The 260,057-nt window shown below is 47.0% G+C and overlaps 3 protein-coding genes across 19 annotated transcripts; 2 read left to right on the forward strand and 1 right to left on the reverse strand.

Moving 5' to 3' along the window:
* The first annotated feature begins 29,723 nt into the window (after nucleotides 1-29,723).
* On the forward strand, nucleotides 29,724-200,295 carry BRD4 (bromodomain containing 4). Of its 13 annotated transcripts, none has more exons than XM_074980063.1 (24): nucleotides 29,785-29,894; nucleotides 44,552-44,602; nucleotides 74,985-75,079; nucleotides 76,953-77,054; nucleotides 108,568-108,886; nucleotides 116,340-116,477; nucleotides 120,537-120,672; nucleotides 130,070-130,350; nucleotides 132,752-133,117; nucleotides 134,427-134,507; nucleotides 135,531-135,659; nucleotides 156,729-156,938; nucleotides 157,672-157,871; nucleotides 159,466-159,767; nucleotides 161,224-161,334; nucleotides 176,405-176,457; nucleotides 176,790-177,093; nucleotides 184,314-184,868; nucleotides 186,747-186,859; nucleotides 187,123-187,282; nucleotides 187,544-187,674; nucleotides 195,784-195,995; nucleotides 197,021-197,270; nucleotides 198,889-200,295. In XM_074980063.1, exons 4-24 carry the CDS (start codon nucleotides 76,969-76,971, stop codon nucleotides 198,955-198,957), a joined length of 4,206 nt encoding a protein of 1,401 aa, XP_074836164.1. In that variant the 5' UTR covers nucleotides 29,785-29,894; nucleotides 44,552-44,602; nucleotides 74,985-75,079; nucleotides 76,953-76,968; the 3' UTR covers nucleotides 198,958-200,295. The 13 variants fall into 13 exon arrangements, with proteins under 13 accessions (XP_074836172.1, XP_074836163.1, XP_074836170.1 ...); XM_074980064.1 differs by lacking the exon at nucleotides 29,785-29,894 and adding an exon at nucleotides 30,824-30,881; XM_074980062.1 differs by lacking the exon at nucleotides 44,552-44,602 and having other exon boundaries at nucleotides 29,758-29,894.
* Nucleotides 200,296-208,900: 8,605 nt separating this feature from the next.
* EPHX3 (epoxide hydrolase 3) lies at nucleotides 208,901-219,832 on the forward strand. Of its 2 annotated transcripts, none has more exons than XM_074980091.1 (8): nucleotides 208,901-208,946; nucleotides 210,306-210,567; nucleotides 211,827-211,912; nucleotides 212,454-212,629; nucleotides 213,260-213,388; nucleotides 213,820-213,923; nucleotides 215,898-216,046; nucleotides 216,776-219,832. In XM_074980091.1, the coding sequence occupies exons 2-8, from the start codon at nucleotides 210,322-210,324 to the stop codon at nucleotides 216,993-216,995; spliced, it is 1,110 nt and encodes a 369-aa protein (XP_074836192.1). In that variant the 5' UTR covers nucleotides 208,901-208,946; nucleotides 210,306-210,321; the 3' UTR covers nucleotides 216,996-219,832. The 2 variants fall into 2 exon arrangements, with proteins under 2 accessions (XP_074836192.1, XP_074836193.1); XM_074980092.1 differs by lacking the exon at nucleotides 208,901-208,946 and adding an exon at nucleotides 208,985-209,048.
* A 1,038-nt stretch (nucleotides 219,833-220,870) lies between these two features.
* On the reverse strand, nucleotides 220,871-239,393 carry LOC142003280 (ultra-long-chain fatty acid omega-hydroxylase-like). 4 transcript variants are annotated; one of them, XM_074980083.1, is made up of 13 exons: nucleotides 239,221-239,336; nucleotides 236,994-237,216; nucleotides 235,723-235,867; nucleotides 229,645-229,698; nucleotides 226,429-226,556; nucleotides 226,042-226,163; nucleotides 224,961-225,228; nucleotides 224,465-224,531; nucleotides 223,913-224,042; nucleotides 223,403-223,536; nucleotides 223,216-223,280; nucleotides 222,408-222,490; nucleotides 220,871-222,047 (listed from the first exon to the last, which is right to left on the reverse strand). In XM_074980083.1, exons 2-13 carry the CDS (start codon nucleotides 237,213-237,215, stop codon nucleotides 221,870-221,872), a joined length of 1,596 nt encoding a protein of 531 aa, XP_074836184.1. In that variant the 5' UTR covers nucleotide 237,216; nucleotides 239,221-239,336; the 3' UTR covers nucleotides 220,871-221,869. The 4 variants fall into 4 exon arrangements, with proteins under 4 accessions (XP_074836184.1, XP_074836187.1, XP_074836185.1 ...); XM_074980087.1 differs by lacking the exon at nucleotides 235,723-235,867 and having other exon boundaries at nucleotides 220,880-222,047; nucleotides 239,221-239,393; XM_074980086.1 differs by lacking the exons at nucleotides 235,723-235,867; nucleotides 236,994-237,216; nucleotides 239,221-239,336 and adding an exon at nucleotides 230,381-230,577 and having other exon boundaries at nucleotides 220,876-222,047.
* Between the last annotated feature and the right edge of the window lie 20,664 nt (nucleotides 239,394-260,057).

Raw genomic sequence — 260,057 nt, forward strand, 5'->3', positions numbered from 1 at the left:
AAAATGAGACTTGGTCCTGGTCTAGAAATAGTTGTACTCCAGAGAAGATCTAAATTGCTAGAGTGCTTTTAGCAGACAAATGCAGAACATGATCCAATGACCATGTATCCTAACCACTCTCTGGGAGTCAAGACAGCGCTGGGAAGAGAGAGACTGACTCAAGGGCCAAATTTTCAAAAGCTTTTAAGTGCCAAATGATGCAGATAGTAGTCTAGTGGAATTTTCATACAAGTCTCTGCCTGACTTCCATTGATTTTGGATGAGAACATTTGGAAAATCTGTGCCTAGGTTGTGTGCCTATGGGCACACAGGAAGCCAAGGTCAGAGCAGGGAGGGAAATCTGAGTCTTTTCAGTCCTAGGCAATGCACTGTTGACTAGACTATCTGAACTTTTTTAACTGAAGATGAAGCTAGACATTTAAGTTGGAACGAAAAATGCAAATATTTAACAGTAACAGAGAGAAAGCCATGCTAGTCTATATACTGTCAAAACAAAAAAGCAGTCAAGTAGCACTTTAAAGACTAACAAAATAATTTATTAGGCGAGCTTTTGTGGAACAGACCCACTTCTTCAGACCATAGCCACACCAGAACAGACTCAATATTGAAGTGCTACTTGACTGCTTTTTTGTTTTGATAGTGTATAGATTAGCACGGCTCCCTCTCTGTTACTATTCAACATGCAAGGCACTACATTTAGCCGTTTGGAATGGAGATGCATCAACTACATGAAAAAACTCGCCCAAATCCAGACAGACATCATTTTTCTCTCCAAATGCAAGAAAATGGACATTGTAATGGGTTTTTCACGGTCATTCCCTTGGGTACAATCGACATACTACACCAACTGCAGCAAGCACATTGAGTCTTCTGATATGGCTATGGTCTGAAGAAGTGGGTCTGTCCCACGAAAGCTCATCCATTTATTTAACAGTGAGACTAATTAAGCATTGGAACAATTGAGCCAAAGGCATGGTGAACCTTCTGTCCTGGAATCCTTAAAGCATGACTGGATGTCTCTTTCTCAAGGAAATGCTCCAGTTCAGCTAGAAACAATGGCCTGAGTTGCACATATCAGTCCTGATTGTCACAATGGTACTTTCATGCCCTATAAATCTAGGAAGCAATCACCATACAGCATTTGTGCTGCCTCATTGGCTTCATGGGAGCAGAGTTTGAACTCACAACCAAAAGGAAATGGAGAGATTCATTTCTCCAAAGTCTAGACCGTGTGGCCAGACTCAAAGCCCAGTGAATTCTGAAGCTGGTGAGGGGTTTAAATGCTCATCCAAGGTCCCAAATTCTGTGTCAAAGCAGAAGTTCTCTAAAACATTCACCTGTTCTCACTTGAAAGCTTTCATGTAATTTAACACAATAGGGCATGGCCAGAACAGCTCAGAGGGCATGAATTTATACAGGATCTTGCACAATGGGCTGGTTTCTGATTCATGCGCCTACATGCTACCGTAATACAAATTATAGTAATAAAGTAAAACTGGCAGGGGAGGCTCCAATATAACAGTGCAAACTTCATGTTGCTTGTGTGTCAGTTCCAAGTAACCCAGTTCAGAGCCAAGGTTGAACTGTGGTTGCTCTTCTATAGTATTTTCCCTTTCATTTAGGTGGCAATATCTGCCTCCATAAATGTCCCACATTGGCTGCTGCTGTTCTATGGCACTAACTTCTCAGCAAGCGATACATCTGAGCAGAGCAAGTGGAAGCCCTCTCAGGTATGGGGCTTAATGGCAGAGGATCTTTTTCATGCCTGGGAACTGCACATACTAGCTGTAGCCTCAATTCTGTAAGCTATAAAATGACAGGGTAGTTAAAATACCTATCTGCCGTGGGACACCAGCACTGGGAGGTAGGATGCTGTTCTCTACCCACTTGCCTAGGTTCTGGCCACAGCCAGGTGCATGGTAACATTATACAGGACTGTAATTGAGCAGAAGCAGCATTTGCATTTGACATGCCATGTTTTCTTTGCACCTCAGCAGAACCCCTTCTTCCCTCCTGTACCTTTATGGTACAGGCATTGCAAGGATTATGCACTCCTTAGTGTGGCATAGTGTAAACAGTCCAATGCACCTGTCAATGCCATGCATCTGACAAGGTGATTTTACCCACAAAAGCTTATACCCAAATAAATATGGGAGTCTATAAGGTGCCATGCAATTCTTCATCAGTTTTGCAGATTCAGGTTCACACGGCTACCCCTCTGAGACTTGTCTAAATATGTGGTTTGGGCACAAGTCCCTGGACACTTAGCCACGTCTACATGTGCACACTACTTCGAAGTAGCGGCACCAACTTTGAAATAGCGCCTGTCACAGCTACACATGTTGGGCGCTATTTCAAAGTTAACATCGACGTTAGGCGGCGAGACGTCGAAGTCGCTAACCCCATGAGGGGATGGGAATAGTGCCCTACTTCAACGTTCAACGTCAAAGTAGGGAACATGTAGCCGTTGCGCGTTGCACAACATCGAAATTGCGGGGGCCTCCATGGCGGCCATCAGCTGAGGGGTTGAGAGACGCTCTCTCCAGCCCCTGAGCTCGATGGTGGCCGCGTGGAGCGGCCCCTTAAAGCTCCCCGCCCCCTGCCTTCCTGTGCAGGAAGCTGAGAGAACGTGCAGGTGGCAGCCCAGACATGCGGCCAGCCTGCACGTCTCTGAGTGCCACAGACACCCACCCCAGCTGCGATGGCCACACGCCAGCCCCCCAATGCACCCCCCCCCCACAAGGGGAGCCAGGGCTCCCAGCCCAGCAGCCAGGCAGGGAAGCGTCAGCAGGGCCCCTCCTGGACGGAGGCCGAGCTTCGGGACCTGCTGGGGCTCTGAAGCGAGGAGGAGGTGCTCCAGGTAATGGGGAGCAAGAGGTGGAGCACGGATGCAGGTGCTCGGCTGGCCGACGGCCTGGCCGCCCGGGGTCACCCTGCCTGCACTCCGGATCATGTCCGGAGTAAAGTGAAGGAGCTGCGGCAGGGTTACGCCCGGGCCCGGGATGCGGCCGGCTGATCTGGGGCCGCTTCCATCACGTGCCCCTTTTACAGGGAGCTCAGGGACATCCTGGGCCCCCCCGGCACACCACCTCCCCTCCAGCCACTCTTGATACCTCGGCCGAGGAGCCCCAGCAGGCCTCGGAGGCGGAGTCTGCCCTGGAGGCAAGCCCCGCACCCCGGCGGCCCCCCCCCCCCCCCAGGAGCCCACCCCCGTGGCACCGGAGGAGGAGGAGGAGAGGGAGTCCTCCTTGAGTGACACCGGCCTCCAGATCATACTCCCATCCAGGAGCTCCAGCCAGGCGTCCACCCCCCCCCCCCCGGGTGTCCCCCGACCGTGGGAGTGGACCGTCAGGTATGTACCCCTCCCCCCCCAGTGCACACCCCAGGGGTTGAGGGGCAGAGGTAATAGATATGACCATGGCCCCAAGGACAGCAGTGGCATGTCCCTCAGAAGAGTGCATCAGCCCCTGCCTCCCCCGCGACAGCACGACAGTGCCCTGCCCTATCCCCGGGGCTTGGGGGAGCGGAACCTCAAGGGTCCCCTGGGGAGGAGGGGGGGGGGACTCCCAGTAGCAGCAGCATGTAATGGAGTCGGGGGGGGCGGGGTGCAAAGGCGAGACTCAGGCTACATATGAGAAACAAGCTGAATAGCTTCCAGTGGCTAAGGATGATCCTGGGGTTACAACTGGCAGGTTACACCTCTGCCCTGAACAAAGAGGAGGGAGGAGCCGAGCTGGGTTTTTGAATCGGGGGCGGCAGTTAGAGACTAGGGGAAGGGAGAGCTGGAAGGCAGCCAGCCTGAGGAGGGGGAAAGCTACACCCTAGAGGGGCACCCCGCAGCGTCTTCTCTCCAGGACAGGTTGGAAGGACTGTCTCTGACTGCTGTACTGTTGCTTCTGTGAGAAACTGGGCATCTGTTGCCTAGTAAACTTCCTGTTGTACCTGCTGAGTGAGAGTCACTCCTGCCAGCGGACAGGGTGCAGTGCAGGGGGACCCCTGAACCCCATCACAGCAGCATCTCCTGGGGACGGGGATGGGGAACTGCAGCAGAGGGGTGGGGGGACAAGGGCCACGGTTCGGGGCCCACACTAACGACTGTCTCCACTCTTCTTCCCCCCCTCCTGTGTTCCGCAGCTGCACCATCGGAAGGACTGGAGAGCGCCGGCGAGGCGTCAGTGGTCCCGGACAGCCCTCCGGGGCCATCGCTCCAGGCCAGCCCGTCGGCGGAGGACCAACCAGCCCCACGGTGGGGAAGATGGCGGACCCAGCACCACTACCTGATGGCGACGGACCCCCTGCTGCTGGGCCTCCACCGTCGGCAGCTGGAGGTCACCGAGCAGCGGCTGCAGGTGGAGGAACGCCGCCTCCAGCTGCAGGAGCGGGCACTGGCCTGGCGCCAGGAGACATGGGGGGGCCTACATGCGGACTCAACCGAATCGTGGACTCCCTGGCCCCCCATGCCGCGCCGGCCACCGCAGTGCCCGCCCTGCCTGCTCCACCTGCTGCTCCAGCCACTGCGCCGTCCGCCGTCGCACCGCCACCCGCCACCGAGGGCCCTTCTGCCAAGGGGGACCTGGGGCCAGCTGACACTCGCCAGCCGTATCTCCTAGTCCACCCGGCCCCCAGCCAGCCCCAGCCAGGGCTGAGGCTGAGGCGGGGATCCCGGCTGCCCACTCCCAGCACTGGACTTTAGGGGCGTGGGGCCCAGGACCCCTTTGTCCGGGGCGTGGGCGTGGGCCCGGGCGTGGGCTCCCCTTTGTATAGATTCCCCCCAGTTTTTAAGTTACTTTGCTGTAAATAGTTTGTATATTTGACCCCTGTTACCATAGTGATCCTTACCCCCCCATGTAAATAGTTCTCCTCTTCCTTGTCTTCCCCTTTCATGTTATCCCTATTTTTATAATGTGTATATATATTTATTAAGTTAGAATTTCCCTGTACATAGTTAGTCTTGTTGATAATAATAATAGTTCTAAAGATATTTGAGTTGACGAACAACTGTCTGCTTTTATTTTTACAAGAAAAGTGGGGGGGGGGGCTCTTGGGTGCTCTGTGGTGTGGGCGTAGGGGTCCCCAAGCCTCACGAGCCTGTGGAGGAGCAGGGCGTTGATGGCGCGGATGACCTGCAGGGGAAGCACATGGGAGAGCACCAATGAGGGGTGTGCAGGGTGTGTGAGGCCCTCCCCTCCCCTGCCAGGGCTGCCTTCCCCACCTCCCCCCATGGGTCCTCTTACCTCCATGAGGACAGCCCCGACGGTGGCCTTGCCGACGCCAAACTGCTGGACCATGGATCGGTAGCTGTCTGGAGTGGCCAGCTTCCAGACAGCGATGCCGACCCATTTCTTGACGCTGAGGGCACGCCGCATGAAGGTGTCCTGGTGCATCAGTGCAGGGGTGAGCCACCGGCATAGCTCCAGAAATGTCTGCCGGCTCATCCGAAAGTTCTGGAGCCAGCGGTTGTCGTCCCACTCTCCAAGCACCAGCCACTCCCACCAGTCGGTGCTCGTGGGGTAGCTCCACCGCTGGCGGCGTGTGCGGCGGGGGGGGGGCAGCGGGGTGCTGCAGAGTTGGGGGTTGCATCCTCCTCCCCTGCGGGCAGCTCCTCCTCTGTGGCAAGGAGGTGCTCAGCTGCCTCCTGTACGGCATAGAGCAGGGCGAGCACTGCTCCTGCAGGGGCAGCTGGGTGGACCTCTGGCTGCGGCTGCTGCTGCTGGGGGGGTCCATGACTGCGTCACTCGAGGTGCATGTGCCTATAGCTCTGCAAACCACGTGCTGTGCAGGCCGTGTGTGTCTGGGAGGGGCCCTTTAAGGGAGCAGCTAGCTGTTGCCCCGGAAGCACTAGTCCACCCTGTGACCCTGTCTGCAGCTGTTCCTGGCACCCTTATTTCGATGTGTGCTCCTTTGGCGTGTAGACATTCCCTCGCAGCGCCTATTTCGATATGGTGCTGTGCAACATCGACGTTGAACGTCAACGTTGCCAGCCCTGGAGGACGTGTAGATGTTATTCATCGAAATAGGCTATTTTGATGTCGCTACATCGAAATAAGCTACTTCGATGTAGCATTCACGTGTAGACGTAGCCCTTGTGAAACCCAGGGGCAAGTACTGAGCATTGATGATTGCTCCCATGAGAAAGGTGAGGGCCTACTAGCCCAATTAATATTAGTGTCTGTTGACTTACGAATGTGCCTCTGTAGTTTTTTTGCCTGTGCACCTGGTGGTCACAAAAGGCACCTTTTTATACACTGTTATATAACAGTTTTTCTTTGTGCCAGGGTTCTGCCATCACTGCTGAACAGACATTCAGTAATAAGGGCACATCAGAGCTGAAAAAGGTCCCTTGCTGAGTTTTGATAGTTGGAGACAGTGCTGGGCTGGGCAGCTCCATAATGGCAATGGCACATAGTTGATCATTTCCCTATGGAGAGCTGCTGTATACATATGTATAATGGACCCTCACAATAAACTCTGTGCACATAACCACAAGTTAGGGTTGCTGAGTGACAGCAATGGAGTCACCTATCCCAATACCACTATTAACCCAAAGAGTTCAAAAAATCACAAGTCAGACACTACCAAAAATCCTGAGACTGTCTTCAGAATAAATAAATCTTTAAAAAGAATGTGGAGTACTTTGGCTTCTGAGTTTTCGACCTTTAGGTGCACAAGGGGGTCACATTTTCAGGCTATTCTCAGCAATCACAACAGCTTGTAAAATACTTTAAAAAGCAAAAGTAGAGGTTCTCCTTAAGGCAGCTAAGAGCCAGGGCTTGAAGAAAAACACTCAATAGCACGAAGCTGAGGAAATTGTAAGAGTAAGAGACAAGCTAAGGACTTAGAGTAAATGAGAACAATGTGACTCTTAGCCCAGTGATGCCAACCTAAGTAGTGAGTGGGCTGCATGACAGTGTCCCAGCATTGGGTAGTCTTGCTAACTGCACTTGTGTACCTAGAATTTGTGGGGTGCACTGATGGAACCATCGCAGCACTTTGATTGCCTGTAAAGGAAGCATGTGGCTCTCAGTCATTGCTGTGTGTGATAAGCACACACACTTCACATCTACTTGCTTTACACGTGTTTCACTTTTATAACACTGATAGGAAAAGAAACTATACATCAGAAACCAGTGGAATCTGGCAAGCCTGTTCACGGGCAACAGTAACCAAAATGTCTCATGGGCCACACATAGAGCTCTCATAGGATATGCACGTAAACAACTATATTGTTCATATCAACTCAGTTCAGTTCACATGATTAGTCAGGTAGATACACTGGAGGGTAGGGACAGGGTCCAGAGTGACCTAGATGGATTGGACCAGAAGAAATATTATGAGGTTCAACAAGGAGAAGTGCAGAATCCTCCACTTGGGATGGAAGAATCACATGCACTGTTACAGGCTGGGGACTGACTGGCTAAGTAGCAGTGCAGCAGAAAAGGACCTGGGGATTATAGTAAAAGTCTGCATATGAGTCAACAGTGTGCTCATGTAGCCAAAAAAGCTAATGGCAAATTGAGGTGCATTAGGAGAAGCATTTCCAGCAGATCTAGTAGTAGGTAGTCCATTGTGTCCAATGATGACATCTTGAGCTTGCACAGGCTCATTGATTGTGGACTTGCACGTGGCTGAGGAGTCCAAGCTTTGAACAGCATGGGCGTCCACAGTAGGGGCAAGGGAACTGTCCTGGCTCTGTTGGGGCGGCTGCTGCTGTTGCTTTCTTCCTCTCACAAGCATCAATGGAGGTGTACACGTCACTGCTCTTCCAAGTTATCATACGCGTGTCATACGAGAGCACACCAGCCTGTTCAGTCTTTTGCATGCTGCTCTAGCTGATCTGGTTTTAAACCAGCATGAGCAATGTTGGCCTTCACACAGTCTTTTGCCCTGTGAGAGTTCACTGTAGAGGAGTTGCTTAGAGATTCTTGACTCCTCCATTCATATGACATGCCCTGTCCAGCGAAGCTGGGCTTTCAGAATCATGGCTTTGATGCTCATGGTTCCTGCTCTGTCCAGGACTTCCAGGTTCGTAACACTGTCCTACCATTGAATGTGCAGTATTGACCTCAGGCTGTGTGTGTGGAAGCTCCAGCAGTTTTATATGTTTTCTGTACAAGGCCCAGGTATCACAGCCATACAGGAGACATCTGAAAGAACTCAAATGTGAAATTGCGGAGTTATTAACAGTGGTTTGTAACCTATCCTTTAAATCCACTTTGGTACCAAATGACTGGAAGACGGCCAATATAACGCCAATATTTAAAAAAGGCTCTAGAGGAGACCCTGGCAATTATAGACCGATAAGTTTAACATCAGTACCAGGCAAATTAGTAGAAACACTAGCAAAGAATAAAATTGCAAGGCACGTAGAAGAGCACGAATTGTTGGGCAAAAGTCAGCATGGTTTCTGCAGAGGGAAGTTGTGTCTAACTAATCTATTAGAATTCTTTGAAGGGGTTAATAAACATGCGGACAAGGGGCACCCAGTGGACATAATATACCTAGATTTCCAGAAAGCCTGTGACATGGTCCCATACCAAAGGCTTTTAGGTAAATTAGGCAGTCATGGGATAGGAGGAAAGATCCTTTCATGGATCGGGAATTGGTTAAAAGACAGAAAACAAAGGGTGGGAATAAATGGTAAATTTTCACAATGGAGGGGGGTAACTAGTGGTGTTCCCCAGGGGTCAGTCCTGGGACCGATCCTGTTCAACTTGTTCATCAATGATCTAGAAAATGAGGTAAGCAGTGAGGTGGCAAAGTTTGCAGATGACACCAAGTTGTTCAGGACAGTCAAAACCAAAACAGATTGTGAAGAACTACAAAAAGATCTCAGCAAACTGAGTGATTGGGCAGCAAAATGGCAAATGAAATTTAATGTGGGTAAGTGTAAGGTAATGCATGTTGGAAAAAATAACCCAAATTACACGTACTACATGATGGGGTCAAATTTAGCTACGACAGATCAGGAAAGGGATCTTGGAGTTATAGTGGATAGTTCTCTGAAGACATCCACGCAGTGTGCAGCAGCAGTTAGTAAAGCAAATAGGATGTTAGGAATTATTAAAAAAGGGATCGATAATAAGACAAAAGATATCATACTTCCCCTATATAAAACTATGGTACGCCCACATCTTGAGTACTGCGTGCAGATGTGGTCTCCTCACCTCAAAAAAGATATATAGGCATTAGAAAAGGTTCAGAAAAGGGCAACTAAGATGATTAGGGGCTTGGAACGGGTCCCATATGGGGAGAGGCTAGAGAGACTGGGACTTTTCAGTTTGGAAAAGAGGCGATTGAGGGGCGATATGATAGAGGTATATAAAATCATGAATGGTGTGGAGAAAGTGAATATAGAAAAATTATTTACCTTTTCCCATAATACAAGAACTAGGGGACACCAAATGAAATTGATGGGTAGTAGGTTCAAAACTAATAAAAGGAAATTTTTCTTCACACAGCGCACAGTCAACCTGTGGAACTCCTTGCCCGAGGAGGCTGTGAAGGCCAGGACTCTATTAGGGTTTAAAAAAGAGCTTGATAAATTTTTGCAGGTTAGGTCCATAAATGGCTATTAGCCAGGGATAAAGTATGGTGCCCTGGCCTTCAGAACAAGGGCAGGAGATGCATGGCAGGAGATAAATCACTTGATCATTGTCTTCTGTTCTCCTTCTCTGGGGCACCTGGCATTGGCCACCGTCGGCAGATGGGATGCTGGGCTGGATGGACCTTTGGTCTGACCCAGTATGGCCATTCTTATGTTCAGGACTACAGCCTTGTACACCTTCAGTTTAGTGGACTGTCGGATATTGTGCTGATTCAACACTCACACTCTCAGGCGTCCTAGTGCCCAACTGGCCTGGCAGATTCTGGCATCGATTTCTTTGTCAAGGGAGCCATCATTGGCTGTCACACTGCCAAGGTACTTGAACTCCTCTGTTTTTAACTCTGTTCCTTCAATCAAGATTGAAGCGGGGAGAGCAGCAGATCCTGGAGCAGGCTGAAACAGCACCTCGGCCTTTCCTAGGCTGATGGTCAAACCAAAGAGGCGAGTGGCATCAGCAAACTTGTTGACGATGAGCTGGAGATCAGATTCCTTGTGTGCCATAATTGCACAGTCGTCAGCAAAAAGGGCTCCAAGGATGAGCCTCTCAAGCGTCTTAATTTTAGCATTCAGACGACGAAGGTCGAAAAGTGACCCATCAAGTCTGTATTTTATGTAGACTCCGTGGTCCAGGTCCCTAACGGTGTGGCTGAGGACGCATGTGAAAAAGAGGTTGAACAACACTGGGGCCAGCACGCACCCTTGCTTCACACCATTGGATATCTCAAATGGATCTGAGGACTCACCATTTGAAAGAACAAAGCCAGTCATGTCATTGTGGAACAGGAATATGAGGCTAACAAATCTTCTCGGGCAGCCAAGTTTTGACAGGATAATCCACAGGGCTTCTCTGTTGACGGTGTCAAACGCCTTGGTCAGGTCTATGAAGACAGTGTACAGATCAAAAAGTTCTGCTCTATGCACTTTTCCTGGACCTGACGAACAGCAAAGATCATGTCAATGGTGCTGCGGCCTGGGCAAAAACCACACTGTGCCTCTGGTAGGTTTTCCTCTGAGATGCTAGTGATCAGATAGTTGAGGATAACTTGAGCCAAGATCTTCCCAGCAGTACAGAGAAGGGAGATGCCCTGGTAATTTCCACAGTCAGCTTTGTTGCCCTTGTTCTTGAAGAGTGAGATGACTGTGGCATCCTTAAAGTCTTTGGGCATGTCTTCTTCTTCCCAGATGCTGATCAAGATGTTGTGAAAAGCTTCAAGTGACACTGGTCCTGTTGCTTTGAAAATTTCAGCAGGGATTCTGTCCATCCCAGGGGCTGTGCCAGAGCTGGTCTGGCTGATTGCCTTTTTTGACCTCATCCATTGTAGGGGGCAGGTCAAGACTGTCTATTGTGGGTTTCTGAGGGATCTGGTCTAGGGCCACAGGGTTGACAATGGAGGGTCTGTTGAGAAGGTTGCTGAAGTGCTCTCTCCACCTATTGTTGATGCCGTTCTTCTCTCTCAGAAGGGTCATGGCATCTGCAGATGGGGAGGTGTAGTACTTGGCTTTGAAGGTCCTGAAGAACATCTTGGAGTTCTTGGTGTCAGCATAGTATTGGACTTCATCAGCTTTACTCTCCCACTGCTCATCTTGCATTTTGTGAAGTGCTGTTTGCGCCTGGCTCTGAAGATGTTTGAAACAATCATGTTTGGAGATTGAGGACTGATTGTTTTGCCATAGCAGAAACGCATTCTGTTTTTCCTCTAAGATCTTCATGATGGCTTTGTCATTTTCATCAAACAAGTCTTGATGAACTCTCTTTTTCAGTCCTAGTGTTGACTTGGCTGACTCCGTCACCAGGGTTTTGAACTGGTCCCACTTTTGTGTTGCGTCTCCAGTCAGAGGTCCATGGGACGTCAGCACTTCATCAAGGCAGGCTGCGAATTTCTCACAATGACCAGTATATGTTGCAGCTTCCTGATGTTGAAGGAGGGTCTGACAACCTTGAGCTTCTTGTGGTGCAGGGGTGTGATGTGCAGCATAAGGACTGATCTGATGAGTCTATGATCAGTTCAGCACTCAGCTCCCCACATGGCCCTGGTGATCTTAACATCTCGAATGTCCCGCCTGCAACTAATGACATAGTAAATCAGGTGCCACTGTTTTGATCTCAGGTGCACCCATGTGGACTTGTATTTATCGGCTTGCCTGAAGAGAGTGTTAGTGATCATCAGGGCATTTTTTGCACAGAAACTCAGCAGAAGGTGGCCATTGGCATTCATGTTACCAACACCATGATGCCCAGCACCCCTTTCCAGGTCCTACAGTCCTTGCCAACCCTGGCATTGAAGTTACCCAACAGAAGCTTGTCACTAGGAGGAGTTGCTTTCACAAGATGGTCAAGGTCCTCATAGAAACTTTCTTTTGCTTCATCGCTGCAAGTCAGTGTGTGGGCATAAGCGCTGACGACTGTAACGTGGCAAGAGGTGTTGAGGGGGAAGCAGAGCTTGATCAGATGCTCACGGATGCAAGTTGGTAGGTCAGGAAGCTGGTGCAGAAGTGATGTCTTGATGGCAAGTCCCACTCCATGGATTCTGTCTTCATTTTCTGGACTGCCTTTCCCCCAGCAGATCTAAAGAAGTTATTATTCCCCTCTGCTTGGCATTGGTGAGGCCACATATGGAGTAGTGTCCAGTTCTGGGCCCCCCCAATATAGAAAGTACATGGACATGCTGGAGCAGGTTCAGCGGAGGGTAACAAAAATGATTAAGGAGCTAGGGCACATGACTTATGAGGTGAGGCTGAGGGATGTGAGCTTGTTTAGTTTACAGAGAGAAGAGTGAGTGGCAATTTGATAGCAGCCTTCAGTTTCTTGAAAGGGGGCTCTAAAGAGGATGGAGAGAGTTTGTTCTCAGTGGTGACAGATGACACAAGGACCAATGGTCTGAAGTTACAGAGGGAGAGGTATAGGTTGGATATTAGAAAAAACTAATTTCACCAGGAGGGTGATGAAGCACTGGAATACATTATCAAGACAGGCAGTGGAATCTCCATCCCTAGAGGTTTTTAAGTCCTGGCTTGACAGTCATGGCTGGGATGATTTAGTTGGGGTTGATCCTGCTTTAGGCAGGGGGCTGGATTAGATGACCTGCTGAGGTCTCTTCCAGCCCTAGAATTCTATGATATTCATGTTCTGATCAGGGGCATCTATCTGAATTTTTGCTCCTTAGACAAGACATCATTATGGACATCTCAGCTCACTGCACCGATGCAAAAAGCTCAGAGAACAAGAGAGAGAACAGGACAAAAGAAGGAAGGAAGAAAGCAACACAAGAGAAGGGAAAGCAATACAGGATTTTACATACCTTTGCAGGGCTGGTAGACAATTCCACTGATGAGCTGAGGAGGGGGATGCTGGGATTGTGGGGTGACTTTCAGCATTCACAGGTGAAAACAAAGTTTCTTTGACAGTATTTGACCTACAAAGTACTTAGCCTGGTCTACACTGACTTAAGGCTGAGGAGGCTAAGGTGAGTTGCAATGCTGGCAGGTTAAGGGATGAGCTAGGGCTAGGAGAAGAGTAGTCTTCTCCCAAAATGTTTTTAGGAACCCCTCCAAAAAGTAAAAGCAGGTGGCATATTTCATCCTCAAATTTGTCAACCATTCAAATCCATTTCCATAAGGCCAAACTTGGCATCAGTACCTCTTTTGCCAAATGTCATTGTTTATCAAATACAATCTGATGTAGTTATTGAATTGTATCAGTAGGCCCTGGTTGTTTGGACTAATAAGGTTCCTCTCTTCGGTTTTCTTGCACTTACTATAATATTCATCATTATAAACAACTTGACCTATTGATTTATGAACCTTCACATACTTTTCACAGTTAAATAGTAACAGAGAGGAAGCCGTGCTAGTCCATACACTATCAAAACAAAAAGCAGTCAAGTAGCACTTTAACGACTAGCAAAATAGTTTATTAGGTGAGCTTTCGTGGGACAGACCCACTTCTTCAGACCATAGCCAGACCAGAACAGACTCAATATTTAAGGCACAGACAACCAAAAACAGTAACAGAAAAAGATAATCAAGGTGAGTCACTGAGTCACTATAGGGGCTCATCTGCATACTTGGCTCAATCTAATTCTTGACATTCCCCCCCACCCCTCCACTCTCTGATTTGCTCACCTTGATTATCTTTTTCTGATTTGTCCCCCTTGCTTACTGTTTTTGGTTCTCTGTGCCTTAAATATCGAGTCTGTTCTGGTCTGGCTATGGTCTGAAGAAGTGGGTCTGTCCCACGAAAGCTCACCTAATAAACTGTTTTGCTAGTCTTTAAAGTGCTACTTGAAAGCTTTTTGTTTTCACAGTTAAGTTCATGGTAACTTTGTAAATCCAATAATCCCAAAAGGCAACAACTGAATTCAACTTGAGTTAACACTGCTGTAAAGAAAAGCCCTTAGATGTTCTTCATGTCTGCTCATTATGGGCAAACCTGGCTGAAGCTTACTTACAGTATAACCCCCCTGGTTTTTGCAAGCTACATGCAGAGTTATTTTCCATCTTTATTTCTGGATTTCACAGATTTAAATCTAATTGCACAAGACACTGCCAGTCAACCATAACTCCTTGTGAGGCAAGGTTTTGGGTAGTGAATGGGCAGCAAAGCCTGGTTGGGAGGCTCCAAGCAGCCCTTACATCTGAGGGTGGAAGAGGAATGGCACAAGACAGGAGACCATGGAAGTTTTCAAGTATATAACTGTGGAATGTGGAAGCTGGGTCAAGTTGGCTGCTCTGATCTATTGACAAGCCGGGCAATGCTCTGCCCACAAGAAAGAGTCAATACCCTGTGGTCCAGAGCAGGGGTAAACAAATTTTTTATGTCCTGCCCCACTTTTCAACTCTGCAATTAGCAGCTCTCCAACCCCCATCGCTCTATCTAACAGAATCCAAACCAACATTTTGGGTTATGTTCTATGAAAAAAAACAAAAACAAACTTTGGCATGTGTAAGAAAATGTGTAAAAACTTTATTAATCGGTATATAAATATGATTACACATCCATAAATGCAGTAACATTTCAACATTTTTAATTAGATGGATGAGACTGAGTCCCAGCAGCTAATTGTGAAATTTCTCACCCCCTCTGAGGGGGCCTCCCCCCACTTTGCACACCCCCGTCTACAGGAAAGTGTCAAGAGCTGGAAACTAGGAATTCTTGTTTCACCGCTAGTGCCAACTCTTTCTGGTTTTATATGGCCTGTGGGAGATGGAGTCACTCTGGTAACATTCTCCACAGTAAACCCTCAATTTTATGGACCCCAATTTAGTGGACTTCAGAAACAATGAACATCTGCCAGCCCCCACCATTGTTCCTCAGGTCCACTTAATTAGGGTGCATAAAGCCTTAAATCTCACCCTCCAAAAAAGTAAGGTGACTTACCTGAGCCACTGCTGCTGAACCTTCCACTGTGGCCTGGGCTGCCACCACTGGAGCTGCTATATGCTCCTCTCACCAGGGCTGGGGCACCTACAGAGGCGGATGGCATTTGTGTGTGCGCCCCACCACTAGTGGAAGGCATGTGGACCAGCCATTCCAGCCCCACATCGTAGCAGGCTTGGGCAGCTCCAGCCACGTGTTGTGGCAGGGACACACCGGTGGCTCCAGCAGCTCCAGGGCCACTCCAGTGGCTCCAGCTGCAGGGCCTCTGGTGGTTCAGCCTTGTGTGCCGGTGGGGCTGCTGCAGTGACTCCAGCCCTGAGCACCGGCAGGGCCATTCCAGGGCTGCTCCAGTGGCTCCAGCCCTGCATGGCAGTAGGGCTTCTCCAGTGGCTCCAGCAGTTCCAGCCCCATGTGGTGGCAGGCCCCAGTGGTTCCTCCAACAGTGACAGTGGGCTTCAGCTTCTTCTCCAATTGTGGCTGCTCTGGTGAGTCACTGGCATTTTTTGGAGGGGGAGACAGAGGGGGCTGGGGGAGTAAGAGGGTAGCAAACCTTGTATTTAACAGATTTTGGGGTTTAACGGACACCCCTCCCCCATTAGTCCATTAAATTAAGGGTTTACTGTATAATTATACACTCCCCTTCCTCCTGCACCTTCCCGTCACTCTTTACTGATGTATAGACCACAGTTCAGTCTTTTTAGAAAACATAAAATAGCATTAGATGAGTCTCAACAAGTACAGTCCTGCACGTCTACAGGCTGGGGCCTGGTTGTCTAAGGAGGAGTTCTGCAAAAAAGGACCTGGGGATTACAATGGATGAAAAAGTGGATCTAAGTCAACAATGTGCTAACTGTATATTGGAATGCATTAGTAGAAGCATTGCCAGCAGATATAGGAAAGCAATTATTCCCCTTCTGGCACTGGTGAGGCCACATCTGGAACAATGCGTCCAATTCTAGGATTCTATTACTGAAAGGATGTGGATGCATTGGCAAGAGTCCAGCGGAGGGCTACAAAAATGATTAGGGGTCCAGAACACATGACTTATGAGGACAGGCTGAGAGATTTGGGCTTATTTAGTTTACTGCAGAGTGAGGGGGGAACTGACAGCAGCCTTCAGCTACCTGAAGTGGGTTCCAAAAAGATACAGAAAGCGTTCGTGTATGTGCCCCACCACTGGTGGAAGGCACACGGGGCGGTCTCAGTGGTGGCAGCTGACAAAACCAGGAGCTTTGCAGTGCAAGTTGCAGTGGGGGAGGTCTAGGATGGATATTAGGGAAAAATCTATTACTACTAAATCTACTGAAGTGATGGAATGGGTTACCTAGGGAGGTGGTTAGATGACTACCCCTAGAGGTCTTTGAAGTCCCGGCTTGACAAAACCCGAGCTGGGATGATTTAGTTGGGATTAGTCCTGCTTTTAGCAAAGGGTTGGACTCAATGACCTTCTTCCAACCCTAATCTACAATTCTACGAAACCTCAGGGCTGTTATATGTAAACTTTGGTAAATGGATGATAATAGTCTGTGAGCAGAGAAAGAGGATCATACACCTTCTTAGTAAAACAAACATTTGCACACAAACCACATTATGAATATTATTGCAAATAGTGTTTGGAATTCTATGAATAGCTTTTCAAGAAAAGCTACAAGTATGTAAATATATCAGTGTTCCTTTTACTCACTTTCCTTATTTTCCTTGCTACACTCCCATCCAAAATTTCAACATAGTTTCATATTTCAGCACACAAATCAAAACACACAACATATTCCCCTCTGATTTTCTCTCAGAAAGGACTCCTCAGTCATTGTGCGACTGCAGTGTGTCCTGTGTAATAGACTCTTCAGAGCTGCAGAAATGGCAGCATCTCAATCCTGTCACACACTTCAGAGCCTGTCAGCAAACAGCAGTCTGGGTGCTGAGTTAAGAGCTGACTGGTCTTTGTTGCTAGAACTGTATAATCAAAATCTGTAGCCTGGATCCAAAGTGATAGAGTGACTGGGATTGGAGTGACCCTAATCCCACTCACTCCATTCCCCTCCTTCTGATAACTTTCTCTCCCACCCCCCGTTGCTCATTTTCACCATGCAGATACATCTCTATAGCGATCATTTTCATGTAAGTTAGACCATCTTCATACAACCTCGGTATTAACTCTCTCCATATATAATCTTAGTTTTCATCACAGAGAGAAAGCCATATTAGTCTGCACCTTCACACACAAAAGCCAGTCATGTAGCACTTTAAAGACTGACAATATAACTTATGTGATAAAGCTTTCATGGAACTGACCCACTTCTTCAGATCTGGAAATTCTGATGAAAGTAAACTGTCATGACAAGAATTTATCAGATAGAAAAAAAATTAAAAGAAATATTTTTTTTTTTTCACATGGACAACCTTGGAGTCAGCAGCAAGTACCTGTTTTGGCAGAAACTCCCTGACCATCCCTGTTCCCAAGAACTGGAAGGCCATGCCAACTGCTTCTGCGAATTGCGCAGAGCCACCTGCTGAGGACAAGTGTACTCTTAGCAGCCTGGTCAGTACTACTGGACTGGATGCCTTTATGACTAGATGCCTGGTGGCAATTTTATCTTTGATTAGCTCAGCTCTCACAGGGTACAGCTTCCCGGATTGGTTGCCAATAATGAAAACTTCCTACACAGCCTCAGAAACAGATATCAAGCACGTCAGGTTAAGTACCACGCTGTGTTCTGGAAGCTTTGGGACCCTTCTTGAAGTGGCTAAGCAGAGGAGCATCCAAGCCCATGACGAATTCCTGGAGAGTGTCCACACCAAGACATTTAAGGCTGAGGTATCCATTCAGCTACCGAGGACTGCTGGCACACCACTACTGGAGAAAGGGATGGCTGTCTCAGAGTGGGTGGGTCAGAGGGTCACAGGCAGCTAGTTACTTCTTGCACCCCTGCTTCCAACCCCTCCACAGTGGTTCTGCAGAACCGTTATGCTGCTCTGCGTACCATAGCTGAGGAATCGGCCCTAAGGAGGAGGGGAAGCCATGCACCCCCAAAGCTGGGGAGGTTGTGAACCACCACTGTAAGAAGGAAACAGGATAGTCGTGACTGGAGAGTCATTTGAGGAGGATAGAGGCATGCATCTGTCGCCCTGACATGATGTACCGGGAGGCATGCTGCATGGCAGGGGCCCATATCCAAGATATTACAGAGTGACTGTCGATGATCATCCAGCCTTCTAACTACTACCCCACGCTACTCATCCATGTGGACACAAATGAAACTGCGAGGTGTGACACTGAGTAGACCAAGAGTGACTACAGGGCTCTGGGAGTATGGGTAAAGGAGTTGGAATGCAAGTAGCAGACTCTTCAGTCCTCCCTGTGAAAGGTGGGGACCCAGACAGAGACAGGTGTATCCCGGAGGTGAACGCCTGGCTGTAAAGATGATGTCACCAGCAGAGCTTTGGCTTTCTTGACCATGGACTGCTAAGCAGAGACAGGGTTCACCTTTTAAAGAAGGGGAAGAACATATTTGGATGCAGACAGGTTTACCTGGCGGGGAGGATTAAACTAGGTTCGATGGGGGCAAGTGACTAAAGATCATAGGTAAATAAAAAACCTGGGAGTTGGGTCAGGAATGGGAGGGATCATGGGCTATAATAGCTGAGAAAAAAAAAAAAAGGGACTAGGCAGAACTGGGAGGTGAAAGCCAATCAATGATCTATATCTCTATACAACTGCAAGAAGTATGGGTAATAAGCAGGAAGATCCTGAAGTCCTAATAAACAAACTATGACACGGTTTATTTCACAGAATGGTGGAATAATACACAATTGGAATATTGGTATAGAAGGGTGCATCTGTGATGGAGTCGGGGGGGTGCATGTGTGAGTCAGGCTGGATGTCCGAGGCAAGCAGCAGCTCCCAGTGGCTAAGGATGACCCTAGGGCTACAACTGGCAGATAACACCTCTGCCTAAACAAAGAGCAGGGAGGAGCTGAGCTGGGTTTTGAATCGGGGGCGGCAGTTAGAGGCGAGGGAAAGGGAGAGCTGGAAGGCAGCCAGCCTGAGGAGGGGGAAAGCTACACCCCAGAGGGACACCCCTCGGGGTCTTCCCCCCAGGACAGGTTGGAAGGACTGTCTCTGGCGGCTATGCTGTTGCTTCTGTGAGAAACTGGACATCTGTTGCCTAATAAACCTGCTGTTGTGCCTGCTGAGTGAGAGTCTCTCCTGCCAGCGGACGGGGTGCAGTGCAGGGGGACCCCTGAACCCCCTCACACTGGTGTCAGAAGTGGGATGCACTGCACCCACGGATGAGCTCCCAGCAGTGGCTGACTGAGCACCAGAGAAGGAAGGAGTCTCACAAGAGTCAGAGGGAGAACAGAGCCATTCCTGCAGCTGCTGCTGGTGAGTGGATACCCCGGGAAATAGCGGGGAGATGGATTATACCCGACTCCTGAAGGCAGAGCTAGCGGGGCTGTGCAGAGAGAGGGGCCTGACCGTGGGGAAGGCGACCAAGGCCCAGCTGATTGCACAGCTGGAAGAGAATGACCGATCCGGGGGGGCAGAGCCTGTCCCGGCAGAAAGTGGCCGGTCAGCCTCGGGAAGCATTTCGGATTCTCCGACAGGAGCGGGGGCTCGACGCCGTCAGACAGACGCGGTGCCCGCCAGGTCGCGCTCAGCTAGCGGTGGTCCATCGCGGGCAGAGTCCCCCACCGCAGAGCTGCAACGGCTGGAACTCGAGGTGAAATTAAAGGAACTGGAGCACCAGGAACGGGAAAGAGAGCGTGAGCGCCAGGAACGAGAAAGAGAGCGTGAGCGCCAGGAACGAGAAAGAAAGAGAGCGTGAGCACGAGCGCCAGGAACGAGAAAGAGAGCGTGAGCACGAGCGCCAGCTACAAGAGACACAGCGGGAGGAGAAAGAACGAGAACGGAAGGAGAGAGAGCGAGAGCGGGAGCATGAGCGAACCATGGCAGAGGCGAGACGCCAAGAGGCCCCAGCTGCGGTAAGCGGGGAGAGGGCCAGACGGCTCGGGGTGGCCAGTCACTTGGAGACGCGTGTGCTGGCCCAGTGTCAGGACCCAGGGGACATGGACGAGTTCCTTACCGCCTTCGAGCGAGCCTGTGAGTTGCATGAGGTTCCCCCAGATGAGTGGCTCCGGCACCTCACCCCCTTGCTGGGCCGGAAGGGCGCAGCGGTGCTCAGCCAGCTGGTGGGGCTGCAGCCTGGGGACTATGAACGGTTCAAACAGGCCCTGCTGCATAAGTTCGGGCTGACTCCGGAGATGTACAAGAAGAAGTTCCAGGAGGCGCAGAAGAGGCCAGAGGAAACCCACGTAGATACAACTGCCCGCCTGAAGCAATACTACCAGAAGTGGGCATTCGGAATGGGAGTCCAGTCCGTAGAGGACCTGATCGAGCTGGCGGTCGTGGAGCGATTCTACGAGATGTGCGCACCTGACCTGAGGGTGTGGCTCGTGGACCGGAAGCCAGGGGACTCGCATGATGCAGGGAAACTGGCAGATGACTTCACAAACAGTCGGGCCAGGTTTGAAAGTGAGCCCCACAAAGAGAGGGAGTCTCGGAGAGAGAGGGAGTCCCGGAGGGAGAGGGAGTCCTGGAGAAACCGAGAATCTCAGAGAGACCGGTCCCTAACTGTACGACAGAGGGGACCACCTCTTGGGCAAGCCCAGGAAAGAGGGGCCAGCCACCCACCCCCCAGAGAGCCAAACAGAACCCGGACAGAGCAGCCGGCCCGAGGGACACAACAAGACCCAGGCTGTTACCGCTGTGGGCGAAAGGGGCATAGAGCAGCCCAGTGCCCCAGGCTCCCAGACAGGTTGAGCAGGCCGGGGGGTCATGGAGTCAACTGGGTGGGGTCCCAGAAGTCAGAGGGGCTGGCGGCCAAGGCGGGTGGTGCTGACAATGGGCACTCGGCTTGGGCCGAATCCGCCCCACAGACCAGCTCCTCAGGGGGACCAAATGCTCAGAGGCCAGTTTACAGAGTGGGGGCGGCAATGCCTCTGTGGAGCAAGTGTCTCAAACACCTCGAGGTAGACGGGAAAAAGGTCACGGGGTTCTGGGACACAGGCGCTGACGTGACGCTGGCCCGACCCGGGGTGGTGGCACCAGGCTGCATGATACCCGATTCCCACCTGACGATAACAGGAATTGATGGGACCCCTTTCAAGGTGCCCATGGCGAGGGTGCACCTGAAATGGGGGAAGAAGGAAGGCCCCAAGGAAGTGGGCGTGTACAGCCATTTGCCGGCAGATGTACTGATGGGCGCTGACCTGGAGAACTGGCCAGGTGAACGCCCTCGTGCCCTGGTCCTGACCCGTAGCCAAAGAAAATGAGGGGTGCGCTCCCCAGATTCAGGGGTACAGGCCCAGCCAAAGCCACAGGGGCCAACCCTGAGAGAAAGGGGGCCCCCAAAAACCAGATCTCACAGGCCAGGGATGCTGGAGCCAGGCAGGGATGGGGAAGTAGCATCCGCTCCTGCCCGAGCGGAAGAATTCCAGGCAGAGCAGCAGAGAGACCCCTCCTTGCAGAAGCTGAGGGAACTGGCCAGTCTCAGCCCAGCTCCACAGCTAGGGGAGGGCTGCAGGGAGAGATTCCTGTGGGAAAAGGGATTCCTGTACCGGGAATGGGCTCCCAGACGCAAAGCGGAGCCATGGAAGGTCCAGAGGCAACTGGTGGTTCCCCAAAAGTACCGGCGCAGGCTGCTGTACCTAGCCCATGATGTCCCGCTCGCAGGACACCAGGGGATCCACCGCACCAGGAGAAGGTTGTTACAGAACTTTTTCTGGCCAGGGATCTTTGCAGCTGTCCGTCTGTATTGCCTGTCCTGCGATCCCTGCCAGAGGGTGGGGAAGAGCCGGGACAAGGGGAAAGCTGCCTTGAGGCCACTGCCCATCATAGAGGAGCCTTTCCAGAAAGTGGCTATAGACATAGTGGGCCCCTTCAGCAAGGCAACGCGTTCGGGGAAGAAATATATTTTGGTAGTGGTAGATTTTGCCACGCGATACCCAGAAGCAGTGGCCTTGACCTCTATCGACGCTGACACCGTGGCTGATGCACTGCTGTCCATTTTCAGCAGAGTGGGGTTCCCCAAGGAGGTCCTCACAGATCAGGGGTCCAACTTCATGTCGGCCCTACTGCAAAGCTTGTGGGACAAGTGTGGGGTCCAGCACACCTGGGCCACAGCCTACCACCCGCAGACCAATGGGCTGGTGGAGAGGTTCAATGGGACTCTGAAGCAGATGCTGAGAACCTTCATGAATCAATACCCCCATGACTGGGACAAGTACTTACCCCACCTGCTGTTTGCATACAGGGAGGTGCCCCAGGAATCCACGGGGTTCTCCCCGTTTGAGCTGCTGTATGGAAGGAGGGTACGGGGACCCTTGGACTTGCTCAGAGAAGAGTGGGAGGGGACGGCCTCTCCTGAAGGGGAGTCAGTGGTACAGTATGTACTGACCTTCCGGGAAAAACTCACCGAGCTCATGGGCCTGGCCAGGGAGAACCTCTCCATGGCCCAAAGGAAGCAAAAGGTCTGGTATGACCGTAACGCCAGGGCCCGAGCCTATGCCACCGGGGATCAAGTGATGGTCCTTATACCTGTGCGGCGGAACAAGCTGCAAGCGGCCTGGGATGGGCCCTTCAAGGTCGTCAAACAGCTAAATGACGTGAATTATGTGGTGGAACTGTCGAACCGGGCCCACAGCCACCGGGTCTATCATGTGAACATGATGAAACCTTACTGGGACAGGCAGAACTTGGTGCTGGCCGTGTGCAGACACTGGGAGGGGCAGGGGGATGATCCCTTGGTGGATTTACTCACAAGGACTGGAGCCGGCTCCTTGCTGGAGTCTATTCCCCTCTCAGACCAGCTAACCCCTGCCCAGCAGACGGAGATCAAGGAGGTGCTGCATTTGCATCAACAGCTGTTCTCGGACAGACCCGGACACACTGACCTGGCTGTCCACCGAATAAAGACAGGCACCCACGCCCCTATCAAGTGTGTGCCATTCAGAGCCACAGGGAGGACGGCTCAGGACATAGAGCGGGAGGTTGAAGACATGCTGGCTCTGGGGGTGATCCAACCCTCGTCCAGCCCCTGGGCCTCTCCCGTGGTGTTAGTCCCTAAAAAAGATGGGTCTGTTCGGTTTTGTGTGGACTATCGCAAGCTTAATGCCATCACTGTCTCGGACGCCTACCCCATGCCCAGGCCTGATGACCTTTTAGACAAGCTGGGGGGAGCCCGTTACCTCACCACCATAGACCTCACCAAGGGGTACTGGCAAGTGCCATTAGACCAAGATGCCCGGCTGAAGTCGGCTTTCATCACTCCTGTGGGGCTCTACGAGTTCTTGGTCCTTCCCTTCGGCCTCAAGGGGGCACCCGCTACCTTCCAGCGTCTGGTGGACCAGCTACTGAAAGGGATGGAGAGCTTTGCCCTGGCTTACATGGACGACATTTGCATCTTCAGCCAGACGTGGGAGGACCATGTGTCCCAACTCAAGCAGGTGCTGGACCGACTCCAGAAGGCTGGTCTGACTATCAAGGCAGGGAAGTGCAAGGTGTGAATGGCTGAGGTGACCTACCTGGGCCACAAGGTGGGCAGCGGCTGCTTAAAGCCAGAGCCAGCTAAAGTGGAGGCTGTCAGAGATTGGCCAACACCCCAGACTAAGAAGCAGGTCCAGGCCTTCATTGGGATGGCGGGGTACTACCGGAGGTTTGTGCCCCACTTTAGCTCCATCGCAGCCCCCCTCACGGAGCTGTGTAAAAAGGGAAAGCCTGACAAGGTGGTCTGGACCGAGCAGTGCCAAGAGGCCCTCTGCGCGCTGAAGGAGGCTCTGGTCAGGGCCCCAGTGCTGGCAAATCCAGACTTCAACAAGCCCTTCCTGGTGTTCACCGATGCCTCGGACGTGGGGCTGGGGGCGGTGCTAATGCAGGTGACTGACAAAGGGGAGAAACACCCCATCGTGTACCTGAGTAAGAAGCTGCTGCCCCGGGAGCAGAACTACGCAGCCATAGAGAAGGAATGTCTGGCCATGGTGTGGGCGCTGGGGAAGCTGCAGCCGTACCTGTTTGGACGGCGTTTCACCATGTACACCGATCACTCACCCCTGACCTGGCTGCATCACATGAAAGGGGCCAACGCCAAGCTCCTGCGGTGGAGTCTGCTCCTGCAGGACTACGACATGGAGGTAGTCCACGTCAAGGGGAACAACAACACCATAGCCGATGCCCTGTCACGCAGGGAGGGCCCCGAACTTCCCCAGGTCACTGGCTAAGTGACCCCGCTCAGTGCGGTCTGGAAGAGGGGAGAGATGTGATGGAGTGGGGGGGGTGCATGTGTGAGTCAGGCTGTATGTCCGAGGCAAGCAGCAGCTCCCAGTGGCTAAGGATGACCCTAGGGCTACAACTGGCAGATAACACCTCTGCCTAAACAAAGAGCAGGGAGGAGCTGAGCTGGGTTTTGAATCGGGGGCGGCAGTTAGAGGCGAGGGAAAGGGAGAGCTGGAAGGCAGCCAGCCTGAGGAGGGGGAAAGCTACACCCCAGAGGGACACCCCTCGGGGTCTTCCCCCCAGGACAGGTTGGAAGGACTGTCTCTGGCGGCTATGCTGTTGCTTCTGTGAGAAACTGGACATCTGTTGCCTAATAAACCTGCTGTTGTGCCTGCTGAGTGAGAGTCTCTCCTGCCAGCGGACGGGGTGCAGTGCAGGGGGACCCCTGAACCCCATCACAGCATCTTACTCAGGAAGGATAGGCGGGGTAAACAGGGAGGTGTTGTCTTATATATTAAAAATGTACAGACCTGGACTGAGGTGGAGATGGATGCAGGAGATAGATGTCTCTGGATTAGGTTAAAAGGGATTAAAAAACAAGGGTAATGTTATGCTAGTGTTCCACTACCAACCATCTATCCAGGTAAAAGAGGTGGATTGGGCTTTTTCTAAACAACTAACAAAATAACCCAAAGAGTGTGCTTTGGGGGACTTCAACTATCCTCACATATGTTGGGAAACTAACAGTGAGGCACAGACTGTCCCATAAATTCTTGGACTGTACTGAAGGCAATTTATTTATTTTTTCAGAAGGCTGAAAAAGCTTCTAGGGGAGACGCTGTTCTGGATTTGATTTTAACAAATAGGGAGGAACTGATTGAGAATTTGAAAGTAGAAGACAGCTTGAGAGAAAGCGACCATGAAATCACAGCGTTCATGATTTGATGGAATGGTAGAAGGGAAAACAGCAACATGGAGACAATGGATTTCAGGAGGGCAAATTCTGGTAAATTCGTACTCAAGCTGAGGTCTGTAAGATCCTATGGGAAGCAAGACTGAGGAGGAAAAACAAGTGGAGAGAGATGGCAGTTCTTCAAAGCAACATTATTAAGGGCCCAAAAGCAACCTATTCTGCTGCATAGGAAAGATAGAAAGCATGGCAAAAGACTGCCTTGGCTTAACCAAGAGATCTTGCATGGTCTCACAATCGAAAAAGAGTCATATAAAAAGTGGGAACTAGGACAAATGACAAAAGGATGAATATATGCAAACAATACAGGTCTGCAGGGAAAGATTAAAAAGCCAAAGGAACAAAATGAACTCAAACTAGCTAGAGATAAAGGGTAACAAGACTCTCTATAAATATATTTAGAAGCAAGAGAAACACCAAGGACAGTGTAGGCCCATTATTCAGTGAGGAAGGAGAAACAATATCAGGAAACTTGAATATGGCAGTGGTGCTTAATAACTCCTTTGTTTTGGTCTTCAAGAAGTCTGATGATGAAGGAATGCCTAACATAGTGAATGAATGTGGGAAGGAGGGGGAAGTAACTTTAGAAGATTAAAAAAGTATTCAAACAAGTTAGAAAAATTGGATATCTGCAAGTGACCAGGGCCTGATAAAAACTATCCTTGGAAAGTCATGGAAGTCAGGAGAGATTCCAGAAGACTGAACAAGGGCAAATATGCTGTCCATCTATAAAAAAGGAAATAAAAACAAGCCAGGAAATTACAGACCATTCAGTTTAACTTCTGTGTCAGGCAAGATAATGGAGGAAATAATTAAGAAATTCATCTGTAAACATTTGGAAGAAAATAACGTGATATGTAACAGCAAGCACTGATTTGTAAAGAACAAATCATGTCAAATCAATCCGATTGCTTTCTTTGATAGGATAACAAGTTTTGCGTATAAGGGAGAAGTGGTGGATGTGGTATACCTAGACTTTCATGAGGCATTTGATAGGGTCTTGGATGATCTGATCAATAAACTGGGCAAATACAACTTAGATGGACCTACTATAAGGTGGGTGAATAACTGGCTGGATAACTTCTCAGAGGGTAGTTATTAATGGTTCACAATCATGCTGAAAGGGCATAACAAGTGGGGTTCCGCAAGGGTCTGTTTTGGGATCAGTTGTGTCAATATCTTCGACAATTTAGATCAGTGGTGTTCAATATGCTGTCTGTTTGTCACATGTGATGAATACAGCTCAAGACAGCCTCACACTTGGGACACCCCTCCTGCCACTCTGCACACACAGCCCATGAGCTGGTGGGACAAGTGCATGGCGGCAGCAGTAAGGAGGCTTCTCCTGTAGCTGGCTGGAGCTGGGACACCTTGCAGGTCAGCTGGGGTGGTGCACTAGTGCCAGTGAATCACCGGCAGCTTTGGGGGCATTGTTAAGGTGCCTCACTGAGAGGTGGGGAGGGTGCCTGGCTCAGGAGGCGGTGCCTAGCTGGGGCAGGGGGCCTGTAGCAAGCAGTGAATTTCTTCTGGACACCACTGATTTAGATATTGGCATAGAGAGTATGCTTAGTAAATTTGTCAGATACCAAGCTGTAAAGGGTTGCAACTGCTTCACCAAAATGATGTGGACAAAGAGGTAAATAGGATGAAGTTTAATAATGGCAAATGCAAAGTACTCCACTTAGGAAGGAATAATCAGTTTAATAAAAACAGAATGGGAAGCAACTGTCTAGCAAGGAGTACTGCAGAAAGGGATCTACGTGTCACAGTGGAACACAAGCCAAATGAGAGTCAATAGAGTGACACTTGCAAAAAAGCAAACGTGATTCTGGGATGCACTAACAGAAGTGTTGTAAGCAAGACAAAAGGGAAGTCATTCTTCCACTCTACTATGCACTGATTAGGCCTTAATTGGAGTATTGTGTTCAGTTCTGGGCATTACATTTCAAGAAAGATGTGGAGAAAGTGGAGAAGGTCCAGAGAAGAGCAACAAGGTCTGAAGGTCTAGAGAACTTGAGCTATGAGGGAAGACTGAAATAATTGCATGGTTTTAGTTTAGAAAAGAGAAGACAGAGAGGACACGATAGTGGTTTTCAAGTACCTAAAAGAGTGTTACAAAGAGGAGGGAGGAAAATTGTTGTCCTTGGCCTCTGAGGATAGGACAAGGAGTAATACGCTTAAATTGCAGCAAGGGAGGTTTAGGATGGACATTAGGAAAAACTTCCTGTCAGGGTGGTTAAACACTGGAATAAATTGCCTAGGGAGGTTGAGGTATTTAAGAACAGGTCAGATAAAAATCAAACTGATGATATAGGTGGTGATTGTTCCCTGCCATCACTGCAGGACCTAGACTTCATGACCTCTTGATGTTCCTTCCAATTCTAGTGTTCTGTGATACCATCAGGTGCCCTGCTTTGCTCCCTGCACATGAGCAAATGGGAAAACAAACAAACAAAAACAAACAAACCTACTGAGCCAGGAAGGACACAATTTGATGATCTTTTGCAGAAAGTCTCCTTATGCATCCAGTCCTCAGCTGAGTGCTAATTCAGAATTGGGGTCTCATAATTATACAGGCAGAGAATATAATAATCATAAGCCTTTTGGAAGAATGATAATGCTGGGAAGGCAGCCATTCAGAACCTGGAAAATACCAGAACTGAGGTTACTCAAGGAATTCTAGGGCTAAATTTCTCCACTGCCTGCAGCTCTTTTTGGAGTTCAGTCCCTCCTCTTCCTGCTGCTTGGGATCTGGGAGTCACAGCAAAAGCTATTGTAGAGATTTCCAGATACCCTTTTATCCCCACACCCACCACTATAGTTGTGGATAAGAGGCCATAAAAATCAAGGTCCTCTGCTCAGACTGTCAAATGTACAGCACTGTCTCCAGTTCTTCCTTCTCAACACAGGCACAGAACTTGAGCCAAAGAAGGACCAACCTTCCCAGTGGCATGACTATATTGGTACCTGAAGATCAGGGGTACAAATGATTCTATGACAGTCATAAATCCTTCTAGGCAAACCAGATCAAAGAGCTGTTGTTCTCTAGATCAGCTACTGGCACCAAGATGCTAGGGACTAGCCTGTAGACAGCCTGAGACCAGGTCTATGCTACCAGGGGCCACTGATCTAATTATTGCACCTTCATCTACATTAATAACGTAGCTGAAGTTGACACACTTAGATCTACTTACTATGGTGTCTTCACTGTGGTAAGTCAACAGCTGAAGCTCTCCCACTGAAACTGCCTGCACTTCTCGTTCGGGTGGAGTATGGGAGTTCATGGGAGAGCACTTCACGGATTATTTATTTCAATTGGATCAACTGCTGCCCTTTGATCTGGCATAACATAGGGAAACCCTGGGAGTGGGTGCATAATGGGGTGCAGGTGAAGGAGTGCATATCTCAGCCACAGCTGCAGGTGAACTCTAGGCAGCAGTTGGGGCACGGTCATCTCCGCACTGGCCAGCAGAGGGCATGATGTATTTGGGCATGAGAAACAGGAGTGTCACACAGTTGCCAGCCCTCAGAGACTGCCATTGTGTTTTCAAGAATTAAAGTTGATTTTTGAATTCAAAATTATATCATTGCCCAAGTCACAGCAACCACCAGGGCTCCAGATGGGAAAGTGAGGTGCCAGTAAATGCTCAGCACAGGGCTGTGGCTAGTGGTGTGTCTGCACCAGGAAACAGTGGTTCAGCCATGGTAGCACAAGAGGCCAGTGTCCTCAACCACAATCCTATTTTAAGCTGTACGTACACCCTCAGTGCAGCTAGCACACGAGCTCCATCAGTGATAGTGCAAGTAAGTCTCCTCATGCCAGAAATTATACTCCCCTTAGCTGTGGCGTAAACATAGCCTGAGAGCTGTAAGCTCCACCCACCAGGGGCTGCAGCAATCTGGTGAGTGCTGCATGTAAGTCAATGAAGGGGCATCCCATGATACTTATAGGGGCCACGCCCAAAATGCCAGACTAGATGGACCCGTCTGCTAGAACGATCAGCTCTAGAACAGTTAACTTCTCCATTTGGATAACTCAGACTCGCTTCAGATATTGGGGGAAGCGGAGAGCAGGACTCGCGCGCAGCTTTGGGAAGAGTCTCTTCTCCCCAGGCCTTAGATGATGTCATTCGCAGGAGCGCTCTCCGGCGGCACACACCCGCCTTTACAGCGCCCATCCACTTACAACACCCTCCTCCCCCAGCGAGGGCAGAGCTCCCCCTCCCCGCGCGGGGCGCCCCTCCATTGGCGGCGGAGCGCTTCCCACTTCCCGCGCAGGCACCCCCCGCACAGCGGCAGCAGAGAGCGCCTCCCTCCCCGCGCGCGGCGCCCTCCCCCTCACTGGCTGCGGCGCCTCACCTGGCCCACCCGACCTCTGGCGGACACGCACCCCCCGCGCCAAGCTCCGCCCGGGCCCTTGCACTCGGGGAAACGGCCTACGCGCGCTGCGTCTGTTGCGGAGGAGGCGTGGCTCGTTGCGCCGCGACGTCCAGTGTTGCGCGGTGAGGTCAGCGCGGCGCCGCTGGCGGTTCTTCCCGCTGCCCCTCGGTCTTTATCTGCCCCGTGGAGGTCCCGCAAGTCGCTCCACCCCGTGCGAGGTGGAGGAGACGTTTCCTCCGTCCGGGCCCCGAGGTACTCGGTCTGGCGGAGAGCGCGGCCTGACCCTCCTCAGGTAAGAGTCGGACTCGCGCGCGAGGGAAGCGGCTCTCCATACTAGGGGCGCAGTTGAGCGGAGGCGCGGGGGGTTGGCATTCATCATCCTCGGTTACGTTGTCTTGCTAGCGTAACCCGCATTGCGTAATGTGGCTGCTGCGTCAGGGAGGCTACGCATTCCGCGCTGGGACGCCTGTCTCGGGCTGAGGCCTGCTGCGCAAACGCTGTTCCAGCCTGCTTTCCTCTTGGAGAGGGCGCTATGTTACGTGGGTAGCATGGGAAGCTCTCCAGGCTACTACGGTGTAGTTCGCGTAGCGCGCGTCCTGCACTCGGTGATCTGCGTAGGTGGTGTATGAGAAGGGGTAAGGGGATGGGCTTTCTCTGCGGTTTACGCGTTTTGCGCAGTTGGTGGATGGGTATTCTGGGGAGGGTTACGTGATTTGCGTAGGAGCCTCCTTAGCTCTGTTGCGCCGATTGCGGTGGGAAGCGAACGCACGACATAGGCGGCAGAGTTTGCGTGGGAGAGATTCCGCCCCATCTGTAGGAGCTACGCGATTTGCGTAGGTAGTGCCTTCTCCCGCGCGCAGGCGAGGATTTGCGCCCGATTTTTCAGTTGAGAACGGCCGTTCCCGGGACAGGCCGGTGACTAGGGCTGCAACGCTGTTTGCGTCAGGGCGTCTGTAGTGTGGTGTATTTTTCCTATGAGATACGCTGTTTGCGTAGGAGAGTCTGTCCTCCGGTGAGTGGAGAAAAAGCTTTTTGGTACGCGGCTTGCATACGGGTGGCTCTGTGTGAGGGGTGCTGCCTAGTTTGCTCTGGGGCCGCTGCGCGCCGGCGATGCACGGGTACGTTGGTACGCGGATTGCGCAGTGTATGGGAGCGGGGGCTCTGGGGCGGGGCGGCGGAGCTGATGGCACTTCCTGTCGCCGCCATTTTGTCATCTAGCAGGAGGAGGAAGCGGCGGCTCCTGACGGAGGAGCGGTTCGGCCTAGCCCCGCGGCCTGCGGTGAGTGAGGCGGCCGGGTACCTCACCATCACGAGCTCGCATTGCCCCGGCTCCTCCTTGCGCTCCTCCAACACTGAAGCAGTGGCTCACGGCACATCCGCGTCTCTCTGTGCGCCGTTATGCCCGGGTCGCCGCCACCCCCGCGGGGTGGATGCGGATAGATCGGGCCTGTTCCTCATGGCGCTGAAGCACGGCCGCCCTGAGCTGCCAGGGCTGGTTGGGCTCAGCGCCGGCACGTGTTGGTCCCGGTCATCGGGAGGGTCGGTCTCCGCAGAGGCTGTGCGGGGGGACAGGTCTCTAGGGGTGGAGCGGCGGCAATGTTAGCGCATCAGCAGGACGCGGCTTGGCGTTAAACCCTGTTCACTGTAGCTGCGAAACGCCCTCCCCCCCCCTTCCGACGGCGCTTTGCTGCTCAGCTAGCAGCCGCTGATGGAGTGTCCTCTTCAGAGCTAGTAGAGTCCCATAAACTGGATCGCGGCACTGATTCCGGTTTGGGAGGGAGATTTTGAAAAATGGTGATTTTGGTGAGACTTTGCTTTTTTTCGAACGGCAGTAACCTGAATTGTGGTGTACTTAAAAATTTTATCAGATGCTGCTTACTGCACACTGTATCTTCATATTTTGTCATTTTGCAGTGAAGAAAAACAGATGCTTTTTTTTCTTTTGGTGTAAAAGACTGGAACAAATCATAGGCACTACACAGTGACTATCGAACCGGGAACTGATTATATCATGCATTTGATGGTAGATTTTTGTAGAAAATTTCTGGCTATGATTACAGTACAGCACTGTTGACAGAAGTCACTGTCTGTAGAGATTTGGTGACAAAGCTTCTGTTGACAGAGCATGGCCAGTGGGAACAGTGTGCCTCTCTGTCGACAAAACAAGCACTTGGAAACACAGCAGACGGCTGCCCATTGTTCTGAATGCCCTGTTGAGAAGAGGCCTCTCAGAACATCCACACAGCTTTTTTCTTGACAGAATTTATCAATACCAGTGTTACATCTCATGGTTGAGAGGCAAAATGTTGCCAGCCGAAGTGCTGAGTTTTGTCAACAAACTGTCAACAAGATACATTTCTTATGTGGACAGTCCCACCAGTTTTGTTGACAAAATCATGGTGTTACCAACAAAACTCACTAGTATAATCATAGCCACTGTTTTTAATTTTACGTATGACAAATAACAATAAAAAGTTTAAAAGCGTTTGAAAGTTTGGTTAATTTGATGTGAACGGTCCATTTAGTGTACAGAGTAAAAATAAGTGGTGATGGTTGGTTATGTGCAAGATGAAAGCATGCTAAAATATAATCCTCTAAAAATGTGGTTAATTGCATCCAAAGTATCTGATTTCATGAAGGATTAAATCACAGAATTGTAGCACTGCAGTGGCTGTTGAGAGATCATCTTATCTAGTCCCCTGCACTCAGTGCATGAATAAGTCTTAACATTACATTGTGAATCATCCCTGACAGCATGATGCCTTTTTTTTTTTTGGTGGGGGGGGGGGGGTCCTAATATATTATTGTATGGCTAATATTTTGTTTTTGCCTGCAGTACTGCTTCCACTTTTTTCCCTTTCTGATTGTTGTTTAGGTTATATAATGTTTTATTTGAATTTACGCTGACTTCAGAAACAGAACTTCCTGTTAAGAAAGTTGGTCCATATTTTGGGAAGGGTAGTTGATAGTATGAGAGAAAAAGGAAACTGATCATGTTTTTACTGACTATGTTGTGTGGAAGAGGGAAAACTGTTTTAACTCCAGTTGGAAATGAGAACCAGAATTTGCCTGTTGCATTTGCTATCAGGACATCATGATTGAATAGTGAAGTATATTTAAAAGATATCTGGAGAATCTACATCTATTTTTACTGTTGGTAATCTGGCTAAAATTCCTTTCTCATAGCTATATCAAAAGTATTACAGAACAACAAGAAGTCTTGTGGCACCTTATAGATTAACAGATATTTTGGAGCATAAGCTTTCATGGGCAAAGACCCCCTTCACAAAAGCTTGCTCCAAAATATCTGTTAGCCTATAAGGTGCCCCAAGACTTCTTGTTCTCAAAGCTACAGATTAACGTGGTTACCTCTTTGATAAAAGTATTAGAGTAATACTTTTATATTTACATATTTCCATTAACTGTTTTATGCAACACTTTGAGGACACTCTTGCTTGCTTATTTTTTTCAGTAACACTTCTTTTCCTGTTATTTGTTAATCATGTAAAATTAAACTGTTATCTATCCTGGAATGTGATTGGTGTCATGGCTGGGTCAGGGTACAGCTTGCTTTTAAATACTGCTGTGTTCTTTTACCTAAGTAATGCCTCATAGCTAATGTTCAAACTAAAAATTGCCAAAAATTAGATGTAACTTAAACAGTTATAGATGAGCATGAATTAACTCTCTGTAAGCCTTTTGTTAGATTTTTTTTTTTGAGACTCTGAAGTTCTTGTTTGCTTTTGTAGAAAAATTTGTTTCAATCTAAAGTTTAAGCACTCTTCAAACTTATTGCACGCATTATAAAACAGATTGAAGACTTGGAAAACAGATGGAAAAATGTCAGAAGTGCATTTGCTGTAGAAATTTGCCTGAGATAAATATTACACTGGGATGGAAAGAATTAAGCTGACAAATGCATGGCAACTGTTTACCAGATAACCAAGATCATGATGGTTGTCAGTGGTGGTGTAAAGTATTGTTCTAGTCTGGATGGATGGTTAGCATTCTGTGAGATATGCATATACTTAATTCTTTAGGCTACTCTGGATGTTGGGTTTTCTGTTGTACTTGCAGTACAATATTTTTCATAGAAATAGAATAAAATGGAAGAGTGATTTTAAAAAGGTTGTGGAATTACAGTACCTTTGTGAGGGCCCCACCTAATTTGAAAATTTATGGTCTGTCTTGTAATTTTAGATTAAATTGATACGAATTGAGGTTTATAAATGCTGCCTTTATCCCATGTTCTGTGTCACAGTTGGTGTGATTGGCTGTCTTTGAATTATATAAAAATAATTTCTTCAAGCAAACAGCAAAAAATGAAAATTCCATCCCACAAATAGTCGGGGGGGGGGGGTAGCTGTTTTTATTTTGTACCTTCACAAAAAACAAGCAGTTCAGTAGTATCTTAAAGATTAACAAATTTATTAAGTAATGAGCTTTTCTTGGTAAGATCAATGTCAGATTTTCAGATTGGACAAGCTACAGACAGGTTGTTTTTTATGAAACCTGTTTTTATTCAGAATTTATAGTCTCTCAAACTACTAAAGTAGTATCAATACTAACATTGAAAAGCTTAGTATTTCAAGATATTAACAAAGTTGAAAATTTGTTTCCTACATGCAATCTTGCCAAATATGTTATCAAAACAAAACAGCAGTCGTGTAGCACTTTAAAGACTAATGAAATGATTTATTAGGTGTTGAGCTTTCATGGAGCAGCCTCACTTCTTGAGATCATAAAGTGAAGGAGGTGGCTTGCATGTTGAATAGTAACAAAGAGGAAGCCGTGCTAGTCTATACACTATCAAAACAAAAAGCAGTCAAGTAGCGCTTTAAGACGAGCAAAATGGTTTATTAGGTGTCTGTCCCACGAAAGCTCACCTAATAAACCATTTTGCTAGTCTTTAAAGTGCTACTTGACTACTTTTTGTTTTGAAGGAGGTGGGTGAGAGGGGGGGGATATTAAATGTCTTGCCTGACATCCCCCACTCCTCACCCACCTCCTTCAGTTTATGTATTTGATTTGTCAGTTTTTATTGCACTTTCTTTGGACCTCTGTACTATATATCTGAGTCTGGAAAGGAAATTATATAGATGTGAAGAAGTTGGTCTGTCCCATGAAAGCGCATCACCTAATAAATCATTTTGTTAGTATCTAAAGTGCTACATGACTGCTGTTTTGTTTTGTTAGAATAACATGGCTACCTCTCTGTTACTATTAAATGTTTTCAGTTACTTAACATTTCAAACAATTACTACCCATAAGCAAAAATACTAGTTGTTGCAATTGTTTAGTTTCTGAAATTCATAGATGGGGTCTTGAAATCATTCAGATAAAAATGCTGAAAATAGGTATCAAATATGAAGCTGTCTTGTTGCATTTTCTAATTTTTGAGTGCATCAGATAAAATGATGAAAATACTAATTCAAAGCCAGCATAAGCCATAGCAATTAGCCAACATTGCTTTCATAACTGTATTTTTCTACAGTAATATGTATTTGAGATTATCATTACTGAATAGCTAAAATATTCATTTGGTGAATGTGGCTTTTTAAAAACTGAGGTGTCTGGCTTGCAGTTGGCAGAACTACTTTGCTGGTTTATAATAAATCAGGTAGCACTTTAAAGACTAACAAAATAATTAATAGGTGATGCACCTGTGTGGGAAAGACCCACTTCATAGCATTTCCAGTACAGATGAACAGTTATATAGTACGGGGGGGGGAATTGAAATAAAAGCTGACAGATAAGATACATAGAACTGAATTGCAGGGGTTAGGCTTATGAGATATGTGTCTTGCCTGAGATCGTTATGAACACCAAAAGAAGGGAAACAGTCCTTCTAACACATGAGATAATTGCTATCTCTCTTGAGACCAAGTGTTAATGTATTGAATTTGAGTATGAACCCCAGTTCACACATCTCCCTTTGTAATCTTCTGTTAAAGTCTCTGCTGTAGGATGCATATTCCCAGGTCTGAAGTATGGGGCATGTATAGTTCTGAAGAAGTGGATCTGTCTCTCAAAAGCTTATCTTCCAATAAATTTAGTCTTTAAAGTGCTGCATTGACTGACTGCTTGTTTTGTTAGAATACAGACTAACACAGCTACCTCTCTGTTACTTTTACTAGAAACATTAATCTAAATAGTCAAGTGCAGGTGTTGGTTTTGCTGCTGTGAGTAGAACCAAAATGCACAGAAATCAATCATATTTTAGAAAACAATATGGCAGTCGTAACTGCAGAGCATACATTTTGTCATCTAATTACATTTCAGGAAAAGTTGTTTGTTTTCCACACTTCAGTGGCTTTAACAATGGAATGTGAACTTCTATGAACAAGATCATATGCTATTGTAATTGGTTTCAGTCCTGGTGAACTTTTCTGACAAGTAAAATCCACACAGCTAAATGACATAGTTATACTGACCTAATGCCTGGTCTAGACAACACTATTGACAGGAGGACTTTTCACGTAGACATTTAGTATTGCTTCTTGGGCATGGGGGGATTACCTATGTTGACCATTGAAGCTCTCCCATTGGCTTAGGTACAGTAGGGTCTCAACATTCATGAGGGTGCCGTGTTTAGAACCCTTGCGAATGTTGAATTTTGTGAATATGGCAGCCCCTGCTGCTGGTGCTCCCTGCCTGGGGCCCCGCAGGAAGTGGCAGCTGCCAGCACTCCCTTCCTGGGGCCCTGGGGGAAGTGGCTACTCATGAGCAATTGAATTCTTAAACCTTTGTCTCATGAATATTGAGCCCCTACTGTAATATCTTCATTGAAGTGCTTAGCAGTACAGTTGCAGCTTTTTAAGCATGTAGAAGCTCTATCTATATTCTTCACATATCTTCAGTAACTTGGATTAGTTTGAGACATAAACATGTTGACAATGCAAAGGTATTTCACTTTTACTTGATATGTGGCAAATATGTGCTGCTACCTTTCTGTTTGTGTATAGCAATGGTAAAGTATCTGTTTGAAAAAATAATTACAGACCCATTTGCAAGATCAAGGTCCTGTGTGGGTGGGTCCCTGAACTTGTGCCAAAGACATCCTGAAGTCTGTGCAGTTGCAGGAGTCCATTGTGCAATCATGTAAATAGATAGTAAGTTTAGCATGTGTGCAGAATAGGCCCCCCCACTACAGCATTAGTATGCTCTTTTCTGCAAAGCTTTCCTCATTTTAGCTGTACGTACTTCATTTTTTCTTCACAAACTAGCTATGACTCTTTTCTGTGCTGATTTTAAGCACATGCTCAGATGATTGTGGGTGACTGCAGGTATCAGTGTAATAAAAGCTTTGTGTAAGTTCAAAAACTCTCCTGCAAACAGATGGTGGTGCAGTGGGAAATGTTACCTCACCCGCCTTGTCTCTCTGGCATCAGTGCTTGTCATACAAATAAACAGCTCGCCTTCTGAAGTTACCGTAACATTCACAATGAGCCTGGGTGCTACACCACCAATGTTCCCACTAATCTTTTCCCTCCGTGTGTAGAATAAATTTTGATGTACACCAAGGTGTGTGCAAATGTGCACCACCAATAGAAACCAAAAAAACTAGCTGCTCTGCTGGGCAGCTTATGAACCTCTTCTGAGTGGTCATGCAAGTGCACAGCTTAAAGGGAACTGTATGTTATCCATATGAGAAAGTCAAGGCATTTGCAGACATGGTATGGTGTCTACTGCCCATTGCAATTATCATCAGGAGACTTTGCGTCCTGGTAAGGTGTATACTGATGGTCCTACAGAGTGTAATCCCCATACATAAGCAATTGATCTTTCTTGTGTTGAATCATTAAGGACGATGAAGAGAAAAATCAGTTTGTGTCCAAACAAAAGAGTACTTTATGTAGCTTGCATGAAGTGCATGTTTTCATCAGGAGCTGTATGGGAGGCAGTGGGAGCAATGCAAATTAGATTAGTAGAAGTAGACTCAGAATTTATTATTGGGAAGGGTGGTGACATAAGAGGAAAGGCAAGCAGGAAGCTTCATAAAGTCTGCTGGCAAAACTCAATAATGGGGACAATTGGTCCTAGATTCTTTGCATCTTCCACTTGACAATGGAGCCCAACATTGGCATGATCTGGAGGAACTGCATCTAGATTCAGGGTGGATGATTTCAGTCATGAAAAAACCATTGATTTAAATCAAGTTACCAAAAAAGCTAAGTGACTGCCTAAAGTGCATCTAATTTTGGAGTAAACCCCATTGACCTCACAGGCACTTAAGTCTGTTTTGGAGAAAACCAAGTATAAAATGGGGTTTCCTTGGAAAAGCTAAGTTGTGCTAAAGTAAAATAGAGAATAGACTTATGGCATCACCATTATGGCCTGTGGTCCTGCTTGTTGCAAAATAAGGGCATGTGTTTAGCATAAAATAAGAAAATGATTCTGGCAACTCCAGAATTCTCTTACTGCAGTTTTCTGTACTGTACACTTGAATGATTAAGATTCTAAACTTTAACTCATTAAACAAGCTATAAGGATTAGCTAAACTATTTTTCTATCAACATCCAACACAACAAACAGCTCCGGTAATTATTTGACAAATCACACTTCAACTAAAAGGCACAGACTGGAGAGTGCTGAAATGGTTCTGTGCAAAGTGAATTATTTAAGTTACTAACCAGTTTATCCACTTAACCATGGCCACCATGTTTTCTCTGAAAAAGTGTCCTTTGTCCTTTCACTCTTGCAGCTAGACCCTTCAATGTTTTCTTCCACTGCTTACACTTGACACACTTTCCTTTTTTTAACCAGGAAATAGTTTTTTTCAAAATATACCCAGATGCAGTCTCTCTTATGCCAGAAGCCATGGCAGTTTTTCTGTGGCACAAGTGTGGGAGGAATATGGGAAGCTGTGTGTGTGCACTGAATAATATCTTCCTTTTTCTTTCTAGTTCACTCCACTGTTCTTTTCTGTGCTGCCTCCTTTGTTTCCTATATATTGTGTCTCTGTTTTAAGACATCTTACGTAATGATTCTCCCTTTTGTGGTCAATGTTCACCACCACATAAGCACAGAACAAAAACAGTCCCATCCATCTTGTCTTTCTTTGCACCTGTTACTTTTCAGTCTGTTGGGAAAGAAATCTCAAATCCAACAACTTTTGAAGAAGCATGAGCTAGGACAGACTAGAGCTATTAAACAATTTTATGAGATTAAGTATATACGTAACATGTTTGAGATGAGATTTAATGGTTACTTTTAAATGTCAAATTTATTTTATTGATAATTTTTATTTTTGAATATTACTTCTGGGGAAAATAAGCCAAATTTATACCAATTAGACATCTAAGTTAATGAATAACAATGAAAGTGAGGTAGCATCAGAGGCTAAAATAGTCAAAGAATAATTTAAAAGTTACTTAGATGTCTCCAAGTTCAAAGGACCTGATGAAATACACCCTAGAAAACTCTGGGAGGTGAGAAGCTGTCTGTCGCCAGTAATTACCTTTGAAAAGTCATGGTAGATGGATGAGATTCCAGAGGATTGGAAAATGGCAAATTTAAATCCCATCTATAGAAGGATTTAACAACAATCCGTGGATTCACAGGCCAGTCAGTTTAACTTCAGTACCTGGCAAGATAATGGAGCAAATAAATAAGGAATACATTTGCAAAAAATTGGAAGACAATAAAGTGATAAGTAAGAACAGGTTTTTCAAGAACACATCATGTCAAAGCAACCTATAGCTTTCTTTGACAGCATAATATGCCTTGTGGATAGGGTATAAGTGATAGGTAAAGTATATTTTGACTTTAGAAAGGTTTTTGATTCTGTCTCACATGTCCTTATAAACAAGCTTTGGAAAGAACCTAGATGAAGCTACTATATTGGGTGCAGAATTGGTTGGAAAACTGTTCTCAGAAAAAGAGAGAAAGCCGTGCTAGTCTATATACTAGCAAAACACAAAAGCAGTGAAGTAGCACTTCAAAGACTAACAAAATAATTTATTAGGTGAGCTTTTGTGGGACAGACCCACTTCTTCAGACCATAGCCATACCAGAACAGACTCCAATATTTAAGGCACAGAGAACCAAAAACAGTAATCACGGTGGACAAATCAGAAGAAAAAAGTTACCAAGGTGAGCAAATCAGACAGTAGAGGGTCAGAAGCGTGCGTGTGTGTGTGAGAGAGAGAGAGAAGAATTAGATTAAGCCAAGTATGCAAATGAACCCCTATAGTGACCCAGAAAATTCCCATCCCGGTTCAAACCACCTGTTAATATGTCAAATATGAATATAAAAGAAAGTTCAGCAGCCTCTCTTTCAAGAGTGTTGGGAAAATTCCTCTTCAGTAACACATTCAGTAACGTTCATTAACAGAATGGTCCACTCCATTAAAATGCCAGCTAACAGATTTGTGGATCAGGAATGTTTTTATGTCTGTGTTGTGCCCATTAACTCTTTGTCTAAGAGAGTTTGAAGTCTGCCCAATACACAAAGCATCTGGGCATTGTTGGCACAAGATGGCATATATGATGTTAGTTGAGGAACATGAGTGTGTCTGTGATTCTGATACACCTTGATTACTGTTTTTGTTTCTCTGTGCCTTTAAATATTGAGTCTGTTCTGGTCTGGCTATGGTCTGAAGAAGTGGGTCTGTCCCACGAAAGCTCACCTAATAAATTATTTTGTTAGTCTTTAAAGTGCTACTTGGCTGCTTTTTTGTTTTGATAGTATATAGACTAGCACAGCGTTCTCTCTGTTACTAATCAACATGCAAGGCACTACGTTTAGATGTTTGGGTGGAGATCCAACTACATGAAAAAACTCGCCCAGATCCAGGCAGATACCATCTTTCTCTCCAAATGCAAGAAAATGGACAATGTACCCAAGGGACTGACAGTGAAAAATCCATTACAATCAATGTACTACACCGATTACAGCGAGCATCTATGCAACATTCTCTCTAAGAAACCGTGGAACCACTTGATCAAAATCCTTTACAATAAACAAAAGATGATTACAAATGAACTCTTTGAACTTGAAATTATCCTCAGCAATCAGGCATCCACGCAAGACCCCACAGAACAAGGCTTTACCTGTACTAGACAATAAATTTATAAAACGCACTTCCACTTTCTACAAAAAAGAAAAGACAATACATTTTTCTACATTACTTCATACCTCAGGATACTTCAACTACAATAACGACAGCTCAACTAACAATATTGTTAACCTTTCAAGCTACCAACTCAGCCCAGCAGAAGTCTCTCTCATCCCGGGGTCTTTCCTTCTGTCCTACTTCCTCCATGAACTTAATACAATTCAATTCTATGGTGACCTTGAAGCCTCCTTTCGCCGCCTCCATCTAAAGGAATTCTTCCAGCACACTTATGAACAAAAGTCCGACTCTATTGACAATCATTCTCCCCCCCCCCCCCCCCCCCCCCCCGCAACAACAGCAAAAGAAGAACTCTATGTGGACTTCCCCTGATGGTCATAGTGAAAGTCTGGATTTCTACATACAATGCTTCTGCAATCGTGCTCAGACTGACATTATATGCAGACAATGCCAAATGACACAATCTCAACTATGCTGAATGCTACGCTGTCCAGAGTCTCAAAAATAACCCAGACATTATAATCAAACCAGCTAACAAAGGGGGTGCTGTTGTCGTCATTAATAAGTTGGACTATGAACAGGAGGCAACCAGACAACTCTCCCAACACCACATTTTACAGACCTCTCTCCACTGATCCCACTTTGGAATTTCTTTGGGAATTCCAACAACTACTTAAGGAACTCCCTACTGCTACTTGTGACCCTATTCACTCAGACACACCACCTGAGCCCCAGCCAGGATTATTCTGTTTACTTCCCAAAATCCACAAACCTGGAAACTCTGGATGCCCTATCATTTCAGGTGTTGGCACCCTCACCACCGGACTGTCCAGTTACGTGGACTGCCTCCTCAAACCCTATGCCACCAACACTCCTAGCTATCTCCGAGATACCTCTGACTTCCTGAGGAAATTACAAAACGTCGGAAAAGTTCCTGACAATGCCAGCCTTTCCCCAATGGATGTAGAGGCTCTGTACACTAATATTCCACACGAAGATGGATTACAAGCGATCAGGAATACCATCCCTGATGTCACCGCAGCCAATCTGGTGTCTGACCTCTGTAACTTTGTTCTCACCCACAGTTATTTCTGATTTGGGACAATTTATACCTCCAGATTAGTGGAAATGCTATGGCCACCCACATGGGCCCACAATATGCTGCTAATATATTTATGGCTGACCTGGAACAACGATTCCTCAGCTCTCGTCCCCTATTACCCATCCTCTACTTAAGATACATTGGTGACATCTTTGTGATTTGGACCCATGGTATAGAGACTCTAGAAGAATTCCACAGAGACTTTTAACAGTCTGTACCCCACCATCAACTTATGTCTTGATTACTCCACGCGAGAGAGACATTTCCTGGACACTACAGTACAAATCAAGGATGGCTTGATCAGTACCACGCTGTATTGGAAACCCACTGATCGCAATACTTCACTACACACTTCTAGCTTCCATCCTGCCTGCATAACTAGATCCATTATTTACAGTCAAGCCCTTTGGTACAATCACATTTGCTCTGATCCTACTGACAGAGACTGAAAACTACAAGATCTTTACCAAATATTCATAAACCTGAATTAGCTACCAGGAGAAATAAAAAAAACAAATTGAGAGGGCCAGACAAATACCCAGAGACCAGCTACTCCAAGATAGGCCCCAAAAAAGCCAAGAACAGAACGCCCCTGGGTCATCACCTACAGCCCTCAACTCAAACCACTGCAATGAATTATTAAAGACCTACAACCTATCCTTAATCAGGATGCCACACTCCAGAAGGCTGTAGGTGACAGGCCTGTCCTCTCCTACAGACAACCTCCCAACCTTATGAGGATCCTCACCAACAGCTACAGTCTATACCGCAGGAACACCAGTCCTGGAACTTTTCCTTGCAACAAAGCCTGTTGCCAGGTTTGTCCACATATCTTTTCTGGAGATGCCATCACTGGACCTAACCAAGGTATTCACAGAATCACGGGCACATTCTCTTGTTCCTCAGCTAACATCATATATGGCATCGTGTGCCAACAATGCCCAGATGCTTTGTATATTGGACAGACTTCAAACTCTCTTAGACATAAACACTCCTGACCTACAAAGCTGTTAGTTGGCATTTTAATGGAGTGGGCCATTCCATTAATGACTTAAGAGTTTACATGTTACTGGAGAGGAATTTTCGCAACACTCTTGAAAGAGAGGCTGCTGAACTTTTTTATATTCAAATTCGACACATTAACATATGGTTTGAACTGGGGTGGGAATTTTCTGGGTCACTATAGGGGTTTGTCTGCATACTTGGCTTAATTTAATTCTTGACTACCCCTCCGCCCCTCTACTCTCTCTGATTTGCTCACCTTGGTAACTTTTTTTTTTCCTGATTTGTCTACACTGTTTACTGTTTTTGGTTCTCTGTGCCTTAAATATTGAGTCTGTTCTGGTCTGGCTATGGTCTGAAGAAGTGGGTCTGTCCCACAAAAGCTCACCTAATAAATTTATTTTGTTAGTCTTTAAAGTGCTACTTGACTGCTTTTTTGTTCTCAGAGATTAGTTGTTAATGATTCACAGTGAAGATGGAAGGACGTATCAAGTGGGGTCCCACAGGTGTCGGTTGGTGGTCATTATTTTCATCAGTAATTTAGATTATGGCATAGAGAATACACTTATAAACTTTCAGGGGATAGCCGCATTAGCCTTCAGTTTCACAAATAAGCAGTCCAGTAACACTTTAGAGACTAACAAATTTATTAGGTTATGATCTTTCGTTGGTAAAACTCACTTTATCAGATGGAAATGGAGTGTTTTTAAAAAAAAAAACAAAAAAACAAAAAAAAATCCCCCCCAACAAAATCCAGGGTTTATATAGCAGGAAGCTGGGGTGGAGAGTGGGTGGGGAAGGAAGGAGTAGAGTATTACCATGGGAGGGATTGAAAGTGCTTTGGAGGATAGGATTATAGTATAATCTGGACAAACTAGAGAAATGGTCTGAAGTAATTTTGTGTTGCTTCTGTCTTCCTCTTGATTATTTTTTGGGTGTGTGTAGAGTGGGTGGTCAGGCTGAGTGTGATCCAGTGAACAGGAGTGAGCACAAGTGCAGAAATGTTTTCTTGGGGAAGAAACTGGCTAAGATAGTCAATGAATTTTGAGTGTGCAAAACTTCCAGAGAAGTAATATGTATAGATCATCCAAAACTATCAAGGAATTTACTGTAGAACAGCAATAAGTATTGTAGGCTTGTTGAGTGGGACATGTGAGTGGCCCTCTTTCATTTATCAGTGGACCACAAGAGTGCTGTAACCAAGACAGTTTCTTGGGATAAGGTAGTTTTGCTAACAGTTCTTGTGTATATAGAATTTGCATGGTGTGCCAACTGAATCACTGCATGAGATGAAGTGGGTCTTTGCACATGAAAACTTATGCTCCAAAATACCTGATAGTTTTGTAAGGTGCCACAGGACTTCTCATTGTTTTTGTGGACACAAACTAACGTGTGCCCCTCTGATACTTCATTTCATGTGCCTTTGCTTTACATGAGTGTCATTTAAATAATACTAGTAGAAAAAAAACTACATGAATGGAAATCAGCAAAATGTGGCAACCTTGTGTGTGGGCAACTGTAAACAAAATGTTTTGTGGTCCACTCATACAATCCTGATGAGCTACAGTTTGCATGTCGTTACTGTAGAAGATAAGCATCTTGAGTGATGTTTGAGATCACTTACTTTGATTTGGTGAAATAGAAGTGCACTCCTCCCTCACTATACGAGCACAATTGGTTCCCAGATTCCTGCTGGAAGGTGAAAACTTGAAAGAGGGACACTTAATTTCCATTAAAATACATGTAAAAGTCTCTGATTTGTTCCAGGTGCTTGTAACTCAGTGAAGGAGTGACGGCATGTGGTGCTGCTTTTGAAAGGTAAGTGAACCTTGTGTTTTGTGGGGGGCAGTTTGTGAGGGTTAAAGGCTGGAGGCAGTTTGGGGTCATGAGTGGGAGGGAGAGTTAAAACCTGGTGGTGGGTTGGATCCATGAAGTGGGTGGGCAGTTCAGGCTGCAGTGGGTTGGGGCTGCGGGAAGGAGCGGGGGGTTCAGGCTGCTGCGGGTTGGGTCTGTGGGTTGGGCGGGAGGTTCAGGTTGCTGTGGGTGGGGGGGTTCATGCTGAGGCGCATTGGGCCTTCAGGGAGTAGGGTAAGTCGTATTAGTGGGGGCGGGGAGTTCACTCATCTAGTGAATAAATGTAGGTATATGTATCTGTCATTTTACTGAGTGCTTGTAAGTAAAGTACTCGTTTTAAGGAGGGATGAGTGTGTATAGAATGTTAGAGGTTTTTTTTTTTTTTTTTTTTTAACTCAGACTGAAATAATGACTCAGGTTTGCAGACTTTAGAATCCGCCCCCCCCCCCCCCCCCCCAAGAGATTCTGCTGATGCCTTTACTACTGCTCTTGGGGAAACAGTGCTTGCTTCTAGTTTTCTTTAATTCGTTGTAATATGGTTGTGTGGCTTAGGCCAGGTTTGCACTAGACTTGAAAGTCAGTAGTAGATAGCGGTACAAGCAATTGCATGGCTAGAATTGACATATTTATGACGACTTACCTGGATGCCCTCACTGAGGGAGGTGGACGGGAGAAACTCTCCTCAATCTCACTAGTAAGGGAGGTTGACAGAAGTACGGGGTCAGCTGTCAACCCCAATAGTTTCATGTTTGTGTGTTCCACTAGGTGTGCAAAATCAGACCCCAAGTCTGACTGCGTCAATCTTCTGGGTGGTGAAGGCACACCCTTAGCTTTATTTCCAGCATTTAGCCTTGCAACGGAGGTTTTCCCATAATTGAGGCTGCTGCTACACTATCATTCTCCTGTCAAAGGTGCCATGGTAAGGAGGCAATTTGAAGCATTCCCTTACTCCAGTCTAGTTCTGTGGGAGAAAGGGAATGTTGAAGTGAAGTGCTTGTGTTGAAGCTGTCCCCATCTTTGCTGTCAATCTGCAATTCGAAGTCTGTTCTTGTGGCTGCCATTATGCTAATAAGATGGTGAATATGCATGTTAGTGCCTCCTTAGCCTGCTTTGAATTGCCTCGTTACTGTGGCACCTCCTGTGGGAGAACGGTGCATCTAGGTGCATCTGATGAAGTGGGTCTCTGCCCACAAAAGCTTATGCTTCAATAAATGTTTATAAGGTGCTAAAGGACTTCTTGTGGCTTTATTAATCCAGTGTGTTCTTATTGATAAGATGAATTTCAGAATACGATAAACTCTCGATTTAACAGACTAATGGGGGAGGGGATGTCTGTTAAACACAAAAGTCTGTAAAATCAGGGTTCCTGAAGTCTGCTAAATCAGGGTCCATAAAATGGAGGCTTTACCATATAGCCAAAACTTTGTCTTTTTGTTACTACATTTTATTGCTCTTTGCTAATCTTTGACCAGCTGTAAATAATTACTCCTGCAACCTTGATCCATTTCAAATAACAGTAGGTAGCATTCAGCTTGCCTCAAGGTATCTTTTTTTTTTCCCCAGAGCTTATGGCTGCTTAACTCTCCATGCTTGTAGGAAAAGTCTTCCATGGCACCTGTTGCTAAGAACTGTGGTTTGATTTGCAGTGCACCGTAGAAAGAAACTCAGATACGGGCTACAATGAAGATGTGGCCTAGAGAATTTGGTATTCCTGTGTTATCAGAGAGTAGGAGTCTTATTATAGAATAGATTTCTTATATTAAATGAGTGATCTCAGACCTCACTCAAGATGCTTAAATGTGCAAGGAATAGAATATTTTTAATAGAATTTTTTTTCTTGCATAGCTCTCATGTGAATTTTAGATCTATTAGTTTAAATTATTTTTACAAACAAAACATAAGTCACTGGAAATGTTCACAGAAATAAGGCTTGCTTTATATGTCTATACCAGGGCTTGCCAATGATTTTTAATAGGGGAGCACGCCAATAATTTGGCTAAGTAGTCAAGAACTGCACTCTTTCATGATATTAATGGAGGAAGGTCTGGGATGGAGGGTGGGTGCAGAAGGAAGGTTGGGGACTGAGATGCAGGAGGTGTGTGGGATCTGGGAGGGAGTTTGGGTGAAGGGAGGGGGTTGTAACCTATTGCAGGAGTGGGTACATGGATTTGGGTTGTGACTGGAGTAGAGGAGGTGCATGGTCTGGGAAGGATTACAGGCATGGGAGCAAGGGTACAGAGCGTTTCAATTACAGGAGGTAGAGAGGCAGAGGGCTAGTGGAGGGAAGGGGTAGGCAGGCAGGTTCTGATTGGAAGTCACTTCAGTGATTGCCAGCTGGCTCCGCAGCCAGCGTCCCTGCTCTGGCTGCAAGGGGCTATGTGCAGCTGCTGCAGAAGACTGCAAGCTTGGAGGGGGAAGAGGTACCTTGAACACCATCTGTCTTGCAAACAGGCTCCTCCCATTGGCCAGAAATAGTGCAGTGGGAGTGGCAACATTCAGAGAGCTTCTGTGAGGACAGGATAGGTGGGGAACTTGATGGAGGCTCCTGGGGGCTGGATCCAGCTGGTTGGTGGGCTTGATGTAGCCTGTGGACTGTATTTTGCCCACCCCTGGACTATAGTTCTGTGGATGTATTCCTAAATCCTGTCCTTCAAAATGCTTGCAACCCTTTTCAGCTTGGCTTTATCTGCAGCTTTTATAAGCATATTTTCTGCTCCTATCTAAATCAGAATGGTTCAGACTTTTCAATGGTGGGGAAGCAAAGTGGTATCCTCTATGTGGTGTGACTTCTCATGCTCTTAGTGTTGAGGACACCATTTTGTCCAGCAGATATTTTCTGCAAAATGGTGTCCTCAATGCTAAGAGCATGAGAAGTCACACCACATAGAGGATACCATTTTGCAGAAAATATCTGCTGGACAAAATGGTGTCCTCCATGTAGTATGACCTTGCGCGTCTTGTGGGTCCCATATTGTAGAGCAGATCTGCTGCTTGGGGGATGTATTTGGGGTCTGGACAAGTTGTCTTGCAGGTTACCAATTGGACCAGCTTGATCAAGTCATTAATGAAAAGGCTAAAGAGCATTGAGTTTATCATTTATCCCTTGAAGACTAATGTTCCCTCTAATTTTTTCCTTCCTCATCTGGAATAAATTTTATGTGCACTGAGGCATGTGGGGTTGTGCACTACCAGTAGAAACTCATGCTGGTGGCTGTGGGCACTCAGCTAATCAGCTGGATCGCATTTGAATCTCTTGAGTGGCTGCCCAAGCACTCTGGTTCCTGGGAACGCTGTTCAGGACCACGCCTAGTACAGTGAACTTTCATATCTGACATTCTGTTATCTGGAACTCTCGAATAACCAGCATTTTAACCATAAGTAAATTTTAGTTTTATTTTTGCTATACTGTAGTTATGGAAAACAGCAAATACAGTATAAGTTTAGTGTACAGTGTTACTGTTGTTGGTAAATAAAGTACTCTGCATGCTTTTTTGTTAATATCTAATCTTATTTTTCTCTGGTGTTATGCGTTGCTAGGTATACCTTTCTATTGTGCGAATATTTGAATATTTGTCAACCTCCCAGTTGGAGACTTTGAGTATAGTCTTTAATTAGCTGCATATCTATTTTATAGTAACATAATGTAGAACCCCTTCATTCTCGTAAGCAAACTAGGGACTATCACAGGGACTGGATAATAGTATTTGATGGGAGAGGGGCCACTCCAAGATTTTGGTAAGCGGTTAAAGGCTGCACTTTTCTATGGAGGAGGTGTAGGCTGTAAGGTAGAGGGAGCTTGGAGTAGGGAATTAGGATGCAGGAGAGGATGTGGGGTCAGAGAATTTTGGGGCAGGGGATTGAAGGGTCTGGGAGGGGGTATGGGTACAGGAGAGGATTCTGGCTTGGAGGAGGGTGGTAGAACAGGGGCTAGGGTCTGGGAGCTAGTTGTGACCTGGGTAAAAGGAGGGGGTGCAAGAGGGGTGGTGTGTCAAAGGCACACTGACCAGGAGGCTCCTGGCCAGCAGCCACTTGCCTGCTTGCCATAGCCCCAGGCTGCTCAAACCAGGTGGCTGCTTGATGTACCTCTCTGCTCCTGGTGCTGTAGGGAGTAAATTTTGCATGCTGTCCATGCCCCAAGTACCATCATCCATCCAATGGGAGCTGTGTTTCAGGCGGCTGATTGTAATGAGGATTGTGCTGGAAGCCAGGGTAGCACACACAGTCCATCCCCCCACGCCCACAAGTGGCATGATGGCTGGAGGCACATGGCCTAGCAGCCAGCTGCTTTGAGTCAGCTGGGGCTGTGGCAAGCCTTGGAGCTTTGCTGAGTGTCCTGGCAGGCTGGGCCTCGGGCCCTATCCAAAGGCTTGGCAGTCTGGATCTTGCCTACACCTAGACTATCAAAGCCTTAGTAAAATCAAAACATGTCTGCTTTTCCTCATCCACTAGTTTAGGAACATAGTCAAAGATGGAAATTAGGTTGGTTTGGCAAGATGTACTCTTGGCAAATCATTGTTGGCTGTTAGTATTACTCCATTATCTTTTCATTGCCTTACAAATTGATGAGTTTTTCCAGCATCTTTTCCAGATATCAAAAAAAAAAAAGGCTTTTGCAAAATCATTACATGTTTTGGGTATGAAATGCTTTGCTTAGGGGCATAGAAGTTGGAAGTTTCTTTCCTTTTCCCCATTTTTTGTGGAGAAAGTGATTTTTTTTCTAAATTGGGTTGGCTCTTGTCTACTAAAATCTTTCTTAAAATTAAGCATTTATATGCAGCTATTTTCTTCTTTGTTTTCCTCTTGTATCCTTCTTCCTGTTTTTTCTCTGCTCGTCTCTGGGGTAGTCACTTTTCCCTTTACTTCCCTCAGCATGCTGAATTGTGTTGCTACTGCTGTTGCTCTGAAAAAAACTTTCTGGAAAATTAGAACAGATTTCTGCTCCTCCTGAATCTCTCTGGTGGTCTGTGGGAGGTTTCATTCTTTTTGCCGTTTCTTTTAAAGTCTCTCTATACCCACACTAGTTTGCCTCAAGAAAGAACAGAGAAAGTAACATTGCTGATGCTCTTCTTGCTGGAGCGGGTACTGCCAGGATGAGCAGTGGTGTTAGTCTGTGCACTTAATCTGCAAAGGAATTTCAAAACCAAGCAGGGGAGGGCAGCAGGAAGCCAGGTGCGTTTAGGACCGGGGGAGACCTGAAGGCAGCAGGGACCCTCCCTCACCCAGTCCCAACTTGCATGAAATTTTACTTGCACATGGTTGCCCAGGAACGCAACCTACACATAAGTCCAGGGGCTCTACTGCAAACTAACAAAATTTTTTTTGAACCAGTAATTTTTCTTTCTAAATATCCCAGTTTACAAAAGTGGCTGTAATGGCTTTGTATGTAAAGAAGTGGTTTAACAAAATAGCTCCACTGGTGTGGAAAACTAATACTTTGGTATCACAGCTGGGAAGACTGTGCACAGAGTCCTATTTAACTAAACAGCTGCTTTACTATGTGCTTTGCAAAGCTAAAGCAATTGGTAACTCTCCATATTCATCTTTAATGTTTGAATAGGTGTTTGTGCAACAGGTTTGACATTGGATAGATGATGAAATGCAGGGCAATCGTACTGGCATCAAAAACAGTAGAGAGAAATCACTTGATTCTCTAACAGACTTGCTGCTGTGGTGTGTTAAGTGTTGTAAAAGATTACATTTCAGTCTTAATATTAAAAATAAAAACCTGTTGAAATTTCCTCTATTTTAACTTCTGCTTGCAAATCAGTGTTGTGAGTGCTATTTTATTGCAAGTCTTGTGGTAGTTGTTTGTTCTTCTTATGCTATCTCTCTAGGTCTTCTGCCCAAAACTGATATGAGGGGCCTGAAAAGGTTCTATAAATCTTGAAAAACACAGATATAAGATGCAAAAAGAAGATTACAGGCAGGACTGCCAGTGTCCGTTAAACTTAAAGTAGTCTGACTCTTTCCATGGTAAAATCTTCTTTTCAGTTGCTTATATAACTGTCAGATTTTAATTCAACTTAAATTTCTGGTGCTGAGTCTCTGCCTGTGGTTGAATAACTTTGAAAGTTTCGGTAAAAACTGTTTGCTTCAGAAAATGAGGTTGAGGGGAAATAAAGGTTGAACCATTCTAGTCTGGCAATGTCCATGTTCTGGTATAATTTTAGTTAGCTGAATGCACATTTTATAATGGGTGTGGCCAATTTTCCTACAGTCCCATAAACTTTGTTTACAACTGTCAGTCTTCCATCTGTTTTGTGCTGTTTAACTAATTTACGCCTAAATGTCTTGTAAGAACAAAGTAAGCAGTAGAAGCATTAACAATGCTGCTAGACAATATTGACCTCCTGTGATTTGATAAATTCTTTGGTTTGGCATTATCCCAGGGGTGCTGGATGAGAGAGATTTAACCTGTATTGTGCTTTGCCAGTGTTGAGGTTGGGAAATCTTAAAGCTTTTTGGTTAAAAAGATAGATCATCTTTGTGCTTTAGAGATGAAACTTGAAATTTGATATGCAGGAGATAAGACTAGGGTCACAGGTGCCTTTTAATGTCACTGAAAATTGAACCAAATTTGGCCAAGATACAAGCCTCTGAAAATAACTGCATGTAGTCAGAAGTGGTGTTTGAGAGGCCAGCAATAAAATTCTCTAAACATTGTCTGTGGGCGGGTATAGCCCACTTCTACAGAGCTGTATTTCAGTCCTACTGAGCACACTCTGTTCTGGGTCTAAGGAGTAAGTTTCCTGCAGTTGGTCAGACAGGAACTGAGAACCAGGAGTTTCTCTGATGGTGCTTAGGCATTGTAGAGAAGGAAGAGCAGGGGTGGCAAACCACTTTTGGATTTGGAGGCAACACACACCTGGAAGCAACCCCCCCCCCCCCCCCCGGCAAAACTCAAAAGAAAAACAAACCCACGCTTCACTGACATAGTCTTTGACTGAAAAACAGGAGTAAAAGACATTCCCCTCCCACACCAGCCACAGAATCTAGGTGGGGAGAGACTAGTAGAATTTTGTGGGCCCCTTTAGGCTCTGGGATACGGTGAAAAATGGCTGTGTCCCCTGCCACTTCCAGGCACAGTGCGCCCCTCCTCCTGCTGCTCCTATTGGCCACAGTTCCATCCAAACAGAGCAGCAGAGGGAAAGCATCCAGTTAATGCTTCTCAGCACTGCCTCCCCCTCTGGATGGGGATTGGCAGCAGCAGCAGCACCTGGAATTGCTTCTTCCCCTGCTGGGCAGAGCCCACAGGCTGGATCAGGCTAAGGTTTACCTGACTCTGCTTTGCAAGACTCATGGCTCCACAGTGCACTGGATGCTGGAGTGGGAGAGCCCAGAGCTTTGCTGAGCCAGCTGAGCTGTGGGTTCCCCACCATCCACAGATAAGAGCTAGATACTTCATTGACTTAAGCCATTCTGGATTCCAAATCTACTGATGTCTCAGTGTGTTGGGGTCTCTGTGGTTCCACCTGGCAGGATTTGTTCTTTAGTTTTGCTTTTATAAAACCTAAGAAATTACGGAAGTTAAGTTGACAACGTAAATCACTTTTAATTTAAGAAATGCTCGTGTATAATGGATCCTTGTGTATAATGATACAGTTTTTAATTAGGTAATACCATGTTTTGCATGACATTGTGGTCTCATTCAGTGCATAGGATGGACAAAGCTTAAGAAATGAATCGGGTTGTGTAGCAAATGAGGTTTTGTTTTTTTTTGTAGAAACCATGCCTTACGTGTTGCAGAAACTGAATGAGGCAAGCTTTTGCAGGAAGTAAAGGGTGAGCTTGTGTTTACAGCAGTTGAATTTCACACTGGAAAACTACTGTTGCTACCAGAATTTCTGTATGATGAGAATTTCTATGTGATTCTATGAGAAATCATTGGTTCACCTTGGTGATGAACTAACCTTCCTATGGAATGCCAGTCCAAACATGGACTTTAAACTTGAACTTTAAAATGTGGAAAAGGCCAGCGTTCTTGGCCATAATCCCCACCCCCCCCACCTCAGGTCATTGGGAATTTAGGTTTGGATTATTCAGTTGTCTCAAGTGCCATGTATCCTGTTACATTGTCTAACTTCCTATTCTTTCTTTTTCCATTCTTTTTGGAGGCAGTTTATCAAGTGGGCAAATCTGCTGTCCTAATCAATAAAGGGAAACTGTAATGACTAATTACAGTATCTCATGTAAATACTGATATGCGAATTGTTGGTTTTAAACATTTACTGAAGAGGTTTGGGAAGACTGGAGAAGGGATTTGCCTATCTTGAGAAAACAGGAGCTGGGGATCTGCCTGAGAAGCTACTGGAATAATATTACAAAATATTCAGTTAACAAATCCCTAGGCCCCGGTGTGAATTTACCAAGCACAATACGGGAGACCAGCTTGATTTCTTCCTTTTGATGAAGTAACTTTAGTGGATGGGGGAATGCAGTAGATATCAGAAGGCATTTGACAGTCCAACATGGCATATTGATAGTAAACTGGAGAAATGTGAGGTAGGTAGAACTATCTTAAGTTGAAACACAACCGGTTGAACAACCATAAATAAAGAGTTAACTATTAATGGAATTATATCAGATTGGATAATTTTTTTTGATCCCTGTGCAGAATGAATGAATTTTACATGCACTGAAACATGTGCAGATATTCAACATACTGCTGGCTATGGGTGTTTTGGATGTTTTGTTAATCAGCTGGGTAGCTTTTGAATCTGTCTTTTTGGGTGGCTACTCAAGTGCTCAGCTCACAGGTAGCACTTATGTGAGGTTCTACAGGGATCTTGTTCAAGGTCTGGTGTTGACCTTTTATCCAAGTCATCATTAATAAAGATGTTATACAGCAATGATGGGCAACCAAGATGAGTGAGGAGGCTGCATTAGTGGTGCTCCTTCATCTCAGTGGGCTGCAGCAGCCCACAGGGGTTCTACCTGTGGCTGTGGACCCAGTCTGCTCTCCTCCCCCATGTGCCTCTTGTGACCTGGGACATGGGAGCCCCAGCCTTTCCTACTCCTCCCCCTCTCTCCCAGCACTTCAGAGCACCACAGATCACCTAATTCCTGCTTTATCCTAGCTTCTCACCCTCCCTCCAGAACAGCTGGTTTGTGGTGGTGTAGCTCTGGGAGGGAGGTGGAAGAGTGGGGACAGAGCATGAATCAGCAGTTATACAGTGCTCTGAAAGTGCTGGTAGGAGCAGGAGGTTCACAGATCAGGTGCCCTAGTATGTCAGAGGCGTGTGGGGAAGGGGACCAGAGAGGGGATGGGCAGGCTGCAGGAAGAGTCCCAGTGGGGTGCATGTGGTGTAAAGCACACACTAAATTTGTAGATGACCTAGAACCTGTGGTGGAGATGAGGATTGCCAGTATTTTGGAGGATAGAGCTAGAATTAAATTCATAGGGCTCTTGGTAAATTGGAGAACTGGACTATAGATGATAAAACAAAATTCAACAAAGGCAGATGTAAGATCCTACACTTAAGGGAAAATACAGAATGGGAGATAATAGGCTTGGCAGCTGCACCACTCAGGATCTGGGAGTTCTGGTGTATCAGAACTTAAATATTCATCAGCAATGTGCTGCTGTTGTCAAAAATCCGAAACGAAACCAGAACAAACAAACCAAACAAATGTAGTTTTAGATTGCATTGAGAGACATGGCCTGCAACTCATGGGAGGAGATTGTACTGCTTTACTTAGCTCTTGTTATTCCTTAGCTACAGTACTGTCCTGTTTTGGTCACTGATGTATATAAAGATTATAGAGAAAGTGGAGAGGATCCAGAGGTGAGCAAGACGTGATCAAAGGCATGAAATGAACGCCCAGTGATCTGACATAATCATGACTGACCAATGGTTGGATAAGCTAAAAGGGTGCGTGTGTGGAGAGGACAAAGGGGGATGCTTGGGTGCCTTCTACAGGGCAGGTGACCAGGTGCTGCAGGAGATTATCTGACTCCTGAGAGCAGTGTGGGTAAAAGAGAATGTTGGGTAACTTAGAGTCAGATGATCGGGGTTTTACTGTATTAGCAAAGGCTAAAGGAACTGTGTGTGTTACAGTAGTTCCTTGAGTTATGCGAGGGTTGTGTTCCCATGCACCCTCGCATAACTTGAATTTTGCGTAAGTTGGGGTGGGGCTTTTTCCCTGGTGAAACATATGTTCCGCAGCCGGGGAAGCTGCAGGAGTACCTGGAGCTCCTTTTGAAAGGTAAGTCCTGGGGCTGGGGAGGGTAGTTGGTGAGAGTTAAGCCTGATGGTAGGTTGGGGCTATGGGTGGGGCAGGGGGTTAAGCCTGGGGTGGGTTAAGGATGCAGGAGGGCTGGGGGGATGGAGTTGAGCTGGAGCCAGGCTGCTGGTGAGGGGAGGGGGGAAAAGGAGGGGCTGGAGCTGGGGGGCTTGAACCAGGCCATGCAGGGCGGGGTGGTTGAGCCAAGGCCCAGGGAAGCTGGATTTTGAGTTGCTCTTAATTTGCGTCAATGTGAGTTAACCCCAGTTCAAGATAGTGCATTTCAAGGGTTTACTGTAATTTGAAACAAGGGAATTGCATTCTCAAATGTAGTGTCTTTCTTTTACTGCAAGGCAAGCTCTGAGAATGGCCTTCATTCTCTAGTACATCTTTTTTTTTTTTGATAGTAGGATTCTCTAGACAAAACATAATCATGTTTTAAGATAAAATGTTTGCTTTTTGTTGTTAGTTTTGACTGATGCAGGATTAGTTGGCCTTTATAAATTAAGCCTGTGATCTAAAAGTCTCCCATGCAACTAAAGAAAGAGCTAAAAGACAACAGTACTTGTATCTGAGGAGGTACCAACCTGAATAAGGTCTCCTTTCAGGTTTTTTTAGAATGGTTAAATGTGGAATGAAATTCACTTAAGGATGAGGAGCTGGACAGTGGATCACTGGGTAATTTCTCTGTAAATTGTTTGGGTATATTTTAAAACACTTCAGTGTCACAACTGCAGCACTTTAATATAGTCATTACCCATGCCAGCTGGGTTATCTAGTGAACTCTAATCCCCTGCCAAGATGCAAGATGTGTCTAAACCATGGATTCCCAATCTATGAGTTGGGACCCAAACATAGGTCGCAATTAGATTTGTTAAGGGCTGCTAGCAGCTTGGAGCTGGATGTGACTCTTAAAGGAGCTGTTTGCGTCTCTTTAACACTGCCGCATCCAGCAGCTCTCGCTATCAATAGAGAGTATCGGAGGGGTAGCCGTGTTAGTCTGGCTCTGTAACAGCAACAAAGGGTCCTGTGGCACCTTATAGACTAACAGAAAAGATTTGAGCATGAGCTTTCGTCAGCACAGACTCACTTCATCAGATGCTGGTCTTGGAAATCTGCAGGGCCAGGTATAAATAAGCCAGAGCAAGGGTGGCGATGATAAGGTTAGCTCAGTCAGCAAGGGTGAGGCTTACTACCAGCAGTTGATCTGGAGCTGTGAACACCAAGGGGGAGGGGAAGCTGCTTTTGTATTTAGCTAGCCATTTGCAGTGTTTGTTTAAGCCTGAGCTGAGGGTGTTGAGTTTGCAGATGAATTGTAGCTCAGAAATTTCTCTTTGGAGTCTGGTCCTGACATTTTTTTGCTGTAGGATAGCTACTTTTAAGTCTGCTGCTGTGTGGCTTGGGAGATTGAAGTGCTCTCCTACGGGTTTTTGTATATTGCCATTTCTGATATCTGATTTATGTGCGTTTATTCTTTTATGTAGAGACTGTCCAGTTTGTCTGATGTATATAGCAGAGGGTCACTGCTGGCACATGATGGCATAAATTATATTGGTAGATGTGCAGCTGAATGAACCCACGGTGGTGTGGCTGATCTGGTTAGGTCCTGTAATGGTGTTGCTGGTGTAGATATGTGGGCAGAGCTGGCAACGAGGTTTGTTGTGTGGATGGGTCCCTGAGTTTGAGTGACTGTGGTGCGGTGTATAGTTGCTGGTTAGGATTTGCTTCAGGTTGGCGGGTTGTCTGTGGGCAAGGACTGGTCTGCCCCCCAAGGCCTGTGAAAGTGGGGGATCATTGTCCGGGATGGGTTGTAAATCCCTGATGATGTGCTGTAGAGGTTTTAGCTGAGGACTGTAGGTGATGGCTAGTGGTGTTCTGTTGGTTTCTGTCTTGGGCTTGTCCTGTAGTAAGAGGCTTCGTGGCACACGTCTGGCTCTGTTGATCTGTTTCTTCACTTCCTCGGGTGGGTATTGCAGTTTCAAGAATGCTTGGTAGAGATCCTGTAGGTGTTTGCCTCTGTTGGAGGGGTTGGAGCAAATGCGGTTATATCTTAATGCTTGGGTGTAGACAATGGATCGTGTGGCATGTCTGGGAGGGAAGCTGGAGGCATGAAGGCAGGTGTAGCAGTTGGTGGGTTTACAGTACAGGGTGGTATTGATGTGGCCATCGTGTGTTAGCACCATGGTGTCCAGGAAGTGGATCTCCTGTGTGGACTGTTCCAGGCTGAGGTTGATGTTGGGGTGAAAGTTGTTGAAGTCCCAGTGGAATTCCTCCAGAGTCTCCTTCCCATGGGTCCAGATGACTGGTACGCCTACCTTCATGCCTCCAGCTTCCATCCCAGACACACCACACAATCCATTGTCTACAGCCAAGCACACAAGATGGATAGCTATTCAGCATCCTGTTGAAAATCTCCATTGAAGAAGCTTCTACAGCCACTCAAGACAGTTGAGATTTGTTTCTTTGAGGCAACAAATTAGCCTCCTTGGCCATGTCTACGCTTACAACAACCACAAAAAAAAATTCAAAATGGCCATACTAATGGCCAAATGGAAGAAGAATAATGAGGTGCTGAAATGAATATTCAGTGCCTCATTAGCATGCTACCAGTGATAGGAATAAGGGGATTTCAATGTTGGCAGGTTCCTTTCAAAAAGAACCTGTGTGTAGATGAGCCGTGGGCGAGCAAACTGTGGCACTTTTTGAAGTGCTGTGGCTGGTGACATGCTAATGCGGTGCTGAATATTCATTTCCATACCTTTATTAGTATTCTTCCATGTGGCCATTAGCAAGGCCATTTTGAAGTTTTTTGTAAGTGTAGACGTAGCTCTTATGGTATTTGTCAGACCATAATGTAGGTTAATATTCAGAGCTCCTTTGTTGTAGTGCTTTGTGAAGGGGGGGGGATTGGCTTGCTTGCCAGAAAGCAGTGATTTAGTCTACATGACATGTAAGTAAGTGTTGTAGTGCTGTACAAATCTATGCCTGGATGGGAAGTTTGACTTTTGGAAATGACTGTTGAATCTTCGTTGTTGGGGAATGTATGTTGCCTGGCTAGTTAGTCTGCTTGGACTGTGATCTTTATACTCGATTAGTTGTTCTGCATGTAGTAGTGTCTACCCTTTTTTTCCCCTCTAACTTTTCACACTTGCTACTTTAGGAACAGCCCTTTGGGCAGCAGCAACAATGGGAGTTCTAGTATGGAAAGACAGCCATCGTAGTTTACAGAACTCTAGTGCTGTTTTGAGATGGTCTCGTTAAGATTAAAATACTGACTACCATTCATACCTGTTGTGGCCACCATTGATGAAACTGTTGCAAGAGTGGGAAATTATAGAGGAAAGGCTGGAGTAGATGAATACAGTGAGATGTTAAAAATTGTTCTCTATGTAGAGATGTGAGAGGAGTTGTAAAGCTACATGAAGTTAGTTGAACAGCACACTGTTTCGTAAGAGAAAAATGGTTAAATTTAATAGATTATATAGTATACTAGCACCATGAAACACTTTCTGACCTAATGAACTTTTTTTAGGTATGTTTGGGTCTTTTAAAATTAGTAATGTAAAATCTTGTTTTAATTGGTTAACCAGTTAACTGATAGGCTAACCTACCCTTTAACCAGTAAAGTGGGGGAGGGGAGTCTGAGGACTGGGCCTGTTCTGACTCAGCTCTGGGTGGGGGCACTCCAGCGTGGCCAGAGCAACCCTGGCCCCCTGGTTGGGCTGGAGTGGCCTCCCCTGTTCCCAGGGCTACCACAGAGGGGGGCTGTTCTAGCCATGCTGGAGCAACTGTAACTTGCAGGCAACACTCTGCCTGCACTGGGCAAAGGGATGCTCCACCCCCTACCAGTTAACTATTAACCCCCCCACCTACGTAAAATAGAAAATATTCTCTGGAAAATAGACTGTAACTGGCAGATGTACCTGGCATTGCTTGGGTTCCTGTGGGGGCCCAGGTAGTAGAGGTTGTGGGGGGTGGGAGGTTCAAGACTCAGCACAGGGAGGTGGAGGAGGCTCAGGTAGGGGGTTGGGGTGTAGTAATTGGTGTAGGGTTTGGGAGATGGTGGGGAGTGTAGGAATCAAAGCAGGAGGTTGGGGAACAAGTGGGGATTCCAGGCTGCCGTCAGCCAGGCTTCTCACCCATCCCCAGTGTCCAGAGCTGTGGCCAGGGGTTTGGGCTCTGGCTGTTGGGCAGGGGGTCCACTTACCTGTAGCTGGGAAAGTGCAGTCCCCTGCCCCCAGGCAGTCACTGTGTTACAGAGGTGGTCCCCCCCAATGTGGTCATTGCAGTATAACTGTTCCCTGCACTTGCTTGCCTCCTGTGCTTGTTTTGGAGCATAACTATCCCTGATACTGGACCCCTCCCTTTCCGATTGACGAGAAACAGTCGGATTCCTGACACAATGACAAACCTTCACCTAGCTTTAAGGTGTAATAAGAGGAAGTTGCATATCAAATATGGTAGCACGGGGGTCCTCGTTACATGTCCCAGGTTATGTTCCTGAATAATGCAACTTACAGTGAAGTGATTTATAAAGGGGAATTGATATCCATAAGGAATAATGCAATTAGCTTGAGATACTTTCCCAACACATAGTTCACACGTGTGGTACATATAATGTACGTGTAATTGGTACCTGTGTCCAGCTGGTCTACTGTCTCTTGCTTCCTGAAGGCTCTGGGCTTTCAGTTTTTCTCAGCAATCTAAAAAGTAAGATATGCTGGATAGGATTGCCTTTGTTCCATGCTTATGTGGTGGCAGACCTTGGCTAAGCTCAATAGAGGAGTTAAGACACTGTCCTAAAGACAGAGAGACAATGTATAGGTGAAGATGGAGGCAAGCTAGAAAGGAATAGTGGAGTGGACTGGAAAGAGAAAGGGAAGACATGCAGTTTCCTATATTCCATCCACGTTTGCCACAGAAAAACTGCCATGGTTTTTGGGCATGAGAGAGACTCTATCTGGGAATATTTTGGAAAAAAAAATGTTCCCTGGGTAAAAATGGAAAACATATCAAGTGTAAGTAATGCAAGATGGTGATGCAGGGCTAGTTGCAAGAATGAAATATAAGGAAAACTGCTTACTCAGGGGAAAATGATGTGAATGAAAATGTGGATATGGCTGAGTGGCTCAACTGGTTAGTAACTTAAATAATTCAATGCACCATTTCTTCAAGACTCTGTGCCTTTTGGTATACATAGGTGTAATATGACAAGTAAATTCCCATGCTCTTTGTTGTGTTAGCGATTTCCAGGAAAAATGTTTAGTTTAGCTAATCCTTGTGGGTTGTTTAATTAGTTAACTAGGTTTAGAATCTAATTATATAGCACATCCAATTATATAGTAAGGAAGGCTGCAGCAAGGGAAGTCTAGTGTTGTCAATCGTCGCTGTCATTTTCTTATTTTATGTGACATAATACGTACCTCCTTATTTTGGAACATCATGATCACAAATCATAATGGTGATGCCATAAATCTGTTCCCTTTGTTACTTCAGGATAACTCAGCTTTTCTGTGGGAACCCCATTCTAGACTTGTTTTCTCAAAAAAACAGAAGGGCTCATGAGTTCAGTGGGGCTTACTTTAAAGTAAGTGCACTCTAAGCAGTCTTTGCTTTTTTGTAACTTGATGTAAATCTCTGTGTGTGACTTAAATTGCCTTGATTTAAATCAGTTCACCTATTCACAGATGGATCAACAGACACTCAGTTTCTAAAGTAACAGAGAGGAAGCCGTGCTAGTCTATACACTATCAAAACAAAAAGCAGTCAAGTAGCACTTTAAAGACTAGCAAAATAGTTTATTAGGTGAGCTTTCGTGGGACAGACCCACTTCTTCAGACCATAGCCAGACCAGAGTCTGTTCTGGTCTGGCTATGGTCTGAAGAAGTGGGTCTGTCCCACGAAAGCTCACCTAATAAACTATTTTGCTAGTCTTTAAAGTGTTACTTGACTGCTTTTTGTTTTGATAATGTATAGACTAGCACGGCTTCCTCTCTGTTACTTTAGAAACTGAGTGTCTGTTGATCCATCTGTGAATAGGTGAACTGATTTAAATCAAGGCAATTTAAGTCACACACAGAGATTTACATCAAGTTACAAAAAAGCAAAGACTGCTTAGAGTGCACTTACTTTAAAGTGCTACTTGACTGCTTTTTGTTTTGTCAGTTTCTAAAATGTATACTATCAGCTAGACAGCCTTAAAGTGGGTCAGGTGTGATACACAGTTCTCTAATCTGGTACTGTGCCTTAATCTTTGTGAGGAAGTTGCTTTCAAAGACTACAGGTTCCATTAGGTTGGACCATGCTATCCAAGCAGCTGATCTGTAGCTTGGACAAATGTGGAATCTTACAGACAATTGAAATCTGTGCCTCCCTATCAATAACATTAAACATTTTGTAATCAGGCCTATTTTATGGAAACTCTCTGCATCCCAAGGCTCCCATTGAAGTTGCCATTGAAATCTGTAGTTGTCCAAAGAGTGAGTTTCTGTATACAATTTTCCACATAAATTGCTGCTGTAATACTATATTTTGATTTGAAGGGGTATTCCACTGAAACCTTGTTAAACCGTTTTTTTTAGTTAATTGCTAGTTTAAAAAAATCAGTTTCTTTTTTGCCGTTCACATTTTCTTGTGGTTAAATAATGAAAACGGCTAAAGTCTGTTCCATAATAGGCTTATGCAAGGTCTGCACAAGAAACTTTTGTTGCCCTAGTACTGATTTTTCTTTTGCAACATGTTGCATTTTAATACAGGTTGAACCTCCCTAGTCCCACACCCTCAAGCTCAGAGTGGTCCCAAATCAGGGAATTTACCAGAGCATGTCAAGGCTCCCCTGCTAGTTGCTCGCTCCTGGTGCTGGACTCCCCTCTAGGCCATTGGTGTTCTCCTAGCTTCCAGCTCCTGCTGTTGGGCTGGGCTCTTCTGGCAGTTGGCTCCTGCCCACCCACTGCCCACCCTGATTGCAGCTTCACAGGCTGGCAAGAGCTCCCAGTGGCTAGGCCCTGCTTCCCAGCTGGGGCTCCCTGCTGCAGCTCCATACTCACTGCCTGCTTCCTGGCCGCTGCTGGGCCCCCTGCTGCCAGCCCTGCTGGGAATCCCTGGACCCTGTCAGCTTCCCTGCTGCAGGAATGGTCCCCAGGGTTGGACTCCCTAGCCCAGGCGGTTTGTAGGTTCAGCTGCAGTTGCCTGTCCCTGGCTGGGGCTTCCGGACACCTAACTCTCAGCTGGCCTTTGCTACCAGCTGATGGGGCTCTTGTCATTCTGTATAACCATATGTAAAAGTGAATATCTTGAAACATAAAATATGGGCCATGCTTACTCTCCAGTCTTCTAACCTGGAAAGCAAAAACTGAAAAGGACTTGGGTGTTTATGGTGATAATTAGCTGATCATGCTTTAAGCTATAGTAATTCAGGCTTGAATATATAAACAGGAACGTTGAGTAGGAATAAATTTATGCTACACTTTTTGGCATTGCTGTGACTGCTGCTGGAATCATGTGTCCAGTTCTTGTGCCACACGTGAAGAAGGATATTGATAAATAGACTTGTTCAGAGAAGGGCTATGAGACCACAGTATAGGAGTGGAAGATATGCTAACAGTGAGAGACTCATGGATCTCTACCTAGTTTGATTAATAAAAATGATTAAGGGTTGGTTTGATCAGTCTAAGGAATAAATATTTAATAGTAACTCAATCTGGCAGGCAAAGGTATAATGAGGTCCAGTGTGAGCAAGCTGAAGATTGTAAATAAGAGCAGCTATATTGGGTTAGACCAAAAGTCCACCATCTGTCCCATTATCCTGTTTTCCAGTAGTGACCAGGTTTTCAGAGGGAAAGAATAGAACATGAATCATAAAATGATCAATGCTGTGGCCTATTCCCAGTTTCTGGCAAACAGCAGCTAGGAATACCTTCTCTTTCCATTCTGGCTTAAAATAGCCATTGATAGACTTTTCCTCATGAATTTAGCTGGTTCTTTTTTGAACCCTGTTATAGTCTTTGACCTTCACAGCATCCTTTAGCATGGAGTCCTGCAAGTTGACTGTGTTGTGTGGAAAAGTGTTTGTGTTAAACTTGCTGCCTGTTAATTTTATTTGGTATACAAGTTCTTAAGAGAAGAAATAAATTGCACTTGTTTACTTTGTCCACACCAGTTGTGATTTTATAGACTGTTTATGTGCCTCATTAGTTGTCTCTTTTCTAAGCTGAAAAGTCCATTTTATTTGTCTCTTCATATAGCAGCTGTTCCATACCCCAAATAATTTTTATTGCCCTTCTCTGTACTTTCTGCAATTTCAATATATCTTTTTTGAGATGGGGCGACCACATCGACATGTGATATTTGTGATGTGGGTGTACTGTGGATTTATATAGAGGCATTATATTTTCTGTCGTCTTATCTTTTCCTTTCCTAATGGTTCTTAATGTGAGCTTTTTTGACTGCCACTTCATGTTGGGTGGATGTTTTCGAAGAACTATCCACAAAGACTCCTCCCAGAATCTTTCTTAACTGGTAACAGGTAATTTAGACCTCCATTGTTTAATATGGGTAGTTGGGATCTGTTTTCCCATGTGCATTACTTTGCATATATCAACATTAAATTTCATCTGCTTTTTCATTGCCCAGTCACCCAGTTTTCTGAGATCCTTTTGAAGTTCTTCCGTTTGCTTTGAATTTTAACTGTCCTGCAGATCCTGCCACCTCACTTTTGACCCTTTTTCCAGATCATTTATGAGTGTTTAATAGGCCTGTTCCCAGTAGAGACGATGGGGGACACCAGTAGTTAAATCTACCCAGTCTGAAAACCTGAGAGTTTATTCCTTCCTGTTGTTTCCTATCTTTTAATCAGTTATTGACCCATGGGAGGACCTTCCCTCTTTGCTGAAGAGTCCATAATGGACATTAAAATCTAAGAACGCTGTATCCATTGGATCTCCTTTGTCCCCAAACTAATTGACTCCACTCAAAGAATTCTATTATATGGGTCAGACATGATTTCTCCCTCCACCCTAAAAAAAAAAAAAAAATTGACTCTTCCTGAGCAAATCATGCTCATCTTTGCGTCTTTCCTTGATTATAGTTGCCATAAGTTTGTCTGGTTCTGAAATTGGGCTTACTGGCCTGTAATTGCCAGGAATGTTTCTGGAGCCCTTTTTGGAAAAAATGGTGTCATAGTAGATATTCTTCTGTCATTTGGTAGGGAAGCTGATTTTAGTGACCTACTACAAGCCATAATTAATAGTTCTGCACTCTCACATTTGAGTTCCTTCAGAATTCTTGGTTGAATATTGTCTGGTTCCAGTGACCTTATTATGTATTAGTTTATTTGAAAATGTGGTGTAGATTTTTAATAATCAGTATAGTTAATCATTGGAAGCAATTGTTTGTGGTTCTGCTAGATTCTCTGCATAGCACTTTTTCAGTCAAGGTTGAGTGCTTTCTAGAACAATGCTTGTTTAAAATGGAAATACCTTGGAGAAGTTCTGTGGCCTATGTTATTACCAGAAGTGGTGTATGTTCTGGTATGCATGCACGTATACGGACCAAAAAATGCTTTTGCCAGTAACTTTTCCTGAGCAAAATAAACTTTGTGTACATTGAGACTTTGTCAGTAAAACTGTATTGAAGCTTTTTTTGTTGTAGTTTGGCCCTACATGGTGTGATGTATTTGATTTTTAGGCAGTGCAGCGTTTTGTTTAAAATCAGTGGGAAATTTTAAAATAATGGCAACAATTTGATGATTCTTCCATTTTTCTAAATAAAAACTGAGGCTAACTTCTTCCAACCTGACCATGCTTTTGTCTGTTCTTTGCCAGTCGTGGTATGCCATTTTTATTTGTAATGACTTTGCTAGTGCATTTTATGTAGCCTGTTGAAAACTAGGCATCTATCCAGATAAATTGATGTACCCCTGGAAGATCTCTATGGACCTGGGTGAGAACCACTGATGTAGGTATACAATTTCCCTAGAAGCAGTGGCTTTGTCAACTGGAGGAGCTCTGCTATTGGCAAAGCACTGTCTACAGTAGTGCTGTCCAATAATAATTCAAGGATCACCACACTTGTGGTTATGATTGCTGTATATTTGTGCACCCCCTCACCCCCACCCCTCCAAACTTTGTATTCCAATGACTTGCCAGAGCTGTCGCCACTGGAGCTGGGGTTACACCATAAGAACATAAGAATGGCCATAATGGGTCAGACCAAAGGTCCATCCAGCCCAGCATCCCATCTGCCGACGGTGGCCAATGCCAGGTGCCCCAGAGAAGGAGAACAGAAGACCATGATCAAGTGATTTATCTCCTGCCATCCATCTCTTGCCCTTGTTCTGAAGGCTAGGGGCACCATACTTTATCCCTGGCTAATAGCCATTTATGGACCTAACCTGCAAAAATTTATCAAGCTCTTTTTTAAACCCTAATAGAGTCCTGGCCTTCACAGCCTCCTCGGGCAAGGAGTTCCACAGGTTGACTGTGCGCTGTGTGAAGAAAAATTTCCTTTTATTAGTTTTGAACCTACTACCCATCAGTTTCATTTGGTGTCCCCTAGTTCTTGTATTATGGGAAAAGGTAAATAATTTTTCTATATTCACTTTCTCCACACCATTCATGATTTTATATACCTCTATCATATCGCCCCTCAATCGCCTCTTTTCCAAACTGAAAAGTCCCAGTCTCTCTAGCCTCTCCCCATATGGGACCCGTTCCAAGCCCCTAATCATCTTAGTTGCCCTTTTCTGAACCTTTTCTAATGCCAATATATCTTTTTTGAGGTGAGGAGACCACATCTGCACGCAGTACTCAAGATGTGGGCGTACCATAGTTTTATATAGGGGAAGTATGATATCTTTTGTCTTATTATCGATCCCTTTTTTAATAATTCTTAACATCCTATTTGCCTTACTAACTGCCACTGCACACTGCGTGGATGTCTTCAGAGAACTATCCACTATAACTCCAAGCTCCCTTTCCTGATCTGTCGTAGCTAAATTTGACCCCATCATGTAGTACGTGTAATTTGGGTTATTTTTTCCAACATGCATTACCTTACACTTACCCACATTACATTTCATTTGCCATTTTGCTGCCCAATCACTCAGTTTGCTGAGATCTTTTTGTAGTTCTTCACAATCCCTTTTGGTTTTGACTGTCCTGAACAACTTGGTGTCATCTGCAAACTTGGCCACCTCACTGCTTACCAGTTGTGCCGTACCTACCCATGGGCGCACCATGGCAGCAGAAGCCATGTGGCTCCTGACTGGAGTTGCAGGAGTCATGCCAGGACCAAAGAGCTGGGCATTTGTGAGCAGGAGTGGCAAGGCTGCATCAGGGTAGACTGAGTCATTCCAAAGAATCTGCTATAGGGGTTGCCGTAACCGCTGCTGCCACGCGTACCTCCTATGCAGAGAGGTGTTCCATGTGTGCAGCTTTGCTGCGCTGCATTTTGCCATACTCGGGTGACTCGTTCACCACTTGTGGCGAACAGGGAGCACATTGGACACTGTGGATCTACAGGGACAGTGTGAGTTAGGAAAGTATAAGTCGTTCAGGAGGAGTGGATTTTCATACCCCAAGCAATGTAATTACTTAAGTCTCAAAGAGCTTGGCTTATTTCACCCAGCAAAACAAAGATCAAGGCAGGGATGTGATTGCTGTCCTATAAACGTTAGGGAGGGTAGAAAGCTATTTAAGGTAAAGGACAATGTTACCACAAGAATAAATGGGTATAAATTGGGCTATGATAAAATTTAGGATGGAAATTAGAAGTTTAGAACAATCACTGAAGTTCTGTAACATACTCCTAATAGTTGTGGGTTCAGATAATCTCACTCAAAATTAAATTAACATATTTGAATGTGCTTCTATAATGCAGCTGATTGCAATGGTAAGAACAGGGCTTTGCAGCCTAGGGTTCCTTTTTACAGTGAACTTTCATACCCAGCATTCTGTTATCCAGAAGTCTCAAATAACTGGCATTTTAAGCATAAGTAAATTTTTGTTTTCCTTATGTACAATAGAGTTAAAGTAGATATAAATACAGTGTAAAGTGTACAGTGCTACTGTTGTTGGTAAATAAAGTACTCTGCATACATTTTTCTTTTTCTTAATATCTAATCTTGTTTTCCTTTAGTGTTATGTACTGTTAGATATACCTTTCTATTATCCAGAACATCTGGCAACTTCCTGATTCTGAGGCTGCTGGGTATGGAAAAAGTTTACTGTAGTTTGTTTTATACTCCTACAATCTCACACCTTCATACCCACCGCATCACCACCACCACACATCTTTTATATTATTTTTGCTGTATCTGTCGATCTGTCCAGGCAAAGTTCTACCATATCTCTGCCAGCTCCACCCCTGACCAGCGTGGGGCCCAGCCAAGCCCCCACCCTAAGAGCTCCCCTTCCCTAAGCACTGTGGCAGCCCCTTACCCAGCCAAAGGCCCTATTCCTTTGGCTCCTTAGTTGTTTACCCTGTACCTTCTTCACATGCAGGTGGGCAGTTCCCTGCCCTGAATGGCTAAATGGTACTTAATGTAATTGATTGGATTAATTGCCTGATGGCTGTTAAGTCAGTTAAGAAGCTGAGCACCATTTCAGTGTGAATGGCTTCTTAAGTCACCTGGGGAGCTGCCCAACCCAGCTGGGGCGCTTTTCAAATGTAATCATGACCCATAGGTTGGGAAACCCTGACATAGTGAAACTTTTAGTCCTGGTTGGTTATAGAGTAATCCCTCGAAATAAATGATTTTGAGTTGTGCTTAAGTTGCATTGATGTGAATTAAGCGCAGCTGAAAATCCCTCTCCCCCTGGCCCTGGTTCAACTCTCCCCCACTTCACCCTCCTCCCCCAAAAACACCTGGCTCTGGTTCAACCCCCCACCCCAACTGCACACCCAGTGTCAGGACTTTCCTTTTCAAAAGGAGCTCCATGTTTTCCTGCTGTTTCCCTGGCTGCAGAACGTGCATTCCGCTGGGGGGAAAAAAGCCACCCCGCCTGACTTACATGACAGTTGAGTTATGTCAGGGTATGTGGGAACACAACCCTTGCATAACTTGAGGGACTACTGTAACCATACCAGTTATTTTACTAAAATTTAACTAATCAAGTCTAACATACTGTAGCAGACTTACCTAACCAATCATATCCCACTCAATTGATTTACTTAATTATAAAGCAGACCTGGAGGTTTTTCTACCTTTTTTTGGTCACAGAGTCCCTACAGGCTCCAGAAAGTTTGGTGGCCTCATAAAATAACAGGATTTTTAAATCAATGGATATCCAAATACAGATTTAATTTTTAAAAAATGTGACTTATACAAGAAATAAAAATAGAATTCCAACGCTAAGTCATTGTTATTGAAAATAGGTTTTTTTTAATGTGAAGGATGCACTTGTTTTTTTTCCTCCACATACTCATTTAATATTAGGAATCAAGCTGGAAAGCTGGATTCTTGTACTAGATGCAGCATCAAGTTTGTTCCAATTTTTTGTTGCAATGCAGTACAAAAATTCAGTTTCGCACAATGTGTCAATAAAGGGAAGGAGCTCAAACTGCAGATTTTGCAACCTTTTGTTTACTTTTGAATCAGGTTGTTCTAAAAATGAATTGGTGTAAGTTCTTTGAAATTTTCTTTTGAGCCTGGTAATCAGAAGTCATGCTGATCAAGCTCTCATAATCTTAAGCTGGAAAAACAACTGGCTTGGCTGTTAAGAATAGATTTCTCACACGATAGTCATTTGTGGGAGGAAAATATTTTAAAACTGGGGGTACAAATCATGTGAGTGATAGACAAAGTCGCAGCAAATATATGAATTAAGAATGGACTTGGCTTCAGTCAGAATGTCATTTTGCATAGGAAAGCAGTCAGAGTTCTATGGGTGATGCCTAAAATTTCAGTTTCCACAATAGCAATGAAATGTTGTCTTTTAGAGTGAAAGTGTTCACATTTCTTTCCTGCAGTGATAGATTAACTTGGTTTAACCTAGTGAATATATTTGCAAGCTACGCAAGTCTTAGAATCCATGCATAACTTTTCAAACAACCAGTCACTGTTAGTGATTTATGGAGTAAATTCGCACATTGATGGAGCGCTGATTGCCCATTTCTTTGCCTAGAATTTTGAACAGTCTGGCTTATATGGAGTCTAGATTTTATATAATTAATAATTTGCACTTCCTCATTCAGAACATATTTAAACAGCGGATACAGGCATCTTAATGGCAAGACATTTTCTGTGGGGATCACAGTGACTGCTTATGCAGTTTGGATCCACATCCTTGATTTGTGCTACAGCTCTGGCCCTGTTCCCAACTGCACTGCACTCAACACATTTTTCCCAACTAATTTCATGTATTGTAATAAATATTTTTTCACAGGAAGTATTGCTCTGCAAAAATTCACATATTAGGAAGTTCTCCAACGCTTTTATCAAACACATGATGGAGAAACACAGCTCCCATCGCATTAGTGGACTCATCTAGCTGCAAAGAATACACATCACAAAATAGCAGTCAAACTAGCTCGCTCTTGATGTCAGCAGCAAGATCTTGAATGTGAGGCATGATGGTACCGATGGTGGTACTGCTTCCATTTTTTTTACTAGATGGCTTATCCGTTGTGCACTTTTGCACAAAGCTTGAGTTTTTCTTCAATTATGTGTTTCTCCAGTGATTGCAACATGGTAGCTCATCTTGTAGGATGCCTCTGTTGCATTTTGGTTGTGTGATTTAGAAATTATCACTGAGTTTACTACATGAAAGCGTGTCACGCTGTTGCTTGAAATAACTTGTCTTTGTCTTTGATTTGCTTCTAAATGCCTTTGTAGTTTAGCAGGTATCCGGACTATTGAAAAATACTTTGCTGTACACCATGCACTGCTCGCTGAGAGCATCTTCACTTCCAGTGCAAATAAATCAGAAAGACAGATAACTCTCATCATGCTTGTGTTTCTTGTAGCCTGCTGTTAATCCAGTAAATGAGCATATTTTCCTCTTCAACAGCTTACACTTGATTTTTCAGTCATAGAAGGCTGTGCTCATGCTTCTTTTCTTGACCTAACACTTTTGCTTATTTGCCCCAGCCAAAGTCCAATTGTCAGAAACCAAAGTTATCACTTATCCATGGAGAATATGTTTAGTAATAAGGTTAGGTGGTGTATTGCGAAACATTAAATGAAAACACAGTGTGAAGAGTATGGAATTGGATCGGGCAATAAATGTCATCTTAAACCTTTAACTTGCAAAGACCAAGGCCAGATGGTTGAATTGGGTGTTTGAAGTATTTAATGTACATCACTAGGCCTGCAGCTCACATACAACTTGCTGTATGTGGCTGCAGCTTATCTTTATGTCCACTCTAGTCTCTTGTTGAGGTACACATAGTTTTATATAACCTCTGCCATCATTTCATGTTACAATTTTGAACTTATTTATTAAATATTGCAACAATAATTCTCAGTATAATATGCTATTTATGAAAAGTGTTCTCAAGTTTTATCAAAAATGTTTGCTCCATGCAACTGCCCTAAATATTTTCTTTCAGAGCTGCTGGATCAATTATACAGAGCCCAAGGGTTCCATCAGGCACGTTGGGGAAACCCTGCAGTGGACAGAAACAATTAAAAACCAGACATATACAGACTAACAATAGGAAACTGAGGACCATAATCATAGAATGAGGATTTCACAACCTCAGCTATTGATGAGGAGTTTCTTGCCAGGTGAAATGCTATCAAACTTATTTTGTTTACCCATCTAGAGACCTGTTTGTTTGTTTGTTTTGTTTGATAGTGGGTGCCATTAGGACAGGGTCGTCTTAACAGGCTGGTATCACACAATTTTAAGCAGTTTAGATAGAATGTGTGTGACGCTTTTTTCTTTACCGTAATGGCTGCTGTTCTTTCAGTGTGGCTGCAGATGAAGGCTTTTAGGCCTTTCAGTATGACTGTGGAGCAGGGATTCCCAACCTGTGGATTGGGGCCCAAACATGGGTCGCCATTAGATTTTCTAAGGGTCGCCAGCTGGGCAACTCTGAGCCACAAATGGTTCTTTAAGGAGCTGTTTGTGGCTCCTGCCACTGCTGCTACTGTCTCCTCCAGCTCCCAGTCCCTGTCCTGATGCTCTGAGAGAGAACTGAGTTTAATGGCTGACAGGAGGGACCCAACTGTTAAACCAATTAAATTGAGTCCCATTTCAGCAGGTCAGGGCAGGGAATTGCTCGCATTGCAGGTGAGGGAAGGGAGTAGTAGAGCTGGGGGGAGCAGTGTGGAAGAGGAGATGATGACAGCATGGCAAAGGAACAGGAAGGGGCAGCAGTGGTGCTTGTGTGAGGTAGGTGGGGGGGCTGTGAGGACTTAACGCCGGGGGGGGGTGTGTCATGAATCAAGATTTAATTAAAAAAAATTCCGAGGGAGAACCACCCTGCCCCTATTTTTGAATTACCTTGGGTCCTAAAGTCCTAATGAATAGGCAAAATGGGTCACCATCTCAAAAAGGTTGGGAAACACTGCTCTAGAGAGAGGCTGTAGCCTTACAGGGCTGGTGCTTTGAAATGGAACTAAGAGATCTTTTTTTTTTTTTTTTTTCCCCTCTCCCTCCCTCTCTATATGCTTGACTTTCTGGTTCATAGTCACTTGTTCAGGGTCTTACTCAATGGTTCTCCGTGTATGGTCTGCAGACCATTAATGGTCTGTGATTGTCTTGCATGTGGGCTGTGGGTTCAGGGCTTTGTGGGGCCCCCCCGGCTTCTCCCCATTGTGGGGAGTCCATTCTGGTGCTCTAATTGTGAGTCGGCCTCCCCTTAGTGAGGTTGCAGCACCAGCTTCCTGCTGTGGTGGTGTGTGTTTGGGGAACCCCAAGCCTTGTGGGGTGAATGGCAGCAGTGGAAACCGCTCACTTGGAAGCCTCCCCTGCTGCTCCCTTTGCCTGGAATCGTGACCAGTGGGAGAAGTGAGGAGCAATGTCTAGGAGTGGTGGGAAGCACCCCCTCATCTTCATGCCCAAACCCCATTCTCCTCACCTCCCCCAGCCCATTCCTGCATCCTCCCTCTTAGGTCAGAGCCCCCCACCCAGATCGTGCAGTCCCTACCCCTTCCAGTTCCCTGGCAGCACCATCCCACATACTGAATCCCTCATTTTTTGGCTCCACCCCAAAACCCCTTTTGCTCTGGGAAAGTTCAGTCAAAGGAACCTGACATAGCTCCCAGGTGCACAGCCCCAGTTGGACCGAAACCTTAGATTAGGAGTCAGCAACCTTTCTGAGGAAGAGTGTGGAAATTTCACCTTTTGACCTCCGTATGGTTTTGAGAGCAGGTGATACTTTTTAAAGTCACTAAGTCCTACTTACAATAGCTTCATTAATAAATAAAGATCCAGAGTTTTTACCATTTAGATCAGGGGTCAGCAACCTTTCTGAGGCAAAGTGTTAAGGCTCTTGGTTGAACTGAATCCAGTGCAAAATTCTGAACAGTGCTGCAAGGATATTAAACCCCAACCAAATCAGGATTATAAGGCAAATTTTTCTGAGCATGCTTAAGGTGGTTTTTTTTTTTTTTTTTTTTTTTTTTTTTTCTCCTTTCCTTCCTGGCCACATGTGTGGGGGAGTGTTTGGGATGGCAGGGTGTATTTGAAAGTGGGTTGGGTGCTGACTTGTGGAAGGAGGGAAGGATTGAGGGATGTGGTGGGGAGGGCCAGGTGGTGCGGAGTGAGTAGAAGAGTGGTGTAGGGAGGGTCGTAGGGTGAATGAGAGGGGAGAGGATTCCCTTGCCTAGGGGAACCAGAGTTGGTCTAGTAACCGAGAGAAAGCCATGGTAGTCCATATACTACCAAAACAAAAAAGCAGTCCAGTAGCACTGTAAAGACTAACAAAACAATTTATTAGGCAATGAGCCCGGCTGCACACTCCCTGCAGCCTAGTGTCTCTGCCAGCTGGCTCACAGGTGGGGCTTGCATGTCCCTACTTGCTGTGGTCACAGCAGAGTGGCACCTGCTGAGCTCTGTGCCCCTGCTGCATGTGAGGAAGAGGCATGCACTGCTCTTGCCATGCGTGCCGGGGCTTTCCACCCCCTGCCTTAGATAAAGCTTTCTCATGGTGTATAAAGTTTATACGGAGTGAGCTTACAAATTGTTGGTCCCCTTCATCGATGAAAGAGAGATGCACAATTGTTTTCTCACCCTCTTTCCCCATCAGTTTTTTGTCCAGGGGTTATTGATAAAGAAAAGTGATATTTTTAATATAAAAAGTAGGATTTAAGTGATAGTAGACAGAAACTTACTATGATCTAAGCTAAATGAAACAAAACATGTCAGCTAAGCCTAATTGGTGAAGAAACTTCTTGTTACAGGCAGTGTTTCTAATCACCTTTTTTCTAACAAGGGAGACAGTCTCCTCACTTGGCCCTAGTCCCCCACCCCATGTTCAGTTTTAGATGTTTCCAGTAGGCATCCTAGGTGGTAACCAGAGGTCTCCTGGTATCAGGCACCAGCCCCTGTTGTTGTTTCATTTCATACCTTTATATAGATTTTGGCCATGTTGGGAATGGTGTTTCGGTCAAACTTTTCTCACATCGAGTGGAAAAGTACAGTGTCTAAAATGGTTTCCAGCATCAGGTGGCCTAGTCACATGCCTTTGCAGGGCCAACCATAGTCCATGCTAACAGGAGAAGCAAGACTATTCTCAGCTCATTGTCCCAGATACTAGGCCATTAAGTCTCTTAAGTATTGGTAATGACTCTCCCTTTGTATGTCCAGTTCAGTAAACAGGTTTATGCTTCATACACAGGAATGATACATGTGTATATATACTCTGAATATAACTTTTAAAATGTTACATGCATTATTTTGTATAAAGTATATTTGAGTTAGGCATATTAATATTCCTCGGCATATTTCCATGAAGAATGGCCATGCAACATCACAGTTCCACTGTGTACTGGAATCTGTAGTTCTACAAGTGAAACTTCTGTGTGGAAGATGTGAATTAGCTGTTCCTTGAACTTCTTTGAAAATTGCCAGTGCATCCCTTAACTGGGCAGTTTTGAGTGGCCCTTAAGACCCTCGATTTAGTGCCAAATAAGTGGAAAATAAATGTTTTATTCAGGGATCTAATTGCCTAGGAGTGTTTGGTGGGATGTGTCTTTTGGTTCAGGGAAGAGATTGATATTTCTTACAATAATGAAAGTGTCCAGGAAAAGAGAACTTTGGCTTAGTTTTAGTCTAATGAATTCAACTTCCCAGTTTTGACCGAAATGTGAATTAAAATTGCATACCAGCATCCTTAGAACCAGGCCATCTTTAAATAAGGAAGAGAGAAAAGCAGGTTGCATCTTCAAGGACTGACTTCCTTTGACAATTCACTTGCAAATGGGGGATGGACTTTTTGTAAGAGACAGTCTGATAGGATATTCATAATCCAGTCCTGCAGTTGGATGATGACACTCACCTTGAATATTGGCAGATCATCTACCTGCTGGTAGAAAATAAAGTCTTAGAGAACATACATTTTGTGTTCTGCTTTATCAGACAACTGAAAAGTACTGTGATCCCTGATGCAGATATCTGTTATGTTTTTTCCTCTGACTTCCATTAATATAGTCATGTTAAATAATTTTTTATGCTTTAGGAAACAAAATTTGATGTGCAAGTTGCAAACATAAATAGGATGCTTAGTGGCACAATGACTTTAAAATCAAGTAGGAACTACCATGAATAAAATTGGTTTCCACTATTTATTTTTTGTAAGAATGTCTTGCATATTGGCTCACACATGGTAACCATAAAATTAGAGTATTCAGGTTTGTGATACTCTTCATTGTTAACCATTGTATTTCCAGTGGCCTCCACAATTGCTTTCTTCCACACACATTTCGCAGTTGCCCTTTTCAGTACCCTTTCCAGCTGATGAAAGGACATGGATTTTACTTGTTTTAATTCCTAACTTGTGTTCACTTTCATCATGAAATCACAAAATTAATATATTTCAATTTTTATGTCTTGGAGTACAGTTTTAAATATGCCTCTAAAGGGGGTAGTGCAAGTCTTGGAGTGGGATGACTTAAATTTGCCTTGGAATCTTTAGATCAGATACTAACATAATACACATCTTTTTTTCATTACAGATATTTTGTTTGATAATGAAAGCTGCAGAAATGAAAGTCAGTGGGTAACAACTGTGAATCAAAATTTAACACATAAGGGTCAGCTCTGCTTCAAGGTAACTAATGATAAATTTTACTTTTTTGTGAGCTAGGTCATGATATAAAAGGTGATGTGACTGTAAGGCTCCCCCCTCCCAAATTTTGTTTTAGGGCATACAACATATTTTCAGGAATTTATGGTGGGTTTTGCTTCTGAGAGTTAACACATAGTTGACTTTTTCGTGGTAGTGTTGGGAGATGAAACTGTTGTAATTGTGGTTGTGTGCATAAAACTGAGCTTGTCATAGCTTCCCAGTCTAGTCTACTCGTAAGTTGACATTCCTACAGTACAAGGATTTGAAAAATAAACAACCTTGAGCACCACTGTTGTTGAGCTTGTCTCAGATGTGTACCTAAAACGGTCAGTGGAAGAATTCTTCTCTTCTCTCTCTGTTCCATCACCTTCAGTGCCGCCATTTGACCTTTTGCTTCTTTCTCTCAGTTGCCACATTGAATTGAAGAAGATGGGAGTTGGAATAGACTTCAGAAAGTCATCTAGTCCCGTGGTGTCCATCATACTAGACACATATGGCTATTCGTCTGGTTGTCTGTATGGCTAGTTGGCTTGAAGAATAAATATATTTTCAGAATAATAAGACTGTTTTGCTGTAGCAATAACCAGTGTAATGGCTACTGCTTCAGAACTGGTTGGACACCAGACCTAGTTGAACGTCCTGCTCAAAGCAGGACCAATCCTAACTAACTCATTCTAGCCAGGGTTTTGTCAAGCCTGGCCTTACACATCTCAAAGGATGGAGATTCCCTCATTTCCATAAGCAATACATTCTAGTGCTTCACCATTTCCCCCCAATAAAGTAGTTTTCCAAGTATCCAACCTAGACCTTGACACTGCATCTGACAAAGTGGGTCTTTACTCACAGAAGCTTATGCTCCAAAATACCTGTTAGTCTGCCAGGTGCCACAGGACTTCTTGTTGTTCACTACTTGTTCTGTCATCTGCCACCACTTAGAAAAGCCTAGCTTTGTCCTCTTTTTGGAAACTCCTTTTAGGTAGCTGAAGGCAGTTATCAAATCCCCCCCCTCCTTCTCCTTCTTTTCTGCATACTTAACTAACTCATTTCCCTTATCTTGTCATAAATCATGTATCCTGGGTCCTTAATCCATAATGTGGCTTCTTCGTTTCTAGTGGCTACAGTAAACTTATTTCGACATATGAAGACAATGTTCAATAAACAGAAATTTCTGTGGAAGTACGAAATAGATGAAAAACATTCCTATAAGTGTTTAATAAAACATTGAAATATTAACTTTTTAACTACTGAAATGCTTGTTTTGCTGCTTATTTAAATGTTACTTGCAAAGAAGAAATTTGGGTTTGTTGATCTCAGATGAATGAACGTGGCGTCAAAGAAATATGCATGTTTAATTTCTGCTTGTTTTTTTACATTAGTAGCTAGCTATTATAAAGGTCTTTACTTCCCTGTTGCTGGAAGATGTTTAGAAGCTAGGTGACCCAATCCCAGATGTATGCTTAACAAGGTCAGTGGAATATCATCATGAAGGCCTGAAGCCTGGACTTTTGGACTTTTTTTGTTCAGACAGTTGAATATTCTGATTTCAGTTTAATGCCTATTTAACAAATACTTGAAAGAAAAGTTCTCAATCAACGTGTAAGTATTCTGCACCAAAAGTACAAGCTGAGGCCTGGTAGTCAGCCCTGCAGAGGTTTAGCTGGTAGAACTGTGCAGTGGTTACGCAGCGTGTACTGGCAAAAGGCAAGTATAATTGTCAGTATGTTTAAACTGTCTCCTTGAATGACAGCTGTGTGAGTTAGGGGTATTTGGCTTTTTGCTCTCCTAACAAATAGATATTCTAACTAAACTTTGTTGTCTAGACCTAGACTTAGTCTTTCCTATTCATGTTTTCTAGATGCTCAAGAACACAGATGACTTTAATATTCCTGGGTAAAACAAACAGAAAAAAATTGTTTGTTTGGTGTGAAAATGATCTCCTTTGTTCATCCCTAAAAAAGTAGGTTAGAACACTTCCTACTTCTTTTTTCCATCACAGGTCACCTTTTAATGCTGCTGCATAATTTAAATACAGTATAGTGCAAAATAAAGGTCCTATTGATCTGAGTTATGAGTATATTTAATGCAGAACATGGAAGGGTTCATGGCAATATTTGTGAAAATCTGTTAGGGGCTCAGGAAAGAGCCTAAAGTATGTAATATATATATATGAAAGGGTTTAGGTTGGCATGGACCGGGTCAGGGTTAAATGGGAGCAGTGGGAACAATTGAAGTAAAATTAAATTTAAACATAAAGAGAAGTTTCCGAGCAACCAGGCCTACTGAAGTGGAACAGGGTCCTTAGGAAAGAGTCGGGGGGGAGGGGGGGAGTATCCTTGCTTGAGATGTTGAATATTAGACAAAGGGCTCTAAGGGCGTGTCTACAAAGCAAAGTCATTTCGTAATAATGGCCACCACTGCCTTTTGGTTTTGTTTTGTTTTTTGTTTCAAAAGAAGAGAGAAAGGAGCTCAGCTGGCTCCCTGCCACCCCAACCCCAGCCAATCCCATGGCTTGGGCTGCTGAGCTGCCAGTATTTAGTACTGGCAAGTACCAGCACAAAAAAAGCACTGACTGATGCTATTCTGAAATAACTTTGTGAGTGCCTACATAACGCAACGGCTATTTTGAAATAATTTCAAAATAGAAGACAGTTTATTTCAAGTTTGGTAAATCTCCTTGTACACAGAATAGTGCCTATTCTGAAATAGGTACTTCAGAGTAGGGGCTGTGTAGACAGGGAACAGGGACTATTTTGAAATAAGCTATAGTGCATCCAAAGGCTCTGATCTGAAGTGGGCTCTCTTTTGCATCTGGACGCTCTGTTTTGAAATAGCTGAGTGATTTTTTTCAATACACATACTGTGTGTAGATGCACTATTTCAAAATAAGCTTAAGAGTATAGGGAGCTGCCTGGCATGTGCAAAGTAACCTCAAAGAACTTGTCCACGTGATCTGATTCTAGAGCTTCTGCCATGATAACAAAAGCAGTATATTTCTAGCGCAAAATAACTTCGATAAAATGCAATTAGTAAGCATCTCAGTGACATCTTTAGGTATGTAAGAGAAACTATGCAGATAACTGTAGATGTCAGTTTCCACATAATTGTGCAAGCAAGAATTAAGGATTCTAATAAGAAACTATTGCAGTATGAATATTAGATTTTTTTCCAGACAGTGCCGACTGGCAGGTGACATGAATGCAGTTCTCACCAGCTGCCTAAATCAGTCAGATGGGAAAGTAATCCTATTTGTACTTCCCCCCTGACACAGATTGCATAATTAAAATAGGGTGATCTGCTGTGAATTTAAATTAGCTCTTTTTATATTTTGTTGCAACTGTTTGCAGGTTTTAAACTGTAAAATGAGACAATTGCACTGATATTTGCTTAAATGTTACAGCTGTTGGATATTGGTGCCCACCCTTTTTAGGCTTATGGTATAAGAATAGATTTTTATATATCCAGTTTAGCACACCCATTTTTAAGGTATATTCAGGAAATTGATGATGGAACAGCATAAATTATCATATTTGGGTCTAATTAAATGCTTTGCAGCATATATCCAAGAATCTCAAACACATTCCCTTTGGAGTACATGTTCATAGATTCCAAGATCGGACAGGAATATTGGGATCATCTGGTCTTACCTTTTGTATAACACAGGCCAGAGAACTTACTCAAAATAATTCCTCAAGCATATCTTTTAGAAAACATGCAATCTTGATGTTTTTTTAAAAACAGTCGGTGATGATGTATCTACCACAATCCTGGGTAAGTTGTTCCATTGCTAATCCCTCTAATTTTTAAACATGTTTGCCTTAGCTGTGGTCTGAATTTGTGTAACTTCAACTCTCGCCCGTTGGATCATGTTATAACATTCTCTGCAAGATTGGAAAGTCTGTTAAATATTTGATTCCTCTGTGAGTATTTATAGACTGTAGTCAAGTCACCCCTTAATTTTCTCTTTACGCTAAACGGTTGAGTTCCTCAAGTCTTTTCGTATAAGACACACTGTCAGATCTTATTATCATTCCCGTGATTTTCTTTTCTGAAACCTTCCCAGTTTATTAACATCTTCCTTGAATAGTAAATGCGAATACTGGATATAGGATTCCAGGATTGCAGCAGGTCTGTATTCAGTATGGTCCCCAAATATTTTTTGAGAGTTAATATTTCCCAGCACAGGTCCCCCATTGTGTAAACATGGCCTACATTCTTCATTCCTAGCTGTACTAAAAGGCATATTATTTGCTTACACCTGTCTTACCAAGTGATCCAAAACAGTCAGTGTCAATAGTCTGTCAACTTCATTGTTTACCATTTCCTTAACTTTTGTCTCATTTGCTCATTTGTTTTCTTCCAAGTTATTCAGAAAACTGTTAAATAGCGTAGGGCCAAGAACTGAATCCTGTAAAACAATCCTAGAAACAATCATTTGATGATGATTTCCCCATCTACAGTTATATTTTAAGATCTGCCAATTTGCCAGCTTTTAATCCATGTAATTTGTACCACATTAATCAAAATCTTCTTATGTGGAACTAAGTCACAAGCTTTAGAGAAGTCTAAATATATTAGATTAGCTGCGTTACCTGTACCAACAAAAGATGTATTCTAATAAGAAATAAGATCGATTTTGCATAAACCTGTCTTAATTGATGTTTGTTATCCTTCTTTAATTCATTATTATTTTAGTCCTTTGTGTGGCTCCTGTGTCTTGCCCAGGATCAATGTTAGATTTCACTTTTTAAAATATTGGTGCAACATTAGCTGCTTATTTTGAAACTCTGTGTTCCAAAACTCCAATCAACATTAATAGTCCAATTAGCTCATCACTCAGCTCTTGTAAAACTTGTAGGCAAATTATCCCAGCCCACTGATTTTGAAATATCTGACTTTAATTTCCGCTGCTCAATATTCTCCTGAGATGCTAGTGGAATGGAAAGATAAATGATATAGTCATATCAGTTTACCGAAATACAGAACCCATATTTGTTAGACTTCTATTTTTTCTTCTAGTACTACTACTAATATACCACTTCCATCTAGCCGTGGATTAGTATTGCTGTTTGTTTTCTTTTTTTTTTTCTTTCCAATATGCTTAAACTCTGGCAGCCATATACTCCTTGTTTCCCTTTCCTTTCCAGTGTTCTACAGTTGCTGACTTCTGATTTATAGTAGTTACCAGAGATGCTGACTTCTAGTTTATTTGATGCGCTGCCCCCACTGGTTTTTACTACTCCCCCAAAGCTCTGCTCCTGATCTGCCCTCCCTTCTGAGTTCTTTCTGCTCATCACTCGCTCATTTCTGCTCCAAGAGAGGGGAGGGAGAGGTCAGAGAGAGGCAATGGGCAGGTTGCCCAATTCAGCAGATGGTGGGTGTGGTGCCTTAAGGCCACCAGAATAGCAGCCCTGGTCTGCCCTGGGGGTGCGGAACACCCCTGGAGTTGGCACCAATGATTATTACTAATTCCTTTTTCTTCTGTTTGTTACATATAGGGCTTTCCCAAATTCACAATCCATTTTGTGCAATTTCATGGTCATAGAATGTTAAAAATTGTAAATTTCACAATATTTAAATATGAAATTTCACAGTGCTATAATTGTAAGGGAGCCTGACCCAAAAATGAATTGTTTGTATGCAGAGGGGAGGGAAGAATGGAGAAGGGTGCCCTAACATTGCTGTGGGGGAGGATTTTGGTACCGTAACCCTTCCACTCAGCTGCTGCCCAGGAGCCACCAACTGAGCAGCTCAGACGAAAGGATGTCATGGTATGGTAATGCTTCCTTACTACTACTTTGAGCCCTTGGTCCTATCTGTTCAAGTTAGGTGTACGTGCATGCGTGTGCATGACTGTTAGAAAATTTTTCCCTAGCTGCTATCTTTTGGTTAGGCTGTGGAGTTCCCTGGAGTGGCACTAGTGCAGAGCCCTATATGTTACCCTGCAAACCCAACTCCCTTCCAGTTCCTTCTCACTGCCAGTGGGGCTCTTGGTATTGTGGATAAGTGCTTGTTGCTATGCCATGACTCCCTAGCTTTTCTTGTGTAAATAGTGTTTTAGTATAGCTGTAATTTTTAGTTCATTTAGTTCATACAGCTAGGTAATGAACTGATAGAGAAGATGGTAGGAAGAGAGACTTTCCCTATGGGGGCTAGGTGCATGAAAGTCCCAGGGTTTTAAGCTGTACAGCTTCTGCTTAAAGTCCAGACCTTCATGACTCCTGCCTCTCTCTGGGCGGAGCTCATCGGTCAGATTAGTTGTAGAGTGTGACTTTTGGCTCTGTCAGCTCTTCATGGAGTTGGCATTTCAACCTCTGCAGCAGAACTCTGCACCTCTTCCTTCAGTGCACAGCATGGGGTCTGAAGTCTCCAGTGTGGCACCACTCTCACTCTCCAGCACGCGCCTCCCAAGATGCGTAAGTCGTCAGCACTGGCTCAACCAACCTCAGCCCCTTTGGCACAGACGGCAACAGATGCTCCCAGGGCTCATTGTCCTCATGCCCCAGTGTCGCATGCACCAAGCCCAATCCTTCTGGATTCTCCCAGAGGTGATCCAGTGCTGGCTGGCCCTTCATCTGTCTCTGATACATACCAGTGGCACAGGAACTTCTTTGAGTGATTCCCTGTGGGTGCTCCACATCAGGTGTTGGGCTCACCCTGGCACTGCAGTGCTGAGATTTTCAAGCTGTAGATTCAGATGGCACATACGGAGGAGTGTGCCAGGCCCTTCATGCGCTTTTGGTCACGTGTGTGATCTAGTCCATGCCAGTTCCACTCAACTGCCAGCAGCTGCAGATGGACTTTGCTTGTGCTCCAACGTGCGTCTGAACAGAGAAATCCATTTGTTATATTACCTTTTCAAGTTTTAAGAACTTTTTACAGTATATAATTTTAAAAAAAACTGCATATAGTTTAAAAAAAGAGGAGGAGGAGAAGGAGGGAGTTGGAGAGCTAGCAGGGCTTTTTGCATAATAGTTTAATTTGTTTGAGTTATTTAGATTGTTCTTATCACATAAGTATCTTTTTGTTATAGTTAAGCACTGTTTAACACCTCTTCCTTTTTTTTTTTTTAAAATAAGTCACCAGTGAGGTTAAAGAAAAACGAGTCATGCTGCAAGGCCATGCTGGCCTTTGACGGCTACAGCAAATGTATCCGCTTCCTGGGCAAGGCCCATGTGCCTCAGAAATGCCCCCACTGCTCTAAGTTTACCACAAGGGCCAGAAAGGACAGAGATGAGGCTAAAGATGATCATCTTTGATAAGGCTCTTCAGCCTACAACTTCTGACACCCCTTGAGGGTTCATCATTGCCTCAAAAGCAAAAAGCGGCTTCTGTGGCTTCCTTGGGTCATAAAAGAGAGAGAGTATCTTCTACTCGATCCTTGCCGGTGTTATCTATGAACAGGGTGAGTGAGATTCAAAGCTGGGACCCCTCTGCATCTAAAAGGGGACAAAAGGCCTGAAGAGTAGAAGGCAGCATCTGTGACTCAGACGCACAGGCACCCATCACCGAAGAGCCCGCATGTCTCTAAATGATCGGTGCTGGAGGCTACAGCACTGAGACAACAACCCCCAGCACCGAGAACATTGGAACCAGATGCATGCGAACGCAGAGCAACGGCACTGAAGACCTCCGTGTACACGGAACCAAAAGCTTTGGAGCTGGGGCCCACACTGACAACAGAACCAACAGCACTGACGGACTGTGCACCGAAGACTTGGCACCAGTCCAGTCAGCTCAAGGACCAAGGAAGGCACACTCCAAAATGCACTACCACGGCTCTTCTCTAGACTTGCTCATTGTGTCATCATCTTTATCTCCACGCTCTTCCCTCAGAGCCATTCTTACCAGAGCAGCCTTTGACACCTCCATCACCTCTTCTTAGACCTCCCTCTCCCTTCCTAAGACCTCCTTCGCCTTGGCTCAGGCATCCCTCACCTACTTCTCAGCAACCACGCCAACTACGGGAATATTCTCGTCGGGTATTTCCACCTCCTTTCCTGTCTCACTGACCATACTCATTTCTCCGTCACACCTATAGGCAATATTGGCAATCCCGATCTTCCTTGCCGGGATCATGCTGTTGCCATTATCCACACTCATACCATCGAGAAGGATGTCAGCAGGGCTGTTACTCTTCCAGATCCAGAGAGAGCTCTCCAGAGTCATGTCCCTTACATAGACAATCCTCATCTCCCTCTCCAGAGACACCATTTCTCTTGTTCAAGAGAACATTCGGAACCAGCCATCAGTGCCTCTGCAGAACACATAGGGGAGCAATTACAAGAAGTGGTTGAAGAACAAATAGAGGCCTACCAAAATGATGCATCTTCATGATCCCCGTATGAGGCAATTGTCCCAGCTGATAAAGCCCCTCTGGACAGTCTTAGGCAATTCCAGGAACTTCTAAGAGGTTTGCTGAATCACAGGACATACAGGTTGTGGAGGTGCAGGAGAAGCAGCATAGCCTCCTCAAGAACCCCAGCATCATCCAAGATAGCAATTCTGTTGGATGACACTATTGCAGAGGCTGCTACCAATATTTGGCAAACTCCTGCCTCCATCCCACCAACCAACAAGAGTGGACAAAAAGTATTTCAGCCTCTCAAAGGGAGTGGAATTTCTGTTCAGTCACCCCCCCCAACCAAACTTCCGTGTGGTAGAATCTTCCCAATAGAGATCAAAGATGCCCCAATATAAGTCCAAGTGTCCAACCAAGAGGCTAAGAGACTTGACCTATTTGGGTGAAAAGTGTACTCATCTTCCACCTTGTTGTTGTGAATAGCTAACTATGCTGCACACCTTTTTAATCATAACTGTGACAACTATACAAAACTCACATCCCAAATGGACTATCTCGTGACCCAAAAGAAACCCATTCTAAAATCAATAGTACAGGAAGGGTACGCTGCCTCCTGTACAGGAGTCCAAATTGTACTTGAGGTTGCAGACACAGCTGCACAATCAACCACCACTGCGGTGGTAACGAGATGAGTATATTTGCTACAAACATCCGGTGTTCCCAAGGAGTTGCAAGCAAAGGTGGAAGACCTCCCCGTTGATAAGTCAGTTATTCACTGAATCCACAGATATGGTTCTGCACCGTAAAGACTTGAGAACTGCTCTGAGAACACTGAGTATGTATTACCCCCCACCCCATATAGGAGGAAGAGGTGCTACCTGTATCAATGCCATCACGCTTACCAGCCTCAGTGGCCATAATATCAGTGTGGCTAAAATCCAGGGTGTCAACAACAGCAAAGGCCATTCAGGCACTGAGCCCAACAAGGCCACAACCCTGCTGTGCTGCAAACAGCTAGGCAGCAGGTTTGACTACCATGTCGAGGACTGGGACACCACACTCATCATTGAGTGTCAATAACCATCTCACCACCTGTTTCACTGCCGCCTGACCATTTTATCAGCAGTGGAAGAACACTGCCACAGACAAATGGGTGCTGGTAATCATCTCTAAGGGGTATATCATCCCATTCTGCACCCTACCACCAATCAACAACCCCTCCCCCCAGTCTCTCTTTAGGGACCCCTCTTATGAGACTTTGTTAAAATGTGAGGTCAATCACCTCCTATCCATAGGAGCTGTGGAGAGAGTTCCGAACGAATTTAAGGGAAAAGGGTTCTGTTCCCGTTATTTCCTCACAGAGAAGGCAGGGGTGGAGACCAATATTGGACTTAACGGGCTCTCAACTGTTACCATCACAAACAGCATTTCAAGATGGTCACCATTGCTTCTATAGTTACAGCACTGGATAATGGGAACTGGTTTGCAGCCCTCAACCTACAAGACGCATAGTTCCACATAACCATTCATGCTGTCCACAGGCATTTTCTTAGTTTCACATTCGGCACAGAACAACCTTCAGCCTGTTGTCAGAGCCACAGTTTTCAGGAAGACACTCTCGATAGTATTGCCTTGCCTACACCACCAAGATGTCTTCATTTTCCTGTACTTGGAGGAATGCCTCTTAAAAGGCAACTCGTGTGGACGTACTTCTCATGATAGACATTACTATAAAGACATCAGTCTCTGGGCTTCATCATCAATTTCCAGAAATCGACCGTCGAGCCCATGCAGGACATAGAGTTCATAGGGGCTTGCTTCTGTTCCACCATGGCAAGGGTGTATTTACCTATTCCTCATTTTTGCACCATCCAATCATTGATACCAGTTTCATTACACAGCCTCACAGTGCAGGTAGTAAAGTGCCTCCAACTTGTGGGACACATGGCCACCACCACATCTGTGGTGCAAAGCGCCAGACTGCACTTTCGCTGCCTTCAGCATTGACTGGCGACAGTATATATGCTAATGAAACATACCACTCACAAGAAGGTGTCGCCAGCCGCAGAGGTATTAAAGTTCTTGAGGGGGTGGATGGACCCCGAAAAACTTACTGTCCGGGGCCTACTTTCATCAACTTCAGACTGCCGTTTTGTTACGACAGATGCTTCCATCATAGGTTGGGGAGCACGCGTGGGAGACAAATCAGTGCAATGATGGTGGTTGCAATGGGAGATGGCTCTGCACGTAAATATGTTGGAATTAAGAGCAATGTTCAATGCATGCAAGCACCTCCTATGGTATATACAGTAGTCGGCGTCAATACTCGCAACATTACCACGATGTACTATAGCCATCAACAAGGCGGAGCCGGATCTTGCGCACTGTGTGCAGAGGCTGTTTGCCTATGGAATTGGTGCATTGCAAACAACATAAGCCTGAGGGTCTCATACTTATCAGGCATCAGCAAGGTGGCGGGAGACCTGCTGAGCAGGTACTTTGCACCTGATCACAAAGGGGAGATCTATCCCCATCTACTTCACCATATCTTCAGCAGGTGGGGATATCCTCAAATAGACCTGTTTGTGACCTGCAACAACAAGAAATGCCCTTAATTTTGCTCCAGGGTAGGTATTGGTCCAGGCTCCCTAGGGGACTCTCTTCTTATACCGTGGAAGGGACCCTTGCTTTAGGCTTTCTCCCTCCAGTACTTATGCACGAGGTTTTGGAGAAGGCAAGGATAGAAAAGGCAAACTTGATACTCATAGCCCCTACGTGGGACTGTCAGCATTGGTTCCCCCTGTTATAACGCATGTTATGTTGCCCTCTACGCCCCCTCCCTATTGTCCTGGACCTCCTCACATGGAATTGAGGAGCACTAACCCTCCCTCAACCACGAACATTGCGCCTCAAGGCGTGGTTGATTCTTGGGCTCAGCGCCTCAGAGGCCTTATGCTCAGAATGGGTTGAGGAGGTTCTAAAATGTAGCCGACCAACCGCTACATGGAAGGCCTATGTGTACCAATGGAAATGTTTTCCCTCTTGGTGCTCATCCAGGCAACTACACCCTCTAGAAGTTCCGGTATGCACAGTTTTAGATTATCTACTGGACCTTAAACAAGGAGGACTCTTTCTACCATCATTAAAGGTCCACCTGGCAGATAGATCTGCTTTCAGACATATGGTGGAAGGGTTAACTGTTTTCACTCATGCTATAATGACATGGTTCCTAAAAGGCCTCACAAATTTATACCTCCTCAAAAGCCAATTTCAGCCTCATGGAGTCTGAACCTGGTGCCAGGCATGCTGTCTAGGCCACCTTTCAAACCTCTAACCACCATTTTGCCTCACTTACTTACCTTAAAAACGGCATTCCTCCTGGCCATCACATCGGCCTATAGGGTTAGTGAGTTGGCTGCAGTAATGGTGACACCACCACATACGACCTTCTCCAAGGATGTGGTGGTATTATGTTTACATCCTGCATTCCTTCCCAAGGTCTTCTTGGAGTTTCATATAAATGAACCAATAATCTTACTGTCCTTCTATCCTAAACCACATGCCTCATAAGGAAATAGGGTTTGATGTGAGAAGGGTATTAGCCTTTTATATAGACAGAACTAAATTAAATGGCAAACGATTATCATCGCAAAGGATCTCAAACATCATCACAACTTGTATTAAGATGTGCTACTCATTACATAAAACCACCTTATCAGCTCCTCCCAAAGCTCACTCCACCAGGGCAATGGCGGCTTCGATAGCCTTTTTCAGAGGAGTTTCCTTGAAAAACGTTTGCATTGCAGCAACGTGATCATCCTATGACATGTTTGCTAAACATTGCACAATCCATCGGTATATTGAAGAAGATACATGCCTCCCAGCAGCAGCCCTCCTGGGGCAAGCTACACATAATTGTGGTACCCACCTCCATGCTTTTTGGGGGTCACTGCTGTGTAATCACCTGATGTGGAGCACCCACGGGGACCACTCCAAGAAGAAAGAGAAGTTACTGACTTGTGTGATAACAATGGTTCTTCGAGATGTATCCCCATTGGTGCTCCACTACCCACCTGTTTCTCCCCTCTTTGGAGTTCTGTTTTATGTTTTCAGGTGCATTTGAGGTGGTTTTTCGAGGGATTGGCACGGACCTGAGTGTGCACATGATCGAAAGCCCATAAAGGGCCCGGTGCGCTCATGCGCAATCCGATGATCTACGGCTTGAAAATCTCCAATCTGCTGCTCTGGGGCAAGCCTGACACCTGATGTGGAGCACCTACGGGGACACAGCTCGAAGAACCATCGTTACCACACAAGTGATTAACTTCTCTTTACCTAGATGATGAGATTCCCAGCACAGACTGAGGCCTCTGCCCTTCATTTCTCCATGGATAAGCCTACTCTCCTGGTCGTGCCTGTTCAGGCACAATCTCCTGGCCGGTGAGAGTCCCATCTTGGTTGTTCATGGTAGTGTCAGTCTGATTCGCTGCTTCAGTCTTTTGCGCCATGCCTGCCTGTTCGTGCTCCAGGTCGCTGTTTTGGGCGATTTCCAATTCTGGCTCCCCCGCAGCGATACTTGTCATTCTGTTTTGCTAGGCCCACTTCTCTCTCAATGATGTTCAGTTTTGGGCTCTGGAATCCACTCACTTAGGCCCTGCCTAGTGGCATGCTTGGATGCACATTGGCATCGTTCCTACTCCAGCCACAGGTCTTGCTCTCTGCTCTGGTCCAGCTCCATTTGCCAGGAACTCCCTGGATTGGATTCTCAGTGTCTTCCTTCCGCAGTGTGCAAGACTTCGCCTCCTCATGGGTCCCACTCCCTGTACAGTCTCTGTTTCGATGCCAGTCCTGCTCTCAATGCCAGTGTGGCTCCCCAGGATGTGTCTCACCACAGTGCCAGTTTCTGTCTTGGCACTGTTTCTTGTCCTGGTGCCAATCTCACATGTCTCGCTGGTCTCAGTCACCAAGACAGTCTTGCCAGGATTGGTGGCATCCCCAGTTTCTCTCTGGACGAGGCAGTGGTAGGTTCGTCTGTCTCGGGGCCTCCACCCATAGACATCCTGAGCACTCCATGACCTCCTTTTGGTGGGCGGCCGTTAGCCTCAGAGGACGTCTGAGTCTCCTTACCCTACATGTGACATTATTGCTTCAGAGGGGCCATCACGTTTAGCCCTCCCTTTTAAAAAAGCTATCGTGTCTGCCACCTCCACTGTCTGGCAAACGCTGGGGTCTGTTCCTCCCATCACCTGTGAGGTATAACCTTACTACTTCACAACAGTGAAGTGGTTTGAATATCGTTATGCGCACTCTGCTCCTTGGTGGTGGATGTCATTATGAAAAGGGATAGTCGGGTCAACAGGCTCCAGTCCCAAAGTTCAAGGGTCCTAGATGTCTGGACCTATTCAGGAGGAATGTCTACTCTGTGGAGGGCTTACTACTTGGTGGCTATCCAGCTGTTTGGCCTGAGCCAGTACAATGATGACTCTTGGCCTGTGGGCCATAAGTTTCAGAACTTGCTGCTGGAGGACTTGTGGAAGGAGTTGCCTGCTTTACTGCAGGAGGGTATAGTAGTGTTTGCTACCTGTCTGCAGGTGTCACTGGATGTAAGAGATACAGCGGCCCAGGCTAGGGCTTCAGCCATCACCATGTACCTGATGGATTGGCTGCAGCTCTCTTGGCCTCCCAGCAGAGGTCCAGCAAATGATTGACAACCTCCTGTTTGGTTGCATGGGGTTGTTTGCAGAGCAAACTGACTTCCGTCTTCATAGTCTTACGGACTCCTGTAGCACTGTGAAGTCCTGGGGCATTCACACCCCTTCTATGTAACGGAAGCCATTCAAGCCACAACCACAGTGCAAGCAGTTTCAGCCCCATGGGTGATTGTATTTCTACCAACACAAGCCCCCCTACATTTGTTGCAAGCCTTCCCATCTGTAGTCTGGGGCCAGCCACGGCCAGTCCAAACCTTTTTCAATAGCCAAGCACTACTTTTGATGGTGCGCCGAGACCAAAGTACGTGTACTGCTGGATCCTTCTCTCGATGGATTCTGCCCATCCCTCCTGGCCTGGTCTGCTGTTACATCAGACCAGTGGGTCCTCAGGACAGTCATAAGAACAGCCATACTGGGTCAGACTAAAGGTCCATTTAGCCCAGTGTCTTGTCTGCCAACAGTGGCCAATACCAGGTGCCCCAGAAGGTGAACCCAACAGGTAAAGATCTCTCTCCTGCCATCCATCTTCAGCCTCTGACAAACATTCCTTACCTATTCTGGCTAACAGCCATTAATTGACCTAACCTCCATGAATTTGCCTAGTTCTTTTTAACTCCTATTATAGTCCTAGCCTTCTCTGGTAAGGAGTTCCACATTTTGACTGTGTGCTTTGTGAAGACAAATTTCCTTTCATTTCTCTAGTCTGCCTTAGCGTTTCATAGTCCTTACCGCTGCCCTGGTCAGGTAGTCTATAATATATCCTTATTGCTATAATCTTATTTGAGCATGGAATTTCTGTCCATAGCGATTCTATGGAATATTTTGATTCATTTCAGACTTCATTTGAGTTTACATTTTTTCACATATAGTGTTACTCTCCCACTCGCACGACCTGTTCCGTCCTTCTGATACATCTTGTACCGCAGTATGTTTGTGTCCCGTTGATTGTCCTCATTCCACCAGGTTTCTGAGATCCCTATTATATGAACATCTTTGTCTAATACAAGGCACTCTAATTCACCCATCATATTATTTAGTCTTCTAGCATTTGTGTATAAGCACTTTAAAAACTTTTTTGTCTCTAGTTATTTGTCTGTCCCTTCCTGACGCGTTAAGATCCTTTTTTGTGTGGTCGTTTCTTTTCTGGTCCGACCCATACTTTATCCTCTTCCATTTTCTCCTTCAGACTGAACAATCTATCAGTAGACTCTCCTCTGAGAGAAGTTTCTGTCCGATCTACGTGTTCCTCTGCACCAATCAGCTTTCCCCCATCTCTTAGTTTAAAACTGCTCTAATTCCTTTTTAATGGTAAGTACCAGCAGTCTGGCGCCACTTTGGTTTAAGTGGAGTCCATCCTTCCTGTATAAGCTCCCACATCCCAATAGTTTTCCCAGTTCCTAATAAACCACAGACTGCTTCTTTACCATTGTCTCATCTATCCATTGAGACTCTGAAATTCTGGCTACCTGTGTGACCCTGCACATGGAATGGGAAACGTTTCTGAGAAGGCCACCATAGAGGTCTTGAATTTCAGTCTGTTTCGTAGCAACCTAAGTTTGGCCTCCAGGATGTCTTTCCTATCCTTCCCTACGTCATTGGTACCAGAATGTACCACAACCACTGGCTCCTCTCCAGCATGACACACACGTCTATCTAGATGCCTCGAGAGATCCACAACCTTCACACCAGGCAGGCAAGTCACCATATGGTTTTTCCAATCATCACAGACCTAGATATCTGTTTCTAATGGTTGAATCTCCCATTACTAACACGTGCCTTTTCCTACTGACTGGTGTTCCCTCCCCCAGAGAGGCATACTCAATGCAAGAGGATACTGCAACATCATCCGAAAGGAGGGTCCCAACTATATGGGGTGAGTTTTTCCCTCAGCTTCTGCTGACTGCTCTCCTTCCCCGAGCCTTTCAACCTGCTTAACAGTACAGGGTCTGTGTGACTGGAGGTGGGACAATTCTAGTGTCCCAGAAAGCATCATCGCTGTGGGCTGTGACTTCCCTTCCCATTCCTTCCGGCCCCCTTTGCCTGCCCATCTTCAGGGACTTCTCTCACAAGCAGCTTCTCCTCCAGGAGGTACAAACACGCTTGCTATTTTTTGTAGTTATAGACTGTTTGTTTGGTGCAGCTATACTTCTGTAATTAGGGTGGTGTGAGTAGGATGGGTGCCCAGGGTACAAAGTTGGGAAAAGAGTTTATGAAAAGAACGATAGCGTATGGTCCTGCAGTGGACATTCCATATTGTCACTCTTAGTTCTGCATTGCTGGTTCTTGGGAGTACTTCCTTCTGAACCTGGCAGCCAGAGAGTGATGGATGCTGACCAGGCATCTTGTTCTGAAGGCAGCATCCTGCCAGGAGCAGATAGAAGTAAGAGAGTTGCAAAATCATGCCTGCTGCGAGTTCTGCTCTACTGTGTTTTTCTTCACCTTTTCACACCCTTCCATCCCTAGCTTTGTACCTGGGCTGCTGTTTGCTTGCTGGTTATGGCCCTTCCTGAATAGCTCCATGATCCTTTTAATGTTCTAATGGGGGAGGAGGGGGGAGAGAGAGAGAGAGAGGAGTGTTGCAAATTTCAAAATTCATGTAAAATTATGAATGGTGCAAAGTAACCTAATTTAAAACAGAATTGTGGTGGAAGCCTAATAATGGGGAATCTGCATTATCTCAAATGATGTTGGATTTTACTCATTATAAAATGACCTATTAACTTGGCCATTCTCCAGTGTGCAGAACTGGATTCCCTTTGCAGGCTGTGAGTCAGCACTTTCAGGTGAGTCATGTTGTTAATCATGTGCCCTTATTGTAGGGACAGATGAGAGGAACAAAGACTTAAGTGGAGGAGAAACTGGATTTGAAACCAGAAGTCAATAACTTCCTGTTTCCTGAGGCTACTGCTGTGTTTACTGATTAGAGTGAGGATTATTAGTTTCACTTACATTTACTTTCCTTTCTAGAAACATCTGGGTAGCTGCTAATGTTTTATAATCTTGGTGGTTCACATAAACCAGGGATGTGAAATTAATACTGCTAAGTAAATCTGTTTTTACTGTACATTCCAACATCATCTTGAACATGACATTTTACTTTGGATAAAATTGTCAGAGCACTTAAGTGGCCTGCCTCAATGTTCTTAAATCACTTTGAAAATGGTGCCTAAGTCACTCTCACACTTTTGAAAATTTTACCCTTCCATTCTTCTCTCCCTCTCCCCTGCCACACATCCCCCTCAGCAGGCAAAGGGCTTGTTGGTGTTCCTTCTGTTTCCCTGGATTTACATCTAGACCCTCTGGCAAGAGTGTACCACTGGAACAGCTTTTCAGTGGAATTTGGTTAAATTTGAAAGAATATATGAAAATAAACTAGGCATGACTATTTCTGACATGCATCATTTTTGCTGTAAGGTTATGTGCTGAACACCTGTAAAATATTCAGGTTTTATGGGTATTGGCACAGGGGAGAACCTACTGCATTTATGTTCACAAAAGTCCCAGTCCCATGCTTCTGGCAGACCTCAACATCCATCTGAAAATAAGGATCTGTTTTCTGCCCAAATAACCTCTTACTTTGAATTTTTTAAGACACAAGGTACTTTAAATTAGCTCATTAACGAAAATCTGTAGGGTATGTTAATTGCAAACAGCCCAAATAAAGTAATGGGAAAAGCTTTTTTTGTGCTGTGACACATAAGTGAGCACCTGGAGGCAGCTTATTCAGAATGCAGGCTAATACGTGTGTCGTATTTTCAAAATATTACATTTGCATGTGTTCTACCCAGGAGCAACACCTTTTTTTTCCTGGAGAATGCCTTACTCATAAATCCTTTTTGATATCACTTGTTTTTCCAGATTCACGCTGTTAATGGAACCATCTTGAAACATCTGACTAGGATATTACTCTAAAATTGAAGTTGTTGCTGTACATCCTACTCCTAGCGTCTTAAATGCTTTGTTCTGTTTGTCTAAGAAATGCAGCTCAGAGCTTGCCCAGCTGCTTGACATCTGTCTTCGCCTTTGGCTTTCACAGTGCTGTCATCTCCTGATGCTCTCTCTTTACCTGTTGTTACATGCATACAACATGTGCTGGTGAAGCTTCCTCTGAGTAGTTGGTTTTTTGGGGGGTTGGGGCTCGGGGGGGGGGTGGTATTTCTGTTTTGACTTTGTCCTTTCCTATATTCTGTCTGTACCCTATCGCTGGGTTAGGTCATCCACTCATTCTGCATCCACTACAGCTTTTATGCTGAGTTGCAAATCTGTCTGTTCCTGTTCCATCTCTTGGTTTAGCTTGGTATTTGACCCCATTTCAGAGCTACCTAGGATAACTAGTGTGCACAACACAGAAGCAGTTAAATATCTTCCTAGTTTCTACCCATTCTTCCTATGGAAACTTTACCATCATGTCATGTTAATTTGGAAGAACCTTTTAGCAGCACCATTAAACTTGGCATTTATAGTTGACAAGATCTTTATTAATAACCTGGATGAGGTGATCGATTGGACCCTCAGCAAATTTGTGGATGGACCCTAAGCTAGGGGGAGAGGTAGAAATGTTGCAGGGTAGGGATAGGATCCAGAGTGATCTAGATAAATTGGAAGATTGGGCCAAAAGTAACCTGGTGTTCAGCAAGGATAAATGCAGAGTTCTGCACATGGGATGGAAAAATCCCAAGCATTGTTACAGGCTGGCACCCGTCTGGCTACGTAGCAGTGCAGCAGAAAGACTTGTGAATTACAGTGGGTGAGAGGCTAGGTGTGAGTCAACAGTGTGCCCTTGTAGCCAATAAAGCTAATGGCGTATTGGGGTGCATTAGGAGCATTTTCAGCACATATAGAGAAGTTATTCCCCTTTATTTGGCACTGGTGATGCCACATCTGGAGTATTGTGTCCAGATTTGGGCCCCCCAGCATAGAAAGGATGTGAATGCATTGGAGCAGGTCCAGCAGAGGGCAACAAAAATGATTAAGGGGCTGGAGCTCATGACTTACGAGGAGAGGCTGAGGAATCTGGGCTTATTTAGTTTGAAGAAAAGAGTGAGTGGCAATTTGGTAGTAGCATTCAGCTTCCTGAAGGGAGAGCTCTAAAGAGGATGCAGAGAGAGTGTTCTCAGTAGTGACTGATGGCAGAACAAAGAGCAATGGTCTCAAGTTACGGGGATATGAGGAAAAACTGTTTCCCCAGGAGAGTGATGAAGTACTGAAATGTGTTACCAAGAGAGGTGGTGGAATGTCCATCCCTAGAGGTTTTAAATCCCAGCTTGACAAAGTCCTGGTTGGGCCAGTTTAGTTAGAGTTGATTCTGCTTTAGGCAGGGGGCTGGACTCGATGACCTCCTGAGGTCCCTTCCAGCCCTATGATTCTATGACTGTTCTATAGCTCTCTCTTCCAGTTGTCATGCTTGCACTTCTTGTTTTGCTAGATTTTAATTTCTGATTCCTGAGAATTCACACTTATTGTGAGCTTAAATTTTAACATGGCCTGCATCTGCTCCCCCTCCCTCTGCCCTTTTGTCACTCTCATCAGTGCGCTCCCTTGTCATAGGCCCATAATCTGTGGGGTTCTATTTTACCCGAATCATCCAAGTAGTAGTTATCTTCTTCTTTGTTCACATCATTTCGAAGACCTTCCTGTCCATGCTCTTATTCATATTCCTGTTTTCTCCCACTTCTCTGGCTTCCTTGAGCTCCTGAGATTGCCTTGGTCCATCATTCTGACCATTATCAGAGAGGTAGCTGTGTTAGTCTGTATCTTCGAGAACAACAAGAAGTCCTATGGCACCTTATAGGCTAACAGATATTTTGGAGCATAAGCTTTCGTGGGCAAAGACCTGCTTCATCAGTCTTTGCCCACGAAAGCTTATGCTCCAAAATATCTGTTAGCCTATAAGGTGCCATAGGACGACTTGTTGTTCTCATTCTGACCATGTCGCCTCCTTCCCTTGAATTCTCTGTTTAGCTCAGGCGTGTCCAACCCGCGGGCCGCATGCGGCCCTGTACAGCTAGTAATGCAGCTCCACAAGATTGTAAACTTTTAACATTATTATGTGATTTATATACATTAACTGTATTTTATATGCGGCCCAAGACGACAACTCTTCACTCAATATGGCCCAGGCAAGCCAAAAGGTTGGACACCCATGGTTTAGCTCCTCAGTGTCCCCTCCTAATTCATATGACTCTCTCTTGTCATGCTGCCAAGGATGAAACACTTTGAACCCCCATTTTCTCATTTGTTCCATAACCATCTCTGCTTTTATCCTGCCTAACTCCCTTTGTTATATCAAAACAAAAAGTAGTCAAGTAGCACTTTGAAGACTAGCAAAATACTTTATTAGGTGAGCTTTCGTGGGACAGACCCCCTTCTTCAGACCACTTCTCTGTTACCTTTGTTATGTATGGCCTTTGGGCTCTCCATCAGCCTAAAGAAGACAAATGTACTTGCTCAGGACATTGCTGATTCTCCATCAATCAGCATTGACAACTATACGTTAGAGGTCGTCCACGAGTTTGTTTACCTCGGGTCCACCATCACTGACACCCTGTCCTTGGAGACTGAGCTAAATAGGAGGATCAGTAAAGCAGCCACAACTCTGTCCAGCCTCAGCGAGAGAGTGTGGAATAACAACAAGCTGTACACTCACACCAAAATGCAAGTTTACAGAGCCTGTATCCTCATCACCCTCCTTTACGGCAGCGAGACTTGGACCTTGTATGCCCGCCAGGAAAAGAAGTTGAACGTCTTCCACTTGCGCCGCCTCAGGCGCATCCTTGGAATATCATGGAAGGACAGAGTGTCCAACACTACCGTCCTTGAGCAAGCTGGAATCCCAACTATGCACACCCTCCTCAGGCAGCGGCGGCTCTGCTGGCTTGGCCACGTCCACAGGATGAACGATGGAAAGATCCCAAAAGACATCCTGTATGGCAAGCTAGCCTCTGGCAAAAGACCTCCCGGATGCCCCCAGCTGCGCCACAAAGATGTTTGCAAGAGGGACCTCAGGGAAGTAGATATCAAGCCAGACAGCTGGGAGGAGCTGGCAGACGATCGCAGCAGATGGAGGCAGGAACTATAGAAGGGCCTTTAGAAGGGCGAGTTGAGGATCAGACAGCTAGCAAAGGAGAAAAGAGCCCACAGCAAGGACCTGCCAGACACTCATTACATATGCAACAGATGCAGCAAGGGCTGTCACTCTCGTGTGGGTCTTCACAGTCACAGCCGACGCTGCAAATGAGGATGCCAAACGGAACTACAAAGGGCGTGATCCATAGTCTACGTAGACTGAAGGATGCTGCTACTACTAGTAGTATGTATGGCCCAAGTCTAAGGTAGAGGAATGTGTTCCTTTCATAGTTTTTTTTCATTGTAGCCTATCAGCACCCTCTACTGTTCAGTCAAATGCATTGTAGCCACTTTGTTTTCTGTGCTCAGAGCAACGGTACCTCAAGAATATGGCAGGCTGGAAAAATAGAAGCAAAATCCAAAGTCTTTTTGGTTTGTAGTGTGGGTTGGGAAGCCTATCTAAGCTGTTTGGCTTCTGTTCTCATCTCTTTTTCCCCTCTGAAAGGAGAGACTAATACATCTTTAGCAGGTTGCAGACATAGCTTAAACCAGTGATCATAGAATCATAGGGCTGGAAGGGACCTCGAGGTCATCGAGTCCAGCCCCCTACTTCAAGCAGGATCAACCTCAACTAAGTCATCCCAGCCATGACTATATGAAGCTGGGACTTAAAAACCTCTAGGGATGGAGATTCCACCACTTTTCTAGGCAACACATTCCAGTGCGTCTTCACTTACCTGGTAAGGTGTTTTTTTTCTAATATTCAGCTTACTCCTCTCCTTCTGTAACTTCATACCATTACTCCTTGTTCTGCCGTCCATCACCACTGAGAATAGTTTCTCTCCATCCCCTTTAGAACCCCCTTTCATGAAGTTGAAGACTGCTATCAAATTACCCCTCACTCTTCTCTTCTGCAAACTAAATAAGCCCGAATTCCTCAGCCTCTCCTCATAGGTCATGTGCTCTAGCCCCTTAATCATTTTTGTTGCCCTCTGCTGACTCTTCTCCAGCACATCCACATCTTTTCTATACTGGGGGGCTCAGAACTGGATGCAGTACTTCAGATGTGGCCACACCAGTGCCAGACAGAGGGGAACAACTTCTCTAGATCTGCTTGAAATGCTCCTCCTAATGCAGCCTAATATGCCATTGGCCTTTTTGGCTACAAGGGCACATTGGTTACTCGTGTCCAGCCTCTTGTCCACCGTAATTTCTAGGTCCCTTTCCACTATACTGCTGTTTAGTGAGTCGGTCCTTAGGCTATAACCATGCTTGGTATTCTTCCGTCCCAAGTGCAGGACTCTACACTTCTCCTTGTTGAACCGCATCAGATTGCTTTTGGCTTAATCCTCCAGTTTATCCAGATCACTCCCCGCTAGCTTGGTGTTATCCTCAAATTTGCTGAGGGTGCGATCCAGTCCCTTATCCATGTCATTAATAAAGACATTGAACAACATCAGCTCCAGAACCAAGCCTTGGGGTACTCCACTTGAAACCAACCGCCACCCAGCTACTGAGCCATTGAACCACTACCCATTGGGCCTGACCATCATGACAGCCTTCTGTCCATCTTAGAGTCCATGTATCCAATCCATACTTCCTTAACTTATAGGCAAGAATGTTGTGGGAGATTGTATCAAAAGCTTTGCTGAAGTCAAGGTATAACACGCCCACTGATTTTTTTTTTCCCCATGTCCACAGAGCCTTTTACCTCATCAAAGAAGCTAATCAGATTGGTCAGGCACAACTTGCTCTTGGTGAATCCATGTTGGCTACTTTTGATCACTTTCCCCTCTTCCAAATACTGTAACATGGATTCCTTGAGGATCCGGTCCATTATTTTCCCAGGTACTGAGGTAAGGTAAGGCTAACCGGTTCTCTGGATTGTCCCTCCTTTTTTTTTAAAAGGTGGGCAATACATTTGCTTTTTCCAGTCATCGGGGTAGCTTGTGACTCATTGGAGTTTTATGTGTAGCCTGCAAGACAACTTGTTTACTGTTGCCAAAATGCAGGGTTGTGAGATTACGTGTGCAAAGCAAAAGCAGTATGGAGTGAAGTGCATGCAGATTACACACAACATAGGCTGTGAAAGCCACATGCCCTCTCAGGGGGAGGGATAGCTCAGTAATCTGAGTATTGACATGTTAAACAGAGGGTTGTGAGCTCAATCCTTGAGGGAGCCATTTAGGGATCTGGGGCAAATACATTAAAAAAAATCTGTTTAGGTATGGTGATCAATTCTGCTTTGAGTGCAGGGACTGGACTTATGACTTCTGAAGGTCCCTTCCACTTCTGTGAGATTGAGTTAATAATATATATTAAATCAAAGTGATGCTACGGTTCAGTTGGCAAACCCCACAAATTCTAGGTACACAAGTGCAGTTAAGAAAAACTACCTTATCCCAGAGAGACTGTCTTGGTTTCAACAGTCTTGCAGCCCACTAAGGTGGAGGGCCACTCATTTAGCACACTCACTAGGGTAGGTTGCCCATTACTTACTTGAACAGTTTAGCTCTTTTGTCTGAATAGTAAATAGTGAAGTTCTCTCCAGGCTGGCTGTAATCCCACCATGAATAAATATGAAAGAAACATAATCTCATCCTTGGAGCAAGTCTTTCTGTAGTTATACTCACCATGTGAACAAATCTAAGAAAAGCTTATTGTAGAAACTAATTTTTGCATGCTGGCGTTGCACAAACTTCCCTGGAGGCCCATCACATAAGATTCTCTTTCCATTCCCAGCAATATTAGCAGCCTTCTTCCTGTTTCAGCAGTTGCTCCAGGCTGTGTTGCTTAAAAAATAGGGCACGTTACTTGATTTTGAATGTGTTCATTAATCCTTGTTTTCCCTGTTTTGAAGTTTCCTGGCTTCTTTTGGTGGTCATGCTGCCTTTTCCACTATCCCTTAGGTATAGCATATTCTGTCACAGCAGTGTTTCCCAAAAAACTGTAAGATTTTATCTTCAGTTTTCAAAATAGTTTTAAAGCTGTCTTGGTGTAGTAGTAATTCATTTGTCTTTTGTATGATTTTTCCACGTTGGTGCAAAAGAAATTCCACTCCCAAGGAAGAAACTTGTTCTAATGAACTGTGTATAATAATCCATTTTACTAGACAAAACAATTTTATGGGTCCAGTAAATCTTATTCATGATTGTTAAAGTGCTTAATAAGTTGCTTTTGATCCTGGCATGATGGGTGAAAAATGCATCTAGGAAGGTGTTTACCTGGCACTGTGAGTTGATTTTTTTTTTTTTTTTTTTTTTTTTTTGGGTCGAATTGAAGCAGCTAGCATTGCTTCTCAGTTTACTCTGAGTAGCATAGGTTTTCCACTATTTTTAGTTTATTAAATTATTAGCTTTATATTTTTATTCCCAGGATTTCTTTATTCTCTCAAAATAATTCTTATATGACTGTGGTTTCCATTCAGCCATTATTGTAGAGTTGTTCTCTCTCCTGCTTCCTCCATGCCTCAAAGGGGCATGCAGAGTTCCCCAGGGTGCAAACTTTCAGTAACAGTTTCGGCCAGGTGCTCTGTATGCTTTCTGTTTGCAAGACAAGTACGCTGTGGAATTGGTTGCACTGCCACAACCAAAAGCCCTCATCAGGAAGGTGAGGATTTTAAACTTAATCCTCCTCACGAAGAAGTTTTTCTGCGTGGTTTCTGAGCCTAAGGTATGCGCTCCCCCTCGCTATAGATCTCCAAAAAAAGCCGAACAGTCAGCCCAGAAGCTGGCAAAAAACAGCTGTACGAGGACCCTGATTCAGGAGTTAGCCAAGAAAAGGTGCTCTTCCAAACGGCAAACAGCTTCAGTACATTGTTAAACATTTGTAAAACTACTGCCTTACATACATGCATAAATGGAGATAGTCCAAGTGTTAATATAAACAGGTGGCAGCAATTTCAGCCCCATTACCACCATATTAGACTACTTGCTGGAAACAAAATAATCGGTACTTTTCATGGGTTCAGTAAGAGCATGCTTTTTTGCCATCACAATATTTCACCAGGAAGGCAGATTATCCGTGTTTACCCACCTACTCAAAAGGTTTAAAATCCTAACCCATCATAGGACCTCAGCCTAGTTCTTCACATCCTCACCAACACTCCATTGGTGCCCATGGTGACATGGTTCCTGCTGTACCTTTCCTTGAAGATAGCACTTCTAGTGTCCCTTGTATCTGCCAGGTTGGTGGGAGAGCATGGTTGATCCAAGGTTTTCCTCAGACCACACACATCGTTTCACCTCAACCAGGTTTTCCACTTACTGATTTCTCTACCCTATTACACAAAGATAGTTAACAGTCCAGACTACATCCTTGAATATATGCATGGCAATTGCCTTTTATACAGACAACAAAATCCTTTTGTACGTCCCCATAGCTATTCACATCTATTCCTGCATAGAGGGATTGGGGAAAGCACAGGGTTTGGTTGCACAGTGCCAGGTAACCACCTGAAGCAGAGCAAGATGGGCACCGTGTATGTAGGACCCAACCAGGCGCTGCTACCATAAATCTCAGATTACAAGTGCGGGGGCTTCTGAACACCTATATTGGAGTACCCATAAGGTAATGCATCTCAGAGATTTCAGAAACTGCTGTGTGGAGATTTAATGAGGATACTTCTTGAGTCTGCCAGGACATTATTGCTAGGGTTGCCAGATGTCGTTCATTAAAAATACTGGACACTTACGTGTCTGGTATTCTTTGATTTTTTTTTTTTTTTTTTTTTTAAACTGGATAGAGACTGTTCAGTTCAATACCTGACACTTGCCAACCCTATTGACAGTGCAGCCACACACACAAGCCAATCAGAAGAGTGATCCACTCTTGTTAACAGAGGAGCCAGGCTGCCTGGCTGCTCTTGACAAAACAGGCACATGGAATCACAGCAGACTAGGCTGCCCATTGTTGTGCATGTCTGTCTGTCCAGAGAAGGTCTCCCCAGAGTGTCCACACAGCTTATTTATTGACAGAATCTGTTGACACCAGCATTATGCCTCACAGCCATGAAGCCTAATGGTGCTGGCAAAAGTGCTGAGTTTTATTGACAAACTGTCAACAAACCACATTTTGTGTGTGGACGTTCCATCAGTTTTGTTGGCAAAACTCGGAAGTGTATCCTTCTCTAAGATTATGGTTAATCAGGTGTATTCTGATAACATGCATCTGCTGAAGCAGGTCTTTGCCCACAAAAGCTTATGCTCCAAAATATCTTAGTCTATAAGGTGTCACAGGACTTCTTGTTGTTCCTGAAGATACAGACTAACTCAGCTATCTCTCTGAAACTTCCTGTATTAGCCTTACAATTTCTGTTGCACCTGGACACAGATTATTTTTAAGAAACTGCAAAATGCAACAGTATATATGGAAACCTGTGCACATTTCGTTCCAGTCTTAGCTGTAAACAACACACCTCAACCATGCTTGCTTGAAAATATGGAGATATTGAGTAACAAGGCACATGTGGCTGTTGTTTCCCAGTGATTTTTGGAAACTATCAAATAAATGATAAACAGGAAATGTTTTGGAATATAAAAGAATCAAAACTTAAAAGAAAAATAAATAGCACCTTTAGGCTGATTAACTGCTCTGTTTAAATTGAGACTAATATCTTTCATTTTTATTTTTGGCTGTAGTAATTATGCATAGTTCCTGGATTATTTTCCCATTTGTATTGCTAGTAAAATGGGCCACCCTGTCCAGCACCCAGACACCACTTAAACTAATTGAACAGCCTGTCCCCAAATGTGATGGCATTCCTTGTTTTCCGAAACACACGTAAAATGAACTGGCACTTTCATGTGTTTGGCCTAAACTGAGGGGAACCAAGGACTGTAATGTGATGAGACATGAGCATGGACTTTGTGAGCTCTTCTTATTTCCTTGTGCTCTGACATCCCTGATCCAGAAACTTGGGGCTGTCTCTCCAGCTGGACACCAGCTATTGCATTTGAAACAAATTCAGCTCCTTTATAAAGAGCCACTTCCAACATGGGCAACCCAAACATTAAAAACACCTCCTGGCAAGGGGGAGAGCCCCCTTTTGTGCTCCCCCAATCTCTGGGAGCTGCCCCCTGGCTGGTGAAGGGGGCTCTTGGAATAGAGGGTAGAGCTCGCTGCCCAAACGCTTTGCAGACAGCCAACGGGATGGAGGTTATAGAACTGAAAACAGGTTATTTATAACCTTCCAACCCAGTGGTGTTTCAAGGAGCCATTTGTCCTGGGAGAAGCAGCCGGGGGGAGGGGAGGAAATCGGATTCTTGTTGTACCCCTCCTTTGTGTCATCAAGGGGGCCCTGCAGGCCCACACCTGTGTGTGGGGCGGGGGGGGGGGGGGCGGTGGTGCAGTCCGTACTCTGGAGTGAGGCTGGCCAGGGCCCCAAACCTTACTCACCCACGCCCCCATCCCAATCCTACCAGTCAAGCCCAGTGCAAGGGGCTCACCGGCTCCTTCCCGCTGTGGAAGCGGACCAGCTTCCCCACCCAGCTCACTGTGGAGGCTGTGCAGCAGCAAGGAGATGAGCAGAAAGCTCATGGTAGTGGGGGGGCACCAGCCCCACTCTGTGGAGCATAGCGTCAGCCAGCTGTATGTGAGCCCAGCTGGGCAGAGCAGCTTGCTGCCCTCCACCTTCTGCCTGCCCACTTAGCTGTGGCAGTGTTAACAGATGGAGCATCGGCTATCAGGTCTGAGCGGCTAGGGATCACACAGCACCCTGCCCGCCACGGGGAAGCCCCTCCCCAGCCATCCATCAGTCGTAGATTGCCAGATGTCTTCCCCAAAAATACCAGACATTAACATGTCCAGTATTCTTTGTTTTTTTTTTGTTTTTTTTTTAAATCGGACAGAGGGCCCAAATACTGGACTGTCTGGTTCAGTACTGCATACCTGGCAACCCTAATTATTGCACACCTCTGCAACATTCCCATAGAGGGGCTGAAAAGCCTTATGCTTTCCCTAAGGAGCAAGTGTTTCTTTTGGACCCTCTTCCAAACAATCTAGTTGTCCAGGTAGCAGCTGAATGAGGCAAGTACCCTTGATCTACACCTGCTAAGGAGTACAAATATTTGGATCTTTTGGGACACAAGATATTTTCCTCAGATTGTGACAGAATTGAAGTCTAGTCTTCCAGTATTACTAGTCAAGTGCAACTTCTTGAATTACAGCAAGTTCCAGGAATTTACTCATATTTTCCCATGACATGAATGTTAAGAAACTGGTCCTAGATGCCATACAGTCTCTTGGTTTTGTAGGAGCTCAGGCCTGATAACGGGGGGTGAGTGGGAAAGGGGGCTGTTGCTCCAGGCCCCTTAGCACTGCTCCTCACAGCTGGGGAGGTGAGGGGGTGGTTATTGCTGCCATCCTGGCAGCGCTAAGCATGTCTGGCCTTGCTCTCACCTCTTCTGGGAGCATGGAGCCACTTTTTCCCCATGGCCTGCAATGGCTGTTGCTCCTGCCGTAGGAGCTGTCATCAGTTCAATCACAGCATGGGCCTGAAAGACCCAAAAGACCAGTTTCAGAAACTGAGCCATGTCTGTAGGCATGTCTGTATTAATCATACATTTCTGTATTAAATCAGTTTTATATGAGCACAGACCATTTCCATATAATCTCTGTATTAAGTCTTTCCCCATATAACCTTCATTTCCATAAACTTTGCATCAAGTCCTTTTATATAGAAACTTTGTATATACAGTAAGGTCTCAGAGTGCCTGAGGGTTTTGTTCCACATGCCTTCACGCAAACCCGTATTTTGCGTAAGTGGGGGTCTGGCTTTTTCCTCTGTAGAACACACATTCTGCAGCCAGGGAGGCAGCAGAAAGGTTAGTCCTGGGCTGTGGGTGGCAGCTGGGGAGGGTTAAGCCTGCGGGTGTGTTGGGGCCTTGGGGGGGGGGGGGGGACTAAGCCTGTGGTGTGTTAGGGCTGCATGGGGGGTGAGGGGTGGCGTTGAGCCAGAGTTGTGCATAAGTGGTGAGCTGGGCCCTCGGGGTCGAGCCAGAGCCATGCGTGGGTGGTGAGCTGGCAGGGGCGTTGCACCAGAGCTGCGCATGGGCTGTTTAAACCAGGGTGGGGGTGAGCTGGAGCCAGGTATGAGTGGTGGTAAGCCAGAGCTGGGCATGGGTGGTGAGCCAGCAGGGGGTTTGAACTGGGGTGAAGGAGGTTGAGCCAGAGCCTGCCTGAGGGGTGGTGGGTGAATAGGATCTATGCACAGATGAGTGGAACTGGGGCATCTGAGTGGGGGCCATGTGGAGCTGAGGGGGGTTGAGTCAGGACTGGGGCAGCAAGTTAAGCACAAGTGGAAATCGCAGTACAGGGTTTACTGTAGGGATCGGGGTCAGATATGTAAGAGCGGTGTCGTGTACTCTGAGACCTTACTGTGCATATATGTACGTACGTGTATGTGTATGTACTTTGTGCTAAATGTTTTTTTTTGAAAATGCATAGGACTTTGTATTAAGTCTTTGGTGATGGATATCTCCCTTTTTACTTAATTGACTACCCTCCAAGACAACACCCAGAAGAAAGCACCATAGGTAACTAAATGCGTATGCAGGGGCTGACTCACATATATTGTCTGTGCGTGTGATAAATCTAGGGTATCTTTCAGGGGCAACCTGGCTCTTGTCAACATCCAAGCACTGATCCGGATCAGCAGAAGCCTGGCTCCAAACCTCCCCTATCTAATTCACCTGATCAGTGAAGTTAGGGGGAACAACTATTAGTAACAACTACAGGACACTGTGTGTGCTTGAGTGTGTGTGCTGCTCCAGCACCCGTGTTCTCCAACTCCAAGTATTGCTCATGTCTGGCTAACACCTCTTAAGCTCTTGTTCCGTGACATTGCAGCATATCCTCCTTAGTTCTAGAAGACAGTCCACAAGGGAAGTGTACTGTCAGAATTGGGAATGCTTTGTCATATGGTGTAGAGATAGGCATATCTCCCCCAGTAACACATCTATCCCGCATGTTCTAGATTGAATATCTTCATACACTAAAAAGCTGAGGGATTTTCACTGAGTTCTGTAAAGGTCCACTTAGCAGCCACAACAACCTTTCATTTTGAGATAGATGGATGGCATGCTAGTCACACATCCAACCACTAAAAAGTTCCTTAAAGGGGTGCATAATTTATATTCACCTATAAAATGCCTCCTCCTCAGTATCATGGGATCTTACCCTAGTTCTCTCAGCACTTACAGAGAAACCATTTGAGCTGCTACCAACCACCTTGTCGTTGCAACTTTCTGCAAAGGTGTCCTGCCTAGTGGCTATTATATCTGCCAGAAATAGTAGGTGAAGTAGCAGCCTGAATATGGATCCCCCACACACCATTTTCCATGTAGATAAGGTTGTATTATGCCCCATCCTAAGTTTTTACCCAAAATACTTACTTCCTTTCATTGCAGTGAACCTGTATATACTTACCTGTATTCCATCCAGTGCCTCATTTGAATAACAAAGAAGCCATACCACACACCTTGGATGTTAGACAAGCTTTGACTATCTATCTAGATAGAGCACAAAACACCCAGACTCTGTATGGTTCACAGAGCAATCTCAGGGTCAGCTGATTTCTAGACAGAATCTCAGAATGGATCTTGGTCTGTATAAGACTTTGATACATTTCCAGTCATGTTCTTCTGGACTCCATGCAGTCTCAGTCTGCCAGGGCTGCAGCTGCATCAACAGCCTTCCTTATCCAACTTCCCAATCATAGGTATAGGCAAAGCAGCAACATGGGCTTCACCTCATAATGTCAAAGAGCATTAGGCAATACAGAGACACTTTGCTTCGGATGCATGATTTGGACAATCAGTACCGGCTATGATGTAGCCATGATCCCCTGAAGCCCCTCAACTAATCAAAACACTGCTGCATAGTCACCTAAAGTGGTGCACCCACAGGGACATTCCTCAAAGAAAAAGGAGAGGTTTGTCCTTGTGTGTACTTGTAGAGGCAATCGGCCAGTGGAGTGCGCCCCTCTGGGTGAAGCAGGCCTCTGTGCCTCTTCCAAGTCTGGGTCTGGGTCCTTTGGGCAGAGAGCAGTCTCCCTGGAATCTAGTCTCCTTTAACAGGGTTGCAGGCAGGTAATGTATGCACCCAGGACCTGGGCAGGGCTGGCTTGCAGCCCAGTCACAGTTCTAGGTCCTGGCAAACACCAAACACAGGCAGCAGTTCAAGGAGCGTAGGTGGTGACCAAACACCATTAGAGAGCCCAGGCCCTGGTTCAGGGTGGGCAGTTAGCAGTATAGGTTGGCCAGGCCCTGGTTCAGGGCAGGGCAGCAAACAAATGCAGTTCAATAGCCCAGCCGTAGTTCAGAGGTTTGCCCTAGCACAGGGCAAGGCAGTAGTCATACCAGCAGAGGCGTGAGTTGGGAGAGGCAAGGAGCTGTTTCTCCAGGGGTGGGGGATGGAGGGGGCTCAGGCCCACCCACTCCACTGCACCCCAGCCTGGGGCCCTAACAGCTGTCACCAGGATCTGGGCAGTGCGGATCCAGACTGCAACACACTACCATGGGTTCTGGTGGAATGTTCTTTGGGCTGCTTCCTACCTCCACTTCAGGAAGGCAGGCGTCCTCTGGGTACTTGGCAGTTGGCAGGTCTGTCATCTCCACATTGTTTGGTTAGTGGCTGGGGCGCAGGATTGTAGGCTCCAGCAGTTTTGAGGGCTCAGGGTCACTGTCGGCAGGCAGTATCCCAGGCTTGTGCCAGTCCTGTTCCTTAGGGTAACCGGCAATGGGGGACCCACTGGTGCAGGCCAGCCTGGGCCCTCAGAGTAGCTAGCAGCAGGCAGGCTCACCAGTGCTTTCTCTGTCAGCTTTCTTTGGTATTATATGAAAGCAGTTTTGGCAAACAATGAGGAAAACCATGCATTTTGAGAGACTCATTTTGGTGAAATAAAAGTGTGTGATATGAGTGTCTGCTCTAATTAATTTCTCTGTACATCTCAAGTTTCGAACAATCAGTGTTTCTCTGTGTTAAACTACATGAATTAGCAAATAAAAAAACACCTAGGCGGATTTGAGTTGTTAGTCACCACTGAATAAATATGAAACACTTCACAGAAATTGTTAGCCATGAACCTCTTATTTGCTTAAATTAGGAAGAGTTGGCAGTTATATTTGTGTTATACAGGAATTAGCTAACATCACAGCTAACAGCGATATTTTCAGTATAGTTGTTGAGATATTAAGGAGTTAACCGGCATCTACACTAACATTGTGGTTGGGTGTGCTTTAAGTGGTCTTTCAGCTAACCCTGACCCAATAGAGATTCTTCTCATAAGTTAGAACAGGAGTTCTCAAATTGGGTGGAGACCCAGAGTGGTTTGTGAACGCTTTAAAATTAGTTTGCCAAGGCTTATGTTGATCTTGGACCCCAGGAGGTCTGAAGCCAGAGCCCAAAACCACTACCCAGGGCTAAGGGTGTATGCTCCCCACCCAGGATAGAAGCCCATAAGCTTCAGCGTTGGTTCCCTCACACAGGGTGATGGGCAGAGTTTCCTGTAATTATTTCCATCCACTGGTGGAATAAACTTTGTCATGTTCAAATGTGCCCCACTAATAGAAACCCCTGCCGCCCACTGTGGATGGCTGAGAGTTCTCTGTGTAACATCTTGTTGGCACCTGAGTCTCTCCTGGGTGATGGCCCAAGTGCTCAGCTTACAGGAGACACTGGCGACGCACCTTGTTCTTTTGTCTTTCTTCCTGGGGTTGTGTAGTAATTTTTGTTGTCGTAATATGATCATGGTGCAGTGAAGTTTGAGAACTTAGCTAGGACCTTATAGTGAAGAACTTAACTCTGATAATTAGGTTCTTGCCCTTCATAGAAAATGAAAGGATTTAAATAGCAAAGGCAGTGAAACATTAATTGATGCTATTAACAGTGTCACACTTAATTTGTTTCACATTTGTGAGAGACCAGAGAGGAGGCAGTTCCTGTCTACACAGTGAGATTTTCTGTTCCTTTCTGGACTTGTTGGAAAAACATACTTTGAAATGGGCATATCCTGTAAGGAGTAGGGAGGTAAAATCCCATTTAATCCTGTTTAATTGGATGGAGTGGGGACAGGGAGGCACTCTAGCCCCCAACATCCATGTGGGCTAAGGCTAACTGATTAATCATTAACACGCCTTGTAAGGAGACAGGTAAAAAATAGTTAGGTGCACATGGGAAAATACATGCTCCTGAAAAACTATCCTGTGATGGTTACAGGCTCTCAGAAGTGCATCCATTATTCTCAGTAAACTTAAATTGTGCAGTTTTATTTAGCATGTGCATAGTCTTCTAGGGAAGGTGATGGGTAGCCTGGTTTGTATTTAAGCAATACATAGTGATGAAACTGTCCAATTTTAACAGACCTGCAGTTAATACTGTTGCGTTTTGCCTTATAGAGTGCCTCGTGAGGAATGCAATGGGATCAATAGCATGTCTGTGGAGAGTGGTCCTGGGACAAGACTGAGAAATTTACCAGTAATGGGGGATGGACTAGAAACTACACAAATGTCTACAACACAGGCCCAGGCCCAACCCCAGCAAGGCAATACTGTAGGCACTAACCCCCCACCACCAGAGACCTCCAATCCTAACAAGCCCAAGAGACAGACCAACCAACTGCAGTATCTGCTCAAAGTGGTGCTCAAGACACTATGGAAACACCAGTTTGCGTGGCCTTTCCATCATCCTGTGGACGCTGTCAAGCTAAACCTCCCTGTAAGTACAGATCGTGAAATGATGCTGCTTCTCAGATTGCACATTACATATCTGCTTAAAAGATTTCATATTCTGTATCTTATTTGTCTCTGCTTCTAAAATCACTGAATCAGTGGCTTTGGCGATGGGGAGGGGAGCACTTAGTGAGTCAGACAGGCTTTTAATTATGGGGAGGAGTGGATATTTATAATTAAGATTAGAACCCATTCTGGTTTACAGACAGTAAAAATACTAGGAATAAATATTTTGTGTAGCTCAGTATATTAGTAATTCAGTAACTTGTCTGCCAGTCCAGACTAAATAATTCATCTCTCTGGCTGCCAGGCAGCAGGAATCATAAAGGAGATGAGCCAAGGAGTTTGCCACCCTAGGACTTCTCTCTTCCCTACCACTCAGAATACCATGCTATGTTCTGTGTAATCACTTGCTTGATTTGTGCTGCTTTGTATTAGTTAAATTAGACTTTGATGGAAGCTAAAATACAAGGGAAGATTTTTTTTTTTAAATTGTAAATGTAATCAATGGTCTTAAAGCCATTTTGATGTGTCTTTTATGTCTCCATGGTCACTATTTCACTCTCCAAGAGTCCCATGGTTCACATTGCAACTTCAAGGGCAGGGAGAGAGCGAGGCTGTAAAATATGTTACCTGTGTGTACTAAAATACTAAGTGGTGGTGGAGGATCTGCTTGAAGCTCTTCTGGAGTGAATACTTCAGTAGAAATATACTGCCTGAGCAAGATGGTGATTGTGAAACTCTCAGAGAAAGTAGAGAGGCTGCAAAAAAAAAATCAGTAATATGGGATATCAGGTTTTTCCCATATTGATTGGATAAATGTCAACTAAGGATGGTATGTGGAAATAAAGTTTCTAGACACCATTCAGTGACTCCTACTTGGAGCAGGGTAAAGGCATTTCTTGGTTTAGTCCTTGGTAGAGCACAGGATCTGATCCAAGAAGTTACTATAACTGAACTGCTTGGTAATGGCGACCATGATATAATTAATTCCAACATCCTTTGGGATTGGGGGAGGGGGTAGCATAGAAGCCCGCCAGAGTAGCATTCAACTTCAGAAAGAAGAAATACGCATAAATTAGGAAACTAGTTAGATGGAAATTAAGTGGCACAGTTACAAAAGTGAAGTGCCTGCAAGCTGTATAGAAAATTTATTTAAAAACACCATAACAGAGGCTCAAATTAAATGTATACTGTAAAAAGCCAAAATGCGCTGTGGCTGAACAAGGTGCAAGAAATTATTAGAGACAAAGAAGCATCCTTTAAAAAGAGGAAATTAATCTTACTGAGGTAAATGGAAAGGAGCATAATCTGTGAAGTTCAAAAATAAATCCAGCCAAAAAAAATTTTTTTTTTTGGAGAAGACTAACCAAAATTTAAAGACAGTTTTAAGTACCTCCATCAGATGCAGGAGGCTTGCCAAACAATCAGAGGAAACACTGGGGAAAATGGACATGCTAAAGGAGCATTCAAAAAAGATAATGCTATGGAGAAGCTAAATAAACCTTTGCATCCATCTTCACTGCAGAGAATGTGAAAGTTTTCCATACCTGAGTTATTTTTAGATGAAATTTCTGAGCAACTGTCCCAGATTGAGGTGCTAGTAGGGAGATTACAGTTTGTTTGAAAATCTTAACACCAGGAGCATGTGGTATTCACCCAAGAGTTTTGGAGGACCTCAGACAAACTGCAAAGTGTGACAAGCAACCCATCATTTAAAACAACTTCTGTACCAGGTTAACTGCAGGATAAATTATGTAACACCAATTTAAAAAAAAAACTCTTGAGGCAATCGTGGCAGTTACAGGCCAATAAGTTTATTTTTCAGCAGCAGGCAGACTGGTTGAAAATATAGTAAGGACCAGAATTATCAGAAACATAGAGGAACACAGTTTATTAGGGAAGAATCAACCCTAATTTTATAAAAGGCAATTGTGCTTCACCAAGTTGATACTTTGAGATACTCAACTTGTATATGGACAGCAACAAGTCAATGGATATATTGTACTTTGACTTTCAGAAGGCCTTTGGTAAGGTCCTGAGCAAATAAGCCATCATGGGATAAACGGAAACACTGTCTCATGGGTCACAGAGTGTTAAAAGGCAGAATACCAAGGGTGGGAATAAATGTTCTGTTCTCACAATGAAGAGATCATAGAATCATAGAACACTAGGACCGGAAGGGGCCTCGAGAGGCCATCGAGTCCAGTCCCCTGCCCCGACGGCAGGACCAACCACTATCTACACCATCCCTGATAGACGTCTATCTAATCTGTTCTTAAATATCTCCAGCGAGGGAGATTCCACAACCTCCCTTGGCAACTTATTCCAGTACTTGACCACCCTGACAGTTAGGAACTTTTTCCTAATGTCCAACCTAAACTTCCCTTGCTGCAGCTTAAGTCCATTGCCTCTTGTTCTCTCCTCAGAGGCCAAGAAGAACAAGTTTTCTCCCTCCTCCTTATGACACCCTTTAAGATATCTGAAAACTGCTATCATGTCCCCCCTCAATCTTCTCTTTTCCAAGCTAAGCAAGCCCAATTCTTTCAGCCTTTCTTCATAAGTCATGTTCTCCAGACCTTTTACCATTCTAGTTGCTCTTCTCTGGACCTTCTCTAACTTCTCCACATCTTTCTTGAATTGGGGTGCCCAGAACTGGACACAATATTCCAGCTGAGGCCTAACCAGCGCAGAGTAGAGCAGTAGAATGATTTCTCGTGTCTTGTTCACAACACACCTGCTAATGCATCCCAGAATCATGTTTGCTTTTTTTGCAACAGCATCACATTGTTGACTCATATTTAACTTGTGATCTACTAGAACCCCTAGATCCCTTTCTGCTGTACTCCTTCCTAGACAGTCTTTTCCCATTCTGTATGTGTGAAACAGATTATTCCTTCCTAAGTGTAGCTCCTTACATTTATCTTTATTAAACTTCATCCTGTTTACTTCAGACTATTTCTCCAATTTATCTAGATCATTCTGAATTATGACCCTATCCTCCAAGGTAGTTGCAACCCCTCCCAGCTTGGTATCATCTGCAAACTTAATAAGCGTGCGTTCTATGCCAATATCCAAATCATTAATGAAGATATTGAACAGAACTGGTCCCAAAACAGACCCCTGCGGAACCCCACGTATTATGCTTTTCCAGCAGGATTGAGCACCATTATATAGGTGGATGATGCTTTTTTTTAAACAACTAACAAAATCATCCAGAGCCCAGGATTTGGTGGTGATGGGGGACTTTAACTTTCCAGATATATGCTGGGACACTAATACAGTGGGGCACAGACTATCCAATAAATTCTTAGACTGCATTGGAGACAATTTTTTATTCCAAAAAGTTGAAAAAGCCACCAGGGGAGAAACTGTTCTGGATTTGATTTTAACAAATAAGGAGGACTTGGTCGAGAATTTTACAGTGGGAGGCTGCTTGGGTGAAAGGGATCATGAAATCACAGAATTCACAATTCTAAGGACTGGTAGGAGGGAAAATAGCAAAATAGAGATGATGGATTTCAGGAAGGCAGATTTTGGTAAACTCAGAGAGCTGGTAGGTAAGATCCCCTGGGAGGAAAAACCAAGGAGAAAAACAACTGAGGACAGTTGGCAGTTTTTCAAAGAGACATTATTAAGGGCCCAAAACAAGTTATTCCCCCTATGTAGGAAAGCAAAGACCGCCTTGGCTTAACAAGGAGATCCTGCATGATCTCAAACTAAAAAAGGAATCCTATAAAAAATGGAAACTAGGACAAATTACAAAGAATGAACATAGGCAAATAACACAGGAATGCAGGAGTAAAATCAGAAAGGCTAAGGCACAAAATGAGCTCCAACTAGCTACAGGCACAAAGGGTAACAAGAAGGCCTTTTACAAATATATTAGAACAAGAGGAAGACCAAGGACAGGGTAGGGCCATTGCTCATGTTTGGGGTGGAGAAAATTGTTTTAATACTCCTTTACTTAACGCAAGAGCCAGGGACCACTCAGTGAAATTAATAGGCAGCAGGTTTAAAACAAAAGTAAGTACTACACAGGATGCACAGTCAACCGGGGGATGGCAGAATACTGGTATAGAGAGTACAGCTGCTGCTGGCATCCCAAAACTGCCCAAGTCTATATGCTGCTAATCCATTGACTTCAGTGATACCTTCTGAAATTGTCATGGATTGCCGTAAGAACAAAAAACAAGGCTGCCATCCCTAAAAATTTTCAGGAGAAGATTGCGGTGTACTGTTGAAGCAAAAAACTTCTCTTGTGTTTAAGTGGCTAACATTCAGCTTTACTGAATTCAATAAGGCAACAGATGAGCCAAACTGGACACTAGTACATCCAGGTCCAGCAAGGCTGCTTGATGCAGCTAACACTAGTATTTTGTACCCTTACACAAACAAGCCCAGTGTCAGAGGTAATTAGTTAGAGAATCGTAAATCACTTCTCAAAGAGAAACCGTTATCAGCAAAGAGAAGCAGGTGCCAGGGAGCTGGAGTCTTAACTCCAGACAGCCCATTAGCGCATTCCATAGAGCTCATCCTCCCTGCTGTTCCCAAACGGGTCAGGGAAAGTACAGGCTCTTGTGTATGTGTGGAAGTAAGGGATGTGAAATGACTTCTTATACAAGATGGTTTCCATGATACCATCATAATGTGTTTCGGATACAGAAGATGTGTCCTTGTGGACATAAACTGCTCTGTATGGGTTCCTTCCCTGTGCCTAACTCTGCAGGAATGAAAAGCAGGTAATGTTGCCTCCTTTTTCCTTTACCTATTCCTGCTCCTTGTATGAGTAAAACAGTAGAAAGTCAACATCCATACCTGCTGTCTCTTGGTTGGTCCAGGCACCATCTTTACATTTATACATTGTATAGAAAAATGCATGCATGTGCTTTTCTGAGATTCCTTATCCTGGGTGAGATTGCAAAAATTTGAGGTGCCATCAAACAGGTCCTGGTTTATGGCATAGCTGACTGTCTCTTCCCCCAGTACCTGTTGACATCCTTACTGTTCAAGGAAGGGTTTGCTGCCGTGAGGCCAGTGGAGATATCCACGGTGGTTGGTGGAGTCTTTGCCAAGTCTGACAGTAAAGGGAGCCGATCTGTCCTTGTAATATGCCTTCCACCACTTCTTCGCTTCTGTGTGTTACTGCTGCTGATCCCTGTTTTACCCTTTCACTTGCATCACCTGTGCATTCTTCTTACATGTCCACATTTCTATGGCTGGTCCATAGCTGTGGGCATACAGCCTCTTCTCTTCTCATGCCCAGTAGATACAATACCTCCTGTGTTTTCCAGGCAGGAAACTGTCTAGTATATGGAGCCGGTTTGTACTTTAGGCAGTTGCACATAACAAAAAAGAGTTTCTAGACATGCTTACCAAAAGTGACTCTCGGCAGGGTTCCTAGTTTTCTGTGATAACCCAAAATTCTCCAATAATAAAGACCAAAAAATCTGTGTTTTTCCTTGATTAAACTGGAACGTTAACTTATCTCACTAGCCATAACATATACAGGTATCCGTTAAACACAATGTTTTATTGATCTCTACAGTTTTTATGTTGGCAGCCCAAGCCCCACCCATTCTACTGATTCGCTGAATTTTTGATTTTCCAGTCTGTTCCTAGTTCCAGTGAGATTGGATAATCAGGGTTCCACAGTATGCTTTTTTTATTACAAAAATACATAAACTAAACTAAATACATAAACTAAACATTCTCTGTAGTTTTAAAAAAAAAAGGGCAAAATCTGTGGTTTTTTGGCAGCAAACAGATTTCTAGGATCTCTGGCAATTAGGAGGAAGCATTGAAAAAATGGGGTGGTTTCAAAGAGCAAGAAGGTGTCTTCCAGTCTTGATGCTTGGGCAGTGGAGTTCACAAATGTGACCAGAGCAGTCATTGTGTGAAAGCTGCTGGAGAAATGCAAGGGTTAAAAACCTACCTTATGAGAGGAGACTCAAAGAGCTTGGCTTGGTTATCTTATTCAAAAGGAGGCTGAGAGAAAGTGTGATAACTCTCTGTAAATATATTGGAGGTGTAAATAGGAGGGGAAGAGGAGTTAGGTAAGCACCTGTGGGGCTACACGAATGGATATAAACTGGCCTTCAACAAGTTTAGGCTTGAAATTAGGCTTTGTGAGGTATGAAGTTCTTGAACAGCCTCCCAAGGAAAGCGGTGGTGTTGGGGGGAACCCACTGACATCAAGACTGAGCTTGGTAAACTTACAGAAGGGATGAGATGAGGGGACAGCCTCCAATGACACGTGGTCCATCCATGACTGCTGGTAGCAAAATTCCTCAGTGGCTGCAGAGATGGGACACTAGCTGTGCTGGGGTCACTTTGATGTGCTCTCAAGTTGGATTTCAGGGTGTCTTTATATTGTTCACACCAGCTGCCATGTGAAGGGCTGCTTGCTTTAGCTGACCACATGATGCAGCATTGGAGATTCTTGAATCAGGCACGAGTACAAGGCGCCCAGACCAGCACAACACAGCCTTTATGAGCTGTGAGCTATTGCAGAGAATTCTTTCCTAGGTGTCCATTTGCCTGGTGGTTTGTGTTCAGGGTTTAACGGATCACCGTATTTGGGGATGAGAGGGAGTGGGCTGGAGTGCCCACACTCCCAGTGCACTGGAGACTGGCTGCTCCAGCCTGGCTGGAGCATCTCTGCTTGCAGCACTGCCACAGGTGACTCTCTCCAGTGCAACTGGAGCAGCCCTTGTCCATGGCAGCCCGGCCTGGAGCACCACTGAGTGGGAGCACCCTATCTGAGCAGGAGCAGCCCCTGTCTGCAACAGGGGGGCTCCAGCCCACCTGGAATGGTTGATGTCACCATAATGAGGCACTTAGTGGTTAGAAACCCATTTTATGCCAAAACAGATCGTCCAAAGATGATTTAACAGAACTTAACTATGTAGTGTTGAGCTGGCCTGTTACTCTGAATTTATTTGAGGTGGCTGAGGCAAGAACACTCTGTGATAGAAAGGAGTTCTGAGAATGTGAAAGCTTATGGTTTTATTGTAAAAGCTCTGGGAGGGGGTGGTTAGAGCAGTGGTGCCTAACTTTTTAACATACGAGGGCCACATAAATCTACGCATGCCCTCTTGTATGGGCCAGACAGATTTCGCATACTTCCTTAAATAAACTAAACTAGTAATCTGTGACAACAAAACACTCATGAGCCAGCCATTTTAAGCATATTTTGTTGAAGCAGGCCCCAGGCCTTATGAAATGCACTGGGTCGTAATGTGGGCATCCGTGGATTAGTGTAATCAGTAAAGCTCAGTGATGAGAGCGAGAGACATGAAAATCCTTATCAAGCCTTTGTACTTACTTCATTGTAGTAACTGTAAATATGCTCTTTATATGCCAGTTTTGTTTGATCTCCTTCCCCACGCCACTCCCTTCCCTCGCTCTAAACTGATATTTGTCTTTGATCTCCACAGGATTATTATAAAATTATTAAGACACCTATGGATATGGGAACAATAAGGAAACGCTTGGAGAATAACTACTACTGGAATGCTCAAGAATGTATCCAGGACTTCAATACTATGTTTACAAATTGTTACATCTACAATAAGGTATATGACTTTTTATGAATTTGGACCTGTTGGCTACGTCTACACGTGAAGCCTACTTCGAAGTAGCTTATTTCGATGTAGCGACATCGAAATAGCCTATTTCGATGAATAATGTCTACACGTCCTCTAGGGCTGGCAACGTCGATGTTCAACTTCGACGTTACGCAGCACCACATCGAAATAGGTGCAGCGAGGGAACGTCTACATGCCAAAGTAGCACACATAGAAATAACGGTGCCAGGCACAGCTGCAGACAGGGTCACAGGGCGGACTCAACAGCAAGCCGCTCCCTTAAAGGGCCCCTCCCAGACACAGTTGCACTAAACAACACAAGATCCACAGAGCCGACAACTGGTTGTAGACCCTGGGCATGCAGCATGGATTCCCCAGCTGCAGCAGCCAGAAGCCCTGGGCTAAGGGCTGCTGCACACGATGACCATAGAGCCCCGCAGGGGCTGGAGAGAGAGCGTCTCTCAACCCCTCAGCTGATGGCAGCCATGGCGGACCCCACAATTTCGATGTTGCGGGACGCGCAACGACTGTACGGTCCCTACTTCGACGTTGAACGTCGAAGTAGGGCGCTTTTCCTATTCCCTCATGGGGTTAGCAGCTTCGACGTCTCGCCGCCTAACGTCGATGTTAACTTCGAAATAGCGCCTGACGTGTAGCCGTGACGGGGCTATTTCGAAGTTAGTGCTGCTACTTTGAAGTAGTGTGCACGTGTAGACACGGCTGTTGAGTCTTTTGTATCTAGTTGTGTTCTTACAATGGCGCTATGAGATTTCCCCTTTGCATAGTGTGTACTGTTCTGTGAACCATTACACAGATGGAATATGACAGAAATGAAAAATACAGAGAGCATCAAGTATAATAAAAGGATCTCTGACATGTCAGGGAATGGGGTAGGTTGGGAAAAGAATTGATTTATGCTTCTAAAACTGAAATAGGGGACATGGCTGTGTGTTAAATTTTGGGGTAGAAAGAAGATGGAGACCACCAAACTGTTCAAGACAACTCTTAAGAACAAGGTGGCATGGACTGGATCAAGTTGTTAACTCATGCTAAGGAAGTTTCTCTGAACTTGTAGGTTCCATAGGTAGCAAAGAAGCTCTGTGACCCACACAAGATTTTTCTGATTTTTTTTTTAAAAGGTCTGGTTTCCCTTCACCTATGCTTCCTTTCCTCCCCTTACCCTTAGTAGTCCCTTCCTTTCCCCCCATTATTGACACCAAGAATGCCTGTTCCCTCTTCTTTTCCCTACCAAGTGTTTCATCCCCTTTTGTCTTCTAACCTTACTCACTTCTGCTCTCACCTTTTTCTCACTTTTATCCTCCTCTCACATTCATTTTCTCTCTCAATGCAAGCAAGTTTGGGCCTCCCTATCTTCTCCCTCAGAATGTGGTCCAATATTTCTTCTTTCCTTCATCTGCAAATTCATTGAACTTTATATCTACAACTGCTATTTGGCATTTTTTCTGCCAGTTTTGTTCTTGATCTTCTGAACTGGCTTCTGCACACTGTTGAAATTGCAAACTAAAGTCTCTAATGACCTTTCCCTATCCAAAACTCAGTTAGTCAACATTTTAATGGAATGGGGCATTCTGTCAATGACCTAAAGGGATGTGTGTTACTGAAAAGGAATTATCGCACCGTTCTGGAAAGGGAAACAGCCGAGCTGGCTTTTATATTCAAATCTGGCACATTAACCCGTGGTTTAAATCGTGATGGGAACTTTGAGTCACTATAGGGGCTTGTCTGCATACTTGGCTCAATCTAATTCTTGACACCCCCCCACACCCCTCCACTCTCTGATTTGCTCACCTTGATTATCTTTTTCTGATTTGTCCTCCTTGCTTACTGTTTTTGGTTGTCTGTGCCTTAAATATTGAGTCTGTTCTGGTCTGGCTATGGTCTGAAGAAGTGGGTCTGTCCCACGAAAGCTCACCTGATAAACAGTTTTGCTAGTCTTTAAAGTGCTACTTGACTGCTTTTTTGTTTTGATAGTGTATACACTAGCACGGCTTCCTCTTTGTTACTATTCAAGTTTGTGTATTGTATCTTCCTTGAACTCAGCAACTTTCAACACCACCAGCCATTCCTTAAGTCTTGAGATTTTGCCCTTTGTTGACTTTTCCTGGTTTTGTCTTCTCATGATTCTCTTTTCTTCCCAATTCTTGATTTTTTTTTTCTTTTTGAGGCCTCCACTCCCCCCTTTTTATTGCCATAGAAGACCACACCTTTCTCCAACCTTTCTCTCTTCTCTTTGCTGCCCACCAGTCATTTTCATCCTGAAGTAGCTCTATGCCTTTTTCCATAGTTTCTACTATGAGTGGGTAAAATCCCCTGATAAAATTCAGAGAGAGGCTACCATAGTGGGGTTCAGGTACCTTCTTACATGACTCCTATAAAGTGCAGCCTACCAATCATAGTACTAGCAGGTGACAAACTGGAATTATTCCACTTTCTTTCATTTCCTACTCCATACCTTTATCTCCAGTTAAAAACCAAAATTACAGTGCAGTAACAAAGGTGTACTAGTTCTTCATACTCATTTGTTTGTCTCACATTGTTCTGAGTATTATCTGTGTGAGTCATCTTTGGTATGTAAGGCCTTCAGAGCAAGGAATATATACCTTCTGTTTGTTCAGCTTTCTGCAGAGGAGGGCCATAGATAGGCCTTTGGATGCTATCATAATATAAGTAGTACTACTCATAACATACATTAAAAATATCCAAAAATTAGAGCAGTGTTTCCCAATGTTATTTGGCCAAGGAACCCTTTTAAACCCAAAAGAATTTTGCAGTACCCCATTTCCAGGTTCTACTTCTTTCAGCCTCCAAACCACCCCACCCCCTCAGCCCTCAAATCCTCCCCTTTATCCCCAAGCTTTACCTCCATCCTGCAAACCCACACACATGCCCCCTCGCCCGCCCCGCCCCACCAGCAGGCTTAACCCCTCTCAGCCCCAAATCCACACCCTCCAGCCTCAGCCCCTAACTGGCTCCTGGGACTAACCCATTTGTGGCACTGGTTGGGGAACCTCTATGCCAGGTGGCCATGTGTGCCCAGTGGAAGGGAGGCTGGCCTGGAGGTGTTCTGCTGGAGGGGGTGAGCTGAGCCAGGCCCACCAGGGGTTTGGCTGCTGATGTAGCTAGGCAAGTGCGGAGCTCTTTGCAGCTCCCTGCCCTGTTGCTGCTGCCTTCCCTCTGCCTTGCTTGCTGCTCAACCAATTAAATTGAGTTCTACTGCTTCAGTGGCAGCAGGGCAGGGAGCTGCAGAGGGGTTTTAATTTCACTTTGTGGAACCCTGGGGTTCTGTGGAATACCATTTGGGAAACACTGCATTAGAGGACCTATTTGGGTGGATTCAAGAAATATTAGACCTAAGGTCCCCAAAGTGTGCAGCATGTCCTTGTAGGGAGACACAAAGGATTGTCTGAGCGAATGCAGCAGGGCCTAGAGAGGGCAGGGGGAGAGAGCTATCCAGCTCCTTCCCACCCTGAGCTCTGCTTTGGCCCACCCCCATCTGATTCCTCAGTTCCTGGTTCCATCCCCACTTTTGGTTGCTGGTTGTGGCTCCATTCCTAATCTGAGCTGAGGCTTGGGGACAAGGCAAGGAGTAGAACTGTACCTGGCCATGGATCCAGATGCTGGCCCTCATAGCAGCCTAACTGCCGCTCCACTCCTTGTCTCAGATGTGGCCCCAGACCTTCCTACCCCTTATTGCTCTACATATGTCCTCTGCTCATACCCTGCATCAGCATTCTTGGTCCTGGTTCAGAAGGGTCAAGACGTACAAACAGCAATAAAGATGGATGTGACCCTTAAAAGTTTGGAGTCCACAGTAGTAGAGTGCAGGATGGGTGGATGAAAGGTGGGTGATGTCTATTTTGATAAGATTCTGTTGCTTTTTAAATCTTGATTGTGACTAAACTCAAAGGGAGAAAAAATGGGAGCAAAATCCTAAAGGTGACATGAATGTTTTAGGTTACATTCTCATGCAAACCTTGCTTTGAAAGTGTGTGCATGCCTAATTTATTTTATCTATCGTTAATCCAGCCAGGGGATGACATAGTCTTAATGGCAGAAGCTCTAGAAAAGCTTTTTCTTCAGAAAATCTCTGAAATGACTGAGGAAGAAACTGAAATCGTGATAGTCCAAGCAAAAGGAAGAGGGCGTGGGAGGAAGGAAGCAGGTAAAGTATTTGACCGTTCTTGAGTTCAGTCCTTGTTCTTGTCAGGTGTAACACCAAGTGCTCACAGTTGCCAGGTTCCTACAGTTTGCATAAAATAACAAAAAATGAACAGCCACCTTTATGTAATGCTCAAATCGCAAGTCCAATATATAATCCTTAATCCCTGTTTAGTTACATTGGCTATCTGAGCCATATTTCTTTTGCCATGCTTTAGAACTTCCTTGACCACGTTTGGCTTTTCGGTAACCCTGCTTGTATGTGCACATTGTAATTCTTACAAGCTGGTTCTCGTTCTACTTTTCAATCAAGTTTGAAAGGTGAGAATTGTAGGAGTGCAGCCTTCTTACTATAATATTTTTATATTTCCTAAATATATTATTACATTTTGAAAGATTATAGAAGTAAATTACAGTAGTCAAACAAGCAGAGAGTACGTAATATGCCACCTCCTTGATTTCTTTACTCCGTAATAGCTAATTTTTGTTGTAATTGCAAGATAGCAGGTCCTACTGTCATTAGGAAAGGTTTAGTAACAGAAAGGGAGGTGATTCTCAGATGTCTGATGTTCTTTAACTCATTGCTGATATTGATTCCAGTTAGTGTGCGTGCCGTGTGCATGATTGCTGGATTGCCCTAGCAGCACCTGTCTGTTCTAGTGTGGAGCCCCCTGGAATGATGCCTTCATGACACTCACTATGACCCTGCTGCCCTGGCACCTCCACATTTCCTTCTTCCTGCTAGTGACAGTCTCTGGAACTGTGGAGGCTTGCTTGGCAAGCTCTTCTTTGTTTTCCTATCCTTTCAGGTAGTGTAGTTTAGCATTAGTTGTGTTCTTCTGTTTTAGTTTATTGTAGTGCCTCCATTTTTGCTGTTGGGAGTGTGGGTTTCCCCTCCATCCCGATCAAGTATTCCTGCTTGGAGATGTGGGGCATCCTGAAGTCCCAAAGGTTCAAGCCCTGCAGGTCCTGTGCCAGTTGGTGACCCCCCCCACTATGTTTGTCTCAAGTGTCTAGGGAGGGTCCCTATGCAGCAGGATTTGTAAGGATTTTGCCCTAGAACAGAAAAGGCATGAGACTTCCATTTAAATCAGCCCCTTAGGAAGGTGGCTCTGAGACAGTAACCTTCAGCACCAGACTGCGTGGCACCACCTGTGGAAACAAGATGCTGCTGAGAATCCTGGTGCTGCTGCAAGTTACATCACCACTCCTGATTGCAGCACCAGCGTGGCACAGGTCCTGATCCCTGAGACCAGTCATCTGACCACCATCCCCAAGCCTGACCCCAGGATTGCTGGTTTGTAAGAAGCATCACGGCAGAATGCTCCTAGGAAATAGGAAGGTCAGGAGGATGCTTGTTTCCTACTAGCCTCCTTTTCATCCTTCCTGGCCGAAGTGGTTATGGGGACCTGCTATGCAGGGTGGTGCAAAACAGGAGTCTGCAAGCGGAGGAGTTGGTAGAGGCAGAACAAACTATGATAAACATCATTGCCCTTGAAGGTTCATAGAAAGTGGCTTTAACACTCATTAAAACTATTCAGGCCAACATGAAGTCCCTTTGGCAGACCTTACCCTCCACCTCTCTATCTCCACGGGTGTAGAGAGGATGTATTTATTACCTTGAGGGGTAGAAATACCCCTGTATGTGTACTTGCAGCCTTGCTTGTTGATGGTGGCTGTGTTAAACAAAAGGCAGAGGCAAGGGAAACAAGATCCTATGCCTAAATCAGTTGATTTCATAGGCATTTTGCTGCTTAAGCAAATTCAACTACTGGAACTCAGTGCTGAATCTAAAGAGCTGGTGCCAGTGAAGTCCAGGGAGGAGTTTAAAGCTGTCATTGAGGAGGGCAAAGCAGTGACACACACTCCGTTACAGTCCTCAGTGGATGCTGCAGGACTTGGTGGCTTGGAACTTTTCCTCTAGAATCACCATGTGGCATAACTTATTGCTCTAGGCCTTGGGGCTTTCTCGAAAGGTTCAACAGATCCTGCAGGATATGCCTTCTAGTGAAATGGGCCTCTTTGCAATGCAGATTGACTCTAGGATGCATAGCCTAAACAACTCTGGAGCTACCATGAAGTCTTTGGGTACATACATCCCGGTAATCTAGTGCAAAAATATTAAGCTGTTGTAACAGCAGAAATGTTGGACTTTTATAGGAGATGGAGCAGAAATGGCAAGTGTAAGCCCCTATCTGGGCAGGGCCTGGGCCCAACCAAACCATCACTGGGCTAAAGACAGTCTTTTTGAAGGTGTGTCCAAGGTGCAACAGCCACAGTACCGGATCTTGCCCCTCATTTCTAGAATCTGTCCCATTTCTATGCTTGTTTCCAAATAACATCAGACCACTAGGTTCTTAAAATGGTAGATGTGACATATTCACTCAAATTTTGCTCCTCCCTTCCTCCTGTCTCTCTTCCCCATCCCTCTTTTAATGAACCCTTCTCATGAGCTGCTTCTTATTCAGGAGGTGCACAAGCTCCTCACTGCGTGGAGGAAGGTTCCTCAGGAGCTAATAGGCAAGGAGACCAGCTCCTATTATTTCATAATTTCTGGAGCCAAAGAGGGGTTCAAACTCCTCAGCCTGCAAGGTTTCTGTCACTTACAAAGAAGTTGAAGTTTCACATAGTCTCCCTGAGCACCATCATTCTGTCTATGCATCTGGGAGACTGGTATGCTACTCTCAGCATCATGGATGCTTATTTCTATGGAGTCATTTGTCTAGTGCATAGAATCATAGAAGAGTAGGACTGGAAGGGACCTCAAGAGGCCATCGAGTCCAGCCCCCTGCCCTCGTGGCAGGACCAAGCACTTTCTAGACCATCCCTGAAAGCCATCTATCTAACCTCTTCTTAAATAGCTCCAGTGATGGAGATTCTACCACCTCCCTTGGCAATTCGTTCCAGTGTTTGATCACCCTGACAGTTAGGAACTTTTTCCTGATGTCCAACCTGAACCTCCCCTGCTGCAATTTAAGTCCATTGCCTCTTGTTCTATCCTCAGAGGCAAGGAAGAACAAGTTCCCTCCCTCTGCCTTGTGAAACCCTTTTAGATACCTGAAAACTGTTATCATGTCCCCCCTCAATCTTCTCTTTTCCAAACTAAACAAGCCCAATTCCTTCAGCCTTTCTGCATAGGTCATGTTCTCTAGACCTTTGATCATTCTCGTTGCTCTCCTCTGGACCCTCTCCAATTTCTCCACATCCTTCCTGAACTGCGGTGCCCAGAACTGGACACAATACTCCAGCTGAGGTCTAACCAGCGCAGAATAGAGCGGGAGAATGGCTTCTCGTGTTTTGTTGACAACACACCTGTTAATGCATCCTGGAATCATGTTTGCTTTTTTTTGCAACAGCATCACACTGACTCATATTTAACTTGTGGTCCGCTATAACCCCTAGATCCCTTTCTGCTGTACTCATTCCTAGGCAGTCCTTTCCCATTCTGGATGTGTGACACTGATTGTTCCTTCCTAAGCGGAGCACTTTGCATTTGTCCTTATGAAACTTCATCCTGTTTACCTCAGCCCATTTCTCCAGTTTATCCAGATCCTTTTGAATTATGACCCTATCCTCCAAAGAAGTTGCAACCCCTCCCAGCTTGGTATCATCTGCAAACTTAGTAAGTGTACTTTCTATGTCAATATCTAAATCGTTAATGAAGATATTGAACAGAACCGGTCCTAAAACAGACCCCTGTGGAACCCCACTAGTTATACTTTTCCAGCAGGATTGAAAGCCATTAATAACTACTCTCTGGGTACGGTTATCCAGCCAGTTGTTCACCCACCTTATAGTAGCCCCATCTAAGTTGTATTTGCGTAGTTTATTGATAAGTATATTATGTGAGACTGTGTCAAATGCTTCACTGAAGTCTAGGTATACCACATCCACCTCTTCTCCCTTATCCACAAGGCTCGTTATTCTATCAAAGAAAGCTATTAGATTGGTTTGACATGATCTGTTTTTAACAAAACCACGCTGGCTGTTCCCTATCACCTTACCACCTTCCAGTTGCTTGCAGATGATTTCTTTAATGACCTGCTCCATTATCTTTCCTGGCACAGAAGTTAAGCTGACTGGCCTGTAGTTTCCCGGGTTATTCTTGTTCCCCTTTTTATAAATGGGTACTATATTTGCCCTTTTCCAGTCTTCTGGAATCTCTCCCGTCTCCCATGATTTTCCAAAAATGATTGCTAAAGGCTCAGATGCCTCTTCTGTCAGCTCCTTGAGGATTCTAGGATGCATTTCATCAGGCCCTGGTGATTTGCAGACATCTAATTTTTCTGAGTAAATTTTAATTTGTTCTTTTCATATTTCAGCTTCTAAACCTACCCCTTTTTCCACTAGCATTTTCTGTCAGGCATTCCTTCAGATTTCTCAGTGAAGACCGAAACAAAGAAATCATTAAACATCTCTGCCATTTCCAGATTCCCTGTTACTGTTTCTCCCTTGTCACTGACCAATGGCCCTACCCTCTCCTTGGTCTTCCTCTTGTTACCAATGTATTTGTAAAAAGCCTTCTTGTTTCCCTTTTTGCTTGTAGCTAGCTTGAGCTCATTTTGTGCCTTAACCTTTCAATCTTGCTCCTGCATGCTCGGGTTGTTTGTCTATACTCATCCTTTGTAATTTGTCCTAGTTTCCATTTCTTATATGATTCCTTTTTTAGTTTGAGATCATGCAAGATCTCCTGGTTAAGCCAAGGCAGTCTTTTGCCATGTTTTCTTTCTTTCCTACGCAGCGGGATAGCTTGCTTTTGGGCCTTTAATAATGTCCCTTTGAAAAACTGCCAACTCTCCTCAGCTGTTTTTCCCCTCAGTTTAGCTTCCCATGGGACCTCACCTACCAGCTGTCTGAGTTTACCACAATCTGCCTTCCTGAAATCCATTATCTCTATTGTACTGTTTTCCCTTCTACCCTTCCTTAGAATTGTGAACTCTATGATTTCGTGATCACTTTCACCCAAGCATCCTTCCACTTTCAAATTCTCAATAATTTCCTCCCTATTTGTTAAAATTAAATCTAGAACAGCTTCCCCGCTGGTAGCTTTTTCAACCTTTTGGAATAAAAAGTTGTCTGCAATGCAATCCAAGAATTTATTGGACAGTCTGTCCCCTGCTGTATTAGTTTCCCAACATATACCTGGATAGTTGAAGTCCCCCATCACCACCAAATTGTGGGCCCTGGATGATTTTGTTAGCTGTTTAAAGAAAACCTCAGCCACCTCTTCCACCTGGCTAGGGGGCCTGTAGTAGACGTCTAGTAGGACCTCATCCTTGTTTTTAACTCCTCCGAGTCTAACCCAGAGACTTTCAACCCGTCCATCTCCTACGTCCATCTCCACCTCTGTCCAGGTGTGTACGTTTTTAATATACAAGGCAACACCTCCTCCCTTCTTTCCCTGTCTGTCCTTCCTAAGCAGGCTGTACCCTTCAATACCAACATTCCAATCATGAGTATTATCCCACCAAGTTTCTGTGATGCCAACGATATCATAGTTGTATTCATTTATTAGTACTTCCAATTCTTCTTGCTTATTTCCCATACTTCTTGCATTTGTATATAGGCATCTCAGACATTGATTTGGTCTTGCCTCCCAGTTTTGCCCTGGCCCTCTTTTTACTCCCCCAGTGTAGCCCATACTCCCTCCCATTTCAAGTTCATCTCCCAGGTATCCATGCTCTCCACTTACCTGCAGGCTTTGCTCCCCTGCCCCTGTCGAACCTAGTTTAAAGCCCTTCTCACTAGGTTAGCCAGCCTGTGTCCAAATGTGGTCTTCCCCCTCCTCGAAAGGTGAACGCCATCTCTGCCTAGCAGTCCTTCCTGTAAAAGGATCCCGTGGTCAAAGAAACCAAAGCCTTCCTGGCGACACCATCTATGCAACCAAGCATTCGCCTCCAGGATACACCTGCCTATGCCTGGGCCCCTACCTCTGACAGTCAGGATTGAAGAGAATACCAGGTGCGCCTCAAACTCCCTGACCCGTGCCCCCAGAGCCCTGAAGTCACTCTTGACCTGCTTAGCATCACACCTCGCAGTATCATTAGTGCCCACATGGATGAGAAGCATGGGATAGTAGTCAGAGGGCCGGATAATCCTTGACAATGCCTGCGTGACGTCTCGGATACGGGCCCCTTGCAGGCGGCACACCTCCCGAGAGGAAATGTCAGGGCAACAGATGGGCGCCTCCGTCCCCCTCAGAAGAGAGTCTCCAACCACCACTACTCTACGTTTCCTTCTTGCAGGGGTGGCAGTAGGCTTCCCAGCCTTGGGGGTACGAGGCTTCTCCTCTTCTGTATGGGGTAATTCTCGGTCTCCTGTATCGAGTACAGCATAATGGTTTTCCAGTACCACGGCGGGAGGGTTCTGAGCAGGGGTGGAACACTGCCTGCTGTGAGAAGTAACCAGCTGCCAGTGTCCACCCTGGTCCACCTCCTCCAGTGGTTTATCAGCCGTCCTGTGCACTGGGACACTTACCTCCACAGTCTCCACCTGAATACTATCCAGGAACTGTTCATGGACTCGGATACTCCTCAACCTGGCCACCTCCTCCTGTAGCTCCCCCACCTGCCGCCTGAGAGATTCCACCAGCAGGCACCTTTCACACTGAATATTCCCCTCAGCCTGGGTATCCCAGTGAGTGGGAATGGCAAGCCACAGTCCTTGCAGAACCACACCAGGATCTGGGTAGAAACATCCATGGTCAGGCAGTCTGTCTGGCTACAGGCACAAGTGGAGGAGACAGCAGTAGTGCTGGCACAGGGGTTGCGGGTCTTCCTAACCATTATAGTCCTCTCTGTCACACTCCCTCTTAAACTCCCCTGTCCGCTTCGCTCCCTTGGTCACTCCTGCTTCTGGCTTTTAAGCCTGCTGGCCTCTCTCAGGCCCTCCCCCTATGAGTCACACAGGGGAAGGCCGATCAAGGGAGCAAAGGTCAGGCAGGCAGTCCCAGCTGCCACTGAAACTGAAACTCCCCCACCTGGAATCAAAATGGCAGTTCAAATGCCAGCAGTTAAAGCACACACTCACTCACCCAGAGATCAGCACTCTCACCTGGTAGCTTCTTCAGCGGCAGGCTCACTTGCTGTCCTCCCTCTTTTACTTTGTGGTTAATTGCAACCATTGCCAGTTTGTGGTCTTCCCCTTCAGCCTGTCAACAGCCTCTCAAGTATTTACTAAGTGCATGCTGGTTTTGACAGACACAGGTATACCTGTACCTCAGTGTCTGACTGCTTTGGGGCCAGGTGAAAGCAGATTTAGTTGGTGAAAACCACCTTTAACAAACTGCGTCGTCCTCAGTGAGAGCAAGTTGCGCCTGATACCAATTCAAATAATAGAATTTATAGGGGTAGTGCTGGAATTGACTTGGGCCATGGCATTCTTACTGGAGGCCTGGTTTCATGCAACCTCGGACATTATCTCCAGTCTCAGACAGTACCCCACTACAACAGTAATAGTAAGGGGCTACTTGGCTCCATGGCATTTTGCACATACATGGTGCAACGTGCTGGAATGTGACTCAGACGTCTCCAGGCATGCTTTGCATCACCCTTTCACCCAGCATGCAACAGCCTGGATGGAATATGGTTATTGCCCTAGCAGTGGCGGTTCTCCAAGCCCTTGACTGGTGGCTCAGTTGTCAGGAAATGTGCAAGTTGACTCCCTTTTCACATGCCCCAGCCTTACTTGTCCTTGGTAACAGATGCATGAGTATGGGGTTGGGGCATTTACCTTGATGGTCTGCACACACAGGGTCTTGGACATGACAGACAACACAACTGCAGTGTTTTGCATTTACACTTACAAGCAGGGTGGGGCTTGTTCTTTTCCCCTGTGTCAGGAAGCCCTCCAGTTGAGAGTATTTTTAATAGCCTGCTCCATTCACCTGGAAATGTCATACCTTTCCAGCTGACAGACTCTCAGCAGGTCCTTCCACAACCGTAAATGACATCAAGCTGGATGTCATTCTCACCATCTTCCACAGGTCGGGGAACTCCCCGCGGTGATCTCTGTGCCACTTGAATCAACAGAAGTATCAGCAGTTCTGTTCCTTCTGCAGCCACAGCCAGGGTACAGTGCAGATGCCTTCTCCCATTGTAGTCAAACCACTGCAGCAAGTTCTTCTTTTTTAAAATTCTTGCAGACCTGCTAATTTAAAAATGTCTGACTTCAATAGCTGTTGTTTAATGTACCCCTTAGTTACTATTGGAATAAAAAGTGTTCTATCATCTTATGTTGTGAACACATCAGTTTTTTTCTCAAAAGCAAAAAAATAAATGGCACTTATGTCATATTATTGATAACTTTACCGGCTCCATCTACTAATGGACTATAGGGGTTTCCTGTATACATTGGTGTTGAGTCCTTGAAAAGGACAGTGGATACCAAAACAATATATACTGTGCATTTTTCCCCTTAAGAAATGGGGGGGGGCATGCATCCACACCGTCACCACGCCTGCCTATGACAGTGCCCTTTTTACCTAAACTGTGTATGTTTTTTATAATGAGGCACATAAAACATTGAATAAAATAACGTAGAATCCAGCTAACACGGTTCACATACCTAGAACTTGTTAATATAGTAAATATGGTATAGTAATACAGCATAAAACCGTGTCAGTTATGCTAAACTTAGGTAGGGATGTCAGCTGTGTTTTCTTGGACTGGCTTTTCCAGGGCTGGCATTTTAGTTACAGAAGTTTTCTTATGGCAAACTGTTGCATAATTGAGAACCCTGGCAACTTGGGCATACCGTACATGAAAAGGATCCCTGCTCTGTGTGATGTTCTCATCCAGAAATCTAAAGAAATGGGGGAATATTCTTTTTCATCAGACTCCTGGCTTCCTACTCTATATCATGATCACCTGCATCTGCGAATGTTTTATTTCTGTGACTAGTTCCTCTTTGTTCGTTAAAGGGGATGTCTAATATAGATTTCTGCTATGTTGGGTATATCATTTGCCCAGTCAAGAAATTGTCATTTGTAGTTTAACTACTTCTGAAGGCAGTTCTGCCCAGTCCTGCACCAAAAGCATGTGGTAGCTCTGAAGTGTAGCCATGTATATGTTCAGAAAAAAGACAGGTGCGGAAGGAGAATAGACTCTTGTCCTTTCCCACTAGGCTGTGACAGGGATCTTTTTGAATGTGTATTGTGGGGGCGGGAGGAGGGAAATGGTTGTAGTGTGTTTTTTTTAAAAGCATGTTTCTACTTAAAATGGGCTATGGAAAAATTTGATTAGCGCATAACCTGTGTTTGGTTGCTCAGGGAATGCGCTTAAGTATTGTTACGCAAGCTCTTTTTTTTAAAGGATTGTGAAATGTGCATTTGTTGCCTGATCACACTGAGCAAGTTTGAAGCATTAAGCCTGACCTTTCTTTATTCTTTCATTTTTTGGCAGTTACACCTAAGCCAGGAGCATCTACGGTACAAAACGCAACTCAAGCATCATCCCCAGCTCAGACGCAGGCTTCACAACAGAATCTTCAGTCTGTGCAAACAACTCATTCCTTTCCTTCTGTGACCCCTGACCTTGTCCAGACGCCAGTAATGACAGTGGTGCCTCAACCGCCTGCTCCTCCCCCACCTCCTCCTCCACCGCCTCCTGTCCCCTCAGCCCCTACTCCCCAGCCCATTCAAACACACCCGCCTGTTATCCCAACAGCTGCACAGCCTGTGAAGGTGAGTGAACAAGGACTCTGTGTGATTTAGGATTCTGTATGTACAGCTTCCTCTACAGAAAAGAGTTTTATTTGATGACTATTTTAAAATATTAATTCTGAACTCCCTTTCATCTTAGAGGTTAAAATTGCTTTATAGATTTTTACTGATTGAAAGGTTGGGTGTTTCGAATAATTAGGCTTCTAACTTATTTGCCTTTGAAATAAGAGTATAATGTCTGACAGTACGTTTACACAGAAGTCTTATTTCAAAATAAGCTATTCTGGAGAGCTCTTCCAAAACAGCTTATTTCAAAATAAAACAGCTACACATAAAATGTATTTCAGAATAGAACTATTGGAGGCATTATAGCTTATTTCAAAATAGATTCTATTCCCTATCTTAACAGCACCTATTTCGAAATTAGGCACCATTCCTCCTAGCGTGAGGTTTACCAATTTCCACTATGCTGAAATTATTTCAGAATAGTGGTTGCATTGTGTAGATGCTAGGATAGTTATTTTGAAAAATGCCTGTTATTTCTAAATAGCTTTCCTCTGTAGACCTACCCTGAGTGACTTTTCCCAGTTCTGATTCCCAGTCGTCTTCTGTAACCATTAACACCCTGCCTCCCTTGCCATTATGAATTAAAAGTAGAGTCTGTTTTCCATAGGTTGGCAGTAGCAAAGACATTGAGTAGAATAATAAGCGGGTTTGTGTGTGCACGTTTGTTTTGAGGCTTCTCAAGTGTTGGGGGACAACCTGACTTGAAAAGCTGTCACTCTGGCTAAGTTATCAAAAATTGACTTTTAATTTGGGGTGCTTCAATTTTTGGATCTTCAATTTGACGTTCTTTAAAAGGTCAGGCGTCTATGTGGTATCTAAATTTAGGAAGCCAGAATAACCAGCTGCTTTGGCAAATTTTAGCTTATAGCTCCAGCAGATCAGATCCTGTTAACTAATATGTCTGGTTTACAGCAATGTCGTTAATATTGTTGCATCAGTAAGATTCCCACTTCAGTTCTCCTGTCACTTTCGCTTCTGTGGACGACATGTGCCATTTACAAGAGTTATTGAGCTTCAGTAGAAGTTTGTAACTTGATTGCCAAAGGAATTCAAGATCTGGGATTTTGAAAACACTGCACAAACTGTAAATATGCATCCTAAGAGGTTTACTTGACTATGGTTTCATGATTCACAATCATGCTGGAAGGGACTCCTTACGGGTCAGTTTTGAGACCAGTTCTATTCAATATCTTCATTGGCAGTTTGAAGTTATTTGTTAAGGACTGTCTCGCCACATGCATTGCAGCTCTTGAAGTATTGATTTTGTAACCAAGTTTGGGGGGTAAAAAATGGCTCTTCTCATTCTTTAGGTTGGAGGCACCTGGTCTAGACTGTGTGTGGTTCTGCCATGAGGGCAGGGGACTGGACTCAATGACCTCTCAAGGTCCCTTCCGGTTCTAGGCTACGTCTACACGTGCACGTTACATTGAAATAGCTTATTTCGATGCATAACGTCTACACGTCCTCCAGGGCTGGCAATGTCGACGTTCAACTTCGACGTTGGGCAGCACCACATCGAAATAGGCACTGCGAGGGAACGTCTACACGCCAAAGTAGCACACATCGAAATAAGGGTGCCAGGAACAGCTGCAGACTGGGTCACAGGGCGGACTCAACAGCAAGCCGCTCCCTTAAAGGGCCCCTCCCAGACACAGTTGCACTAAACAACACAAGATCCACAGAGCCGACAACTGGTTGCAGACCCTGTGCATGCAGCATGGATCCCCAGCTGCAGCAGCAGCAGCCAGAAGCCCTGGGCAAAGGGCTGCTGCACACGGTGACCATGGAGCCCCACAGGGGCTGGAGAGAGAGCGTCTCTCAACCCCTCAGCTGATGGCTGCCATGGCGGACCCTGCTATTTCAATGTTGCGGGACGTGGATCGTCTACACGTGCCCTACTTCGACATTCAACTTCGAAGCAGGGCGCTATTCCCATTCCCTCATGGGGTTAGCGACTTCGACGTCTCGCCGCCTAACATCGATTTCAACTTCGAAATAGCGCCCAACACATGTAGCCGTGACGGGCGCTATTTCGAAGTTGGCGCCGCTACTTCGAAGTAGCGTGAACGTGTAGACGCGGCCCTAGTGTTCTTTGATTCTGTGGTTCTTAAGTAAAGAATTTTGAATTCTCATTTAAGCATCCTCTTGACCTTTGCTAGTTTAGTACAGACAATTGCTCTGTACAAAAGTCTTTCAACATGCATATATATAGATAGCTTTTTAACTTTTTATTCCCATCTCATCTGAGTACTTAGTGGGTAGATTTTAATGTGCAGCCAGAGGTGGGTCCCATGAAAATGCGCGTAAAAAAGAGCACAAGACTAAATAAAATAATGATGCATTTGTTATTTTACAGACAAAAAAAGGAGTGAAGAGGAAAGCGGACACCACAACGCCAACAACAATAGACCCAATTCACGAATCCTCCTCGTTGCCCACGGAACCCAAGTCTGCCAAGATGGGCCCACGAAGGGAGAGCAGCCGGCCAGTGAAACCGCCAAAGAAGGATGTTCCGGACTCTCAGCAGCATGTGGTAGAAAAGAGTAACAGTAACAAAGTGTCTGAGCAGTTAAAATATTGCAGTGGTATCATCAAAGAGATGTTTGCCAAGAAGCATGCTGCCTACGCATGGCCCTTCTACAAACCTGTGGACGTGGAAGCACTGGGACTGCATGATTATTGTGATATCATTAAGCATCCCATGGATCTGAGCACAATCAAAGTAAGCTCAGTTTCACATAGCCAAAAAAAAAAGAGAGAGAGAGAGACTGTGCAGGAGAAATAACTTCCCTGGGGAAATGCAGTCTGTTTTACATGCCAGCGTGTGGTATGTGGGTATACATGTGCAGCTGCATGCTTAACATGGTGTGTTGTAGACATCCACCAAAAATGTGTGTTGCAAAAGAAAGCTTCTTTGGGACTTTGTGTGAAATCAAATACCCATTCCCTCTCCATCTGAAAATTCTGGTAGGTGGAGTCTTTCATTTGTGCATAATTTGCTCCTATTTAGCTGATGGATCCTGAAAAGAGGACAGCCATCTTTCAAGATCAATCTTCAGAAAATCATTGCTTGCACATTTTATAAAAGTAAATGCCCTTTTCTGTAGTAGTCTACACTGTATATTCTTAGTCAAGATAATGGGCTCAATCAGTACAGATTGCTATAGGGGAACTTTTATTTTCTTTTTTAAAAAACAAAAACAAAACTACGAACAACCCACCCTCCACTGGGTATTTAATAAAGGAAATGTTCTGCTTATTGTAAAAGATCATGTTAACAGAGCAGCTGAATCAAAACTTTCTACTATGAAGACACAGCTAACTCCCTTTTGAGGAGTAGGTGAGAATTACTTATGCAGGAGAAGTAATTGCAAAGCAGTCCTTATTTGCTGAAAATGTCAATTGTTTGGAGCACTGTCATTTTATAACTTCATCATTGTATAGCCCTAAACTGCAGATTTTTTTGGTTGTATCAGTTTATCTCAAAGCCCTAAAAGTCACACAATTCATTTACTTTTAAAAATAATTTAATCAGAAGAAAGTGGAATTTTTTTCCCACCACCATGTTGAGATTATACTGGGAACTTTGCCAGTATGAAGTTGATGAAGGAGTATAGATTTTCTTTAATTTGAACAACTAAAAAACTCCTGCTAAAGACTGGCCTGGTAATATTTCCCTTTTTCTGAATATGCATGATAGCATTGAGTGTTATGTAGTATTCTCCAAATCTTAAAACAAAACAAAACAAAACCAAATAAAAAACCTCCATACACCCCCTTAGGAAATTCTCACAAAGCACAAGGTACCGAGAGGATCTGGATGGCTGAAGCATTGGTAATGGGATAACAAAGCTCTTTATTCCAGGTCACTGGTTGAAATTTAGATCAAGTTGGTTGTGAGCAAAAATCATTGCCCATGGCAACTGTTTTATGTTTATATGAAATGCATTGGTGGGTTTTGTTCCAGTTGCTGATGGTCAGGTGTCCACCTCTCAGAAAAACACCAGCACTTTTGGCCTTGTTGTTGGCAGGCACAGCAGAGAGGCAAAGGAATGAATGAGCCATGGAGACAGAAGTATCCTCACCTCTGGCTCCTTCAGACCAGAATTGAGGTATATAATGAGATGGTGTGGACAAGTGTCAATAAATTGAGATCTGCACATGCTATGACTTCACACCACTACATTCACTTCATAATAAAATGAGGTTGCTATGCAGGAAGTTTATTTTAAGGCTTGTGTTTTAGTAATGCCAGACAGTTTCACTCCGGATTGAGTAAGCCTACACAGTTTAACTGCTTTTTTGTTTCTTTAATTGGGCTCTATCTCCACCCCATGATCCTTGGGGGATATGTTCCCGCACTACTTTCCCAAAAATCCTTCAATGACACAGCAGTTCTCTGTGTCTTGACAGAAAGCATTTTGCCTTCTGGAATGCTTCCAATTTCCTGCTGACCAGAAGAAGGGACTGTCTTGTGGTCCTAATTTCTCAGACTGTCACTGATACGGTGGACTGACCCCACTGGTGGGATGTCTTTAATTTCTACTGACAGTTTGGAATTTCTCTTATAAAAAGTGATGCAAAGATTAAAAACTTGTTCCTTTAAAAATAATTTTTAACATGTGTGAAGTTTTAGCACATTGCTGTTCAAACAAAGCCCTTGCACCATGATTGTAATGATGTTCATGGGCAAAGGGACTAGTAGTCTAGTGTATTTGTTCCTTCATACTCTCCATTGAATTAGCAGGGCATTGAACGTGTCAGTCACGTGTGGGCAGTTGTCTTCTCCCTTGTGGTTTGCAGCTGCCTGTTAGCATGGACGTATGTTCTATGAAGGAATACCAACTTCAGCAGTTTAGCTGCATTATGCTAGTTCTCTAGTCATCTTACGGATGCATCTCCAAGTTATAGTTTAGGACAGCTGCCATCTGCTTTGTTTTATGTGAAGCAAATGCAGATCTCAGATTTCTGGCAAGTTTCCAAACCAGTGCTCCATTTAGTAAAGGTTAGATATAGGTGGAGATTAGGTGGAAGCCCAGAACTTTTTGGATGCCATAGTTGAAAGATGTTTCTTGTCCATTCTGTAACTTGTTCTGTTTGCTCTGTTGATAGTGGAGTTTTGTTTTCCCTTCTAGTCTAAACTGGAGAACCGGGAATACAGAGATGCTCAGGAGTTTGCAGCAGATGTCCGATTGATGTTTTCCAATTGTTACAAATACAACCCTGCTGATCATGAGGTGGTAGCTATGGCACGGAAACTGCAGGTAAAGAAACAGCTTCGTTAGAGTACTTTTCTGTTTTGAACTCATAACTATAAAACTTTTTCATAATGATATAGCACAATCTATACTTTAACTTAATAGTTAAATAAATTGAAGGACATAAATATTCCAGAATGGAACTAAATATTCAGAAACCAATCTTCCTTATTGCAATGCTAGCATGAGCAGACTGAACTGGTAACTTTTTTCTTTGAATAGGCATTCCTTTTGCATCTATGATTGGAGATTTTCAGTAGCAGTGCCTGTTAAGCCCATGCACTCGTTTCACACATTCATGTTCTCTGTGCCAACTATGAATAGAGATAGGTGGCAAACCACCCTCAGTTCCTTGTCAGCCATATCCATGAGTCAGATAGTCTAGAATGCCTACTTCTAGTGCTACCAGAAGTTTGCTTTAGGATCATTTGGGTTTTAGATTAGTGGCACTTCTAAAAGTTACATTTTGTAGTTTCTTTGCTCTGTTTGAGGTGTTTTTTTTCAATGTTTCTCCTTGTCCCTGCTTGAGGGGAGTTCCATGTGGGATTTTTTGCCTCATTGCTGGAATATTCCAGGATCTCTGGGATTCAAGTGCGGTTTCATTTCTCAGGAATTTGTCCCACTACGTGATGGACATTACTCATACAGTTGCTGTCTGGGGTGGGTTCATATCCCTCAAAAGCACAATAGTCACTCAGCCTTTAAGATCAGAGCTAGAAAAAAACAAATGAGACACAAGTGCCTTGATGATGTAGCACTCCCTATGATCCAGAACAAGTTACTGCCCTGTACATCAGCCATAGCGTGAGCATAGCACTTCCTCAACTTCTGCCACCTGATTTTTTTTACACTTTCTTAAGGAAAGCCATCAGAGGGTACCATATAGGCACTTGAAAAGAGAAGTCCTAGTTCTCATGAAGAGCTTACTTCAAGAAGTCTCTCGCTTCAGAAATTGACAGTGTCAGAGACTTTAAGTCCTGGACTGGGTACTGCTGATGCTCTAGGCTCCTCTGATAATGGGAGGTCCTCTAAAACTCTGAGCCCTTTAGAGAGCCAGAGTAACAATGTCTATTGGTTTCAAAATTGTACTCCGTGTCACCTAAGCATGAACACGTGAGCAGAGGCAATTTAATAGTGCTTCAGCATGTACGCATTGAGTATCCCCTCCGTGATTTTTCCAGGAACTGAGGTGAGGCTGGCCAGTATGGACTTCCTCAAATTTTCCTTCCCTTTTTAAAAGATGGGCACTACTTATGCCTTTTTCCAGTCGTCCAGGACCTTCCCCAATCTCCACGAGTTTTTCAAAGATAAAGGCCAGTGGCTATGCAGTCACGTCAGCCAACTCTCTCAGCATCTTTGGATGCATTAGATCCGTTCCCATGGTTTTTTTGTGTATATCCAACTTTTCTAAATAGCTCTTAACTTATTCTTACCCCACTGAGGGTTGCTCACTTCCTTCCCATGCCTAGTGCAGCAGTCTGGTGGTTGACCTCGTCTGTGAAGACAGAGGTTTTTCCCACATGATTTGTCACTAGATTATCTCCCTCATCAAGTATGTGTTCCACCTGCTCACCTTCTTATTGTTAATATTTCTAAAGAAATCATTATTGTTAACTTTCACATGCCTTGCTAGCTGCAAATCCAATTGCGCTTTGGCCTTCCTGATTACATACCTGCATCTTCAAGCAGGATATTTATATTCTTCTCTAGTCATTTGTCCAAGTTCCCACATTTTGTAAGCCTCCATTTTGCATTTAAACTCACCAAAGATTTTACTGTTAAGTCATGCTGGTTAGCTACCATATTTGGTTTTCTTACTGCACATCAGGATGGATTGTTCTGTAGCTTCAACAAGGCCTCTTTAAAATACAGCCTTCTCTCCTGGACTCCTTTACCCTTCTGTTAACATCCCAGGGAATCCTGCCCATCAGTTGTTGTCTGAGGGAGTAAAAAGTCCACTTTGATCACTGCTGCCCAGGTTGCCACCCACATGTGGCTCCCCTACCAATTCTTCCTTGTTTATGAGAAGCACATCTCCACTTTTAGCCATCTTGGATCATCTGCTGGATTAAACTTGACTTTTTTTTTTAATCGGTTAGCTCTGGTAATGCTTATCATACCAGCTTTTCATTTGCAAGTAGAGGGGCTTTTTTATTTTTGCTCCCTATTTCCTTGAGCTTTATTAAGGGTCTAGAGGAGCTTTACTCCCAGGTTAAGAATCTAAATCAAAATTGGGATCTCAGCCCTTGTACCTTACATACTTTGGAGAAGGTGGTAAACTGTGAGGTGACAAAATTTGCAGATTATACAAAACTGCTCAAAGTAAGTCCAAAACAGACCGTGAAAAGCAAACAATGTTAGGAATCATTGAGAAAGAGGTAGAGAATAAGACCAGAATCTCTTACGGTTTCAACATAAGTCCATGAATATTGCATGAAGATGTGGTTGCCTCATCTCAAAAACCAAGAAATCCTATGTCACCTTATAGACTAACAAGTATTTTGGAGCATAAGCTTTCGTGGGCAAAGACCTGTTTCATCAGATGCACAAAGCGTGTCTTTGCCCGTGAAAGCTTATGCTCCAAAATACCTGTTAGTCTCTAAGGTGCCACAGGACTTCTTGTTGTTTTTGAAGATATAGAATAACTTGGTTACCCCTCTGATACTTGTCATCTCAAAAGAGATATCTTGTCATTGGACTAAGGCGTGGGCTATGTTAAAGGTCTATAAAATCATGACTCATGTGGAAATAGTAAAAATAAGAGTTTAGTCCTTCCCATAACACTAGAACTAGGTGTTACCAAATGAAATTAATAGGTAGCAGGTTTAAAACAAAGACAAGGAAGTACTTCTTCACACAGTGCACGGTCAACCTGTGGAGCTCTTTGCCAGAGAATGTTGTGAAGTCAGACTAAAGCAGGGTTCAAAAAAGGAGCTAAACAAATTCATGGTGGATTGGTCAACCAATGGCTGTTAGCCAGGAATGGTGTCCCTAGCCTCTGTGAGAAGCGGGAAATGGGTGATGGGGTGAATCACTTGATGTTTACTTGTTCTGTTCATTCCCTCTGGGACACCTAGCACTGTCCACTGTTAGATACTGGGTTAGATGAACATTTAGGCTCATACAATATGGCCGTTCTTACATACTTGCGGGGCCCTCCATTTGAATCCGTGGTGGAGTGCTTCTTGCCTTGCTTATCTACAAAGATGGATTTACTAGCATATATCATGTCAGCTTGCAAGGTTGGAGAATTTGGGGCCGTGATGGTAGGGCGCCTATTTAAATTTTTCAAGCACAATTTCTGTGTACTCTGCATGGAAAATTCATACCAAAGGTGCTGTTGGATTTCCATCTGAATCAGTTTATCTACCAGTGTTTTTCGTAAACTGCACAAAAATAGCAAGAGACTTCCTTTCATAGGTAGCTACATGATGGCCTTCTAGCTGGATAGGTCCAAGCAATTTCAGAAATCACCTAAATACTTCCTCTGTTGCAGAAAGATCAGAGGAGGCATGTCTACACTTACAAAAAACTTCAAAATGACCATGCTAATGGCCAAATCGAAGAATACTAATGAGATGCTGAAATGACTGTTCAGTGCCTCATTAGCATTCCACCAGCTGCAGTACTTTGAAAGTGCCTTGTTTTGCTCACACGCGGCTCATCTACACAAGGGTCCTTTTCGAACGGACCCTGCAAACATCAAAATTCCCTTATTCCTATCAGTTTGTAGGGTCCTTTCAAAAAGGACCCCCATGTAGATGAGCTGCATGCAAGCGAAACGCGGCACTTCCAGTGGCATGCCATGGCCATTTCGAAGTGTTTTGTAAGTGTAGACATAGCCAGGGAGAGACTGGCAATTATTTATGTTCTGATGATGCATTTCTTCTCCAAACAATTATAGTCACGGAGAGGTAGCCCTGTTAGTATTTATCTTCACAAAACAAAAAAGCAGTCGTGTAGCACTTTAAAGACTAGCAAAATAATTTATTAGGTTAACTTTTGTGAGACAGACCCACTTCTTCATATCTGAAAATTCTGATGAAAGTAAACTGGTACAATGAAAATATAAGAGAGATAGAAAGACTCAGAAACATACAAAGACAGCTTCCCCATCTTAATTTATAAGGTGCCACAGGACTTCTTGTTGTTTTCCCCATCTTTTGGTATTCATGGTGATCTCGGGCAAGTCACTTAACTTAATAGACACTTGCGGTAAGTAATTTTCTTCCCCACCCTTTGTGCCCCACTCCTTCTGTCCTGTGCAGCTGATTTGTCATTTTTCTTCATTTTTTTTCCTCTCTGTTACATTTTCATCGTGCCAGTTTACTTGCATCAGAATTTCCAGATTTGAAGAAGAGCGTCTGTCCCACAAAAGCTCATCACCTAATAAATTATTTTGTTAGTCTTTAAAGTGCTACCTGACTGCTTTTTTGTTTTGCAAACAATTATAGTACACTGTAACTGGAGATAGGCAGTTTCCACAGCATTACTCAAAAACATTTTACTGCCTGTGACATGGAGAACCAGCTACATGGGTGTTGCTAACTGGTTCTTTTGTACATATGGGTACTCCGCTGCTTGCCCTCCTGCCCCTTTGCTGTGTACTCTATTTTGAATGTTTAGATAGAGAACTTGCTGATGGCAGTTTGCCCACACAGCCCTATATATCTTCGAAACATAGAGCGAAATTGTATAGAGCACGTGTTTGGAGTGATGAAAAATCCAGACCTTTCAGGAAACGCATACTCACCTGAAGCAGAGCATCTGTAGGGAAACTCATATCAAAGAACCAGTTACTGCATGAGGTGAGTAACCTGCTCTTTAATTCAGGTCACTTGGGTTGTATTACTGTTCAAGAGACTTGCTTACTTGAAGTTTGACAAATCTCATTGGTGCTCATACACGCATGGTCCCTTTCTCTTCACACTGAATGTTCTGCAGACAAAAGTGCAAATGAAATTATTAGTTTTTGTCTAAGTTAGAAGGAATGACGATTTAAAGGCCAGGAGGGAATATTATGAAGCATTTATTTTGACTTGATAACATAGACCATGTAATTTCGTTTAGTCATTTTGTTTGTCAGAACAACTTTTGTTTAACGGTGTCTAGATGCATTGTCCTTTTGCGCTTGTTGCCGAGGGTGTGCAGTGGGGTAGCAAGCAAGTTTGGGGCATTGGCCTTGTGTGAGCAGCTTAATTATTTTTCCTATATGCGTTTTTAACCATAGGTTGGACTAGGTGTTTTTAAAAGAAACTAAAATAAGAGCATTTATGGACTACTAGAAGAGGTCAGTGTCTGCTAATAGCTACTTATATAATGGTAGCATGTAGCAGGCTTTGGTCATATAACAGGCCCCATCATGCTAAGCACTGTACAAACATAATATGCTAGTTTGTAAGATGCTTATGTATTTCACTGGCTTGCTTGGAGATTCAGTGCACATAATTAAGCTAGGAAAAATCCATGCAAAAATTGCATTAAGAAAATATTAATAGTGCGAAGGTAAATCATTCAGAAGGCAGGCAAGGCTAAAATTAAAACTGTAAAATCTTGTACTACTGGCTACTGATATGTGTAATACAAAAAACAGGCTTTGTGAAAACCATTTATATAGTATGTACACAGTATTTCCTTGAGTGATTGCACACGTGGCATTGGTGCACATGTCTGTTGAACTTTTTCCGCCTCTGGTACTCGGTTGGTAACTTGAGCCCCCTTTTCTCCTGTCCCCCTTTCACCACTACTTCCAGATATAGAAGGTGGCACCCCTCATTTCCTTCTAATTGTCCACAAAAGTAATTTGAACTGCATATCAGGTCAGTTCTGTCTCTTAGCCTTTGTGAACATAATGTGCGTATGTATATGTACCTAGTCTAGTTTTTGATATTCAGCTATGGTCAAATGAGACAGTTGTGGGCATTAGTGTTGAGATTTTTTTCACGTATGATCTTCTTTAAGGACAGGATCTCAAAATAACTTTCACTTTATCCACATCAACCAGCCAAACCAGTCACTTTCGTAGATATGCCGAGCTATTTGTAGCAATGGCAAACAAAGTAAGAGGTCAGTTGGACTCCACTCAGAGATCTTCTTCATGGATTGCATCCTGCATACACATATGCTATGACTTTGTTTAATGCCATTCCATGTGATAATCACAGCTCATTCAACAAGGTACAGGCTCAGTGACCTTTCTGAGACACTTATAGAACAGGAGCCTGGTCCGTGGTCTGCATGCTGTGACTTAGTACTCCAGGATATGATGCTACAGTGGAACAAGTTCTGTAATCTTTATTTAAGTAGACTCCAATTCTATCTTCAGCTTCAGAAAGGTCATCAAGTGTAAACAATGTACATGTACAATCACAGGAAGAAGTAAAAAAGGGTTATTAACCGGTTCCATAACTGTTCAGAGAGATGTTGCACATGTTCATTCCCTTTGAATTGGAATTACAGCAAGAGGGAACTGATGGGGCCAAGGGCAGCTCTGTTTTGATACTTGCATGCAGTGGTACACAGCAGGAGAAGCTTGGTACCTAGTGTCAGCCTGTCACAGCCAGGGTCGACTCTCCACCTGCCTATTAGGTTAGCTTGTGGTGGTGGCAACTGGTGACATCAGCTGTGTGCCTTGTTCTAGCCATCTGTCACTATTTGCTACTCTGTATGTATGCTAACAGTGTGAGAGGTACTACAATGCCTTGGAATATTCATTGTGCCATGTACCTACAGGAAAGTGTGGGTGGAAGGGGACAGGACCAAAGTGTGCAATCACCAGTGCATGCAGCTGCCTTTGTGCCAACCCCACAGGCAGGAGATGGCAGCTGTTGCAGCTTAAATTCAGGGATCAAGTCAAGAGATAACTTGACTCTACTTGGTCTGGGCCTAAAATCTAGGCCTAAGTAGACCTCTGGTGGCCAAGAACCATGTGATCATAGATGACATGTTAAGAGATGGCCATGGTATATTAAAAATAGAAAATCAGCCTGTTGCCATGGAGAATGTGTTAGAAGTAGGTTCTTTCTGTGGCTCTGTGCTCAATAATGTCCTCTTTTGGTAAGGCTGTTTAACCCGTTACCCATTTCTGATCACTGTTCTGTGCCATTCATAAATATGTGTACTTGAATTTGAATATGGATTAATGTATTTAGTTAACAATGAATTTTTGCAACTAGATGGTGTCACTGTACACAAAATTAGTGTTAACATCAAGCTGCTTTTATTGCAGTCCTTGGTCTTTGAAATTGCCAGGTGTTTTTACCCCCCTGAAGATCAGGTGAGAGTGAGGGGAAGTTACTATTGGACTAACAGCAACAAAGGGTCCTGTGGCACCTTATAGACTGACAGAAAAGTTTTGAGCATGAGCTTTCGTCAGCACAATCTCACTTCATCAGATGCTGGTCTTGGAAGTCTGCAGGGCCAGGTATAAATAAGCCAGAGCAAGGGTGGGGATAACAAGGTTAGCTCAGTCAGCAAGGATGAGGCTTACTACCAGCAGTTGATCTGGAGGTGTGAACACCAAGGGAGGGGAAGCTGCTTTTGTATTTAGCTAGCCATTCACAGTCTTTGTTTAAGCCTGAGCTGAGAGAGTCGAATTTGCAGATGAATTGTAGCTCAGAAATGTCTCTTTGGAGTGTGGTCCTGACATTTTTTTGCTGTAGGATAGCTACTTTTAAGTCTGCTGCTGTGTGGCCTGGGAGATTGAAGTGCTCTCCTACGGGTTTTTGTATATTGCCATTTCTGATATCTGATTTATGTGCGTTTATTCTTTTACGTAGAGACTGTCCAGTTTGTCCGATGTATATAGCAGAGGGGCGTTGCTGGCACATGATGGCATAAATTATATTGGTAGATGTGCAGCTGAATGAACCCACGGTGGTGTGGCTGATCTGGTTAGGTCCTGTAATGGTGTTGCTGGTGTAGATATGTGGGCAGAGCTGGCAACGAGGTTTGTTGTGTGGATGGGTCCCTGAGTTTGAGTGACTGTGGTGCGGTGTATAGTTGCTGGTTAGGATTTGCTTCAGGTTGGCGGGTTGTCTGTGGGCAAGGACTGGTCTGCCCCCCAAGGCCTGTGAAAGTGGGGGATCATTGTCCGGGATGGGTTGTAAATCCCTGATGATGCGCTGTAGAGGTTTTAGCTGAGGACTGTAGGTGATGGCTAGTGGTGTTCTGTTGGTTTCTGTCTTGGGCTTGTCCTGTAGTAAGAGGCTTCGTGGCACACGTCTGGCTCTGTTGATCTGTTTCTTCACTTCCTCGGGTGGGTATTGCAGTTTCAAGAATGCTTGGTAGAGATCCTGTAGGTGTTTGCCTCTGTTGGAGGGGTTGGAGCAAATGCGGTTATATCTTAGTGCTTGGGTGTAGACAATGGATCGTGTGGCATGTCTGGGAGGGAAGCTGGAGGCATGAAGGCAGGTGTAGCAGTTGGTGGGTTTACAGTACAGGGTGGTATTGATGTGGCCATCGTGTGTTAGCACCATGGTGTCCAGGAAGTGGATCTCCTGTGTGGACTGTTCCAGGCTGAGGTTGATGTTGGGGTGAAAGTTGTTGAAGTCCCAGTGGAATTCCTCCAGAGTCTCCTTCCCATGGGTCCAGATGATGAAGATGTCATCAATATTGGACTAACAGATCACTCTGCAAAAGGCTTCCCTATTAAAAGACACCGTACACAAACTTCTGTGGAAGGGCTGAGGATTTAAATTATAGTTATCTTCATTGAGCTGAGTCACCTTTTGAGTATTTTCTAAATACTGGAAGTCCTTAAGTTTGTATGTGACAAGCTGAGGGTGACATTGTAAAATTTTGAGTCGGAAGGAAGCCATATGACTTTTAGTTGCTCTCATCTGTAAATCCTTGATTGAAACTGTTTAAAGCTCTGGTACAGACTGGCAAAGGTTGTGAAGATACAATGCATAGTTGGCAGTATTTCTCAGTTAAGATGTGGAGACTCAGCTATCAGATATCCTCTGTCATTCTGGCACTTTTTGTTTCTGTGATAGGATGTGTTGAGATATTTTTTCCTGCCTTTTTTAGTTTTGATTATTACTTGGTCTAGTTGGCAATGGTAGTTTTCAATTTCTGTATTATTTTGCAGTGGAAGTGTTATCATTAAACACCTGTGATCAGAGGCCGTTTGTTTTGGGAGGAAGGGTTGTAAAGCTTATAAAGCACTTGTGGTTCTTTAGACCCTTGTCTGCACTTGGTCTTTTTGCCAAAAAATTTGCCACTAATGCTGCTCGTGTTAGGGCAGACAGGGCTTTAGATGGCTGCCTGTGATATCAAAATTTGTATTGTTGTATTTGTATTGCAATAGTTCTTAAAGGTCAACAGATTGAGTCCCTAGATGATAGGTGATAAGTGTGACAGTCCCTGTCCCCAAGAGCTTAGTCTACCCTTTGCATTTTCTAGCCTGCCTATAAGTAAAATTAGGCTATGACTACACTGCGAAATAAAATTGAAATTGACAAAGTCAAGTTTGTGACACTGGATTTTATGAAGTTAAAGTTGAGTGTCTGCACCTGCCCACAAAGTCAATTCAATGCATCCCAACTAATCGCCAAAGTTTGACTGTTGCAGCAGTGCATTGTGGGATTTTGCATTCTGGATTTTTTTTTTTTTTTTTGCTGCTGCATTGTGGGGAAAAAATTCCCTGCATGTTGTTGTGAGAGTGTGATATGATCTTCTCAAACTGCATTCCCCTCAACAAACAGCCATTTTTTAAGAAGTCTCTAAAGATATTTTTGATATCTCTATTTCTATGATATCTCTGAGATTTTTTTTTTTTTTTTTTGTCGTTTGCATCATGGAACTTTTAACCAGATATATTCCTGATAGCACCCACTGACTACATTGCCTTCATTCCCTGTCCTTTGAAAGCAAATAGCCAATTTTTAGAGGGAAATTAGGAAAAGCGGGGAATCCAAGAGGGCATTAGTGTCCAGAGGTTAGCCTCACTCAAAAGAAGAGAAGGAAAGACACAGTGGTTAGGTTCTCTTCCCCCATTGAAAATCATGTGAACGGGCACCTGGATTACATGCAGCAAGGTAGGGAGGGAAAGCGGAGGGCTTAGGTGTGTAGTAAAGCAACTGCCTGTGCGCGAGAAAGAAGGAAGAGAGAGCACACAAGTTCCATTCACAGTGGAGCAAGTCAGGGAGCCGTCAATTCCACGTATTAGGACGACTGGTCTCTCCGTGCCTGTGCCATTCTAATGGGAACCTCCATGTTTCCCTCTGGAGAAAGACGGTTCTAGCCTGAGCACCTTTGTCAATCCAGTTGGGTGCTGACCATCCACCCTGCCTTGCAGCCCTGCCTATGACCAGTGAGATCTGTTTTATGAGCCTTTCCTAGTTCTGACTGTGCCATGCTAATATGTACCTCAGTTTTCCCCTGGTGAAAGAACACATTTCACTGGGGAGGGCACTAGGTCAGGGAGCTGTTTTCCCCCTGTGATAATGCAGCAAACAAGACACTCCAGAGAGTGTGCAGCTCCCCCAAGCCACATGCTTTGGGAGGTGGGGACAGGGAAGCCCACAATACGACTGTTTGCAGGGCTGGCCTCCACAAACCTTGGGAACCTGGGATCCCTTTCAGGCTCCTGTTAGCATGGTGCAGGCACCAGGATCTAAGGGGGCCAGCCTACAGTATGACTATTTGCAGGGTGGGGCCCCCCCCAGACCTTGGTAACCCAGGGTCCTTCTGAGGCTCCTGTTAGCATGGTGCATGCAACCAGGGGCTGTGGGGGGCAGACCACAATGCAGCTGTGGCCAGGGCCAGCCCCCCAAAATCTTTGCCTCAGGAGGCTACTTCCCCCAGTGACAGTCAGCCCGTCCCTGAAAATCTTTGCTGTGAGGGGAGACTTCACTGCACACAAGCCAGGACATGCAGCTGTCTGGAAGCATGGACCACAGTGTGTAGCAAGCATGAGTTTTTATTGGATGGGCAGCTAGCAACATGGTGTGATTGGGAGGGGGTTAGACTCTCAACTGCATGGCACCTGTAAGGGAGGGGGCCTGATCCCCTAAAACTGTAACCCACAGAAAAGAATCAGAGGGGTAGCCAAGTTAGTCTGTATCTTCAAAAATGAGAAGTCCTGTGGTACCTTATAGACTAACACACATTTTGGAGCATAAGCTTTCGTGGGCAAAGATCTGCTTTGTCAGACACACAGAAAAGTTTCTCGGCCTCTCATACAAGTATGACCTCCACCTCCCATGCAACTTGACCCCAACAGCTAAGCTGCCACATGCTTATTGGGGTGGAAACTAGCCTGCAAGATGAAATGAGTCCCTAGCTCTACTGATGACTTCATGCTGGAGCTCTGTGAAGTAGCTACATGCAATCAACATACCGATGTTAAACAAATGAATTCAAAATGCTGGGCTTTCCATTTCCTACTTCCTGATCACCTGGTGCAGTGCTGTGAAAGGACACCTTGAGGGACATTGTGGACAGTTTCTAGGGCTAATAAAATTGATTTTAACTCTCGTTAATGTACAGTGTTTTGGTTCAACATAGCAAATTTGATTTTTTTGAGTAACTTTGTTGGGAAGTGAGCAGTATGGAAGTTTGTGTTACAGCTGCTTAGAATCGACTTACTGACCCCTGGGGTGTAGATGGAGAGTTTATAGAATTGACCGCAGAGCCTTAAATTCAACTTTATCTCCTACTGTAGACCAGCGCTTAGCTAATATGGTAGGTAAAATGTAAATGCACACCTAAAGTCATGTATATACTAGCACTTAAAAAATGCTCTCACTGTAAGAACTTAACTGCCAGAATCAGAAAAGACAAGAAGCTGAGATTAAAAATGCTACTGTTTTTGATAGAACTCTCCAGTTGCTGTCAGAATTGCTCTGAACACTGGGTAGAGTCTCTTCTTTCAGGGACGCTCCCCTTTTCTTCACTGGGGATGTCGGCAAAGACCAAGCCTTCCCCTGTATGCTTCCTGCTCAGAGTGAGCATGGAAGACAAACTGCACTTTTGGCACACAAAAGCCCAAGCTTGTTTCTGCCTCAAAGTTTAAAAGACACGACTCATCAAAAGTAGCTACTGCGACACCAGCAATGCCTAAAATGGCAGCACAGCTATCACTGGCACCGGCAGAACGAGCAGAGGCTGCTGGTGCTGAGCGCGCAGCCAGCACTGGTTGAAATTCAGCCGTTACTGGGACTAGAAGAACGTGTGGGCCATGCTCTCCCCTGGCACCAGGAGAACAAAGCCAAACTCCACCACATTAGCAGCTCTCACCTGTGGCACCACAGAATGCCAGGGCCAAAACAGAGTCCCTTCAGTAAACCATAGCCCAGATCGTTAACCAAGTCACCACGGGGAAATTTGTCACATCCCCCAGTCCAGCCTACTGCCACAAGGATGCTCTGAGTGTCTACCACCATTATCCCAAGGCAACGAGGTGCTTATCATCCAGTTCGCTCCTATTACTCTGAAGATTATAGAGACTGCTCACCCAGAAGAAGTGGTAGGTTGCCAAAAGCCCTTATTTTCATGGTCTTGTAGGGATAAGAGATATTTTGACTGTAGAAGTGCCTTCTCATCACAACATTTGTCTCTGGGCACAAGCCATGTGGCAGATTATCGCCATTGCCATACACATGAGCCTTACTACTCCAGACCTCGATTGCATTGATTTCTCTGCCTCAACAACAATCCCATGAATAGTCAATCACGAACGCCCTCAGCTGTGCCACAGCACCAGTCATCCCCATCTTCTTGGTTTCTTCTCAGAATGGAAAAAGATAGAATTTCATGATACCTACCTGCAGGGTGATATTGGGTCATGGTTTCCTCTGGACTCACCACCAGCTGAATTTGCCATCTCCTACAGAGAAGCACTCTCACCCATTTACCAGTCTTCTCCTGATGACCTGAAACAGGTTTAGGGTCTGTTTAAGAGAGTGGCAATCAGCCAGGAGATCACTTTTAACAAAAACACCTGAGAAGCAACACAAGCTTCTGAAAAAATGTACAACCTCCTACAACTGCCAGAGGAGCTCTACCACTTGATGCAGCAGATGAGGTCTGTCTGACAAAACCCTGACACAGCCATGCCCACCAACAAATGGTCTGAGAGAGAGTTTTTTTTTTTTTCTTCCCCTGGTGAAGAGCATGGACTTCTGATTTTGAACCCACAGCCAAATTTTCTAGTGATTCATGCTGCCAATCACAGAACAAAATAATCATCATTTTACAAATATATATATATGTATATACACATCCTTGCTGACAAGGGGCATAAGCACCTAGAGTTATTTGGTAGAAGGTTTATTCATCTTCTACACTCCACCCACTCATAACTAATTTTATTCAGTGCCCCTAGCCAGTCATGACTTTGACAGTTACTCTAACTTCTCACAATTAATTTCTCTTCTTCCTGAGGGAAAAAGACCTATCCTGAAATCTATAGTTCAGGAATGCCACACTACAGCAAAAACAGTACTGAACATGTCACTATACTCAACTGATACAGCATCCAGAGCCCCAGTCATTATTGCATGACTTTCCTCATGGCTACAGGCAACAGGTGTTCCAGAAGAACTCTAGACAAAGGTGCAGGACTTACCAATTGACAAATCAAAATGTCTGCAGCAAACACAGATGATATTTTACACTCCAGCAAAGACACAAGAACTACTTTGTGCACTTTGGGGAAGTACAGTCCACCATTTTGTAAAAGAAGATGGGGCTTGAGACCATCCGAGATCTATGGTGGTTGAACAAATACGTTTGCAAACAGCGCTTCAGGATGACAGTATTATCTTTTATAATACCGGCACTGGATGACACAGCCCTCAACCCTTAAGACAACTATTTCCACATCACTTTTCTTCCTGCTCTGACATTTCTTGCACTTTGCTCTTGGGGAACAACATTAATAATAGAGTTGTCTTTTCAGGCTTTCAGCTGATGCCAGGGTATTCACCAGAGTCCTTGCTCTAGTGGCTGCTCACCTCAGATGGGAAGGCATCACCATATTCCCATATCTTGATGATTACCTCCTTCGAGGACCATCTCAAGACACTAGAAGAGCCATGGTCCAATCCACGAGACAGCTCTTACAATCCCTTGGGTTCCTTATAAACATTGCCAAATCAATCCCAGAACCTACCCTATGCATCGGCTTTGTAGAAGCTTAGCTTAGCTCAGCTCCACAGTCACTCAAGCATAACTCAGTGTGCAATGTCATGAGGCTATAAAGGGCCTGATAACTAACCATAACGAACCATAACTAAACCATCAGCCCTACAGCTCCTGTGCTTACATGTGTATTCCTCCTTAGCCACATAGTGGCTACTGCCTACATTGTCTCCAGTGCTCGGCTACATTTTCACTGTTTTCACCATTGATTGGTGTCAGTATATACCCCAGCAGCTGCCAAATACACAGACGGGTATCAGTACCTTGAAAGTCACCAGACTCCTTATGCTCGTGGACCCAAAAAGAAAAATTTCTTGTAGGGGGTCCAGTTTCATCGTGCCCAATCAACCTATCAAATGACAACGAACACTGTGCCTCTTGGCCGAGGAGCGCACTGCCAACAAAGTCACGTCCAAGTTTAATGGACCAGAGATGATCAGAGGTTACATACCAGCCTTCTCGAATTACAAGCTATCTTCAATGTTTGCAACTACTTTCTGCTGCACAGTCAAAACAAGGCCATCCGGACCCTCACAGACAATACCGTGATGATGTTTCTGTCAATCATCAGCGAGGGGCCCAATCACAATTGCTTGTGCAGAAACCATAAAAATATGCAATTGGCGTATTGGGCACAACATTGTCCTCATGGCATCGTACCTGCCGGGCATAAGCAACACACTTGTGGATTTAAAATTTAAATACTTAAAACTGTTTTGTGAAATGTGTTTGTTGATTTAACTGGTTGTTAAAATAGTTTCATGTTTAAATAATTCATTTTTATATTGCTGAGTGATTTAAAATTTCTATTCTCGGCCATTCAGGTTAAGTCACTGGTGTGCGGGGACATTTTGCTTACCTTCAGTGCCTGCAAGCATGAAGCCCTACATTTCCCAGAGTCTGCAATTTGCTGTTCCTTGTCAGCAGGAAATGGTAGCCAGCATGTCCTCCTTTCCACGCTGCTTTCCACAGTTCCTACTGGACAGTCACAAAATGCTAGACATGACAAGCCTGTCAAAAAAAATAAAGTGAACAGCAGTAATGTCACTGGCGTCAGTCTGTTACTGAGTAATTTGATCACTTCGTGCATGTAGCCACTTGATCTTGTAAGTCTCGAGCCAGTGTGAAAATATAATGTGCAGAATCAGTGGAATCTGTAATAAAAATTTAATCGTCTGTTGTTGCCACAGAGATTCCAATCAACAAGGCTGCTTTGAAATAAAGAACACTGATAATATGACAGTGATAAAACAGACGATATTCCTATATCAAGTCCTACAACCGCATGATATGTGCCTGACCAACCCCCTTTAAAGACAGGCTATGCAAAATGTAGTCTGACTGGATGTGCTCTTGTACTGGAAAGTTAACCAAAGGCAGGAATTTTACAAAACTGAAACCAGTCTGGTCACCCATTGGGCCAAGGATGCATGGGAGTCCATTCTCTTGGAAATGATAGAAAAATCATTCTGGAAATGCTGTCAGCAATGTGCTTGATGGGTCTAAAGATGACACCATGTTTGCTGATGGCACAGTGGAGAATGGTGAGTGAAGAAGCTGACTCTGAAGATGACACTGCTGCCATCTATGAAGATCCTGCAGGAACAGCTCTGACTGAAGCTTAGTTTAATGAACTGTGGTGAATTAGAGACCGATTCAGATTTAATGATTTTAAGATTTCTTTTTTAAAAATACATTAGAATGATAGACTTTAAAATCAGTAAATGGACATTTAAAACATGTTGGTGCAGGCCAAGGGACATGCTGGCCGCCACTCCTGTTGGCTGTGAATGCCAAACAGCAGCCATTGCAACCTGAGGGACTGTGTGCCTACGGATGCATGAGGCACACACAATATGTGGTTAAGTCAGTGGCTTTGGCTAAGCTTGCCTGATCTACATGACATGCTGACCCCCTGCTCTTTGATGCTTCACTGTTTTTTACCAACAGTATGTGTAGCACCATGCAGAACAGACATTCTTTAGCATACAGTTTCTAATCTAAATTGTGTACAGAGTTCAGATGTCAACTCTTGTGTACACAAAATAGCATCTATAGGTTGAACGTTCAGGCAAAAGGTGAATTTTTTCTTTATTTTAAATACAGTCACAACTTGATAAGGGAATGGTAGTGAAAATTCTGATATTGGAAGTATCTTAGAGAGATGGTTACTCAGAACTTCTCTCCCCCCCACCTGCTTTTTTCTTTGACAGCAGTTAATTAAGGCTGTTCTTCACATTTATTTCTAAACTTTCTAACCATTATATTTCTACGTTACCCATGTTTACTCTTTCTCTATATAAATGCAGTTGTCGAGAAGAGCCTCTGTTATATGAACAAAATCCCTTATATTCTTCATCTCTCACTTATTCACACACTACATTTTAATTGTTAAATCCTTCTCTTTCTGGGAAGGTGATTCAAATGTGAATAACAAAGGGTTTTGTTTTTTTTTAAGTAAAAAAATTATTCTGTTATAAAAGTAAAAAGGCTATGGCTCTTGAAAATACATATAACCAAAGTTTCCTCTAAGAGTCAGAAATCTGAGATGTGGACATCTTGGTGTCTGCTAGAGAGCAAGAGAGAGAAGGAAGAGAGTTCACAAAAGGTAACAGTATGTGAGATAAGAAATTAATGTCTACAGTTCAGATTTTTCATCCTCTTAAGGATGTAGTGTCTGGTACAAGTGTTTTATAAAATTATGTAAAAACAATGAGTCCTCTAGCCCCTTAGAGACTAACAGATTTATTAGGGCATAAACTTTCATAGGTAAAACCTACTTCATCAGATGAACTGGAATATAGGTACAAAGGCAGGTATAAATGTAAGAGAAATACTTCAAAGGATGAAAATAAATCCATTAGTCTCTAATGTGCTGAAGGACTTCTTGTTCTTCCTGGGAATGATGGCTGGAAACCTCCCATTTTGAGGGTATATGGCTTCTCCTCCTCTGCCTTAGGGGATGATTCCACATCTCTTCTTGCCAGGGCAGCATAACAGTTCTCCCTCACTAAAGTGGGTGTATTTGGAGCAGGGGTGGAGTACTGCTTGATGCCAGAAGTAACCAACTTCCAGTGTTCTCCCTGTGGCAGAGCCATCTCCTCCTTCTCCTTCCCCTGTGGTGTGACAGTAGTACTTTGTAGTTGGAGACCTTCTTCGGCCTTGGATGTCTCCAGATGAATAACTGAGAAATCCCTTATGGGCCCAGATGCATAACCTCCTTCTGTAGCTTTCCCACATGCTTCCAGAGACATTCTGCTAGTGGGCACCTTTCACGATGGGTGGTTTGCCCCCTTCTCTGTCTCCTCCCACCCACCCTGGTTTTCTAGAAGTGGGAAATGCAGTCCAGTCTTTTTGCAAAACCACACCAGGATCCTGAGTAGAGGTATCCATGCACAAATGGAGTAGAGAAGAGCCATGTTGGTGTACTGGTAATGCATTCCTTCTTTAACCATAGTGGGTATAATTAGGACTCCCTGTCTAACTCCCCTGTGTGCAATTTCCTAGTGGCCTCTATCACACAAGGGGAAGGTGATCACAAGGGTAAATGACCTGAAGGGGAAGGAAAAATATAAACAGTCCAGCAAATACACGCCAAGGCTAATATTTTTTTGCATCTTGTTTGTTCATCAGGGGAATCTCCTCCTTTCCCTCTATCTTCACTGTTTCTGGTTCTCTGTTCACTAGCTCATGGCTGGAGCTGGGGCTGTGCTCCCCACCTCTTGGTGGTAGGGCTCAGGCAGTGAGTTCCTCAACAGGCTCCTCATATCTCCCCCACCAGTGGCCCTCGTCCCTCCGGTTGTCAACAGATTGCTGCTCCTCTGAATTGTTTCTTATTGCCCTCAACCTGTCTGATTTTTACTAAAAATAGCATGACAGACTGTTAACCTTATATATCATACATGGGCAATGGCGCCAACAGCCACCGCTCCACCTTCTCTCTCCTCGTAGCATGCCTACACACGTGAAGAGACCTTTTAAATAAGATGCCCTTTTTACAAAGTTGCTTTTCTGACCATACTCTAAGCAGCCTGTGAGGACAATAGAGCAGGTGGAGAACCTGCTAGAGTTTTAAAGACCAGAGTCAAAATAAGACAGCAGAGAATCTAAAATGATTTACTCACAAAAGCAGAATGGAGGAATTACCTTTCTGTCAACAAATTTTTACAGGTAGTTCGTAAGAGAAGTGGAAATAGCAAAGGTCGTTTTACTTCCTTTCCACTGGTGCAGGGGGCAGAAACCAGTCCTTTGCTCTGCTTGCCACCGCTCCAGTTTACTCTGTAGTATTGAGATCACTATTCTGCCCTCACTGCTGAGGGGAGTTCTAAGATTTCTCTTGGGTGCTTTCATTTCATAAATGTTTGGTTAGTGATTTCTCAGGTCTCTCCATTGGTGATTGTTTTCCCCCCAGCCAATGCCCAGAATCTTTGATGGCGACTTATTTTGAAGGCATCTGGTTTTCTTACTGACATATTAGTAGATCTTCAGCTTTTGCAGCTGTGTTAGCCTCAAGGTTACTTTTAAACTGAAGATTCTATTTTGTTCTGGTGCTGTATATTTTTTATTTCCATAGCTTTTTGAGTTTAGTAAAGGGTGTGAATGTGTCTTTGTTCTTGATGTCACTTTTTCTTGAGGTTTGTATTGGCTAACTGGGTGCTTGCTCAGATGGATGAATTGGTTTACTTTTTTGATATTTTAACCTTGTAATGTTGGTGATTTTGCTTGACATCTGGGTTTCAAGGATGTTTCATTTATTTAGCATAATTAATTTTAAACCTTTCTTGACTTTTTATTTTGCCAAGTTGTCTGTCTTCATAAGTTTTTGTGAGCATTACTCAGTATTGCAATATCATCAGCAAAGTATAAGCCTTCTAGGCATTTTCTATCACCCATGCTGTTAGTGTTTGATAGTGCACTTAATTGTCCAAACTTTTACAATGCCAAACAATGGAAGTCATCTGGCTGTTCAGAGTTAGTGTTAGCCATTCTGTGTGGAGATTTTTTTCAACATTTCAATGTGACTGTATTAAGGGCTTGACTCCAAGTATGCTTGTAATTTTCTTTAGGACTTCAATCTTACCATATACTTTAAATCTCAGCTTTACCTTTTGACATTAAAATAATCAGTTAAGGAGTGAACCGAGAGGTAGCGTAGGAAGCGGTGAACAGGCTCGAAGGTATTTTTAATCAAGGAAGATAAAAGATTACTTCTGAAGGACTGAATTCCATCTGCAGAATTATTTGTACCCTCTCGAAGGCTCTGTCCTGAACTGGACAACTGAACATTGCTTTTTTCCTAATCCATAGGACTATTCTGTCATTCCATACGTTTGATCATTCTGCACCTTACAATTTATTGTGTAGCTATATCAGTTCAGTACTTAATTAGTTACAAAAGTAGGCTTTGAAGGATTAAGTTTTTATCGGTTAATGTCAGTAAACATCAGTTTCACTGTGTACTCAAACTGAATATTTCTGTTCATAATAGAAGGTTACAGGGAAGCAATACAAGAAACGTTGCTTGAGAATTTAGTTTGATTTAAGGAAAGTAACTATGACATTTGTGTGACATTGGCCATTTGGACTTTAACGGTAATACATCTTTAACTGTTTGAATCTCTGCATCTGCTGTCATGAAATAATTGTCTTAAGTCAGTTCTCCAAAGTGTGCAAGGACTTTGGGCTTACCATCAGCCTAAAGAAGACAAACGTACTCGGTCAGGATGTTGCTGAATCCCCATCAATCAGCATTGACAACTATACGTTAGAGGTCGTCCACGAGTTCGTTTACCTCGGGTCCACCATCACTGACACCCTGTCGTTGGACACTGAGCTAAATAGGAGGATCGGAAAAGCGGCCACAACTCTGTCCAGACTCAGCAAGAGAGTGTGGAATAACAACAAGCTGTATACTCACACCAAAATGCAAGTCTACAGAGCCTGCATCCTCAGCACCCTCCTTTATGGCAGCGAGACTTGGACCCTGTATGCCTGCCAGGAAAAGAGGCTGAACATCTTCCACTTGCGCTGCCTCAGGCGCATCCTTGGAATATCATGGAAGGACAGAGTGACCAACGCCGCCGTCCTCGAGCAAGCTGGAATCCCAACCATGCACACCCTCCTCAGGCAGCGTCGACTCCGCTGGCTTGACCACGTCCACAGGATGAACGATGGAAGGATTCCAAAAGACATCCTGTATGGTGAGCTAGCCTCTGGCAAAAGACCTCCCGGACGCCCCCAGTTGCGCTACAAAGATGTCTGCAAGAGAGACCTCAGAGAGGTAGACATCGAGCTGGACAACTGGGAAGAACTAGCAGACGACTGCAGCAGATGGAGGCAGGGGTTACACAAGGGCCTTCAGAAGGGCGAGATGAAGATCAGACAGCTAGCAGAGGAGAAGTGAGCACACAGAAAGCACAATGAGGACTTGCCAGACACCCACTACATCTGCAAGAGATGCAGCAAGGACTGTCACTCTCGTGTGGGTCTTCATAGTCACAGTAGACGCTGTAAATGAAGTCCTCAATTGAAACTTTAAAGGGCGTGATCCATAGTCTATGCAGACTGAAGGATGCCTACTACTACTAACTGTCCCATGCTTTCCTACAACTAGGGAAATTTACATACATAAATAGAAAAAATGGTTTAGAACTTTTTTGTTTGTGTTTTGTGATTGTGAAAAAATTAAATGGGTTAATAATGTCTAAAAAGAAACTTCATCAGAAGTTTAAATTCATCCAAGCCTGTACAGAACATATATTAAACCTTACTGTTTTCCCTTTGTTCCTTCAAGGCAGAAGGCTTTTCTGTGTTTGTCAGGTGTTTATGTTGCTTGGATAACCATTGTTACATGCAGAGCTTCTTGTAACTCTGTGTTTATATAGTGTGTGCAAACCAGCATTATTTTTCAATGTATTTCTCCTGCAGGATGTTTTTGAGATGCGCTTTGCTAAAATGCCTGATGAACCTGAAGAACCCATGATTCCAGCCTCCTCTCCAGTAGTGGTGCCTCCCCCAACGAAGGTGGCCCCCCCTTCGTCCAGTGACAGTAGCAGCGATAGCTCCTCTGATAGTGATAGTTCATCAGATGATTCTGAAGAGGAGCGAGCTCAGCGACTAGCAGAACTCCAGGAACAGGTAATTTGTTCTAGGGTCATTCACTGACTTGAGTGACCTTGGTCAATTTGCTTTAGCCCTTTGCCTTAATTTATTTGTCTGTAAAATGAGTTATCTGCTTCGCAGGGGCTGTGAAGCATAATTGTACAGTGCTGTGACGTCCCTTGTTGAAAGGGGTGGGTAGAGAACTAATTAAATATTGTGATGTATTTCAAAGCATTTGTTTATGTTCTGTTTAGTAAGCATACAATGTTTAAAAAAAAAAAAATCTCAACAGCACAATATACCATTGCCTTGAGTTAGATAGTATCATTTAAAGACAGTTGTGGGCTGGCTAAACTTAAGACTAAAGTGTGGCAGATGGACGTATAAAATGGAGCTGCCAGCTACGTCCTCTGAGGGCAAGGCGCAGACAAGAATACAGATAGTACAGCCCCTTCTTGGCCATTAAATCCATTCATTGGTTAGTGTCTGACTGGTGCTGAGGAAGGGAGCAGTCTGTTCGTGGTTGAGAGGTGAGTAGAGTAGTAACAAATTATGAGACTTCTACCCCCTGTTGAGTGGATTAATGTGCTTTGAACGTATAATCAACAAAAAATCAGTATACAGTAAAAAGCACGTGGGACTGACCCACTCAATATTCAGAGAGGCAAAAGCAAGTGAGAGTAGTCCCACCAGAAGGGAGAGGCATGAATATGGGACAAGAGGTGATGCAGAGCGAAAGTATCTTGATCTTTGTGTGTCTGCTTTTTAGCTTAAAGCAGTGCATGAACAGCTTGCTGCCCTGTCCCAGCCACAGCAGAACAAACCAAAGAAAAAGGAAAAAGACAAGAAAGAAAAGAAAAAAGAGAAGCACAAAAAGAAGGAAGAAGTAGAGGAGAATAAGAAAAGTAAAACCAAGGAACCACCACTCAAGAAGGCCAAGAAAAATAATAGCAACAGCAGTAACTCAAGGTCAGCCTTGTCTCTGTATCTTGCTGGGTTTTTTGCTGCAGTGAGGAACAATAGGCTTCAGCTTCCTTGCATTTAGGATTATTTCCAGCAGTAACCCCCTAGTGACTGAGGTGTACCTATGGATCACTTCTGTAAGGGAGTTTGCACTTAGATTTTCAGTTCCAACAACCTGTGTTAGTGCATTCCCTCAATCTTTTGTGCCTCAGTGTGACAAGACTTTTTTTTGCTAATGCACACCTGTGCTTCTCTGCGTGGCTTGTGTGGCTGCCTTTAGTACAGGATGATTTTGGTTAGCTGGATGACCACTTATGGGTCTGGCCAAGTTTCCCATGTTCCCATAAAGTTTGTTTTCAGCCACCAGTCCTGGCTCTGTTTTCTGGGTTGTTATTTAGCTGTAATTTACCCCAAATGTCTTCAAAGAGCCCTCTAAGAAGTGGAAGTGTTGGTAATCTTAATAGAAAATATTAACCTTCTGTGGTCTGGCAAATTGTCTTGTCCTGCGCCGGTCAGGTCCTGAGGATTCCAGATTAGAGAGGTTCAACCTGTATACAGTTTGAGAGACCATAGAGAGTTAAATTAGTTCTTCTGCATATTGTCTCTGTGACAGTGAATCCCAGATCAGGAGTTTTCTAGATTTCATCTAACTTCCCCTTCTGGGTGCTTGAGGGTTTGGCTTATAAGGGAAAAGGGTCTTAGCTAGATATTTACAGTTGGGTAAGTGACAACTTGGAGGTCAAATATCTTCAGGTAATATAAGTACATAACCGCTGTAGCCAGGAAGGGGAAATATTTACAGTACAGCAAAGCAGCATACCTTATGGTCAAATGTAGGCTGCATATAAGCACAGATTTCTTGTGGTGAGCTTGATTAGGCTGGAAAACAAAGGTAAGAGATGTGAGCCCTTTTCTCATCCCTTCCCCTTCCCCACCCCACCTTAAGGACACTGAGGCTGGATAAAATATTAGACAAATGTACTGATAGAGATTGGTCAGAGATCCTCCCCCAGGGAACTGAGCAGACAATGACCTAATGGATCTCTTCCTACTCCAGTATCAGTGGTAATCCTTTTACTATATAGGCTGTGCATTCTCTATTAACACTGAGATGCTACAAATCTAGCGAAATACAAACTCTTCAATTAGGTACGCATCCTTTTTATAACTACAAACTTAGTTTCTCAAGAATCATTGACAGACTAATTTCTGTATTCTCATACTAAAACCAGAACCATAGTATATTAAGTTTCTAACAGTCCCTTAACTTATTCCGAGGACAGTTTTTTACTTGACTGGTGCTTCTTGCTTCCTCTCCTCTCCCACACATTTAGATAAATTAGCAGATTAGAAAGTGGGATCCATATATTTAATGCTTAAAAATAAGTGTCCCCAGGGACCACCTGTCACTTGTTCTCTCTGACCTCTTACCCATCCAGTTTAATTGCACTTTTAATAGCCTGCTGAAAATAAACAACTGTGATGATTTTTGATCTAATATAATCAGTGTTACATTTAAAACATCAATGTCGAGCTTCTACTTTTTAAATTCTTCAACATTTTGATCTTCCTATAATAATGTTTTGTAATTATTCCAAAGTAGTAAGAAGGAGCCTGTGACGGTGAAGACCAGCAAACCCCCTCCCGTCTACGAGTCTGAGGAGGAGGAGAAGTGTAAGCCAATGTCCTATGAGGAGAAGAGACAGCTAAGCCTGGATATTAATAAACTCCCTGGTGAGAAACTGGGCCGAGTTGTCCATATCATCCAGTCAAGAGAACCCTCTCTTAAAAACTCCAATCCTGATGAGATTGAAATTGACTTTGAGACATTAAAGCCATCCACATTACGGGAGTTGGAGAGATATGTAACATCATGTTTACGGAAGAAGAGGAAACCTCAAGGTACCTTTCATCCTCAAAGCAGTTTACCTCACATTCCAGCGATGTAGTACAAATCTTGTAAGAGAGAGTGAGCGACATGTAGCAAAAGAGATTATGTACTGTATATAGGTATCTATACCCTCATGCCCAGGAAGAGAGGAACTCATTGCAAAGATACTACTTTCCTATCCAAAGCTGAAATTGATTAAGAGCACAACAGCATGTGTGTTACATCTTACCACTGGACTTTAACTCAGTGGCTTGTGATTTTGGGAAAATTTTATCTTAATATCCCTATACTTTGAGCTCTAATGTAAATATTTTTTCTTCACTCCAAACACTATTGGTACAAGGGATGCCTCATACTACTAGTATATTACATGCTGTTTCAGTCTTAAGCAAACTTCTTGTAAAATCCTAAAGTTTCTCTTTATAGTGCAATAATATTTGCTCTGGGCTGCAAATTCATTTTGTGTGCCCCAAAACAAAAGCAAACCCTCATCTATGCTCATGCCAAACTGAGATGCCATCATGTGAAATGGTTGGCACATGGATAGGCCTGGATTTTGGATTGTCTGAGGCATGAGACTGGCTACGTCACCTTCACCATGATTCATTCCACCAATTTCTGGAGATGTAAACACTTTGTTTCAGTTTTAAATATATGGCTAATGCTTAAAAAAGCACTTTATGATTGAAGGAGAGCCTCTTACAGAATCAAAAGCAGCTGCATTTGTAAAGGAAAGTTTGGACTCTCCAGCCATTCCAATGCTTTTCTTTGCATTAATATTTCTAAATAAAACCTTTACATTTGGAATTCAGCGAATCATAGGAATGTGTAAAATTGCTGTTGCTGGCCTACACACTACTTCTAAGCTTAGTGTTTTGAAAAGAAAAATAGCCTAGAACCTGAAGTGTAAATGTCAAATGCTGCATTATGCGTGATGAGCCTTCTCTAACACACACGTTGCAGAATGATTGGATAATGTGCAGGATTGAGTATGCAGTTTAGGACCCATTCATTTGGTCAGTAGCAAAAGGGCCGGGGGGCATCAATTTTGGACCTATGTCATGTAGTCAGTAAAGGTGTATGCAAACATTTCTGGTACATTTTCCTTCTGAAAGAATCTGATATATGCATGTATATAGGTTATTTAGCAAAATCTGTATTTTTTGCCTCACTAGGGAATTGGGAGCAGTAAGTCAGACTGTTCATTTCTTCCCTAGCTTGTAATTCTTAGGACTAGGAAGGAATATGGGAACCAGCTCAGTGAATTTGTTGTCCAGTTGCAATAGTACTTTACTTAGTTGAGCTATTTATGAACCCAACTTTAGCACACTGGCGTACAAGCAGCCTTCTGTGCAACAGAATTCCTATTAAGGCCATTCTTGATTACAAGAGGACCACATGGCACAAGACTGGATTCAGGGTTATTTTGTCATCCTTTGACAATATTGTACTGTTATCTTGTTGCAGCAGAGAAAGTGGATGTAATTGCTGGTTCCTCTAAAATGAAGGGTTTCTCCTCCTCAGAGTCTGAGAGCACCAGTGAATCCAGCTCCTCCGACAGTGAAGATTCAGAAACAGGTTAGATGCAGCTTATTTAAAGACTCGGTGCTATACCTGTTTTCTGTATAAATAAATATGTTTTCAGTACTGGCTTGGTCTTTAATTTTTTTGTCTTTGTACTTAAAACAATACACACAGTATAGATCCTGCATGTTGCAGTTGACTAAGTTGGGCCCAACATATGAAACTTGGAGGTGCGGGGGTATGGCATCTTGCATTTCCCAAGCATTACAAGACTTTATTACTTTTCTTCATTGGGGTGGGTGAGCCAAACTTATATGCTGTAACATATATTTCCAGATACTTTGTATCTGGTCAGTAATTACATATTTTTAAAAAGCTCTTTTCAGTTGCTATTGGGGAGTGTAAGTGTTCTTACCACCAACACTATTGCACCAGACTATTTTGCTGGACAACAGCTGAGGAAATGTCAGTTTATGTTTCAAAAATAAAAACGGTGGCATGAAACAAGTCTCTCTGTGAAAAGTAGGGTGAATTTATTGGACAGTAATGACTGTGTATAGCTTTTCTATTCTCAGCCGATACTCCCTTAGAAGTTGTGATTTTAGGCAAATTAACTTAAGGGTGCTTTTGAACATCTGAAATAGCTTCTTAAAAGTGGCATTGTGGCATTCCTGCATGTTGAAATGAGCAAGCTGTATAGCTGAGTTTCTGAGTTACTCTTTCTCAAGCTGCCAGCTCTGTGTGAGTTCTGAAAGTTGACAGGTTCTTTCTGGCACATATATCACCAGTAGTAAGTTTCTGCAACTTGAATTTAGTTAACTATGTCTGATGAAGATTCATGAGGTAGTCAAGAATCCTGCTTCTACTTCTAATAATGGATTGGCTCGAAAGTGCAAATGGGTAAAAATGGACTCATAAGAAGTTGATACTGAAGTAGTAATTTTTCTGGACTGCCACTGGGTTGAGAGGGGCCTAATAACACAGGCGCTGAACAAAGGCTGTTCTAAAACTTCAGACCCCTTACACATATGCTAAACACCCACCTCTGCTTCTCATGTTCTTCCCTTCTATTCCCTCATCCCACTATCACCCCTGCCAGTTAGTTTAGTGTTTATTGGAGTTGCTTTGGATGCTTACTAATGGCACTTCCTACAAATGCTCCAATTTTGAGGCTGTATTTTCTTTGGGAAATGATCTGTATTAAGCACTTAAGCCATAGATTGTTATTGTACAATTGTTGTATTTCAGTGACTTTACTTGCCAAATGAACCCTTTGACCTGCCAAAGCTGCTGTGAAAAACATGTTTAGAAATCTATTTCTGTTCTTTCTTCCATGACTCTGTTCATTCAAGTTTGAGACATGGATATGGAAAAAAGAGTATTCTTCTCTTCCCTCAGTGATTTTATTCCCCCTGTGATGCTGTTGTCTGCAAGAGCACAGTTATGGCTGTCTTGGCCTGGTCTACAAAGTGTTTATACTAGTAGTTAGTTATGCTGCTATAGTTAAATTGTTGCAAAACCTGTGTATGGACAAACCCTAAAAAGCCACAATATGTCAAAAACAGAATGTACATTCTAATTTTTGTCTTTTTTCATGGCAAGTGTGTGTGATCCAGACACAATAACTTCTAAATCAAATGTCTCATAACTTTCCTAAGTCTGAGGCATTGGAACTAGATTTGATTAGTGAACTTGCACATCGGTTGCTCAGTCCTGTAATTAACTTCTTGGGTTGTGGTAGGCTTAGAGAGCAGACCTCTTCTGTTCTTTTTTGCCGCAGAGCACTCTGTCCTTAAGAACAATATACTTTACAGTTGATTTTTGTATTTTGAGTAAGCTGTCATAGGCAGATCTAACTATAACAGTAGCTCTGTATAAGTTTTATTGATGTATAGAATGAAAATCTGTAAGATGACAATTCAGTCAACTTTGTAACACTGCAGTCACATTAGTGCCTCCAGGGTACTCAGTGTATACCATTACCATGCTTCCTTGGAGGCTTTCTAAATGTGATCGATTTTTTTTTTTCCCTCAAGTATCTTCTCTTTCATAAAGCTATAAGAAGTTATTGTAAAACTGTTCTTCCCATAAACTTATCCATATCTCCTATTCTGATTGCATTTTGACATTCTTGGGATGACAAGGCCAATGTTTTCAAACCTTGCCTCTGAATTTTGGTTGCCTCTCTTTTTGTATATCCATCTTGGTCTTGATTATCACAGTTGCTGAGCACCCACAGCTCTTTGAATTGGCACTCCCATCCGGTAGGTGCCCAGCATTTCTGAAAGTCATAGCCAGTGTATCCAATGTTGGCTTCTGGAAATCCGGTGTTTTTGAAAATGGCTGGCTTTGTGATGCAGTGCTATCAGTAGGGTCATCGGACAGCACTCTGCTTCTGTACATAGTGGAACGTGTGGTGTTTTGTGAGACTTTCCCTTTCAATATATTTTGAAATTGCAATTGTGCCTTGGGGTGCAACTTTTGGTTTATATTAGCTTGTTGACTTTATCTTTCACTTTGTTACAAAATGAGTCATATAATATGTTTATAATTTTCAGTTTAAACAATTACTGCTTTTACAAGTCAGCAACCCTGCATGCAGTTTGTAATCTGTATCAAGCTATCTGCCATATAATAAAGATGCCATCCCCAAAGTTTTTTAATAAAAAATAGTCTTTGAATACGTACACATGAATATATTTGTTTTCCTAATACATATACTTGGTTATCATCAATAGAAACAAACTAATCTTTTCCAGTCTAGAATTTATTAGTGATGTTAGTTTTGCTAAGTCTTTATCCTGCTCTTGTTAAATATTGGGGTCCTTGATGACCCTGTACTGCAGGATAGTAAGATATAGAATGCTGTTTTCCATTAATTGAAATAAAATTGTTAAAACGTTCTAGAATTGTATATTTGACAACTTATGTAACTAATGTATTGTTAGCTCATTATCCTTTATTGTACCAGCCCTGTAGCTGGGCATCCTTCAAACTTCTGTCTCTGTAATGTTTTAAATGAGTAATATGATTCTGGAGAAGTTGCAAAATATATATCCTGACAGGAGAATCTTGGAAGCATCTATATTGACCAAGTGGAAGATTAGATTTAAAATATTACTGATAATCTTTGCACTTAAATTTGTAATAAGATCAGGCATCTTATGCTCCTTTATCATTTTTGTTTTCTGTTTTTCCTTTTTTTAAATCCACTGAGCTGCTGATTGGTGGAAGTACTTGGTATTTGTTCAATATATACTGTATGTAGTTTTAAATCAACTAAAAATCTTAATGTAATTGTAAGTTATTTTACCTTGGTTTGGTTTATCATAAAGCACTTTGATACATGTAAAAATATACGCCATTTAATTCTATAATGTATAGGAAAAACTAAAATTAGTTAAATTGAAATTACATTTCTGCTCCAACCTCCTGTTAATTTAACATAGTCAATAAAGACAAGCTTTAATACACTAGAACATTGGCCTTACAGCTACCTGACTCATCTCTGTAGTCCAAATTTCTGAAGAGCTCTTCATATTGTGTGTTGATTTGTTCCATTCACTTTAATCTACCTGTTGCTAATCCTTGATCAAGAATTTAAAACTAAATTTATAAAGCATTTTTGTTAATCATTGTGAACGCTGTGGTTTCGTTGAAAATCAGCTCTTGAATGTGTAATACTTTGAAGATAGATATTGGTAAGCAAAACAATTTACTGTGGCACGTTTTGCTGGAGATCAAACCAGCTGAACATAATGGTCCCTTTAGTTTTATGAAGTATGGAAGAGGAGGTACAGGATTAAAGGACTAATGCAATTTAATTTGTTATGTTTTGACAGTATCCTTATGAACTGTAATGAGACTGAAATTCATCCTGGAAACATCTGTGTGATTTAGACTAAACATAATCATTGCGTTACAGGTTGAACATCTCTAATCCAGAGCTCGCTTGTCCAGCAATATCTGTAATCCAGCATGATTTAAGTTAGCTGGATGACTACTTAACCATGGGTCTGGCCAAGTTTTCACATGGCTGTCCCATAAAGTTTGTTTCCAGCCACCAGTCCTGGCTCCCAGTGTTCTGTGCTGTTATTTAGCACTAATTTACACCTTTCTTCTAAGAGCTGAGTAAGAAGTGGAAGCATTGGTTATGTCTTAGACAATATTGACCTTCCATGGTCCAGCGTATTCTCTCATTTAGGTCAGGTCCTGAGGGTGCTGGCTGAGAGAGGTTCATCCTTTAGTGAGTAACTTTACCACCTCCTTACTTTCGTTAGTAATACCATGAAATTCATAGTTGATTCCGTTGCCTCTTCCAAGCGCTATTTTTGTCTTTTCAAACTTAGGTGAGGTTGCATGTTAGGAACATTTTTTTCTGCAGAATACAAACAGTTTTTAAGCATATATGTTCTTGTGATCTCAATTGTTCGGTCATGAATGGTCAAGCTGCAGTACACCAGAGTGTCTTGCTTGCACAGCACACACATATTAACAAAAGTCAGAAATTGCCTTTAGAGGTGCATGCTGGGTTTTTCTGGCTTGAGTATCCTCTTACCTTCTTAGTGCAGCAGAAGAGCCCAGATTTTTTTTCATAATCAGTAGGGTGGGGGAATTATTGGGAGGAATTCCTCTGGTGAACCCCATCTTTGTGCTTCACAGCTCTTGTTTCATATTTCGTTGTTTCAGTGCTGAATGAAGTGATGGCACATCATCAAAAGATCTTGAGTGTTATTTTGACTTCATGCTTTAGCTAGTGAGCCTCAGACATCACCTGAAAATCCTCGGACAATTGAAATGTAGAAACCATGCTACTAAAATTATTTCCATGATAACAAACACTATAGTTAAGGTTTCAACTTGACTTACCTTATTCTCACAGAAAGCTTTTTCTTCTGAAACTTCCTTTGCTGTAGCCCACCTCTGAGGCAAACTTTTGGCATGAACATCTTGAGTTAACTGCAGTTCAGCTGCAAGTTGTGCAAGAGAGAGATACTTTTCCTGTGTTTTGTAATATGTAGAATTATGCATGGATTAAATGGCTGGCTGACCTTTCAGACTTCAGACCCTGGTAAACTGTAATCTTTTCCTTAATAGAGTTGCTTGTTTCCTTACGAATCTGAAGAGGGAAAAATACTTCCCTCCTCAATAGTACTCAAGCCAATTAAATTCAAGTAGGTCTGCTTTGAATTTGTCAGGCATCAGGTAGCTTTTTAGTCACTCTGAGTCCAGAATAATTTTCAACAGTCCTTTCCTTTTCAACAGTCAAACTCTTTAACAAGTTCAGAACACTGTAGTGATTGGAGAACTTAAAAGAATGGCAGGTAGTGTTGGGGGGATCTAGAGTGGTGAGGTTCAGTTCAAAAACTTCCTCTCATCTTTGGCTCTCAAGGGTGGGGAGCTGCTGTCAGTTTTAAATTAGTGCACACATTGCCTAGCAAGCTCAAAGTTCATGATCTTCTGGCATCTAGGAAATTCAGAAGAATGGCAGATTGGCAGAGTTTGTACACAGTAGCTGATCTACCTGGTAATTCAGTAAGCCTCTCCCATTCTCCTTATTGCACCATCAATACCTCACATGAATAAATTTGCTTAGCTAAACTTCTAGAATTGCTTTGGCTCTCAGTTCCCTGTGCTATCAAGGAAAGTTTAATTTATAACAAATAATTATGTAATGTTTATTTTTTTACTTGAAGTCTTTTAGCATTGTTAAAATGTTTTCTCCAAATCACACTATTGTTCCTGTCACATTTGATTTCTCTAGAAAATGCTGGGGACATGGGATTGGTGTTTTTTGTTTGTTTTTGGTTTTTGTTTTTGTTTTGTTTTGTTTTTTAAACTGGAATGTATAACTGCATGTTACTAGCAAAACTGTAATCCTAGTTTCTCTGATGCACAAGTGTGAACTGTTTGAAAGTAAGAATGCATTTGAAAATGAATGGACTCCCATTGCCATTTTGACTCAGATTCCTTTAAGGCACTTCAAATAGCATTTATCTATAAATACTTATACAAATCTGTTTGTTTTTATATTTTATATGCATTTTTTATTTTAACAATAATGTAACCCAATCTTTTTAAAAACAAGTTGTATAGTTTTTATATTTTTGTTTTTAAATAAAAATAAATAAAGTGGTTGGCTACAGAAAATGTACCTTTTTGTATAATGGAGTTGCAGTTTTAAGAAGTCATTTAAAAATGAATATTTTAACCAGCTATATCATTATGTACTATCAGAATTTCACCTTCCTCAGTGAAAGTTTTGGGAAGTAGCTAATAATTGAAAAAACTTTTATGACTGGGGAAGATAACCATAGAACCTTCCCGAGAGGGAGGCTGTTTGACAGAAGAAGTTCATTGTAAGCAGAGTTTTTGCTTATTGGAAACTGATCTTTGTGTTTCTATTCTGAATAATGACTGAGAATATATAATTGTAGAATCCCATTTTTACTGGTTTATTGATTTATGTATCAGATGTGCTCTGTGCACATCTAGACGTTTTTTCTAATTACCAGCCTCGAAATCTCAGTCTGGGCTCTAAAGTTAAAGCTTGGTTCTCTTCATAGCACATTTCAGCTGTCGTCATGGTTCTGTGAACCAGATTTAGTTCATGTAGGAATCTTGTTGCATTTAATGGACTTCCATAGGTTTGTAACACTAGAACTTAATAAGCATTTTGTAGATACGCAAGATGAAATAGAATTGGCAGCTCAGTCATTTTGGCTTTGTTGGCTCTGCAGGGCTAATAAGAGTGAAAAAAAAAAAGCAAAAAGTTTTGTCTCTGAAATCAGCTAATGTGGTTAGTCAAAGTAAAACTGCACTTTTAAACTTAGAAAAGAATATTTCTGGGACATGTTCTATAAATTTGTCTTTTGTTTTCTGCCTCTTAGTTTTCTGGGGAACTAAGCTGGTTAAATGGCCAGAAGCTTAGTGTACTGTGGCTGGCTAAAGTAGAGCTGTATCAATAGCTTTTTCAGTCTCATAAGCCGTGTCTACACGTGCACGCTACTTCGAAGTAGCAGCACTAACTTCGAAATAGCGCCCGTCACGGCTACACGTGTTGGGCGCTATTTCGATGTTAACATCAACGTTAGGCGGCGAGACGTTGAAGTCACTAACCCCATGAGGGGATGGGAATAGCGCCCTACTTCGAAGTTGAATGTCGAAGTAGGGCACGTGTAGACGATCCGCGTCCCACAACATCGAAATAGCGGGGTCCGCCATGGCAGCCATCAGCTGAGGGGTTGAGAGACGCGCTCTCTCCAGCCCCTGCGGGGCTCTATGGTCACCGTGTGCAGCAGCCCTTAGCCCAGGGCTTCTGGCTGCTGCTGCTGCAGCTGGGGATCCATGCTGCATGCACAGGGTCTGCAACCAGTTGTCGGCTCTGTGGATCTTGTGTTGTTTAGTGCAACTGTGTCTGGGAGGGGCCCTTTAAGGGAGCGGCTTGCTGTTGAGTCCGCCCTGTGACCCTGTCTGCAGCTGTTCCTGGCACCCTTATTTCAATGTGTGCTACTTTGGCGTGTAGACGTTCCCTCGCATCACCTATTTCGATGTGGTGCTGCCCAACGTCGAAGTTGAACGTCGACGTTGCCAGCCCTGGAGGACGTGTAGACATTATTCATCGAAATAGCTTATTTTGATGTCGCTACATCGAAATAAGCTATTTCGATGTAGCGTGCACGTGTAGACGTAGCCTTTGTCTCACAGCTGTGACTCCAATATTAAATAGAACTGCTGAGCCAAACAAACCAGGAGATGCATAGCCTTTTGCCCAGAACAGTGTAAAGTGGCTGGAGTTTCTTGTCAAAACCATTTGATCTTACCTTTGTGCAAAGGATGAGCCCAGTATCTTACCTAAATGTGATCGTTTGCCAATTCAGTTTAAATTCAGAACAACATCAGTACAAGAAAAATGCACACCAGTAAGTAGATGTGCTACTTTTGATGGGCTTAGTTAGGAGCTAGCCATCACACCTCTGAGGAATATAGAAGTGAGAGAAAACACCTGTACATCCTTCTTCAAAGGGGGCATGGTAATCAGCCCGAGCAGGGAATAATAATGAGGTGCTGTGATGAATATGCAGCACCTCATTAGGCTAATTCTCACCATGGCAATTTCGAAGTTGCAAACTTGGAAGCGCTGGCACGCCATGTAGCTGCGGGCACTTTGAAGTACTTGTGCAACTTTGAAATGCCCATAACGCCCAAGTTACTTTGAAGTTGAGTAGGTACTTCGAAGTACGCATGGCTGCATGGCATGCTGGTGCTTCGAAGTTCGCAACTTTGTAGTTGCTGCAGCTAGAGTTAGACTAATGAAGTCCTGCATGGTCATTGCAGCACCTCATTACTATTCCCTGCTCAAGCTGATTATCATGCCCCCTTGGAAGAAGGGCGCTAGTGTAGACACAGTCCAGGAATAATCAGTCAGTTTTACAGGGCTTGGTAGCTTATTAAATGTTTTTCAGGGCTGATACTTGCACACAGCCTTATAACATGTCTGTCATGTCTTTCACACTTTTACAATTGTGAAATATGTACAGGTTGATCAGCTGCAAGAAGCAAAGGATCTCTGATATGAGGAACACTTGACAAATGTTGTATGTTAAGGGCTTTTTGGCTGACTCACTTACACTGTGGACTGTTTTATGTAATCTCCTGTTTCCAGTCCCAGGCTTGCAGGAGTGAAACTGGCTTGTTTGCCTTTTCACTGATGATGTTTACTCGTGCACCTTCCTTGTGTACTTAAGCCACTAATCTGTAACTTGTTGAGAATAATTCTTTCAAAAGGATTTGCAAAAATCAAATATTTCATTTTGCTTGTCTCTTATTCTCAAGTGGTGGTGTCCTTCTACAAAATTCTCTTTCCTTCCTTCCCATTGTTATTTTTACTTCTGATTAAATGGAACACAACAAAAATATCAGCTCCTTCAGTCACCTCTTTTTCCCAGCCACACTTGGTTTCCTCCTGGTTTGGTATGCTTGGTGGGAAGGTTCTTGCAATGCAGAGATGGTAAAAGTGGATCGGCAAGTAGAACATATACAGGAAAGTGAATTGGGTTCTGTTTGAGATGTGTAATATTAACTTGAATTGTACATGTGGCAGTTACAGGCTTCAAAGTACATTTTCACACTCTTTAAAAGAATATGGCTCTCACAGTAAAGCAGACCAGTCTGTTAAGGTATGTCTATACTTATGAGGGGGTTGATGCACAGCATTCACCCTTCTGGGGATCGATTTTGTCGTGTGTGAAGACACAGCAAAATCAATCTCTCTCGGCTCAGCCGTAGACCTTGTACTCCATGCTAATGTGCGGAGTAAGAGACATCAGCACAAGCCCAAAGATTCCAGATCTACACAAGGGAACAAAATCGATCCTGATACATCATTTCCAACTATGCTAATGGCACAGCTGGAATTGCGTATCTGGGATCAACATTGATCCCTAGTGAAGACCAGGCCTTATATACTTTAGTCTTTCAGAGATGTGACATCTGTCACCTGGACCACTCATCTGTGAATTTGATTTTAGTTTACTGATTAATATAAGGCTTCTATTTTCTGCCCCTAGTTGTAAGGAGTAGGAACTCAGAAAGGGCCTCGGTGCATAGTCGTGAAACATAACTCTCCTCAAAACCTACATGATTGCTGTATTTCCATCTTGCATTTCACTGGCTTGGCGGTGACTCCTCAGTTGATTGGCATAGTATTCCTGTGATTAATTCACTGTCAGGCTTTCTCTGTGTTATCATGTTTTTGACTCAGATGGGCAAAGTCTATGGGAGGAAAGTCTGTATAAATCACTCTTACTGCGCTAACTTATACAAAGTAACATCAGAGTGGCTGGTTAAGATGACTTCATACCTTTAAGTCAAAATGCACTCTAAAACAAAAGTTTGTAAGCAGATTACCACTAGTAAATTTTTGTGTATTAGTCCTGTGGACAATCCACTGGACTACAATCCAGTGTCCACGTCTACCATGTACAGTTTCAGGACTGCCATTAAATCTCCATGTTGTAGTTTCCCCAGCTGTAAAATGGGAATGACAGTTCTTGGCGTCTTTGTAAAATGTTTGGATATCCTCATACAAAGTGCAGAGGATTTAATTTTTTTCCCCCATTCCCTTGTGTATGAACATTTAGCATGTGAGCCTTAATACATGTAACATACTGAGGCTTTATTAGCCCCTTTGAAACAGGTAGCTAGGTTGGAGGGTAGGAATAGGCTCCACAGTGACCAGGACAAATTGGAGGATTAAGGTTTCGCAAGGACAAGTACAGAGTGCTGAACTTGGGATGGAAGAATCCCAAGTATTGTGACAAACTGGCTAAGTAGCAGAAAAGGATGTGGGGATTACAGTGGATGAGAGGCTGGATATGAGTCAACAGTGTGCCCTTGTAGCCCAGAAGGCTACTGGTATATTGGGGTGTATTAGGAGGAGCATTTCTAACAGATCTAGAGAAGTTATTCCTTTATTCAGTACTGGTGAGGCCATATCTGGAGTATTGCATCCACTTCTGGGCCCCTCAGTGGCTAAACTGGAGACAGTGCAGTGGCAGGCAATGAAAATGATTAGGGGGCTGGGGCATGTAACCTATGAGGAGAAGATGAGGGATTTGGGCTTACTTAGTCTGTAGAAGAGAAGAGTGAGGGGCATTTTGATAACAGCCTTGAACTTTCTGAAGGGGGGTTTTAATGAAGATGGAGAGTGGTTATTCTCCAGTGACAGATGACAGAACAAAGAGCCATGGTTTCACGTTACAGTGTGGAAGTTATAGATTGGGTATTAGGAAAATCTGTTTCACTAGGAGGGTGGTGAAACACTGGAATGTATTACCTAGAGAGGTGGTGGAATCTCTGTCCCTAGAGGTTTTTAAGTCTCTGCTTGACAAAGTTCTGGCTGGGATGATTTAGTTAGGGTTGATCCTCCTTGGGCAGGGGGCTGGAATCGATGGCCTCCTGAGGTCTCTTCCTGCCTTAGGATTCTATGAAAGATCTTTAACAAGTCCTTGACTTAACAGAGTAATTATTCTTAAATTAGATCGGCAACGTTTCAGATCTGCACAGTAACCTTCAAGCAGCTAGTGGCTCCGTGCTTTTGTGTTGATGATTCATCTCCCTGCCATAATGATGGAACTCTGCTGCGTGCTTCCTATTTTCTCTTGGACATGTTCTGACCTGCAGTTGAGCTTAGACTGTTCCTAGCAGTCACAAGAACAGCCTGACCCATGGAAAATGTGAGCAGTTGAATGGGATCTATTGGTACACATGGTAAAACCATATAGCTTCATGAAAAGATTAGGAAGTCCTAGTGATAGACCCTGGTGGCTGGAGGAAACTCCAGGAATACTTTATATTGCATTTGCTATCTGGTGAAGTCATTGCTGACAAAGCCAAACAGATGGAGCGCTGGGTTGAGCACTACTCCGAGCTGTACTCACGCGAAAACGTTGTGATTGATGCAGCCCTCGATGCCGTCGAGCTCCTACCAGTAATGGACGAACTGGATCAAGAACCAACTGTGGATGAACTGAAGAGAGCCATCGACAGCATTGCAGCAGGAAAGGCCCCTGGTCAGGATGGTATACCACCAGAGGTAATCAAATGTGCTGCGGACACACTCCTGGAACCCCTACATGAGCTACTGTGCCTGTGCTGGAAAGAGGGTGAGGTGCCACAGGATATGCGCGACGCTAACATTGTAACGTTGTATAAGAACAAAGGAGACAGAAGCGACTGCAACAACTACCGTGGAATCTCCCTCCTAAGCGTCACTGGTAAACTGTTCGCTCGCGTCATCCTTGGCAGACTGCAGAAGATTGCTGAGAGGGTGTACCCCGAATCGCAGTGCGGATTCCGCGCAGAGAGGTCTACCGTTGACGTGGTCTTCTCTCTAAGGCAGCTGCAGGAGAAGTGCAGGGAGCAGAGAAAGCCACTCTACATAGCCTTCATCGACCTGACCAAGGCCTTTGACTTGGTCAGCAGGGATGGTCTGTTCAAACTGCTCCACAAGATAGGCTGTCATCCACGGTTACTCAAGATGATCCAGTCGTTCCACGAAGACATGAGAGGAACCATCCAATATGACAGCGCATTATCGGATGCTTTCAGAATCAGGAGCGGCATCAAACAAGGATGCGTGCTTGCTCTGACATTGTTTGGGATCTTCTTCGCACTCCTCCTGAAGCGTGCCTTTGGATCTTCAACAGAGGGCATCTTGCTGCACACAAGATCTGATGGGAAACTGTTTAACCTTGCAAGGCTGAAAGCTAAGTCTAAGGTGCGGAAAGTCCTCATCAGAGACATGCTGTTCGCAGACGATGCTGCTGTAGTGTCTCACACAGAAGACCAGCTTCAAAATCGGCTGGATCAGTTCTCCAAAGCGTGCAAGGACTTTGGGCTTACCATCAGCCTAAAGAAGACAAACGTACTCGGTCAGGATGTTGCTGAATCCCCATCAATCAGCATTGACAACTATACGTCAGAGGTCGTCCACGAGTTCGTTTACCTCGGGTCCCCCATCACTGACACCCTGTCATTGGACACTGAGCTAAATAGGAGGATCGGAAAAGTGGCCACAAGTCTGTCCAGACTCAGCAAGAGTGTGGAATAACAACAAGCTGTACACTCACACCAAAATGCAAGTCTACAGAGCCTGCATCCTCAGCACCCTCCTTTATGGCAGCGAGACTTGGACCCTGTATGCCCGCCAGGAAAAGAGGCTGAATGTCTTCCACTTGCGCTGCCTCAGGCGCATCCTTGGAATATCATGGAAGGACAGAGTGACCAACACCGCCGTCCTCGAGCAAGCTGGAATCCCAACCATGTACACCCTCCTCCGGCAGCGTCGACTCCGCTGGCTTGGCCACGTCCACAGGATGAGCAATGGAAGGATTCCAAAAGACATCCTATATGGTGAGCTAGCCTCTGGCAAAAGACCTCCCGGATGCCCCCAGTTGCGCTACAAAGATGTCTGCAAGAGAGACCTCAGAGAGGTAGACATCGAGCTGGACAACTGGGAAGAACTAGCAGACGACCACAGCAGATGGAGGCAGGGGTTACACAAGGGCCTTCAGAAGGGCGAGATGAAGATCAGACAGCTAGCAGAGGAGAAACGAGCGCACAGAAAGCACAATAAGGACTTGCCAGACACCCACTACATCTGCTAGAGATGCAGCAAGGACTGTCACTCTCATGTGGGTCTTCATAGTCACAGTAGACGCTGTAAATGAAGTCCTCAATTGAAACTTTAAAGGGCGTGATCCATAGTCTATGCAGACTGAAGGATGCCTACTACTACTACTACTATCTACTACAGGGATGTTCAGTGAGAGATATGTGAAAGAAGCATGATATATGTAAGAGGTAGTTTGAATACTTACCAGATCATAAATTTTGCTACGAAATGGGTTGAATTAGTACTGGCCTTTGAAAGTTCATAATTTTACTAGATTCAGGGCCCAAAGATACAAAAATAATCATCTAGTGCAACTTCAATTTTTCAGCCAAAATGCAAATTCTACCATATTTTCTTGTTCCCTCCCATGAGGATTCATGAGAATAGATTTTATTTCCACTCCATATGGCTAAATACAGTGCCTTGCATGATGACGGGTATCAGAGGGATAGCCCTATTAGTCTGTGTCTGTAAAGTCCTGTGGCACCTTTCAGACTAACAAATTTTTTTGGTGTATAAGCTTTCGTGGGCATCTGACAAAGTGGGCCTTTGCCCACAAAAGCTTGTGCTCCAAAAAATCTGTTAGTTTCTAAAGTGCCACAGGACTTGAGTTGTTTTGCAGATACAGGCTAACACTGCTACCCCTATAATATGTGAAAATAGGAATATTTACTGATTTTTAATTTAAAAAAATAACTGGCATGAATGGAACACTGGAATTTTGTCAAGCCTGTTTTAATAGCATGTTCAGATCTACTGTTGGTGTTATAGCCCAATACCATTGAGCATACCAAATAAGGATGATTGAGCACACATTCAAACAAGGGAATGGATCCAGATATTTGGCAGAAATTCTTCAGAGGAGGAAGATTTCGGACAGATGGTCAATCTCATACCTTTCATTTTTGTTGATTTAATAAACTTTAGTAAACTGATTTAAAGTGCAAAGGAACTCTTGGGAAACTTTTACATATAACCAGTTTTCACTAACGGGGAGAGGTTACTTGTTTGTGAAATCTTCTGAAAGTCCAGACAGTTTTATTTGATGCTTGAGAAGGAAGTTGCTTCTGTTTGACTCTGTGTGTCCTGAAAGTGGTGAGTTACAGTCCTCTTGCTTAAACAGAAAGAGGCCCTGCAGTCTCTTAATAATTCTTCAGAGTGAGATGAAGGACAGCTGTCTGCACAGCATCTGTATTATCGTGGCTGCTATTTCTTTTTCACCATCACTGACATTCTAATATTCAAATAAGTGGTCTTCATCTAACTAATGGATTGTGAAAGCATTTACTTCACAACCAGCTTTCTGTAGCCCTGTCAGATTGTATGTTAGACTATGTTGTGGTATTTTCCATCAGTGGTAGCAATAGAAATACTGTCAATAGACCACTGTCATTTTTACCACCATGCCATCTAAAGATGGTCAGAATAGATGTAAAAGACAACACTCTGCCCTTGTACACTAACTCCCACTTCGGTTACCATGAGAGATTTCCAAGAAACTCTAAAATAGCAAGGCCTAACCAGTTCTTATAACCTGTCACTTTGGTGTGCCAAAGGCCTGTAGCCAGAGAATTACTGTTGGTCAGTTTTGCAGATATTTCTTTGTTATTCATTGTAATTGATGTTATGAAAGTTCTGATCCTTCCTGGTTTTGTGAAGAGCAAACATGGAAACTGAATCATCTTTCCTCAGGAATCTGTAGTAAGTTTCAAAGGCAACAGAAGAGAAAAGCTGCCTGGTTTTGTGTTTTGTAAATGTGCTTTTCATGAGTCCTTCAGAGAGAGCTGAGTGCAGGGAGCACTAAAATCTTATTTCTCTTCCTCTGATTTAAGTGCTGTAATTATAACAGAGATTGGTAACATTAGTTCTCATATTTGCGTTAGTGATTTCTGGAAGAGCAGCACCCAGCCCCTAACCCTTTTTTATCCCTTTTTCCTTTCTCCACAGAAATGGCACCAAAATTGAAGAAGAAAGGGCATTCTGGGCGAGAGCAAAAAAAGGTGAGTTATGGAGAAGCCTTCCTCCTGGAGTGAATTCCTATGATTGTATATAATGTATGTATATTATGTAATGATTATGTAATGTAATGATTGTATATTCCTTCAGTACATAATGACAACCAAATTATCACACAAGTTATACATCTCATGTCATGGGTTGGGCACACAAGGCTTTAAGGAGAACAATGCTCCTTTAGATCAAGATTTATATAGTCTGCTGCAGGCTCAGTTGCTCTGTTGTTGATTGGAATTGTTCTGAGCCTGTATACTAGACTAGAAGTTTAAATGAGAAGGTGTTCTGCTGATCTCATGAGTGTTTTTGTCTTCCTTAGCATCATCACCACCATCATCAGCAGGTGCAGCAGCAGCAGCAGATGCAACCACAGCAACCACCACCTCCACCGCCTGTCCCTCAACAAGCACCGCCTCCGATGAAGTCATCTCCCCCTCCTTTCGTACCTGCACCAGTCCCCATCATGGAGCAGCCGCTCCCAGGGAACATGTTCGACGCTATCACACATTTCACCCAACCCATCATGCATCTTCCACAGGCAGAGATGCCACCCCATCTCCCCCAGCAGCCTGAGCATAGCACTCCTCCTCACTTGAACCAACACGCAGTGGTCTCTCCTCCAGGTGAGCACTTATTTGGATAATGCTGTGTGTCTAAAGCTCTTTTTGGATGGCATAGAACTGTAGCCCTTTTTCTCTACGTAGATGTAGCTGTGTAGTCCATTTACATGTGTGCTGGCCTGGTGCACCAGAGCTGGGGAAATTTGCCTAGCAGTATCTGTAGGGGGGTAGCACATATGCCTTGTGGCTGTAGTTCCTGTCGTGGCTACATGAGGCAGTGCTGTCCAGACTCATACTCAGTCCCTTCTGCCTGTGACTGGAGCTTTTTGTAATCTCAACCTTGCAGCTAGTTCAGCTTTTCTCTTGATTATAGATAGTTGTACCTTTAGTGTTAGAGTAGCATATGATACTAGTCTGGTTCCTCAGCAATGCCCCCTTGGGGAGTTTAAACTTCTTTTCTGTGGGGAAGTGTTACTCATCAGCATGGCTCTTGTCAAGGAGCAAATTTGCAGATGACACTAAGCTAGTGGGAGAGTTAGATACATTGGAGGGTAGGGTTAGGTCCAGAGTTACTTAGGTAAATTGGGGGATTGGGACAAAATAAATCCTATGAGGTTCAACAAGGAGAAGTGCAGAGTCCTGCATTTGGGACAGAAGAATCCTAAGCATTGTTACAGGCTGGGGACCAACTGGCTAAGTATCAGTGCAACAGAAAAGGACCTGGGGATTACAATGGATGAGGCTGCATATGAGTCAGCAGTGTGCCCTTATAGCTGAGAAGGGTAATGGCATATTAGAGTGATCTAGAGAGGTTACTATTCCCTCTATTCAGCATTGGTGAGGCCTCATCTGGAGTATTGTGTCCAGTGCTGGTCCCTGCAGTATGGAAAGGATGTGGATACAATGAAGCAGGTTCAGTGGAGGGCAACAAAAGTGATGAGGGGGCTGGAGCACATGATCTAAGAAGAGACGCTGAGGGATTTGGGCATGTTTAGTTTGCAGAAGAAAAGAGTGATAGCAGTCTTTAGCTTCTTGAAGGAAGGCCCTAAAAAGGGATGAGAGAGGCTGTTCTCAGTAGTGATGGATGGCAGAGCAAGGAGCAATGGTTTGAAGTTAGAGGGAGAAGTGTAGGTCGATATTAGAAAGAATTAAGTCATCAGGAGGATGGTGAAGCACTGGAATGTGTTACCTAGAGAGGTGGTGGAATCTCCATCCCTGAAGGTTTATAAGTCCCAGCTTGACAAAGTCCTGGCTGAGATGATTTAGTTTAGATTCATCCTGCTTTGGGCAGGTGGCTGGACTAGATGACCTCCTAAAGTTCCTTCCAGCCCTAGGTTTCTGTGATACCATTTTTTTTAAGAAAGTGACCCAGGGGGCTCAAGACCTTTGCCTGAAGCAGCACTGACTCAGTCCATGCAGCCTGCTTTGATTCCAAGGCTCTCAGTATATTGGAGATTGCCCTGGGGCTCCAGCACTGCCACTTCCCATTCTGGGGCAGGCGTTTCAACAGGAGCTATTGTCTGCTGAGTGTACCCATGAAAAGATTGCATATAACTGCTCTAGGTTTTGAGGTGTCTCTTCCATCTCCAAGAAAAATACCTGATAGGGAGATAAGAAGGGATAAGGGAGATTCTGCTACTGACTATTTCTGTGTCAGTAGCATACTGACTAGCTATGTATCTCCTTCTGCCTTTCATTTCTGGCCTCTCCTGTGATTCAGGACCTGGGCCAGGCTGCTGCAACTCTAGCCCCTTCTCTTGAACAAGCTGCTGAACACACAGATCTAGTGGCACTGCATCCTACTGTTTGCCTTCTGCAATTTGTGCAAGTAAGGCCAGTATTGGATTGGTATGTGGAACCTTGGTACCAGTAACCTCCTTGGCATTGCTTCAGTTGGCAAAGCAGATATTTCCCTGGTGACTTTGACCACCTTTAGGTTGGTATCCTCAGACGCTATGGTAACACTGGACACTTCAGGACTGATGCTGCTTCCAGCACTGGCATGCTTAGTATCAGTGGTATTGCTCCCATTGACAACACTGTTTTTCCTGCCTCGTTCTGGGCAGTGGCCAAGTCAAATCATCTACTCACTTGCTCTGATTTTTCTTTCCCCTTAGTCCAAGATCCCAAGGCTCCTGTAAGTCAGGGTTGTCATCTTCTTACTCTCCATTGCCCGACCAGCATTGAGGGCAAGTGATGGACTGTTACATGCAACAGCATGGAGGTTCTTGGCCCAGCATCTGCTGGCCACCAATGTCTTACCTATGTCAGTGGAATCCATGGGACACTCCTTTGTCGCGGAGGTCCCACTCTGTCTTGCTCAAAGGCAGTATTGCCAACCAGCTCACTGGTGCTCACCATTTATTCACTCAAGGCCTAGACACTGGGGGTCCATCCCTTTGTGGAGCATCCATAGTCTGGGTCTGTCATCCCTGAAACAGAATCCAGCTTTAGCTCAATTCAGCTTTAGCTCATCTTCATTTCCGGATGATGCTGCGCTGCCAGTCTCATCCTTCCCTTTGGTACTGGATTTTAATGTGTACCAAGATCATTCACAGTGTGTAACTACTTTTCTTGGTATCCAAGCATGTTTTTTTCAAGAGATCCCACAAAGACTGATGGCCATTTTACAGCTCTGTGCCCCTAGTAGGGGAGAGTCACCCTCTGTGTCAGTAGTGTGCTCCTTGAACTAGCTTGTAGCCCTCTGGACACTGTCCAGCAAGCCAACTGAGCATTTGGCCTTCAGTTGCTGACCACTGTTCTCAGAAAAAACTGAGGAGAGAATGTTCTCCTTCAGGAACTCTGAAGCTATTCTTCATTCATTGGGGAGTGCAAAAGGCACTGTCCTGGCTTCAGCAGCAGCTTTATTGTCCACAGTACACATCTGGCCACCTTTTCCCTCCTCTGAGGCATGGAACTGTCCCAGAAACAGGAATAAATTCCACAGGAGAAAGCTTTCAGTCTGGGATTTGGCCAGTCCAAATCTTTCCCTAGCACCTTTCAAAGCACCCATTTTGACTCCTTGCTCCACAGTGCACTCTATCATTGTTCTGTCCTCCTCATTTCCCTAAATTTGAGGACAGGCTTGCCCTCTTTCACAGTGCTTTGGGTCCAGTCACTGACAAAACAGTGGGTCATAAGCACCATCAGATCAGATTATGCCATCCTGTTTCTCTACACACCATTTCCCAACCACTTCCTGTCTCTCCTCAGAGATCCTTGGACATGTCCACTGTGCTGCCTTTGGGAGCAGTGGGCCACAGGGATAATAATTTCTACTCCTTGTTATTCCTGATACCCAAATTAAAAAAAAAGGGGTAAGATCTCAGCAAATAGATCAAACACGTGGGATTCGAAATGGTCATTCTGTAAAGTGGGTTCTCTGCATGCTCTTCATCTTCCAGACACCTACTTTTCACCCGCTTGCAATTATTTGCTTCTGAGGGAATTCTACACCTCTACAGACACACAGAATTTGTGTCCTGCAGAATTTTTTTTCAGTAGAAGATGCATTTGTGCCCATGAAGTAGTGCAGTTCTGGCTTTTGCCAACAGCCCACTGTTGCTCTAGAATATGAACACAGCTGGTTGACCTAATTCCACAGTAGCCTCTGGCAAGCAAAAGGCAGACTTGTATTTATGGAGAGTGGATGAGCAGAATTCTGTGCATGCCCAGTGCTGCAGAATTCCCCCAGTAGTAGTAATTCATCATAACACCGTTCACACTGAGCCATGTTAGCAAACACCAGGGTACAAGAGTTGCTGGAGGTAGCAGACTGGATTCCAAATGGTTAGATGGGTGGAAGACTGGGCCACAGAATCAGGAGCTAGTTGAGGTGGCTGCATTAAGAAAGGGGATGTAGGGACATATGGGGATGCTGAAGGGAGATGGAGAAATATCTGGGTATAGGAAGAAGGGTAGATATGACTGATTTAATGGCAGCGGCTCAGGGTCAGGCAGGATATGTATGGGAGAGGCTCCCCAATGTGCCTCAAGCCCTACCCCCCAAAACAAGCCCTTTTCACACTTCTCCCATCCACACCCAGTAACCCTTCTGGTTCACTGCAGGCTCCTTCTGTCTTATGCTGAAAAAAATGTACAGAATTTGGCAGAAATCTAAAATCAGGGTGGATTGATTTAAATCAAGGCAATTGAAAGCACTGAAAAATTACATAGGTGTAGCATGTTTGTGATGAAATCTAATTGTCAATGTTATTTTTAAATCAGAAATTTAGTATTAAATAAAGTTTAATTTCTTTACCTTTTAAAATCATCTGTTTTTATCCACCATGGTTAAAATGTTGTGCACAGAATTAATTTTTTTAGTGCAGAATCTCTCTCAATTTTTGGTGCAGAATTCCTCCAAGAGTAGCAGTTGTGCTGCAGATAATTCCTTCAGTTCATCATGGCAGAATGTCACTTTTGGTATCCTGGGTTTTCACTCAGCTTCCTCTCTGCCCTAGGGTTTTTACTAAATTAATTCCACTCTTCCTGAGAGGTGCCGTAACAGCTGTGTAGGTGTTATGGTATATCTCAGGAAGAGTGGAGTTCCCATCTATCTGTATCTTAATGACTGGTTGTTACTGAGGGGGGCAAATTCAAAGAGGAGATTCTTGTTCATGTCAGTACCACCCCCAGCGTTGCTTGATTGTCTGGATGTAGCCCTAAATACCAGGAAGTCAATATTGGCTCCACTCAAAATCTTGAGTTCATGGAGCCCTGTTAAGATTCCATGACCTCAGGAACATTTTGACTGACCAACCTTTTTCTGACAATTTTCCATCTTTGCCTCAATGTACAATCTCAGATTTTCATGGCAGTTCAGACATGCCTGAGTTTTGGGCCGTGTATCTGCTTGCACACAGGTGGTCTAGTTTGCAAAGTTGTGCCTCGATCCCCTTTAAATATGGTTTAGGACAATCTCCCATCCTAATGTTTACTCTCTAGACTGCCTGGTTTATATGTCTATGGAATGAGCGCGAAAGTGTTCCCTTGTCTGACCTTTTCCAACCAAGTTGTTTGTTGCCAAACCTCCCTAATAGATTGGAGGGCGCACCTGGGGTTGCTAAAAGTACAGCAACTGTGATTGGAGCAGGAAGCCTTTCTCCATAGCAACTTGCATCTCAACAGTCATCCCCTTCACTATAAGGGGCAACAGGACATATTATTTCTCTTGCTCTGCTCTCAACCATGATTCAGTCAAGCCTCCCCTGTCAGCTGCTCTCCACCGCAGTTGTACACCTTTTTCTCGATCCTGATCACCCCTCAGGTAATCCTCAAGGTGGCTCAGGCCAAGATTCTCTGAGCCGTGCTCTGGCCGAGACAAAACTGCTTCTCTAAACTTCTCATGCTGTGTCTTTTAAGCCTCTCATGGTTTCATCTTCCTCACAGACTAAGTTAGAATCGTGGCTACATCTTTCTTCATGTGCTCAGCTTCTGGCATCTCACAAGGTGAGTCTCACAAGGTGAGGAAGAAGAGCAGTGTTCAGTGGCTATCCAACAAGTGCTGCTCAGGAGTAGAAACTCTTCTGCCAGAATGGCAGAAACTCCTCTACCTTAACAAAATCGAAGCCTTTTGAGGAATGGGCCTTTTTTTCCAGTCAAAACTGACTTCTACCCAAGACATCTGGGACTACCTGCTATACCTTCAGACATGGAGGCTGGCACATAGCACAGTGGTTTTCAACCTGTGGGCTGCTTGTGGTCCAGTCAGCACTCATTTGCAAGTGATGTTACATCCTCAGGATATAGTATGTATACTAAATGGATGCAGCCCACATAACACACAGAGGTGCATTTGTGGCCCACAGTGGTAAATAGGTTGAGAATCATTCGCTTAGTCTATTAACACTGCACCTGGTAACCATGCCAGTATTTTGTCCCCCTGTTCAGGGAAGAACATTGTTCTACAGTCTCATGTCATTGAGGCTCTCAAGGGGGCTTTTTCATCTACATCTTCCATCTGAGAGCCAGTTCCCTTGTAGGACCTAACTGGTGTCTCCTCCATTAATCCCTATTATCTTGTCCCTTTCGACTCTTGTGTCAAAAAACTGCTTTCCTGGTAGCATGAGATTTACAAAGAGAGTTTCAGGTTCCAATAGCAGAACTTCTTTATACAGAATTCTTCAAAGACAAGCTAACTTTACAGTGACATTCAATTTTTTGTCTAACTTGATCTCTTTCACTGGAAGAAGGTAGTATATTTACTGGAGTTTTTTACTAAACTGCATTAGCTCCAGAGGAACTGCATCTCCATATGTTAAGTGTCAGGCAAGATCTAGCCTTTTATGTGGATAGAACTAAACTGCTTCGTGCCCATCTATGCCATTTGCAGATTTCATGAAAGGTCAAGTGGTCTCCTCCCAGTCTCCAAGTGGGTAACATCCTGTATTGACAGTGCATGAAATAGTCTTGGCTACGCCCCTCAGTGCAGATGAACTTGTCATATTGAGGGAACAGAGAATGTCCAGAACATTTCTTCGCAACATTGCCATATTCAGTGTTTCCAGAGTTATGTGGTCATTGATACAGACATTCATGAACCATTACGTACTCATATTTTCTAGCTCAGATTCATGCTTTGGTATAGCAGCCCTGCAGCCCTTGTCTTGGTACACTGAGCTCTGCCTCCTGGGGCTGCTGCTTGTGAGTCGTCTCAGTGGAACGCACAGCTACATGTACTTGAAGAAGGAATGGTTATTTATTGTAATTGGTTTTTCAGGATCTGATGCAGATATGTAGTGCATAGCCCACCATCCCTCCACTTTGTGTTGGTGTCACATGACGACATTAAGTGAAAAGTAACTGAGGCAGAGTTGGGATGGTACTGCCTCATGTGGAGGCTGTGAGGGATGAGAACTGACCCTCTACAGGTTCTGTTAGGCTAATTTTCTCCAGCTCCACTGTGCTGGGGGCATGCCTCCCCACACATACACCAAGCAGAGTACATGTCTGCATCACATCTCACAGAGACCCCATTACTGTAAGTCACAGGTTCTTTTACAGCACTGGGTTCCCTAGTTGCCACCATGTGGTCCCAGGCCTTGTAAGTCTGGAGATAAATTTGTGTGTTAGAGGAGGATGGGTGGTCACATGATTAAGGAACAAGGTTATATGCGAGTTGTGTTCCATGGTTATTCTGTGTGATGTGATAATGGCAAATCTTTTTGCTGTTTGATGTGGACAGTCTAATAAGCAGAGCAACTTGGGCAGTTTTGCTGTGGGAAGTTGCTCTATTTCTTCTGTTGTATCTGATGCCATGTATTCCTGCTCTTCTGCCTCAGCTTTGCACAACGCTCTGCCTCAGCAGCCATCGAGACCCAGTAATCGAGCTGCAGCGCTACCCCCTAAGCCTTCACGTCCTCCATCAGCGTCAACAGCCATAAACCAGCAGCCCATGCTCCCCCAGCCGCCTTTGCCTCAACCTCCCCAGGTCCTCCTGGAAGATGAGGAGCCTCCCACACCTCACCACAGCCTGCCTCTGAGCACCAGCCAGATGCAGCTTTACCTTCAACAGCTGCAGAAAGTGCAGCCGCAGACTCCTCTCCTCCCTTCAGTGAAGGTCCAGTCGCAGCCTCAGCAACCCCTCCAGCCTCCTGCTCATCCTTCAGTGCAACAGCTGCAGCAGCAGCAGCAGCAGCAGCAGCAGAGGCCAATGCACATGCAACCCATGCAATTCCCACCTCATATCCCTCAGTCTCAGCCACCACCACAGCAGCATCCACCCCCGCAGCAGCAGCAGCAGCCGCCGCCCCCGCCGCCACAGCCAGCTAAACCTCAGCAAGTCATCCAGCACCATCCATCACCACGGCACCATAAGCCCGACCCCTACTCAGCTGGTGAGTGCTGAAATTTCCCTTCTGAGTTCTTACCAGTGTAGCTACAATTAGAAACAAATTAAAGCCACTGGATACCTGATTGGATGTGATTTGCAAATATTGGTAATATGAGTTGACATCAAGTTTGGTGCACAGGCATGTTCTCAAGACATAGTCTGCAAAGAATTCTTTGATAACTTGATATTCTATTTAGAACTTTAAGCTTTCCTTCTGGGAGCTTAAATCACAGACTGGGGGCGGAAATTACTATTGTGGAGCTCAGAGATAGGAAACACATTCACATTTCTAGTGCTGTGCCCTGCAAAGTTTCATTCCAGTCCTTGCCAGCACTTAAGTCCAGCCAATCCTGTAAACAAGAGACAGTTGTCAAGCTCCATCTAGAAAAGAGGCTGTTTGCCCATTTTGGCAGGGGGTTTGGTTTGTGATTTCATAGTAATAGCATAAACCAGATTTGCTGATTATGTTTGGATTTCAGATTCTCATGTTCTGTTAGCAAGCATGTTATGAAGTTCCACATGAAAATCAAAAGTGCTCATCTGGTAGTCTAGTGTCTGGTAAAAGGTGATAAACTGAAGTATAGTGACTTTTGAATACCATTTACTAGTTAAGTGCTTTGTTGTCTCCTTGAATAGTTTGTTAAATGTTAAAACTCAAATAGTTAGAATCTGGTGACAAACTCTGGAAAGAGCCAACCTATCCAGGATAGCATTACAATGCTAAACATGTACATGAGAGCTAGCCTCCAGTAAGTGGTTGTATGGCAAGTGCCCTTCCCCAAGTGCCTTCCCTGCCTAAATGACAGCCATTCTGGGTTGTGTTTGCATGGAGGCATGGCTGAAAAGCTGAACAGAAAGTGCCAATGACTGCATGAGTGGTTGTAGCCAGACTGGGCTGATTGAAAATATCAAGTATCGGAGGGGTAGCCGTGTTAGTCTGGATCTGTAACAGCAACGAAGGGTCCTGTGGCACCTTGTAGACTAACAGAAAAGTTTTGAGCATGAGCTTTCGTGAGCACAGACTCACTTCATCAGAGCATCTGATGAAGTGAGTCTGTGCTCACGAAAGCTCATGCTCAAAACTTTTCTGTTAGTCTACAAGGGTGCCACAGGACCCTTCCTTCGTTGCTGAAAATATCAAAGTACTCATACTGGTCCCTCAGACATAGACATGGCCTCAGCCCTCATAGCTATGGACAGATTTTAAACCTTTCTGTGATTATGTGAGCTGATGATGCAGCAGTCCAGTCTCCCTCATAGTAACCTATTTTCTCTACAGCCTCTAATGAGCTTTGTTAAAGGATAATGCTACGTTAGGGAGATGGCTATTGTGTAAGGGATAAATATTTTTTCTCTGCCTTAAACATTTTGCATTAATATTTGTTGCTCATTATCCTTGTGGTGTTTTAGAAATGTTAAATAATGACCCCGACTGTTGTGGGGAATGCTATTTTCAGAATGTGCTTTTGTAATTTTTCCTTCTATGCTATTTATTGAACTGTGCATGTAGGACAAATATGAGGAATGTCTCAGTGGCCTTCAGCCATCAGAGTTTGGGATGTGGCCTTCTCAGATGTCAATGGATTGAGCAGGATTTTGATGACAGAGGAGAGGCCCCCAAGGAAAACCCAAGCATTGCAAAAATGTTACTGATCTTTTAGTGATTCAGTAGGGGTTTCTGCTTGGCACCATGTTTGTAAGGTGTGCCTTACAATGTCTTCCTATGTTTGTAAGGTGTGCCTGGGTTAATCTCAGCCTTCAGATGGCATTAGCCTTGGGGAGCAGGGTCCTGCTCAGTCTGAATAATGAGTTCTCATCTTGGATAATGTCTGAATAAGCAATAGTAATGACAGGTTAACTGACTGGTGCTGAATTGTTCCAGGTCACTTGAGGGAAGCACCTTCTCCTCTCATGATGCATTCCCCACAGATGCCCCAGTTCCAGGGTCTGGGCCACCAGTCACCACCTCAGCAAAATATCCAGCCGAAAAAACAGGTAAAGGAATACATAGCCTGAATGTGGGGTCCCAAAGTCCCTGCTCTCAAAGCATAGGGTACTTTACCTGCGTGGGTAGCTTGGACACACGCCCAGAATGGTGCACACTACATGAGCATGCGTTAGAGGCTAGGCCAGTCCCATTGTGGGACCCTCGTGGTGGATTGTTCAGGATACTACTGGCTCTCTGGATGTGGGATGGACTTACACCAAAGAAGGTGTTTGGATGGTGACTGACCCATCTCAATGTGCTAACATGGCAGGAGCTGAGAGCACCCTCTGTCGTCCAATCCCAGCCCATGACGGCAAAGGAAGAGAAGATTCATTCACCGGTCATTCGAAATGAAACATTCAGCCCCACGTTGCGACAAGAACCTCCCAAGCACTCAGAGAGCATCAAACCCCCTGCACATATCCAGCAAAGTGAGTTGGAGCCCCTGCGCTGTTAGTGTTGAAATGTGTATTTTGGGTGTAATGTAGGCTAATCTGTTTCCCTTTGAAGGCTGAGATGGAGAAATGGACTGCTCATCATGGTGAAAGCCTGAGTCGACACCTTGGACTGTTGACCTACCCTCTACAGTGGGGAAGGAAGGGGCAGGACTCCCTGAATGATTAGGAAACTCAGACATCCTGGCTGCTTGCAGGAATGGTCTTTTACCCTTTCCGTGGTGTGTGTTGTTTCAGGAACAGAAATGAAACCAATGGAGGGTGGGCGGCCTGTAATCAGACCCCCTGAGCAGAATGTGCCGCCACCTGGAGTACAGGACAAAGACAGACAAAAACAGGAACTGAAAACACCCGTCGCCCCTAAAAAGGTAACAGTTTGCCACGCCTGGATGCAGTCAGTTTGGGGAAAGGGTTGTGTAGGGGCCTGTGATTTGACTTGCTCACACACCAGCATTTGGCCTACGTTCTTTGTCAGGTTGGGGTATAGAAATGCTAAGCTACTAGAAGAGGCTGAACCTGGTGTAAAGACCTTAAAAATTCTAGGCCAAAGTTGTCCCTTCTCTCATGATTTGATCTGTTCAGCTGCGTCCCCATCTAGTGCTTATGACACAGGTTGGAGCAGACTTGACCTAATGTCTTATCTCAGATTGAACAGACCTGTCACTTCACGCTAAGGTAGAGCTCGCCAGAGTAAATAAACTAGCTTTAGTGTTCTCTCCCCATGATGCTGTGTCTTGTAATGGTTTCTAAGCTATGGGGAGTAATACTTAGTATTCTGGATGTAGAATAAAATACTAGCTGAATAGCAGTAGAGGTCAAAGCTCACCCACAGAATGATCTGCTGCTAGGTTATTGAGGGACATAAAGAAAGAGATGGAAAGTCCTTTAACTGTACTGAAAAAATGGCACTGGACCATGGGAGATGTGCCCAGTGTCTTGATTAGTTGGGGAATCTATATGGGTCCATCCCTGAGCTTTATCCTTCACATCATTTGGGAAGAAGTATTCATGTTTCCCTCTCAGCACTGGTAATCATTTCAGATGTCCAATTTAGTGAACTATGCAGAAAATGCATCTTGCTAGCAGCAGAGGGCTGTCCCGGCCTCCTGCAAGGTAAGAGCAACTCTGTGTGCCAGGGAGTCTGTAGGCACAGAGCTGTTGTAAAATACATTGAACTCAGTAAGAGAGGCAATAGCTTTTATTGAAACAGCTCCTATTGGTGGAAGGTGCCAGAGTTCAAGCTTCTTGGAGCTCTTCAGGTCTGGAGAAGGCAATCAGACGTCTCTCTTTCCCAGAAGAGACAAAAAGAGCTCTGTGAAGCTTGCAAGCTAGTTCCTTCACCAGCAGAAATGGTCCAATAAAATGTATTACCTTTCATATCCAGGGGCCAATATGACTATAACACCACTTAAAATATTGTTAAACAGGCACATTTAGTCATAGCTTGGGGTCTGGGGAAAAAAACGTGAAGCTCTGTGGGCAACTGCTTTCTCCTTGAGTCTGTGTCTCCATTTTGGAAATGATACTTACCCATTCCTTGCAGGAGGGGGAATGTTTGTTTGTGAATTGTTTTGAGACATTCAGCTGAAAGGGTGGCTATGGCTGTACTGTGAGATGTGGTTAATTCTCATTAGCAGGGTATAGTGGTTGGCTGCTTGGGAGCTAAAGAATAACATTTCTTTCCGTGAAGAACAAGAAGTTCTGTGGCATCTTATAGACTAACAGATATTTTGGAGCATAAGCTTTCATGGGCAAAGACCCGCTTCAACAGATGCATCTGTTGAAGCGGGTCTTTGCCCATGAAAGCTTATGCTCCAAAATATCTGTTAGCCTGTAAGGTGCCACAGGACTTCTTGTTGTTCTCAAAGGTACAGACTAACACAGCTACATCTCTGATTCCTTTCTGTGTATGTTAACTCATAACTTGGAAGTAGTGACAACAATATAATAAAATTTAACATCCAGATAGTGGGGAAAATGAAATTTAATGATAATAAAGTAATGCACATTTTAAAAAAATCCCAACTATTCATACAAAATGATGGGGACTAATTTAGGTATAACTACCCGAGAGAGATCTTGGAGTCATTGTGGATAATTCTCTGAAAACTTCAGCCTGCAGCAGCAGCAGTCAAAAAGGCAAACACAACCCTAAGAATCATTAAAAAAGGGAAAGAGAGTAAGACAATATGTTACTGCCTCTATATAAATCCATGGCATGCCCACATCTCGAATATTGCATACAGATGTGGTGGTTTCATCTCAAAAAAGATATGTTGGCATTGGAAAAGGTTCTGAAAAGGGCAACAAAAATTATGAGGGGTTTGGAATGGGTGTTATATGAAGAAGTATTTAAAAGGCTGATACTTTTCAGCTTAGGAAAAAGGAGACTAAGGGAAGTTACGATAGAGGTTTATAAAATCATGACTGGTATGGAAAAAGTGAATAAGAAAAAGTTATTTACTTGTTCCCATAAGATATGAACGAGGGGTCACCAAATGAAATTAATGGGTAGCAGGTTTAAAACTAACCAAAGGAAGTTTTTCTTTATACAGAAGAAGTGGAGGAAAGACAGGACAGGAGAGAGATCACTTTGATTACCTGTTCTGTTCACTCCCTCTGGAGCGTCTGGCATTGGTGTCTGTTGGCTTTGGTCTGACCCAGTATGGCCATTCTTATGTTCATATTTGTAAGGGTGCAGAATGTCCCAGAAAATCATTGGAGCCACTGATCAGGGATCAGTCCCCACAGAAATTTGATCAGCTTTCCCTGAGACATCTTGGTTCACAGAGCATGCAAGAATTTGGGAGCCGGTGGTCTCTCTTATCCTCATTGTTTCATGAAGGTTTGCGTCAATAGTTATGTGTAAGTGCTTGTTCAAGAGAATTTGACACTGGTGAGTGAAATGAGGCTTACTGAGAGATGATGGCTCTATGTAGACCAGGAACAGTCTGGGGACAGCAGGGCAACCATCTCCCACCTGTGCTGCTTAGATGCAGAGGGGACTCTGTGTGTGAGGAAGGAGCACAGTCTCTGTGGTTCATTCAACCCTACGCCTCTGGCAACAGTGGGATCACAGATATGGTAGTTTTAGAGTACAGGCACGAGGAGCTGCAGATTGCGACTGCCAGCTCATTGCATACATGCCAGTGAACAGCCTTCATGATGGTAACACTACGTTCTTCCAGTACTGTTCCTTGTTTGTGTTCCACTGAGGCGTTATGTATGAGCACCATGTGTCCAGAGACAACACCACCACTTTCCAATAATGCTCCTTGTTTGTGTTCCACTGAGGGATTACACGTATGGACCATGTGTCCAGAATCCGAGAATCTGAAAGTAATCTCTGTTGATCTACATGTACACACAGACCCACCTCATGTTTCATCCAAGGTATTAGAGCGGAAGGGTTGACCCACTGTCTCCAGTTCCTTGTCACTGCCTCCTGGTAAAAGTCAGAACTTCTGTGTCCTCCTCTCTGATGCACCTTTAATTAAGATATTTGTACATAGTTTTACCAGTTTATTAGTTTTTGTCACATTTTTTGCACTTAGTTAAGGTTTGGGTTTCTTTTTTTTTTTCTTACCCAACACTCCCACCTAGTACTTGTGTGCAGGTACTGAACTGTGCCCGAGATTCTGGGCTCCAAACTGCACCTCCTGCCACCTGAAGTTTTTCATAAATGATGAACACAGAGTTGCCTTTACTTGCATCATATCCAGGTGTAGTATTTACAAATCCTTTCCCAGCCACAACCAATATGGCCAGGCCTTCTACTTCTGGAAGTACCATACAGAGTTTGCCAGGAGGCCTCGCTTGGACCCCAGCAAGGGAGCTCCACCTATATATCAGCCTGAGTCAGTGAGGAACGCATGCTTCCCATTACCATATCCAAGCCAGTACAGGCAGAACTACCCCCTACAAGCCCCATGGCAGGATGTAACTGGGAGGTAAGGAAGCATACCCATAAGCATGGTACTAAGTCTTCTTCAGAGTCAAAACCAGTGGATGCTCTTTCCATGAGTTTGCACTATTGGGATGCAATAGTTCACTGGTTTGAGCATTGGCCTGCTAAACCCAGGGTTATGAGTTCAGTCCTTGAGGAGGCCATTTAGGGGTCTGGAGTAAATATATTGAAAAAAAACTTGTCAGGGATTGTGCTTGGTCCTGCTGAGAGGGCAGAGGACTGGACTCAATGACCTCTTTAGGTCCCTTCCAGCTCTGTGAGATGTATATGTATGTAAGCATGAGAAGTTCCACAAGCAGTGGAATCCAGTTAAGCACCGGTCTAACAGTACTGTTATCACCAGCCATCTGCAAGACATGGGAATCCTCTTGAAAAATCCATGTGAGCGGCACTGATAGCAGTGCAAGGAATCATAGAAGAGTAGGACTGGAAGGGACTTCAAGAGGCCGTCGAGTCCAGCCCCCTGCCCTCATGGCAGGATCAAGCACTTTCTAGACCATCCCTGAAAGCCATCTATCTAACCTCTTCTTAAATATCTCCAGTGATGGAGATTCTACCACCTCCCTTGGCAATTCGTTCCAGTGTTTGATCACCCTGACAGTTAGGAACTTTTTCCTAATGTCCAACCTGAACCTCCCCTGCTGCAATTTAAGTCCATTGCCTCTTGTTCTATCCTCAGAGGCAAGGAAGAACAAGTTCCCTCCCTCTGCCTTGTGAAACCCTTTTAGATACCTGAAAACTGTTATCATGTCCCCCCTCAATCTTCTCTTTTCCAAACTAAACAAGCCCAATTCCTTCAGCCTTTCTGCATAGGTCATGTTCTCTAGACCTTTGATCATTCTCATTGCTCTCCTTTGGACCCTCTCCAGTTTCTCCACATCCTTCCTGAACTGCGGTGCCCAGAACTGGACACAATATTCCAGCTGAGGTCTAACCAGCGCAGAGTAGAGCGGGAGAATGACTTCTTGTGTTTTGTTGACAACACACCTGTTAATGCATCCTAGAATCATGTTTGCTTTTTTTGCAACAGCATCACACTGTTGACTCATATTTAACTTGTGGTCCGCTATAACCCCTAGATCCCTTTCTGCTGTACTCATTCCTAGGCAGTCCTTTCCCATTCTGGATGTGTGACACTGATTGTTCCTTCCTAAGTGGAGCACTTTGCATTTGTCCTTATGAAACTTCATCCTGTTTACCTCAGCCCATTTCTCCAGTTTATCCAGATCCTTTTGAATTATGACCCTATCCTCCAAAGAAGTTGCAACCCCTCCCAGCTTGGTATCATCTGCAAACTTAATAAGTGTACTTTCTATGTCAGTATCTAAATTGTTAATGAAGATATTGAGCAGAACCAGTCCTAAAACAGACCCCTGTGGAACCCCACTAGTTATACTTTTCCAGCAGGATTGAAAGCCATTAATAACTACTCTCTGGGTACGGTTATCCAGCCAGTTGTTCACCCACCTTATAGTAGCCCCATCTAAGTTGTATTTGCGTAGTTTATTGATAAGTATATTATGTGAGACCGTGTCAAATGCTTTACTGAAGTCTAGGTATACCACATCCACCGCTTCTCCCTTATCACATTATCTCCGACATGGCTCCCCACCCTTACCTCCTTCAGGTTCCACTCTCACAATATCAGTCTCATCCAAGTGTCCCTTATTACAACAGGGAGCAGTAGGACTCACCCATCCTCCCAGAATACCAGGGAACAAAGTACCCAGCTTCCTGGTATTCAAAAAGAAAGGGAGGTGGAGACCAGTCCTCAGTCTTCGGTATCTTAGCTGCTTCATTCGCAAGCTCTAGTTTTGTATGGTCACGCTGGCAGCCATTATCCCAAATTTACAAAACAACATGTGATTTATGGCTCTCAATATAAAGGTGGTTTACTATCACATACATTGGCTGAAATTTACTGTGGACACCCACTATTTTCCAGTATGGGGTGTTCCTCTTCAGGATAGCTGCTGCTCCAAGTTGTCATCAAAGTGTTTTTGAATCTTGGCAGCCTATGTCAGATTTTAGACTGGCCTTTAACTGCACTATCCAAACAAGAGGCCGTAGCATCAACCTCCATGTTGCTCAACTTCCTTTTATCCCTTTCAGCCAAATTCAATGTCAAGAAATCAATGCTAGACTCCACAGTCTCTGGACTTCATAGGGGCTATCAGTTCTATCCTGAAACACTGTTTCCAGACAGTGAGCAATGTCCTGACTCACACCATGAGCATTCAGTATGTACCAAGCAGGACCTGCAGGTCCTCCGTGGGCTACATGACTGTATATAGGTGTGTAACCCATTTTGCACAACTTCACCTTCACAGCTTTTAGACACAGCTCCAGTCCCTTTATTCAGCAAACCATCAGGGGGATTTCATGCTATCGTCCCTCCAATGGTAATCAAAGTCATGTCATATAGGTTTTGGGGTTTCCCTCTTCCCAGACAAGACTGTCATTACCAATGCATACTTGATAGGCTGAAGGGCCCACGTGGATGAGCGCATGACAGCGGGCATGTGATTTCCCCATGAATCCAGGCTGCACATACATATCCTAGAATTCTGAGATGTAAGAAAGTCATGCCAATCCTTTCGTCTGCTCATTCACTTCCACCATGGTTTCATGGTTTTTCTAACACAGAGTACCCAATGAGACAGAGCAGTGGTCATTCTTCTGCCCTCTGCTGGCCCAGTCAATGCTAGTTTCCACAGTCTCTTCCGGAAGTCATCCTAGTCACCAGTTTCCCTCCACGTCTTCCCCAATCTTCTGACACAGCACAAGAGCGAAATCAGGCATCCAAATCCATATGCACTCCACTTCAGAACATGGTGTTTAAATGTGCATTTGCTATAAGATGTGTATATTCTGCTGCAGAGTAAGACAGCCTTCCCAACAGGAGGAAGGACTCCAGTAGGCAATGTTACTGAGCCAAATAGAAATTTGTCAACTTGGGTCCAAAAAAAGTACTTCTGCCTGAATGGATGGGGTCTCCCTGCTCCTGAATTATGTTCTGTCCTTGAAATCATCAGGTCTTGCCTCAACTCTTTGTGAGTCTACTTGTTGCTGATCTCCACATTCTGTTTTCCAGTCAATGGTTACACCAACTTTACACACACACTAAGTTTTGGGAAGCCTCATTGTAACCCCTCCAAGAGTTTACACCCTTAACGGACATGACCTTAATTTTCTCCTTGCTAATGAAACCACCCTTGAAACTGTTACCATCATGCTCTGTCCCTCCTTTCACCTTCCTTTCTCCTTTTCTGTAAGAAGGGTTGGTGAGCTTGAAACTATAATAGTGGACCCACCTTTTATGGCCTTCAACAAGGGTCTTTCCTCTACATCAACACCCCAGTTTTTCACCAAAGGTGGTCTCCCAGTTTCACATCAATGAATCAGTTCACTTACCTGTTTTCTTCCTGAAACTACACTTATATGCAGAGCAACATCAACTACATTACCAGTCAAGAACTCCTCTAGGCTATTTGTTGCAGTAACAAAAAGAGTCGGGACAAGCCATCTCCACCCAGAGGAGCTGTACATGAATGCTATGTGACATTAGGGGTTGATCCTGCTCGAATCGGGGGGGGGGCTGGACTCGATGACCTCCTGAGGTCCCTTCCAGCCCTAGTATTCCATGATCCGGTGATTACATTTTGCTACCATCAGACGTACCTGTGTCCACGAGGATATGGGCTCACTCCATAAGAGATGAGACTTTACCCATGGACACTCTTCAGTTAGGGACCAATGTGGAACAGCCACCTGAAGTTCTTACACACCTTTGCAGCACCTGACATCATAGTGCAAGACTCCTCAGTGGCAGATGTGTTCATTGGATTGGCAGTTCTCTGCACACCTTCATCCTTATCCTTGCAACCTCCTCCAACTTAGGTGCTGCTTTTTTAATCACCATCACTGCAATACAGTAGGGATCATCACTTGAAAAAGAAGAGGATGTTACTTACATGTAATTAGAGGTTCTTTGAGATGCGCAGTCCCCATCTGTATTCTACTCCTACCTTCTTTCCTTTCTGCTAAAGAGCTATCTGATTCACACTGGAGAAGGAACTAGTGACGTGGTTGATCTACCTTATCCTTTATTACCTACGCTGGAAGCACACAGTGAGCCAGGGCACATGCACAGACCTCTGTACATTACTTTCAAATTCCCTGATTTTAGGTGCATGCATAATCCTTCAACGTAATACAGATAGTAACCACACATTTTGAACCTCCACTTACCAATAAGTAACCTCCTCTTCCATTAGTTGTCCGAGCTGAATTGAAACAGGTCACATGTGCTGAAGGTTGTGTCCCCTTCAGTAAATGATTTTGGGGGAGTTGTGTGGACTCTTCTGTCACTCTGAACTCAACCATAATGCCTAGCACTAAGGTTTCTGCCAGACTCATCATGTTACTGTGAATTCTTAACATTAGCTGGAGGCTTTGTCTGCTAATTATGGTCCAGGTTATCACTGATGCTCCTTTCTTGACTTCACAGGATCTGAAGATAAAGAACATGGGCTCGTGGGCAAGCTTGGTCCAGAAACCCACCACCACTCCATCTTCCACAGCAAAGTCCTCCAGTGACAGCTTTGAGCATTTCAAGAGGGCAGCGCGGGAGAAGGAGGAGCGGGAGAAAGCACTCAAAGCTCAGGCAGAACAGGTGGAAAAGGAGAAGGAGCGGCTGAGGAGGGAGCAGGAGAGGATGAGGTGAGAGGCCTGCACCTCTGCATCTCATTGCTCCTAAAGCTCATTTCCCCAGGGTACCAAGGTATTGTGAATAGGGTTGTGTCCACACTGGGGAGAGTCACTTCTGCTGCTCTTTGCTTCATTCCTCAGCTTGGTGCCTTGAAGCCACTGCTTAGACTTCGAAAACAGGTTTTGCAGCAAGAGCAACCAGAAGATGGTGAGGGGTAGGGGCTGTCCCGCTACCCTTTTGAGGGGGTGTATCAGATGTAGCCCTATTGTCTAGGCCATGTTTTCTCTAGTTCCCATGGGTTATACTTGGACTCTGTTACCCTAGATGTGTGGGTGCTCAGGAACTCTGTCAGATACTCACTGCTTCCATGGTGGGCTCACAAGATGTGCTCCTTGCCCACTCAGAGTCAGTGTAAGTTGTAGCACTCAAGCATGATACTCTGTTCACAGTTCATACCACTGAATTATCTGTGTGTGCTGCTGGATAACGTCTACTCTTGGCTCCTTCTTGAGCAGACCGACGTTACTGTTAAGTAAGAAGCAATATGGGCAAGAATCTCTCAGTGCTAATCACTACTCGTTCCATAGTCCAGCGTGTTGCATAATGGGCAGCTTGACTATGCGATAAGTTCCACAAAGCAAAAACCCCTTCCCTGACTGCTGTCCAACTGGGAGTGCTGCAGGAGATATCTGGACACGTGGTGCAGGCTGGTCTTGTTTCCAGCTACCTGGAATTAAACAAATGTCATATTGAGTCCTTTCCTCAGAGAGTTCACTCTGTCAGTGGTTGCTAGAGTTCCAGTGGGAAGACTGAGATCACGATGGGGAGGGAAGGCATCCATGGGACTCTGTAATGTACAGGTCACACAAGGAACAAATCCGAGACCTCCCTTCCCATCTAGAATGTTATTTTCTCAAATAGTCTTTCGTCACACAATGACGAGCCAGGCCTAGGTATGGAAGAAGGACCCAACAGTACCCCCAGGAGCTGTATTAGAAACTGCCACCATTCCAGTGACACTGTTGGGTCTTGGCAGGAGTCGTGATGATGAGGATGCCTTGGAGCAAGCTCGCAGAGTTCAGGAAGAAGTCCGAAGACGCCAGGAACAACAACAGCAGCAGCAGCAGCAGCATCAACAGCAGCAGCAGCAGCAGCAGCAGCAGGTTTCAGCTGCAGCCTCTGCGCCCCAAGCACAGAGCTCTCAGCCTCAGTCCTCTCAGTCCATGCTTGATCAGCAGCGAGAGATGGCCAGAAAACGGGAGCAGGAGCGAAGGCGCAGGGAGGCGGTGAGTGGGAAAGGGGATATCGGGCACTCTGATGTATGGCTCTTAGAAGCAGATATTCAGACAATAAGATGGGTGAGAGAGCATCACTCTGTGGCAGAGATTCTGAACCCATGGGTCACCATTAGATTTGCTAAGGGTCACCAGCTGGGCATTTGCAGTATTTTGACACTGCTACCTCAGGCAGCTGTATATCACTAGAGATAGCAGTTACCTTACACCTAGATGCTGAAAGTTTAACATGTGAGTTAATTGGTTTTAACGACTGTTACCTGCTGGGAGCAGGAGGGTTGGGGGAGCTGCCCAGCCTAGCAGACCCAGTGAGGAGGCTGTGGGAGGAGGGGGAGTATCTAATGCTGGGGCCAGTTTAGGGCTGCGGAAGGGTCTAAAACTGGGGGAAGTTTGGGACTGCAAAGTTGGGGTTCTAAGGCTGGGGGTGGTTTGGGGCCGTTGGAGGGGCCTAAGGCTGGAGGCTGTTGGAGGGGGTCTAAGGCTGGGGGCCGTTTGCTGTTTCTGGGGGAGTCTAAGGCTGGGGGCTGTTTGGGACTGTGGGGAGGGTCTAAGGTTGGGCGTGGGGTGGTGGTAGTGGCTTGGGGCTATTTTGTGTTCAGCCCCTGGAACATTTTAAAAATTGCCCTATGGCTCCCAGTGAAAGAAAAGCTGGACACCCGTGCCTTACGCATTACAAAGACTGCTTCTGTGTCTTTAATATTCATAGTGATCCTAGGCAAGCCACTTAATAGTCTCTGGCAGTAGTTTTCACACACACCCTTTTCTCTTCTCACCTTTTGCCCCCCTTCTCTGCTATGTAGCTGATTTCTCAGTTTTCATTTTTTAAAACAAAAAGCAGTCAAGCAGCACTTTAAAGACTAGCAAAATAATTTATTAGGTGAGCTTTCGTGGGACTTCTATTAGGTGAGCACTTCTTCTGCAGAAGTGGGTCTGTCCCACGAAACCTCACCTAATAAATTATTTTGCTAGTCTTTAAAGTGCTACTTGACTGCTTTTTATTTTGATAGTATGTAGACTAGCACGGCTCCCTCTCTGTTACTTTTCATTTTTTGTTTGTGACTTCCCCTCCAGCCTCAGAGTGGGGGTTTAAGCCGGGCATAGGGAGGAGCGGTTTGAGGATGAATCTTTCCCTCACCACAAGTCAGATTAAGTATAATAAAATAATAACACCCTTTATTTATTATAGTTTATTTTATTAATATGTTTCCCTTTTTTATGCAATAACTATTAATATATAAACATGAAGGGGGCACAATTTTATGTTCTTGCATCAGATGCATAATTAGCTAGTTACGGCACTGCTTCCCCCACCTAGTTTTGAATTGCCTTCGGTCACCAAGTCTTCCTGAATTGTCAAAATGGGTCCCCATCTGGAAAAGATTGGGACTGCTGCTCTATGGTTTTACAGATAGGCAGACAACTGTGCCAGGAGACTTAGGTTCCAGTTCTATGTGGCAAAAGTACTTGATGCTAGTAGAAAATTTAGGTAACTGAGCATAATCCCTGGCCTCTAGTGCCAACCGTTGAGTCAAGTGCAGTGTCCCTGCTGTGTGTTCCTGTGAGCTACCCTGCAGCCTTTGTAACTCTCCTTTCTTCTCTTCCCCTTCAGATGGCAGCTACTATCGACATGAATTTCCAGAGTGATTTGTTGGCAATATTCGAAGAGAATCTTTTCTAATAGCGCCTGGTTTTCTTCTCCTGACTCTTTAATTTCCCGGCGAATCTTTGACTCTCCATAGTGTTAACGGCGGCTGGGAGGGGGAGCATTCTTGCAGCCCTTCTGCATGTATGACCATTGCGGATCTTTCAGTCAAGGCCTCAGAAGGATCAGCAGAGTCTGCCTTACAGTTTGACTTTTGCCCCCCCCACCCCCCCTCACACACTGAAGAAAGACCGACCAAGACAAGCCAACAACGTACTAGGTTTGATTGGACATGCAGCTGCTGGGAAGGGTGCCCTGATCACTCGACATTCTCTATGCCAAACGTATTCACAGTATGTCTAGGACTTCATGTTCTTCACACCTTTTCTATCTATAAAGGTTCTGAGTTACAGAATGTCTATGAATAAACAGTGCTGTGTCATGACAGTCTGAGATGGTCTTCGCTGAGAGGGTGCATATAGGAGAATCCTGGCACAATAGGAGACCTGGGTCCATCTGGAAAAATATACAAGCTGTGTCTGGTCGTTTCATCACTGGCTTTGCCTTTAACTTAACTTCCCACAAGCCTTTAGCTGGCAGCCATTCTCTGTAAGTGTTCGCTTGTGAAAAAGGGAATAGTACAGTGGCGGTGTCAAGTGTAACTGGCCATTTGAGTGAGGTTTTTGTTTTAGCATTGTGTGGAGTCCAGGAACTGGAGCTAGAGTACCAACCAAAGTCAGTTTCTCTCACTCTGTTTTTCCCCTCCAGGCAGTTTGGCACTGCTCAACTCTTGACTGGGTTACAGAGTGGTGTGGGGAAACCATTAACACCAGGGGAAGCTACCACCCTGTCAGTAGTGTTTAACCGTGGCTGTATTGTATAGTGACTATAGTTGGCATATATTTGTTTGAGGTTTTTGGTGAGCCTCCAAACTCGGTGTAAAAACACTGCTTATATTTTGCTCAGTTTCAAACCTTTCATCTATATTTTTAACTGTAGAACCGGAAAGCTACATTTTGGGTTTTTTTAAATGTCATAAAAGATGATGAAAATGTTTAAAGTTTTTATACCTAAAATGAGTGGTTGAGAGGTGGCCAGGTGAAGACAGCAGTTTTGGAAAGGCTCCTTTCAAACCTGTCAAACCTCAGTCACTAGCAGCAGGCACCTTCCCATGCGCCTTCAAGTGTGTGTCTTTTAATTCTGTTCTTGGAACTGTTAAAACGGTATGTGCCATAAATACCCACTATACAGTACAATACTGGTGTGTCAGTATTGGGCGAGCACTAAAGTAATCAATCGGTTTTACTTTAATACGGTGAATATGCATTTGGTCTGTACTGATCATGGAATAAACTCATCTCTTTTTTTTTAAAAGCTGGTGTCGTACTGACATTTCTTTGAATCCTTTTGTGATGAAGTTGTTTAAAAGAGTGAGGCTTGTTGAGGAAAGCTTGTCCCCCTCTCCTGACTGTACTCTAGAGGACTCTCCTGTACCCATCCTGGGGGAATCTTGTCCCAGGTAATCATTGTGCATCCTGCCTCTTAAGCAAGGGCCAGGACAGCTACCATGCTGGAGCACCATGATCCTTGACAAGGTGGAGTGAGGTTGGCCTTACATGAAGGTTTCATCCTGCTTTTGGCCCCCTTCTCTCTGACCTCAAGGGTACACCAGGACACGAAGCACTGACACCCACAGCATCTCCTTCCCTTCCTGGTGTGCATGATTATGATAAAGGACGTAGCTTGACACTATGTAAAGCAAGCACAAGAACCTGCCTAACTCGAGGCAACATTTGTCCCTCTGAGCAAGAACTGAGATTTCTCCAAGCTTTGGCCAAGCTATTCATTTTGAGACCCCATGGCTTCTGTTGATTACTTGTTCTCTGAGGTTTGACTTGGGGGGTGGAAGGGTGAGCATGGATGATGGGGTGGGAGGGACTTGTCTTCACATTCCAAGCCCTAGTGTGAGAATTGGCTGCAGCTCTCCCTGGAATGATCCTGTCATGACAATGGGACAGATTAGGCGGCACTAGTGTGGGTAAACTCCACTTTGCTGTTGGCTCAGTGACCAAGCAAGAATAGCAGCCTCAGGTTGTAGGGTTTGACTGTCTGCCATAAAATGACTTCAGTATTTTCTGAGATACTTTCTTGTCATCCCTTTGAATTCTTTGCTGCTTGTAGAAGGGGGATCAGTTTAAAAGAAAACAGCCTGTTAAATGAGTTTCTATTCGCTGACATGATTGACCTCATGATGGATGATCCAGCTGTGGCTGAAATAGTGGGGAGGCTGCAAAAAGTCTAAAAAACCCATCCCATAAATTTGCCGTGCCTCCCCTCCCCAATACATGAAACAACACTTAGTCTAAAATGACAGGTTCCTCCCCACTCTAGTCTAGTCAGGGATTGAACCTTGTACTGACAAAAAGAACAGTCATGACACTCAAGTCCCTCATCTCTACAGCTCTTAACCCCGCTGTGCTAACCAGAGTTAGTGGCAAGCCCAGAGAAGCAGAGTTGGGTGATGGTGTGATTCTATTTAATTATCATAAGGCACTTTTTTACTGCATCAGGTGAGGACATCTTTGTGCTTTGGAATGTAGAGCCCCATTTTTCTGCTGCCTGTTTCAGAAAATCTTCCCAGTGAACTGTCTGTCTCTAGTGGAAAGTCCTGATTTCCCTTGTCTAGGAGAACCTACACCAGAGAATTTCATTAACTGAACGTGCTTCTGCTACAAAGGGGAACTCAAAAGAGCAACATCTCTGTTCTTGCTTGGTAAGAGTCCCATGCTGGACCTGTGACAGCTTAGTCTCGGAACTAGTGAGTTTGTTTAGATGAGATGTTCGAATGTGGATCTACAAATGGTGGCTGCCCTTAAATTTAAAATACAGCTGTAATCTGAAAGGTTCCAGTATTCTGTGCTCAGGATTGTGGCCTGGCCAGGATCAGTGTATGCTGGGACTTGTAGTTTGCTTGTGAGCTAAGGCCTCCCACTTACAATAGAATTCATGCAAATTAGGTGCCATCCTCATGCTGCTGGCAAATGGTTGATAGGGCCCCAAATTGGGTAAAGTGTGGGCAGATTCTCTGTGCTGTGCCAAGCCAGGCAAATAGGACTTGCTTGATCCCCATGAACTGGCAGGAGCAAAACCTCATGGCATTGTAGGGCATGGAATAATCATGAAGAGAGAAGTAGGGAAGATGCTATTCCCATGTCCTGAGGGCTAGTAATGTCACTTCTAGTGATCCTTTCCCTGAGATTGAGCTGCAGCCTCTTCAGAACAGGCCGGTATCATGGTCTGGAAATTGCCTCTGGATTTCAGTCTTTTTTGGGTTGTGCATTGTGGTGTTAGATCATAGGTGTGGGAAACTGAACCTCTGGCTTCTCTAACCTCTTCCAACAACATCTCTTGAACCTCACACAGAGTTGCAGGGTGAGCTGCTTCCATCTCTCACCCTTCTTGTTCAGTATTCTTCTTTCCAAGCTCTTCTCTTCTTATGAAAGCACTTTGGGTGATCATCTCCTCCCTTCTTTAATTTTAAGCTCAGGGTTTTCCGGGTATTTTTAAGTGCACATCCGCTGTAAGAGTGACCACACACACACACACACACACACACTCATTGCGATTGTACATAAAATCCACCATATTGCTAACAAAAAAAACAAACCAGTTGGAAGTGCTGGAACTTCTAAGAGAGCACCCTAGGTTGTAAAATAAAAAAAAAAACAAATATTATATAATTTATATGTATGCAAAGAACAAACCCCCCGTATCTAGTCAATAGCGATATTAGTCCTTTTTTAATGTTCAACCCTTTTTTGCATTTGAAATTTGCCAAACCTTTATCGTCAGTAGTTAATTCGGAGTAGCGGTAGCATTTTTTAGACTGGTGGGTTAATCCAAGAGTCTTTTTTTCCCCTTTCTTGCTCACCTCTGTATTGTTTGCAAATAGCTGGAAACGTTTACAAGTTGCACCTACGTATTCTGTAACTTTAAATATTTTTTTAAAGCTGTATTCTTGTTCTTTTCTGTGCATTTTTGTTTGTTTTTACATGTCACCGAATGATGACCATAGCATGGTATCTTTAGCTGGAGAAATGGTTCCTTCAGTTTTTTTTTCTGCCAAAGGTTTGGTTTGTGTTTCATTTTGTTGTTTTTTTTCCCTATTCTCATGGGTTTTTTTCCTGTTTTACTATGTGTGTTTATAATTGGGTTGTAATTCAGATGTTACACTATTTAATTCCCCCCCCCATCCCCTTGTGTATGATTTAACAGTTATGGACATTAGAATGCATCCTCTTACTATAGAAGTCAAGTCTAAATGATGTAATCCTGGTTATTTTCTCCCCCCCTCTTTAGTCCTGTACAAAAGAATAAGAAAAACGTACAATCCCACTGTACTTTTTGCACGGAACGCTTGGCAAATAATTGTCAGTGAATTTGAGACTTGTATTAAACACTTTAGACATTTGTAGAAGGGAATTCATAGAGTTTTCACTTATATACTAAAGGTTTTTTTGTGCAGTTCTCATTGCAAAAATAAACATTTGTACTGAATATAAAACTAAAACTGCTTTATCTGAAATTGTATCTGGTTTGTGTACTGGGAGTGTATTCCCCGAAGACTGCAGTAGTGTTTGGGACCCAGCACCCTAGGGCTTATTGTAGGATTGGCACCTTAATCATCATATTTTGTATTCCAAAAACCAGCAAACATGGCTAAATGGCAACAGTGCCATTGACCTCATTGATGAAACTCCAGCACTAAAAGTAAGGCAATGACTAGTGCTGGCTGCTCTAACCTGTTTGCTGTCATCAACAGTGTGCTGTCCAAGAGTCCTCACAGTGCTGAATGCTTTTGGGGCCCCAACAGGTGACCCCTGGTTCCAGGAAATGCCAAGTCTCCCCTCTGAGAAATCTCACTGCAGTAAGGTGTCAAAGCCTGGTAGCTAACATTGGAAATCTCTGGGTTGAATCCGGATCACCCCTCACAAGGCTAGTGCAAGCGTTCTGCTGTCCCAGTAACCTTGTTCCTTGCTCTTAGATGTTTGTGTTTTGGAAATAGTGGGGTGTAATGTGCTCATTAAATACCTGACCAAGCATGCAGTGGCTGGCCCTGCTGATCTCAGTGGCAGCATCCTCAAAGAGAGAGAGAGCTCCCTTTGCTATGGACACTGAGAAGGAAAATGCCAAATATGCGTCGGCCCAGGCCCAGCTCCACCAAAATTTGGGGCCAGGTCTCTTCCCTGCCAACTTGCCACCCCGGATGACTTAAAATGGCCCAGGGGCCCCAGCAGTGCAGTGGGGCTAGAGCAGCTTCCTACTGCTCACTTCATGCAGCTTGCCAGCACGTGCATTCCTGTGGTGCCAGGCTAGAGGGAGGGGGCTCTCTGTGCACGGCTCCCACCAAGTCCAAGATTCCACAGTTGCAGCAATGCAGGGACACAACTCCTCATCCCAAGCTGCAGGGACATGCCAGCAGCCAAGTGGGGAAACCAGAGCAGACAGGAAGCTGCTCTAGCCCCACAGCACTGCCTATGGTGACGGCAAGGGCCCTGGTTCATTTTAAATCACCTGGGGGTGGCAGGCTGGCCAGAGGATGCATAGCAGGAGCACAAGGGGCAGACATGGGGCAGTGGTGTACACATACCCCCACCCTCCCCAGGAGCTGCTGCCAGTGGGGGGAGGGGTCCAGGTAAGTGTCCCTGGCCCTGCTGATTTCAGTGGCAGCACCCCCACAGAGCAAAGCCTTGTCCATCCTCTTGAGCCCTCTGACTCCGCCCCAGAGCCTGACTCTTCATCCCCTCCTGCACCAAAATTCCTTCCCAGAACCTGCACCCATGTCACATCCCGGAGCCTGCATCCAAATCTCTTTCCCAGTCCAGAACCTGCAAACTCCCTCCCAGAGCCAGCGCCCCGCCCCCTCTTGTCTCCAATATCCTGCCCAGACCAGAGCCTGAACTCACCAACCGAACTCCCTCCCTGGGCCTGCAGCCATCCCTCACCCAGAGTTCCAGAGTCTTAGACAGATGGGGGAGGGACCCAAATTCTGGGCACCACCAAACTTTTGTGCCTGATTACATGAGCCTCAACATTTGACGGATGGAGTGTTACTTCTGTTTTCCCTTTTATTTGATGCTGTTTCAGGGGACTGTGGGCCCTGATAATGCAACTTTCACCAGAGATGAGTCCCCTTAAGAACATAAGAATGGCCATTACTGGGTCAGACCAAAGGTCCATCTAGCCCAGCATCCCATCTGTCAACAGTGTCAGGTGCCCCAGAGGGGGTGGACCAAAGATAATGATCAAGCAACTTGTCTCCTGCCATCCACCTCTAGCCTCTGACAAACAGAGGCCAGGACACCATTCCTACCCCCTGGCTAATAGCCTTTTATGGACCTAATCTCCAAGAATTTATCTAGCTCTTTGAGCTCTCTTATAGTCCTGGCCTTCACCGCCTCTGGCAAGGAATTCCGCAGGTTGACTGTGCACTGTGTGAAAAAACTTTTTATTAGTTTTAAACATGCTACCCATTAACTTAATTTGAAAACAACAAGAAGTCCTGTGGTGCCTTATAGGTTAATAGATATTTTGGTGCATAAGCTTTCGTGGATCTGATGAAGCAGGTAACATAGGACGGCTTGTTGTTTTTGAAGATACAGACTAACTCGGCTTCCTCTCTGATAACTTAATTTGGTGTCCTCTAGTTCTTAAATTATGGGAACAAGTAAATAACTTTTCTTTATTCACCCTCTCCACACCGCTCATGATTTTATGTACCTCTATCATATCTCCCCCCAACCCCGAGTCGCCTCTTTTCTAAACCGAACAGTCCCAGTCTCTTTCACCTCTCCTCATATGAGACCCATTGCAAACCCCTCATCATTTTAGTTGCCCTTTTCTGAACCTTTTCTAATGCCAAAATATCTTTTTTGAGGGTCAAAAGCGGATGTAAAGGATAGGTTGATACGAAACTGTTCAAAATAGTGAAGATGAAAGCAGACTCTGAAGCACTTCAAAGAAAAATCTCACCACACTCAGTGATTGGGCACCTCACTGCTTACCCCTTTCTCTAGATCATTTATGAATAAGTTGAATAGGATGAGTCCTAGGACTTGGGGAACACCACTCCTTACCCATCTCCATTCAGAAAATCTACTATTTAATCCTACCCTTTGTTTCCCACCTTTTAACCAGTTCTCAATCCATGAAAGGATCGTCCCTCTTATCCCATGACAACCTAATTTACACAAGAGCCTTTGGCAAGGGACTTTGTCAAAGGCTTTCTGGAAATCTAAGAATACTATATCTATGGGATCCCCCTTGTCTGCATGTTTGTTAACCCCTTCAAAGAATTCTAATAGATTAGTAAAACATGATTTCCCTTTACAGATAACCATGTTGACTTTTGCCCAACAAATTACGTTCTACATGTCTGACAATCTTATTCTTTGCTATTGTTTCAACTAATTTGCCCGGTGCTGACAGTACCCTTGGTATAGCACTCTATCCAGACAAAGGCCATGACCTGCTGAGCCTGGACACTCTCTCTGCTTCCAAGCACTGTGCTGCATAGCCCAGCGTAAATACCATGTGGCCAACCTGGGTGGTAGTTGGTATTTGCCATTGTTGGGAGTATTTAATTGCTTCCCCATAAGGTTCAAGGAGTCTAAACTTCCACTGAAATTACCCATAGCACATTAGAAGATTATATGTATTTTTTGTCCCCACTTAAATACTTAGGTAGCCATCAGATACTTACAGCAGAACCAGAAATCAAACCCCATATCATGTCCGTTCTGTGGTTTCAGCTATCAAAAGCCCTTTGGAGCTGCTTTCCCTACCTTACCACCCACACTTCTTGCCTGTGAGCTCAGCTGCACTTTGGCTACGTCTGCCTGCAACTGCTTGCATAGCACTCCCTTGTCTCAGCTGAGGTCCTGCTGAGAGGACAGGGGCCTGGACTTGATGGCCTCGCAAGGTCCCTTCCAGTTCTGTGAGATATGTGTACAATATGGGCTTTCTGTGTGATGATTACAGGATCGCTGGGGGGATGGGTAGCTCAGTAAGGTCTCTGGCTCCATCAGGGAGATATGAACCTCCCCGGAAAAGGTCTACCTTGCTTAACAGTTATCAAGCTGACTATGAGCATTTTGCCTAAGTTCACTTTCTGACTTGGGCATCATTTTCCTAGCAACCCCACTATCCCTGACCATTTCTCAAAGCCTTAATATTCCTTCAGCCACAAAGACCCAGCTCCTGGATTCAGGGGATGATGAGTGAATCACAGAATTCCTTTAAAAATAAAAAGGAAGTTTGTCAAGTGATTGCATATGTCCATTTTACATTTAGCATGTGAACACAGTGGGCACCGATCTGGACATGTTACCCACAGAGGTATCAGTCCGGCTCTAGTGCCTTCCTGTGCCACGTGCTTACACTGTTATAAGGGGCACTGTCAGCCCTGTGTCCTCTCAGTTCCTTTGTACCCCATGACAGCTGCTGAACAGCTCTTGCTTCAGCAACGTGTTAGTGGTTTTTCTTCAACTCTGTTTATTGGTCTTTGTTTTATTAGTCATGTAAATAGCATTAGTGTAGATCGTTAGAGCCCTGTCTCTTAGCACAGAGGGGCTCCCTTCACCCCTGAGCCTGGGTATGTCTGTACCCCCAGCTTCAATCCCTGCAACTCCTGCAGCAAGTCTCCACCTGTCTGAAGGGACTTGGAGAGGCTCACATCTGAGTGTGTTGTTGAACTTGGCAGGGCTTTACGCCTCGCACAAAGACAGACCAGGAGGCTAGGTGAAGGGCCCCGCCACCTCATCTCCCTGCACCCAATCCAGACTCTGGTACTGGCACTGACATGTGAGATGTGGGCTTGGGGGACTATGCATCCACATCCTTTCTATACTGGGGGCCCAGAACTGGATGCAATACTCCGGATGTGGCCTCATCAGTACCAAATAGAGGGGAATAATAACTTCTCCAGATCTGCTGGAAATGCTCCTCCTCGTGCACCCCAATATGCCATTAGCCTTCTTGGCTACACAGGCACACTGTTGACTTGTTTGCAGCCTCTCATCCACTGTAATCCCCAGGTCCTTTTTTGCTGCACTGCTACTTAGCCAGTTGGTCCCCAGCCTGTAACAGTGCTTGGGATTCTTCTGTCCCAAGTGCAGGACTTGTACTTGATGAACCGCAACAGATTTAATTTGGTCCAGTCTTCCAATTTACCTAGGTCAGTCTGGACCCTATCCCTGCCCTTGCCCATTGCTGCAGAGCTCAGCTCCACCTCCAGTCCCAAGTGCTCTGTGGGGCTGACTTTGTGGGAAGAGTCTGTCCCTGTGCTTGGCACAGTAAGGGATGCTAATGTCTCCGCCCTCTGGACTATGGAGCATGTAGGGTCCAGAAGAGCAAGCCCCAACCCAGGCTTCCTGGCTAGCCAGACAGGGCTCTGGCAGCCTCATAGGGAATGAAGGGTGGGGAAGGTCAGTCCTACCATGGGGATGGGCAACTGGAGACCAAGAAGACAGAGACCGGCCCCGGATGCAGTCAACCAACAGCAGGGGTGGAGCGAGAACCCAGGCGTCCTAGCCGCCAGCCCCGCCCCCATCCCAGAGTTGGGCAGAGCCGCAGGCATTGCTCTAGGTACGCGGCTACTTTCCGGTGCTCGGCGCTGCGCAGAAGGAGGGTGGGGCTCTGCCTGGGGGCGGGAGCTAAGCGCCACCTGCCAGGCCTGGCGGTGAACCATGTGACTCAAAGGGCTGGGGGTGAAGCGGCCCAGGCTCAGTAAGCGCTCCGGGTGCCTGGCCAATGGCCATCGGGCCCACCTCTCCCCACGTGTCCCTGGTGAGGGCGGAGCTGAGAGCGCGGGTCCCGCCCCCTCGCCTTCTCATTGGCTCCCCTCCGCAGAGCTGCCCTATGCCCACTGACTGCGCCCTGCATGGCCGGCTGGCCAATCAGTGACCGGGATGGGGTCGGGGCGTACACGGGAGTCGGAAGGGTGCGAACTGGGCCGATGAGCGCAGGTAGGGCGGGGGGAGGAGCTGTGGGGTGCAGGCTCGGAGGGGATTGGGAGCGTTTCCCGGGCAGCTGGTCCTGGGATCTGGGATCTGGGATGCAGGGTCCAGGTTCGTAGGCGGCTGCGGCTGGGGGAGCGGGGTTCAGAGGGGGCTGCGGCTGGGGGAGCGGGGTTCAGTGGGGGCTGGGGTTGGGGGAGCGGGGTTCAGAGGGGGCTGGGCTTGGGGGGAGCGGGGTTCAGAGGGGGCTGCGGCGGGGGGAGCGGGGTTCAGAGGGGGCTGGGCTTGGGGGGAGCGGGGTTCAGACGGGCCTGGAGCTGTGGATGAGCTCATGGTCTCTGCTGTAGATAGCCTGGCAAAGGAGTTGGACGAAGAGGCTGGTCTGCAGCCAGCCTTAGACTGGATTGGAGCAGGGCTCAGATAAAGTTGAAGGGTGGCCAAGCGGAAGGGAGGCTGTGGTCGCTGAGTGGGACCAGGGGTTTATTGCAGGGAAGGATGTGGGAGAGAACAGCCCCCAACTCAGCTACAATCTGGCCAGAGGAGCCAAGCCTTTTGGGAGGGGGAGCCAAGAGTTAAGTGTGGGGAGAGTGTGGCAAGCAGAGACCCTAAATGCTGTAATGGTGGAGCAGGTGGCTGGTGAAGCAGGCAGATACCCGGCATCAGGTGGTGTCAGACGGGAGGTTGGCTGTAGAAACAAACACCCCCACCTGTTCTGTGCAGTGCTCCCTACCCAGCTGGGGATCAGGCTAGGTGAGAAGGACCCTTCTGGCTGAAGTAGCAAGATCTTGGTCACTATTTTAAACTCTCACTGAAGTTTCCAAACCTGGCAGGGAGTCCAAGGCTGGGGCCTGGTCCAGGTGATGGCAGGAGTGGCCTGAAGGTTGCTGTGCTGTTGGGGGTCCCTGCATGTGTTCTTCCCGCTCCAGGATGGAACCGAGGCAGGGCTCAGCTCTGCCCAGCCAGGCCTGGTGTGTGGATGTCTGTTGTACTGCACAGAAGGCACCAGCTTTGCTTTTCTCCATCACAGCAGGGCTGTGGGCACCACTCACTCAGCTTCTCCAGCTCTGGAAGAGCCGTCCTAGTAGTCACAGTGCCCCAAGGCCTGTAATGCCGTAAGGGTGGGAGTGGGGTCGCATGCAGGCTGTCTTGGGCTGGGGACTGGGGGCAGGGCAGGGGGGGCTGGGGTCCCTCTTGGACTGGAGGACCAGAGCACCATGTGCATTGAAGAGCCCCTCCCCCAGGCCCTGTGACAGCAGGAGGCAGTGTACTGAGTCCTGGTGAGCACACCTGGGGGACATGAGAAGAGGCCCAGGCTATGCTGGCTCTCCCATGTTACCCCCCAACCCACTTGGCCTGTTCCCCTTGCAGTGTGGGGCCAGAGGAGATGGCTCTCTCTCTCTACCGCTTGCTGTTGGTCCCCACCCGCCTGCTGCTGAAGCTCTCCAAGCTCCTGTACTGGCTGGCTGTGCGTAGTGCCTCCTACCTGGCAGGGGCTGCCCACTGCCTGTGGGTACCATGGCTGGTGCTGACCCAGGGGCCCTGCCAGGCCTTCCACTGGAGAGTGCGGGACATGCCACCACCGTGCCTTATCGACGCCTCCTATGGGGAGCACCGCTACCTGCAGCTCAAGGTGCTCTGGGGCATGGTTGGGGGAATGGGCAGGTCATTGGAGCTGGGTGAACCTCCTGGACATGGCACCTGCAGCTCAGAGTCCTGGGGGGCCCAGGACTAAATCACCATAGCAGCCCCCAGCCACAAGTAGCCATATTTGTGCTTAACTGGGTATCAGTTCCCTTCACCTCCAGCCTTTTAGGCACAGGCAGCCCTTCCTTTGCCATGCAGGTAGCAACTGGCGTACCCAACCCCTGTGATGCATCCCCCTGTAGTGTTCAGCCGTGTGGGTTAACGATCAGCATGCCCAGCCCCCGTGACACGTCCCACCTTAGTGTTTAGCACCGTTCCACTGAACATGGAGACTCACGAGGCCAGTCCAGCTGGGATGGTGCAGTGCTGTGGCTGACACCCCAGGGCTGAGCTCTTTTCTGGGGAGAACTCTCGTAAGGTGCGTCGAAGAGAGAGAGTGAAGAGCTACCAAGGGAGGATGCTGAAAACGGGGAGGTAACACAAGCCAAACACACAATATGCTGCTTGGAGACTGTGTCCCTCGAGTGTTGCTGGACACACGTGTCTGGATGCCTGCCCCAACCCTCTCTGGCAGCATTTCCAAGCCACCGGGTTTTCAAGCTGTCCTCCTGAGTGCAGGCCCAGGGACTGCTCCTGGTTTTTTTCTGCATTCTCAAAGCTCACTCCCTCTGTTCAAGCCCCAGGGCTTTGCTTTCCCTCCCTGCTCCTTTCCCATTGACTCCATGTGTAAATGGGGCTTCCCTGAGGCTGGTGCACAATGCTGCTGCTCCGCAGCCGACAGCCCAGTACCTTTCTGTCTGACCTGGAATTTGGCTGTCCATAGGCAGGTGTTATCCCCCATGGGCAGTGTGTACGTGCCCCCAGCAGTGAATCTGAGGGGTGAGGTGATGGCGCCTTTCAGTGGAGCCCTCCCGTGATGTCGTGCCTGGGAGAATTGTAGGAAAGTGGTGTGTTCCCTGCAGTGAGTTTGTCAGGGCTGTTGGGACAGTTGGTTTCAGTCAAGTTCTGCCAGCCTCCTGCCCAGCTGTCCCCATGGGTCTGGCTAACAGAAGAGCTGTGTGTCAGGGCAGGCGGGTGCAGGTGCTGTAGAGCAGGTCAGTGCCTGAGATGGGATGAATCAAGTGATGCCAGCTGCTAAGTCCAGCTGTCCCACTGGTCGGGGGAGGCACGGGAGGTGCCATGATGCAGCTGACCCCTGGGTGACTGGTCGTGAACGTTCCCTCCTACCCCTCCCTGTCTCCGCAGGGCTCAGGGCTGCGTTTGCACTATGTCACAGCTGGCCAGGAGGAGGCGCAGCTCATGCTGTGCCTGCATGGATTCCCCCAGAACTGGTAGGTCTCCAGCTGCTTCCCTGGGCCTGTGAGGGGCTGCATTATCCCTCGTGCTTGTTCCAGGGCTGGCCGAGGAGCAGGCTGGGTCGGGGTCCCATTGTGCTGGCTGCAAGGCGCTGAGAGCGTGCGGGTGAAGGGGCAGAACACGCCAGCGATGACAGGTTGCACAGAGGGCTGCGTCCCTGAGGTAGGGCCCGCACAGCAAGTCTGAATTCTCTCCCCAGAGAGCTGGGGCCTGGGGGGCACAGAATGGGCACCTGAGAATGGTGCCACTGACTCGCTCCATATCCCTCCTGCAACGCCTGTTCCCTCCTGTGCAGCACTGGGGGTGGGGTGAACTGGGGTGGGGCTCTGGCTCTCACAGTTCAGCTTCCTGTGCTCTGTCCCATCCCTGGGCAGCACCTGCCAGATAGTCACAGCAGGGATGGAGGGTTAGGGAGCAGCTAGGGATGGCTCCAAGGTTTAGCTAGCTGGGACTCTCCCCCTCACTGGGCAGGGTATACTCAGGGCACTGCCAGCTCAGGACTGTGTGCGTTGGCAGGTTTGCCTGGCGGTACCAGCTGCAGGAGTTCAAGCGGCAGTTCCGGGTGGTGGCGCTGGACTTGCGGGGCTATGGGGGCTCGGATGCCCCGTGTGGGAAGCAGCACTATGGCATGGAGGCCCTGCTGGAGGATGTGCACGGTGTCATCCAGGCACTGGGCAGCAAGGACCAGAGAGGTAAGGAATGGCTGCTGGGCTCTGCTTTGACTGGGGAGAGTACAAGCTACAGGGGAACCGGCCCTTCTGCTGGCGGGTGAGAAGCTCTCTGGTCAGGCTGTTCCAGGGCCTCTCCTCCTGCACTCTCTTGACATGGTCACAGAGAAGTTGTGGGGACCCCTAGCCTGAGCTGCTCCCCAGATTTGGCAGAGAGGCTCTCCACACCCTTACAACAGCAACCCCCGTGCACCACCACAGTTGGCTGGGGTGTTGAAGCCTGGGCTGTGCCCCTCACCCCAAAGCTTAGTACCTCCCTGGCTGGGTGCCAGGTAGCAGCAAGCAGGCAGAGCTGTGCTCTGCTGAGTCGGGCAGTTGCAGTATGGGATGAGAACTCAATGGAGGAGGAGCAGGTGCATCGTTTGATGTCCTGGCCCAGCCTCTCCCTTGCTTGGCTTCTGTCTGGGTTGTGCCAGTCTGACGTCCAGCCCAGGTGGGGAGCCGGGAGCAATGGGGGAATCTTGGCAGGGTGGGTTTGCCTTAGTGCGGGGAGGCAGTGGGCTGCAGCAGGACGTTGGGAAGGCCTGGAGTGCCCTGAGAGTGGAAGTTCACCTTTGTCGTGACGGTTGGTCTGCTGGGCTGTGTCTGCTGCAGGCTTTACCAAGTGCATCCTGGTGGGGCATGACTGGGGTGGCTCCATCGCGTGGGAGTTCACTATTACTTACCCTGCCATGGTGGAGAAGCTGATTATCCTGAACGCCACCCACTCTGCCATTATTCAAGGTGAGGCTCTGACCTGCAGAGCTGCTGACCCTCCCCCACACCCCAAGTATCTGCAGCAGGTCCAGCATGGAGGAGGCTGGTTCTTGCAGTGCAGTCGGCTTCGACACCAACCAGCAGCAGGGAGGTCCCAACTGGGTGACAGCAGCGTTGGGTGCTGTGTGGAGGCTAAGGGCTGTGGGGTCTCTGCATTGTGGCTGGGGCTCTCACCCCAACGCAGGGGCTGCAGGCTCCCCAGGCACCAGGCCAGCCCTAGCAGGCCCTGAAATGATGTCTCTGGCAGGTGGCCTGAGTCAGGCTGATCTTCAAATGGGGGGCGGGGAGATGCTGGCTCCTGCTCCTCTTGGGAGCCCTGGGTGTTCCCAGGGGACTTGGGAAGGACGGCCCTCTACCCTCAGCACACCTGTGTCCGCTTTGCCGCCCACCTGCTGCAGAGTACATGGCCTGCCACCCCTCCCAGCTGCTGCGCTCCAGCTACATGTTCGCATTCCAGCTGCAGAGACTGCCTGAGCTGCTCCTGTCTTTGGGTGACTTCCAGGTGAGAGTGGGAAGCTGGGGTGTGGCCAGGGAGTGGGGCAGACTAAGGCTTGGCCTAGCTTATCTTAGCTAGAATACCAAATACGACCATGTATAGAACTTCCCCTTTACCCTCTCTGAGCTCTGGCTGCAGCCACCTCTGGGGTGGTACCTGATAACCACCAGCTATGGTAGAATCTCATCTCCCATTCTCTTTGTCTATGCCCCTTGGCCCTGTGAGTCAGAGGGATAGGGTGGCTCTGTAAACAGGAAGCAGCCATGCTAATGTCAGATCATCCCCTTCCTAATGGCTGCAGTAATAAACTTCTGGTTAATTACATGGTGGCATGGAGAACAGAGATGACAGGGAGTAGTGAGGAGAGGCAGGAGGTACATGATGGATAAAGGTTGTTTGTATTCTAGGCTTTGGAAGTGGGGACACGCCAGCCCCATATGACATGGGGGGATGCTGGGAACTAGTAATGCTCCTATAGGGCATGAGGTAGGGCAGCCCAGGAAGGAGCGGGGGGACAGAAGCGTCAATTAGCAGCTATTATCCTAACCTGTGATGGGGGCTGCAAGGGGCATGGCCTTCCAAGGATGGGGCCACAGGCTGTGCTGCGGGGGCGCAGGGGGTCTGGGATGGGAGGTGCCCTTGGCCCTTGGGCACTGAGTGTTGGAACTGCTGCAGGAGCAGCTAATGAACAATCCAGCCAGCTCAGGTTGGAAGAGAGCTGAGCCCTTTGGAGACAGGTGGGAGGGTCAAAGCTAGCAAAGGAAATAGCCACTCACTGCTGCTGGGTCTGGGAAGCCTGACCTTAGCGAGGCTCAGCTGGGCACCGGATGGCTCTCTGGGTAGTGAGTTACTCATCTATGACCAGCACCAAAGGCAGCAGCTCCAGTCCTGCTGCAGGGCTTTAGTATGGCTCTGTCAGAGCCTGGAGGCAGGAGAGGGGATTGGGTTCTTACCCCTTCCTCTGTAGCATCTGGTCCTAGCCCCTGTCAGAGTGGGGATTCGGCTACGTGGGCTGCATTGCTGAGGCAGGTTGGCAATGGCCACAGTCCTCCCACAGCCCTTCCCGGCTGGCCCAGTCCTGCCCTGGAGGCAGGAGCTCCTCAGTGTAATTCTCTCCATCCCCTTGGGTGGCTGCGGCCCTGCCTCTGCTCACAGACAAGATGTTTCTTAGGGTCCCTCATTGTGCTGGGCCTCTCCCTGGGGTGGGGGTGCTTGCGTGACTGTTGGGGTGCCTCAGTCCCCCCATGCATGAGCCAGTGGGCCCCGCCGGGGAGGTCACCCTTGTTTGATTATAGGATGTGGGGATCCCAGGGCAGTGCTTGTGCAGGGCCAGCTGAGCCCCTCCCTGGTGCAGCAGCTGGGCCTGTGTACCAGAAGGTTGTTCTAGGGCAGCACATTTCCAGCTTCCCCCCACTTCCCTCCCCACAACAAAAAATGACCAGGACAGGGCCTGAAGCCTCCAGGGGCTGGAACTGAAGCCAGGGCCCCAGCCACAGGCAGGGGGCTGGAACCTGAACCCAACTGCCCAGCTCTGAAGTCCTTTGGCTTTGGCCCCAGACCCAGCCAGGCTAATGTCATCTCCAGCACCCCCATGAAAATGGGGGTCATGGCCCACAAGCTGAGAACTCTTCTAGGGGCCCGCTGCAGGCTGAGAAGAGGGGGCAGCAAAGCTGGTGAGTGCCCCACGTGTGCCAGAGCCACGCAGGGTCAGTTGGGGGTTGGGGGAAGCCCCCATGTGCCAGGCCCTTGATGCTTGGTGGAGCCCCTGCTGTGGGTGGGGCTAAGATTTGGGGCATGACAGGAGCCAGGCCCTAGCCCCTTTGGCTTGCCTGCCTCTGGATCTCAGCCATCCCTGCAGGGGAATTAGGCTGCCTGGCTCTGGATGGGGGATGATGGCCTGTCTGTCGGGAAGAATCCCCCTGGCTCCCCTGGCCCTGGATCTGAGCTCTCGCTGACCCCAGTTGTGTCTGTCCTGCGCAGCTGTTGAAGGAGACTTTGGCGGGCAGAAGGGCAGGAACCCAGAGCCCCGAGCGGCGCCTGACAACCCAGGAGCTGGAGGCCTACATATTCGGCTTCTCCAAACCTGGAGCACTGACACCACCCCTCAATTACTACAGGAACATCTTCAGGTAGGGCCCCTGCGGCACACGGAGCCCAGTTAGGTGCCTCTCTGATGCTGGGGAGCTAGGTGGAGTGCGGGCACCAGGGGCTGCTGCAGCCCCACAAGCAGCCCTGCAGGGAACGAGTAGAGGGCTGGTGGGTGGCCCTGAGGCAAGCGGGGCTGGCACAGGGCTGTAGGGTCCTATTCCACCTGGCGCTGTGCTCATCCTGCCCAGAGCTCTGTGTCCCAGCACCAAGTCTGTGGTGCCGTGGCCCCTGGCCGAGCCTGCTGTTGCCAGGGGTAACTCTGGCCATATTGACGCTACAGGTGTAGGTCAGCTTCCTGCCACCACAGATTCATATCAATGCCACCATCCTGTTGGGCACATGCAGCCTTACCAGGGTGCTGCCACCACCTTTGGTGGGACAGGGCAGGGACTGAGTGCTCCCTCTGCCAGCTGTCAGCCTCCTCCCAACCCAGCACTCAGCTCCCCACCAGGACTGCGGCTGCCCACTGGGATGCTGCACCCAGAGCCCAGGCAGCTGCCAGGCTCCTAAAGGAGAGCCAGGTGCTGGGCGTCCATGGACAGCAGGTCTGGAGCCTCACACCCACCCCTGGGCAACAGCCCACAGACCTGACCAGGCATGTCCCCAGCTGTGCCACTGCAGTCAGCTGAGCACCTCCTGCGCGCTCTCCTGTCATCCCTGCACTGCCCTGTGTCCTTGCCAAGAGGCACCTCTTTTCCTCTCCCCTGCAGCAGGAGCCCCATGGCATGCGAGGACGTGCTGGTGCCCACGCTGGTGATCTGGGGGGAGAATGATAGGTACCTGGAGGCCGGGATGATCCCCTTCCTGGAACAGTACGTGCGCAAGCGCTGCCGTGTAGAGCTCATCCCTGAGGCCGGTCACTTTGTCCAGGAGGACCAGCCCCACAAGGTCAATCAGCTGATTTGGAGCTTCCTGCAGGAGAGTGACTGAGCTGGAAGGGTACCAGGCCTGGGCCTCCAGCCTGGGATGTGGCACCACAGGGACCCAATCCTGTCAGGGACGGTGGTAGGTCCTGCTGAGAGGACGAGGGCCTGGACTTGATGACCTCGCAAGGTCCCTTCCAGTTCTATGAGAGATGTGTCCAATACGGGCTTTCCGTGTGATGATTACGGGATCAGTGGGGGGAGAGGTGCCCATGGGCCCCAGGGCTGCGAGTTCAGCCCTTGTGGAGGCCCTTTAGGGATCTGGGACAAATACATTTAAAAAAAAAAAAGTTTGCTAGGGATGATGGTGGTAGGTCCTGCTGCAAGGGCTGGGGACTGGACTTGATGACCTCTGAAGGTGCCTTCTGGTTGTATGAGCTAGGTGTGCCAAAGGTGCTGGGGAGGAAGGGCTGTGGGTTGGGCCTCCTGTGATCTTTGAAGCGGCAGTCAGCAGTGTGAGAAGTGCTGAGTCGAGCACGCCTCAAACACAGCCTGATTCAGCTCAGTTCTGCCCTATGGTGATGCCTGGAGAAGAACAGGGTTTCTGCCTCCTGTTTACAGCCAGGAGCTTCTCTCTGTACCTGGCAGGCCTGACTTCCTAGGCACTATGGCTGTGCACATGCTGATGGGCTGTTGTGCCCTGAGGAGGAGCTGCTGGTGTCTTGCAGCATTCTTGTTACACTGCCCCATTTCGGGCTCTAGCTGCTGGGGCCTTACGTCTGTCATTCCTGGCCGGGGGGAGCCCTGCTCAGTGCCTGGGGCGGATTTCACTGCAGTGCTGCCGGGATGGGGAGGGAGCACAGCGGGGCCTGGGGCAAATGGCTGTTTCCTGCTGTGGCTCACTCACACTTACCATTCCCCTAATTCGCTGTGCTTGTGGCTGGAACCCAGGGATTGTCTGCTCCCAGGGCACGGGTCAGTGTCGGGGTGTGCATGCCTCAGGGAGCTGGGGCTGGCTGGGCCAGGAAGAGGCAGCAGCCCAGCTTACAGCCAGCAACTTTAGGCAGAGTGGTAAAGCTGTGCCTGCCTCTCCTGTGTGGGTCACCAGCCCCCCAGACTGCCCCACACACCAGCCTCAGCCACAGGAGGGGGCAGCAGGTCCAGAGCTGGGGGGCTGCTGCTTTCTGCTCTTCAGTAAAATGGCTCACTTTGGCTTTTCCGTGAGCTGCCACGCGGAGCTCCCCTGCCCCAGGTCCTGGGCTGGGCTCTCTACAGGGGCAGGCATGCCTGGGTTTTGGAGGGAGGGAAGGCTCCTTATCCTTCTTGCACAGAGTGGGGACAGGGCTCACCCAAGGCCCTCCAGAATCTGTGGCAGAGTGAATCCAGTGGCCTGGCCCAGCCTCCCTGTTGAGAGACCGGGGCTAGAAACAGACCTCATCAAGGGAGGCCTGGCCTGGCCTGCACTCTCCCCAGCACAGCCACATCCCTCTGCCCCCAGCTCCCTGCTGCTGGGGGCTCTTCTTTCCTATCAACTCCTCTGAGGCTGCCAGCAGGCAGGGCCAGCACTAGCAGCCTCCCCCCAAAGAGGCTGCGCTGTTGTGTGACAGCCCAGCAGGGGCTAGGCTAAAACCCAGGGCACATGGCTCCGAGGCCAAGGCCTTAACCACAGACTTCCAGTGCCTTCTCCCAGACTCCTGCCTTTGCTAGCAGGGATGGCCACTGTCTGCTGATGGCGCAGGCCAGGCACAGCTGGTTATGGAGCACCCAGTACCCAAAGCAGTTGGGCTCTCTGGATTCAGCCCTGTGCTCCAGACCCCTCCACCTGGTGCTCACCAGCCTTGGCTCCTGGCATGCACTGGGCTACAGAACTGATCCAAGGTGAGCTTGTGGCCTAGCCCACATGAAGACCTATGGCAGCCCAGCCTTGGGGTGGGTTGGGAGCAGTGGACTGGCCCTGTTGCTGCAGGGGCTGATGTGGTGCCATGTCTCCTCCTTGGGGTAACTAGAGGGCTGGGGAGGAATTCAGCAGGTTGGTGGCAGACAGGCTGGAGCAGAAGGGCCACTCACAGTTCATCTCCCAGCCCAGTTCACATGCAGGAGGTGGCAGGAAGGTGAGAGCTACCTCTGGGGAATGGGGGGTCCTGCGGCTGGGCTGGGCAGTGCCTCTGCTCTCCTGTCTTGGGCTAAACCCTCCGAGCACTGCTTGGGGAGTGCCCTGCTGGAACCGCAGCTCAGCCCCCTGCCAGGGTTCCCTACTCCCAGCAGATGGTGGCAGCCCAAGTGCAGCTGGCTCCGCTCAGCCCAGCCCCTGGTGTTGATGGGCTCAGCTACCCTCTACCCTGCATGGACTGGTGCGGGCAGCAGGGGAGTGCAGCTGCTGGGGAAGCTGGAACAGGGCAACCCCAATGCAGGCACGGATTGCATGGGCCTCAGCACGGCCACCCAGGCAGTCAGCTGCTCTCAGACTTGGTGTGATACAGCCAGGGGCCAGTGACCCACACCCCAGGCAATCCTGGGAAGCAGCCAGCCTGGGATGGATCAAGGGCAGGGGGCTTAGCTGGACAGCCAGGTGGCAAGGCAGCCACAGCAGTGGCCCAGCACAGGCTCCCAGGAACCCCCATTAGAACAAGTCTGTCCCAGTTGCTCAGGGTGCTTGTGCTGAGCGTTGGTTAACATGGGGCACTCTCCCACCTGGGTGGAGGAACCCAGCTTGGCTCTGCCGTGGCCTTTCCCCCGCTGGAGTCAGAGGAGAGGGCTGAGGCACGAAAGGCCCAGCGGGGTTGAACAGTGGAGGGAAGGTGGTAGTGGCCCAGGCAAGGGGGCAACACAGGCAATGTGTGGGGCAGGCAGCAGTGTTTCCCCACAGGTTGTAGGGAAGAATCTTGCCCCCCAGCCCCCCCACCAGGAAAGAAGCTCAGGCAGCCAGCAGGTGACACCTCCTGTCCCATGGGGCACCAGCCTCTCGGCACTTGCTCTCAGACCCTGGGGAGGAGGGCCTATGCGCCCCCAGCTTGCTTCCCACAGCCAAGCTGGAGCAATGCATGCTGGGAGCTGTGCACTGCAGGCTGGAGCTTTGGTCACCCCCTCATGCTGTGGTCTAGCCTGGCAGGGGTGGGGAGGAATAGGGCAGAGCTGACCTGGTCAGTATTCAGGCCAATGAGGGGAGGGAAGCCAAGCCTGCCTGGGCTCAGCTCTGGCAGGGCTATCCCCTCCTCCCCTGGTGTCGGCACTCACCCTTTGCTGATGGCCCAGGGCAGAGCCTGCAGGGCTGGGCCTGGCGCCCCCACGCCTCCCATGTTGCTCTCAGCCTGGGTGAGTGGCAGAGGCACAGATTAAATACACCCATGTCCTGAGAAGCTGGTCCAGTTAGACGGGGAGGGAGCCGGGGGCGGGGGGAGGCAGGCATGCCTGGGGTGGGGGAGGACCCCAGGAGGGCAGCAAGGAGGTATGGGAATCCAGGGTGCAGTAGTCCCAAACATCTGAATTTTCCAACGGCTTATCCAGTCTGTTGGATCATTTACAACAGGCGACATCAGCCTTGCGCCTGTCTGAAAGGGGGTGCACTTCTTAGTGGCTTTTTTGCTTATTTTGCCCATATAAATGTATCATTGCAAATGTCTGCATGCTACTGAGAAGCTTAATTTTTCACCATTATTGCTGTAACATATAATATGGTGCTGGGGAGAACATTCTCCCTGTGCATACTAGTGTGGGGGGCGGGTTCCCTGTTTATCTGAACTGTTAATGAGGGTTATTTGTTAGGGTCAGGTAAGCACATTGCAAGCTATAGCTGGTCTGTGATGGAAGAACTGGGGGCACTGGTGCTTTGTGTCCAGCGCATCCTAAGGCAGGAAGTGGGTCCCTGCTGGGCCTGAACCCAACTCCCAGTCTGGAGTTACAATGCCTCATTGTGGCTGTGCCTCCCCAGCACTGGGGCCGAGATCTCATCCTGCAGAGCAGGCGCTGGCCGCGTGCATGCTGGGTGTGGCGTGCCTTCTGCTAAAGGCTGTGTGTGTGAGGGGAGAGTGCGGCGCAGCAAGGCAGATCTGACGCTACACAACAGAACTTTTATTGCTGGGTCTTCCTGCAAAGGCTCCAACAGCATCCATGCCCCAGCTTGCCCAGCAGACTGGATTGCTAGGCAGATGCCGCCTGGAGGGTTGCCTCAGCCTGAAGCCACCCCGCAACTGGGACATGGCAGAGTGAGAAATGGGGGCTAGGGAGTGAGGGACAGCTGAGACCTCTGCTTCAGCCAAAAGGGCACAGGGCAGGGAAAGGGAGAGCTGAGCTGCAGCAGTGTCAGGGCCTGATTCACTACTGAGCCCTATACACCTAGTGTTCTCAACCATGTGTTCTTAGATCCTCCACCACTTCACCTCCCAAGTGCATTTACCATCCCACTCCTGCAAGGAGGGTCATTAGCCCCCTTGCATTGATAGGCTCAGAGGCTGAGTGACTTGGCCAAGGCCATGCAGGCACCCAGTGGCAGAGCAGGGAATCCTGACTCCTAGACTCTGAGCTCCTGGGCACAATTGCCTTGGCCAGCAAGGGAGAGAGAAAAACCGGCCAACGAGCTGCCTGGACTGTGCACAGGCAGGTTTGGAAGCCAGGAGGTTGGGGCTCCATTTCTCACTCTGATATGGACTGATGAGCTGGCCATAGGCGTCCCACAGGGCTAGAGAAGGGTACTTGTGGCCCTTTCCCCCAGAAGCAGTGGGGGTCTGAAAGGAGGCAGCAGCACCTTGGGGGAGGGGGGCACGCCCACACCCCATAGCACTCCTGCGTTGAGAGAGGAGAGGACGAGTTGCGAGGGATCAGGTAACCTCGAGGCCCCCATGCCCCCAACCTGGTGCTCAGCTTGACCGGCCCTGAGCAGGCTACACTCCCCACCCTTAGGAATGGGGACTGCCAGGGGGCTAGCTTGGTGCAGGGGGCTCACTCTCATGGCAGGGGCCCCAGGGGCTCCAGGTGCAGCCACAGCCCGTTCTCGCTGCGCAAGATCAGCTGGGGATTGCGCCGCACAGGCCTGGTCTCGTCCAGCCGCACGGTAAAGCGCAGGAGCGTCAGTGCTAGCACCACCTTCATCTCGGCCATGGCGAAGTTCTGCCCGATGCAGTTCCTGTAGGAGAGTGAGGGGTGTCAGCGGGTCCCTTCGCCCTGCTCAGGCCCTGCAGTGGGATGAGGTGGGAAACCCCACACCATGTGAGGAGAGTGGGGGCAGACACCCCAGAACCCAATGCCTGCAGGGACAGATGGATAGTGGGTGGAACCCAGCCCCCTCTGAGCGATCCTCAGCAATGACAGCTGACCCCAGCATCGACCAGAGGCCACCTCCTGTGTGTCCCACCAGGCCCACTGATGGGGCAAAGGGGGCAGTTGCCCTGGGGCCTGGCATTTCAAAGGGACCTGGAGCTCTGGCTGCAGCAGTGGTGGCTGGAGCTCCAGCCCCCTGGGGTAAGCTGCAGAGTGCTGTGGTTACCTGGGTCCAGCAGAGAAGGGCATGAAGGCCAGGGGGGACTGGTTCTTGGAGGTCTCTGGGTCGAAGCGGTGTGGGTTATAGACCTGGAGCAGCAAGCACAGGACACGCTGAGGCGAGTGGGGGAGTGGGGAGGCCTAGGGCTGGGTTCCCTGAGCCAAAGGGGGAGCAAAGGAGGCCATGCACTGACCGTGGTCCTGCCTCCCTCCAGCACTCAGAGCCAGAGCAGGCCCACTGCCCAGCCCTGCCCCAGTGCGAACGGGCTACGACCCTCGGCCCCTATGAATGTCAGGGAGGCAGTAACCACCAATGGCTGGGGTGGGTCCCTGGAAAGAGGAAGCTACTACACGGCGGAAGCTACTTCACCACCCCAGTGCCGCACTGGGGCACTGAGCCAGCAGTGACTTCAAGGGGACAGTGCTCCCTATTGAGCCCCCAACCCTGCTCCCTGCAGCAATGTCCCCTGGTGCTACAGTGCCTGAATGACTAGCAATGACTGTGGGCACAGCGCCCAATGCTGAGCACCCCCTGCCCTTCCATTGCAGCATGGCGCCCCTAGTGCCACACTGGGCCCCTGGCGCAGCACTGACAGGACAGTGCCCCCTGCTGAGCCCCCGCCCTTGCCCTGCTCCCCACAGCACAGCGCCCCCTAGTGCCACACTGGGACAGTGGCGCAGCAGTGACTGACAGGACAGCGCCCCCTAGTGTGCCCCACCCCTGCTCCCTGCAGCACAGAGCCCCCTAGTGCCACGCTAGAGGTGGGCATGGGGTTCAGCAAGAGCCCAAGGGGCAGGTCCATGACCAGCGATACCTCAGGCTCCGGCCAGACAGCAGGATTGTGATGTGTCCCGTAGATACTGATCAGACAGATGTTCCCTGCCAGAGAGGAGGAGTTTGCCTTGTTACAGAGAGCAGTGGGGAAGGGCTGAGTGCCTGAGGGGGTATGGGCCCAGCTCTGGTGCTGTGCCACTGACTGGGGCAGGGAAGAAGGCTGGTACCCTTGGGGAGGATGCGTCCGTCAGGCAGTTTGATGTCCTCAGTGCAGCGCCGGGACACAGCGGTAACGGGTGGGTGCAGGCGCAAACTCTCCTTGATGCACATGGTGGAGAAGGGCATCTGGGACAGGTCCTCCCTGCAGAGAGCAGTGCTCAGGGCTGACCCCACTGGGAGCCCAGGAGCCAGGGGCTAGGACAGTCGCAGCCACGTGGAGCCGGCACCGAGGGGACGTGTGAGACGCCGAGTGGTGGCCGGGGACAGGGTGCACACAGCTGAGAGACAGGGCCCTGGGACACCAAGGGGGGGGCGTGCACCACTCGAGAGGCAGGGCACTCAGGCACCGGGGAGCCGCCAGGGACCAGCTCGCAGAGGAAGCCCTCCAGGTTGTAGGGCTGGCAGAGGCGAAGGGACCCCAGTGTTGGGTGCAGACTGTGCTAGCGGGAGAGAGGCAGCAGCTGTGCTAAGCCTCACAGGTGCAGGAGGGTCAGCACTGCACTGGGCAGCCAGCTCACCATTCAATCTGCTCCAGCTCCTTGTCCTGCATTAAGGCCTTGATCTCCTCTCGGCAGCGCTCCTGGTAACTGGGGTGACGTGCCAGATTGTACAGCACCCAGGCAAGGCCGCTGGCTGTGGTGTCATGGCCTGCAGAGAGCATCCAGTGCTGTGTGACGGCAGCTGAGGGCAGTGGAACCCTCACCCAGTGGCTCCAGTTAGCTCTCCCTGCCAGCGCCTCTGACCCCTGCTCCCCAAAACCCTCTGGCAGCACCAGGGGGGACTCCAAGCCCTTGGTTAATGGGGGGAGGATGGGGTGACACCGAGCATCTGCCCCCACTACTATCCCCCTCCACTTCTGGGACTACCTGGCAGTGCCTATAGCAGCGGAGGGGTTGGCGTTAGATCTGGCTTAGCCCCATTTCATGGAACAGTGCACCTAAGTCACTCAGAGTCAGGGCCTGAACCCAGCTCTCCCCACACTGCCCTGATGTCTGCAGAGAGGTTGTGAGGTCAGCCGGAGAGACGCTCTCTCCCCCCCCACCGCCCCCAGCCCCCAGGTGGCTCCTCACCCTCAAACATGAAGGTGTCAGCCTCAGCCGCAATGTCCTCATCAGCCAGGTCCTGCCCATCCTCGTCCTGCACAGAGCACACGCTGCTGGAAGGGTCCCCTGGCTGCCTGCGGGGCCCAGCCCACAGAGCCTGGCAAGACAGGACATCTCCCCTGCTCTGCGCACAGCTGCAGCCTGGCTGTGGTAGAGCTAAGCAGAGGTACCAGCCCCACAGTGCCAGGTGCGTTCATTTCACTCCACCCTGAGCATGCTGGGATGGCAGCTGCAGCTGTGCTGGGGTGTGAGTCCTGCTGTGACAGACATTACACAGCACCTTCTGCCTGTCAACCCTCCCTGCCCCACACCCCATGGGCCAGGCCACTCTCTGTGTCCCCTTGGCCAGGAACAGCATGTCACTGATACCCCCACAATAACAGGCAAGACACGCCCCCCCCCCCCCCCCGCCCCGCACTACATTTTCTTGGCCAATAGCAGTGAACCCTCCCTCCCCCGTGACCTTGGCCAGCAGCAGGATGTCGATGAAGTCCACCGTCTTGCCCTGCTTGGATCTGAGCCAGGCCTCCCTGCCCTGGCGGCTCAGGGCCTGGCGGCGCTGCTGCACCACGGCGGCTGTGAAGCGGTGCACGGTGTCGCAGGCGCGCCGGAAGCGCCCCCCGTCGGGCGTCAGGTGGTACAGGAAGTCAGAGTGCAGAAGCAGGTGGTGCTGGCGTCGCACCACCAGGGAGCTGAGCTCCAGGATGGCTGCAATGTAGTCACTGGGTGTCCTGCAACACAACATGTGACCAACACGCTGGGGCCTGCCGCTGTGCCTCACAACAGTGTAATCGTGTGCTGTCCCAGCTCTGGCACTGCCTGGCCAGCTGGTGTGGAGGAGCTGAGCTGTGAGATGTGCTACACTAGCACGCCTACTAGCCAGCCCAGGGCCTGCCTACACGAGCAGAGCTCACAGCCAGCCCGGGGCCTCTCTACACAAGCACTGTGGGTGCTTTCTTAACCAGCTGGGCAGTGTTTGACTCTCTCCTGGGTGGCTCAAGCACCCAGCTTATAGGGACCGCTGCCTGCAGACAACCAGCATGTGCCATGGTGGTGAGCCAATGGGCTGGGACCCACATGCAGTGGTGCAGTAAAACAGCCACAAGCTGCAGAGGAGGGCCCTGTGTATGCTGGGGGCAGAAGGGCCGTGGGGGGGATGGGACTGAAGTGAGGTACCCTGGCCGTGAGCTGCACACACCTGCAGGTGCATCTCCCAAGGGCTGCCCAGGACAGCCAGTAGCAAAGACAGGGTGCAAGCATCAGCCTCTGCCCAGTGCGCTAACGAGGTGCCATGCCCCAGTGCTGCCCAGGGCCTGGGGTCGGGGGGGGGAAATGCACTCGGGCACAGACCCAGTGCATTGCAGCAGCACCTCCCCGGCCCCCCATGCCTCCAGCCCATGGGACCTGTCTCATGCACTGGGCGGGCGGGTGCCAGGGGGTCAGAGAGCCTCCTGCAGCCAGCTCTGCCCCCTGCACATCTGTGAGACGCCAGTGAGGGGGGAGTCATATGGGGGGGGGGTGCAGCCCCCCCCCATCTCACTCACTCTTGGCAGTTGCTGTTGTAACTGAAGACGCATTTCTGCAAACTGTCCAGCGTCATGAGGCTCAGCTGCTCAAACATGTCCACAGAGGCGGAGCCCGATGCCGCCAGCTGGTGCCACTTGGCCTGTGAGAGAAACATGCATGAGAGCCAGGCCTGAGCTGCCACCGGCAGACTACTCGGGCAGTGTGTGCCCTGGGCGGGGGGAGGGTAACGGGGCAGCAGTCGGGTGGTCGTGCGGTGGCGGGGGAAGGTAACAGGTTGGCAGGCGGGTGGTAGTGCAGGGCATGCATGGGGCAGGGTCACAGAGAGGCTGGCAGGGTACCAAGGCAGCATACACCATGAGGGGGCAGAGGCACAGGCCTGGATGCGGTGCTGCTGCTGCACTCACATGCATGATGGCAGCGCTCTGGTTGAAGACCTTCATGTAGGGCTTCAGGATATCGAAGTGAAAGGCCGGTGTCAGCATGCGTCGGTGCCGTGCCCACTTCCGGCCATTGCTCAGCAGCAGCCCATCCCCTGAGGACACATGCGCTGAGCTCAGCGCCCAGGCACCCACAGCAGAGATGCCCTCCCCCCCCAGCCACCAGAACACCTGGTCACAGCCACTGGGTGCTCTACGAGAGCAAGGCTTGCTGGGGCAGGCTGTGAGCGAACGTGGGCTGTGTGCCTTTGCTCCTGAGTGTAGGTTTGTGGGGGCCCCTATGGGTGGAGCCCTCCTGGGACAGGCTGGGGGCTACGGGTGTGTTTTGTGGTAGGTACATGGAGCTGCATGTGCATGTGAAGGGGGTTGCATGATCCTGTGCACACCCATGACCAGTGCCAGGCCTACACCAACCTAGGAACAGCCACACTGCCGTGAACGAATGGCCCAGTCTCCTGTCCAACAGCGGCCAACGCCAGGTGCGGCAGCAGGAATGAAATTAATAGGTGCTGGAGCAATCCAGCCTCTGTCAATCACTCCAAGCTTCTGGCAAGCAGCACTCAGTGTATGTCACCATCCTGGCTAACAGCCATTGCAGGGTCGCTCCTCCAGGAACTTACCTAGCGTTTGACCTGTTGTACTTTTGACCTTTGTGATGTCCTCTAGAGCGTTTCAGGGTTTGGCTGCGTATTGGGTAAGTACTTTGTCTGCCTATTAATTTCATTAATTAGCCTTGAATTCCTGGGGTATGTGGAGAAGTAAATACCATTCCCTATTCACTTTCTCCATACAGGCAAGAGAGACCTCCATCCCCTTAGCCATCTCGTTCCAAGCTTGGCAGTCCCAATCTTATTCAGCTGTCTTGGTACAGAACCTGTTCCACACCTTTAAACATTTCTATTGCCCTTTTCTGAGCCTTTCCCAATTCCACTATGTCTCTTTTGAGATGGGGCGACCACATCTGCATGCAGCGTTCCAGATGTGGGCACTCCATCACTTTAGACAGAGACATTATGGTGTTTGCTGGCTTAGCGTGGATTCCCTTTCTGATCGGTCCTGATTTACTGTTCGCTTTAGACCAACACGCTTGCTAAATGGATGTTTCAGAGAACTATCTACCATGACTCCAAAATCCTGGAGTGGTAAGAGCTATTTCAGTCTGTGTCATTTTGTACGTATAACTGGGCTCGTGTTTGCCAATGTGCATTACTTTGCATTTATCATGACTGAATTTCATCTGTCATTTTGTTGCCCAGTCACCCAGTTTTGTCAGTTCCCCTTTTAAAGCTTCACCATCTGATCTGGGCTTGTCTGTGGGGAGTAATTTTGCATCACCTGCAAATTTTGTTGGCTCACTGTTTGCCCCTTGTCCCAGCTCACTTAGGACTATGTTGAGCTACACTGAGCCCAGTACAGTCACTTGTTACCCCTCTTCAGCCTGAAAACTGACCATTTTTCCAACCCTTTGCCCGTCTTTTACCCAGTTACTAATCCAGCAGAGGCCCTGCCCCTTAGCCCAGCCCACTTACTTGCTTAAGAGCCTCTGGTGAGGGACCTTGCCAAAGGCATCCAGGCAGTCCACGTACACAGTGGCTCTCCCCTGTCCACAGGCTAGTTGACACCTTAGCAAATTTGAATAGATTGGTGAGGCAGCAGGACTGCGCCTCACCACCGTGTTCAGCTCTGGCTGAGAATGCTGCTCTCTCATATAGTTTGAGGGTGGGGAATCTCTGGGCTGGGGGGGGCCAGATCTGGCCTCCAGCTTAATTTGTTGCATCAAGCCTGGGAGAAATCTCTGTGCTGAGGACTGGACGTCTCAAGCCTTTGTGCCCCCAAGCGGTGCTGGAGCGCGGCTGGCACAGCGTTACGTGTGCCCCAAGCGGGGCTGGAGCGTGGCTGGCACGGAGTTACGTGTGCCCCAAGCGGGGCTGGAGCGTGGCTGGCACAGAGTTATGTGTGCCCCCAAGTGGGGCTGGAGCGCGGCTGGCACGGAGTTATGTGTGCCCCAAGCGGGGCTGGAGCGCCTGGCACAGAGTTACGTGTGCCCCCAAGTGGGGCTGGAGCGCAGCTGGCACGGAGTTATGTGTGCCCCAAGCGGGGCTGGAGCGCCTGGCATGGAGTTACGTGTGCCCCAAGCGGGGCTGGAGCGCCTGGCATGGAGTTACGTGTGCCCCCAAGTGGGGCTGGAGCAGGGCTGGCACAGAGTTACATGTGCCCCAAGTGGGGCTGGAGCAGGGCTGGCACAGAGTTACGTGTGCCCCCCAAGTGGGGCTGGCACAGAGTTACGTGTGCCCCAAGTGGGGCTGGAGCGCGGCTGGCACAGAGTTACGTGTGCCCCCAAGTGGGGCTGGAGCAGGGCTGGCACAGAGTTACATGCGCCCCAAGTGGGGCTGGAGCAGGGCTGGCGCGGAGCGACATCTGTGTGAGGGTTGTTGGGTGTCAGGGGGAAAAAGTGAATAGTGAGGGTGTTTTTGTTTGTTTTTCTTGTGTGTGGCCCCCGACTGATTCTTTTGTGGGTCAGTGGCCTGTGACCAGAAGATAGGTCCCCCCATGCTATAGTTCCCCACCCAGTTCTATGGTCTGCCCTCCCCCCATGCTATAGTCCCCCCTGCCCTATAGTTCCCCCCCTTTGCCCAGTACAGAGGTTAGCCTGCAACTCCCAGCAGTGCTGTTGGAGCTTGGGGTCACGTTAGCTATCAGCGCAGAGCCTGATGTCAGCGACACAGCACCACCCCTCATCTACCAGGCCCCAAGAATCCCAGCTCGGGTCTCCAAAACTAAAACACCCCAAATTAGTGGTCACTTTGGGGCTCCTGTATTTTCTTGGTTGCCCTGCCAGGAGCATCTCTGGGGCAGGAGGCAGGGCCCAGATGACAGAAGAGCCTGGGGTAGCCCTCTAGCCGTGGCTCAGGGCTGATGCCCCTGGCCTCATGCCTGGCATGGTGAGTGCCAACCCCAGCTGGGCTCACAGGCTGACACTCCCACTGGGCTGGGTGCTCTGGGTGAGAGCGACACAGCAGCGGACTGAGCTGAGACTCTCCCAGCATCATGGCTTCCACTCGCTGTTACTTACCCCTCTGAAGCCACCCACAGGACCCTCCTTTCTCCACAGGCCGCTGTCCCAGGCCTCAACCCCAAGCCACAGAGCACTGCAGGTCAAAGCCCAGAAAAAGGGGCACTCACCCAGCCAGGGCTTCAGGAACCCGTAGAATATGTAATCCTTGGGCGCAATGGCAGCTGTGGGCAGAATGGAGATGGGGAGCAGTGAGTGCTCACACATGGTGCGGGGGGTAGATGGGGCACACCTCGGCGTTAGCGCTCAGACACACACACACACACACACACACACACAGTGCAGGGGGCAGATGGGACACACATCGGTGTTAGCGCTCAGACACACACACACACACACTGGGGGGGGGCAGACGGGACACACCCCGGTGTTAGCGCTCAGACACACACGCAGTGCAGGGGGCAGATGGGACACACCCCGGAGTTAGCGCTGAGATACACACACACTGTGGGGGGCAGATGGGACACACCCTGGCGTTAGTGTTCAGACACACACAGTGCGGGGGGCAGATGGGACACACCCTGGCGTTAGTGTTCAGACACACACCGTGCGGGGGGGGGGGAGATGGGACACACCCTGGCGTTAGTGTTCAGACACACACAGTGCGGGGGGCAGATGGGACACACCCCGGTGTTAGCGCTCAGACACACACTCTGCGGGGGGCAGATGGGACACACCCTGCCGTTAGTGTTCAGACACGGTATGGAGGGGCGGGGGGGGGCAGGGTGTATTGGGGGGGCTCAGCGGAGGACAGTCTGAATGAATAGGGTGAAGGAGCCACATGACTGGGGCAGGCACTGAGCCAGCTGGTCCCTCATGCAAAACCACTTGTCCCTAATAAGTCACCTGGGCAGGAAGGAGGACTTTGGAGCATGAACAGCATCCGCAGCCTTGGCTGGGCCTGTGGAGCAGAACAGCGCCTCTGCCTTGGCAGTCACAATGCTTCATAAGAGGAGTGGGATCCTGCTGAGGGCCTGGACTCCTGCACTCATTTCCTGTTTCTTCCATGCACTGGCTGTGCAAGTCCCTGCTAGGCAGGGCTGGGGGAATGGGTGGCACTCGGGCAGGTGGCAGCAGGGCGGGGTGAATGGCTGGCACAGGGGAAGGTGGCAGCAGGGCTGGGGGAATGGGTAGCACTCGGGCAGGTGGCAGCAGGGCGGGGTGAATGGCTGGCATGGGGGGGTGGCAGCAGGGCGGGGTGAATGGCTGGCACAGGGGAAGGTGGCAGCAGGGCAGGGTGAATGGCTGGCATGGGGGAGGGTGGCAGCAGGGCGGGGTGAATGGCTGGCATGGGGGGGGTGGCAGCAGGGCGGGGTGAATGGCTGGCACAGGGGAAGGTGGCAGCAGGGCGGGGTGAATGGCTGGCACAGGGGAAGGTGGCAGCAGGGCTGGGGGAATGGGTGACACTCGGGCAGGTGGCAGCAGGGCGGGGTGAATGGCTGGCATGGGGGGGTGGCAGCAGGGTGGGGTGAATGGCTGGCACAGGGGAAGGTGGCAGCAGGGCGGGGTGAATGGCTGGCACAGGGGAAGGTGGCAGCAGGGCGGGGTGAATGGCTGGCATGGGGGGGTGGCAGCAGGGTGGGGTGAATGGCTGGCACAGGGGAAGGTGGCAGCAGGGCGGGGTGAATGGCTGGCACAGGGGAAGGTGGCAGCAGGGCGGGGTGAATGGCTGGCATGGGGGGGTGGCAGCAGGGCTGGGTGAATGGCTGGCACAGGGGAAGGTGGCAGCAGGGCTGGGTGAAGGCAGCTGTGCAGGCCTGGGTCCCTCAGACTGAGCCAGGTGCAGCTGCCCCTCTCCCAGGGTCAGCCAGAAATGAGGGGGCAGGGCTGCAATGAACCTTTGCTGCCTGGGGAACTGGCCAGAGGCTCTGTCCAGCTGCTAGGCAGATGTGCTCCTCTCTTGCCACTAAGGACTGGCTACAACCTCTACCCTAACTCTGCTGGGCCAGGCGAATGCACTAACGCCCCTGGGGTGGCAGCCCCCAGCCAGGCAAGTACCACAGTGAGTGCCATGTACCAACCTGAGCTCAGCCCAGGAGCTGAGCCCTTCCCCATTGCTGACAGCCAGAAGCCTCCAGCTCTAGAGAGCAGCCCTCTCACTGCTGGGGCCATGTCCCTAGGGTCTGACCATGCTGGGTGCACACAGCTCCAGGCAGCTGGGAATGCAACCCCCAACTGAGCCCAGGGCAGGCAGACGGAGACACAAATTCCTGGCGCTGGGCGACCCTCACTACCCGACTCCAGCAGGATGGGTTTAATGGTCTCCGGGTGGAAGATCCGTAGGATGGGACACCAGGGGCCAAACCACCACAGACAGGCATGGCCGTAGTCCCTCACGAGCTGGTCTACACGCTGCATCCCCTCCTCCGTGTTCTGAGCCTACAACAAGTAGCCCTGGGTTAGCCATGGGCCAGCTGGGACTCTAGCCATGGCCCTGGCCAGGGCAACACGCAGGGCCCAGTGCCCAACTCACCCACTGAAGGAGCAGCACCCTCAGGCAGATGGATGGCTGGCTGCTCTCAAGGGGCTTCTGGCTGCATTGTAATGGGGGAGGGGAGACCACCCTCTCCTCGCAGTGGGTTGGAGCTAGAGCAGACTGTGTGCAGAGCTGAACCCCAGGGGCTTGGTGGGCAGTGGGCCTGTGAGCCCACTGCCCTGGCATGCACCAGCCATGTGCATTCACACAGCCTGGGCATGATGAGCTGCCCCAGTGAAGTTCTTCTGTCTTGGCCCAGTGACAGCCTGCAGAGAGTGAGTCCTCTGGCAACAGCCAGCTGCTGGCTGGGGGCTAAAAGCAGCCCTCCCCCTCAGCATCCTCCCACACCAGCCCGTCACTTGAGGGAGGGAGCTGGACTCTGTTCCTGCTACTGCACCAGCAACAGGATTGTTTACAGAGTTCAGGGGACTGCACTGACTTACCGAGCATTGGCCCCCAGCTGCTGGGACGGCATGGTGCAAAGGGCTGGTGGTGGCAGTGAACTGTACAAAGGGCGGGTGGCAGCAACAAGCCATGCAAACTAGTGGCAGTGGAGGGCTGTGCTAAAGGCTGGAGGTAGCAGTGGGCTGTGCTAAGGCTGTTGCAGGGTGGGTTGTACAAAGGGCTGGCGGCAGTGGTGGACAGTGCAAATGGCTGGGGGTGGCTCATGCAAAGGGCCGGTGTTGGTGGGCTGTGCAAAGGACGGGTGGTGGCAGGGCTGGACACTGGACTGGCAGGGAGAAAAAGCATTTGTGTTTGTTGCTTTGGCTTTGGACTCAGGGCCCTGACGAAGCTTCCGGATTCATTTCTCAAGCACCTTGTAAAGGGGGCAGTTCAGGGAATGTGCAGCTGGGCCCCAGTTTAGCTCGCTCCGCGTGTCCTTGGCCCTGGGTGCTCAGACCTACATGCAGTAGGGCTAATGGGAAAGTGGCTACAGCTTATTAACAGGAGCTGAGACCTTGACTCTGCCACAGTAGGGTGACCAGCCATCCCATTTTCCCCAGGACAGGCCCGGATTTTAGGCAGACATCCATATATTCACTCCCCTGCAGAGCTGCCCTGTCCCAAGGGCAGGAAAAATCAGTCAGGAGCTGGCTGGGCAGCACATGCAGCAGGTACTGACCAGCCAGTACAGGCAGCAGCAGGACAGGGAGCCGGGGGCCCTGCCATAGAGTAAGACAGGGTATGATGGGGGGCAGGGTAGTGTTTTATCCCCCCCACTCTAAGATTTAAAGGGGAACCTGGTGCCCAGCAGTGCTGGGCAGTCCCTCTGTGGGGCAGCTGCCCCTGGAGCTGGGGAGACCACTGCAGGGAGGTAGCCCAATGCCCACTGCACAACAGCTCCGATGTAGCTGCTCCCCACCCCCTCTGGGACAGCCATGTCCACAGCTGGGGAGCTCTCCTGCGGCGCGGCAGCTATGTTGCCAGCACCCCAAGGCATGGGGCAGCCACAGAGCTCTGCTGTGGGGCAGTAGCCACATTGCCGGTGCCCAGAGGCATGGGGCAGCTGGAGAGCTTCTCTGGGAGGCAGCAACCCTGTTCCCAGTGCCCTGAGGTGTGGGGCAGCTGCAGAGGTTCCCGGTGGGCCAGCAGCCCCATTCCCAGTGCCTGGAGGTGTGGGGCAGCCAGGAGCCACAGCTGCATCCCACAGCCACAGAGAGCCACCCCTCCTGCCCCCCACAGAGCCAGGGAGCATCCCTGCAGCATTCCTGGAGCCCAGCAGTGTCGGACACCCAGCAAACCCCCACCTCCTTTTGCAGGGCAACTGCCCCTGCAACTGGGGAGCTCCCCTGTGGGGGGGGGGAGCCCTGTTCTGCTGCCACAGGACATGGTGCAGCCAGGGAGCTGCCCCCCCCTCTGATGTATTTGGCATAGGGAAATATGGTCACCCTAGAGGGGAATTAGCTGACATGGTGTAGTGGTTATACAGAAGTTGCCTAGGATGTGAGCTTGGTGGGCTTGAATCCCTGCTGCCTTGGCCAAGGCCTTTCATTGGCACAGGGAGTAGCCTCAGCAGCAGGGAAGGGATAGCTCAGTGGCTTGAGGATTAGCCTGCTAAACCCAGGGTTGTGAGCCCAGCCCTTGAAGGGGCCATTTAGGGGTCTGGGGCAAACAGGTTTCTAAAAAAATAAATAAAAGGAAGCTGGACTAAGGCAGCCCATCCTCTGAAGAGCTCCACAACTTCCTGGGACAGACGGGGGAGCTGCAGAGGCCAGCTTGGCCAACATGGGCTTTCAATACAGCCCAGCACCAGAGACAGGATGGGCTGCCCGGGCAGGATGGAGCAGGCATTTGTGGGGAGGGGGCAGTAGCCCCACGCTCCTCTTTGCCACACCTCACATAGAACAGGAAGAGCAGGGGGTGAGGTGCGTCTCTGGGAGGAACCACTGGAAAACCTGCCTCTCCCGGACAGGCTGCAGGAGCACGGTGGATTTACATTTCTCCATGAGCAAGACAAAAGGTGCTTGGATCCCAGCTAGCAGGGATGCAGCTCCCTAGCAGCTGGGTGGGGGGCTCTGCCAGTCAGCAGCAAACCGAGATCCAGCAGCAACACACTCAGACAGGTAACATGTGCAAGTGTTTTATGAGGGGAACAGCTGGTCCAGGGATGCTGGTGTAACCCACACACCTAGGGATGTGGTTCACTGTCTCATGTTGTGGCACCTAGGCCACTTACAGAGAGAGAATGAGTCTCCTCCACAGCCTTAGCTGAGACCCAGCTCGAATTTAAGCTCCAGAGGTGGGTGGTTGTACTGGGCTTTGCCATCCCTAGGTTTCTTTACATGGAGATAGGCTGCCCCCTGTAATGCTCCACTCCAGCACAGCAGGAAGTCTGGGAGAGGCTGCGGGGAACTCTGGTGTCACGTGGGCAGTCACATTAGAGGACCAGAACAGTCCCTCCTGCCCTTATTCTTTCTGCACATGGTTCTGGGCTCCCTTGCCAGTAACCAATCTCATCTGGCCAGGCCAGAAGAGACAGCTGGGCCTGTGCAGTGCAGAACCCAGGAGACAACAGCCGAGGTGGCCAGGTTCACCCAGGCAGACAGAGTCACAGAGCTGCACTGAATGTGTCAAGGGCACCAGAGAAGTGAAGCACAGGGGCAGAGGGGTTGACCCGGGGCAGAGGGACATGCAGGCCAGACAGTGCAGACTCCAGTAAGCTGTTGGGAGAGGACTGTTGGCTTCCTAGGGCAGACTGTCCCCTCTGGTGCATTTCCCAGGGCTCCAGTCAGGCTGATCTGCAGGGCCTTGGTGACTGGGTGCCTCCCCTACCCTGGGGCAGCTTGGGAAATCATTCATAGTGCTTGATGTTGCGCTGAGGGGACATGACAGGCTGGAATCCCTGTCCCTTGGCATATTCACAACCAGCCTGGCCAGGGTCCTGGAGCACACACCTAGCCAGGTTCCCAAGGGAGGGGCTCTGCTGGTCAGGTTATGTCTGCACTTCAGTTAGACACCTCACACCAGCTGACACAGGGCTCAGGGCCACACAACTGCAGTCTAGACATTTGGGTTTGGGCTGGGACCCAATCTCTGGGACCCTGTAGCACAGGCGTCCCAGAGGCCTGGCCCTAGCTCCAGCCCAAGTGTCTGCACCACAGGGTATCAGCTCCACAGCTTGAGCTGGCACCCAGGCCTGCTGCAGGTGCCTACGTGCAGTGCAGACCTACTCTCAGAGTCTCACCACCCCCGCTCCCAGGAGTCAGCGTACCTGAGGCTGATGTGATCGGCTTGAGGTAATCAGGGTGCACCAGGGACAGGACTGGCAGGAAGGGCCCCATCCATGTCACAAAGGCTTGGGAGAATGTAGCCACTGTTTGGGACACCAAGCTCAGCCCTTCCTCACCAGGCACGAACTGCAGGAGGGACGGGGCAGAGTCAATACAAGACAGGATGCGGTCTGGACTAGACTCCAGAGCAAGTCAGTGCACCTCCGGCAGGGGCAGAATTGGGTCCCCAGGTGAGGGGCTGGACTGTCTCTCCCCACCACAGCATAAGTGTCGAGACCCTCCCTCCTAGCCCCACTCCATCCAGTGGGGTAGAGAGAGCCCAGGGCCCTGCACATGAGGGTGTCTGAGAGCCAGCAGCCACAGGAGGGGCCACATCCACAGCAGATGGGGTAGCAGCAGGGTGGCCACTGCCTCTGCCTCCAGCTCACACCCTCCTCCGTGGGTCCTCGCTCCATAAGGCTGGAACTCTGACTACCAGCTGCTGCTGGCTCTGGCCTCAGGCAGGGTGTGATGGAGTGGGGGGAGTGCAAGTGTGAGACTCAGGCTGGATGTGTGTGAGACAAGCAGAGCAGCTCCCAGCTAGTAAGGATGACCCTGGGGCTATAACCTAGGCTGGCAGGTAACACCTCTGCCCTGAACAAAGAGGACGGAGGAGCCAAAGGGGGTTTTTGAATTGGAGGCGGCAGTTGGAAGCTGGGAGAAGAGGGAGTTGGAAGGCAGCCAGCCTGGCGAGGGGGGGAAGCTACACCCCAGAGGGGCACCCCTCGGGCTCCTCTCCCCAGGATGGGTTGAAATGACTGTCTCTGCCAGCCGTACTGACACCTCTGTGAGAAACTGGGCCTCTGTCACCTAATAAACTTCCTGTTCTACCTGCTGAGTGAGAGTCACTCCTGCCTGTGGACAGGGTGCAGTGCTTGGGGACCCCTGAACCCCATCACACAGGGCATGTGCTGAGAACCCCGTGAGCTGTCCCAGAAATGTGGCCTCCTACCCCAGCTGGATCTGAGGGATGTCAGACGAGTGCACTGAGCACAACTCCCTGAGAGACCTGTGGGAAGGATGCATGGCATGGAAGACACCTGGACCAGCATTTCTCACCTGCACCCACCCTCTCAGAGGCTATGGCCCAGCCCCACCCTTGGGGTAGGCAGAGGTGGCTGCTCCCCACAGGGATCAAATCATGTCTCAGTGCACAGGAGGAACAAGAGGGGAGAGAAGACATGAAGTCCCCTACCACACGACAGGCACCTACCATCCCCAAGTGTCCCAGCAGCCAATTGCGCCGTGGGGGCTCGGGAAAGCAGCGCAGCCGCTGGCAGTTCACCCAGTAGCGGTGCCAGGAACTCCCAAGCCACAGGAGGGTGCGGGAAAGCAGGGCCAGCAGGCCAAGGAGCAGGGCAAAGACAGCGTAGGCACGGAGGGGGGCCCGCTCTATGCTCAGCAGCTCCAACACCCAGTCTGTTAGCAGCTGCATCCTGTGGGGAAAAGACAAGGCTCCATCACTGGGACAGAGGACAGTACATGGCACCAGGGCAGCCCTATGCCACAGAGGGCACAGGGGCTCTACCCACTTCCCACAAGGCAGCAACCCTGAGCTCTGCTGTGCTCAGGAGCTGGTAGGAGGACAGAGCTTATTCTGCAGCTGGAAGCAGGGTCCAACTCAGGTGAGTGATGGAGAAGCCAGTAAAGGAAATAGGAGGAAGGGCTTTTGGGGGGCAGTTTGACCCAGTGCCCCCATTCAAGAAAACCCCAAACTGAGTGGCCCTGGGAGCTGGCATGGAGCATGGTAATGTCAGGAGCTGGAGAGGAGCTGAGCCGCTGCTGAATGCAGGACGGGCTTGCTTTCTGGTACTTCCCCTTCCCTGGGTGGCCGGGGGCAGAGGATTTGGAAAGACAAGGCTTTTAGGTTCAGATTTTGCCCCGGGGTCCCTAAAACCTCTAGGCAACCCTGAAGGTGGACGTTATGGAATCCAGCAAGTCCTGGGCCACAGCACAGGGCTCCCAGCAGGCTCTGGGCACTGGCTGCTCCAGGTGCATCTCCCCATGGGATAGTTGCTAGACCAGCTGCAGAGCCACAAAGCCATGGCCCAAAGTGTCCAGTCAAGTCCTGCTCCTCCCATGAACAGGCCCCTCGCTCTGCAGCAGGCAGCCACAGTGGCCCCTTGGAGCTGCAGAGAATCAGGAATTCCATGCACAGGACACCAAGGAGGCGAAGTGCATGTTCAGAACACTTGACACCAGGGCAACCCAGCTCTCTCTACAGGTCAATTGGTGCAGCAAAGTTTGTTTAAACAAATAGGTCTTCTCTGGCCTCTCCAAATTGCCACGATTAACAAAGGTCCCTTTTTCTGTGATTTTCCCTGTCCTCTCCACAATTCAGCCCCAGTTACCTGGCAATGATCCCGCCATTCAGGCAGGTCCTTAGCTAGTATGGCTATGAGTGCTGCATGTGCTTGGTATGGACAGGGAGCCTCCTGGCACATGCACAGTGCCCAGGAACAAGGGCCCAGTCAGCCAGGTTGCCTTCAGGATCGCTGTGGGGGTGTTCCCCAGGGCAGCACTTGCACAGCTGAGGGCTGGGTCTGTTCTACAGAGCTGTATTGCTGCCATCCGAGCCAGGAGAGAACCCAGCCAATAGCCCTTCCCCCACCCCTCCGCCCAGCCAATAGCCCTTTCTGCTCCCAGAGGCCACCCACAGGGATTCCAGCAGCTGCAGACACGCAGCTTCTGCTCAGGCAGGGGCGGGGCCGGGCTGGCTGCTGCGTGAGACTCTGCCCGGCGCAGCACGGCCCAGGAAGCTCAGCCTGCTGCAGGGCGCTCACACCTGCTCCGGGCAGTGCCCTCCCCGCGCACGGGTGGAGGGTTCAGCGCCACCGCACAGCGCGCGCCTTGTCGCAGCTGCCTGCAGGCTCAGCGCAGCTGGCTGCTTTCAGTGCCAGCACCTACAGCCCTGCCCCCACCAGCTGGCGCGCTTGCTGGGCGACCGCCACTCCGTGCCTGGCACCTGCCACCCGCGTGCAGCAGCTCGTAACGCTGCCTGCGTCCTGCTCCCCGCACGCCGGCTGCAGCAGCCTTTGCCTGGGCTCGTAAAGCCGGACGAGCCTTGTGCTGCCAGCGAGGGACTTCCCAAGCTTGTGCGCGAGCGGCTGCGCGGCTCGGGAGCGGCGTTAACACGCACTCTAGAAACGCCCCCTTGCGCGCCGCGGTACCTGCCCTGACCCCGCCTGCCTCGCCGCAGGGCCCCCGGCTGCGCCCGTCAGCTGGGGCTCACCTCTGCTGCTCTCCCCGACCCCAGGTTCCTCACCCAGCTCCCTCCACAGCCCCATTGGTCCTCCCAACCCCCAGCTCTCCCCCCGCAGCCCCCATAGGTCCCCTCAACTCCCAGCCCGCCCTGTTCCCCCCACCCCGCGCCCAGAGCTGCTTCCCTCCCCGGCTCCCTAGGCGGGCGCTGCCCCCCGCGGTCCGGGGCAGGGGCTCACCCGGCTGGGACAGCGGCGCCGAGGACGGCGGCCCGGGCTCGGAGCTGCCTTTCCAGGCGGGGCGGGACTGGACTGGGCTGCCCAGAGCGGCCGCAGTCCGGGGCCGTCGCTCGCCGCCCGCCCCTGGGCGGCTCCGCTGGGATGTGGCTCCTGCTGCGCCACCCTCCAGCCCGGCTGCAACCGCCCCCAGCTCTGCCCCGCAACTCCCGAGGCCGCAGCGCAGCGTGGGGAGCCAGCGACAGCCGGCCCCGCGGGGTCCCCCCGCCCGCAGAGCCCGCTGGCCTGTGAAGTGGGATCGTTAAAAGAAGACAGGGCACATTGTGGGCTTTGGAAGTCAGCAGCAAGTCTCTATCTCGGAAGCCCCGTCTCTGACAACGCCCCTCATTCCGCACATGCGTGTAATGACTCAGGACGAGAGATCTGCGTCTGAGGGAAGCTTCTGTAAACCTAGGCCGGGTACCTGGCAGGGGCACTCCGCGTGTTCTCAGTACTGGAGCAGTGACCTGATCAGTGAAGGTGGGGGGAGCCGCTAGTTGGTAATAACAGCAAGAGGGTGTGTGTCTGGGTATTTGAGTGAAGGCATGAGGGTAATATATCAGACGCCTGTGATAAATAGTGATTGATATGTGTATTACCAAATTATGGTGTTTTACTGTAATCGCCTGCCATAGATCCTGCATAATTCTTTTAAGTACAAAGTCAGTGGCAATAGCCCTGTGGATGCTTGCAGTGCCTGAAAGCTACCATCATCCATATCATGACACATGAGCACCTTGCCAAAGAGTACATAAACTCCTTCTCCTCCTCTTCTTCTTCAACAATGTCCTCCTCACTGTTGCCCAAAGAGTCACTTGGGAGGTATCCCTGGACAGCTTTGGGACACTGGTTTAGTCCCCATTTAGAAACTTGCTTATAGAAGTGGCATGTTTGCAGCTCTGACCCAGACCGTCTGTTTAGCTCCTTTGTCTTCTGGTACACCCACCTGAGCTCCTTTATTTTCACATGGCACTGCTGGGTGTCCATGAGGTATCCTTTTTCCAGCATGCCCTATGCAATTTTGGCATAGATGTCAGCAGTTTTTCTGCCTCTTTGTAGTTCTGCCTGTACAGCTCCCTCTCGCAGTACAGCAATCAGAATCAGTATCTCCTCCACGCTCTATGGTGGAGCTCCTTTTCAACTCTGTGCATTCAGCTCACCAAGGGCAAGTTATGCTTGACGTTCTGTGATGAGGTAACCGGCTCTGTGGCTATGGGAGAGGTGGTGGACAAAATATATGTTAGAAAAGCTTTTGATATGGTCTCCCACATTATCCTTGCTAACAAGTTAAAGATGTGGGTTGGATAAATGGACAGAAGTGGGATAGAAAGCTGGCTAGATCATGGGTAGTAATGATCATGGGTAGTAATGGCTCAATGGGTAGTAATTAACTGTTCTATGTCCGTTTGGAGGCCAGTATGAAGCGAGGTCAGTTTGAGACCGGTTTTGTTCAACATCTAGATGAAGGGATGGAGTGCACCTTTGGCAAATTTGCAGATGACACTAAACTAGGGGGAGAGTTAGATACATTGGAGGGTGAGGATAGAGTCAAGGGAGGCAAACTGGAGGATTCGGCTGAGAGAAATATGATGAGGTTCACCAAGGACAAGTACAGAGTCTTGCACTGAGGATGGAGGAATTCCAAGCACTGTTGCAGTCTGGGGACTGACTGGCTAAGTGGCAGTTCTGCAGAGCAGAACCTGGGGATTACAGTGGATGAAAAGCTGGATATGAGCCAACATCGTGCCCTTAAAACCAAGAAGACTAATAACATATTGGGGTGCATGAGTAGGAGCATTGCCAGTAGATTTAGGGAAGTGATTATTCCCCTTCGTTTGGCACTGATGAGGTAGTGCATCCAGTTCTGGGTCCCCCATTACAGCAAGGATGTGGATGAATTGGAAAGAGTCCAGTGGAGGGTAAAAGAATTATTAGAGGGCTGGAGCACATGGCTTATGAGGACAGGCTGAGGGATTTGGGCTTACTTAGTCTTCAGAAGAAAAGAGTGAAGGGGAATTTGATAGCAGCCTTCAACTAGGGGAAAGGGATTACAAAGAGGATGGAGAGAGGCTTTCCTCGGTGGTGACAGTGACAGAACAAGGAGCAATGGTCTCAAGTTGTGGTGAGAGAGGTGTAGCTTGGAGATTAGGAAACACTATTTCACTAGTAGAGTGGAGAAGCTCTGGAATGGATTACCTAGGGAGGTGGTAGAATCTCCTACCCTAGAGGCCTCTAAGTCCTAGCCTGACAAAGCCCTGGCTGGGATGATTTAGTTGGGATTTGTCCTGTTTTTGAGCAGGAGGTCGAACTTGATGAGCTACTGAGGTCTCTTCCAATCCTATGAATCTATGGTCAGGTGCACTGCTGAGGTGTGCTGCTGTGCTCAATACACTGGCCAAACAGGAAATGAAATTCAGGTTTTCCCTGGGTGTTTCCCGTGCACCTGGAGAGCAGCAGAGTTGAAAGTGCTGGCCAAAGAAGTCACAGTGGCGCGCTGTGGGGCACCTTCCGGAGTCCTAGTATATCAATTTTTCAAAGTGCTGTGGCTGCACTGCCCCAAAGTCGACTGCACCCGGTTGAATTTACTGCTACTTCTCTTGTCAGGCAGGAGTACAGAAATCAACTTTACCAACCCTTAACGGTGGTAGAATGTGCTTGGCGGGGTAGACTCATGGTTTAGAAAATTGACCTGATAATGGCTAAGTTTGACTTAAACTTGTAGTGTAGACTGGGCCTTAGCAAATTACTGCTGGCTGGGGAGAGAGAGAAGGCTCCTGTTGGCCATGGGGGTGGGGGAGACAGAAGGTCGTGCTGGCCAGGGGTAGCTAGAGGGAGAGAAGGCCCCTGCCACTTGGCGAGACCTGGGGTGTGTGTGGGGGGGAACAGAGAAGGCCCTTGTTGACTGGAGGGAGGCAGCAGGGACAGAAGGCCCCTTCTGACTGGGTGTGAGAGGAGAGAGAAGGACCCTGCCATGCAGGGGACATCGGGGGGAGAGAAAGCCCCACTGGATGAGACTCCGTGCCCTGAGTCACTCCTTACCCCCAGCCTTTACTGTCCCATGCCCCCAGCCTCCTGCCCTGCTCCTGGCACATCCTCAAGGTTCTTCCCTGACTCCTGCACCTCATACACCACCAACCCCATGCCCTGAAAGACCCTGACAATGCTGGAGTAAATCTTCTAGTATACATATAAGTTCACAGGCTCTGCATTGTCCCCACTGCCACCCAGCAAGCATTACCTTGATTTTTCATTATCAATAATGCAATGCATCTTAACGGTTGCACATGCTGTTTTAATGAATCTCATATTTCATTATTCTTGTAGTGATAAGGCAGCACAGGCTTACTTGGGGGCCTGCAGCCTTTACTGCCTTTCATATCGTGGGAGAGCAACACCTGTGAGCCACTGCTAGACTTCTTTCTCCCTGAGAAATTCAAGCACTTTTCAAACTAATTACATCAGATTTATATTTGACAGATGTTAAGGGCAGATTCAACAACTCCATGTGGTAAAAATGTCTAATCTGGCTTTCGCCTCATTTTAGCTTCCCATTCAGCTGCTCCATCAGAGCAAAGAGCCTGGGGTCATCAGCAGTCTCCTCCATGCTGTGTAGTGTAAAAGAACATAGTGAGGAGCTAAGAGTCAAGTTTCCATGGTAATTTGTTCGAGGGACCTTGGAATCTCATATGACATGAATGGTTTTACTGAAACTTGCTGGCTGGGGTTTGTGACTGGAACGCTGAGAATCAATAATTACAATTTGTTCAGTGAGGGAGAATGGAAAAAGGGGCGAGGTGGCACTTTACCTCCAAAAGAACCTGTCACCAAATATGCAGAATCACAGGAGCACAAAGGCTTGTGGATTAAAGTTCTCACTGGTGAGTGTGGCATTCCAGGGGCTGTGTTGTGAGCTGGTGAGGTGAATATCCAAGTGCCTATCTGCCAGTGACCATTTCTTTGAGTGGTGCTAGCTGTGGAGACGGTTTGTGTGTCTGTCTGTTTGAAAAGTGTGAATTGGGAGTGTGTTAGTCCAGGTGGACCTTGAGGGGTTGATGGCATTGGAGGCAAGGCTTTGAGCTGGGGCACCTGCTTCCAGCCAGCAGCCTTAAAAAAAGGCAGCCAGAGTGAATGGAGAGAGCAGGGAACGGAGTGGCAGCTAACAGAGGGAGTTTGCCTGGCAGTTTGCATCAGGGGAGCCCCACAGAGGTATAGGAATTTTTTTCTTTCTCCCTCTTCTCCCCTTAAGGGCATAATAACTGTAACATTGGAGGAGTCTCTCAGAAGGAAGACAGTATGGATAGTGAGACAGCAGCTATTGTGCCTGCACAGGATGTGCCATATTTTTCTTCTTCCCAGAGGATAGAAAAGACTTTGTCTGTACAAAATGCAAGCTGGTCTCCATATTGAAAGAGAAGGTTAAGGGACTAGAAACTCAAATATCAATCTTGGGTTCTATCAGAGCACATGGAGACTTTATGGACAGAAGTCAGCATTTGATGCTGAAGGCACAGGGAGGGCAGCGCAGAAAGGGGAAGAAAATTGGCAGCATGTGACCACCAGGAAAAGAAAGACAACTCAGGTATCCCCAGTCCAGACAGAGGTAAGTAGCTGCTTTCAGGCTGTTTGCACGTGTACTACAGTGGAGAATGCTTTGGGAGAAGCAGCTGAAGGAAGGTATCAGGAGACCCCATTGACCAGAAGGCATGGGCTGAATAGTCCTAGGGATGAGAATTCCAGCATCGGCATTCCCAAGAGAAGGGGGACGGTGGTGATGGTTGGGGACTCTCTCCTAAGGGGGCCAGAGTCATCCATCTGCTGTCCAGACAGGGAAACTTGAGAAGTGTGCTGCTCACTTGGAGCTACAATTCGGGATTTGATTGCATGTCTTCCAAGATTGATCAAGGCCTTGGACCTCTACCCTTCTTACTTCTCCATGTAGGAACTAACAATATTCTCAAGAATGCCCTTGAGTGAGTGACTGAAGATTTTGTGGTGCTGGAAAGAAGGAATAAGGAGTTTGAGGCGCATGTTGTGTTCTCTTCCATCCTCTCTGTTGAAGGTAAAGGCCCAGGTAGGGATTGTTGGACTTTGGAAGTAAATGCATAGTTGCTCGGGTGGCGTTACTCCGCCATGAAGCCTCTAAGATTTCCGTGCCAGTCCCAAGCCTGGATAAAGGAGGAGGGTTAGTCAGATGAGTGAGGATGCACTGATCATAAAACAGCAATATCCCTGCCAGGTGAGCCTTCAAGGGCTGATTAGACTGGAGGCAAGGCTTTGAGCGAGGCCTGACCAGCTGGGAGCTCTCCCTATAAGAAGGGAGCTCCCAGCGAACAAGGGGTGACCAGCGAACAGGGGGCAGCAGCTAACAGGGAAGGGAGTTTGCCTGTGGGAGTTCGCCGAGGGAGGAGCCCCGTGTTTGTCCTTTTCAGGTATGGTGTTCCACCTGTGCCCTGCAAGGCAGCACTACCAGGAAAAGGAGTCTCTGAAGAGAAGAGCCTGAAGAGCGATGGGGGAAGGTGGACCTGGGGGCCCTGAGAGCAGCTGAGGGGAAAGGGGCCAGTGCATTGAGGAGGGCGGACATGGGAGCAGATGGGGATAGTGGGTTGGGGAGGGTCCTATGGTGATGGTAGCTGGGGGGAAGGGCAGTGAAAGGTGGGGAGGAGGGTCTTGGGGATATGAGGTCATTGCTGTGCAGGGAGCTATGGTGACTCGTGGTAACAGGGAGGCATGAAGTAGTTGGATCCTTAACCACATTCTCCGCACCCCACTGCCTTGTGGGTTATCCTGGGAAGGAGAGAGGCTAAGGGAGTAAACCCCGAGAGAAAATCCGGAGTGGAGTCCGAAGGCAGTTTGGTGTCAACTTCTGGCACTGTCCCGGCAACTCCTGCAGCTGAGCTGGTACCAGACGTGGAAGTTATCCTCTCCTTTGGACTATATCAGTAAAGCCGAGAGGGGACACTGGTGCCTGGGCAGCCCAGAGTCTCCATAATAAGTGCCCAGGCTCGCGCCCGGAGAGGTACTCCGGCATCGCTGAACAGCGTTACATCAACATGGGAGGCAACAGATACCAGTTATAAGCTCTTGCTCGATTGGCATAGAGAACGAGCGCCAGGGGTTGCCTTCGACAGTGGGAGAGATCCTCACATCTCACTGGACAGTCACTGCCCACCTCAAGCTGGGCAGCCCCCAGCCAATAGGGTACTGTACCGCCACAGTTCACCTGCCTCGCTGGGTGTGTGAGGCTTAAGGTTCCTGAACTTGACAAGTGACTGAAATTTGGGCACCAGGCAAACCAATAAGAAAATCAACAAGAAATGAGAAACATCAACAATTTAAACTTGCTTGCTGGAATGTGCGGACCATGCTGACCGGCTTGACTGAAGATCTTCAGGCCATCAGTGACACCCGCAAGACCGCTGTCATCAACGAGGAACTGAAGAGGCTCAGAGTTGATATCGCTGCACTGCAAGAGACGCGACTCGCAGATTCGGGATCTCTAAAGGAAAAGGACTACACCTTTTTCTGGCAGGGTAAAGCCCAAGAAGAACCCAGGGAGCATGGTGTTGGCTTTGCTGTCAGAAACACCCTTCTACAAATGGTTGATTTAGTCATGGGTGGATCAGAAAGACTTCTTCGGATCACGCTTCAAACTTGCTCCGGTCCTGTCCACCTGATCAGCGCTTATGCTCCAACCCTGTACGCCACACCAGAAGTAAAAGACAAGTTCTATGACGTGCTTAGTGCTGCTGTAGCGCAAATACCTGCTCGTGAACAACTGTACATCTTGGGTGACTTCAATGCAAGAGTTGGAGCTGATTGGGCCTCATGGCCTTCCTGCTTAGGACACTTCGGTGTGGGAAAAATGAATGACAACGGACAGCGTCTCCTTGAACTGTGCTCGTACCACAATCTGTGCATCACAAACACATTCTTCCAAACGAAGCCACAGCACAGAGTGTTGTGGAGACACCCACGCTCGAAGCACTGGCATCAACTAGATGTGGTCATCACTAGGCATAATAACCTCAAAAACATCCTTCTGACACGCAGCTATCATAGTGCTGACTGTGATACAGATCACTCGCTAGTTTGCTGCAAGCTCAAGCTGAGACCCAAGAAGCTGTACCGCTCTAAACCTGCTGGAAGGCCCCGCATTGCCAGAAAGACGGCAAACTCGGAGAAAGCTGAAAAGTTTAGAGAGACCCTCCAGGAAAATCTGCGCAGCGGCCCTGGGGGTGTCGATGCGCCATCCAAATGGCAACATCTGAGGGATACAGTTTACAACACGGCCTTGTCGGTGTTTGGAAGAAGAGCAAGAAACATGAACGACTGGTTCGAAGCTAACTCCGATGAGATGATTCCAGTCATTGACAAGAAGCGCGCTGCACTCCTGGAGTACAAACGCTCACCGAGGCAGAGTACCCAGCAAGCACTTAGAGAGGCCAGAAGAACAGTACAGCAGACAGCCAGGCGCTGTGCCAACAACCACTGGCTCCAGCTATGCAGCAGCATCCAGACCTGTGCCGACTTTGGTAATCTCAGAGGAATGTACGAGGGTATGAGGAAGGCATTAGGAGCCACCCAGAACAAGATGGCACCTCTGAAATCCAAATCTGGTGAAGTCATTGCTGACAAAGCCAAACAGATGGAGCGCTGGGTTGAGCGCTACTCCGAGCTGTACTCACGCGAGAACGTTGTGGTTGACGCAGCCCTCGATGCCGTCGAGCTCCTACCAGTAATGGACGAACTGGATCAAGAACCAACTGTGGATGAACTGAAGAGAGCCATCGACAGCATTGCAGCAGGAAAGGCCCCTGGTCAGGATGGTATACCACCAGAGGTAATCAAATGTGCCGCGGACACACTCCTGGAACCCCTACATGAGCTACTGTGCCTGTGCTGGAAAGAGGGTGAGGTGCCACAGGATATGCGCGACGCTAACATTGTAACATTGTATAAGAACAAAGGAGACAGAAGCGACTGCAACAACTACCGTGGAATCTCCCTCCTAAGTGTCACTGGTAAACTGTTCGCTTGCGTCATCCTTGGCAGACTCCAGAAGATTGCTGAGAGGGTGTACCTCGAATCGCAGTGCGGATTCCGCACAGAGAGGTCTACCGTTGACATGGTCTTCTCTCTCAGGCAGCTGCAGGAGAAGTGCAGGGAGCAGAGAAAGCCACTCTACATAGCCTTCATCGACCTGACCAAGGCCTTTGACTTGGTCAGCAGGGATGGTCTGTTCAAACTGCTCCACAAGATAGGCTGTCCTCCACGGTTATTCAAGATGATCCAGTCGTTCCACGAAGACATGAGAGGAACCATCCAATATGACGGCGCATTATCGGATGCTTTCAGAATCAGGAGCAGCATCAAACAAGGATGCGTGCTTGCTCTGACATTGTTTGGGATCTTCTTCGCACTCCTCCTGAAGCATGCCTTTGGATCTTCAACAGAGGGCATCTTGCTGCACACAATATCTGATGGGAAACTGTTTAACCTTGCAAGGCTGAAAGCTAAGTCTAAGGTGCGAGAAGTCCTCATCAGAGACATGCTGTTCGCAGACGATGCTGCTGTAGTGTCTCACACAGAAGCCCAGCTTCAAAAACTACTGGATCAGTTCTCCAAAGCATGCAAGGACTTTGGGCTTACCATCAGCCTAAAGAAGACAAACGTACTCGGTCAGGATGTTGCTGAATCCCCATCAATCAGCATTGACAGCTATACGTTAGAGGTCGTCCACGAGTTCGTTTACCTTGGGTCCACCGTCACTGACACCCTGTCGTTGGACACTGAGCTAAATAGGAGGATCGGAAAAGCGGCCACAACTCTGTCCAGACTCAGCAAGAGAGTGTGGAATAACAACAAGCTGTACACTCACACCAAAATGCAAGTCTACAGAGCCTGCATCCTCAGCACCCTCCTTTATGGCAGTGAGACTTGGACCCTGTATGCCTGCCAGGAAAAGAGGCTGAACGTCTTCCACTTGCGCTGCCTCAGGCGCATCCTTGGAATATCATGGAAGGACAGAGTGACCAACACCGCCGTCCTCGAGCAAGCTGGAATCCCAACCATGCACAACCCCTCAGGCAGCGTCGACTCCACTGGCTTGGCCACGTCCACAGGATGAATGATGGAAGGATTCCAAAAGACATCCTATATGGTGAGCTAGCCTCTGGCAAAAGACCTCCCGGACGCCCCCAGTTGCGCTACAAAGATGTCTGCAAGAGAGACCTCAGAGAGGTAGACATCGAGCTGGACAACTGGGAAGAACTAGCAGATGACCGCAGCAGATGGAGGCAGGGATTGCACAAGGGCCTTCAGAAGGGTGAGATGAATATCAGACAGCTAGCAGAGGAGAAGCGAGCGCACAGAAAGCACAATAAGGACTTGCCAGACACCCACTACATCTGCAACAGATGCAGCAAGGACTGTCACTCTCGTGTGGGTCTTCATAGTCACAATAGACGCTGTAAATGAAGTCCTCAACTGAAACTTTAAAGGGCGTGATCCATAGTCTATGCAGACTGAAGGACGCCTACTACTAAAACAGCAATATGAATGAAATCTGATTCCAGAACGCTATTGTTGGTAATGCCAGTACTGGCACTAAGATTGATAGTGGAGAAAACCCAATGAAAGAACTTCTGCAATTGCTTTGTTGATCTTCAGAAGGCATTTGAGAGTATAGATCAGAAAGTAACTTGGGCTGTGTTGGAGTCGTACAGAGTGGATAACAGACTGATACAGCTGTTGAAGGATATCAATGACAATGCAGAGGCAGCTGTGAGAATGTGCGGAGAGTTGGAAAGTTGGTTTAGAACAAGTAGCGATACAAGACAAGGAGATCCGATATCGCTTCATCACGCACCCAGAGAGAGCAAAGGAGAAGATCAAGGAAGAGGTAGAAGGGATATCAGTGCACGAGATGAGAATTAACAACTTGAAGTTTGTGGTTGATATAGTTATCATGGAGGAAGATAAGCAGAAACTAGTGAAAATGGTTCAGGTGCTAAACAAGGAAAGGACATGGTACAGACTGATTATGAACATCGATAAAATGAAAACAATGGTATTTGGAGATAAGGAAATAGGAAGGAAGATCAGTGTAGATGGGGTTGAACTAGAGAACGCAGAGAAGTTCATGGATCTGGGGAGCAACATGACATACGTTCTAGACTGTAAGAAGGAAATAGCGACTAGGATAATGAAAGCAAGAGTGAGTTTGAAGGCAATAGATAAGATCTGGAAAAGCAAAGCTATTAGCATAGGAGGGAAGCTGAGCATCTTGAAAATGTGTATTCAGTAGCATGTTGTATGGATGTGCGATATGGGTGACAATGAAAGATTCAAAGAGAAGAATATTGGCATTTGAGAGTAGTTGTTATTGATAGATCCTAAGAATAGGATGGATGCAGAAGGTCACCAACGAAGAATTATATAGGAAGATACAGCTGAAAGAGAACCTACTGCAGATGGTTATACAACAGAAGCTACAGCTATTTGAGCATATCTGCAGAATGAATGATGAACAAAAAGTCAAGACCCTGATACTCAGCATAATGGACAGTTCAAATTGGTGAGGCAGACCCCACAGAGAATGGGTGGATGATAGAGTAGCTTGGTGCAGAGCTAGTCTACAGAAACTAGGCCGTACCGCACTGAACAGCGAAAGATGGAAGGAAAGAGTGAGGGAGGCATCGGACACCAACAGGTGCTGAGCTCCTGGTTGTTGTTGTTGTTGATAATTATGATGATGATGCAGGTAGTGTTGGAGAGAGGTCTTTAGATTCTTCGACCATTGGATGCTACTCCAGGCACAATGATTGCTTGGAAGAGAAGGGATTCACCTAACAAAGGGTGGAAAGAGCATGCTTGCAGGCAGGCTGGCAAACCTAGTGAGGAGGGCTTTAAACTAGGTTTGTCAGGGGACAGTGACCTAAGCCCTGAGGTAAGATGGGTAGTGGAGTACCAGGGAGAAACACAAGAAGGAAGGTGTAACAGAGGAGGAACCCTGATTTGTACTGAGAAAGTAGGGCACTTGTTATCTAAGGTGCCTGTACATGAACTCAAGAAGCCTGGGAAACAATCAGGAAGAATTGGAAGTCCTGGCACAAAGAACTATGATTTGCCTGAAATAACAAGTCGACTCACACAACTGGAGGATTGCCATTGAAGGGTATAAACTGTTCAGGAAGGACAGGCAGGGGAGAAAAGGTGCAGGAGTTGCACTGCAAGAGAGTAGTATGATTGTTCAGAGCCCCAGAATAAATGGAAGAACAGCTAGTTGAGAGTCTTTGGGTTAGATTTAGAGGCAGGAGCAACAAGGATGATATTGTGATGAGTGTCCGCTATAGACCACCAGATCAGGTGGATGAAGTAGATGAGGTTTAATATAGACAGCTAAGAGAAGCTTCCAGATCAAAGGCCCTGGTTCTCAAAGGGGACCTCAATCACCCTGACATCTGTTGGAAGACCAATACAGCAGTGCACAGAAGATCCAGGAAGCTTTTGGGGAGTGTTGGGGATAACTTCCTGGTACAAGTGCTGAAGGAATAAGCTGGGGCCATGCTCAGCTTGACTTGCTGCTCACAAACCAGGGAGGAATTGCTAGGGGAGGTAGATGTAGGTAGCAACCTGGGCTGCACTGATCGGCTACGTCTACACGTGCCCCAAACTTCAAAATGGCCAGCATGGCCATTTTGAAGTTTACTAATGAAGCACTGAAATGCATATTCAGTGCTTCATTAGCATGCGGGCGGCAGCAGCGCTTCGAAATTGATGCGCCTTGCCGCCGCGCGGCGTGTCCAGACGGGGCTCCTTTTCGAAAGGACGCCACCTACTTCGAAGTCCCCTTATTCCCATGAGCTCATGGGAATAAGGGGACTTCGAAGTAGGCGGGGCCCTTTCGAAAAGGAGCCCCGTCTGGACGCGCCGCGCGGCAGCAAGGCACGTCAATTTCGAAGCGCCGCTGCCGCCCGCATGCTAATGAAGCGCTGAATATGCATTTCAGTGCTTCATTAGTAAACTTCGAAATGGCTATTTGCATGGCCATTTCGAAGTTTGGGGCACGTGTAGACACGGAGATCATGAGCTGGTCGAGTTCAGGATCCTGCCCAAAGGAAGAAAGAAGAGCAGCAAAATATCTGGGTCGTCAGAAAAGTGGACTTTGATTCCCTCAGAGAACTGTTAGGAAGGATCCCCTGGGATGCCAATAGGAGGGGTAAAGGAGTCCAGGAGATGCATGTTGTATTTTCAAGAAGACTTATTGACAGTGCAGCAACAAGCCATCCCAATGTGTACTCAGGAAATTTGGTAGGCAACCAGCATTGCTTAACAGTGAAAGCTTTGATGAGCTTAAACACAAAATGGAAGCTAACAAGAAGTGGAAACTTGGACAGATGATGAGGGACGAGAATAAATATATTGTTCAAACATGCAGGGATGTAATCAGGAAGTCCAAAGTACAGTTGGAATTTCAGTTAAGGAAGGGTGTGAAAGGGAATAAGAATGGTATCTACAGGTATATTAGCAATAAGGTGATCAGGGAAGGCATGGAACCTTTACTGAATGAGGAAAGAAACCTAGTGACAGGTGATGTGGGAAAAGCTTGAAGTACTTAATGCTTTATTTGCCTCTGTCTTCACAGACAAGGTCAGATCCCAGACTACTGCACTAGGCAACACAGTATGTGGAGGAGATGGGCAACCTTCAGTGGGGAAAGAACAGGTAAGAGCTATTTAGAAAAACTGGAATACCCAGATCCATGGGGACTGAGCTAATGCATCCAAGGGTGCTGATGTAGTTGGCAGATAACATTTCAGAGCCTTTGGCCATTATTTTTGAAAACTGGAGATCAGGTGAGGTCCTGGATGATTGGAAAAAGGCAAATGTAGGGCCCATCTTTAAAAAATGGAAGAAGGAGAATCCAGGGAACTACAGACCTGTCAGCCTTCCCTCAGTCTCCAGAAAAATCACGGAGCGGATCGTCAAGGAATCCATTCTGAAGCACTTGGAAGAGGTGAAAGTGATCAGGAATAGTCAACATGGATTCAGCAAGGACAAGTCATTCCTAACTAATCTGATTGCCTTCTGTGATGAGGTATATCTCTGGCTCTGTGGATATGGGGTGCATGTGATATACTTGACTTTAGCAAGGCCTTTGATACGGTCTCCCACAGTATTCTGACCCGCAAGATACAGAAGTATGTCTTCAATAAATGGACTGTGAGGTGGATAGAAAACTGACTAGATCTGTGATGTCCAACATGCTGCCCCTTCGCCACATATGGTGAAATGTAGTTCAGAAGCTCAGAAGAGCTGCCCCTCTGGCTGCTCTGTGCATGGGCCTCACCACATGGTGGGACAAGAGCTTGGTGGCAGCGGTGGAGGTTGCTTCCCCAGCCCTGGCAGGCTTTGCACGGCATGGTTTCAGACCCAGGCAGCTCACAGTGGCGACGGCTCCAGTGAGTAATCTTGGGGGCGCCTGGCTGAGGGGACAGCAGTGCCTGGCTGGGAGGAGTTGGAACTTGGCTGGGGGAAGGGGGGCTGTGGTGATCTGGTAAATTTCTCATGGACACCACTGGACTAGATCATCGGGCTCATGACCTGAGGTCTGGTTGGCAGTTTGTATCAAGTAGAGTGCCCCAAGGGTCAGTTTTGGGACTGGTTTTATTCCCCTTTATGCAGCACTGGTGAGGCCGCACCTTGAGTACTGCATCCAATTGTGGGACCCCCAGTACCAAAAGGATGTGGATGCACTGGAGAGGGTCTAGAGGAGGGCAACAAAAATGATTAGGGGGCTAGAGCACATATCCTATTAGGAGAGGTTGAGGGATCTGTGTTTTTTAGTTTGCAGCAGAGAAGAGTGAGGGGCAATTTGATAGCAGCCTTCAACTTCCTGAATGAGGGGTCTGAGGAGGATGGAGAGACGCTCTTCGCAATGGTGACAGATGACAGAACAACGAGCAATGGTCTGAAGTTACAGAGGGGGAGGTGTAGATTGGATATTCGGAAAAACTACTTCACCAGGAGGATGGTGAAGCACTGGAATGTGTTACCTAGAGAGGTGGTGGAATCTCCATCCCTAGAGGTTTTAAAATCCCAGCTTAGCAGAGTCCTGGCTGGGATGATTTAGTTGGGGTTGGTCCTGCTTTGGGCAGGGGTCTGGACTTGATGGTCCCTCCTGTGTTCTCCTCCAGCCCTAGAATTCTATGATTCTATACCTAGCAAGAAATCATTCTGTCCATACCTGCTGACAGGAAAGCAGTGACACTGATGGTGACAAAGCTTTAAGGGCCATCTTAGGCAAGTCATTTTCCATGAGCTCCCAGTGGGATGCTATGGTGAAGAGCCAGCATTAACTATAAGAACCAAACCGTGAGTAGGACAGGCAGGTGGCCCAACATTAGTGAGACTGGGCTGGGAACAGTCCATGCAATTTTGATGTCCACCTTTGAAGAAAATGTTAAGAAATTGGAGATGGGGCAGGAAAAGTCACCACACGTTTTGAGGGTTGGCAAAACTATGGAAAGAGCTCATCTTGTTTTAGTTGATAAAAGATCAAGAGGTGACTTCATTGATAATGGAGAGAAACTGTGGGGTATTAAAGGGCTTGTTAATCCAGCAGAGAAAGGCACAGCAGGAACCACTGGCTGGAAACTGGAAAGAGACCAATTCCTATTAGCTCAAAGGCACAGGCAGCAGCTTTGCTGTCTTTCTGAATTGCGTTTGGTTAAAAACTGGCTCCTGTGCGATGCAGGAGGCCTGTGATATGCAGAGGGTCAGGTTGGCTACACTTCTGCTCCCTTCTGGTGAAAAACTGAGAGCGCAGCCCTCATCTTTTACTGGGACGGATCAATCCCCAGGGTGAACAGCCAGTGAGTGAGGTGAGCCACAGGCAACAGCTTGAACACTCAAAGGGGCTGAGCAGAGGAAGGGCGTGAGCCCTGCAGGGCAGGGACATGTGTGGCCGTTAGCCCACACAGGTCTTTCGTGGGATCCCAAAGGTGGTGAGGAGGTGGTGATCTCCCAGAGGCACCTTGGCTCATACATGAACACTCTGTACTGTGCATGTGCCTGTACATCTGTGTTCATACATGTAGTATAGGGCAGGGACCATGTTCTTGTTTTTGATTTCTACAGAGCCTGTCAGGGTGGGGTCCTTGTCAAAGACCAGGGGCCCCTAATATCTCTAAGCCAGACTAGTAGTGTATGTGTGTGTACATGCAGTGTATGAGGAAGCAGCAGGGTACCTGTGTGCACTAGGTGCATGCGTGTGTGTGCACCATGTGAATTTGTACATATATCTCAGGTCTGTGTGCACGTGTGTAAAATTACCTGGAAGAAAGCTGAGTCTTGGCGGGAGCTGCCAGCTGAGCTTGCAGCATTTTATCACACCCTGTGCAGTTGGGGTTTGTTTGTCTTATCCTCACTGCCCTCGCCCACACCCCAGCTGGACTTGTGAAGGAGTTGCCCATGTAGCCAGTGGCTCAGAGACCCCAAGGGGAGGGAGCAGCTCTTAGTGAGTAGTTCCTTTTAAAACTATCCAGTGATTCTGGGGGTCTGGTTGCTGGTGTCCGATGGCTGGAGGCTGGCAATGCAGGGGGATGGGCAGTGAGTTCTGAGAGCCCTGAGCCCAAGAGGGGAGGGTCTCCTCTCTATAGTGGGGTCTGACTCCGTAATCCAGCTCCTGTGGAAGTCCACTCTTTGGTGCTGCCAATCCTATTGTGGTTGTCATTGGAATAGACCCTGTGCAGCTTTTGGAGACCAGGGTCGAGGGAATGCGAGAAGGGGAACAGCAACTGGTGCTGCTGAGCAGACAGGCTGCACTGACCCAGGGTGTGCATATTGCTAACCGTGTTAACATGACAAGCCATCAGTTTAACTTCACTGGCCTTTTGCTGGGTCTGCTTGCAGGCAGGGGGCACTGTAGGGAAGGATGTGATCTGGTCTCTTGACTGTACAGCAATAGCTGTCCTCAGCCAGACTGGAGCAAAGGGGGCTGAGTTGTGCCTCACTGGCTTAGGGAGCAGCCTGGTTTGTCTCTCTCTGGTTTGGTGTTTTGGGTGATATCATTCTGGAGTTTGTGAAATAAAGTTGTGTTACAGTAGAGACTTCTATAGAGACAGTACTTTATTTTTGTCTATGTGCCTGTACATATGTGTGCCTGCCATGACCACAGCAGGGCATGAATAGTAATTACAGTGAGGAGCTAGGGTTGAGAGCCCCCCTCTCCTGGAGGACATGCAGGGATCCAGAGAAGAGCAGTGATGGAGCCTCCATGGAGGGAAGAGTGTATGTGTGTGTGTGTGTGCGAGACAGGGCACAGCTAATCCCTTTTACACTAATATGGCACTGCTAACCTTCTCTGCCTCAGCTCTTCCTTCCCCGAGGTGGGTCTGCTCGGCTCCCCACACCCAGTTCCGTGGTGGAAACCATAGCTCAGCCACCCACCCATCCTTCCCTGGGCCGAGCACAGGACACCTGGTAAAATTACTCATACTCAAGCAGCTTCAGTGGTAACCAGTCAGAGCTCTGCAGTTCAAATTAACCTCAAGGTGGCTGAGCCCCAGTTAAAAAGAAATACTGTGTAGCTGGTGTCTTTTTAGTCACCTTCCTAAAGTTTCCTGGGAAGAAGTGATACACACACCCCCTCCCACACACCTCTCACATGGGCATAGGGGTGGCTGGCTGACCCAACTCGATCTTCCCTGTCCAATGCTCTCTACCCTCCAGTGCACGGCTGGGTCCCTGGGACAGACCTGCTCGCCCGGTACCAGGTGCTGCATCTTCTCAAGGCACCATATGGGGAGCATGCAGGGTCACAGCCCCCCCCACTCGCCTCCCTCCTTCACAGATTTCTGGCACGGTTCACTCAGCAGCAGCCTTTCCGCACTTCTGCATGAGAGAAGGGATGTGAGCTGCTTCCAGCCCCAGGGAGATGGAGGGGGACTGGGATGACCAGGCCTGTGTATTTGAGAGGTCAGCTCTTCCCTTCCGCCCCTCCCACTTCCTTGTGGGTGGACGTAGCTTGTCCCTTCCTGCCTTCAGTGCTGGAAGGCAGCACACACCTCCAAGTTGCTGCTGGCCACCAACATAACCCAGGAACTTCCTTTCTCTGGATAAAGCGCAGGCAGGAAGGGGTTAAGCCCGAAGGAAGCCTTGTGCTTCATGGATCAGAGACTCTGTCTGCAGGGCCCAGCCAGAGAGAGGTGGCTCAGTGGGAGAGAGGGCCTCGGGGACAGAATCATAGAATCATAGGGCTGGAAGGCACCTCAGGAGGTCAGCTTGTCCAACCCCCTGCTTCAAGCAGGATCAACCCCACCTAAGTCATCCCAGCCAGGACCTTGTCAAGCTGGGAGTTAAAAACCTCCAGGGATGCAGAATCCCACCACTTCTCTAGGTAACGCATTCCAGTGCTTCACCACCCTCCTGGTGAAGTAGTTTTTTCTAATATCCAACCTACTCCTCTATTTCTGTGACTTCAGCCCATTACTCCTTGTTCTGCCGTCTGTCACCACTGAGAACAGTTTCTCTCCATCCTCTTTAGAGCTCCCCTTCAGGAACTTGAAGGCTGCTATTAAATCACCTCTAAGTCTTCTCTTCTGTAAACTAAACAAGCCCAAAACCCTCAGCTTATCCTCATAGGTCATGCTCCAGCCCCTCAATCGTTTTTATTGCCCTCTGCCCCTGCTCCACCACATCCACATCGTTTCTATACTGGGGGGCCCAAAACTGGACACATTATTCCAGATGTGGCCTCACCAGTGCCGAATGGAGGGTAACAGCCACTTCTCTAAATCTGTCGAAATGCTCCTCCTAATGGACCCTAATATGCTGTTGGCCTTCTTGGCCACAAGGGCACACTGTTTACTCATATCCAGCCTTTCATCCCCCATAACCCCTAGTTCCCTTTCCACTGTACTGCTGCTTAGCCAGTCAGTCCCCAGCCTATAACAATGCTTGGGATTCTTCCATCGCAAGTGCAGGATTCTACACTTCTCCTTGTTGAACCGCATAAGATTTCTTTTGGCCCAATCCTCCAATTTATCCAGGTCACTGGATCCTATCTCTATGCTCCAACGTGTCTACCCGTCCCCCTAGCTTAGTGTCATCTGCAAACTTGCTGAGGGTGCAATCCAGTCACTCGTTCAGGTCATTAATAAAGATGTTGAACAACACCAGCCCCAGAACCAGGCCTTGCGGCACTCCACTTGAAACCAACCGCCAGCCAGATATTGAGCCATTGACCATTAGCTGTTGGGCCCAACTGTCAAGCCAGCTTTCCATCCGTCTTATGGTTCGAGGATCCAATCCATAGTTCCTTAACTTATGAGCAAGAGTGGCAGCCCTGCATGCCCATGGGTGCTAGAACGTAGGGCTGGGGCGGTGTGTGGAGCTAGTGCTGTGCCCTTGCCTGGGGGCTGCTGTGGAGCCTGCAGGGTCAGGGCACAAACAGGCTGGAAATAGCTTCCTCCCTGCCACTGCAGAGCTTCACTGAGGGGCAGAGAAGCTTCCCCAGGCCAGAACTGTGCCAGGCTTTGCACATGCAGGGCTTGGCTCCTCCTGGCTAGTACCCTGGGCCATAGGTTTGAGCTTTCCTGGGTGGGGAGGCAGGCGCCTGCCAGCCAGGCTGTTGGTGGGCTGAATGATCCAACCAGGGGGTGGTTCCCTGCACAGTCCCGGGAGCACAGCACAGCACACCCTGCTGGGTGTGGGGGCGGTGAGTGGGCACAGCCAGGTGAGGACAGTGAGAGGGAAGAGTGTAAAGGGATGATGTGACACATCGCCACCGCCAGCCCAGTCACCAGCCACTGCAGCAAGCAGCCAGTGCCCCCTGGAACGGGCACAGGGTGTGAACAGGGCCTTTTACCGAAAGGGGGCCCACAGCAGGGACTGCACTGATGAGGAGCTGCTGGTCCTTCTGCCTGCTGTGCATGCTGCAGCTGTGCCCAACCACCAGCCTGGCTGTGCCAACCCCATCATCAGCCACTGGGCCCGAGGCACTCACTGCTGGGGCATGGGCAGCTGGTGAGCCATGATCTGGCCAGCAGCTGGACCCACCAGTCCTGAGGGAGGCGGGAGATAGAAAATGTGGGACACTTGGCCCATTTAAAAAAAAAATTCAGGACACCTGCAGGAGGGCTTAATTATGGGACTGTCCCTTTAAAACCAGGACAGCTGGTCAGTCCCCCATGTTGCCAACACATGGAATCCCTGCCTAGTCCAACTAAAAATCTCAGCAAAGGAAAAGCTGCTTCGGCTCATCCACAAGGGCCTTTCTCAGGGCTACCTCGGCGTCGTTCCCTGCTCCCCGGACATACCCGGCTTCCTGCAGGCCCAACCTAGTTCAGGAGTCAGATGGGGAGGGGGATCCTGTGCTTCAGGATCTGTTACAACCCAACTTTTAAACAGTCCCCGTAGAGGACCCCTTCAGCAGCAGCAGCAGCCCAGACCCCCAAGGGCTCCCACGCGTCCTACGGGGCAGGCCAGAGCCCCAAGGGCTCCCACGCTTCCTATGGGGCAGGCCAGACCCCCAAGGGCTCCCACGCTTCCTACGGGGCAGGCCAGAGCCCCAAGGGCTCCCACGCTTCCTATGGGGCAGGCCAGACCCCCAAGGGCTCCCACGCTTCCTACGGGGCAGGCCAGACCCCCAAGGGCTCCCACGCTTCCTATGGGGCAGGCCAGACTCCCAAGGGCTCCCACGCTTCCTACGGGGCAGGCCAGACCCCCAAGGGCTCCCACGCTTCCTATGGGGCAGGCCAGACCCCCAAGGGCTCCCACGCTTCCTACGGGGCAGGCCAGACCCCCAAGGGCTCCCACGCGTCCTACGGGGCAGGCCAGACTCCCAAGGGCTCCCACGCTTCCTACGGGGCAGGCCAGACCCCCAAGGGCTCCCACGCTTCCTACGGGGCAGGCCAGACTCCCAAGGGCTCCCACGCTTCCTACGGGGCAGGCCAGACCCCCAAGGGCTCCCACGCTTCCTACGGGGCAGGCCAGACTCCCAAGGGCTCCCACGCTTCCTACGGGGCAGGCCAGACCCCCAAGGGCTCCCACGCTTCCTACGGGGCAGGCCAGACCCCCAAGGGCTCCCACGCTTCCTACGGGGCAGGCCAGACCCCCAAGGGCTCCCACGCTTCCTATGGGGCAGGCCAGACTCCCAAGGGCTCCCACGCGTCCTACGGGGCAGGCCAGACCCCCCAAGGGCTCCCACGCTTCCTACGGGGCAGGCCAGACCCCCAAGGGCTCCCACGCGTCCTACGGGGCAGGCCAGACCCCCAAGGGCTCCCACGCTTCCTACGGGGCAGGCCAGACTCCCAAGGGGTCCCACGCGTCCTACGGGGCAGGCCAGACCCCCAAGGGCTCCCACGCGTCCTACGGGGCAGGCCAGACCCCCAAGGGCTCCCACGCTTCCTACGGGGCAGGCCAGACTCCCAAGGGCTCCCACGCTTCCTACGGGGCAGGCCAGACCCCCAAGGGCTCCCACGCTTCCCATGGGGCAGGCCAGACCCCCAAGGGCTCCCACGCTTCCTACGGGGCAGGCCAGACCCCCAAGGGCTCCCACGCTTCCTACGGGGCAGGCCAGACTCCCAAGGGCTCCCACGCTTCCTACGGGGCAGGCCAGACCCCCAAGGGCTCCCACGCTTCCTACGGGGCAGGCCAGACCCCCAAGGGCTCCCACGCTTCCTATGGGGCAGGCCAGACTCCCAAGGGCTCCCATGCGTCCTACGGGGCAGGCCAGACCCCCCAAGGGCTCCCACGCTTCCTACGGGGCAGGCCAGACCCCCAAGGGCTCCCACGCG

The sequence above is a fragment of the Carettochelys insculpta genome, chromosome 29 (genome assembly GCF_033958435.1).
Source record: "Carettochelys insculpta isolate YL-2023 chromosome 29, ASM3395843v1, whole genome shotgun sequence".
NCBI classification, from domain to species: Eukaryota; Metazoa; Chordata; order Testudines; family Carettochelyidae; genus Carettochelys; species Carettochelys insculpta.

Bases quoted from the DNA above. Each gene is read 5' to 3' on its own strand.
- BRD4 (XM_074980062.1), top strand. From the start codon at position 76,969: ATGACTTTAATATTCCTGGGTAAAACAAACAGAAAAAAATTGTTTGTT. The intron at 157,872-159,465 runs GTCAGCCTTGTC...ATTATTCCAAAG, and splicing joins AGCAACAGCAGTAACTCAAG to TAGTAAGAAGGAGCCTGTGA. The intron at 197,271-198,888 runs GTGAGTGGGAAA...CTTCCCCTTCAG, and splicing joins AGCGAAGGCGCAGGGAGGCG to ATGGCAGCTACTATCGACAT.
- EPHX3 (XM_074980091.1), top strand. From the start codon at position 210,322: ATGGCTCTCTCTCTCTACCGCTTGCTGTTGGTCCCCACCCGCCTGCTG. The intron at 211,913-212,453 runs GTAGGTCTCCAG...GTGCGTTGGCAG, and splicing joins CATGGATTCCCCCAGAACTG to GTTTGCCTGGCGGTACCAGC. The intron at 213,389-213,819 runs GTGAGGCTCTGA...CACCTGCTGCAG, and splicing joins CCACTCTGCCATTATTCAAG to AGTACATGGCCTGCCACCCC.
- LOC142003280 (XM_074980083.1), bottom strand. From the start codon at position 237,215: ATGCAGCTGCTAACAGACTGGGTGTTGGAGCTGCTGAGCATAGAGCGG. The intron at 225,229-226,041 runs GTGAGTGAGATG...GTTGTGTTGCAG, and splicing joins TACAACAGCAACTGCCAAGA to GACACCCAGTGACTACATTG. The intron at 223,537-223,912 runs GTGAGCTGGCTG...TGCTCTCTGCAG, and splicing joins GAGCTGGAGCAGATTGAATG to GGAGGACCTGTCCCAGATGC.